The sequence below is a fragment of the Phyllostomus discolor genome, chromosome 12 (assembly GCF_004126475.2).
Source record: "Phyllostomus discolor isolate MPI-MPIP mPhyDis1 chromosome 12, mPhyDis1.pri.v3, whole genome shotgun sequence".
In the NCBI taxonomy this organism is placed as follows: Eukaryota; Metazoa; Chordata; class Mammalia; order Chiroptera; family Phyllostomidae; genus Phyllostomus; species Phyllostomus discolor.
In genome coordinates this window covers 22,047,793-22,303,715 of record NC_040914.2, presented here as the reverse complement: position 1 = coordinate 22,303,715, position 255,923 = coordinate 22,047,793, and the positions used below count along the sequence as shown (strand labels likewise).

Below are 255,923 nucleotides of genomic sequence, written 5' to 3'. Positions count from 1 at the left end.
GATTCACCACTTACAACACACCCAGGGTCGCCTTTTCACTTCTTGGGCACGAGCCTCAGCCTCCTTCCAGTGCCCACCCTTACCTGAGCATGCGCCTGATTCTCCCAGTTTCTCCTATCCCAGTGTTACAGAACACACAACAAGGGGGGCCCTGGGATGATATACTATTATTGAAAGAAAGGCCCCGGGTCCATTATGTCCGCCGCCCTAGGAAAGATGTCTCTCAATGCCAGAGATTTGTGAAAAGGAAAGAAAATGTTTATTTAATGCTATACAAACTTCAAGTAGTGACCTAATGTCTTTATCAAAAATCCTAAAGTCCCTAAAAACACCCACAAACACACAGTCCTTCCTTCCTTCCCCCTTGGCCCAGTCCAGAGTACCATATCTCAGGAAAGGAAATAGAAGTCCATGGCTCAGGCAGTCCTCCGGTTCTTCCCAGTTAGTACTCCATCTCGACTGGGAAACCTCCCAGGGTTCCCAGCACCCTCAGCTGACTCGTCGGGATCTCTGCTAAAACCAGGTGGTGGTTCCCCCTTCTAAAGCTGCGGGGGAGGGGGGGTTCCCCACTCTGGCAAAGGCACGTGATCCTCTCTCCCAGGGCCACAGGAGTCCCCACTCTGCCAAAGTCACGTGGTTCTCTCTCTCAGGGCTGCAGGAAGGGAGAGTCCCCACTCTGCCAAAACTGCATGGTTCTCTCCTCCAGGGCTGCCACGTGGTTCTCCCTCTCTCAGGGCTGCGGGAGTCTTCACTCTGCTAAAGCTGTGTGGCTCTCTCTCCAATGGCCGTGATCTTCTCTGCACCTCCACAGCCACATGGTTCTCTCCTCTCAGGGCTGCGCATGGTTCTCCCTTCTAAAGCAGCATGGTTGTCCTTCTCAGGGCCGAGCATGGATCTCCCCCTCTCAATGGCCGCCAAGTCTGGGTTTTAAATCCCCGTGGCCAATCTTCCTCTGCAGCCTCATTTCCGACTCCTCCCACACTCGGCTTCACATGCCCGAACTCATATCCTTCCAGCTCTACTGGGCTGCCATCATGAGTCTGGGCAGGCGTGGCCCCATGTCCTGGAGTCAATACTCTCTGAGCTCCCACGCAGGCGCTGTAACTCAGGGGACCCCCCCCCCCCCAGTTATATCTGGGTGGGGAAGTTACTTCCATTCCCCTGGCTTAGAGCTGATCACAGCTACTTAACATATCTATGCAACCAGTCAAAGGTTATAGATATGCCAAAGGACCATGCCAGAGTTTAGCTGCAAGGCTGTTGCTATGCTAAACAGCTCTCAATGGCCCTGCTCCATTTGTCCCTTCCCCCAACCCACACCCTGGGGTGGGGGGTGGAGACATCTTAAAATCTCCTGGACACCTTAAGTTCTGGACCCCATTTTAAAATGCCCATTTGGGGTCCCCCCTCTTGGCTGCACCCTGTAACACCAGCGTGTGGGTTCACTTGTCACAACGTGCGTGGCTCCCACGAGACTTGCCCCTTCCTCCAGCGCCTGGCGCTGCAGCACCCCACAGAAGGTGAAGCAGGAGCGGCTGTGGCCAGAGCCGGCCATGCTGTGGGCCATGGCGTCCCTTGTCCAGCCCCGAAGAGGTCGGCATAGGCCACAACGGTGAGTGGCAGCTCCCATCTCGCAGCCTGGCACCGCACCGTGGCCAGCGCCACCTCCCGGTAGCCGCCGATGCCCTTGTCCATGGCCACCAGTTGCAGCGAGATGCCCAGGTGGGGTGCCAGCTTCCGCAGCACGTGCACCAGCACCGTGGAGTCCTTGCCGCCGGAGGCACCCACGGCCACCACCGCGCCACGAGGCAGCAGGTGGCCCGTGACCACCGTGTGCAGCACCTCGGCCTCGAGGGCCATGCAGAAACAGGTGCCACACAGCTCTTGGCCCGAGCGCGGGCAACGCAGGGCGGCTCGGGCCTTGTGGCAGGAGGTGCACTGGGGGGCAGGCATTGCAGGGTCCCAGCTGGGTGAGAGGGGTCAGCTTTTCCTAGACTGGGAGAGAAGAGAAGCTGGTCACAGGTCGACTCAGAATTGTGGGGACATTGCCTCCAGAGAGGCTACGTGGATAGCGCCCAGAGTAAACCTACTGCCTGTAACACTTTCCCTTCAGCACTGTGCAGGCCAGGCACCTTCCCATCCCAGCTTCAGCTTCCATTCATTCCACAAACACCGACTCAGTGGATCCTGGGCAATGGGGACCCGGTAGCGAACAAACGGGAAAGGCTGCAGGCAAAAAGCTCTAGTGACGGAACCAACCCATGGGTGAGGAGGAAATAACCAAGACACATTAAAAAATACGAGGAGTAAGATGGGGAAATTATCGCCTGAGATGAAGCCAGAAGAATGAGAAGTCAGGCATTAGATCAGGAGGGGAAGAATGTGCCCGAGCAAGTTACGAGCAAGTGAAGGGAAGGGCCTGTCTGTACTCAGTTGGTTGGAAAATGTGTTGAAGCTGACCAGAAGAGAGGTGGGGGGCTGGACGGCTGTCTGGATGAGAAGCTTGGACTTTTTTTTTTTAATGAGGTAGGAATTACTGGATGGTTTTAAGCTGTGGAGTGACCGGATCTGATTTATATGTTAACAAGATCCCTCAGGCTGCGGGGTGTGAATAGACATGGAGAGTGGCCAGGGCAGGCCAGTGAGAAGGCTCCTGCCGTGACCCACTAGGTAATAAGGAGCCACCTGGAGCAGAGGGGAAGCAGTGTTGGGAACCACCCTGACTGGTATCAGGAGCTGAAACCCCCACCTAGGCTAAGGCTAAGGGAACACCCTTGGAACCATAAGCCAGCAAGGAGACAAAAGCTTATCTCCCTGGCAGGAATGCTGCTTCTGCTGCTTTATTCATAACTGAACCCCAAAAAGCTTGGTTGGTTAGCCAAAGACGGGTAAGATTCCCCAAGGGGGGAACGACCTAAGACAGGCACGATCACTTTGGGAGGCCCCCCAAAAGAAGGACTTGGGGGGCTGCAGCAAAAGGGGGTGATGGACCCTCGCTCCTCGGCTTTGACATAGCCTGAGTCCTCATCATCTGGGAGAAAATCTCCTTATCTCTTGGTTGCCTTAGTTCCCTTGCTCCACCTAAGCCTGAAACAATGACAGGGTGGTGCAGCTCTGTGCTGAAAAGGGCGGATTCCCGGGTGATCAGGCCTAAGAAAGAATATGTAAATTACTGTGAAACCTTCTTTGTTTAGAATGCTCTCAGTTGAATGAGAAGGGTCCAAGGAGGAAGTTAGTTTGTTCCTCAAAGTCTTACAGCTCTTTGACCCCGACTCAATAGACTGGCAGAGTTCCTTGTTTTCTATAGTTCCTTACTTCCCCCTGATGAGTAATGTACTTTACCTGAGTTATTATGCAAAATGAGCCCAATAAAAGCAGGTTTGGACGGTAAATCAGCGCACTCCCCACTAGAGGGGGTGGCCATTTCGTCCCTACTTCTCCACAGAAACTGGTCTGTCTCTGTGCATGTTTTTTCTCGAGTGTTTTTCGGCGAGCCATCCGCAGCATTCCGTGGTCACTGCTGGCCGGTGACCCACGCAACAAAGCAGTGCAAGTAGAGAGACGTGGTGAGATTCTGGATCTCTTCTAGAAATAGAGCAGATGGGATTCGCACAAGACGTGGTTGGGGGAGGGAAGAGGATGGGAGAAACGGAAAACTCAAGACAAGCCCAAGGTTTTGGCATGAACAGATGGAAGGACAGTGGGACCATTTGATGGGGAAGAGGCGAGAAATAGGTAAGAATGGGTAACTCGTGTGAGAGGGGTAGGTTTAGAGAATCTGGAATTTCATTTGGGCATGGTAGAGTTGAGGCCCTTTGCTCTGGAAGTCTTGCCTGAACCCAGGGCTGGGTCTGGCGCCTCCCCTGGGCTCCAACGGCCGCCTGGATCGCCCCCTTGGCCAATCCTGACCACTGTAGGTTGTAGCCCAGACAGAGGAGAGTGCGCTCGCACTGCACGCAGCTGCTGAGTGCAAAGCGGGTCAGCTGGGACACTGGCTGCTTAGGGCATTCCCACCCGGAGGGCCACGGTGGGGATCGCGGAGGGGAGTGCCACGTCTGCAGGGATCCGTACTGGATACGTGGGAGAGAACTGTGGAAACCATCAGCTCCTACACGGCAGTGCGACAAAGGACCAGGACCATCCCGCGCGGGAGGGGACATTCACCTTAGCTGAATCTGCGCTGGTGGAAGGTCCAGGCTCCCAGAAAACGCGGAGGTGGCTGAACAGACTACGACTCCCAGAAGGCTTCAGGTCCACCCGCCCGCAACTCCCATGTGCCTTTGCGGCAGAATGTCGCGCAACGCTTACTTTTTTCAGACAGAGGGCCTCCTGGTTTCGTCACGAGCTCTGCAGGTGCTTACAAAGGGCTCCAGGCCGGCTTGGTCTTTTCTCCTCTGCGCTTGCGCAGGAGTTGGAGCCGCGTTTGTTGTGTGTGCGCGTCGTCTCTGCCTGCATTGTCCTGTGCAGTGTATTTCAAAGCCGGAATGGTTGTTTTTCAGATTTGGTGCTTTCTTGGGAGAATGATAGAGTTTGTGGTGCGGGTCGGGAGGTTTCAGGGCTGCGGAGAAAGGAGTGGGGCGGGGAAGGGAGAGGCGGCGCGTGCTCTGGCCGGGTTCCGAGGGGACCCAGGGTGGGCCGTGGCTCGCGCAGCCCCCGCGTGGCAGTTGAGTGAGTGCGCGGATGGGATGGTTTGCGGTTCTCCACACTCGCCCCAGACTCGGGGTGTGGACCCAGTGGGCAGGCGTGGGTCCGTAACCAGTGCGCGTGCCTTCTGCCTTGTGGAGTTAAAGGCGGACGTCAGGGTGGAGGGCAAGTGAGACCCGTGAAACGGAGGGTTTTCCCGGGTACAGCCCCCAAAACTAAAAATCAGAGCACCTATCCAGGTCTGAGCCCTTAGCCTCCTTCCAGCCCCCAAAGTGCCCCTTTCCTGCGTATTTTCTGAGTTTCTCTTGCGTCTACCCCTGAGAAGCCCTTGATAGGATTGAGAGCGAAGGGCATCTGTCGTAGGGGTTGAATCCTGGTCATCAGACTCATTCATTTGTTCACCATTTCCTGGGGCCCGTCTTATGAGGCACAGGTGTATCAGGCCTGGTAAGGGAGGGAGGGATGACAAAGCTTGATGTAGAGGCACCTGAGTCAGGGGCTGCAGGATCCCAGAGGCTACAAGCACTCCAGCCAGGACCTGGGGGGCCAGAAGGCAGGCAACAGCACTTAATGGGCAGTCAGCTTGTGCCAGACACTGTGCGTTGGATATCCCACGCACGTCTCAGGTTCCTCATCTGGGAAGTGGAGACAACAGTACTAGTACCTGCTCTAGAGTGTTTGGGTACGTAAATGAGTTAACATGGAAAGTGTGTGTTAACCAACAGTGAACTTTCACTGTCTTCCTCTCATGTAATTCTCATAATCGGGGAAAGCTTCCTTTTCTGGGAAAGGCCTAAGGTTTCTTGTAAAGCAGGCAGTGAGGTGGGGGTTTTAAAACCTCAGGCAATCTACAGATAGTGTACATCAGTTCTCAGTTGGTGATTTTTGTCACCCCCCAGAGAAATTTTGGCAATGGCTGGGGGCATTTTTGGTTGTCACAACTAGGGAGCAAGGGAAGGGTGTGACTGGTATGTGGTAGGTAGGGCCAGGGATGCGGCTGAATACCGTGCACAGGAGGCCCTCCCAGAACAGTTATTTGGCCAAAAAGAGTACTCGTGCCAAGGTTGGCGAACCCTGGCCTAAGTGGTGTTCTGCTGTACCTTGGTGGTCTGTCCAAAAACTAGTGTACAGATTCGAGTGTTTCTGTGTTGACTTCAGTCTCCTACTTTCAATTTTTCCTTAATATGTAAGCACATGTCCACATGACTCACATACTTTTGAGTGAGAAGTTAGTGAAAAAGACGGTTCACATCACACTGGGGATCCATGAAGAAAAGAGGATGTGAAAGTCAGCCTTCCCTGAGTGACTAAGCCTCCTTCACTGTGTGACCTTGAGTAAGTGGCTTAACCTTTCTGTGCTTTCTGTCCAGTGGGGGGTGATGGTAGCAATTGTGGGAAGAACTAAATGAGTTAACATATGTAAAGCATTAGGACTGGTGCCCGGCAGTATGTAAGTGCTGTGAAGGGCGGGGTGGGGGTGGGTGGCAGTGGTTTGGTTCTCTATGTCAGTTATTTGGGGTAGTGGTAGTTGGCCATGCTGAGAGCTGGGCCAGTTTTCCCCACCAGTGGGCACAGTTTGGGCAGGGATTTCTTGTGGGTGCTTTGCAAACATTTGACATCTCATTTGTTGCAACACATTAGTTTAATATTTGAGGGGAAAAGGCTGTGTCGGTGTCAGGAAGGCAGATGACTGTCTGCAGCTTCTTGGTTACATGGTAATGGTCCAGTTCCTCAGTCTGGTGTTTGTGAACTGGCCCCCTGACGACTTTTCTAGGTTCATCTCATGACTGAACCTCTGGCAGGGCGCCCACTTGCCAGTGAAATAGCTTCTTCTGCCAGGTGTTTGCATATGCTGTCTCCTCTTCCTGAAGACTGTCTCCACCCTCCCCCATCACACTGATCTCAATTTCTCAACCAGGTATCCACTTGGATGGGCTTTCTCCAGGAAGCCTACAGGATCCCTCCTCCCCTGCACTGGATTAACACCTGTGGGCTCCCACAGCCTCTGGTCCCTCACTTTGTCATAGGCCCTGTCACCTTAGGCTGTGGCTGTCTCTGTCTGTTTCATTGTCTCTTTGGGTTGGGAACACCCTGAGTGAGGGGTTTGGTTGGTTTTGAATCTGGGACACCAACATCAGTGGGCACAAGGCCTGGCAAAGAGCAGGCAAGCTATTCAAGGCCCTTCCTGAGCTGTTCCTAGCTTACATCGCTTGCCTCCTGGTACCTGCACCCTACTAAATACAGAGCTCAGGCAGGAAGCTGGCTGTGTGGTGGGGTGTGGTGGTTGAGGATGGAGGCACCTGACTCAGGCCCTGGGACTTCCATCCTAGCTGTGTAACTGAACACATTACACTTCCTCACCTGTAAGACAGAAGGGAGAATAGTACAGCCCTCATAGGGTTAGAACAGGGGACCCTCACGAGACTATTTTGCTTGCCACCCCTGGGTTAGGAGGTACTGGCATCCAGTAAGTAGAGGCTGGGAATGTCATGAAATTAGCCCACAGGACAGCCCCCTCAGCAAAGAACCTAACTTGTCCAAAATGTCAGTGCCGAGGTTGAATGCTTAGGCCTCTGAGACTATAATTAGTGCTCTGTGGATGTTAGTTACCATTACTGCCAGTGCTTCAGCACACTAAGCTCTCTGGTGCCTCCATCTCTGCCCAGGATGCCCTTTCCCTACTCGACATGGGGGTTGAATACCTACTCATCCATCAGGACCTATCCAAAAAAACCACCTCTTTGGGGAAGCCTTCCCTGACCTCTCCCAAGAACTCAACCTGGCAGTGGAAAGAAGGCACACACATGGACCAGGGCACACAGTCAGGGGCTTTACACCCGAGTGACTAAGGGCAGGTGATTTCTTTCTGTGCCTCAGTATTCTTATCTATGAGATCAAGGAGTGGCTTTTAGGATGAAATGGGTCAGCCTTGGGCAAATGTTTGATTAATGGCAGGATTTCCTTTATATTAGTAAAACCTAAAAGCTTAGTGTTGGTTCACAATAGGGGAAATTCCTAACTATGTTTTTAGTAAGATTAGCTATGGAAAGAATAGGAACTAGCAAAATTATCACAGAGAGGCTTAAGAAGGAAACAATGTTTATGTGCTATTTATGTGATGCTCACATATTCCAACTAAAGATTCAGAAAGTGGGAGAGTAAAAGGGTGGGAAGAGATTGCTAGGAAAATAACCCCCAAGAAACCTAAGTTTAGCTACACTAACCACAAAACAAAATAGATTTTGAGTTAAAAGGCACTATCAGAAATAACCACGATGACAAAAATAAAACAAAACCCTCTAAACTTGGATGCACCAAACAACATAGTCTCAAAAGGAATGAAAGTTAATAGGATGACTAGAAATCAATGCATTCCAGTAGCATTGTGACATTTTGTTATATCTCAATTGAGTGGGAAAAAACTATAAAGCTATGGAAAATTTCAACAAGGCCACCAACAGGCTTGAACTAATGAATGGAAATGGAACCCCATGCCCAGAGTGATTTAAGAACATAGGTTTAGCCAGGAACACATGGAATCCTCAGATGTCCTGGGTGTAGCTGTTCAGGATGGTGCCCGCTGGCCACATGTGACTAAGGACCATTTGAACAGTGGCTAGCTAGTCTGAAGTGAGCTGTGCCGAGAATGCAAAATACCAGATTAAAAGATTTCGTGTGGGAAAAGGATGTGATATCTTAACCACTTTTATCTCAACTGCATGTCAAAATGGTAATTTTTAAAGATTTTATTTTTAGAGAGAGGGGAAGGGAATGAAAAAGAGGGAGAGAAACATCAATGTGTGGGCACCTTTCATACACCTCTCACCGGGGACCCAGAGAATTACCTGAAGGGAAAAACATGTTTTATTGTTGAAGAAACTTAGTTTTCTAACAGTTTATTTGGAAGAAGGGGCTTCTGGATGCTTTGGTTTCCAGACTTCCCCACTTGTCTGTGATGTTTTCTGGAGATAGTGGGCCATGGAGAATTTGTGACTTAGGTCAGCCAAAGGCACCCTCTGCCTCAGCCTCTCCGTCTAACCACTGATTTCCTCAGTCTGACTCAGAAAACAGCTGGGTGGGGGGCACATGTTAGGACTGTGACAGGGAGGAAGAGGAACCAAGCAGTCCAGACTCCCTGGGGGAGACCCTCCTGGATGTCCCAGAACACACTTGGCTCCTGAGGGATGTGCAAGCAAACTGTGGCAGCCAGACAGAGCCTTCTATCTACAAGTGAAAATACAACTTACTAGTTTTTGTTTTGTTTTGTTTACTATTTAAAAAGCAAATAGTCCCAGTGTCACTTGGAAAATGTGAGTGCACACTCTGCTAATTTGAATCATGTAATGTGCATGGGAGTTGCTGCTAGTTTAAGATAGCAGACATTTTTTTTGAAATCTTACTATAACTTTGGGAAACAAAAAATATACAATTGATTTTATTATACTTTTTTCATCTTTCAACAGTAGTGGAATATCCTGTTTTATTTATTTTTTTGAGGCGGTAACAACAGTATATCCTTGTGCTTCCATACCTAGTCACATGATTATGCTACCAGATTCTTTTTTTAAAAAAATCATTGTTCAGCCCTGGCTGATGTAGCTCAATGGAATGAGCACTGGCCTGTGAAACAGAGGGTTGCCGGTTTGATTCCTACTCAGGGCACATGCCTAGGTTGCAGGCCAGGTCCCCAGTTGGCGACGCATGAGAGGCAACCACACATTAACATTTCTCTCCCTCTCTCCCTTTCCCTCTGTCTAAAAATAAATAAATAAAATTTTAAAAACAACAACAAAAAACATTATTCATGTCCTGGCTGTATGGCTTGGTTGGAGCATTGCCCTGTGCACTCAAGGGTTATCGGTTGTGGGTTTGATTCCCAGTCAGGGCACATACCTAGGTTGTGAGTTCAATCCCTGGTTGGGGTGCATATGGGAGACAACCAGTCGTGTGTGTGTGTGTGTGTGTGTCTCTCTCTCTCGACACACACACCCCTTTCCTCTCTAAAAATCAGTGGAAACACATCTTCAGGTGAAAGTTAAAAAATAAAAATCATTGTTCATAATTAAATTTTCACCATCAAGAGCCTGAACTATAGTGGCACTGTGTCTTAAATCATAATCCTTGTGATTGCAACAGGAATTGCATAATAAGGAATAAGAACAAAATCTGTCAAGATCTGCAGAACTCTCAGGCTGTATATGCCTCTGCTGTTCCCTGTGGAGTCAGAGGGGTTGATTTTACTGGGCTCTCCGGGAGACAACCCACACTTTTGACAGCAGCCTTTCCTGTCCCAGCGCAAGGAGGAGGAAGTCTGAAAATGCAAGCCTGGGTGTCCTCACACTGGCTGATGTGTAACCAGCCCTCACTCTGTTGGTGGCTCTGCAGAAACCACCAGATGCATCTGACTCCTGCAGCTGGCCAGTGGGGCATGATTCAGGCAACGTCCACACCCACACGATTCACAGCTGGGAAATTGAAATTATTATGATCTCTGCTATTTTTAGCCCAGCTAACACATTCATAAATTGCTACTGGGCCAACTCTTGCCAGAGTATTTCAAAGACTGGTCCTCGTCCCCAAACAAGAGCACCAAATCAACCTGAAATGTTCTTGACAAGTGTCTTCTATGTGAAAACAGGTGCAGTTCCACCATATCTGTTGGGGATCTAGTGCCTTTTCATTTTGCCTCAAGGAGGGGGTGTCTGGATCTAGAAGTACCACTCACATGCCTGGGTATTGCTCTCTGAAGCAACTGTCTTGTAAGCTGCCCTTCTAGCGAAAAGCTGGGAGAAGCTCTACCAGTAGGTAGTTCTTCCATATTTCTGTCCCAGAAAAGAGACTTTGCAATTGAAATTGGACTCTTGTTTTCTTCAGTGCTCCATACTTTAAGGATTATCTATCCCCAATCACATTCTGTCCTCCCCACATTTGAGGTTGGATCCAGAGCCTGCTTCTGCAATGAGATAATTTTCTAGTTTCTCTAAAAATATACTCACTGATTTAGTGACAAGTACACCAGCCTGTAATGTAACTTTTTAGTGACTTTTAAAGGCATCAATCCTTATTCTTGACCTTTGGCTTCAAAATGATCACTGGGACCAATGTGGACCAGTGCAAATCCTGTTCATGGGACCCATTTGCTTCCAGTGTAAAGGTGACCCCTGATATGAGCCTGGAGAGCAGAGCTTCTGAACCCAACCCAGTCCCAGCCATCTTCCCCCAAGATTGCCAGTTTTCACTGTAAATGTGGCACCTTCTCTCTAAGGGCAAATTCAAAACAGGACTCAGCATGCATCAGCAGGAGCCCATGACTCCCAGGAAAAGATCCCAGGATTCATTCTTCAGCTACAACTACCAGAAAACCTTCAGGGTCCATGAATCAGTCCTTGTCTTTAATGGGTCTTTTGAAGAGCAGGAATCCAGAACTCTCGCTGGTCCTTTAGGATCAAGGCTGACACTGCCTCAGTCTTCAAGGCTAAGTTTCTTTGGAGAGACAGAGGCATTCTTCCCCTGCAGGTCACTCTCCACTTGTGGGGAACATCACATTGCCTTTTGAACACTTTCTCAGCCTCAGTACTGTTGACATCCTTTGGTTTGGTGAGGTGTGGGTGGAGCTGCTGTGTATACTGTAGTGTAAAGCATTCAACAGCATTCTTGGCCTCTACCCACCAGATGCCAGCAACAACCCCCCCCCCCCCAACACACACAGTTGTGACCATCAAAAACGTGTAGACATTGCCAGATGTCCTGGGGATAGGGGTGGCATGGGGTAAAATCTTCCCCCGTTGAGAACCACTGCCCTAGGGCAATCTTTTAAACACATGTGTCAGGACACATCACTCTTGGGGCGCCTCACTGTGAGCCAGAAGACTTCCTAATCTAGCCCTATGACCACTATGACCTCTTTCCTTACCCCTCTTTCCAGGATCCCTTCCCTTCCCATCTTAGGGCCTTTACACCTGTTGTGTTCCCTCTGCCAGAAACACTTCCCACAGTGGCCTCCAGGCCTTGTTGTGAATGTTACATCCCCAACTACTCTAGCAGAAATGCCTCCTCCTGCTGTCACTTTAGCCTTAACCCCACTTTCTCCTCTATTCTTTTCATGTATAGGATTTTATTACTATCTGAAGTAATCTGTTTTCCTGCCTGTCTTCTCCACTAGAAGGCAGGATTCATAGGGGCAGAGAGGTTTGTTATTTTGTTTATGGCTGTTTGCTTGGTTCACACCATAATGCCTGGTATAGAGTGGGTGCTTAGTAATGATAGATGAGTAAATAGGTGAGTGTTCAGCCTTTGTTATGGGTGACAATGGGGACCCAAAGATGAGTCATACTCAAGGTCTACCCTCTCAGGGCTCCCAGGCTGGTGAGGGAGAGAAACCTGGACACAGATCATTGCAGTTGTGACCAGAGCTGTGACGGCAGGGGTACCAGGGGCCAGGAGAGCCCAGAGTGTAGAAGAGAGTAAAGGACTTGGAGAGGATGAGAAGCACTTGTGATGGCTCCGGAAGGATAAGTAGAAGTTTGTCAGGTGAAGAACAGCATCTGTCTGCACTCATTCATTTATTCATTCATTCATTCACCCACTTCCTTGGGCTTCCTGTGCTGGGAAATGCTGGGGACCCAGAGATGAGTTAATCCTGCACCCTGCTCTCCTCAAGCCCCTAGTCTGCTGGGGGAGGTTGACATGGGCAGTCACAATCCAGGGTGATCAGAGTCAGGTGGAGGGAGATACTGAGGCTGTGGAAGTGCCCAAGGGTAACTTGCTTCTTGTGGCATAGAAGGGAAGGGCACCCTGAATGAGCCTGAATAGGGCCAGTCCCTTCCTTGCAAATACTGGAGATCTGAGAGAACCTGGCCCATTCCTGATGTAATGCTGTGTTCACCTCACACCCTGACATAAGCACGTTGCATGTCCTAGCACAGTGAGCCTGACAGAGTGATGAGCCCCATTTCATGGACAAGGAATCAAGCATCTCAGAGACTGAGTTGCTCGCCCAGGGGAGCGTCCAGTGTGACAAGAGTGTTGAACCAGGCTGACAAGATGAGGCTGGAAATGTGCACAAGGCAGGTTCTTCACACAGATGGGGTGTCTTGAGTGGCCTCAGGAAGTGTCTCACTCTGGTCTCCCCTCTGTGGAGTGTGCAAAGCCAGTCAGGGGAGGATGGGTGCAGGAGACTGGGACTGACACCCATGGTGCGAAAACGACTGAGGGGTTTGCAAAATGGGAGGAGTGACCTTCTGTTTCCTATTCTAGAATGGAACAGAAGAGGGAGCTCCTGTTAGTACCTCTGGGATTACAGCTGCTGTGTATGGGGGCATTCATCTCCCAAAACCACCACTACCATGGCTTCACCTCCTTCTTATGCTTCCTCACACAAGACAAGCCAGAGGTGGGAGAAGAGCTGTCCTTTGTGGTCCAGGTTTCCCCCCACCCCCAACCCAGAATCCCTCACCAAGACATGTACTCCAACATTAGCCAGGTCTGCCCAGTGGACACCAGTAAGGAGGATCTGCCTGACCGCCCCATCACCTCACCCTACGTCGGTAGGCTGGAGTGGATTCCTACACCTCCAATCCCACTTTGGCAGGAATTGCTGAGGAGGAGGCAGCACCTGGAAGCAGAAGGCACTGAGCCTGATAGCTGGGGGTGATGGAGAGAGAGCTGGTTCTCTATTGCTCCATCCCAATGAATCACCCCAAAACTTAGTGTCTTTCAACCTTCATTAACTCTCCAAGTTTATGTGGGCCAGAAGTATTGGGAAGGGCTCAACTGGGCAATTGTGATCCATGTTTTTTAATGCAGTGAAATGTGGCTAGAGGTTCAACAGCAGGGGGCAATGTGGCAGGAGCTAGCAGGGCACCTGACTCTTCATGTGATGTCAGGGTCTCTCTGTGATATCTCTGCAATTGTCTAGGTTGGGCTTCCTCACAGCCTGGTGGCCTAGAGCTCACACAGTGACTGATGGCTTCAAAACCCAGTATTTACATAAACAAGGCAGAAGTCTTATGGTCTTTTATGATATAGCCTCAAAAGCCACATAATGTCACTTCTGCCATACTCCACTCATTGACGGTCATAAAAGCATACCTAGTTTAAAGGGGTGGCGACTTTGACACATCTGTCAATAGGACTAATGTCAAAGTCACATTATAAGAAGTGCATATTGGATAAGAGACATTGTTGTGCTCATCTTTGGAAGAAATATGGTCCACCACAGGTAGAGAGGAGGCACAGCTGGGGGTGAGTGGGTGGATGGTGGTACCCTCAGTGACAGGGGAAACTGAGAAAGATGATGTTCTGAGATGTAGGGAGAGTGGGTAACCTGAGAACCATCCAAGAGGAGACATGTGGGAGGCTGGTTGGGGTTGGCACTCAGGGGGCAGATTTAGGACCATAGGGAACCATGGGAAGAAAAGCAGTAGGAGGTGTTGAGCTTGCTGGGGCGAGGGAAGAGGGATACATGGGAGCTGGGGGAGAGAGGAGAGAAGGATTGGAAGAGGAGATCTTGAGAGGTGGAGGGAAAACAAGGGAGGCATGGTATTTGTGAGCCAACAGAGGAAGCTCAGAGCACTTTGTGCTGGTGTATTAGTTTCCAGAGCTGCCATAACTAAGTACCACAAACTACGTGGCTTAAAACAACAGAAGGATACTCTCTCACAGTTCTGGAGGCCAAACATCCAAAATCAAGGTGTTGTCAGGCTTGGTTCCTCCCAGAAGTTCTGAGGAAGAAACCATCCTATGCCTCTCTCTTAGCTTCTGGGTATCATTGGCAGTCCTCAGCATTCCTTAGCTTGCAGGCACATCACTTTAACTTATGGCTCCACAGCAGCCCTCTCTCTGGGGCATCACATGGCCTTCTTATAGGGGCACTAGTCATTGGATTTAGGGCCCACCCTAATCCAGTATAACTGCATTTTAACCCATTATGTCTGTGAAGACCCCATTTCCAAATAAGGTCACATTCTGAAGTTCTGGGTAGACAGGAATTTGGGAGTGGGCAATGACTCAACCCAATACAACTGGGTTGTGGGGTTTTGGGGCAGGTTCCTGATTATCTTTGGCTGCTCCCTCTCTTAAGTGGTCCCTTAAAGGTGATGATTCCAGAGAACCTGACAGTGGAGCAAGTGGTGGGAAAGAACCCCCTGGAGGAGCTGGGAGGCCAATACCAGACACCTGACTGCTGGACACAGCACCACACAGCAGTAGTGGTGCCCTACTATGGGCAAGCCCAACACTGGAAGCACCTGTTCTTCCTCTTGCACCTCTTCCTGCAGCACCAGCAACCTGCACTATACCATCTATGTGGCAAACCAGGTGTGGTAGGAAGGGGGAAGGGCAAGGGCAAGAGGTCAGAGGGCTCTGAGCATGGCCTTGGATAGTCAGAGCTGAAGTTGTCACTCTGAGCTGAGAGTTCCTGGGCCAGAGAGTATCTGGGGAGCTGGATTTACGAGCCAGAATCTTGAATTGAGGGAAATCAGAGTGAAGGGCTGTAGGTTTGGTCTTCACTGGCTGAGTTTGGGATCAATTTGAATGACTGTCTGAGGGAAAGGCTCCGTTTCACTGAGTCTGGGCCTCTTTGAGACCAGCTGGCCAGATTGGCCAGTAAAGCTAGTGGGTAAATTAAAGGGCGGGATGGGGAGGTGAATCAGTTAGATGTTTGTTTGAATCCTGGCTTTGTCCATTCTATGGGTTTCAGGTGCACAATTTCACAACACATCACCTGTATACTATATTGTGTGTTCACCACCCCAAGTCTTCTTCCATCACCATTTATCTCCCTATATCCTCCTCTGGGTTGTGGAAAACATTAATCAATATGTATAGCATCCAACAGGTGGTGGCACAATGGCGCCAACTCGCTGGGCTACAGGAGATGCAGCCCCTCTACACCAACCTCACCATGGATATCATACCAGACCCAGGAACTCCAGTGCCAAGCTGAGGGATATCTGGGGCCTGGAACAGAATCCCTCTGATGGGCTGCAGGGAAGCCCTCCCACCTGTCCCAGGTGGTTTCTTATTAAAGGAGTTTAATTAGCTTGCTTCTTCTCTCTGCATCCCCAATTCTCACCCTTTCATTTCCATTCATTTATTCAGGGCCCCACTCAGATTCAGCAAGCACTGGTTTTCTCTGCACAGTTCCAAGTACTTACAACCCACCCACCCACTTCTCATGCAAACTCACAGGGTAGGTACTATTATAAACTTCCTTTTGCAAACCAGGGCAGATGAATTAAATGACTTGCCCAGTTGATGTAGAATCAGACACAGGAGCCTGGTTCCTGGGCATGTCCACTTAAAGGTTATGCTATTCTGCTTTTTGTGGTAAAAAACAAAAATAAGTGGGAAAATGAATAAAAATTTACATCATGTCCACATGATAGAAAACCATGCAGCATTGAACAGCTGTACTGTATGAAAAAGAACAAGATGCCCACATGTGTATGCTATTATTTGATATTTATAAAACAGGGGAGTTGCTATTCAACACAGTTATGAGCATAGTAATGAGTGTATGTGGATAACAAATGTTGGCAAGCTTCTTCTGTAAAGGGCCAGAAAGCAAATGTTTCTGGCTTGTAGGTAATAAGGTCTTTGTCACAATTACTGAACTCTGTCACTGGAGCACAAAAGCAGCCACAGACAATAAACAAATGAATATTGTGTTCCAATAAAACTTTACTTAAAAAAAAAGTGTCTGACCAGATTTAGCTGATGGCCAGTTTGCTGACTCCTAGTGTATATGATTAGTAGCTCATATAAAAATATGAAAGAGCCCATAACCAGTCCTTACGCTGGTTATCTACAAGAGGCTCATCATAGATGGTGGGGGTGGAAAGAGAAGGTAGAGCTGAGCTAATCATGAACAAAGAGAAACTACACTACAAAGACCAGTATACATTATACAGTCACATTTATTCATTTACCAAAAATGTATGTTCATATGTCTATACAAACATTGTGCAACTTCAGGATATAAATATCAATAGGAAATAAATTTAACAATTATATTATTTAAAAAACATATAATCCATACCTCCTATTATGCAGTGGATTCTGTAGCAGATGCTATAGAACTGAAGGTGTGTATTGACCTGACTAAAAATATACATACATATATAAATATATAGATACCACATATACATACATCCATAATATAGTCCAATCATCATCCAATTTGCTGGCACTTTAAAAAATATTAGTATTTCACATTAAACACGGTTATCACTAATATGACTGCCCACAAACTAGCCTATAAGTAATCTGGTAACAATCTTTTATCCCTTTCTAGAGAAATATTTTTCTCAATACATTAGCCATGATTTCTTCCCCAGACGAATTTTATAATCTTTCACAAAGTTAGTACAAATATGGACACTTTCACTCATTCTTAAAAGTTCTTTTCTAATTCCCTTACATAAAATAATATGTAACTTTGTGACATGCAGTGCATTTCCTAGTTTTCCTGAAGCATAAATGCTATAATGTACAACTAAATCTGACTCATGAAATTTTTTTCATTAAGAGATTCAGAGTTTGTTTCACTTATGTATATTCAAATTTGTACTAGGTACTGATTTCCAGGTGAAGTCTTTCACAGAATTAACTGCTTTTGTAAGATTTGTCTCTGGCATGCATTGTTTGGTGTTTATTAAAATTTGACCTATTGTTGAAGGCCTTCCCACATTTAATACACACATAGGGTCTCTCCCCTGTGTGAGTTCGCTGATGCACTTTGAGTTGTGGTTTCTTACTGAAAGATTTCCCACAGTCACAGCACTCATACGGTTTCTCTCCAATATGACTTCTCTGATGTGTCACCAACTCCGACTTCTGGATGAAGGCACTCCCACATCTGTAACAGGCAAAAGTTCTCTCTCTAGTGTGAGTCATCTGATGTTTATGGAAATTTGACCTCCCATTGAAAGCCTTCCCACATTCAGTGCACACATAGGGTTTCTCTCCAGTGTGAATTCGCTGATGTTCTTTGAATTGTGACTTGGAAGTGAAGGCTTTCCCACAGTCACTGCATTTGTAAGGCTTCTCTCCAGTGTGGATTCTCTGATGCATGCTGAGTATTGACTTCTGGTTGAAGGCTTTTCCACATTCACTGCATACATGGTGTCTTTCCCCAGTATGAATTTTCTGGTGTATATTGAGGTGTGACTTTTGGGTGAAAGTTTTTCCACAGTTACTACATTCATAAGGTTTCTCCCCAGTATGAATTCGATGATGTATATCAAGCTGTGACTTGGAAATGAAGGATTTCCCACAGTTGTGGCACTGATAAGGTTTCTCTCCTGTGTGACTCCTTTGGTGCACAGTTAGGTGTGCCTTCTGGATAAAGGCCTGCCCACATTTGATGCACACATAGGACTTCTCCCCTGAATGGATTCTCTGGTGCAAGCTGAGCGTTGACTTCTGAGTGAAGGCCTTCCCACATTCGCTACACACATACTGTCGTTCACCAGTATGAATTTTCTGATGGATAATGAGGGTCGAATTCTGAGAGAAGCCTTTCCCACATTCACTGCACTTATAGAGTTTTTCTCTCATATGAGTTCGCTGATGTCTGAAGAGAGATAGTGTCTGGAAAAAGGCCTTTCCACATTCATGGCATTTATGGGGCTTCTTTCTAGTGTGAGTTTTCTGGTGTGTAATCAACTCTGACCTCTGAATGAAGACCTTTCCACATTCCTTACATATGTAAGGTATGTTACCTGTGTGATCTGTCAGATAGTCACCAAATTTTGGTTGTGAGACAAAGGCTTTTCCACATTTGTTGCATTCCTGGAAGTTTTCTACATTATGGAATCTCTGTTGCTTGAGGAGATGAGACTTCTGGGTGAAGTCCCTCCCACATTCAGTACACTTATCTGGTTTCTTCAGAGTATGAATTTGAGGTTGTGTAAGTGACTGTTTGTGGCTGAGGACTTTGGGTTGTTGATTACCTCTGCAGATGTTCTCTCCTGTGTGAATATTCTTGTAGCTAGCATGCGAAGAGCTGTGGGTGAATAGCTGACTAGATCCCACAATCTCATCAAGGTGTTTTGTGGTATTGCTTTGATTTTGACTATTTAATTCTAGGTTAGGTGTTGAACTTTTTACAAGTGAACATTTATGACGTCTTTTTTGTGAAGGAACAAGACAGGGCCTCACATGAATGATTTTCCCAGGGTCCTTATATTGACAACCTTTCTCTGTATTTAGTTTTTTCATGTTGAGGAAAGCCCTCTGATGTGAAAGTTTATTTTGATTTGGCTGATCTCTCTCTGTAGAGGCAGCATCTTTCCACAGTTCTGCTAAAATGGAATACCAAGAACCATCTCTTGTGACCTTGCCTGCCATGTCATGAAATGATGCTGTTCCAGAAATGTCCTGTTGTGGGGTATTAAGAACAAACTTCATTTCTAGAAGGAGAAAAAGATGAAAAAGACATGATGAATAGTTAGAGTGAGCACAGGAAGAGAGCTGAGTCCTATATAACAATGGTGGTGGTGGTGGTGGTGGTGGTGGTGAAATGAAACAGTCTCACAGCCCTTATTATGTCAAGCGCTTACCTATATAGCACTTTGCATTTGCCAGGCAATGTTCTATGTGACACACACATAAACTCATTTAAGCTTCCCAACAACCTATGAGGTAACTATACTCATTATCCCAAGTTATAGATAAAGAAAAGGAGGCACCAGATGGGTGGGTAATTGGCTGAAACCACTTTACTCACCAATGGGGAAAATTAGACCTGAACAAAGGCAACCTGGCTCCACTTATGTAGGCAGGTTAGATGCCCAGAGCTGGTGGGATGACTACAGGATAAAAGATATAACAGACAAGGGTGTTTGTTATAGGGCAATCTCTGTGAATAGCCAAGGCCTGAAGCAGGAGGCTCACAATATACAGGTCTTTGTGAAACTGAATAAAGGCAACCTCACTTAAAATGGTGTCTCCAGGCCAAAAGGAGGCCTCTCACATATTACCACTGGAGGTTTATCACACATCCCAGCAGGGAGCATTGCACCTTGCATTCCCAATAAGCTTTAGGATCTTAATTGTCACTAATCTCCCAGCCCCCTTTTGTAAAAAAAAAAAATGCAAGTGCTGTGCCCTTAAAATTGCCTCCCAATGTCCCTATACCTCTAAAATGACATCATTTTTTCCTGACCTTCAAAAGCAGTCACTCTCTATGCCCCCTATTTTGATACTTATTGAGTAGTCTTCCATTAAATAGACATGATTAATGCCAAAAAAGCTAATGATTTTAACAACTCATGCTATTATCCACTCTATTCAATTACAATTTCTGATCCTTTGCATTTACTTCAGCAGGTATTTAAACTATCTTTCTAAAGTAGAGCAAAATATTCTTTTCTGCCCATCTTTAGAAATTCAATAATTTTTATACCCTTATGCTTAACACTGACATAATGAAAATTAAGTAGAGAGTACAAAATAGTAAAAGGATCATGTATAGAGAGGATCATCTAATAGACAATATATATTGCCTGTATATATTATATATGATGTCTACATTGAGAACATGAAAACAGTGAAGTATAGGATAAGTAATGAAATTATTCAGGTACATTTTTAAATTGGAAATATGTAGCCATGATGATAATGTCACTGAAATAACTATATTTTTCTGTAACTATTTTGTATTAAAATATTATTGATAAAAAAGTAGTAAAATATCAATATTTGTGGTAATAAAATATGTCAACAGCAACTTGACATATTTTATGTCAACACCTAAACATCGGGAATCCACAAAGCTCCTTAGGAACAGAATAACCCAAGCATGAGAAAATAGAGAGCTGCTTTATGATGATACCACTGGGATCAGGAAAAAGGACCAGCTAAACTATAAGTGCAAAAAGAAAAAAATATAGGATTTCTAAAAGAAATTAGAAGGCTGAGCTGGAAGAGCTAAGAAAGACAGAAGAATTTGACAAAGATATGTATATAAGGTGAGAAGAATTTGAGATTGGTGTGATGATTTCAATTTCTGATCTCCAAAATATAAAGTGAGTTATCCCATGGGAACTGTCCACCATGTAGCTAAACAGCTCAAGAGAGCACAGTTTAGGCACAGGGACTGCAGGGGTTAGTCAATACAGGGATCATCAGAAAACTATGAGGCCTAATGATCAGAATAGAATGGCCCTTTATGGCAATTCCTATTCGAAAGGATGACCAGAGGGAAGCATAGAGCCCCAAGCTGGAGACATCACAATCAGAGGAAAAAGAAGAAAGGAGATCCAGCACAGAAAAGAAAAATCAATGAATTCAGGGGGCAAATAAGAAGGAAAGTCTTGAAAGAATCCCATGGGCACAAAGGGATAAAATAATACAACAAAAGCAATATACACATGGAAAACCTAGTCAGGTAAGAGATATGATGAGATCCTCTGACTATTTAGTTATGAGAAAAATGAAATCAAGACATAAAAAAGCCCTTTTACCCATCACATGGGCCATAATTGGAATTCTTGGGCACAGCAAAGGGAAGTATAGATTCTGCAGTCCATCTGAAGAGCAGTATGGTTTATTAGTCAAATTGAGTGTACATATATCCTAATCAGGCAATCTCACTCCAGAGTGTTCACCTAAGAAATTCTTATACCAGCTCCCACAGCACATTTACAAGATAATTAGCTATAGGAACTGGGAGTTAGGAAGCAACCTAAGTGTCCACCACTGTGAAAATGGATGCATGTGGCAGGTTGGCTACTGGCTCACAAAGATATCCACGTCTGCCAGCTACTCACCTTGGTGCCTCTGATGTGGGAGTTCAGCCTCACCTATCCACAGCTCCTTGTCTTTCTCCATCCTGAAAATGACCTCTGGGTTGGGAATGTGATACCCTGTTAATAAGAAAGCATATTGGATTTGGATGTGGTCTTGGGCTTTAGAGGCCATTCAATGAAGCCTTGCATGCGCCCAGCAGAAAAGTCAATATCTTTCACTAAGAACAAAGTAACATTTAAGATGCCCAAAAAGAATGAACAATTTAGGACAAAACCAAAGACAAACCAATTACATCCTACAGATGCCCCACTGCACTCCACAAGGAAGGAAATCTCAAGGAGGCCCACCCAAGGTTTCCAGGGCATGTGTGCTCACCCACGGAGAAGAGGTGGCTATAGATCTCCAGCATCACGTCCAGGTATAGGCATCTCTGAGCAGGGTTGAGTTGCTGCCACTCTGCCTTACTGAAGTCCACGGTCACATCCTCAACTGACACTGATCCCTATAACAACATACCCCAGTTCTATGAAATTAGTCATCATTGGTGAATGGGAAAGATACATGTAGAGACAAGTTCTTAATGTTTTTATAAATAGTGTTAATGTTTCTTTTAATGTCTTCTATTATAAAATGTTATTGTCAGGTTGAGATGATTTTTTAAACACTAATAAAATATATGATCTCACAATACATTAATTCACAATGATAAAAAGCCATGCATTTATCATAACTTTTTAAAATAGAAAAGTATAAACCTATCACAGGACAATGAATCACTAATTATTATGACCACTCATTATTATTTGAAAACACGAAGTGTCATAAAATATATAGAAAACCTTAGAATTTCAGGAAATCTTTAGTATGCCCAAGTATCCTGTTTTCTCATTCCTAAATATTAGTATCTATGGGCCATTTTAAAAACACTGATCTCTGGCATTTTTATTCAGCCTTTAAAATGGGAAAAAACACATAGTCCCATGGCCCTTAAAGGCAGTTCTTGCTCTAGGATCCTATGACTCTGAAAACTATGAAGACAGAGGAGAAATGAGCCAACCCAACAGAATAGGAAGTAGGAGTCAGGTGGGAACCAACTGAGAATATGCAAAGGCCCAGGGGTAGAGGAAGAATCTTAGCCTGTGGTGAGCAGGAAGGATTTAATATATTCTCGTTTGTGGCTAGAGCTTCCCGCCCAGACCAGGGGCTAAGTTCTCTTCTTTCTTTGGCTCAGGGTTGACCCTCTTTTCTAACACAGCTTCCTTCACTGGCCAGTTCAATTTCCTCTGTAACACAGATGGCCTGTGAATATGAGCTCATGTCAGCTTCCTGTGGCCCTCTCTCAGCAGGAGGATCCAGACTGTCTCACTCACAGGGAGTCCAGATGTGGCTACTTCCTGTGTCTGCCCAGAAGTTCTAAACAACAGTCCCTGGGGCTGCCCCTGCTTACCTCACACAATTCATCCTGCTCCTCTGGACCCAGGACCTGGGGCCTTGGGGGCAAATTCACATCAGCAGCCATGTCCTCTCTGGGCTTCACCTCTTGGTCTCTCTTGTAGACAACTCCACTTTTCCCAGGAGCTTGAAGCTGCATGGGCATCTAGAGGCTCCAGTCTGAGCTGCTAGGGAGAGTCAGGCTAAGCCATGAAGAGGGATCCTACAGCCTCGAAGATGTTGCCTGACCCAGGGGCTCTGAAAAAACACCAAGAAGCCCTGGAAAGTCAATGACCACATAGTTGCTCATCTAACATTTGCTTCACACAAACATTTCTAAGGGCCCTTAAGTAAAGGTCACTGTGCTAGACATTGTGTGTGCAATAAGCCAAGTTCAGAAAACTACAACTTGTTATTAATCACTGAAAAATAAAGAAAAGACCGTAAGATTAGACTACACTTAAAGAAGGTTTAGTTGCAGCTCTGCCACCCTTTTAGTGGTGAGAATATGAAGCTATTACTTTAGTTGTGGTTTTCAAAATGAGTTGGAAGGTTTTTATCACAGCCATTGAAAACCTTACATGACATGAAACTTATTAAACCCTGCCTGGCATGTGGTAAACACTGAATAAAAATCAGCAAGTAGCACCTTGGGTACCTGATGCTGTTACATAATTTGCCTTAAGGGCATGCAGTCTGCAGAGGAAATTGGTCCCGTGTCTGCCTTATTCCAGACTGCACACAGCTGCCTCTATCCAGTGTGGTCCCCTACATGGGCAGCTTCCAAAAGTGTCATTTCTAGTTCCTGTTCCCTTCAGAGTGCTGAGACTTAGTTGGCCATGTCTGGCATGTCTAATCCAAGCTTCTGGACATTTCAGTGCTCATCTATAATGCCCCAGACAGCTCAGTCTTTTCTGACAAAAATTTAAATTCCCTTACTCAACCTCACCTTGACCTAAGAAAGCCGCAAACACACACCAGGCCCCCAATCCCTTACCATTTCTGGCCTGTCCATGTGAACTGCCCCTGACCCACCACACCCCAATGCAGTCTTGGACAGGCCTGACCTCCAGAAATCCCCAGTGAGTGTACCACAGGGATGCCAGATCTGGAAATGCCTCCCAGCCACTGACAAGACCAGGCTCCTGAAGCTATTACTACCCTGAATGCCAATAAATGTGCCCCATAGAGTGTGATTTCCACAGAACCCCAAATAATCCCCACCACGGGGTTCCCAACAATGCGCCCCAAGAGGAAACCATCGCTGATCTGCTCAGCCGCTAATCCCTGACCCATACCGTGTCCACAAGCACCCAAGCAGAGACCAACACTGAGGTGCCATCCATCCCTGAAGGACCCCAACATGCACTGCTCAGAACGCAATGCAGCCAACAGCACAGGCCTCCAATCCCTTGCAACTCTGCACAGGGTTCCCATATGCTACCATTAGCACCTTGCTTTACCGATTTCACAGGTCCCCAGTCACCGCTCCCCACCCAAGTGTTTCACGATGTGTCCCTCAAAGTCCTCCAGTCCCTGAAGCTTCTGCTCCCAGTCAATCACTGCCTCCTTCTGTGCCCCAGGCAGCGGGTCGCTTCCCCAAATGTCCCCAGCACCAACTATTGTACTAAGGTTCCTAAGACGCACCTCAAATGAGCAAGTTTCATGGGCCAATATAAAATCTGATATTAAAGTACACTTCGAATTTACGTCACAAAAAATACTTATAGACCTACGAAAAAGACACAAAGCGTGAAAATTAACGAGTCTATCTTCCAACTTCAGTTGGAAACCCCCCACTTACCTCATAGCCTCCATCACTAAGAACTCCATCACTCACCCGGCAGATTCCCCCATCACTTATTCCCCAGCCCCCTTCACCTAACTCCCACATCACTCACACCAAGTTGATTTCACTTCACTAACCTCACAGAATCCCCACGGCTACTGTCCCAAATCACCTGAGCATCCCGCCGGAGACAGAAGCAGTTGACCAAGTATACAGAATGGACGCTCAGAGCCGCTTCCTGGTTGGGTGAATTGTGCGCACGCTCACTAGAATCATTGAAGCCAAAAATTGCCAATAGTTATCATGGCGTCTTACGTTGTATTTCTATACCGCAGTTCATTTTCTTTCAGGGACTGACAGAAGACGACATGGCAGCACCCATGATGAGTGTGACTCTGGAGGCCGCCATTTTCAAAGAACTTCCAATCCGTACAGCCAGGTTTTGCATTTGAAATCTCAATAGTAAAATCTTGGGATTGTCTCACATTGGCAGGAGACCTATTCAATACCCGTGGATGTCTATTTCTAGGAGAAACTGACATTATATATTCTGGAAAATACCCTTTCTCTGTATTTTCACACTGATTTAAAGTCCCACTCTCAGAGTCCAGATATCCTGCCCCTTCTTCCCTCCCACAACTCTGCACAGAGAAACTAAGGCAGACATGTTGGGAACTCAAACGGTGTTGAGTTTGGCAGAACTTCCCTCCATTGCCAGATTCCACTCAGGGCAGCTCCAGGACCTACGCTCTGGGCTTGGCTCTTCAGGGTCCAACTCGGCCTAGAGAGGGGGTTGCTGTCCATCACACAGGCAAAGCACAGGGATTAGCCCTTCTTCAGTGCCCTGCAGGTGAGAGAACTAAACGGTAGAGACAACAAAAAAGGGAGGCAAAGATTCTGGAGTTGACTGCTTGGGTTTGAAGCCAGATGTTTGGGCAAGTTTGGGCATGTTAGTTCACCTCTCTGCACTGCAATTTCCTGTTTCAAAAAATTGTGAGGATTGGATAATTAAATAAATGATCACGTGCAAAATGTTTACAAGAGTGCTGTTACAGAATAAGAATGAGTTGTCACATGAGAAAAATAATACTTATTTCATCCATTCAACAAATATTTATTAGATGTCTATGATGTGCTCAAGAAAAAATTGCTTAAGCTCAGTGTTTGCAAAAGTGTTTGAGGATTTCAACATTTCCCCCCCAAAACCATTAGTAAATCCTTTGATGTTCAGTGTGTTCTCTTTTGAATCAACATGTCATCATTCCTGTTGCTTTTATTACAGCAATGGGTCTAACTCTTCCGGATCCTCCCAAATTCGTGGTTTTGGCATATTTTCCAAACATCATTTTTAAATATTGACCTCATGAAATCTTGCATCTCTTGAGAAATTTTCCACTTTGTTATTCCTTTGCATTGTATTGTAGGAGGTTTTCAACATTGGACAGAGACTGACTGAGGTAGATATTTGTGATATTGGGAACTATCATACGAAATATCATACAAAATATTTTAGCCTTCATCCCTGTTTCTGGCAGAGCTCCCCAAACCCTTGGAATTTCCTAAGTGATGAAAGCAATAGACAGGTCTTTTGTTATGATGAAGTAACTTTGGGAAAGCACCTAAGAATGGAGGCTGGTTGCCAGGGGAACCAACTAAGTGATTAGAGGGTGGGAACATTCTATCCCACACCACCCCTCTCCTCGTCAATGGCCAATGATTTAACCAACCATGTTGATGAAATGAAGTCTCCATATAAACTCAAAAGGGCAGGGTTTGGATAGCTTCCAGGTTGGTGAACATGTGGAGATTTAGGAAAGTGGTGCACTTGATGGGAAAAGATACGGAAGCCCTCTCCACACACCTTGCCCTGTGCATCTCTTCCATCTGGCTGTTTCTGAATTTTATCACATTGTCTGGCTTAGGAAGCTCATATACTCAGAAGGGAACTCATGGCTTCATGGAACTACAAGTCAGGTGGTTTTCAGTGAAGAAGCTCAGCAGGCCAAGCACTTATTGGGTGAGGGAGGGAGGCAGAATGAGGAGGGGAGATGTCATGGTCTCAACAGATGAAGTCTCAGGAGGTGAGGGGCTGGGTCATGTGTGAAAAGGCTGAATCTTCAGGACCTGCTGCAAAAGCCCATGTGGCTCTAAAACCCAAGAAAGAAGAGGTGTGAGAGGAAGGCAGAGGAGGGGTAGTGAGAGCAGCAGATGGCAAAGCTATCTTGGTCCTCTCTGGGAGACCAAAACCACACTACAAAGGTAGAACTTGTGGGGAATCCCAAGGAGGGTCTATGAGGCAGGCTCCTCCTTGAACCTGTGGGTGAAAAGAGGCCGTATACTAAACCTGGCAAGCTCAAGGGAGGCCTGCATGGTGGCCTTACAAGCTCAGAGGTCTAAAGTAACCACATGGGATGGTTTAAAATTAAAACTTCTTATCTAAAAGCGAGTTGTGGTGGGTAGTCATGTCCTACGCTGATATCTTTTTTGGCATAGGTTGATCTTTACCTTAAGTGAGCTTGTCTATTATCTTTTTGCACCTATGATAACATACCTTTGAAATGCAAGACCCCTTTTTCCAGACCCCTAAGAGCACAATCTCCCACTAGGGCAAGAGACCATGAACCCCTCATTGTTATCCTGTTGCCCAAATGCTAACCCTATGTAGTGCGAATGTTGTTAACTATCCTATACCCACCAATGTAAAGGAAGTATTTGTCTCTTTTTTTTAAGGTTATTTATTTTTAGAGAGAGGGGAAGGGAGGGAGCAAGAGAGGGAGAGAAACATCAATGTGAGGTTGCCTCTCATGTGCCCCCTACTGGGGACCTGGCAGGCAGCAACCCAGGCATGTGCCCTGACTGGGAATCGACCTGGTGACCCTTTGGTTCACAGGCCAGCACTCAATCCACTGAGCCACACCAGCCAGGTGTCTCTTTATTTCATTCTTAATCCAATCTCAGAGATTTCCCTGCTTCGCTTCCTCCTACCTCCCTAGCCTACCACCAACGGATTTCATGTAACCCACCTTATGCCTCCTCCTTTGATTGTAATGTATAAAGCAAACTACAAACCCGCCATTCTCTGGAGCATTTCCTCAATCCATTGAGCTATCACTTCCTGGAAATTGTTGTCAGTTTGGCTTAAATAAACAAAAAAATTCTTTCAGGTTTGGACGTTTCTTACACGACACTCCAAACTGTTCTATTAAGTGCTGGCCTTTGTTTTGAAGCATCAGGCACAGGAATAAGAGGAGTTTGGGAGTTATACAGCCAGTGCCTCACAAGGCTCCATACATGCCTCAAACCTGGGCTGAGGATGAGTATGGCATGGGAGTATTTGGTCCCAGGTGAATCCCCTTCATGGAGCAAGAATTACCCAAACTCCTGGCTCTCCTGAGGGAAGGTAGCAGAGGATTTCCCGGGGCAAAAGGTGGTGGGGTCTGTGTGGGGAGAAGTGAAAGGAACAGAGCCCACTTCTGAAGTATCCACGAGGTGAATTAGGCTTAACCTTTGCTCCCCCTGCAGTGGTTTGGGGGATTCCTACTGGAGAGAAGGATTGGAGGCAAAGGGTTAGAAATAGATGCCAGATGTCTGCCACAAAGTGCTGATCAGATGGTGTGAAGGGGTTCTGAATAGGGCCTCCAGTCTCAGAGATGTCACCCTTGCTCTACCACTGTCCTTGCAATGGAAAGTTGAGTGGGCCGGGGCACAGAAGGGTGGGGGTAAGCTTCAGCTCAATGTCAGAGCTACATGTGGGGCTCTCCACAGTGTCCCTAGAGAAGCATGCAGGGTGTGAGCTGCAGGTGCCAGGGTCGGTCACTGTGCAGGAGAGCTTGCATGTCCTGGTGCCCTGTACCTTCTCCAACTACCCCTCAGATGGTGGAATCACTTGGACCCACCCTCTATTCTTCTAGTCCCTGGAAGGAGCCAATATACATCAGGACCCTCAAATAAACAAACCAGGTCAAAAGCTGTAAGAGAAAACCCTGGGCAGCTTCCATATCCTCAGGGATTCCCAGACTAATAACTGTTCCCTGAACATGCCAGCAGGAAAGATGGCGGGGTGTACTTAGTCCTGTTGGAGAAAGTGGTGCTGGGTGATACTCAGGGAAGCCAAGAGAGGCTTCAGCTCAATACTGGAGTCTAGTTTTTGTCATGGCCCAAGAAGGGATTAGAGAGTGTGACAGAAGGACTTAGCAAAGCACAGTAACTTTATTAAAGTGATATTACTCACTCAAGAAATGAGAGGGTGCGACCTCAGAGAACAAGATGGGGTCTGGGTGGAAGGATTTTATTAAACATGGGCAAGGGGGGCAAATAGGGTGGTGCCCAACTTCTGACACTGGGACTGGTGATATGGCTCATCCTTTTCCCTCCATTCCACATAGCAACTTCTTTCTCTTTTCTTTTCTTTTCTTTTCTTTTCTTTTCTTTTCCTTTCTTTTCTCTTCTTGTCTTTTTTCTTCTCTTCTCTTTTCTTTTCTCTTTTCTTCCCTTCATTCATTCATTTCCTTTCCTTCCATTTCTTTTTCCTCCTTAATTTCTTTTCTTTTCTTTCTTTCTTTCTTCCTTCCTTCCTTCCTTCCTTCCTTCCTTCCTTCCTTCCTTCCTTCCTTCCTTCCTTCCTTCTTTCTTTCTTTCTTTCTTTCTTTCTTTCTTTCTTTCTTTCTTTCTTTCTTTCTCTTCTTCCTCATCCTGTACCTCTTCTTCCTCCTACTCCACTTCCTCCTTCTTTTTGGTCCCCTCAATTACAGGAAATTGCAGAAGAGGAAGCAGGAGGGCAGAAGGAGGGGGCCCACAGGTGGTCAGTGAAAGTCACATCTCTGAAGTTCCAGCCAAGACGGAAAAGGGGAGGGGTAGGGCTTGGAGGCGTTTGTTCCCTTTTCTAATTTTCCTGCCACAAGGGGGCCTGTTGTGAAGTTCAGTTTCAAGTCTCTTTCTGAATGGGACAGTTGGGCTGGGCCCCTACTCAGAGTGCAGGAGGGGGGATCAGAGTGAGAGTACAGGTGTCCAGGAGCCTGAGGCTCAGAAGGTGGTATCTTTGGGGCTTGTGCAGAGGCCACTTCCAGAGTCACACCCTGGAGTCCCCTCTCTGTGTCTTGGGTTTCTTTCTCCATCCTTCCCAGCCCTCATCTAGACACCTGACATTCACCTCTCAGCACCTCTGGAGTCTGGCCATCCTGGGGCCCTAATTTGCTCCATGTCAGCACCCTGTGATTGGAGGAAGTCCCTCACCTTTTTCTGAATATGGAACACATATATCTGCCTGGGTCCTGGGATAGTTCTCTCAATAGAGATCACCATCATCCTGTAGATGGGCATGAGCAGAGTTGGAAATACAGGCCAGGTGCAGAGGGTCACCAGGGTGGACAGCCCTGAGTTCCTAGCAATGGGCAACAAACACAGGCCCTTGCATGACCACTCCCTTAACTACTAACCCCACAGAAAACATCCAGAATTCAGCTGCATTTCAGCTTCAGGCCCAGAAAAGCAGCAATATCATGGCTGACTTCAGGACCGATGCATTCATTGAGATCCTTTCCCGAGGCCTCCAGAGAAGAGTCTTCGGGATGGAAAACCCAGCATGGTTCCCTCTATGAAGCACCCCTGTGCCTTTCCCCACCCTCTTCTTTTCTAGGGGTTCTCAGTCTCTCCCTGATCACACCTCCAGACTTTTCCCCTTTTCCCTTCTTCCTCCCCTAGGTGTGTTTTCTTTGCCTTTCTTTCTCCTAAGCTCCAAGGACCCCTGTAACTTGCACCTGTAACTTGTCTCCTGAGCCCATTTCTTCTATGGCTCACTTCTTCTACCTCTATGTCTCTCTAAATAAACTTTCTTTTAGAACTTGAGTCTTGGCTCAGAATTCTTCTGTTAGCCAGAACTCAAGAACAGAGAACCGAGAACAGAACTCAAGAACCGAGGCCTAACACCTGGTGCTGTTTTTGCAGCCAACCATCCCATAGCCCTGTCACTATGACACCCACGTCACCTGCCAGGTGCCTTACTGAGGTCTCATGTGACCACAGAAATAACCACTTAACTCAGTGTCTTCTGTGAGTCTGGGCCATGGCTTGTGGGTCACTGTGGGTACTGGCAAAGAGTCAGGGCCTGGGGTACTTAGAGATACGTCCTGGATTTTGGACAGCAGAGGGGGACCAAGAGGATGCTAAAACTGAAACTAACCTCAAAACTGAAGGAGGGCATGTTGTCTTCTGAATTCAGATGCTCCACAGAACCTGACCACGGGTTCTTGTGATGCCTGTGAAAACAATACAGGAAGGAGAAAACTCCTCCTCTGCAGGGCTCTGGTGGAAGGACAAGGTGTCTGTTGCACCTCAGAACAGACTCCATCTCTTGGGGTTTGCATGGTAGGAGGGCTGAGATCAGAAATGCAAAGTACAGGTACTAGAATGCTCCCTACCTCCTCGGTCTACTGTTATCAGTCCTGATTCTCATCACCATCACAAAGACCTTCTTCTTGTCAAATCTTATAAGGACTTTCCATCCTCACTTCTCTGAACCACTTGAAGGGATCTTTTGTTTTGGTAGCTGACTTAAACTTCTCGGCTCCCTCCCCAAGAGTCACATTCAAGCCTCAGATATTGCGTCTTTTATCCTAACTCTTCACCCAGCCTCTTTAGTTTTCAATACTTTCAATACAATTATTTCCCTCAGGCAGTTTATTTGTATAGTCTCATATATTCAAAGGGTTTAAAAGAGTATGTAGTAGAAAGTACCTCTGCCTGCCCCAGATTCCCAGTTTTCTTTGTGTGAGTCATCCATTCTAAACTGTATCTGATGTGTTCATCCAGAGACACTTATGCATATATAAGGATACTTATGTATCTATCTTTATGTGTAGATATAAATATAGATTTTATGTGAGCATTTTTGTGTATGTATGAGCATTCTTTTAGACACTTAGCATCCTACACACATTGATCTGTATCTCATTTTTAGTTTTTTAAGATTTTATTTATTTAGTTTTAGAGAGAGGGGAAGGGAGGGAGAAGGAGAGAGTGAAAGTGTGTGGTTGCTTCTCACGTGCCTCCTACGGGGGACCTGGCCCACAACCCAGGCATGTGCCTGAATGGGTATCCAACCGGTGACCCCTTGCTTTGCAGTCCAGCACTCAATCTATTGAGCTGTACCAGCCAGGGCTGTATCTCATTTTTAAATTAACAATTATTCTTGGGATCCTTCCATGTTAGTAAATAAAGAACTTTACCCTTTTTTTTTTTACAACTGAGAAGCATTCCACTGCATATGTGTATACAATGTCTTTAAACTAAGGCATACTGATCAGGAAAAAAAAAACTTTGGTTACTTATAAATGACACTACAGGGAATAATGTTGTACATCTGTTTTGCATCTGTATGAATTTGAATTACTCAATGAAAGGGCACATGCATTTCTAATTTTGACAGACATGGCCAATGGCTCTCCAAGAGGTTGAACCAGTTTGCACCCCCACTTCCCTGCAGTGTTAGCCTCTCTGCTTCACTCCAACCTCAACAGCAGAGGGCGTTAGCAATCGCTTTGATCATTGCATTCTTACTGATGAAAACTGTACCTCACTGTAGCTTTAAGTTGCATTCCTCTTGTTAAGGGACGGTGAGCATTTTAGAATAGGTTTCATAGTCACTAGTATTTTCCATTCTATTCTGTTCTGCCATTCTATGAAATGACGGTTCATATCATTTTTCATCGTGATTAGCTTATACAGTATTTTTTTAAGGATTTGAATAAGTTCTTGTGATGTTGGGAAATACAGTCATTGGCTGTAATATAATTATGAATTTCTTTGCCCAGTTTATTATTTTCTTCTAACTTAGTTCGGCTTGGGTTTGCCTCCAAATGTTATGTAGTTGAGTTTGTAAGTCTTGAATTCTAACTCTTTTTCTTAAACTCAGGTCTCCATCCTGCTTCAGTACCAAGGACAGCGCCAGCTCCCATTTGGGCAACTCATCAAGGACCAGACTGTGTCTTGTTCCTCCCCCCCAAAAAAGAGCGCCCCCCACCGGTGGTGAAAATCCAATAGGAGAATTGGGAGAGGCTTGGGGACGGAGGATAAACAGGATAGGCTCCTTCTCAGACACCTTGCTGATGTCGAGGGGTGAGTAGGGACTCCAGCCCCCAGGGTTGGAAGGTTCTTGGTTTTGCAGGAAATAATTCAAGATGCAAGCCAGCACAGATTTTTAAAGAGGAAGTCAGTTTTTTGATCAGAGAGAATAGGCAAAAAAAGCCGCCTAGAGACAGACAGTGGTGGACTCTCCTCACAAAAGCAAGAAGAGAGAAGTCAACCATCTCTGGAGGTGGAGCTTAAATCTGTTCATAGTTTCTATGAAAAATTGCTGGTATGGGAACTAGAGTGGGGGTGGGGCTGGGATTAACTCTGACATTTACAAGGTGTCTTTTGTGGTCTGTTTTCCCTTATGGTATGGGTAAGCGCTAAGGCATGGGTGAGTAGCTATTAATCCAGCTCTCCAGGAATTTTCTTGTTCTGGAGGCTCCTTGGAGGCAGCACGAGGCAGGCCCCTGACTTAACTTTCTTTGATTTCAATTTATATAGCTCTCATACTCCTCTCCTCTATTATTGCCACCCTGGGAGACAGGGTCCTATATTCAGCTAGAGACGGGCTGCTTCCATACCCTTGGTTTCTTGATGCTTAGGGCAGACCCCACCCCATCTCTTTAGAAATCCCTCCTTGTCTGAGGTAAATCCCCATCCCCTCCCCCTGTACTTCTCATAGACAGGAAGGGCGTCTCTCTCTGACATGCTGATTCCCTCTTCCTCTCTTCCTCTTCTTCTCTCTCACCTGTCCCCCTCTTTTCCTCTCCTCTTCTCTTGCCCCATCTCTGGCTGGTGCCTACATAGAGATCTGGAAGACAGAGTACAGAAGCACGTGGTGCCTTACTGTCTGTTACTGCCTATAGCTCTGTGCCAAATCCTGAAAGATTTTTAAAAATGCGCCTCATTGCCTGCAGGATGATGAAGAAAAGAACTATCAGGAGGTGGAAGGAGGCCTTGTCTTGGAGGTGATGGAAGACATGCAACATGGAGACATATGAGGGACCTTGCTTAGACTGGGAACGCTCACAGGTGTAACCTGAGAAATGGGTGGCTGCAGGAATGATGTAATTAGGAGAGGGAAGGCAGGTGGTTGGTCACCTGTGGTGGGGAGGCATTGTGGAGGCTGGAGAGGTTGTGGAGAAGATGAGCAGGGATATTTTGTACTCGTATGTACTGGGCTCACAGGAACTGTGAGGAGGGCAGGCATCCAGTCATCTGTGATCTCCCCCTGAACCCAAACCGCCCACCCAGGACTGGCACTGTAGTGAGGGTCCCAGGCTAAGTCCTAGACTCTGTCCATAGATTCCCTGGGGAGATGGATTCAAGAGTTCACCTAGTGCTTCCTGTGGCCATCCAGGGTGCTCCAGCCTTGGGGTGACTCTTAGACAGAGAAGATTTGGTCCCAGGAAAGTCTCGGAATCTCACTCTTCTGTACCTATGGCTCCAAGAAAGCATCTGGAAAAAGTAGACCCTCCAACTCCACACCTCTCTAGAGGGAAGTGGGCATTGGTCTTCAAGAGATGAGGGGCAGAGTTTCAGGGTTCAGAAGGGGGGGAGCCTCCACCTGTTGAGGTCCAGGGGGAGATGAGCTCAGCTTTCACTTCCCCTGCAGTAGCCTGAGAGAGAGGGGTAGCCCTGTTGAAAGGAAAACTTTGGGGCAGAGACCACACTTTCCATCCAAAAAGAGTCCCCCCGAGTTCTCTGACCAGCCTGCAGTTGCCCCCCACTCCAGGCTCATCTGATGGTGCCAAGGGAATCTAAACTATTCTTTGCAGCCCAAAGATGTGGATGCTGCCGTGGCCACAGCTGTGAGGGTAACAGGTGTATGGAAGAAGTTTCCGGTGAGGCTGCTCTCAGAGACTCTGTTGGTCAGGGTGGCCCCAGAGGATGGTGCAGATATGTGATCATGTGACCTTCAGTCAGTGAGAGCAGAACGGGACCAGCCTGTGCCTCAGTCCCATTCTCCAGTCCAACCCACGGCTTTTCTGGGCTAACATTAGCCCCCTCGAAATGCACCTTCAGATCCCAGATGGTGGCCAGCAGACATCATCATCATTCCCCTCTGGTCTGGTCACAGGCTCTATCAGAACAGGGAACAGAGAACCTGAGGCCAATTTCAACCTCTGTGGGGACCTACAGGCCCACAGCTGCTCTCTGAGATTCAGGGGAGTGGGTATACTTCATAACAGAGAGGGATTCTGTGACATTTGTCTCTCAGTATAGGGTGCTGTCTCCGGATGTGATACATAGGCAAGGGTCCCCAGGGAAGAACCCCAGGGGCCAACTCTGCTGTCTTCCTACAACTTTCTTCCCAGCCCAGCCCTGCATGCTTACTGTGCTGTTGGGGACAGCACCTCCATCCCCCATCCCTAGGCTCTGAGAGTTACTTGAAACACCTACCTGCCCCATTCACCACACCTCCCTTCAAAATTCACTTCCTCAAAGGGCCTCCCATCTCAAATCTTTCCCCCCATCACCATGCAGATGTGTTCTACCCCTGCTGAACCATCACAACCCACAACTGTCTCCTGTCTGGCTCCTGGGCTGCCCGTCTCTCCCTTCCAGCTCTTCCGTACACGGGCCTCAGAGGGACCGTGCTGACCCCTATACAACCCTGCCCCTTTCTTGTTTAACAACCTTCCATGGCTCCCCAGTGCCTTCTGATAAAGCTCTAGCCCCTCCGCGTGTCTGTCTTCTCTCACTGCTTGAACTAGTGGAAGATCAGGACTGACTCAATCTTTTTTGTTAGTTTGCAAATGAATGAATGAGTGAATGAATGAGTGAAATGAGTGAAGGTGTGTGGTGTTTCTGTTGCCTCTTCTGTTGCCTTCTCTGCTTCTGGTGCCTGTTTGGCTACTCTGTGATTCATCCCTAGCAGGCCATCTCCATGAGGACCCCAAGGCCATGACTGTCAGGGATCCGGCCAGGTGGGACCTGCTTCTCTGGTGCAGATGAGGATGCCTGACCCCAGGACTTGGGGGCTCTCCTTCTTCCTTGCTGCTTTAGCTGGGCAAGTCTCTCACCTCCTCGGAGCCCGAGGGTTCATTTGCCACCTGCAGAAATGGGGTTGGAAGAAGTTCCCTCTTCTGGGCTTGTGACTTTTTGTTCTCACCACAGGCTTCCGGTCTAAAGCTTTTTCTGCCCTCCCTTATCTGCATCTTTCCATTCTCTCTCAGACAGGACTGAAGAAGGTGGGCCGCCTCCACCTCCAGGCATGAGGAAGGGATGTTGCTGAGGCTGCTGTTGCTCATGCTTTGGGGAGGTGAGTGGGCTGAGGGGGAGAGGGAACCCCATGCGGGAGGAGGTCCCGAAGCTCCAGGCTGAGTTTCTCTCTCTCTCTCTCTCTCTCTCTCTCTCTCTCTCTCTCTCTCTCTCTCTCTCTCCAGGGCCCCTGGCTCAGGGTTCAAGCTCCTGGCTGAAACTACAGAAGCTGGTAACAGTGCAGGAAAGCCTGTGTGTTGTGGTGCCGTGCCAATTTTCCCATTCCTGGATGATCTCTAGCACTCGTTACATGTTTTGGTTTAAAAAAGAAGTGAATAAGAAGCATGATCTTCTAGTGGCCACAAATAAACCTGGACAGAAGGTGCTGGAGAGGACCCAGGGCCGGTTCTTCCTCCCCAAGGACTCCCTGTCCAACAACTGCTCCCTGAGCATCCAAAATGCCGACAGGAGGGACAGTGGGCTGTACTTCCTCCGAATAGACAATTACTTCGGGCATGCACACTCCTATACAGATGAGATGCTCTTTCTGAAAGTGACGGGTATGATAGTGGCCCAAGGAGAAGCCACAGGGTGTGGGGTACCAGAAAAAGAGAAATGAAGGCCCCTGGGGGCGGAGTGGGGACCGCCAAAATAAGACCCTGGGGTAGGCTGACCACGGGCTGAGGGGGCCTAACCTTCACTGTTCACTCCAGCCCTGACCCACACACCTGACATCCTCACCCTGGGGACCCTGGAGTCTGGCCGCCCTACGAACCTGACCTGCTCTGTGCCCTGGGCCTGTGAGCGGGGCACGCACACCCTCTTCTCCTGGACATCAGCTGCTCACACCTCCCTGGGCCTCAGGACACACCTGTCGTCCATGCTCACTCTCACCCCACGGCCTCAGGACCATGGGACAAACCTCACCTGTCAGGTGCAGTTCCCTGCAATGGGTGTGACTGTGGAGAGAATTGTCCAGCTCCATGTCATCTGTGAGTGCTGGGCCAGGGGTTTGAAATTGGGGTCCTGGTAGTCCAAGAGGAAGGGAGCCCTCTCACCTGTTTCCATGGCTCCTGGGGGGTGGGGAAGGGCCCAGTGCCTACCCATCTGTCACCATGGATGTTGAGGCTGCCACGTTCTTCTGTCCCAGATGCTCCACGGAACATGGCCATCCACATCATTCAAGGAAACAGCACAGGTAGGAAAGGACCTCTTCTCCCCAGGGCTAGGATGGACTCTGGGTCTAGGTCAGTCCCAGAGCTCTGAAGAGGAATAATATACAGGGAAAGCCAGCTATTGAGGTCAGATGGAAAGTGCCCCCCTTGCAATATCAACTCCTGAAAGTTCATCTTCTGCTCACCCACAGCTTCCTGTGGCCAAATGCAAGGGAAGCTCACACCCCTCTGGCTTCAGCTTTCTCTCTGGTGATTTACACCTTCCTGCTTCTGTCTTCTCTTCTTTGGCTTGTAACTGCGTTTGTTTGTCACCCATCTGCCGGATAGCCTGGGCGACCCGAGGGAAATCCTTGGAGCCCTTCCTGAAGGTGTAAGGCCAGGATGCTGCAGGGCCCTCCTCAGAGCCTAGTGGGGACATCGCAGGAGGAGAGAGGCTCCAGCTTTGCCCACCCCATTTCGCTCTCTCTCTCTTTCCCCACTTCTCCCCACAAAGCCCTCAAGATTCTGCAAACCACATCCCTTCCCATCCTGGAGGGCACGGCTCTGAGGCTGCTCTGTGTGGCTGACAGCAACCCCCCTGCAGCAATGAGCTGGTTCAGGGGACCCCCAGCCCTGAACGCCACCCCCATCTCCAGCACCGCGATCCTGGAGCTGCCTAGAGTGGGGGCTGGAGAAGAAGGACAGTTCACCTGCCAAGCTCAGCACCCGCTGGGCTCCCCAAATCTCTCTCTTAGCCTCTCCGTGGTCTGTGAGTGTGGAGGAGCCTGGGGGCAGGGCACCTGGGTCCTGGGTGGGCAGGGGCACTGCTGACCCTTCTTCTTGCTCCCCACAGACCCCCCACAGCTGCTGGGGCCCTCCTGCTCCTGGGAGGACGAGGATCTGAACTGCAGCTGCTCCTCGAGAGCTCAGCCGGTCCCCTCGCTGCGCTGGCGGCTGGGGGAGGGGCTGCTCGAGGAGAACCCCAGCAACGCCTCCTACACCATCACCTCCTACTCCACGGGGCCGTGGGCCAACAGCTCCCTGAACCTCCGCGTGGGGCTCAGCTGTGACCTCAGACTGAACTGTGAGGCAGAGAATGTCCACGGGACCCAGAGCGCCAGTGTCCTGCTGCTGTTGCTGCCGCCGCTGCCGCCAGGTCAGGGGCCTGCGGGGAGCCGAGGCTGAGGGAGAAAAGAAGGGAACCAAGCGGGTATGGAGCTGCAGAGAGCAGCTGTGGTCAGGAAGCGGGTGATTTACTAGGACGGGATGTCTCTGGCCTCTTGCCTGAAGGGAACCTACAGCCAGTTCTGCAAGCAGGTGGAAAGACAAGACCCTGGGTCCTGTGAGTGGGTGGGACGCAGAGCAGGTCCCTGGAGTCAAAAGCCCTGAACCAGTCCCAGCCCTGGGCACCTGGGGTCCTGGCACTGCCTCCGATGCAAATGGAGCATGAAGGTGAATTCATTTGCCACATTCAGGACCCACTCGGCTCCCTCCCTGTCTCACTGAGCCTCTCTGTGCCCTGTGAGTGGAGGGGTGGGGGACGCTTGGGGGGCAGACAGCTGGGTCCTGGTGTTGGCAGTGGCAAGAATGGCACCGGGTGTTACACCAGTGGAGTCAGACCGGACCTGGATTCAGCAATCTCAGTCCTTGAGTTCTGGCTAAGAAAGATTTCAGAGCTCAGACTCAAACTATAAAAGTTTATTTAGAAAGTCACAGATGTAGAAGAAGTGAGCCATAGAAGGAATGGGCCGAGGACACAAGTTACAGATGCAAAAGAAGGGGCTCTTGGAGCTTAGGAGAGAGAAGAATAAAGGTAATCGCTTGGTAGGGGGTGGGGAAGTGCAGGCCTGCTCCCCTCCCTCCCAGAAGGGAGAGCAGGTTGGGTCCTCCACCTTAAGGCAACGGTGTCAAACTCATGTTCCCGGGGCCACATCAGCCTGGAGGTTGCCTTCCAAAGGCCAAATGTAATTTAACTCCTTAACAGTTAAGGAGTAGTTACATATATACAGTCCTAAAGTTATTTCAGCCCTTGGAAGGCAACCTTGAGGCTGATGTGGTCCCTGGTGAAAACGAGTTTGACACCCCTGCCTTAAGGGTATTTATCTGGAGGCCTGGGATTGGGGGAGGATCCCAGTAGAATATTCCTCAACTTTCCAGGTGTGCCCTTTCAGGGTCCTGGTCTCTCCTGATGGGTTGGCACCAGGGCAGGGGGTCATTAATCAATGTTGCTGGTTCTGACCTCGGTCAGTCCTGGTATCACTTGTCTGTTTTTGCTGCTTTTCTGGGCCTGGAGCTGAAAGACAACAGAGGCCTAAATGTAGTTGATGTGGGTCAGAACCTCGTCATCCTGGGAGCTCCATGCTTAAGGGTTATTCTCTAGCCCCCTTGTTCCTTCCTCCTTTAAGGGGGTCTAACCCGTGTGACTAGCAACATGCCAGGGGAGGACAGATTCAGAGAAGGGTCCGAACTGCATGACCAGGGATGTGCAAGGAGAGGAAAGGTTTCCCCAGGGGCAAGCTCCTTGTTTTCCCAGTTTTGCCTGTTGCTAGGCACCGTGCTGGTGACCTTCTGTACCTGGCCGCCGTCCTTGCTGTGTTCATGGCTGTCTAACTGCCTACCACACTGGGAGGGCCCTAGTCCTCGCTCCCCACACCTCTGCCCCACAGCTGCTGGGACCCTCTTGCTACTGGGAGGAGGAGAGTGTGCTGCAGCTGCTCCTCTGGGGCTCAGCCAATCCCCTTGCAGCGCTGGCGGCTGGGGGTGGGGCTGCTGGAGAGTAACCCAGCAACGCCTCCTACAAGGTCACCTCCAGCTCTGCGGGGCCCTGGGCCAACAGCTCCCTGAGCCTCTGCTCAGGGCTCAGTGCCCGCCTCAGGCTCAGCCTCAAGGTTGGGAATGTCCACAGGGCCCAGAGCACCAGTGTCCTGCTGCTGCCAGGGGTCTTTTGCGGGGGAGGGCGGTGATGCCTGGAGGAATAGGAGGCTGTGTAACAAAATACCTCTAACCGATAGACTTAAACAGGGGGGCTTATTGTCTCACAGTTCTGGAGGCTGGAAGTCCAAGGTCCAGGCGTCAGCAGGGTTGATTCCTTCTGAGGCTCTGGGTGTGTTGCCGGTCTCCCCTAGCTTCTGGGGGTTGGCTGACGCAATCTTTTGCATTCCTTGGCTTGTACAAGCATCACCTCCATCTCTGTTCACGTGCCGTTCCCCCTGTGTGTGTCTGCGTGCAAATTCTGCATTTTGTGAGGATATCATGCGTATCAGATTAAGGGTCCACCCTAGCAATCTCATTGTAATTATTATCTCTGCAAAGACCCTATCTCCAAATAAGGTTACGTTGCGAGGTATGGGGCGATGGCGGGGGCGGGGGGGGGGCGGTACTGGAGGGTTAGGATTGCAACATATGAATGTTAGGGGCACACAGATCAAGCCATAACAGCTCCAGACAGATGGAGCTTGGAGAAGAGGCATTTTAAAGCTTGGGCCAAAGTGGGTGGGGGTGTAATATCCTGAGCCCTGAGGTCAGCGAAAGGGAGCCGGGGAGGGAAGGGCCCACAAGATGACAGACAGAATGCTGAGGCACGGAGGCCTGAGTGAGAAGTGCACTAATGAAACAGAGACAGAAGTGGCCAGTATGGAGGATGCTGGGGACTGGGGTTGGGGTTTACACAAAACTCAAATTCTCTGCAGGTAAACCGGAGCCCAGGGACTGTGGGTCCGTGGGAGTGGTCGGGGGAGCCGGCATCACGGCCCTGGCCCTGCTCTCCCTCTGCCTTTGTCTCATCTTCAGGTAAGAGTGAGGTCCAGGGCCAGAGGGAGGGGTCTAAATCTCAGAAAGCCTGAGCTGGAGGACCCTGGATTGGTGGGAAAGCAGGAGCCACAGAAGGGAGGTTGAGAGCTGGCATGAATCAGCCCATAATCAGCCGGGCCGAGTATGGCCAAGTAGGTTTTCCCAACTCTTCCTGGTCCAGTCCTTGGATTAGGGAAGCCCCTGGAGACGGCCTACCTCCACCCACCTCGCTGCATGCTCTCCAGAGGGAGTGGGGATGGTCTGCCTGCTCTATGCCCCAAATAACCAGGCTGAAATTCCCGGGGTTGTTTCCCTAGAGTGAAGACCTGCAGGGAGAGAGCAGTCCAGCAACTGCAGAGAACAGACAATGATGTGAACCCAGTCGTGAGCTCAGGCGCCAGGGTGAGTGACAGGACACAGCCCCCCATTCAGCATTATTCCTTCTGATGCTGCCCTGCATAGGGTTCTTTAGACATCTCAGTGTTAGATGTCCAACATCTTTAGGAATTCCACACGTGGTTAGTTTAAATCGCTGATTCAACTGCTCTAATGCTGCTGCTTCTGATAGAATCTGCACGTGGTCCAATTGATTCGTTGGGGGGTATTCAAGCCTCATATGTCAGATTATCTTCTACCCTGGAATGTTTTTTTTTTTTTTGTCCACATGCAACAAAGTGCAAATATCTCAGGTGTACAGTTTGGTGAATTTTTGTTTTCAATCTGGGTTTTTTCCTTTTTAAAAAAATGTTTATTTTTAGACAGAGGAAGGGAGGGAGAAAGAGAGGGAGAGAAACATCAATGTGTGGTTGCCTCTCACACGCCCCCTGCTGGGAACCTGGCCTGTGACCCAGGCATGTGCTCTGACTGGGAATCGAACTGGCAACCCTTTGGTTCAATCCACTGAGCCGCACCAGCCAGGGTGTTTTTTTTCTTTTTAAAATTAAGTTTATTGGGATAACATTGGTTAATAACATTATATACATTTCAGGTATACAACTTTATAATACAATATCTGTATGCTCCATTGTGTGCTCACCACCCAAAGTCTAGTCTCTCTCATCACCATGTGTTTGGCCCCCTTTACCCTCTTCCTCCTCCCCTGAAGTCCCAGTTGCCCTCTGGTAACCATCATTCTGTTGACTGTGTCTGGGAGTTCATTTTGTCTGCTGCTTTGTTTTATAACTGCACATGAGTGAAATCATACAGTTTTTGCCCCTTTTGCTCTAGCTTATTTCACTGAACATGATACTATCCATGTTGTCTCAAATGGCACTATTTCATTTTTTAAAAAATAGCTTCTGTTTAAGGGTTTCTAGTTCATACTTCTGGAGCCTGAGGGTGTTGTGGGCAGGGAGGAGATATGGGCGAGGGGGTCTGGTTGCTGCAAGACCTGGTCTCTGCTCTGTCTTCTAGGATACTCGACCCTTTCCCCTGCTTTACGTTTCAAAATATCTTCCATCCCAAATTTAGAACTTGAAACATACGTGTTTTCTATTTGTTTAGTAACTACCTCTCCTAGAAAATCGTAATCCACCTGAACAAAAGAAGATACTGTTGGTAAAAAGACTGGTAGTGACCTCGTGGCTCAGTGGCACATTTACAGAGATGTGTGTCTAATTTCTCTTAGTCTTAGTTTTACTTTTTTGTACGGTGAATATGATCATAGCTTCCTCTCCCAGCATTTCTTAAAAGAATAGAACGTGATCAATACAAACACTCTCTAAGGACTGGCCAATCTTAATTATTAAACATTTTAAAATAAATGGATGGGTGAATGAAAAAAGTTCCACCTGTCCCAACCCCTGCTCTGGCCCTTGGCTGCTTTCTCCCAAACACCTTTGAGCAGCTTTGAATCCTTTCTCTTTTTTCCACTCAGGGGCATCAGCATCCATTCTTGACAGACAGCCCTTCAGCTCACCCAGCCCCTGATGGTGTCAGGCCCACTGCAAAAGAAGAACAGGGGCTCCACTATGCCTTCCTCAGATTTCATGATCTGAAGCTTCAGGAACAGGAAGATGCCAACACTGTGTACTCGGAGATCAGGACACACAAGTGAGGAATTACTTCTCACAGTTCTGGAGGCTGGAAGTCTTCAATCAATGTGTCAGCAGGCTTGGTGTCTTCTGAGGCTTCTCCCTTGGCTTGCAGATGGTTGTCTTCTCTCTGTGTCTTCACGTAGTCTTCCCTCTGTGGTCCAAATCTCCTCTCCTGATAAGGACACCACAGATAGTGGATTAAGGCCTAACCTCATAACCTCAACTTGAACTGAAGTATCTCTTTAAAGACCTTATCTCTGCCCTGGCTTGTAGCTCATTTGGTTAGAGCAGCATCCCAATATGCCAAGGTTCAAGTTCAAGCTCCAGTCAAAGCATCAACAAGAAGCAACCAATGAATGCATAAGTAAGCGGAACAACAAATTGGTATTTCTCTCGCTCTCCTTCCCCACTTTCTCTCTCTAAAAAAAACAATGAAAGAGAAAGTGGCAAATATGTGAGCTAAAAGAAACAAACACTATTGTGAAAAATATGATATGTAAAGGGGTCAAACATAAAATATAATATTGAAATGCCACACTATTGTAACATAATTCAGGAAAGTGTAAATAGAATTTTGATCTGATAAAGTCTTTATGTTATTCAGGAGAAAACAAAATGTTATGATAGGCTTTAGATTTTGCTATTTTGCTGTTGCAAGCTCAAGGAAATTTTCTAAAAGAATTGACTCCAGGTTTATCATCTCCAAACTAGAAGTATAAGAGGTTCTGGAAATATTTTTCAATCAAACCAGAGAGCAAGAGATGGGAGATTAAGAGGGAAAAAAGAGAATAATAGAACATATAGAGTACAAACATAAGATTACATATTTAGACCCAAATATATCTTTAAAATCACATTAAGCACAAATGGACTTCATGCTCTCAATAAAATACAAATATAGTCAGAATAGGGGAAAATGTGTCTGTAGGTTGTTTACAAGAGATCTATGTAAAACCTAGATTAGTGTTTGATTGACTTTTTCTGAGGATTGCTGACCATCACAAGTGTATTGATATCAGAAAATATATACTTTAACCTGGCTGGCATAGCTCAGTGGATTGAGTGCGGGCTGGGAACCAAAGTGTCCCAGGTTCGATTCCCAGCCAGGGTACATTCCTGGGTTGCAGGCCATAACCCCCAGCAACCGCACATTGATGTCTCTCTCTCTCTCTCTCTCTCTCCCTCCCTCCCTAAAAATAAATAAATAAAATCTTTAAAAAATATATATACTTTATAATAAAGAGTATTAATGAAGATAAATGAGAGCACTTCATCATGACGAAAAATTCAATCTGCCAGGAATGGATAACATTTGAAATGTGCATGCATTGACAACATAAGGGAAAAACTGGAAAAGTTTTTAAAAAACTAAACAAATCCATGTTCTTAGAGGGAATTTTAATATATATATTACAATAATTTATAAAACACAGAGACAAGAAAATCACTCAGGAAATATAATTACACTACATGTAAACAGCATTATTAAGGGCTTGACCTACAGATATAGATAGAAAAGTTGTCTCAATGATGACAGAACATGCATTTTATTTGATCACGCACACACACGAAACATCCCAAAATACTTTTTCACATATTGAACCACAGAAAGTAAAATTTCAACATATGGAAGTGGATTGAAATCATGCAGAATATATTCTCTGGTTCCAAGTTGATTAAGCTAGAAATTGACAACAAAAGCACTATTATATTTATATTATGTTTGATTATATAATATATTACATGAGGGAGACCTGAAAAAAACAGTATTTATAAATAATTGATTATTTATTTTACATGTTTAAACTTCAGTCACCTTAAAAATACTCTCCATTTGATGCTATACGCCCATCGAGATGCTTTTTCCACTGCTCAAAAGAGTTTTTGACCTTGTCAATTTTGATAACCTTTTAGTGCTTCTGGCATTTTTTGGTCCACCTCTTCTGCATTGGCAAAACATTTCCCTTTCAGGACTTTTTTCATCTGGGGAAACAAAAAAATGTCGCTCAAGGCAAGATCAGGTGAATAGGGAGGGTGGAGCAGAAGGGTCATGCCGTTTTTGATCAAAAACTGTTTAACAATCAGCGTGGTATGGGCAGGTGCACTTGTAAATTCCCATTGTGAAACAGGCAAATGTCTTAAAAAATAGTCTTCAAAAGAAAAAATCACTGAAGCTGAACACAGCCTCTCACAATAATACTAGCTGGTACACACACACACACAGATGGGTTCTGGAACACCCACCTAGTGGGGGACTCTGGTACTACAAGGGGCCTGCTCTCCAAAAGATAATTCTGGGATTTTTTGGGGAGGGGTCAGCTCTTGTAGTCATAAATATATAATATATTATATGTTTATATATTATATAGTCATACATATAACTCTGTATTGCTATGCATGTAAATATTAGTAGAAATTCAGAAAATCCCTTATAAATAAGTCAAGCACAAAATATGCAAATTTAAAATTATTTAAAATTAAGTAATAATAAAAATACTAACTATAAAACATATGCTGTAAAACTAAAGTGGTTATTAGAAGAAATACATGTAATTTCATATGTCTATATCTGATGAAGAAGAGCTCAAATTTAATAAGCTAAGACTTTATTAAAAATAACTTAGGGCTCAGGCTGGTGTGGCTCAGTGGTTGGGTGCCAGCCTGTGAATCAAAGGGTCTCTGGTTCAATTTTGCAGTCTAGGGCACATACCTGGGTTGGGGGTCAGGTCCCCAATAGGGGGTGTGTGAGAGGCAACCACATGTTTTGTTTCTCTCTCTCTCTTTCTCCCTCCCTTCCCCTGTATCTAAAAATAAGTAAATAAAATCTGAAAAAAAAAATCTTAGGAAAATAACAGTAACATAAATGAAAAGAAAACTGAAGAAAGAAAATACCAATGTAAGACCACGTGTAACAGAAAAACTATTCAATAGAGATGAACATCATGAAGTTTTAGTTCTTTGATAGAACAGTAAAGCTGACAAAGTTCAGTTAATCCAGAAATAACTGTAGAAGACAGAGGAACCAGCATCTGAGAACATAAATAAGACATCTTTTTATGTAGCAGAAATTTAAACAGAAAACAATGAAAAACTTTAAAGCCCATAATTTTAAAATCTGTAGTAAATGGGAAAATTCTCAGATAAATGTTATTCAAACCTTCAGCCTTTGTTCAGCGAGGATTGTATTCACTGCCATCTCCAGCCCCATGAAATGAAAACCTGACACACTGACAAAATTCGGCCACTAGGGGGCGGCCCTTCAGCACAGTTTTTCAAGTCTCCCAAGATTGGGTCACAGTCCACTTCTTGCTGTGCCAGCATATTGTCAAAACTACTATAAGCCAAGGTACAATGCTTCTTCTTCATACAATGTGCATAAAGAGCAACCCATGAGGTCATTGTTCTGATTTCATTTCAATTTTTTAAAGATTGTATTTATTTATTTTTAGACAGGGGGAAGGGAGGGAGAAAGAGAGGGAGAGAAACAACGTGTGGCTGCTTCTTGAGCGCCCCCTACTGGGGACCTGGCCGACAACCCAGACATGTGCCCTGACTGGGAATTGAACTGGCCACCCTATGCCTCCCAGGCTGGCACTCAATCTACTGAGCTACACCAGCCAGGGCTTATTTCATTTTTTAAAAGGCAATACACCAGGAGTAGGTGTTGGAGGAGACTCATGTGTTCCATTCTCAGAGATCCTGGTCCTGTAGGGACCTCACCCAGATGGGGCAGGACCTGGGTTGCTCCCTGACCACTCCTCTCTGGGCGGATCTCCAGCGTCTGAGCTATGGGGTGTCCACTGACTCTGCATATGTGGGACAGACTCAAGCGTGGTAGTTCCTCTTCTGTGGAAAGGGAGTTCCTATGCTACTCCCCAGCTTCTGTGGGGCTCGCTCCCTGCAGGCTCTCTTTCACTGCCTTCCTTCTCTTTTCACCCACAGGAGCCCAGAAACCCTCCAGAGATGCTGCTGCTGCTGCTGCTGCTGCTGCTGCTGCTGGCCCTGCTGTGGGCCGGTGAGTGCCTGAGGGGAGAGTGTGTGGGCTGGGGTGGAGGCTGTTGGCTGACCCTCCTTTCTCCACAGGGTCCCTGGCTCAGCATCCAGGATTCCAGCTGCGAGTGCAGGGGTCCGTGACGGTGCAGGAGGGCCTGTGTGTCTACGTGCCCTGCAATATGTCCTACCCCCAGGAAGGCTGGAGTGAGTCTGACCCAGCTTATGGCTACTGGTTCCAGGAAGGGGCCAAGTCAGGTGAGGATGATCCTGTGGCCACAAACAACCCCAGTCGTAAAGTCACGTTGGAGACCAGGGACCGATTCCACCTCATTGGAGACATCCGGACTTACAGCTGCTCCCTGTACATCAGAGAGGCACAGAGAAGAGACACAGGGAGATACTTCTTTAGGGTGGAGAGAGGATCCTATGCCAAATACAGTTACAAAGAGAACCCACTCTCAGTGCATGTGACAGGTAAGGAACTGGGGCAAGGAGAGGACATACAAATGAGTCTTGAGGACACCCAGGACAGGGACAGGATGGGACACCCTGCTCCTCATCCTAGGAAAAGTTCAGAGGGATCCAGGGTACAGGACGTGGGGCTGGCCTGGCACAGAAGCTGCTGGTAGGGACAAACTCAGGCACTCCACCTGCAGGGTCTGGGTCTCTGTCTTTGTTCTCCAGCTCTGTCACAGACACCGGACATCCATTTCCAGGGGTTCCTAGAATTGGGGCACCCCAAGAACGTTACCTGCATGGTGCCATGGGCCTGTGAGAGAGGGACACATCCAGAATTCTACTGGATTGGGGGCAATGTCACCATCCTGGGTTCCAGGACCTTCAGCTCCTCAGTGGTCACCCTCACACCAGGGCCTGAGGACCACAGCACCAACCTCACCTGTCGAGTGACCTTCCCTGGGGCTGATGTGAGCACCGAGAGGACCATCCAGCTCACTGTGTGTGAGTGCTCAGCCAGGACGTCGGGTCCTGAAGGGATATGAATGTTGGGGGAGCAGGGGTGGGTGGAGGATACTTGGGGACTGTTCTCCTGGGCATGGCAGGGGTGAGGATGGAGAGAACACCTAGACCCACCACCTTGCTCATGACCAGCCCATCATACTGCAGGTGGACAATTACTTATTTCTCTTCCAGATGCTCCACAGAACCTGACTGTTCGTGTCTTCTGGGGAAACAGCACAGGTGGGGGAGGCCCTGGAGTCTCTGCCCCCTCCAGGCTGCCACAATTTGGGCCCCAAAATCATCTCCACATACCCTCCATGTGACCCTATTCCTCCCCTGCTCAGAACTGACCATGACTGCCTCCTCCCTCAGGGCAGAGGCTGAGAGCTTCACGTGTGTGTGTGTGTGTGTGTGTGTGTGTGTGTGTGAGCCTCCAATGGTCAGCCCTGCCTGCATTAGCATCCCTGCACAGCTTCTCACATCAAAGTCTGTACGTATCCGCATGTTCTGGAGAAAGAGCACAGGTGGGAGAGGCCCGGGTTGGAACTGAGGTCAGAGGGTGCAGGAGGCACATGATCTGACATTGGGCAGAATGAAGCCCCTTCACCCTTCTCCACTCTAGTCCCCCTCTGCCCTGTCCCCCACCTGTTTCCTGCCAGGTCTCTCTGGGTTTCTTGTGAATTTCAAGTTGACCTTTCACTGTCACCTCTGGTTGCTTCCTCACCCCTGACCTCTTCTCTCCAGCACTTTCCCATGACGTCCTCTCCCTGACTCCTTGCCTCTCCCTGGCTGTGCCTTCTCCCTGTCCTCCAAGGAGATGAGTCTGCAGCTGTGTGCCCGGTTACCAGCCCCTTTCTGCATGACCCCTCGGGAGAGTCACTGACCCCAGTGCTTCCGTCCTACCTCTTCCCTGAAGACCCTCACAAAGCTCTGTGCTGTCCAGATCACCCCGAGGGCCCTCCACACCCCCGGGGAGGGCCCTTCCTGCCTGAGGAACCTGACTCAGTGTTCGGAAAGTCACTTCAGACTTCCCTGTGTTTGCCCAACACTCCCCAGGACTCACCAAGTTCAGCAAACTTGACATCCTGCAAAAGTCTCAGATTTCAAACTTCCTCAACCCCCACAGCCACCCAGCCTCACCTTGGGCCTCTGTCCTCTCTCTCACCTGGACATGACAGAGACCTGGACCTGGACCAGCCTCCTCTGTGGCCTGCAGCCTCCAGGTTCTCCCCCTTCTGGTTGCCACAATTTGGGCCCCCAGATCATCTCTGCATACCCCATGTGTGACCCTATTCCTCTTCTGCTCAAAACTCACCTTGCTCCCTCCTTTCTCAGGGGAGAGGCTGAGAGCTTCACCTGTGTGTGTGTGTGTGTGTGTGTGTGTGTGTGTGTGTGCGCGTGTGAGCCTCCAATGGTCAGCCCTACATGCATCAGCACCTCTGCACAATATCTCATATCAAGGTCCACTCGCCAAGGTTGCTCCCCGAGGTGTACATGTGACCAGCTCTTCCTCAAATTCCCACCCCAGTTCTGGGAGCAACAGCTGGCCTCACCTGCCCACTGCTCACTTCATGCATCTTCACCCCCACTGGCCCTTGCTAGCTGTGCTTGTCTCAGAGATGCTGTTTCTCATTTCTGTGTCTGGGGGTGGACAGAGCAGAGAGCAGCTCTCAGCCCTGCCCTCTGTCTCCCTGTGTCTCCTTAGTCCCTGAGGTCCTGGGCAATGCCACCTCCCTGCAAGTCCAGGAGGGCCAGTCCCTGCGCTTGGTCTGTGAGACAGATGGCAACCCCCCAGGGAGGCTGAGCTGGTGGCGGGGGAGCCTGACTCTCAGCCCCTCCAAGCCCTTGGAGCCAGGGGTCCTGGAGCTGCCCCAGGTGGTCGTGGCAGATGCAGGGGAGTTCACCTGTCGAGCTCACCACCCACGGATCTCCTACCACGTCTCCCTGAACCTAGTTGTGCAGGGTGAGTATTAGCAGGACCCCTGCACTGTGAGGTGGACCATGAGGAGGACTAACATGTGGACTTACAGAAAAATACCTCTCCACCTTGTCCCCTCTTCTTCCCCCAGGTATCTCTCGTTCCTACCCCCAGATCTGTGGGGAGCAGCAGGGCTCCTGGCCCCTGATCCTCATCCTTCTCATGGGGGGACCTCATGGGGGCTGGCTTTCTCAGCACCTGCATCTACTCCACCAGGCAAGGACCCTTCTCAAGGTCTCCTGGATTTGGGGACATCACTGTGGCTTCACACATCTCCTCCTCTCCAGAGCAAAGTCTCCAAAGCACTAGTCTCTCATTTCAGGACTTATGTCTCCCACTAGTTCAGAGACTCCCATGGAGACCAGGCTGCAAGGAGAGACTGAGCCCCATCCTCAAGGTGGTGCTGAGGTCTGGGATCCAGAGCTTTGGCAGGTGTTTGAGGATCCCTCAAACCACTGTGTCCTGACACCCACCTGGCACAGCTTTGTGGAGCAAGGAGGTGCTGAGTAACTCGACCTTGTGTCTCATTCAGAGATAATTCTTTACCTTTGGTTCCCAGGACTTTTTCTGATATTTCTCCCTCAGTGGTTGGGAGGACAAATGAGGAAAAAAAGAGCATTTTATTAGTAATCTGAATCACACTCCACATAATATTTTACTTTTGTGTTTACCTCAGTGTTGTTATGACAAGCCCATTTTTCAATGCCATATTATATTTTTTTATAAATCTCATGGTATTATATCAAAGCAGTGAATTGTAAAGATATTTTATAATTAGAATAAGCTCTTTTATATTGTATATTTCCACATGTTAACCTGTTTAATTGCTCTTCATTTCTTTACATTATTCCATTTTTCTATACTACAATGTTATTTTACTTTTTCTAGTTTTATTGAAAAATAATTGATGTATATTAGTGTATAAGTTTAAGGTGCACAACATAATGATTTGACTTATGTATATTGTGAAATGATTATTACAGTAGGTTCAGTTAATATTCATCTTCTCATATAGAGGCAATCAAAAGTGAGGAAAGAAAAAAGGAAACATTTTTGTCTATGATGAGATCTCAGAATTCACTGTTCTAACAACTTTCCTATGACTTACTTGTACAGCAGTGTTAGCTATACCCATCACATTGCACATTATGTCCCTCACTCTTATTTATGTTATAAGTGGAATTTCTATATTGACCAAGTCCATTTCCCCATCCCCATCCTTCTCCTTTCCCATGAAGATCTTTCTGCACATTTCTTGAATGTAGGTATGCTGGTGATAAATTCTCTCAACTGTTGTTTGGAAAAGTTTTTGCTTACATTATCTTTGGAAAGGTGTTTTTCTTAGATGAGGAACTCTAGGAAAACATTTTTCCCTTTCAGTTCTTCACTTCATTTCATTTTCATAGTTTCTTATGAGAATTCCTGTAATTTCTTTTTTTTCATTCTCTGCTTGTAGTTTGCCATTTTCTCTGGCAGGTTTTTATGTTTTTGTTTTTAACTGGGTTTATATGATTTAAGTAATATGTGCCTTGATGTGGGATGTGATTGAGTGTGTGTGTGTTTGTGTGTGTGTGTGTATGTGTGCGTGAGAGAGAGAGAGAGAGGAAAGAAGAGAGATGGAATCCTAATCCTATTTGCATTTGTTGAATGGTTTGGATGTGGATTTATCATTGTAATCAAATTTGAAAAAAATGGAAGCTAATTATATCTGTAGTTTTATTCTTTCTTTGTGTTAGTCTCTTGCTCTTTAATTTTACATGTTATTGCCTGATATTAAATAATAGGGCCTTGAGCATCTGTGCAACTTTATTCAAGTTTTATTCTCTGCATTTGTCAGTCATAACAAGAGCTATGGCTACATGCCCCAGTTTTTTTTAAAATTATCCTACACATTGAACTTGCTATAAATCTCATCAGTGAAATTTGCATTTCAGAACATGTATTTTCTCCTCTAGAAGTTACAGTTCCTTAGCTTGTTATCTTAATTTTCTTCTCTTATTATGGTAATGATTTTTTTACATCCTTGAGTATATGAAACATATTGTAAGAAATCTCTTCTTCTATTTGTTTGGTAAATCCATCTCCTCAGTCATGTCTGAGAGTGATTTCATGAATGGTTTTTCTCTTATGAAGTGTTGCACATTCATATTTCTTCATATGCCTAGTAACTTTTCTCTGAGTGGTGGACATTGTCCCTTTTTATGGGACTGACTGTTTTGTTTTATTGTATTTCTTTAAAGAACATTGGTCCTTTTCTTGAAGGCAGTGACGTTACTTGCATTTTGGGCCAGTATTTTAAAGGCTCTAATTTGTAATCTGTCTCCTATGGTAGACTGAGTGTAGCCCTTATTCTAGGGCATTCACTCCAATGCCATGGGCCATTTCAATGTTTGCCTGAATGCACCATATATTCAAGTCGGTATCTCTGCTCTGTCTAAAGACACTGTGCCAAGAACAAAGCATTTTGTGATCTCTGGAAATTTCTACTGTTGTAAATAATGCTGCAATGAACATGGGGATGCAGATACTTTTTCCAGTTGGTAGTTTCATTTTTTTCAGATAAATACCAGAGAGTAGGATTGCTGGATCATATGTCAATACTTCTTGGTTTTATTTTTTGTTTGTTTGTTTTTTTGAGGACCCTCCATACAGTAATGCATAGCGGCTGCACTAATTTACACTCACAGCAACAGTGAACTAGGGTTCTCTTTTCTCCACATCCTCTGTATTTGAAAACATGTCAAACTGTTTCCCATTAAGGTTGCACCAATGCACAGGACCAGGGTGAGATGAGACACTTAGAACATTCACAATATCAGGTGAAAACCACATTCTCCATGAACTTTTATTGAGCATTTATCTCATTATAAATGGTGTAGAATGAGTTTTATAAATAAGGGTCATTGGTGTGTCTTTGATTCTGTGAGCTATCTGTCTCTACTCTTTGCTCAGTCTTCTACTCTATACCTTAAATTTTATTATTCATTCTTGGAAATGTTTTTCAATTTAGAGGAATTAGATGTTTCTATGTAATATGAGGTGCACTAAGTTTCTTCAGTGTGCCACCACCCTTTCCTTGGAGGTCAGTGGGATTTTACAGTGCTTAGGGGTCTATTTGAATGTGTATCATTTCACATCTATCATCTCTTAGGACTCAGGGCAGGGGTGGTGCTCGTGGCCATCACAGAAGCAGCTGTCAAGACCCTGGTCCTTCTCCTCTGCCTCATCATCCTCATGTGAGCTCAGCCCCAGGGGGACGGGGGACAAGGGGAAGATAGGGGATATGTGACTGAGTCCGGAACCAGTAATGAGGTATGAATGGCTCATGGAATGGAAAAACCAGGGGGCTGATGGGTTGATGGATGACGATTCCTCACGGGCAGCTGTCATAAGTGCAGTGCCCAGCAAACATCCAGGATGAGAGGTACCTGCTGTGTCAGCATGGTCCATGGGACCAGACCAGACATCTGCTGCCTCAGTGTCCCTTTTAGCTCCTTACAAGGAACAGGGTCTGCTGCCCATTACACCCTGGTCTCATCAGCCTAAAGACCACAGTCTATTTCCTCAGAGCGAGGATCTGCATGAGGAAGTCATCCCAGACTGCAGAAAATGTGGAGGATGAGAATATCATCCTAGGCTGGCCCCACAGGTGAGTGAGGCAGACTTCAACCTGCCAACATCCAATAGACACCTTCCCCTGTTTGCTCCCCCAGATGGCTCCACTCAGCTTTGCTAAAATTGAGTTGCCACCTTTCTCCCAAACTCATTTCTTTGCTGGGTTCCCTCTCACAGTGATGACACGTGGCCCCCTTCTCTAAGGCCAGAAGTGAAGTGTGGTTCTCCACTTTGCCCTCCCTCTCTTCTCCCTGATCCAATATGTCACTAAGTCTTGTTCCTTTTTTGTGCCTAATCAGAACTGACCTTGATTTCTGTCTCCTCCCTGTCTGACCCTGGTTATGCCTGTGGTCTGATGTCTCTCTGGGTTTCTGAATGCATCAGTCTCTCACTTCTATCTCTGCCCTCCACACAGATCTCCAGACTGTGGTTCCAAAGACTGTCCACTACCAGCAAAGTATGAACACTGATGGCTCCTCTCCATGACCAGAGACCCAGGTGAAAATGACACAGGCTGGATCTGAGGACTTGGCATGGTCCATCCCCAACTGAATGCTGCACAAGATTCTACCATGTCTGTGAATCTCACACCATGTCCACACCCAGCTGGACCAGGGCCTGGGTGACTCTGAGACTTTGCATGTGCAGTTTCTTGGGCTGAAATGTTCTTCCTTCCCCATTCCTACTTCTGCAAGTCCTGATTCTCCCTCACTGTGAGTCATGCCACTGTGTGTGTTATTGTACATTTCTGAGCAGAGTGACATTCACTCATTTATTCATAGACACATTTAGGAAGCGTCACTGAACACCTACTATGTACTAGCATTGTTGTAGATCCCAGAGATGCATCAGGGAAACACAGCTTCAAGAATATCCACCACCCAAAGACATGAAAAGACGCATCTGAAAGCAAATATAAACATGAGCTACAAGCGCATGAAAAAAAAATTGGCCACCACCATTAGTCATTAGGGAAGTGCCACTGAAATCAACAATTAACTATGATTTCACAGTCATTACACATATCTCTGTATTTTAAAATGGGAAATGACAAGTGTTGGCAATGATGTGGACAAATTGGAATTTTCATGCATAGCTTCTATGAGTGAAAAAATGGTGCAGGATCATGGAAAACCCTTTGGAATTTCTGTCAAAAGGTGAACCGAAAGGTACCATATGACTCAGACCATCCACTCCCAGGTAAATGTTGAAGGGGTTGGACTTACAAACTCCAACAGGTACTTGCCCTCCATAGGGCAAGCAGTATTATTCAAAGTAATGATGGAACCCACCCTAGAGCCCATCCTCAGAAGAATGAATGAATTAAGGAGGCATATACATACAGTAGAGTACTCTTCAGCATTAAAAAGGAGCAAATGATATTCTGACATCTCTTTCAACATGGATTAACCCTTGAAAACAACATAATAAATGAAAGAAACAAGACACAGAAGAACAAATGTTTCATGACTCTTCTCATATGAGCAAAGAATAGGAAAACTCACCAAAAGAAGAAGGGTGGTGGTTGGATCTAAGGGAGGGGAACAGGGAGTTATTTTTTCAACATTTTTTTATTGTTCAAGTACAGTTTTCTGCCTTTCCCCCCACCCCTCCCCAACATCCCACCCCTCCCTACCTCCCTCGCCTGTTTCCACCCCCCTTTGTTATTGTTCATGTATCTTTTAGGGTACTGGGAATTATTGTGTAACTGTGCAAAGTTTCTGTTCCGGATGATGACCAGTTCTGGAAATAGAGAGTGGTGATGGTTGCACAACATTATGAATGTAAATATTTCCATTGAATCATACCCTATACAATGTTAAAAATGGAAGGTTTTATTTTATGAATAACTTACCACAATAAAATTATGGGATTGAGAAGCCCTTAACTCTTTAAAATGTATTCATAATGTAGACAAAGGTGAAATTAAAATAAGAAATGAAATGAGAACATGTCACATATTGATAGATGATTGAGAGAGAATTGCATAAAGGACCCTGTGACATATGAGGTGGGTTTTCTGATTTTGAGTGTGTGCAGAGATAATGTCTGAACAAAGAGAGGGGGAAAGGAGGAAGCAGGCTGTGTGTTTAAGAGGAAAGTTCCCAAAAAGAGAATGAATGGAAGAACACTGAATGCAGCAACTCTGAGGAAGAAGCAAGCTTTGTGGGTTAGAGACAATGGGCTGAGGCGACAGCCCAGGGAGGCATGGGTGGGGGTACAGCTGGAAGGGTGCTGCAGACCCTATGGAAAATACTGGAGCCTTGAGGAGAGCCAACACAAGAGTAGGCCCTATTTTACCAGGACCCCAGTGGCTGCTCTGTCCACAGTCATCTGGACTGATCCCCAGGCAGCACAAAGGAGCAGCAGCACAGCAGGACTGGCAGGAGGTGATGGCCCTGGGACCAGGGTCACAGTGCAGGAAGGAGGATATAATTTGAAGGTCAAGTTCACTGAATTTTCTAATGTATGTGGATAGTGAGGAAAGAGAGGGGCAAGGATGGTGCCAAAGTATTCTCCTGGAGCACCTGGGTAGAGGGAGTGGTGTTGCATGCAGGACTCAGAGAACAGGGTTTTGAGGGTATCATGCATTCTGAGTAGTCATGTGATATTCCCTGAGGGATGTCAGGGAGAGAGGTGGAGATGAAGGTCTGGCGATCAGGAGAGGGGCCCAGACAGCAGATGTTAATGTGTGTAGCCACCAGGTGGTGAGGGCAAAGGTGATGAGAAAAGGTGGGAGGAATGTAAAAGAAAGGAGGACCCTCAGGAAACTGAAGGCAGAATTAACACACGATCCAGTGATTCCACTTACATATCCTACAAATTGAGAAGAGGGACTGTAAAAGATATCTGCATGCTCATGTTCAGAGTAGCACTATTCACAACAGCTGAAATGTGGCAAGCAAGAATGGATCCATCAACAGACAAGTGGATAAACATATGTGGTATATACAACCATAGGCTACTATTCAACCTTTTTTTAAAAGGGGTTTCTGTCATGTGATCACAATGGATGAATCTTGATGACATATGGTCAATGCAATAAACACAAACACATCACATAATAGAAAAGTACTGTAGACTTCCACATATATGAAGTTTCCAAAGTAGTCAAATTCCTAGAGACAGAAAGTAGAATGGTGGTTGCCAGTGGCTGGGAGATGGAGGGTGTCAGCCAAAAACAAATCTTGACCAGGTATTCTGTCACAGAAAAGAATTCACTTGGACAATAGAAAGGATTATGCTCCAGTGCCTGCAGTCTCAGTGAACAATGGACAGAGATGTGCGGAAGCAAGAGGCCCTTTTTGCAGAGGGGAAGTGAAAGTCAAGGGGAGGGGCTGGGAGGACCAGGAGCAACATTGTGAACAGAGGGACCTCCCTGGGCTCCCAGGACCCTGTAGTAGGTGACAGTTCCTCCCCCAGGCCCTGTGATGCCTGTTTGGGGGAAGGTCTCCATCATTTTGAGAAGTAAAATGAGCAGTTGGGGTAGCGTTTTCAGTTTTGTAACTTGAAAAAGAGTTCTTCTTTTTAAACTAGACTACAAAAAAAAAAAAGGAAAACTAACACTCATATTTATAGGAAATAACCAGCATGCCACGTGGAAACATGTTAAACTCAGCTGGGACTGCAGCTCTGAAGCCCGACAGTACTGCATTTGGGGACAAAGGACGCCACTGGGTGTGGAGCATGTCATGGGCATGACCAGGTACATGTATCCCTTCCTGTCTCCAGCTGGCCTCCACTTAGATGCTCACTGAGCATTTGGTGGGTTGCTGAAAGGATGGATGGATGATGGATGGATGCTGCCTTCAATGCAACAGGACCCCTTGTTTTTTCTGCCTTAGATGCTCACACAGACAGGAATCCTCCACCTTGCAGGACCGACCACCTGAGAGTCTGGATGAGGCCGTGAACTCCAGGTCCACACAACTCCCTGGTGTACACACCAGAACTTATAACAGTTCCTTGGATGGGAGGACTTTAGGAGACTCACATGTCTCGTCCTCAGAGGTCCTCAAGGTCCTGGTCCTGGTCCTGCTCCAGTGCTGCAGGAAAGCCCCTGAGATGGGGCGGAACCCGGGGTCTGCTCCCTGGCGTCTCCTCTCTGGGCAGGTCTCCATGGTCTCTGGCCTGTGGGTATGTGCCAGCTCTGTGAAGAGAGGGGACAAATCCCACATCTGAAGTTCCTCTTCTGTGCAGGGGGAGGCCCAGTGCTCCTCCTCAGCTTCTGTGGGGCTCGCTCTCCACAGTCCTTCTCCAACTGCCTTCCTTCTCCTTTCACACAAAGGAGCCCAGACACCCTCCAGAGATGCTGTGGCTGCTGCTGCCCCTGCTATGGGCCAGTGAGAGCCTGAGGGGAGAACGTGTGGGAGGAGGGTGAATCTGCAGCTGACCCTCCTTTCTCTGCAGGGTTCCTGGCCGAAGATGAGGACCACTGGCTGACAGTGCAGAGGTCCGTAACAGTGCAAGAGGCCCTGTGTGTCTTTGTGCCCTGCACTGTCACCTACCGCCAGCACTACTGGACTGACTCAACCCCAGCTCATGGCTACTGGTTTCAGGAAGGAGCCAATGAATTCCAGGATCCACCAGTGGCCACCAACAACCAAGATCGGAAAGTGCAAGGCGAAAAGCAGGGCCGATTCCACCTCCTTGGGGACCCCCTGAACTACAGCTGTTCCTTGGACATCACAGATGCACGGAGAAGGGACACAGGGACATTCTTCTTTAGGGTGGAGAGAGGGCATTATGAGGCATATAGTTACAAGGAGAACCAGCTCTATGTACATGTGACAGGTAAGAACTGAGGTCAAGAGGAAGACACATGGCTGGGTCCTGAGGGCTCCTGGGCTGGGAAAGAACCCAATTCTTCTCATCCTGGGATGGACTCAAGGAGACTCAGGGGGACAGGACCCTGGGACTTGCCAATGGTAGAGGTGCCGTGAGGGGGACACTCAATGACCCCACCTCCAGAGCCTGGGTGTCTCTATCTCTCTCTTCTCCAGCTCTGTCACAGACACCTGACATCTACTTCCAAGGGTTCCTGGAATCAGGGCACCCCAAGAACATTACCTGTGCTCTTCCATGGGCCTGTGAGAGAGGGACACGTCCAGAATTCTACTGGATTGGGGGCAATGTCGCCATCCTGGGTTCCAGGACCTTCAGCTCCTCAGTGGTCACCCTCACACCAGGGCCTGAGGACCACAGCACCAACCTCACCTGTCGAGTGACCTTCCCTGGGGCTGATGTGAGCACTGAGAGGACCATCCAGCTCACTGTGTGTGAGTGCTCAGCCAGGACGTCGGGTCCTGAAGGGATATGAATGTTGGGGGAGCAGGGGTGGGTGGAGGATACTTGGGGACTGTTCTCCTGGGCATGGCAGGGGTGAGGATGGAGAGAACACCTAGACCCACCACCTTGCTCATGACCAGCCCATCATACTGCAGGTGGACAATTACTTATTTCTCTTCCAGATGCTCCACAGAACCTGACTGTTCGTGTCTTCTGGGGAAACAGCACAGGTGGGGGAGGCCCTGGAGTCTCTGCCCCCTCCAGGCTGCCACAATTTGGGCCCCAAAATCATCTCCACATACCCTCCATGTGACCCTATTCCTCCCCTGCTCAGAACTGACCATGACTGCCTCCTCCCTCAGGGCAGAGGCTGAGAGCTTCATCTGTGTGTGTGTGTGTGTGTGTGTGTGAGCCTCCAATGGTCAGTCCTACATGCATCAGCACCTCTGCACAGCTTCTCACATCGAAGTCTACCTCCCAAGGGTGTTCTCCCAGGTGTACACGTGACCAGCTCTTCCTCAAATGCCCACCCCCAGTTCTGGGAGCAATAGCTGGCCTCACCTGCCCACTGCTCACCTCATGCATCTTCACCCCCACTGGCCCTTGCTAGCTGTGCTTGTCTCAGAGATGCTGTTTCTCATTTCTGTGTCTGGGGGTGGACAGAGGAGAGAGCAGCTCTCAGCCCTGCCCTCTGTCTCTCTGTGTCTCCTTAGTCCCTGAGGTCCTGGGCAATGCCACCTCCCTGCAAGTCCAGGAGGGCCAGTCCCTGCGCTTGGTCTGTGAGACAGATGGCAACCCCCCAGGGAGGCTGAGCTGGTGGCGGGGGAGCCTGACTCTCAGCCCCTCCAAGCCCTTGGAGCCAGGGGTCCTGGAGCTGCCCCAGGTGGTCGTGGCAGATGCAGGGGAGTTCACCTGTCGAGCTCACCACCCACGGATCTCCTACCACGTCTCCCTGAACCTAGTTGTGCAGGGTGAGTATCAGCAGGACCCCTGCACTGTGAGGTGGACCATGAGGAGGACTAACATGTGGACTTACAGAAAAATACCTCTCCACCTTGTCCCCTCTTCTTCCCCCAGGTATCTCTCGTTCCTACCCTCAGATCTGTGGGGAGCAGCAGGGCTCCTGGCCCCTGATCCTCATCCTTCTCATGGGGGGACCTCATGGGGGCTGGCTTTCTCAGCACCTGCATCTACTCCACCAGGCAAGGACCCTTCTCAAGGTCTCCTGGATTTGGGGACATCACTGTGGCTTCACACATCTCCTCCTCTCCAGAGCAAAGTCTCCAAAGCACTAGTCTCTCATTTCAGGACTTATGTCTCCCACTAGTTCAGAGACTCCCATGGAGACCAGGCTGCAAGGAGAGACTGAGCCCCATCCTCAAGGTGGTGCCGAGGCCTGGGCTCCAGAGCTTGGGCAGGTGGATGAGGATTCCATAAACCATTGTGTCCTGACACCCACCTGGCACAGCTTTGTGGAGCAAGGAGGTGCTGAGTAACTCGACCTTGTGTCTCATTCAGAGATAATTCTTTCTTTACCTTTGGTTCCCAGGACTTTTTCTGATATTTCTCCCTCAGTGGTTGGGAGGACAAGTGAGGTAAACACGAAGAGTTTTATTAGTAATCTGAATCATACTTCAGATAATATTTGGCTTTTGTGTGCTTAATGTGATTTTGGTAAGTCCATTATTTAACCCCATAGTATATTGTTATAAATCTCATATTATTTTTAAAGGGTGAATTATAAAGATACTTTATAATTAGAAAAATAAGCTCCTTTATACTGATCCACATGGACCTGATCAATTGCTTTTCTTTTTTATGTAATTCAAATTCTTCTATAGTATCTTTTTTCTTTTCTCTGTGTTATTGATAGATAATTCATTTTTTCTGTGTATAAGATTAAGCAATACAGAATGATGGTCTGATGTACGTACATTGTGAAATGATTAGATCACTACGGTAGGTTCAGCTAACATTCATCTTCTCATATAGATGCAATAAAAAGTAAAGAAAAAAATAAATATTTCTGTTTATGAGGAAAACTCTCGATATACACATTTTCAACTTTTTTACACTTGATCTTAGCCAAAAGGTTGAGAAATGATCACATTTTCAACTTTTTAATATATTGTACAGATATGTTAGCTATAGTCATCTCATTGTACATTATATCCTTAATGCTTATTTATGTTACAATTGAAAGGGTTATTTTGACCATCTTCCTCTCCCTCCCCATCATTTTTTTTACCTGAAAATCTTTTTGTATATTTTTTATAGTGTAGGTATGCTGGTGATTAATTCTCTCAACAGTTATTTGAAAAAGCCTCTGCTTACATTAGCTTTGGAGGATATTTCTTAGATGAGGAATTCTAAATTTTTTTTTGCATTTTTAGTTCTTTAACTTCTTTTGGCTTTCATAGTTTGTTATGAGAATTCTGTTGTAACTTTTATTTCTTTCCTTACTTGAAGTTTGTCTCTTTCTCTGGCAGGTTTTCATATCTCTTTAACTGGGCTAAATGATTAGATTAGTACCCACCTTGATGTGGAGTGTAAGTGTATGAGTGTGTGTGTGTGTGTGTGTGTGTGTGAGAGAGAGAGAAAGAGAGACTGAATGAGAGATTTAATCCTATTGGGAATTCATTGAGTGCTTTGGATTTGGGTTTATAGGTTTAATCAAATTTGAAAATATTGAAGCTAATTATATATGTATATTTTATTCTTCCTCTTTGTTCTTCTCTGGGTCTGCAATTTTACTCAAGTTACATTGCCTGATATTATCCCGTAAGTCAGTGAGCATCTGTGAACCTTTGTTTGGCTCCTATTCTCTGTATCTGTCCATTATAACAGGAGCTATGGTTACATGTACAAGATTATTGACTATTCACCAAGTTGAACCTGCTGTTAATCTCATTCAGTGATATTTGAGTTTCAGGTCATGTGTTTTCTCTTCTGGATGTTAAGGGTCTTTAGCTTGTTATCTTACTTTTCTTCTTTTTTATGGTAATGCTCTTTTTTTTTTAAAGATTTATTTACTTTTAGAGAGAGGAGAGTGAGGGGGAAAAAGGGGAGAAAAACATCAATGATGATTGCCTCTTTTGTGCCCCCTACTGGGGGCCTGGCCAGTAACCCAAGCATGTTCCCTGGCTGGGAATCAAACCGGCAATCCTTTGGTTCACAGGCCAGCACTCAATCGACTGAGCCACACGAACCAGGGCTCTTTTTTACATTTTCAAGTATATGAAACATATTATAAGAAATCTCTTTGTGTCTTTGTTTGGTAAATCCATCTCTTCAGTCATGTCTGAGAGTGATTTCATGAATGGTTTTTCTCTTATGAAGTGTTGCACATTCATATTTCTTCATATGCCTAGTAACTTTTCTCTGAGTGGCAGATGTGTCCATTTTATGTGACTGACTGTTTGGTTTGTTGTATTTCTTTAAAGAACATTGGTCCTTTTCTTGAAGGCAGTGATTTTACTTGCATTTTGGGCCAGTATTTTAAAGGCTCTAATTTGTAATCTGTCTCCTATGGTAGACTGAGTGTAGCCCTTATTCTAGGGCATTCACTCCAATGCCATGGGCCATTTCAATGTTTGCCTGAATGCACCATATATTCAAATCAGTATCTCTGCTCTGTCTAAAGACACTGTGCCAAGAACCAAGTATTGTGTGATCTCTGGAAATTTCTACTGTTGTAAATAATGCTGCAATGAACATGGGGATGCAGATACTTTTTCTAGTTAGTAGTTTCATTTTTTTCAGATAAATACCAGAGAGTAGGATTGCTGGATCATATGACAGTGCTTCCTATTTGTTTTGGGTTTTTTTTGAGGACCCCCCATACAGTTATGCATAGTGGATGCATTAATTTACACTCACAGCAACAGTGCACAAGGATTCTCTTTTCTTCACATTCTCCATTTTTGAAAACTTTTCAAATTGTTTTTCATCAAGTGTGGACCATTTCACCAAACTAGGACATAACACAGCATTCATAATATCAGGTGAAAACAGGATTCTCTGTGAAGTTTTTAAAAAGATTTTATTTATTTCTCTTAGAGAGAGTGGAAGGGAGGGAGAAAGAGAGAGAGAGAAACATCAATGTGTGGTTGCCTCTCACATGCCCCCTACTGGGGACCTGGCCTGCAACCCAGACATGTGGCCTGACTGGGAATCAAACCAGAGACCCTTTGGTTTACAGGCTAGTGCTCAATCCACTGAGCCACTCCAGCCAGGGCTCTTTGTGAAGTTTTATTTAGCTTTTCTTCTGTTATAAATGGTGTTGAATATAGCTTTATGATGGAGAGTCATTTGTATGTCTTTGATTCTGTGAGTTCTCTGTCCCTATTCTTTGCTCAGTCTTCTACTCTATACCTTAAATTTTATTATTCATTCTTGGAAATGTTTTTCAATTTAGAGGAATTAGATGTTTCTATGTAATATGAGGTACACTAAGTTTCTTCAGTGTGCCACCACCCTTTCCTTGGAGGTCAGTGGGATTTTACAGTGCTTAGGGGTCTATTTGAATGTGTATCATTTCACATCTATCATCTCTTAGGACTCAGGGCAGGGGTGGTGCTCGTGGCCATCACAGAAGCAGCTGTCAAGACCCTGGTCCTTCTCCTCTGCCTCATCATCCTCATGTGAGCTCAGCCCCAGGGGGACAGGGGGACAAGGGGAAGATAGAGGATATGTGACTGAGTCCGGAACCAGTAATGGGGTATGAATGGCTCATGGAATGGAAAAACCAGGGGGCTAATGGGTTGATGGGTGACGATTCCTCAGGGGCAGCTGTCATAAGTGCAGTGCCCAGCAAACATCCAGGATGAGAGGTACCTGCTGTGTCAGCATGGTCCATGGGACCAGACCAGACATCTGCTGCCTCAGTGTCCCTTTTAGCTCCTTACAAGGAACAGGGTCTGCTGCCCATTACACCCTGGCCTCATCAGCCTAAAGACCACAGTCTATTTCCTCAGAGCGAGGATCTGCATGAGGAAGTCGTCCCAGACTGCAGAAAATGTGGAGGATGAGAATATCATCCTAGGCTGGCCCCACAGGTGAGTGAGGCAGACTTCAACCTGCCAACATCCAATGGACACCTTCCCCTGTTTGCTCCCCCAGATGGCTCCACTCAGCTTTGCTAAAATTGAGCTGTCACCTTTCTCCCAAACTCATTTCTTTGCTGGGTTCCCCCTCACAGTGATGACACGGTGGCCCCCTTCTCTAAGGCCAGAAGTGAAGTGTGGTTCTCCACTTTGCCCTCCCTCTCTTCTCCCTGATCCAATATGTCACTAAGTCTTGTTCCTTTTTTGTGCCTAATCAGAACTGACCTTGATTTCTGTCTCCTCCCTGTCTGACCCTGGTTATGCCTGTGGTCTGATGTCTCTCTGGGTTTCTGAATGCATCAGTCTCTCACTTCTATCTCTGCCCTCCACACAGACCTCCAGACTGTGGTTCCAGAGACTGTCCACTACCAGCAAAGTATGAACACTGATGGCTCCTCTCCATGACCAGAGACCCAGGTGAAAATGACACAGGCTGGATCTGAGGACTTGGCATGGTCCATCCCCAACTGAATGCTGCACAAGATTCTACCATGTCTGTGAATCTCACACCATGTCCACACCCAGCTGGACCAGGGCCTGGGTGACTCTGAGACTTTGCATGTGCAGTTTCTTGGGCTGAAATGTTCTTCCTTCCCCATTCCTACTTCTGCAAGTCCTGATTCTCCCTCACTGTGAGTCATGCCACTGTGTGTGTTATTGTACATTTCTGAGCAGAGTGACATTCACTCATTTATTCATAGACACATTTAGGAAGCGTCACTGAACACCTACTATGTACTAGCATTGTTGTAGATCCCAGAGATGCATCAGGAAACACAGCTTCAAGAATATCCACCATCGAAACAACATGAAAAGAAGCTCCTGCAAGCAAGGTATAAAAATGAGTGACAAACACATGGAAAAAAAAAGGCCACCAACATTAGTTATCAGAGAAGTGCCACTGAAATCAACAATTAAATATGATTGCACAGGCATTAAGACCTATGTTCTATATTTCAAAGAATGGGAAGTTAGTTTTGGCCAAGATGGAGACTAACTGGAACCTTTGCTCATTGCTTGTATGAGCAAAATTGGTGCAAGTTCTTCTACTTCATAGTTCATGTCTGCGTTATTCAAAGTAGCTGTGGAACCCACTGTAGGGTCCATCCTCAGAAGAATGGATGAACCAAAGAGGTATATACATACAGTGTAACATCCTTCAGCCTTAAGGAGGACCAAATAAATTTTGACACCTGCTCCAACATGAATGAACCCTTGAAAACAACATAATAAATGAAAGAAGCCAGAGTCAGAAGGACAACTATATGATCTGCTCATATGAGCTGAAGTAGGCAAATTCATTGAGATTGGTAGTTGCTCAGATCGAGGGTGCAGGGAATGGGGGTTATTGTGTAACTGTACAAACCCTGGAAATAGACAGTGGTGATGGTTGCACAACATTTTGAATGTAACTAGTGTCACTGAATTATATCTTATAAAATTTTAAAACTCGAATGTTTTATTTTTTGGATATTTTTACCACAATAAAAAAAAAAGGGACTGAGAAGCTCTTAGCTCTTGAGAGTGCTGTCATTATGGAGACAAGAGTGAAAATAAGTAACAATAAATAAAATAAGAGCATGTCACATATTGATGGATGTTTGACAGAGAATTGTATAGAGAAATTACCATGTGACATAAGAGGTTGAGTTTTTTGTTTTTCAGTATGTACAGAGGTGATGTCTGAATAAAGAGTAGGGGCAAGGAGGAAGTAGGTTGTGTGTTTAAGAGAAAAGTTCCCAAGAAGAGGGGGAAAAAAAGGAAGAACACTAAGTGCAGTGGCCCTGAGGCAGAAGTAGGGTTGCTGTTGTGGAAACAAGGGGCCAGTGTGACAGCCCAGAGAGGCACGGGTGTGGGTGCAGTGGGAAAGGTGCTGCAGACCCTATAGGAGATTCTGGAGCCTTGAGGAGAGCCAACATGAAAGTAGGCCCTGTTTTACCATGATCCCAATGGCTGCTCTGTCCACAGCCATCTGGAGTGAGCCCCAGGCAGCACAAAGGAGCAGCAGCACAGCAGGACTGGCTGCTCCAGGCAGGAAGTGATGGCCCTGGGACCAGAGTCACAGTGCAGGAAGGAGGATATAATTTGAAGGTCAAGTTCACTGAATTTTCTAATGTATGTGGATAGTGAGGAAAGAGAGGGGCAAGGGTGGTGCTAAAGTATTCTCCTGGAGCACCTGGGTGGAGGGAGTGGTGTTGCATGCAGGACTCAGAGGACAGGCTTTTGAGGGTGACATGCATTCTGAGCAGTCACCTGATATTAAACGAAGGCCATCAGGGAGAGAGGTGGAGATGAAGGTCTGGAGATCAGGAGATGAGTGTAGACTGCAGATGATAATGTGTATATCCACTGGATGATGAGGGAAAATGGGGGATGGGGTAGCTACGAGTATGGAGGTTCCTCAAAAAATGGAAAATAGAATCAATGTACAATCCAGCAATTCCACTTATGGGTATATGTCCTACAAATTGAAAAGAAAGACCCTAAAAGAGATGTGCACACTCATGTCCAGAGCAGCATTATTCACAATGGACGAAATGTGGCAAGCATCCCTCAGCAGATGAGTGGGTAAACATAATGTAAAGTATACAACCATAGAACATTATTCAGCATTAAAAATTAAAGGGTTTCTGTCACCTGCTATCACCTGGATGCATCTTGAGGACATGTGGTCAGTGAAATAAACACATCATATCAGAGGAAAAGTAATATGCTTCCACTTATATGAGGTTTCTTATAGGGCCAAATTTCTAGAGACAGAATACAGAATCATAGTTGTCAGTGGTTGGCAGGTGGAGAGTTGACTATGAACAAATCTTGACCAGGTATTCAGTCACCAAAAAGAATTTGGGGAGGCCAAGATGGGAGCATAGGTAAATGGGGCTTGCTTCCCTGCACAACCACATCAAAATAACAACTAAACTGTAGGGCAACCATTGTTCAGAACTATCAGAAGTTGAGCCAAATGGAAGTCCTTCAACTACAGAATTAAATCACATCAACACTGGTAAGAGGGGCATAGACTCAGAACAGGCTGCCCCCCAAGGCATGTGTACTGGATAAAAATTGGGAAGGATATCTCAGGAGTGAGGGGTCCTAGCTCCATATTACACTTCCCAGCTCAGGGTTCCCATGCCAGGAGCATAAGTCCCCATAACTTCCAGCTGTAAAAATCAGTGGAGAGTGAGGCTTTGGAAGAAAGAAACTCCTGGAGTCCCTGGAGTCTTACAGGGCCCATGTACAGGCTTACTCAGACTCACTTCCCCTGAGCTTCAGCATGGGGGCTGCAGACTGAAATGCATCAGAGACATATGTGGAGGAACTGAATAGTCTGGCATCAGCTTTCTCCCAGAGAGAAGTAATGGCAGGGGCCATTTTTCCTTTTCTGAGCCTTTCCCTCTACAAAACCACAGAGCCAGCAGGCAGGTGTCATATCTGAGGTTCACCTACCCAGCTTTCACTGTTTGCCCCACCTTGGTGATTCCCTGAGGACCTGCTCCACTCAGTTTTTGGGCCCACTGAAGTTGTTTTGAGTGGCTTTTCCATATGAATGGTTTGTCTTGGCCTATGCTTCAGATTTTTCTAAATTCTCTAAAACAAGCAGCATCTGGCTTCAGTAAGTACCATACCTCTCCCTAAGTTGCCCCAGGACTGGCATTAGCAGTAACTGGCCTTGATTCACAGCTGACACTCTTCTGGGCACCTCCAAGCCCAGCACTAGTAGCAGCCATCTGCAAATTGCTTTGTAGCTTATGCTGAGTAACCCTGGACAGAACACAAGCAGTGGCTGACCTTGCATGTGCCAACAGTAATCAAGGTTCAACTACACAAAGAGTGTGTACACAGCTCACATAGTGTGCACACCTTGGGTTCCCAGCTTGGGTAGTAGGGGAGGTTGTGCCACTGGATCCTACAGGACACCTATGACATTAGGCCACTCTGTCAATCCTGGGAGACCTAGCTCTACCTACTACATAGAAACAAACATAGGGAGGCTACCAAAATTAGGAGACAAAGAAACATGGTCCAAATGAAAGAACTGCACAAAACTCCAGAAGAACTAAACAAAATGGAGATAAGCAATCTACTAGATGCAGTTCAAAACACTGTCTATAAGTATGTTCAGTGAACTTAGTGAGAACCTCAACAGCATAAAAAAGATCCAATGAGAAACAAAGGATACATTAATTGAAATACAGACACATTTACAGGGTATCAACAGTTGAGTGGATAAAGCCAAGAATCAAATCATCTATTGGGATACAGAAAGCAAAAAAAAAAATCAGAATGGGAAGAAGAAAAAAATAATCCAAAAATATGAGGATAGTTTAAAGAGTCTCTGAGAAAATCAAGCATACAAATATTTGCACCATGAAGGTGCCAGAAAGAGAAGAGAGAGAGTAAGAAATTGGAAACCTATTTGAAAAATAATGACAGAAGACTTCCTTAAGTTGATGAAGGAAATAGACATAGAAGTCCAGAAAGTACAGAGTCCCAAACAAGATGAACCCCAAAAATCCCACACCAAGACACATCATAATTAAAATGCCAAAGGTTAAAGACAAACAGGTAGCCTTAAAAGCATCAAGAGAAAAATAGTTACCTACAAGGGAGCTCCCATAAGACTGTCAGCTTATTTTTCAAAAGAAACTTTGAAGGTTAGAAGGAATTGGCAAGAAATATTCAAGATGATGAAAAGCAATGACCTACAACCAAGATTACTCTACCCAGCAATGCTATCTTTTAGAATCAAAGGACAGATAAAGAGCTTCCCACACAAGCAAAAGCTTAAAAAGCTCATCATCACCACATTAATATTATATGAAATGTTAAGAAGAACCAAAATATGAACAATAAAATGCCAATAAATACATATTTATTGACAATTGGATATAAAAAATAAAATAAACAAACAAGAACAGATACCAAATCATAAATACAGAGAACGTTTTGATGGTTGACAGATTGTAGGGGGTGGTGGCAGGGAGGATGGGAGGATGGGAGAAAAAAGTGAGGGGATTAAGATGTACAAATTGGTAGTTATAGAATATGAGGATGTAAAGTACAGCATACAGAATAGAGCAGCCAAAAAACATATATGCATGACCCACAGACATGGACAGTGATGTAGGAATTGCCTGAGGGAACCAGAGTGGATGGGTTGTGTGGAGGGAACAAACAGAAAAGTGGGACAACTGTAATAACATAAACAATAAAATATAACTTAAAATAATATATTTCAAAATAAAAAAGAATTATGCTGCAGTACCTGCAACCAGGATGAACAACAGACACAGACAGGTGCAGAAGAAGAAGCAGGAAGCACTTTTTGCACAGGGGAAGTGAAAGTCAAGGGGAGGGACTGGGAGGACCAGGAGCAACGTTGTGAACAGAGGGACCTCCCTGGGCTCCCAGGACCCTGCAGTAGGTGACACCCCCTCCCCCAGGCCCTGCGATGCCTGTCTGGGGGAAGGTCTCCATCATTGTGACAAGGACAATGGGGAGTAGTTGTTTAATGGGTGTAGCATTTTCAGTTTTGCAACTTGAAAAGAGTTCTTTTTAACTGGACTACAGACAGGAAAATGCACACTCATATTTATAGGAAATACACAGCATGCCATGTGAAAACATGTTAAACTCAGCCAGGACTGCAGCTCTGAAGCCCGACAGTACTGTGTTTGGGGACAAATGACGCCACTGGGTGTGGAGCATGTCACATGCATGACCAGGTACATGTATCCCTTCCTGTCTCCAGCCGGCCTCCACTTAGATGCTCACTGAGTGTTTGGTGGATGGATGGATGTATGGATGGATGATGGATGGATGGATGGTGGATGGATGCTGACTTCACTGCACCAGGACCCCTTGTTTCTTCTGCCTTAGATGCTCACACACACATGAATCCTCCACCTTGCAGGACCAACTACCTGAGAGTTTGGATGAGCCTGTGAACTCCAGGTCCATGCAGCTCCCTGGTGTACACACCAGAGCTCAGAAAAGCCCCTTGGATGGGAGGACTTTAGGAGATCAGGTGTCCCATCCTCAGATCCTCAAGGTCCTGGTCCTGCTCCAGTGCTGCAGGGGAACCCCCCAAGATGGGGCAGGACCTTGGATATTCTCCCTGGCTTCTCTTCTCTGGGAAGGTCTCCATGGTCTCTGGCCTGTGGGTATCTGCCAGCTCTGTGCAGAGAGGGGACAAGCTCCATATCTGAAGTTCCTCTTCTGTGAACAGGGGGAGGCCCAGTGCTCCTCAGCTTCTATGGGGCTCACTCCCCACAGTTCTGTTCCCACTTCCTTCCTTCTCCTTTTACCTACAGAAACCCAGAAAACCTCCAGAGATGCTGCTGCTGCTGCTGCTGGCCCTGCTGTGGGCTGGTGAGTGCCCCAGGGGAGAGTGTGTGGGCTGGCGTGGAGTCTGTGGCTGACCCTCCTTTCTCTGCAGAGTCTGTGGCTGAGAGTCCAGGATTCCCGCTGTCTGTGCAGAAGTCTGTGACGGTGCAGGAGGCCCTGTGTGTCTCTGTGCCCTGCACCTTCTCCTACCCCCAGGATGGCTGGATCGAGTCTACCCCAGCTTATGGCTACTGGTTCCGGGAAGGAGCCAACACAGACCGGGATCCTCCTGTGGCCACAAACAACCCCAATCATAGTGCACAACAGGAGACCCAAGGCTGATTCCACCTCATCGGGAATCCTCAGACCGGCGACTGCTCCCTGCTCATCAGAGACACACAGAGAGGGGACACTGGGACATACGTTTTCAGAGTAGAGTGAGGGCCCTATCTGAAACACGATTACACACATAACCAGATCTCTGTTTATGCGACAGATAAGAAACAGGGACAAGGTGAAGACACATGGCTGGGTCCTGAGGGCTCCTGGGCTGGGAAGGAACCTGATTCTTCTCATCCTGGGAATGACTCAGGGGGCCCCTAGGGCTGGCCTGGCACAGAGGCTGCAGTTAGGGGCACACTTGGGGATCCCACATCCAGGGCCTGGGTCTCTGTCTCTCTCTTCCCCAGATCTGGTGCCTGACATCCACACCCAGGGAACCCTGAAATCTGGCCAACCCAAAAACATTACCTGTGCATTGTCATGGACCTGTGACAGAGAGACACTACCCATTTTCTCCTGGATGGGGGCCAACTGCACTCCCCTGGGTACCAGCACTTCCAACTACTCTGTGCTCACCCTCACACCAGGGCCCAGGCACCATGGCACCAACCTCACCTGTCAGGTGGCCTTAGGGGGTGGTAAGATTGAGAACACCATCAAGCTCAACCTGACCTGTGAGTACCCAGTCAGGACACTGGGTCCCTGAGGGTGGAGGGAGTCGGGGGTGTAGAGTGTGGGTGGAGGATACTTGGGGACTGTTCTTGGAGCCATGGCTGGGGTGAGGATGGAGAAAACACCCAGACCCAACACCTTGCTCCTGAACAGTCCATCATACTGCACATGGCCAATTACTTTATTCTCCTCCAGATACTCCATGGACTCTGACCATCCGCATGTTCCGGGGAAACAGCACAGGTGGGAGAGGCCCGGGGTGGAACTGAGGTCAGAGGGCACAGGGGGCACATGATATGACATTGGGCAGAATGAAGCCCCTTCACCCTTCTCCACTCTAGTCCCCCTCTGCCCTGTCCCCCACCTGTTCCCTGCCAGGTCTCTCTAGGTTTCCTGTGAATTTCAAGTTGACCTTTCACTGTCACCTCTGGTTGCTCCCTCACCCTTGACCTCTTCTCTCCAGCACTTTCCCATGACATCCTCTCCCTGGCTGTGCCTTCTCTCTCTCCTCCAAGGAGATGAGTCTGCAGCTGTGTGCCCGGTTACCAGCCCCTTTCTGCATGACCCCTCGGGAGAGTCACTGACCCCAGTGCTTCTGTTCTACCCTTTCCCTGAAGACCCTCACAAAGCCCTGTGCTGTCCAAAACACCCCGAGGGCCCTCCACACCCCGGGGAGGGCTCTCCCTTTCTGAGGAACCTGACTCAATGTCTGGAAAGTCACTTCAGGCTTCCCTGTGTTTGCCCAACACTCCCCAGGACACACCGAGTTCAGCAAACTTGACATCCTGCAAAAGTCTCAGATTTCAAACTTCCTCAACCCCCACGGCCACCCAGCCTCACCTTGGGCCTCTGTCCTCTCTCTCACCAGGACATGACAGAGACCTGCACTTGGGCCAGCTTCCTCTGTGGCCTGCAGCCTCCAGGTTCTCCTCCTGGCTGCCACAATTTGGGCCCCCAGATCATTTCTACATACCCCATGTGTGACCCTATTCCTCTTCTGTTCAGAACTCACCTTGCTCCCTCCTTTCTCAGGGGAGAGGCTGAGAGCTTCACCTGTGTGTGTGTGTGTGTGTGTGTGTGTGTGTGAGCCTCCAATGGTCAGTCCTACGTGCGTCAGCACCTCTGCACAGCTTCTCACATCAAAGTCTACCTTCCGAGGGTGCTCTCCCAGGTGTACACATGACCAGCTCTTCTTCAAATGTCCACTCCCAGTTCTGGGAGCAACCGCTGGCCTCTCCTGCCCACTGCTCACCTCATGCATCTTCACCCCCACTGGCCCTTGCTAGCTGTGCTTGTCTCAGAGATGCTATTTCTCATTTCTGTGTCTGGGGGTGGACAGAGGAGAGAGCAGCTCTCAGCCCTGCCCTCTGTCTCCCTGTGTCTCCTTGGTCCCAGAGGTCCTGGGCAATGCCACCTCCCTGCAAGTCCAGGAGGGCCAGTCCCTGCTCATGGTCTGTGAAGCAGATGGCAATGCACCAGGGAAGCCAAGCTGGTCCCGGGGAAGCCTGACTCAGAGTTCCTCCAAGCCCTCAGACCCGGGGGTCCTGGAGCTGCCTCACATGGTCATGGCAGATGCAGGGGAATTCACCTGCCAAGCTCAGCACCCGCAAGTCTACCAGGTCTCCCTGAACCTAGTTGTGCAGGGTGAGTACTGGCAGGACCCCTGTGATCTGAGGGGACAGTGGCAGGACATTAATCAGGACTGAGGTGTGGACTTAAGGAAACTCACACCTCTGTCTCTCTTCCTCTTCCTCTTCCAGGTGTTTCTGGTACCTCCCACCAGGTCTGTGGGGAGCAGCAGGGATCCTGGCCCTTGGTCATCAGCCTGATCAGAGGGGCTCTCATGGGAGCTGGCTTCCTTCTCACCTATGGCCTCACCTGGCTCTACTACACCAAGTGAGTGAGTTTCTGAAGGTATTCTGGATAGGAAGATGCTGTGGTGGCTTCCCATATCTTGTTCTCCTCAGAGCAAACCCTGCATAGAACTGGCGTGTCATTTCAGAACTGGTTTCCTCCACAGGTTTAGAGGTTCCCTAGTGGAAGAAGCTGCAAGGGGAGCCTGAGCCCTGTCCTGGAGCTGGTGTGGGGGTCTGGGCTCCAGAGCCCTAGCAGGTGGGGAAGGATCGATCTCACCAGTGTGTCCCATCCAGAAATCACCCTTCACCTCTGGTTCCCTGGACTCTTTCTGGTAGCTCCATTTCAGTGGATGGAGGGCCAGTGGGAGCTGGATAAAGATGTCAGTATTAATTTGAATTTCTTAGTAAAATATGTACTTTATGTAATATTTTGCTTCTGTGTGCTTACCTCAATGTGGTTCTGATTAGCCCATCATTCAATCCCATAACATATTGTTCTAAATCCCAGAATGTATTCTTTTTAAGCAGATTTACAGTGATTTTCAATTAGAAAAAGCTCTTCTGTTATATTTATCCATATATTAACCTGTTCAAGTGCTCCTTATCTCTTTGTGGGCATTCAGACTTCTCTATAGTATTAGTTTCCTTTTTTCTAGTTTTATTGAAAAGAGAAATATCAGTGTATAGGTGTAAGGCACATAGCATGGTGGTTTTACTTACCTACATTGTGGAGGGATTAGCACAGTAGGTCCAGGTAACATCTACCTTCTCATACAGATGCAATAAAAACTAAGTGGGCACAAAGGAAAAACTATTCCTCTCTGTAATGAGAACTCAGCACTGACTTTCCTAAGAAGTTCCCTCTGTGCTGTGGGGCAGGGTGAGCTGTTGTTATCACATTGTATGTTGTACCCCTAGTTCTCACTTATGGCCCAACTGGAAGTCTCTGTCTTTTGACCATCTTCCTCCATTTTCACCTCCTTTTTGTTTACCTCAAATGTGAAGATCTTTTTTGTATAGTTCTTGTACTAATGCAGGCATGCTGGTGGTAAATTCTCCCAGCCAGTCTTTGCCTGAAAATGTTTCCATGAGCTTTGGGAAGATTTTTTCTTTCTTTCTTTCTTTTCTTCCTTCCTTCCTTCCTTCCTTCCTTCCTTCCTTCCTTCCTTCCTTCCTTCCTTCCTTCCTTTCTTTCCCCCTTCCTTCCTTCCTTCCTTCCTTCCTTCCTTCCTTCCTTCCTTCCTCCCTCCCTCCCTTCCTTCCTTCCTTCCTAATTGATGTTCAAGTACAGTTGCCTCCATTTTTTTAACTTTTAAAAAAATTCTTGTTCCAGTACAGTTGTGTCCATTTTCCCACCCACACTGCACCCCCATCCCTAATTTCCTTGAAAGAGGAGTGCTGGGAAAACATTTTGTTCTTTCAGTTCTTCACCTTCTTTTGCCTTTCATAGTATTTTTAGTGAGAATTCTGCTGTCATTTTTATCTTTTTTTCTTTGCAATATGTCTTGCTCTGGGTGGTTTTAATGTTTTCGGTATTTACTGGGTTTAAATGATGTGATTATCAATTGCCTATGTGGGTTCTCAGCATGTGTGCTTGTGATGAAGAGAGGGACAGACAGATGTTATCCTGGTGAGAGTTTGTTTAGTATCTTGAATCTGTCAATTTATAGCTGTGATTATATTTGTAAAAACAGAAGCTAGCCTTGGTTGGTGTGGCTCAGTGGATTGAGTGCTGGCCTGTTCACTAAAGGGTTGCTGGTTCAATTCCCAGTCAGGGCATGTGCCTGGGTTGTGGGCCAGGTCCCCAGTGGGGGCACGTGAGAGGCAACCACACATTGATATTTAAACAAACAAAAAATGGAAGCCGATACTTATTTAATAAGTATGTATGTGTTTATTCTTTCTCTCTCTTCTTCTCTGGCTCTCAAATATTACATATGTATAGTTCCTGTTTTTATCTCAAAGGACCTTGAGCATCTTCAGCCTTTGCTTCTCTATATTCTTCAGTGAGAACCAAAGCTACTTCTGTGTCTTCAAGTTTATTGATTATTCTACCATTCTGAGTCCGCTGTTATTCTCATCCAGTGACATTTGCATTTCAGGTCATGTATCTTCCCTAGAAGTTGCACTTTTTCAGTTTTTAATCTTATTATTTCTTCTTTTATTATGTGAGTGTCTTGCTCTATATCCTTGAATATATGGGACATATTGGCAACAAGTCTGTAATGTCTTTGTCTGCCAGGTCAGTCTCCTTTCTCATGTCTGAGCATGATTCACTGAATGCCTTTCTCCTGTGAAGTGCTGTAAGTTCATACTTCTTTTTCTGTGTCTTGTAATTTTTCACTGAGTGGTGGTAAAGTCAGCTTCATGTGGCTGACTGCTTGGTCTTGTTGCATTTCTTTGAAGAATATTGGTCCTTTCTTTGGAAGGCAGTCAAGTGACTTTCATGTTGAGCCAATAGTTTGAAGGGTCTTTCATTATTAGCCTGTTTGCTAAGATAGGTCTAGTGTAGTCTTCTTTTTGGATTTAATATTCTTTCAATTGTGTGCAATAGCCCTTTTGAAGAGTGACTAAATGCCCATATATATATATATATTCTAAAGATTTTATGCATTTATTTTTAGAGAGAAAGGAAGGGAAGGAGAGGGATTAGGAGAAACATTGATGTGTGGCTATCTCCCACACACCCCCAACTGGGGCTCTGGCCCACAACCCAGGCATGTGCCCTGGCTGAGAATCAAACTGGTGACCCTTTGGTTTGCAGGCTGGCACTCAATCCACTGACCACAGCAGCCAACACTAAATGCCTACATATTAAAGGCAGTATCTTCCCTCTGTCTGGAAGGATTATGCACAAGACCAAGCCCTTTGTGATCTCCAGGAATTTCTCATCTCACAGCTGTCTGGTAATTGTTCTGTCCTTAGAACTTGTACTTGTGGGCCCTCATGGGGTTTGCACATGCCGAGTGGTATTTTGCCAACAATTTAACCTTGGACCCTTTCTCTGCAATGCTGTTTCCTGTCTAAAACTTGGATGTGCACGCTTTAGCTGTGACAGTCTTTTTAAAGTCCAATGTATGACTCCTCAGCTCAGTAAAATTTTAGGGGCTTTTTTTTAGGTGTGTGCCCTTGCAAACAATGCACTAGCAGAAAACCTAGGTGATTAGAAGTCTCTGTATGCATTTGGTCTTCTCTCAAGGATCATGGATACTCCCTGTCTCCGTCTCTTGTATAAAAATATACATTCTTGTATTTTGCTCATTGTTGCCATTGTTTACGAAAGAATAATTCTGGACCCTGTTAGTCTCCCATGCTCAGAAGTAGAAGTCCCCAGCAAAAGCTTTTAAAAAATATTGATTGTGGGAAAAGTTATACAACATAGTGTTAATTCACTGTAAGTAAACAGTTCGATGATGTTTTTAGTAAATTTATAGAGTTCTGCCACCACGGTCACACATTTGATTAGCTAGAAGGAACTTTCAGCTGATTTACGATTAATACCTACTCCTTCCCATCTTTTAAAAAGTCATCGTCTGCTTTCATCCCTAAAGATCATTTTTTAACCAGCATTTCATATATGCACAATCCAATCAAATCTCTTTGATACTTTCAGGAAAAATTGTGTCTTAGAGGTTCAACCATGTTGGAGTTCATGCACAATAAATTTATTAATTTTTAAAATTAATAAACTTGATTGTATTGATTTAAAATAATGACATTTTGTTCTCAGTGATTACATATTATTCCCCTGTAGGAATACACATGACTGTTTTTTTGATCCATTTGGCAGCTGAGGGACATTCAGAGCATTTCCAGTTGAGGCTTTCAGGATAATACTGTTGGTTCCACTCTGAAATGTTAATAGGAGGTGATCCATGGGCTCAGTGTCCACTCAAACAAGCATAGGTGTTGAAAAGTTTTTCTATAAACCACCATTTCTGATCTCTGGCAATTGTTCTAAGTGCACACATCAGAACATAAAGTATGTGCTTAAGAAAATTGACATCCTTGCAGGTGTGGCAAGGTAGATAGAGTGCCAGCCTGCAAACTGAAAAGTCGCCGGTTTAATCCCCAGACAGGGCACATGCCTGTGTCGTGGGCCAGGTCCCCAGTAGGGGCACATGAGAGGCCACCACATTTGATGTTGCTCTCCCTTTTTTTCTCCCTCCCTTCCCCTTTGTCTAAAAATAAATAAATGAAATCTTTAGAAAAAGAGGAACATTGATACAACCTGGGTAGGAACAACGAGTTCTTTGCCATTGGAAGCAGCATCTGCACCCTGCCATCCACATTCCAGCTCAGCATTGTGGCAGCTCCAGGCCTGGTGGGTGGTGCCAAGAACACAGGGCTCCCCCCTCCCATCCCAAGTTGAGGGTGATGGTATCTTCCCAGGAGGGGCAGGCTGCCAGCGTTGCTCATCCTTGCCAGGTCTGCCAGGTAGCCCCCCTGAGGAGGGACAGTCCAGGTGAGAGCAGTAGAGACTCTCAGGGCTCTCTCTTTCATGATGCCTCCCAGGTCGTGGGGCCCAGGCTGTTACTCAAGCATGACGGGCTGATGGTGCTGGCAGTGAATGGAAGGGCAGGCTGGGTGGTGTCTTCTAGAGTGACAGACATGCTCCATATCTGGATCAGGGTTTCAGTGAGAGAAATAAATGCCAGTCTTACTAAGTGATGTCTTTGGTCCCCTGAGTGTCTGTCTTCATCTGTGTCCATTGCTACAACAAAGTGTTACTGGCTGAGAGGCTTTCAGACAACAGAAATGCATTATGCACAGCTCTTTTTAAAGTTAGATAAAATACATTTATTGATTTGAGAGAGAGAATAAGGGAAAGACCCAGAGAGAGAAATATCAATGTTGAGAGAGAAACATTGTTTAGTTGCCTCCAATAAATGCTCCTAGGGGGGATCAAAACAGCAACTTACATATGTGCCCTGAATGGGCATCGAATCTCCAACCTTTTGGTGGATGGGATGACACTCCAACCAGGTGAGCCACCTGGCCAGGGCTTACTCACAATCCTGAAGCTGAAAAGTACAAGATCAAGGCACCGGCAGATTAGGTGTCTGAGAAGGGAACATGTGCTGGGTCATAGGCAACCTGTCCTCAATGTGTCCTTACACTGAGGAGGGCAAGGCTGCTCCCTGAGGCCTTTCGATAAGGGCACTAGTTTCATCGTGAGGAGTCCACCTCCTGAGCCGATCACCTCTGAAAGGCCCCATCCCCAAATACCATGGCATTGGGGTTAGAGCTTCACATAGGGATGTGGATAGGGCACCACCCATAGCCCATAGAGGAAACTGGTGCTGTAGGTGGTTAATAAGTAGTCATTCACGGTACCCTAGATCAGGGCGTTGGGTCACAGTGTGGCTTAGACGATGTTTCTGTCTGTGTCTGCACTCAGACATGACTGGAGTGGTTTGGTTCCACCACAGACACAGGCGCCTGGCCTGGCGTGACATCCTGTGATGGTGTTTATGTTCAGCAGCAGAACACCAGGACCTGTCTATCTGTGCCAGCAGGGGCTGCCTCAGTCTTTCTTAAAGGGTGATTTGAAAACATAATGGAGTACAAGGACAAGAGGCTGGGGAAGTCAGCAGGGATCAGAGCCCAGACAGCCTCAGGCTGTGACATAAAGGATTGGTGTTTGCTTTTGCAAAAAGAATCCTTCACACTGGGAGTTGACACCCACTACTAAGTAACAATTATCACTCATCATAAAAGTACTGAGACTGCAAATGTTTTCCTTTGCTGGAAATTGGAGTGAACTGGGTTATCTGACCACAGATTTTGCCTCACAAAATGCTGTCTTGATTTGAAAGAAAAGGGTGAAGGCCCAGCTAAGAGGTCCTGACCATCACATGACCCCAATCTGAACAGAGGAAAGATGTGACCACAACACCCCCACATACCACAGACTGTGCCTCCCACAAAACCATGTGTTAAAACCTAATGATCTGGGACCTTTAGGAGGAGATTAGGTCACGAAGGTGAAGCCCTCATAAATGGTCTCGCATTAAAGGGACCTCACAGAATGCCCTGCCCCTGCCCCACCATGTGAGGACATGGTGAGGAGCCCATATCTGTCACCCAGGAAGTGGACCCTCACAGACGCCAAAAGTCTGCTGGCGCCTTCATCTTGGACTTCTACCCCTCAGGACTGAGGTAAATGAATGTTTCCTCTTTAAGCAGCCCAGTCTATGGTGTTCTGTGATAACAGCGAGCCGGGACACCCACACCACAGTGGCACGTTTTCTGACGTGCAAGTCACGTGGTGAGTGCTTCTGGGTGCGTGTCATTTCAGAATGAGGCTGTGAGAGTGAGACGATGCTGACGTGTTTTATATCGGAGGAAGTGGGTCTGCAGGGGGCCCAAGTGGGGTGGTGGTGGTGACTGTGTTTGCTCTATATGCTCCCCCAGCAGAGCTCAGTTGATAGAGGTGCAGTGAACCGGACACAGTCATCATCTGGGGAGGGAACGAGAAGGAATGTAGCCCTTTGGGAAGAGCAACATTTGCAAACGTGTCCAGGACCTGGGTGGGTTCCCTGTGCAGGGGGCTCTTCTCCAGAACAGTGATTTCCCCTATCTTGGTGCGTGGGGCTCCCCAGGGGTCAGTCTGTGCTTGTGGGTGGAGCGCCCCCTGTGGGCAGCGCAGGAAGTCATGGGCGGCACTGAAACAGGAAGAGGCACCTTCACACAGAGCTTGAGCATGGTGTCCCCAACTTGACTAAGGTGGCAGCTCTAGGTGACACGGAAGCTGGACTTTCATGCTTCAGAAGGGAACAGATGACTGTGCAAGTCTCATGCTGCCGAGGGGGCGGCATCCACTTCAACCAAGATGGGACTGTGGGTTTTAGCCTTTTGAGGTCTTTGGTGATCTTGGCAGGACTAGTTTGAGTGATGTCCAGATGGAACACAGCTGGAGGAGGCCTGGCAGGATGGCTGGTCAATAAAGAAGGTCTGATTCTTGAAGGACTTTTCCTGTGAGGAGAGGAAAAGAGAACCCACAGTGTTGCTGGGAAAGGGGGAGAGAAGCTGAGGGTCTCAGGACCACCTCTAGGAGCTTCTTAGTGCTGCCTCCAGAAGGAGAAAGGGTCAGTCCACAGTGGGGGTCACTGAAGGGTCCTCAGACCCTTCCCTCTTTCCATTTCCCCCTGATAATGTAGTTCTGCATCCAGAGCTGCCAAGCTGTCCTCACTTCACCCTGGAGTCCTCCTCAGCCCCACCCCTGAGGGGTCAGCTCTGAGGTTCCAAGGAAGAAATAGCCCAAGGGTGGTGTATAGGCTGAGGTGTGGTTCTGAGGCCTTGGGTCAGCCTGGAGGAGCCGAGGAACTGCAGATGGGCATCATTCAGACCTGGTGTGGCTGAGGGTCTTTTCTCCCTTCTCAAGCTAAAGGAGCAGCATTGGGTGGTGGTTTAGAGAAACCACCTGAGGATGGACAGGTTACCATTCTCCTGGTCCTCAGCTCCCTCAGGGCATTCCCCAGAAGGACCAGACATCCCTCCCTCCCTCCTGCTCCTCCCTGGGGACACCCCTCCTCTGTGAGCACCCCTGAGAGAAAGGACCTGGCTCTCCCCCTAAAAGTCAGTTGGGCGGTGAGGACTGGGGATCAGAGTGAAGAGGAAAGTGGATGTTTTGAACCAAATTTGTCCACATCCACCTGATGTGTTCAAGTCTTAATGTCCAGTACCTGGAAATGTGACTCTTTGGAGAATAGGCCATTCAGGAAGTAATCCAGTTAAAATTAAGTCAGAGGGTGGTCCCAGAGCCATAGGACTGGTGGCCTTCTGAGAAGAGACTATTAGGACACAGACACACACAAGGGACAGCCATGACAGGACACAGGGAGAAGACAGCCATCTACAAGCCAGAGAGAGAGGGGCCTCAGAAGAAAGCAGCAGCCATGGGGACACCTTGATCTGCAACATCTACTCCCCACAGAACTGTAAGGACATCAATTTCTGTTATTTAAGTGATCCAGTCTGTGATTATGATGCCAGGGCAGGGACAGTTAGGTTTCACCTGCTCCAGGACACCTGTCCTGGCATCACCAGGAAGAAGTAACCCGGACTTCCCCAAGAGCCTCGTGAACATTTCCCCAGCTTGCAGGGGAGTGCAGAGTGACATTTACAAGCACTTTGGTACTTCTCTGTTTCTGTGAATCTTCAGACACCAACTGGATCCCTTTGAAGTCAGACACTGGGTCGTATTTAACTGTATGTCCTCCTAATGCAGCTTAGCGCCTGCCACACATGCAGTCCAGGCCATGACGTTGTGTGGGAGAGCCCAGTGTCTGCACATGACCAAGCAGAGTCATCTTCAGAAGGAAGGCTGTGTTAGGGGCACAACATGTGAGGGCGTTTATCCCACTCACTTCGCATCTGCCTTGCACCTTATGTCACCTGCAACTCCAGCCACCAGATCCACCTCTGGGTGTGGGTGTTCTTATCACAACAGGTGTCACACACAGAGCTCATGCAAGTGTATGACAGAAGAAGAGAGGAGGTGGGAAGTGGACTCACATCTTGGATTTGGGTGCCCCCCCAGGGACCAGGCTCTGGGAACCCACCACAGAGGATGATGGCGTGGCCCTGACACCAGCCTACAGTTGCCAGACTTAGCAAATCAAAACACCAGGCACCCAAATATCTCAGAATTTCAAATATACTCACTGCATCGGCCCTGCTTGGTGTGGCTCAGTGGATTGAGCACTGGACTGTGAACTGAGGGGTCCTGGTTTGATTCCCTGTTGGGCACATGCCTGGGTTGTGGGCCAGGTCCCCAGTAGGGAATGCTTGAGAGGCAACCACACATTGAAGTTTCCCTCTGTCTCTCTCCCACCCCTCTCCTCTGTCTACAAATGGATAAATAAAATCTTAAAAAAAAAAACAAGTGTATCATTTTAGTAGAGGTATGTCCCACACAATATTTGGGATATACTTACACTAAAACAATGATTCCTTGTGTGTCTGAGAGTGAAATTTCCTAGGCATCCTGCACTTTATCTGGCAAGAAGACCCGTGCTCCCCACCGCACACCCAGAAACTCAAGCCCACTGCAACCCCCTCCATCTCCAGGGGCCCCTGTCAAAAGGGCTCACTGCAAACTTTCACTTCTGCTTCTGCAATAACCCAGAGCCCAGAAGGAGAGTGCCACTGTCCAGCCACAGCCAGGCCCCTGGGCTAGACACCTGCCTTCCACTCCCTCCTGCAGAGGAGACTCAGGAAGGACCAGCTCAGCGAGCCCAACGCCAGGCATGGCCCCCAGGAAAGGCAGAGTCCAAGTGGGTGAGGTGGGGTGTGGGGTGGGGGGTAAAGGGAGATTCCAGTGGTCTCAGATGAGGAGCTCATTTCATGCATCAGTCCCCCAGGCTCAGCTTCCGCCCGCCTGCCTGACTGCCTGCCCCTGCTTCCTCTTCTGCCCCTGCTCACTGCCAGTCACAGTGTCAGGGAATGAGCCTGTCCCTGGGCAGCTGCAAGTGTTGCCTGGGCAGAGATGCTCCTGACGCTGATCTTCGCTGTGCTGTGGGGTGGTGAGTGGGCCGATGGCCATAAGGGCCTTCTTTGGAGCCAGGAGTCTAGATTCTCTCTGGCAGTACAGGAGGTGGTGACGGTGCCGGAGGGCCTGTGTGTGTTGGTGCCCTGTAGTGTCACCTACCCCCGTGAAGGCTGGGATAAGGACACTCCAGCTTATGGTTACTGGTTCATCGAAGGAACAGAAACGCTCCATGGTCTTCCAGTGGCCACAAACAACTGGTCTCGAGAGGTGGAACCAAGGGCCAAGGGCCGATTCTACCTTGTGGGCAATCCCCAGGAGTATAGCTGCACCTTGCTGATCAAAAATCCACAGAGGGAAGACAGCAAATCGTACCACTTTCGGGTGGAGAGAGGCAAATCCGTGAGATATAATTTTATGGATAAAAAGTTGTATCTGAATGTGACAGGTAAGGATCTGGCTGAAATGGGGGGGACCTCCCTTTCCCTGCCAACCCCTGTCTCTCATGCTGGGAGGGCCTGTGGGGAGTGGACCATGGGTCACCCCCTGGGGAACCCCATCTGGGGCTACAAGCGTGCCCTCTCTCATCCCAGCCAGGACACAGAAGCCAGCTGTGTACGTCCCAGAGACCCTGGAGCCTGGGCAGCAGGTGACAGCCATCTGTGTGTTTGACTTGAACTTTCAACAATGCCAAGCCCCTACCTTCTCCTGGATGGGGGCTGCCCTTTCCACCCACCAAATCAGTCTGACCACTGCTCGTATCTCAGTGCTCACCTTCACACCAAGTTCCGAGGACCACGATGCCAGCCTCACCTGTCGAGTGCACTTCCCCAGAGAGGGTGTGAGCTTCGAAAACAGTGTCCAGCTTAATGTGGCCTGTGAGTTTGGTGGGGACATCAGCGTGGGCAGCTGGAGAGGTAGGGTTGTGTCTGGCTGTGGTGGCTGTGTGCAGGGTGTCCACGGAGAGAAAGGAGTAGGGTCCCGAGATGGGAAGGATATTGGATGCCATTGGCCCTCCCTCTGCAATCATCCTTTGTCACTCCTTTGTCTCTTGTCTTCCCTGAGCATAGTCATATTTTGTTCCCAGGGTGGGTTCTCTCTGGCTGTGGGAAACCAAACATTCCTCCCAATGCCAGCTCACAATCTTGTTGCAGATGCCCCCAAAGTCCCGGTGATCAGCATTTTCCAAGACAACAGATCAGGTACCAGGGCCTGCATGTGGGTGAGACGTGGCTTTCCAGTTCCCTCTGGGCGATGAGAAGATGTCAGGGGTGTGGGGGAAATGCCCGCCCCCTCTCTCTCTCTCCCCTGCCCCCATCTCCTGCTCTCTCTCCATTCCTCTCTGCAGCCCTGATGCTCCAGGGAGACAGCCAATCTCTGACAGTCCAGAAAGGCCAGTTCCTGCGGCTGCTCTGTGAGACAGATGGCAGTCCCCCTGCCACCCTGAGCTGGGCCCTGGAGGACAGAGTCCTCTCCTGGTCCCACCTCTCAGGCTCCGGGCGCCTGCAGCTGGCATTGCCCAGGGTGAAGCCTGAGGATGCAGGACGCTACACTTGCCGAGGAGAAAACAGGCTTGGCTTCCAAAGCCGATCGCTGAACCTCTCTGTGCAGTGTGAGTGTGACCAGCAGGGCTGGTATCTGGGAGGCGAGGGGGTGAGGGCCAGGGGCTGGGGGCAGGATCTCAGAACTCAAAGCAGCCTAGCACTCAGGCCTACAAGACAATGATTCTGATTCTGATTCTGATGAAGATAATTTTCCTCCCAACACCAAGCAATTCTCTGACTCCAAATGAGTGTCGTATAGTTCCACCCACTTCTGACCCTGTGTACCTGGAGACACAGATCCCACAGGTGAAGGGCTCAGACCCACAGGACATCCTCCCTTTAGGTACCAATAGCAAGTCCAGGGTGTCACCTGTGCTTGTGACTCTAGATCAGAAGTGATAGATGGCTGGTTCCCACAACATCCTCCTCAGGTTTGAGTAAGTGGCTAGGCAGAGCAACTCCCAGAACTCAGGGGAATATTTTACTTACCAGACCACCAGTTTGCTATGAAAGGACATGAGTCAGAACAGCCAGATGGAAGCAATGCCTAGGGCCAGGCCCAGGGGAAGGGCCTGGAACTGTCATGGCCACTCCAGGTGCCTCTCTCCCCAAATCTCCAGGTGTTCACCGACCCTGAAGGAGCTCTTCTATTTCCTAGGGTGGTTTGTGTTGTGGTGACTCACTCCGTGGTGATTCAGTCCTCCAACCCTGCCTGCCACTCCCTCTCGTCCCCAGGGACCCTTTGCCCTGAGTGTGGCCCTTGGCCTTTTGCAGCTGGTGCTGTGTGTCTCTTTCAGATGCCCCTGAGAACCTGACAGTGATGGTCTCTGGAGCAGATGGGACAGGTAGGAGAGGGGACAGAGCAATCATGTCTTCTCAGGACCAAATTGGGGGGGGCCTGTGGGTCCAGAATGTGCGCATGCGCCAGGGTCCTGCGTCCTGAGCTCTGCATTTCTCCTGCCTCTTCTGTCTCCTAGTCCTGCAAAACCTCGGGAATGGCGCGTCTCTCCCCATCCTGGAGGGCGAAAGCCTGCGTTTGCTCTGTGTTGCCCACAGCAACCCCGCAGCCAGGCTGAGCTGGGCCCAGCGCTGGGAATTTCTGAGCCCCTCCCAGCCCTCAGACCCTGCGGTCCTGGAGCTGCCTCGGATACAAATGGAGCATGAAGGCGAATTCATTTGCGAAGCTTCGAACCCGCTGGGCTCCCTCCAAGTCTCCCTGCATCTCTCTGTGCGCTGTGAGTGGAGGGATGAGGCACCTGGGGACAGGGCACCTGGGTCCTGGGCGGGCAGAGGCACCGCTGACCCTTCTCCTCGCTCCTCACAGACCCCCCACGGCTGCTCGGACACTCGTGCTCCTGGGAGGACGAGGGTCTGCGCTGCAGCTGCTCCTCCCGAGCCCAGCCGGCCCCCTCGCTGCGCTGGAGGCTGGGGGAGGCGTTGCTGGAGGGGAACCACGGCAACGACTCCTACACGGTCACCTCCAGCTCCGCGGGGCCCTGGGCCAACAGCTCCCTGAGCCTCCGCACGGGGCTCAGCGCCGGCCTGAGGCTTAGCTGTGAGGCTGAGAATGTCCACGGGGCCCAGAGAGCCAGCGTCCTGCTGCTGCCAGGTCAGGGGCCCGCTTGACGCCCCCTGGAGGCGGGGCCTGATTGGGGCAGGGGCGGGGACCTGTGGTTGGAGCTGGAGCTGGGGCCGGGGGCCACCTGCATTTCTGGCTGGGGGTTCAGGGGAGAGAATACAAAACCTGGGCCCGAGGTGCAGCAGGGTTTTAAAGAGATAGGCTGAAAGGGATTGCTGGTAAGAGGTCTGGAAGGGGAGCAGGAGGCCCAAATGCCTGGGGGCCGTGGGGCGGCGAGACCCGCGTTGATGAGAGAGGCTCAGACACCTTTCTTCCTGCAGAAGAGGAAGGACTCATCTCAAAAGGATTCTCTAGTGGAGTACTTTTGGGCACTGGCGTCACCGCCCTCTTCGTCCTCTGCCTCATCTTGGTTTTGTGAGTTAGGGGCAGGAATGATGGGTTCTGGGGACAGGGGACAGGAGAGGTGCCAGGGCGCCCACTGAGGCGGGTCCTTTCCTCAGCGTGAAGATTCTGAGGAAGAAACAGACCCAGGCAGGGACTCCGACCCAGGCAGAGACTCCAACCCAGGCAGAGACTCCCACCAAAGCAGAGACTCACAGGCTCAGGGTCACAAGGAGGAGCACCATCCTGGATTATGTCAACGTGGTCCCTAACCCGGGTCACCTGGTGAGTGGCCGGGGTGTGTCGCCCCTTTCTCGCCCCGTCCCCGCCTCACCCGTTCCCCGAGGGACATCAAGGTGGTGAAAGCATGGTTGATGGATCCAGATCCTGACTCTGGCACTTAGTATCTATGAGACCTTGACCAAAATCATTAGCTCCTTCTGAGCCTCCATTTCTTCTTCCCTTTTCTTTGCGAGTTGGTTTGAGGAGCAAAACACATGCCTTTGCTCCATATGTAGCAGCTCTGCCATTGTTACCACCACTAAGAACATTACTCATTAATGATGTAACCATTATCAATGTCACTGAGAGGCAGAAGGTGGGCACACCTCCACCTTATGTGGGTCTTCTCTGCTTCCCACACCCCCAAGCTACTTCTCTGTACATCATCTCCATTTAAAGCCCAGATAGATCCATCAACCCCATTGAATACAATCCAAAGGAAGGAACAAAGGATTGATACTTGCAACCAGTTAAATCAAGCTTAGGGACAAAAATGTTCTTAAAAAGCCAAAATCTAATGGTCCCACCCACATAATTCCATGTATATAGCTCTTTTCAAATGATAATGTTGTAGAGCTGGGGAGCAGATTAGTACCTGCCCCAAGGTTAGGACCAGGTCTCTGGAATTAGAGCTGTTCTGCATCTTGATGGTGATTACAGGCATCTGTCTACCTGTGCTAGTCTGCTAGGGTGGCCACAGCAGAGAGATACAGACTGCCCTGGCCAGCTGGCTTAGTTGGTTGGAACATCATCCCATACACCAAAAGCTGCGGGTTTGATCCCTGGTCAGGGCACACACCTAGGTGGTGGGTTTGATCCCCCGTCAGGACATGTATGGCAGGCAACTTATCTCTCTCTCTCTCTCATCAATCTAATAAAAACATATCCTTGGGTGAGGATTTTAAGAAAAACAGAGGATTTACTTCCTCATGTAACCCCAGTTCCTCCATCAGTGCCTGCCATGCGGTAAGCACTCAAGTATTTGTTGAATACACAAATGGGTGAATGAATGAATGAATGAATGATGGTTGTTTTTGCCTTAGGCTCGGAATCGAAGGGCCAAACCCAGCAGTCCTTCCAGGACCCCTCCTGCAGATGCTAACTCCCCAGGACCCAAATCATCCCGTCCAGCCCCAGAATCAGGGAAGCACAAAGAGGAGATCCATTATGCCGCCCTCAACTTCTCTGGCCTCAGGGCACAGGAGACCCAGGAGTCCAGGAACATCGGCTCGGAATATGCAGCAATCAGGTTCCACTGATGGCCCACTGGGCTGTGGGGTGGGGGTCTAGTCTGGAGGGAAAGGCAGGGTCATAGAAAGGGTGAGGAAAAGGGAGCAGAATCTCTTTCCCTGTCTTCTTTAACTTCTCCCAGGATGGGTCATCCCATCCCAGATCTGACATTTGCAACCGCTTGACAGCTATCCCCAGAGTGACCTTCTCTGGATACACTCTTCTGCAAACAAAGATAAACTTTTCATGTGACAAACCCAGGCACCACCCTCTCTGATTATTCACAGTGTCACTTTTCTACAAGGTGGGAGAACCCTTAAAAGTGGCTCAACATACCACTCAAGAGCCAAGAATGTTTTTACATTTTAAATGGCTGTGGGGCATTGGGGGAGAGTGGCCCTGGCTGGTGTGGCTCTGTGGATTGAGCACTGGCCTGCAAACCAAGGGGGTGCTGGTTCAATTCCCAGTCAGGGCACATGCCTGTGTTGCAGGTCAGGTCCTCAGTTGGGGGCATGTGAGAGGCAACCAGTTGATGTATCTCTTACACATCGATGTTTCTCTCCCTCTTTTTCTCCCTCCCTTCCCCATCTCTCTAAGAATAAATAAATAAAATATGTTTAAAAATAAAACAATAAACAAATAAATGGTTGGGGAATCAAAGGATTGGGTGGTGCATAAAAATATGAAATTCAAGTGTTTGTGTGTCCATTAATAAAATGTTATTGCAGCCTAGCCATACCCATCCTTTTATGTATCCTTCTATGGCTGACTTCATGCAGAGTTGAGTTGTCAGCCTGCAAAGCCCAAGATATTTAGCATCTGGTCCTTTACAGGAAAAGTTTGTGTATCTTAAAGTAAACTCACCCACTTATTTTTACAGAAGGGGAAATAGAAGTAGCAGTTTAGAAATGGGTCAAGAGTAGCCAGGGCCAGTGTGATCAGCTGTGGGACTGGGTGGGTCGTTTCCAGGTGAGGATGTTCTGGGCAGGGAGGTGACATGGAGGTTGGGGGTGAATGGGTTGTGGACCTGAAAACCAAGGGGAGAGCACCAACCAGCTGGTGAAGAGAAGGGAAGAGGAGTTGTTTCTCACTGCAAAGCATGTCCTTCCCCTTCATCCTTCCCTGGAGGTCATAGTTGTGATTGTTTTATAGACAGTCTCCTTGGGGGATGGTTTTCAGTCTGGCAGAAAACTGGAAAGCCCAGAAAAGATGCTGGCCTTTGTATTAAAAAAAAAGTGATGAAAAGCAGGAAGAGCTGGGGAAGAAGTAGAAATAAAACAGAAGAGGTTGTAAGTAAAGCTAACAAAAATATGCATTCAAGCAGGTCAAATTGGGTTTTCTCAGCTCGCACACTGTACCTAAGTGGCAGTGTCATAATAAGAGGAAAGGAGAGGAAAGAAATTCATACATTTTCTTGTTAAAAATTTTTTTATTATTGTTCAATTATAGCTGTCTCCATTTTTCCCCCATTCATTTTTCCTCTGCCTTACCCACCCTCACCTCCTACATTCGGTCCTCCCCGCTACCCCCTGTTGGCTTTGTCCATGGATCCTTTGTACGTGTTTCTTGACAACCCTTCCCCTTCTTTCCCCCATTATTCCCCTTCCCCCTCTCCTCTGGTTACTGTCAGTTTGTTCTGTATTACTTGTCTCTGGTTCTATTTTGCTCTCTTGTTTGTTTTGTTGATTAGGTTCCACTTATAGGTGAGATCACATGGTATTGCCTTTCACCGCCTGGCAAGGAAATTCATATTTTAAGTACCTCCTACGTATCACATTCAGTCAATTATTCATAGTTACATCATCTGATGATGACTGTGGTGTACCATAAAGAGTATCTCCATGGTAAAGATATCTGAGATTCAGAGAGGTGAGTTAATTTACCTGAAGCCACACAGGACAGTGTCTAGCTGACTCTGAAATCATAGCTTCCCCTACGCCTCCCTGTACTTTGCAACCCTTCCTGGAGAGGGCGCTTTTGAGTGAAAAGAACTCAAAATAGCAGGCCGGAACCCAAGCAGGACACTCGGCTTGTCTCTGGGGAGAAACTGAGACATAAAAGCCCCATCTCTGACCTAACTTGTAGTCAACAGGATCAAGATGAGAGGGGGTTGGAGGGATGGGCAAAAAGGTAGGAGAGATTAAGTACAAATTGCCAGTTATAAAAACGGTCACTGGGATGTAAAGTACAGCACAAGAAATATAGTCAGTGATATTGTAATCACTATGTATGGTGTCAGGTGGGTACTAGAATTATCAGGGAGATCACTTTGTAAGGTATATAAATGTCTAATCACTATGTTGTACATTTGAAATGAATATAATATTGTACATCAACTGTAAATGAAAATAAATTTTAAAAAGGAAGCTATTTATTTGGAACAATGGACATATTTGTAAAATTCAGTCAGTATTTTACATGGTCTTTTCTTTCATGTATTGCCCTTTATAAACTTTTCTCTATATAATGCTGTATAATCTTCCATGTAGCAGCCATATATATCTTTATTAGATTTCTCTTGAGGTATTTGATACTTTTTTGGTTGTATTAAAAATGGCGTATTTCTTTCTATGTCATTTTTTGGTTGGTTCTGGTATATGAAAAGACACTTGAATTTTGCACATTAACCTTGTATTTATCAACCTTGAAAAGTTTGCCTATTTTAAATAATTCATCTGTAAATTATTTTGAACGTTCTATATAAAACAAATTATATCACCTGATAATAAACATGTCATTGTTTTCTCCAAAGGAGAAAATAAATAAGTAAATAGATAAATATTTAAAATATGCTGAAGCCCCAGCTGGTGTAGCTCAGTGGATTGAGCGCCAGCTGCGAACTCAGTGGTTTGACCCCCAGTCAGGGCACATGCCTGGGTTGATGACCAGGTCCCCAGTAGGGGGCGTGTGAGTAGTAACCACACACTGGTGGTTCTGTCCCTCTCTTTCTCCTTCCCTTCCCCTTTCTCTAAAAATAAATAACATCTTTTAAAAAGGTTTTAGAAAAGAATTAAAAGATGCTGAAGAGCAAGGTGAGATTTAGAAGGGAAGACATGTCATTTCAAAATGGGACAACCTAGACTGAGAGGAGACGGCTGTGAGCAGACAGGCTAACGTTTCCCGAGCACAGGCAGGAAGGTGTGGCAGATGTTGAGAGTCACGGTATCCTGAGCGAGAGGATAAGAGAGGACGTTCAGAGATGATATCCACTGGAGCTAAACCCTCTCAAGTTCCACAGCTACTCATTTGTGAAAATGGTTATAACACTAACATATATTGAGCGTTTACCCAGGCACTGTTGTTTAAAGCTTATATCATTCCCACCTAATTCTCACAGGCAGTTAAGGACATGTTTAGCCAAAGACCATCTTGCCAAGCCCTAACGAGCTAGGAGCCCCGATATGGTAGTTACCAGGTAACTGATGATATGGTGAGAAGGCCCGCATTGCTTCCCAACGTCCCTATGCTTCTGAGTGATGACTAAAATCACAAACCAAATGAGCTGCAAGGACTGAAGTTGGCCCCCAGAAGCCAGCACATACCCAGTAATGGAATCACAGACTCGACTGCTGGGTGGGCTCGCCCCAGTGCACCCACCTCCTTTCCTCAATGGACCTTGGAGAGGGACAGGGTCTGGCCTAATGCCACACCGCAGAATAGCAGAAGTGAAATCCAAACTCAGACAGGTCCTAAAATAGATGAGTGCAACAGGTCCTGAATTCTTTGTCATAAACAGAGTGTTGGGGGGATGGTAGAGGAGCCTCTGTTTCCCTCCCTTGACCCCCAAACCCTTCCAGGAGAGCAAGCCTTCAGCCTTTGTCTGACCTGGGAGATGGCTAGATCACAAGGTCGCATTTCTAGGCAACAGGTAGGGGTCAGTAACTTTGAAATGTGTCTGCTAAAGGTCCTGACTTACGCAGTAATAACTTGGAACTTGGAGGGAAGGAAGGAAGTTGTTTCTCGGTACTCTCAGGAAAAGGCAATGTTGAGTAGATGAAACAAACAAACAAACAAACAAACAAACAAAACACCACCAGGCCTGGAGTCAGAAGACCCAGCTTGGACATTCGGTGTCACCAGATACTTTCTATGACCAGTGATTCAGAGACTATCAAGTCCAGGAAGTATAAATATAAAACGGTTCCATATTTCTGATCACTGATCCAGTTGTGTTTTGTTAAAAGTTTTTTTTAGACCCTAATGGTGTCTTGGACATTCTGTAACTTTCCAGTCAGTGCTGAGTATTAAAATCAGCCTGATCTTAAGTCTTCATTTCAGACTTGGTGTAAATCCCATCATCTCCTCTCTGCATCCAGCAGAGGTTTGGGCTGGGACCTGACTCCCAAGAGACGACAGGGAGACTGGTTGTCCCTGCCACACCTTTTCTTCATTCCCACATCAAGCTCTAGTTTCTCAAAGTACTGGGGCTCAGAGGAGGCACAGGTATGGGAACAAGTTACTCTTGATCTAAGTGGACACAGCTATGGCCTCTTGTTGGCTAAAATGACTTCTCTGGGTCACCCTGGCGGGCCCTCTGTGAGGCAGGAGTACAAAAACTGGCTGTCTCGTGGAACAAAAGTGTGAGGACTTCAGCCTGGTGAGACCTCCTTGACACCTCTGTTTCTTGCTATAAAAGTCGTACCCCCCTCCCATGCTGTAAGTGGGGACACAAGCCCTCCAGTGTGTTCCTCTTTTACTCTTACACTGCCACCACACTTCAGGTCACTTGTGACCTCAGATGTGTGGGTTTTCCACTCATCAAGTAACTTTTTGACACCATCTGGGTGTCCTACAAATGACCTCAAGGCTGATACTGTCTACCTTGAGATAGTGTCAGAGCCCACAAGTTAAGGGCTCAGTTCCCCTACTTCAGACACAAGTCACAAGTTCATTTGTCATATGTGCTTCTGACTGATCAACAATAGATTGGAGGTTCCAGTGACCCCAGTGACCCCTTCCTTGGGTTTGATAATGGCTCACAGAATGCAGGGAAGCTCTTACTTACATTTACTGGTTTATTATAAAGGAATATTATCCAGAAACAGTCAGATGGAAGAGATGCAGAGGGCAAGGTGTGGGGCAGGGGTGAAGAACCGCTCCCACCACCTTCACATGGTCACCAACCCAGATGCTCTCTAAACCCCAAAGTTTGGGATTTTTATGGAGAATTCATCGTGTAGGCACAATTGATCATTAACTCCATTTTCAGCCTCTCTTCTGTTCCTGGAGGGGAGAAAGGTCCAAACTTCTCATCATGGCTTGGTTTGGGGGGTGACCAACCCCCATCGAGGAGCCAACCCTTTTAGAGTCACCTTTTTAGAACAAAAGATATTCCTATCACTCACGAAATTATAAGAGCCTCAGGAGCTCTGTGCCACGAACCTGAGGCAGAGACATAAATATTCTACTATTTCAAACACACCTTCTCCGATTCCATCACTAGCAGATGTCACATGGCCTCCTGCCACCTTCTTTGGTGAGATACTTTCTAGATGGCTGAAACCCATCTACCTTCTTCAGTGCCCACTCAACTCACACATCCTCATCCTGCTGCTGGACAGTGGGACACGGGCTGCCCTACCTCTGCCTCCACTTCAGACACCAGCCACAAGCTCAGAGATCTCAGGCCACCAATGCTTCTGACCATCTGGCTACAAATTCAGGAGTTTCCACGACCTCCTTGGGTTCAATAATTTGCTGTAATGACTCACAGAACTCAGGAAAGCACCATCCATGATTACAGTTAGATTCATAGAGGAAGGTCAGAGAGGGTCCCAAACACAGAGCTTTGTGTCAAGATGCATCCATTGTCTCCCCAGCAGGAAGTTCCCGAGTTTTTCCTGTGTCTCTGTGTGTGTTTGTTATGTAAGCATGATTGATTGAGTCATTGGCCATCATCTCTAGTCCCCCTTCCCTCCCAGGTCAAGCTGGCATCACAAGGCTCAAAGCCCTACTTACATGGTTGTTTTTTCCAAAATGAACAGCTGCCATCTTGAAACTAACTATGGGCCACCATGCAGGGGTCTTGTTAGCATAAACTCAGATGTAGTTTGAGGGCCCTGTCGTAAATGCCAGATACTATCACTCAGAAAATTCCAAAGGTTTAGAGGGTCCCTCCCAAGAGCCAGGGGCAAAGGCTAGACACATTCTTTAGTATGCAACACAATCCACGTTTGAGCTGCTGTGAGGGTTGAATTAGATAAAAGCACTTGGAATAGAGTCTAATGCCTTGTATATCTTAAAAATACGCATTATTACTGGTACTGTATTCCATCATCATCATCACCATTGGTCCTGGAATGCAGTGTGTGGAAGAAAAAGAAGTCACAATGACAGGTTTAGTCCTGGCTGGTTTTCTTTTGTGCTGATATGACATAAGGAAGTTTTCTAAGCCATTTCTCATTGACTACTAAAATGCAAGGTAACTAATCTAGCCTCAGGTGACCCCTTTATTCTCCGATCTAAGGAGCTACGCCTTCTCAGTATTGCTAGATAAAGCTAAATTGTCCTCCCAAAAGATGCTGGGTTTTTTTTTTTTTTAAGGTTGTTAGGACAAAGGAACAGGACAGAAGAATTTGGGGAATGACAGGGATATTCTGTATCTTGTTTGTGGTGATGGTTATGTGGCTTTATACATTTACCAAAACTAGGAATTGTACACCAAAAATAATGAATATTTGAAGAAATTAGTCAAAGAACATATATGAAGGACCCATGGATGTGGACAACAGTGTGGGAATTAACTAAGAAAGTGAGAGTAGGCTGGGTGGAGTGGGGGAAAGGGGCAAAATTGGGACATCTATAATAGCAAAAATAATTTTAAAAGATAAATAACATGAATAGAAAACATACTGTTCACTTTTTGAGAATTTCTTTTTCACTACAAATGGACCTTGAGAGTTTGTTTGGAGGTTCTAGCAGGAGAGTGCAGCTACTTGTATGCCCTTGACCCAAGACCAGTCCTCTCCTCTAGCTGGAAAGGTCATCGTCTTCAACTGAGTGCACAGCTTCAGGAGGGATGCACATGGATCAGTGGGGGAAGAAGGGGATACCTGCCTAGCCAGCCAGATCAGCAGAATCAACCCTGGCAATCAATGGGGTGACAGATGTCGCAACCACGTTGCCCTCATATCCGACCTTTTGAGAATTTAAATGAAATGATGCAAGTGAAAGTGTCTATGGGAATCTCCCCTTTGGGTGCCCTTTGGTCTCCAGACTCCCACTTCCACTTTAGCAGATGCTTCTAGCAAATCCTCAGTTTCAAGTAGTCTAAAACCATCCATGATAGTCACATAAACCTAGGAGGCTCATTCCAGCACAGACCTCAGTTCACAAATCTGACCCCTAAACTCATTCTCATTCCAGTAACCTCCTGGCAAGCACCCTGGTCATTTCCTGGGTTCTGGAACAACCACTCAGCTCTAAGCTTCAGGACTGAGTCCTGAACAGTGACCGTTGGCTAAAGGCTAAGTAAGCTGGGTTGGGAGTCTAGCAGCTGGGAAGGAGTTAAAAGAGGATCAGGAATCCTGAAGTCAAGGGGATGAGTGAGGGCTTTCTGTGTGTGATGGATGTAGGAAGGAGATTCTTGGAGGAACCTCAAAGTTGATTCTGGGGGAGGTGTTTGTGAGGGCAAGAGCAGGCAGGCCCAGATGTTTGAAAGAAGGTAGAGAGCCCAGGCTGTTATACTGATGAGGGAGGAAGCACAGGGTATCCTGAGACTGATGGCCTGAATGCTGAAAATGACCCAACAGGGTGCCAGACAGTGAGTTATTGATGATGGGGGAACTGAGGCAAGGAGGGTCTTAGGATAGTGACTGGGAGAAGAGGGAATGCTGGCAGTTGGAATGGAGAAAATCCTAAAGAAAGGACTTGAAAATGAAATTTTGGTCTAGAGGATGTTAGTGTAGAGGAGTATGAAGAGGCCAGCAGGAAGAGGAAGAGGAAGAAGCCTCAGGGTGGGGAAACTCCCGAGGCTGAGGGTGGCCTTGAGGATCACCCTCTGTGCCCAGAAGGTAATTTCTGCTCTCTGAAGCCCAGGGGACAGTCAGTGAATTTGGGAGGTGCTGTGTGGTTTTCAAAATGTGAAGACACCCTGAAGGGGACTCTCTGAACAAAAGTGACTGTAAAAACAATGAAAAGGATGGTCCCAAATACATGTCAAAGGGGAAGGAGCAATTCCAAAGGAGGAAGAGGCTCTGAAAATAACCCCAGAGGAGTCATCTTGACAGTGGAGGGCAGGGGCTGTGGGAAAGAAGACCCTAAGTAGGCAAAGTGGGGTTCACAGGGCAGGAATGACCCCCTTTACTGGGAAGGACACCTTAGGGTGAAGGAGCTAGTAGTGAGGAGGGAGGCCTTCAGGAAACAGTGGATGCCGAAGGGGCAGAGAAGACCTCAGAAAGCGGCAGGGGGTGGGGAGCCCTTAATGATGACCTCCTGAATTTCAAAAGTGTCAATAAAACACAAAAAGGCAGGGGCGGGGGGAGGGGAGAATGGTAGTGAAGGGTGGACCCTAAGAACAGGAGTAAGGAGTATGGACCTGAAGGTACAGATTTCCCTGGAGACCACCTCCCCTGGCTACTGAACGATACCTGGGGCCTCCTGAAAGACTAGGGACCCTTGCCCTGGCTGGTATGGCTCAGTTGTCTGAGCAAACTGAAAAACTGCCGGTTGGATTCCCAGTCAGGGCACATGCTGGGGCTGCAGATCAGGTCCCCAGCAGGGGGCGAGCCTCCTCTCTAAAAATAAATAAGTAAAATCTTGAAAGAGTGGGGGGCCCTCAGGATGGCCCTCCCCCTAGAACTTGCAGGGTCCCAGGACTTTCCAAGGGAGTGAGGGCCTGGAAGAATGTGGAGAGAGGAAAGCTGAACTCCTGAGGGTGGGGATGTCTCATCACCATCCTGAAGGACCGAGACACTGGGGAAGGGAGGATGGGAGACATCAACAGGAAGTATGGGACTCCTGACGGGTGCGCCCGGGAACCCCTCCTTGGAGGTCTAGAAATGAGGGGTGAAGAACTTTCAAGTCCAAGTCTAAAAGTGACCTCTGAGCCTTTAAGGGGCTGGGAGGGGAGAGTGAAGTGAGAGCTGTCCACGGAGTGGGGGGGAGGGTGTAAGGGCCGATAGGGGTGACAGTGACCGAGTCCCCAAGACCTGGAGGCCCTGGTCGCCAACCCAAATTGCGCTGAGGAAGTAGGTAAGTCTCCAGGGAGACCGCAGGATCCCCGGGGTTTCCGGGTGGGGGCCGGAAGTGGGGTAAAGGCCCTCCTGAAAGAATCCGGGAATCCTGTGCGCTGGGGAGGCCCTGAAAGTCGAATCTTACATCTCCGACTGTCCGATGCCTGTGGGGGCTATTGAAAGGAGGGTTGGTCCCTCAGCCCAGGGCTCCCCCGTCTTCTCCAAGCTTAGACCGGATCTCAAGTCCTGGGCTCCGTCTCCCCGGATGCGGCCTACGCTAACACTTCGCCAGCCAGGACCACCACCACCGCTAGAGGGCAAAGCGCAACTGTCAGTTACTACAGCCTCGAAGAAAATGCGGAAAAAGGACAGCCAATCAGAGGGCGCAAGAGAGGCTGGCGTTCAGAACAGTTGCCAATCAAAGAGCTAAGACGGCCTGAAACTCAAGCTCACCCTCCAATCAGAGCTGAGAATGGTGTCTCGCGCTGCCCAACGGAACAAGGAGTGGGCAGGGCTAAAGAGTCCGGCTAATCGGAAGCTTCATGTATTGGTCGGTTTTCAAAACTTGGCTTTTAATTTTGAAAGCTAGGTAAAAGGCATTTCTTTAGAGGCGCAAGACTCCGCCTCGTCTCTCCTAGCTTGGGAGGGAACTCTAAAGCGCCAGGTACGTGGTCCGTGAGGAAATCATACCGAGATCGCGGGGAAACCTAACAAAACCAAACCAGGAGCGTTACCTTTATGCCGGAATTGAGCAATGAGCGCTCAAAGCGCCTAAGCAGCATGGCTAGGTCACGCGCTGTTAAATGTCAAGGATTCGAACCTTTAATTTATAAACCCTGGTTGTACATAAGCTCCAAACTTCTAATCTGGAGACCCAGGTCCTAATCATAGCCTCCAGCAAAGGAAAGCCTGCCTTCTTGATAAAACTTTTTTTTTTTTTTTAATCAAGAAGGGATCACCTCCTCTAAAAACACCTCCCTGACCTTATCCTCCACCCTTCGCCAGCAGGCAACACTCTTTTCCTTGCTTAGGATTCTTAGTGCTCCCTGTTCCTCCCTGTGTCCCTGCTCTGATCACCCTGGAATGTAACGGTTTTGCATCATTTTGGTGTCCCCAACATCATCCAGCCAAGGGTCTGGATTCGAGAGAACTCAGAAAGTGAAAGCTACCGTCTCCGATTTTTTTATCCTTAAAATGGGATGTTGTGAACCTGTTGTAAGAAGGTCCGTGTTCAAAGGGATAGTGCAGGCTGAAGACTGCCTCGTTGATTCCCCATTACCCACCCCAGAAGGTCTGCAGCAAATCCTGATAGTTCTTCCTCCAAAATACTGTCAGTTGACTCTGGAACAATGTGGGTGTTAGGGGTACTTACCTCTGTGCAGTCGGGTTTTCTCAGGTGTAACTTTTGACTTCCCCAAAACTTAACTACTTATATCTTACTGTTGACCAGCAGCCTTAAGGAAAACATAAACAGACAATTAGCACATTTTGTATGTGCTATGTATTACATAGTGTATTCTTACAGTAAAGGAAGCTAAAGAAAATGTTATTTAAAAATCACAAGGGAGAGATAATACATTTACAGTACTGTATGTATTATTAATGACATCTGCATATAAGTGGACCAGCACAGTTCAAACCCATGTAGTTCAGGGGCCACCTGTGCATCTCAAATTCGTTCCCATTTTTCCATCTCCACCCCCTCAATGTCACTGCCACCCCTTGCTGGACCATAGCAGCTTCCTCCCAGGGCTTCCACGCATCCACACTTGCTTTGCACTACAATCCATTCTCCAAAGTGCAGACATAATGCTCTTCTGAAACTGTAAATCAAACTATGTCACACCCCTGCTTTCAAATGTTCAAAGTCATCTTAGTATTCTAGAAGTTAAAAAAAATGTCCAAAGTCTTTACTGTGGTTTACAAGGTCCTTTGCACTATAGCTTCTACTTGTGTCTCCATTAAAAAAAAAAGCACAGACTCTGGAGCCAGGTGGCCCCAGGTTCAAATCTCTACCATTCCACTTACTAGCTCTGTGACCCTAGGCAACCTAACCTCTCCAGGGCACAGTTTGATCCTCTCTGAAATAAGAATTTAGTGAGTTATTCATTGAAATAGACCTCTATTTTATAAGATAGCTACTAGTATTCCTCAAACCTGTCAAGACTGTGGGAAAAAAAGGAAAGATAAACTGCCTCTGACCAGAGAATACAAAGGAGAGGTGATGATTAAAGGACATCCTGCACTGGATTCTGGAACAGGAGAAAAAAAAGGGGGGAGGCATCAGTCTAAAAATTAGTTAATATCATGTTGGTTTCTTACTTGTGACAAATGCACAATAATCTAAGAAGCTAACATTAGGGAAGCTAGGTGAGGAGTATATGGGAACTCTGTATTATCTTTTTAAAAAATTTAAATCAATATTTTTATTAAAATATGCTTGAATTTGGCAGTTTTTAAAGGTGTTAGAACTACAAACACTTTTTAAATGCAGTAAAATGTCTTCTTTTGGTTTTATTAAATTTATTGGAGTGACATTGGTTAATTGTATTAGCGTTATAAAACTTCTGTAGATATAAAAATATTCCAAAACTATTTATTTATTTTTATCCTCACCCAAGGACATATTCCCATTGATTTTAGAGACAGAGAATGGGAAGGGGAGAGAGAGGGAGAGAGACATAATGTGAGAGAGAAACATCAGTTTGTTGCCTCCTCTACATGCCCAAACTAGGAATTGAACCCCACAACCTAGGTATGTGCCCTGACCAGGAATCAAACCAGCAACCCTTGGGTGCACTGAATGATGATGCTCCAGCCAATTGAGCCATGAGGCCAGGACAAACATTTTTTAAAGCTTTTATTTATTTAATTTTAGAGAGAAGGGAAGGGGAAAAGAGAGGGAGAGATACATCAATATGTGGTTGCCTCTCATGTGTCCCCAACTGGGCACCTGGCCTGCAACCCAGGCACGTGCTCTGACCAGGAATCAAAACGGCAACCCCTTGGTTTGAAGGCAGGCACCCAATCCACTGAGCCACACCAGCCAGGGCCAAACAATTTGTTTTTTAATCAACCAATCCCTCCTCAAATCCCTCATTTCTGCCTAGTCCCTCCAACACTATGCTTATTGCACCCTCAATCCTTGTATTTGCTGTTCGCTCCACTGCAAATAAGTCCCAGGCCTTCTGTGCCTTCCCTACCCATCTTATCTAAAATAACTGCTTCCGGTGCCTCTGTGTCCCCTTGCCCCAACTTCACACCTTCACAGTACTTATAGGAAACCTGTGGTTTGTGTATTGTCTGTCTCTTTCAATACGTGTGGGGGTAGGGACTGCATCTATTTTATCCCGGGTTACATTCCCCAGCGCCCAGCCTAGCACAGAGCAGGCTCTGAGAGCTTACTTCTTAAATGAATGGGTAGAAGAAAGACTATTGTTTCTCAATAAAATGCTGCCATGACTACCAGCAGTAACGATGAGTAACTCATTTTTGCCGAGACTAATTGTAGTTCAGATTCTGTGTTGATACATTCTGCATGTGGTACCCTTTAAACTTCCCAAGAACCTGGAAGGTAGTATAACCCCATTTGTCAGATGGGGAAACCGAAACCTAGAGACTAGAAGGATTTAAGGACGCAAAGCAAATCAGAAGACAGAGCCTAGAACGGAATCCAGCTCCTAAAACTCCCCGCCCATCTACTAACTCCTCCACCGTGGGGAGGATCCAGACCTGCAGATTTCCGTCTAAATGTCCCTTCTAAATGTCCCTTGAATCCTAAAGAACACAAGAAGACCCCCAGAAAACAGGAATACAGATGGGAAGAGATGAAGGGTTGGGAATCTGGACTCCTGGATCTAGGGGGACGGAGGCTGCCTCCTGAGCTGACTGGGCTTGAGGAACTAACTATAAGGAACCCACTGCACACTCTTTCTCAAGGCTCCACACGCCCTGCAGGCCACGCCCCATTTCTGACAAATCCCCGCCCACTTTCTTCCCGGACCCCTCCCACCTCCTCCAGCCCTGGAAAAATTCAGGTGAAGGTTCTAGAACAGACTGGAGAGACCCTCGTGAAGATGGAGCAACAGAAGGAAGAAGGGACAGGGCCAGAAGGGTGAGAAGCTCAAGACTTCCCGCGGGGAGGACGGAGCCCCAGAGAGCGGAGGGTGGTCCGAGCAAATCACAGAGAGTTGAAAAGACCCAGAGAGAGTTATCAAAAAAAAAAAAAAAAAAAAAAAAAAAAGCCTCGGGTATCATCACATTGAAACAGCATCTTAAAGGAGCTTGGTGACAGAGTTGAACAAGATACTTAGAACCAGGGGGAGCACTACAAACAGATATTTGTAGAACAGAGAGAAATTTCTAGAAAGAACCAGGAGCATGGAAAATGCCAGAAACAGCCATAGGTCCTGAGAAATAATAAATGCCTGCACTTAAAAATTATTAATTTATTTTTAGAGAGAGGGGAAGGGAGGGAGAGGGAGAGGGAGAGAAACATCAGTATGTGGTTGCTTCTCATGTGTCCCCTACTGGGAACCTGGCCTGCAACCCAGGCATGGGCCCTACCCAGAAATTGAACGCTCGACCCTCTGGTTCGCAGGCTGGTACTCAATCCACTGAGCCATACCAGCCAGGACAGTGACTACACTTCTCCAACGGAGGCCCAGCCCTTTCATAGGCATCTTGGGAGCCACCCAAAGCCTTTTTTTTTTCTTGGTGTGAAAAATAAATGTTCCCAATGGGAAAGTGATTCAGCCTGAGGCCCACTGTGAGGGAGCTGGGCAGCCTGGAATTGAAGCTGAGTTCTGCCTGATGCTGAAGTTCCGGCAGAGCAGCCTGTCTCTCTATAAAGCAGTGTGGGGAGAAAGAGAGAGGGAAAGAGTGTGGGGGAAAGGGGTGAGGGCCTGGGAGGTGGACACAGAACTCAGGATGGAGAGACGATCCCAGGAGAGGCACAGAGGCAGTCAGGCCGCACTGGGAAAGGTATGCAGATGGTGAGGCCACTGACCTGTCCTCTTGGCATTTCAGGAACAACCTGTCCCTGCCGTCACCTGGGACTGAGCCTTTCCCAACCCTGCCATCTTCTCTCCTGGGCACCCCAGATCCAGCCCACCTGGGGCTCCCCGAGAACCTGGCCTCTGTCACCGTCCCCATTCGCCTGGATGCCCTCTCCTACCTCCTGCACAGCGCCCTGCTGGGGGCCTATTCCCTGCAGCAGTCCCTGCCCTCCTGCCCCTGCCACCCGCAGGCTTGCGGTGCCCAGCCAGGTGCTGCCAGGAGGCCATTCAGGGGACGTGGGGGCTGGGACACCCCTGAAAGACCAGGTTGGGGCTGGGGTCAGCAGCGTCGGGGACCTGGGAGGTCTGGGCAGCCAAAGAGGGTCTGGGCAGGGGATGCTGAGGCTGGCCCCAGGACCCCACCCGGGATGCCCTCGTCACCACCACCACCACCTACCCAGAATCAGAAGAAGGAAGCCCAAGGTCCGGAGACACCGCTGGCCACGCCACCTGCCACTGAGGACTGGGACACTGAATACTAGGGCCCCGAGGACCCAGCACCATGGAGTCTGAGAGGGCCACTCAGAGTCATCCAGAGGCTTTTCCTGGAGCCTAGGGTGACCTCAGCCTTGTCAGAACTACCCCATTCCTCTCCTGCCCCCAAATGATGGCCTCAGCAGTGGGGCCTGGGAGTACCCCGTGAAACCTAGACCTGGCTTAGGATCCCAAGTGGGAAAAAACCTGGAACCTCACACCCAGTGCCTCTCTGCATCCCCAACTATAGTGGCAGCTCTCGGCTCACTCTCAACCCGAGGGTTCCTCCAGCCCCATCCGGACCCCATTCTAGATCCCAAAGCCATTCACCTGCCCTTCAACCCCTTTGCATCCCCACCCTCAGTACCCTATTCCCAATCCCTCATCCTCAGCCTCCTCATCCTCATCCCCCACCTACTTCAGGTCAGCCCAACCCTCATCCTAACTTCACCCTAAACTCAGCCCCAAACCCAACCCATCTTCCTTCCTCTCCTGGCCCCAATTGTGACATGCCCTGTGACCCCACCCTCGAAGATTCCCCTGGGCCCAGTATACCCAGGCACCACCCTGTTTCCTGCCCCTGGGGGTGAGGGGTCCTGGTTGAACAATAAATGGATGACTTTCCCTCTGTCTTGTGTCTGTGTGTATGCTTACCCAGTGCAGGCCCACCCAGCAGGCGCTGTGAGCAAGGCCTGTGAAAGGTGGCAGGGTCGTTGGGAGGGTCATGGAGGGAGGCCAGTGGGGCCAGGGGCTGCAGGGAGGGAGTGCCCAGATCCCTGCTTCAGCGAATTCCATTTGGGGCCTCTGCCACCGTTGCACTTCTGTCTGCTGGAAGCTTCTGGGCTGTGGGGCCATTGTGTGGGGAGGCTTAAGGGATTTGGGGGGACCCGGGGAGCAGAGAGGCCAGCAACCTGGCTCGGCTCAGTCTGCACAGAGGGGCAGAGGCAGACGGAGGGCTCAGGACAGGCTCCACCACTCAGGTAGGGACCAGGCATGGGACCCTTGCCTGGCACCCTCCTCCCCTAAGACCTAGACATCCAGTCCTCTAGCTCCTTCCTCTCCCCAGGACCTGGTGGGATTCCAGCCCCTAATCCCCTCACACCTGCACTGAGAGGTCCAGGGCCCCGGCCTCCTCCTTCTCCAAGGATTTGGGTGTCCCAGTGCCCAGCCCACCTCCTGGCTTAGGACCTGGAAGTCCCCCAGGCTCTTTCTCCCCCAGGACCCACGGGTCTAGGTCCTCAGTTCATCCTCCCTCAGACCCTGGAGTCCGGACCCCCAACCCCTCCTCCCTCAGACCCTGGAGTCCAGACCCCCAACCCCTCCTCCCTCAGACCCTGGAGTCCAGACCCCAACCCCTCCTCCCTCAGACCCTGGAGTCCAGACCCCAACCCCTCCTCCTTCAGACCCTGGAGTCCAGACCCCCCAACCCCTCCTCCCTCAGACCCTGGAGTCCAGACCCCCAACCCCTCCTCTCTCAGACCCAGTGGTCCAGGCCTCCAGCCCCTCCTCCCTCAGACCTGGGAATTCGGCTCCTGACCCCATCTCTCCCTTTCCTCACAGGTCACCATGTACAGCTTCATGGGTGGTGGCCTCTTCTGCGCCTGGGTGGGGACTATCCTCCTGGTGGTGGCCACAGCGACGGACCACTGGATGCAGTACCGGCTGTCGGGGTCCTTTGCCCACCAGGGTTTATGGCGCTACTGCCTGGGCAACAAGTGCTACCTGCAGACGGAGAGCATCGGTGAGGGTCCAGGCAGGGTCTGGGGTCTGGGCTGCACCTGGGGGCAGAGCCTGTGGCTCAGAGAAGGAAAGGGACCAGCCCAAGGTCACTGAGCATGAAAAGGACAAAGCTGGGATTTCAGTTCTTCAATGTAATTACAGAATGGGCTGATGGGGGGTGTTCAGTAGGGAGGGGTGATACCTCTGCACAAAACAGAGGTCAGGTAGGGCAGGCAGGGCTGGGGTTGCCAGGACAGCGGTTTCTAAACAGTTACTATGTATCAAGAACTGTGTTACTATGCTAAGTGAAATACGTCAGAAAAACACAGATACCATATATGATTTCACTTATGTGTAGAATCTAAACAACAAAATAAAGGAACCAACAAAACAGAAACAGACTCATCAACCCAGAGAACAGACCGCTGGTCACCAGATGGGAGGGGAGGTTAGGGGACTGGGTGGGAAAGGTGAAGGGATTAAGAAGTGCAGGTTGGTCGTTACAGAAGGGCCACAGGGATGTAAAGGACAGCATAGGAAATAGAGTAAATAATAATGTAACAACTATATATGGTTCCAGGTGGCTATTTGAATTGTCAGAGGGATTATTTCATAAATTGTATAATTGTCTAAGAAGTATGTGGAACACCTGAAACTAATATAAAATGATATTGAATGTCAACTTTAATTGTAAAAAAAAACTATGTTAGGTACTGGGGAACACAGAAGCAAGATAGACCTTATATTTGCTAAGTACTGAATGAGGTATTTTTTTATACTTGCTATGTGCCAGGCTATATATTTTATATATATATATATATATATATATGTGTGTGTGTGTGTGTGTGTTACAATATATATTATAAATATGGGGGTGAGAATAGTAAGTACAGAGCTCTTGCAGTGTATATTATGTATGTATATTATATAGTATGTAAATAATATATATTATGTAAATACTATATCTCTATGTGGGATATAGTATATTACACAATGCAGATTTTATGAAAAGAGAGAATAACAATCCACAGTGCTTACTATCCACTCTTTCAACTGGTTATCTATTGAGTAGCCGCCATGTGCCAGGCACAAGGTGCTGGGGATGTGGCAAGACCTCTGCTCTCCCAGAGCTGAGAATTCACTGGGGAGAGACAGACATCAAAACAAGTTAAAAAGAAATAAATGGAGCATCTTCAGATACAGGCCAGTGGTAAGAAAGAAATGAAATAGAGCAATGGGAGATAGGATAAAGAATGATGAGCAGGGCGATATGGGGAATCCTCATCATTCATTCATTTATTCATTCATTCACCCAGCAGACATTTCTCCAGGCCGTGTGCACACCAAACCTATGCTGGGGATACCGCGAGATAGAATCAACCCAGTCCCTGTCCTCGGGAAGCAATCGGGCTGCAGGGCGAGGCAGACACAGTCCAGAGTCACAGCCCCGAACAGGGGGTGAGGGTGTTGCCTAGGAGTGAAGGGATGCTTCCTAGAGGCGGGGGTTTGGAGGATGGACAGGAGTTTGAAGGCGAGGGCGCAGGTGAAAGAGAAGCTGGGCGAGGGATACGGAGCGGGGTAAGGCAAGGCCGCTGCCAGAGGTGGCGGCCTTTGCCGCTGAGGGCAGGGGAGGCCTGGGAGTGACCGTGCGGTGCTCCCACAGCGTACTGGAATGCCACCCGGGCCTTCATGATCCTGTCCTGCCTGTGCGCGACCTCCGGCATCATCATGGGCATCCTGGCCTTCACTCAGCAGCCTGCCTTCAACCGCCTCTCCCGACCCTTCTCCGCCGGCATCCTGTTTTTCGCCTCCAGTGAGTGGACTCCCGCTACACTACCCGTCTTCCTGCGCCCTGCCTGTCTCCAGCCCCAACCCATCCCCGCCCGGAACCACACTCTCATCCCCGACTCCTCACTCTCAACCCCGTCCCCAGCTTAATCCCAGCCCCACACTTGACACCAGCTCCAAGGCTGTTTCCCATTCCACCTATTCCAACACAGCAGTTCAGCCTGGCACGACCACCCAGAGTTAGTGTCAGACGCCACAAGCGTAAGGGCACAGTTCCCAAAAAGACTGCACCGACTTCAGCTCCAAGTGGGGTTCCCAAACCACTTGCACTTTAAAATATATATATTTTATTTATTTATTTTCAGAGAGGGAAAGGGAGGGAGAAAGGGAGAGAAACATCAGTGTGTGGCTACCTCTCCCATGCCCCCAAATGGGGACCTGGCCTGCAACCCAGGCATGTGCCCTGACTGGGAATGGAACCAGCCACCCTTTGGTTTGCAGGCTGATGTTCAAACCACTGAGCCATACCATCCAGAGCACTATTTGCACTTTTTTTTTAATTTTTAAAAGATTTTATTTATTTATTTTTAGAGAGGGGAAGAGAGGAAGAGAGAGAGAGAATCAATGTGTGGTTGCCTCTCACATGGCCCCCACTGGGGACCTGGCCTGCAATCCAGGCATGTGCCCTGACTGGGAATTGAACCTGCAATGCTTTGGTTTGCAGCCCATGCTCAATCCACTGAGCTACACCAGCCAGGGCACCACTTGCACTTTGACCAACTTGCTCCAAACTGGAGAGTTCCCAGGACCCACTCAAGTTTGAAAATTTGTCACAACAACTCACCAAGCTCCAAAAAGCACTATACTTACAGTTATAGTTTTATTATAAAGGATCGGCTCAAGACCAGCCAAATGACGAACAGATTCAGAGGGAGAAGTCTGAGAGGGCTGTCACCCTCCAGCACACCTGCTGTTTATCAACCAGGATGTCCCAGGGCGCTTGGCATCCAGAGTGTTTCCTGGAGTTTCGCCTTTGAATCACTGGCCACACACGTGACCAAACTCAATCTCCTCCCCCCGTCCCCTCCTCAGAGGGGCTGGTATCAACCAGTCCAAAGTCTCGACTCTCTGTTTTCGTGTCTGATCTTTCTGCTGACTGGCTCCCTTTCCTGAGTCATCTCAGCTCAGTAATGGGTGTGATCCCAGTGGCTCAACCATAGCAAAGACACTCATAACTCAGGAAATTCCAATGGTTCAGAAGTTCATCTCCCAGGAACCAGAGACAAAGACCAGTCAGGTTCTTTTTGTTTTAATTTTTTAAAAGATGTTATTTATTTATTTTTAGAGAGGGGAAGGGAAGGAGAAAGAGAGGGAGAGAAACATCCATATGTGGTTGACTCTCATGCGTCCCTCTACCAGAGACCTGGCCCACAACCCAGGCATGTGCCCTGACTGGGAATAAAACTGGTGACTTTTTGGTTCGCAGGTCAGCACTCAGTCCACTGAGCCACACCAGCCAGGGCTCAGATTCTTTATGATGTAGCACAACCCTCCCCCATGTCCACACCAACCCCACTTCCTGTCCCTCTTTACTCCCACTTTCAACTCACCCCTGTCCTCACCCTTACCCCCATCCCCACCCACCCACCTCTTTCCTCAGTCTCACCCCCATGCCCATCTCCAAGCTCAGCCTCCTCGGGTTCCCACCCCCACCTTCTCTCCCCAGCCTTGTGCGTCCTGCTGGCCTTGGCCATTTACACTGGAGTCACCGTCAGCTTCCTGGGTCGCCGTTTTGGGGACTGGCGCTTTTCCTGGTCTTACATCCTGGGCTGGGTGGCCCTGCTCATGACCTTCTTTGCAGGTACCAGGGCTGGGGGGCGGGACGGACGGTGTCTGGGGATGAGCGGGTGTCCCACACAGGCCCCCAGCACCCAGCCGGAAGGCAGACCCAGGCTCTGTGGACACCCAGGGAGAAAGGGGGTGCTGAGGCTTGGGCAGGGCGTCCATCAGGACCTTTTTCCCACAGGAATTTTCTACATGTGTGCCTATCGGATGCATGAATGTCAGCGGCTGTCAACGTCCCGCTGAGCCCAGGTGTATTCACCAGCTTCATCAGGAAGGGAAAATGAGGACCCTGAAGAAGAGGGGGTGTCTAGAGGCCTAAAATCCTGGTTCCTGGGGGGCATGAGGGGAGCTCCATCCTGGACTTGGATGGGGTCGCCTGACTCCTGAGTCCTGCAGGGGAAGAAGGAAGAATGGGGCCTGGTGGGAGGGAGCTAAGAAGAACCAAGGCCCCGCCTACCAGGGTGGTTGTTTGAGAAATGGAGTATCTGTTAGAGCGATTTGGGGGAGTCTAATAATAAAATTGAAGTGAAACTACTCTAGTGTGACTCCCTGAGGCATATGGTGCGTGTGGTGGATGGGGTTGGGAGGGGGAGTATATGATAGCAGCCCAACCTGCTATTTCCACAGGTGAGGGGACAGAGGTCAATCACACAGCCCCACACAGGCAACAGTTCAGCTTCTAGGAACCTGATGTGCAGGACCAGTTGGACACCATTTCCCATGTATGTGTGTTTCTCCCTCACACTACCAAGCAGTTAACTCAATTCTGTCATCATCGACCTGGAGATAGCATCAGATCCCACAGGTTAAGGGCTCAGTCTTACAAGACTGCCTCTGTCCCCCCTTCTGGTGGCAACTGCTAGTCCAGGATGTCCCCTGAGTTTCTGGCCAACAGCTATAAATTGGAGGCTCCCACAACCCCCTCCTTGGGTTCCATTCACTTGCTAGAGTGGCTCACAGAACTCAGGAAAACATATTACTTACTAGATTGCCAGTTTTTTATAAAAGGATGTAACTCAGGAATGGCCATATGGAAGAGATGCATAGGGCCAGGTGTGGAAGGTGTGGGAAAGCACCTGGAGCTTCTCATTCTCTCCAAAGTCGCCATTCTCCCCAAATCGTCAAGGGTTCACCACCCCTGAAGCTCCCTGAGGATGTTTCATTACATAACTGTGATTGATTAAATCTTTGACCATCGGTGATTGAACTCAACCTCCAGCTCCTCTCTCCTCCCCAGAGGTCACGGGCTGGGACTGGAAGTTCCAACTCTCCAACACGATTGGCTCCACTGGCAAATATTCCCCAATCCTTACGTGGGCTACAGAAGTCAACCCTTTCCATAGCAAAAGACACCTTTATGGCTTTTGTGACTTGGGAAATTTCAGGGGCTTTAGGAGCTATTGTAATCAGGACTCAACCAAATATGCATTTTTTATTGTAAATGACAACACCACAGTAGGATAATAGGATAAATAGAAAGCTTGGTTAAAAACAAACACCCCCCCCCCCACCACAAAAAACAGCTTCCCTCCCCAACTGCCCTGCCCCATCTCCAGTTGGCTCTCCCAACCCCCTCTACCCTCCTAAGGAGCTTCTCCCACTGCAAACACCAAAACTCTGACTTTTCACCTCCTTCACCTGCTTCTTTGCACACCATTCAGGACCTTGACTTTCTCTCCATTCACTCATTACTTTACTCAACAAACTGATACCAACTGCCCTGGGAGTTACTGATGCCGGTCATAAAATAGTAAGACTATTTAACAGGCCGGTTCTAACAATGAGAATGTTTATCGCAGCCTATGCTAGTCATGGTTATATTAATAGAGTCTGACTCCCTGGAAATAATGTTTATTGGGGCCTTCTCAAATAATAGTAATACTATGTTTATAGAGGCTTCTTTCAATAATAATGGCAATTGAGGCCTTCTCTAATTACACTTTAATGAGGCCTCTTTAAATAGAAATATTTACTGAGGCTTATTCCAGGGATCATATTTATAGGGGCTTACTCTGGCAAGAATGATGTCATAACCACAAACTCACATCGCTAACTTCTTACTCAACATTTCCCCTCGCCAAGAAGAGGCATCTCACACCTCACATATCTGACTCTGAGTTTCTGGTCTCTTTCACCCCCCACAATGGCTCCACCCATGGTCTCCCCCATCTCAGCAAATGACAATTCCCGTTTTTACCCAGCCGCTCAAGTCACAAATGTGGGGATCATCCTTTGTTGTTTTCTCTCTCTTACATCCCCCATCTGATTCGTCAGCCAGTAGTGTTGGCTCTCCTTTAGAAATGTGTTTGCAGTTTGGCCCTGTCCTGCTTAACCAGTTTCTACCCTAATGCAAGCCACCCTCATTTATCACCTGGTGTATTGATGCACCCTCCTAACCAGCTCAGCCCTTACCCTCCACCCCCTACAGTCCTACAGTTCATTCTTTACGTAGCATCTCGAAGAGAATTTATTAAAATCACGTTGCTCCTGTTTGAAGCCCTCCAGTGGCTCTGATCTTGGGTGAAAAGCTAAAGTCTATCAAGGCCACACAAAAATGCCACGTATTCTGGCCCCCAGTAACTCTCTCACTTAATCCCCCTTCACTCACTGCAGTTCAGGGGTCCTCAAGACCACCCCAGATTCAATGAGCTGCTAGAAGGACTCATGGGGCTCAGGAAAACTGTTGCACTCGTAGTCAATGGTGCAGATTCACATCAGCACAGGCGGGAGCCTCCCAGGGCAGCGTCCAGGCAGGACCAGGCACCAGCTCCCAGTTGCCTCCCCCAGAGGCGTCCCAGCAGCAGCACTTACTTCTCCCAGAAATGGCATGTGACGACACTCAGCACTGCCAACAGGTGAAGCTCACCCAAACCCTGGTGTCCAGGCTTTTCATGGGACGTCTGTTTTGTGAGCAGGGAGCACCCACCAGGATGACGTTAGTTATTCAGTTTCCAGCTTCTCCAGAGGTCAAACCAAAATAATACACACCTCTCCACAAACCACATTCATAGCCTAAACTATCTGGTATGGCCCAAGGACTCCAGGTAAACAGAGACATTTATCAGGCAGGACATTCCAAGAGTTTAGAGGTTCCCTCCCAGGACTAGGCAAGATCCACCTTTCTTTGGTCAACGGGTAGAGGTGAGACTTAAGGAGATGAGAAACAGGGTTAAAGCCTTGAACCTGGAGGTGGGATGAAAAGGAAATGGGGCGGAGTTGAGACTGGATGTGTAGGGTTTGGGGAGAAGCATGAAGAAGGAGGTAGGTATGGGACTGGGGCTGGAGTTGAGATTGGAAATGATCTGGTGTCAGGATGGGAATGAGGTTAAGGATAAGTCTCAGGATGAGTTTGGGTTTGGGTTTGGGGTTGGGTTTGTCAATAAGAATGGGGTTAGGCCCTGGCTGGTGTGGCTCAATGGATTGAGGGCTGGCCTGCAAACCAAAGGGTTGCCGGTTGGATTCCCAGTCAGGGCATATGCCTGGGTTGCAGGCCAGGTCCCCAGCAGGGGGCACTCAAGAGGCAACAACACATTGATGGATCTCTCCTTTTCTTTCTCCCTCCCTTCCTCTCTCTCTAAAAATAAAAAAAATAATTCTTTTTTTTTTTTAAAGAATGAGGTTAGGTTGGGGGGTTGGGATGGTGATAAATTAGGGATTGGAGCTGGGATTAAAGGATGGGATGTGTTTGGGTTGGGGTGGGATTGGTTTTAGGGCTGGCTTGGTGAGTTGGGTTGGGGCAGGTGATTATGGATGGGGTAGAGATAGGGTTATGGATGGACTGAGCTGGGATTGAGTTTAGAGATGGGTTTGGAAATTAGAATGGGGTTAGGTTGGGAATTGGGATGGGCTGGAGGATGTGGTTGAGTTTGGGATGGGGTCAAGGTCACAGAGGTCTCAGTGCCCTCACTTTCCCCCTAACCACATGCCCATGGCCCAGACTTCCTGAAGCCTGTTCACCTGCTCCTCACCGGAGCCATGTCCACAGCCACTTTTGTGTTGGTGACCCTACTGCTCATGACCTGGCTCCATCTCTGAGAGCCTGTCCTTGAGGCCATGTCCTCAGGAATGTCCGGTTACCTCACTGGTGAAGGTTTGGGTGGAGGATGGGGGCCTCTCCCATAAAGGAAGAGAACTGGCCTGCTGGGTCACTGGTTCTTCCTTCTCCAGCGGTCTTGGGACTGCTGGCTCAGTTTGTCTTCACAACGGAGGTCCTCTTCAGGGCCATTCCAGGTTCACAGGGGTCAAGTTTGCCTGGGCCTTCTGCCTGGGCTGTGGCACTTTCACCTTATACCTGCTCACAGGTGAGGCGCTGATGCTGGTGTGGGAGGAAGAAGCCCCCCACCAGCTACTGTGGTCCTGGTGATAAAGCCAGCCATGCTCAGAGCAGAGCTGTCTGTGAGCTCATTTATAGAGGAGGATGTGGGTGTGTCTTTCCCTCCACAGACTTTTAGAATTGTGATTCTCCACAGTTTGCCTGCCTTGAGCATAAGCTCCAAGCAGGGCTCCAGGAGTCTGAGCCTGTCACCGGGCTCCACCCACCCCTTCCTCCCTCAGGACCTGGTGTCCACGCCTGCAGATCATTTCTCCTTCAGCCCCAGCCCAGGCACCATGGCCTCCGGCCCCCTCCTTTTGTGGGGACCCTAGAGCAAGGGCTCTGCTCTCCTGGACCGGAAGGTTGCAACACCCACAAGAAAACATAACACATGCCCAACTGTCCCTTCTGGCCACATCCCTCCTCACGCTTAATTTACACCCTGGCCTCATTTGTCACCTCCACGTCTGAGCTCTGAAGCCTCTCTCTCATCTCTTCCAGGAAGCCCCCTTGGGTGTTGAGGGCTCTGGGGAGGGGGGGAGGTATAGAACCTGAGCTAAAGAGGCGTGTTCTGAACCACCGACCAAACCACTGGTGATGATGACACCCTTCCCCTCACACAACCAGGACCTCAGGAAGCGGAGAAGCTATCAGTACAGCCGAGGAAGGGAGGGTGTGTAACAGAGTGGTTGCCGGGAACTGAAAAGGTGAAACACAGAACCAGCCTGCTCTCAAGGAGCACAGGCCCCTCCAGTTGCCTGTATTGCTTGCTGGCTGCTTCTTCTTCTTCTTCTTCTTCTTCTTTCTTTTTTTTCTAGCAGCTCAGAGAGGCCCCAGGAGTCAGGGGGCACAGCCTCTTCTCTCAGAGACCCAGTCTGGACCACCAGCTTCCTCATTCCTCAGGACCCAGAAACCCAGCGCTCACCCCCATGGAGCCCTGTCGGTCCCTGGCCCTGCTGGCTGGCTCCCTGGCCCTGACATCTGTCCTCGTTGCTGTGAGCACAGATTTCTGGTTTGTGGCCCATGGGCCCAACTACTCATCTCACTCCGGCCTCTGGCCAGAGGGGGATCAGCACTCCGTAGCAGGTAATAGGGAGTGGTTTCTCCTGTCTGGGGGGTCGGGAGAAGAGCTAGAGGGAACAGGCCCTCAGCGGTCCCCTGTCTGAGCAGGCTACATCCGTGTGACGCAGACCTTCAACATCCTGGCTGCCCTGTGCGGCCTGGCATCTGTGGGCTTTCTGGTCCTGTCCTGCATCCCCTCGCTGTCTGCCCCAGGCCAAGGCCCCCTGGTTTCTTCCATCACAGCCTTCATCGCAGGTGAGGACTCCGGGCTGCCCATGGGCATTGGGGACTGTGAGTTCCCACAGAGCGGCTGAGCAGTCTTTTTGTCTCTTGTCCCAGCCCTCTCCATGGTGGTGGCCATGGCGGTCTATACCAGTGAGCGGTGGAACCAACCTAGAGACTCCCAGGTCCAGTCCTTGTTCGGCTGGTCCTTCTACCTGGGCTGGATTTCAGTTCCCCTTTTTCTCACTACAGGTAACTGTTGCCCTGGGAGCTTGGGAGGGCCAACTGGGGGCTCTGAGGGAGCAGGGTGGGAGCAAGTACTAACCTCCCTCTGCCATTCCAGGTGGCCTGAGTCTGGTTGCCCACTGCCAGGCCCCTCGGCCCAACTACGAGTCCCTGTGAGCTGCAGGTGAAGACAGCGTGTATGAAGGCATCGTCAGGAACCACAGGATCCCCTGGCCCTCCCTCGGCCCTCCCCGCCAGCCCTTCCATAGCCCCTTGGTTTGTGTCTTCATTCATTCAAAAACAGATTGCTGGAATCTGATTATTCTGAGATTCATTTACCCATGACACAAACTGATGGCACACTAGCTCTATGGTGGGTGACAGTGGGCACCCAGAAGAGTCAGAAACCTCCATGTGTTCTCAGGGGACTCCCGCCCAGAGTGAGAAAGGCCAGGGTGGACTTGGTCAGTGCCCTATATTCTCTTGTCCCCTTCTCTGGACCTGGTTGTTCTCCTTCCTTCGACTTCTGTTTCCATTTCTCTTCTTTCTCTTTTCTTCCCTGTGCCTTTCATGTTTTAGCACTTTCCTTCTCACTCCCTCTGTGTCCCTCACCTGTGCTCTGCTTTGCCTGTGCTCTAGTTCTCCTTGCTCATTCCATTAATTCACTCTGTCCTGCTGGCTTTTCCCAAGTGCATCCTTTTTGCTGGGCCTCACAGGGCTACAAGTCCAGTGGTGGGTGGGGTGGGTTAATACAGGTTACTGTCAGGGCGTGGGACAAAGGGTGGTCATGTTGTGGGGGAAGGTGGACGTGAGCTTTCTGGGGAAGAGGGTGTTTTTAAAAAATTGTATTTCATTTTCAGAGAGAGGGGAAGGGAGGAAGAGAGAGAGAGAATCATTAGTGTGTGGTTGCCTCTCTCGGCCCCTGCACCCTGCACTGGGGACCTGGCCTGCAACCCAGGTCTGTGCCCTGACTGGGAATCCAACCAGTGACCCTTTGGTTCACAAGCTGGCACTCAATCCACTGAGCCACACCAGCCAGGGCTGTTTAGGGACTTCTTAAGGGCCAAGGGAAGGTAATCCAGGCAGAAGAACTCCAAGGTGGAGGCATGAAAAGGCTGGAAGTGTCCAGAGGGTAAACAGTGCTTCGTAGCCGGGATGTGCAATGTGGGAGTGGGAGGGAGAAAATGAGAATGGAGTGGTGGTTGGGAGCCAGGACCCCTAACGCCATAACTGACTCTCTCCTGAGGGGATTAGGGAGCCAGGATGCAAGCAGGGGAGGGACAGTGTCCTGGGGCCAGCAAGCCCTGTCTGGAGCACCCAAGAGGCTGAAAGGGAGACAGGCGGTTGGTGATGCAACAGGTGAAACAGAAGTCAGTACAAGGCCTGACTGGGAACAGGGCATGAGGTGGATAGGAGGGAAGGAGCCAGATTCAGGGAGCAGGAAAAACCAGGCTTGGGGTACAAGGGCTTTGTGGGGTGAGGGGCAGGAAAGGTGCAAGGATAGTGCCCAGGGGTGGGATGGTGGGGCTATCCTTGTTTGGTGGGAGATACTGAGCTCAGGTGGGAGGTAACTGTGTGCCAGGGGTCTGGGAGACAGCCAGGAGCAGGTAAGGACTCCGGTCTAAGGCTCGGGAGAGAGACCAGGGCCAGAGATGGAGTTTGAGATGCTTTCAGAGCCTCATGGTCCCTGGAACTGTGGGAATGAGGAAGCTCACCCAGTGGCAGGTATGGGATGCAGGGAGCAGGAGGGGCAGGAGCCTGTGTGGGCACTTGGGAAGCATGGTCAAAGCCAGGGACCAGGAGTGCTTATGGGGTCAAGGGCAGAGAGGTTTTTAGAAGGACATAGTCTACCATGTCATGGCCCTCAGGCTCTCCCCAGACCTGCCACTTGACTCTGAGCTGTCACTTTGCTGGGAGAGATGCCTCTGTGTGTGTGTGTGTGTGTGTGTGTGGTTATCTCTTTAAATGGCTGCTGGGAGAGGGGGTTCTGGAACTCCTGCTGCCTCACAGAGACTGACCCAGTCCCCCTTCCCCCACCCTTCTGAGATCTGCCTCTAAGAAGTCCTGGGAGCAGGCTGTAAGTCACTTAGGTGGATATGTGGGCGTGGAGAGTGGGGAACACACTGGACGGGCCAAAGGGGCATTCCACTGGGGGGATGGAGGTCTCTGGAAGGTAGGGAGGTTCCTAAGCAGTGACTCCTGGAGGGGAGGGAGGCCTCAAAGTCCCCAGGCATGGTTGTTGAGGGATGGAGCCACAGTCGGAGGAACTGAGGGGGTGCTTCCAGGTCCCCAGAAGTAGCAGCCCCAGGCAGGAGTGCTAAGATAGCCAGCTGTGATATGGAGGGACATATGGGAGAGGTTCTTGGAACTTGGAGAGGGGCCTGGGGGCAGGAGGGGTGGTGGCCAGTCATGTGTGTGTGGGCCCCCCTCCCCCGCAGCAGCCTCCCGGCATGGGGGTGAAGCGGAGCCTTCAGAGCGGTGGCACCCTACTGGGTTTCTTGGCCAACATCTTCATGCTTCTCTCCACTGCCACCAACTACTGGATCCGCTTCCCAGGGGGACACAGCGGCCTGTGGCAGGATTGTAACGGTGGCATCTGCTCTAACAACCCCTGCCAGAGTGAGGCCCAGCCCAACCAGATGTCAAACCCCCACTACACAGACCCAGAACTGACCACAGCTGTCCACCCTCCCCTGACACAACTGGGAACATCCTGCGGGGGAGGGGGGGGGGAGGGGGCGTTCAATCCCTTCCACGACGGTCTCAGATCCAGCTGCCCCTCCGTGATCGAAGCCACCACGAACACGACAAGCCCTCAGGACGACTTTCAAGTCCCTATCCAAACCCCTGACTCTGCGGCCAGCCGGTACCGGCTGGTGGGGGCGGTGGTCAGGCAGGGCGTCTGCGCGGGGCTGAGGCAGCCGGCTCTCCCCAGCCATGCTGGCGGTGACCCGGGCATGCATGGTGCTGGCGGCGGGCTCCAGCATCGTGGGCCTGGTGATGGGGCTGCGGATTGTGTGTCACGAGGGCGACTCTCGGGGCCGGACTACGAGCGCTATCTTCTTCCTCTGCGGTGAGACACCAGCAAGCCTCGGGACAAAGGGCAGGGGTCCGCAGGAAGTGAGCTGAGGGGAGGAGGTGGTGACCAAGAAGGGTGGGCGGAGCTGGAAGGGGAGGGGTCAAGGGCGGGCCCGCAGGCGATGGGCGTGGTCTTGTCTGGCGGGGGCCGCCCGGAAGGGGCGTGGTCTGGGCGGGGAGCGGGGTTCTGGGTGGGGCCTAGGTGCAGCCTCTCCCGGCCATGCTTACCTAGCGGGTGGGCGGGGCCAGGCTTGCTGCTGCTGATTGCTTTGACAGGCTACACCGTAAAGAATGCGTGGAAAAGCGACGTCTTCTTCTCCTGGTCCTATTTTTTGGGGTGGCTGGCTTTACCATTCTGTATTCTCGCCGGTAATGTGGACAGCGGGGAGAGGGTGGAGAAGCCTACCCAGGGGACCCTCTTCTCCCGCGGAGACTCCCCGGCCGTCCTTCCACAAACCCCATTTTGACCTCCAGGGGACCCCCTCACCATACTCCACTCCCGACTTTCACAGACCCGGCAGAGACTCCTTGGAGCCCCAAACCCCAGGCCCTGAGGCCCTCCCGGTCATCCGCCCCAGGACCCACCGCCCCCCACCCGTCCTCCTCTCCCCTCCCGTCAGGCTTCTGCTTCCTGATGGCGGACATGATCGTGCAGAGTACAGATGCCATCGGTGGGTTTCCCGTGTGCTTGTGACAGCAGCCTGCCTGGGGCAGAATAAAGGAACAGGTCGACCTCCGCGGCTCCGCCTGCCTTTCTGGGGGATGTGAGGACGCGGACACGGGAGACATGGACACATGTGGAAATATGACCCTGAAGAGCACGGAGATTCGGGCACGGGGGTAGACAGAGGCTCAGAGAGAACATAAGGACATGAAGCTCTAGGGGACGCGAAGGCCTGGGGGACACGGGCATGGAGTTACAAATATGGAGTGGACAAAGGACGTGGATGCGGAGGGGAACGGGGACAAGGCGGAGTGGAGTCAGGAGCGGACAGGGGCACATGGAAAGGCTGTAGGGATACGGACATGGAGCAAACGGGGAGACAGACACGGGAGGACTCAGAAGCGGGGGCATCATTGGCACGGGGTGGGCGTGGGGACACGGACACTACGACTTTGAGAGGCGAGGAAGAGGCGGGGGTAGATCTGAGAACGCTGGAAAATTTTAGGACGTCAGGCAGCAGTTCCACTCCCGAGAGCGCCTCCCTCCGGGGAACGACCTTTCCCCTAGTTCCCTGCCACGCCCGCTTCACTAAGCCACCGTCCCATGCCCGCCGGGTCCCACCTCTCTCTCCAGAATCTGTTTCCTACAGGCCCCCATCCGCCTTACCCACCTCCGCACTCCGGCCTCTCGATTGGCCCCTCGTCGGGGCGGAGGCGGGCACCGTAGAGACTGACTGGCTGGAGGCCCGGGCGCAGGCGCAAAAGAAAACGGGGCAGGGCGTCAGGACCCGGAGGCGGAGGGTGAGGCCTGACCGGGCAGGTGGCTGAGGCTGGAAGATGGCGGAGCTGCGCGCGCTCGTGGCAGTCAAGAGGGTCATCGACTTCGCCGTGAAGGTGACCGGGCTCCCCTCTCCCATATCCCTGTGCCCCGCGGCCGTGTGCTTCCGGGATCGCGAGCGCACCCAGTATGGGGGGTCTTCGCGTAACCTCTGATCTCCGCCGCTCTCCTCCCCGAACGTCAAAGTCGCACCTCCCGGCAAAGATCAAGGACTGAGGTTCTGACCTCCGAACGCCCCTCGGGGGTTATGACCCCGTTTCCTTTTCCCCGGTTCTGAACTCACTGTCTTAATAATTGCGTGCAGGGCGAGTTGCCGTCGCTATTTCTTAACGTGCTGGAGGAGTCATGTTCCCTATTTAACACACGGAGAAACTGAGGCACAGAAAGGTCACTGACCGGAAGGGGCAGAGAGGAGATTGCTGTCCAGGTCCGTCTGAGTCCGCACCCCAGAGAATGCTTTGCACACAAGCCATGCTTTCGCCCACTAGGCTGCATTGCAAACTCCATCGACTCTTACAGTACAGGAAACGTGCTATAATGGAGCTCAGACAGGGTGCTGGGGGAACCCAGGAGCTCCGTTCCACCCTCCAAAGCTACAGGGTGAGTGAAGAGGCTCGAGCTAGGAAGGGAGGGGAAAAGTGTTTGCTAGCGATGGAAGCCAGTCTGCTGAGTCTTTGGGGTGGCTCACATCCTCCATGAGACTGTTTGGGGACCTCTCTGAGAGCCTGGCTTGTCTCCAGGGAGAAGCTGGTGTGGACAGAGGTAAATCAGACAACACTCCCCAGTCCACTTTCTCTCCGTACTTGCCCTAAACCAGACAAGGGGGTGACTGCCCATCCTTATCTCTCCCTCTCCACCCCATCATACTGGGACCCTGCCTCTGTGTCTCCAGCATTGTCCCACACAGGACCCGGCATGCTGGAGGCCTCTGGGTGGGTGAAGTGAGGCCCCTGCCAGGCTGAAGTATGTGATGGAGAGAAGGGCCCACGAGGCAGGCCTTGCCATGAAAACTTCAGTAATCATAACAGCTCACGTTTGGTGGGTACTTAATTGTTCATCAGGCAGTGTTCTAAGTCCTTGGCTGAGATTCATCCATTCAGTCATTTCAATATTCTCTAGATTTACTAATCCTGTTGGACAGGTGAGGAAACTGAGGCCCACGAAGGCTCTGTTACTTGCCATGTCATCCAATAGGCAGCGACAGGCAGCACTGAAACCTGCTCCAGTCTGTGCCCCACCCCTGCCCCCATCCCACTCCACAGCCGCTCCACATCCAGCCTTTGCTGCCTCCAGGCTTTTTGAAACATGCTCCTCTTGGGGTTCTGGGACCCCATTCTCCTGGGCTCCTCCCACCTCTGACTGTTCCTTTGGGCTCCGTAGCCCCCTGGGCCTCTCTCAGCCCTGATCCAGCCCCAGCCTGGGTCCCTGGCCTGAGACATCTGGGGTCACATTTGTCTCCCCCACCAGGAAGGCTTATGGGGTTCACTCAGCTCTGGGTCCCAGCATCACCAGCCAGGGCCCCCGCATGTGGGTGCCTTCTCTGTGTGTGTTCCATGAGAGGAAAAGTGGAGCATGCTGATATCAGCTCGCAAGCTTTTCCAAAGTGTGGGTGCTTTGTGCCCCACCCACAGTGCCCCAGGGCCCCCTCCATTGCATCCTGTCTCCATGGATGTGTCTGTTGATGTGTCCCTTTCTGAAGAAATAAATGATTCAGACCCTGGCAATGACCTAATCACTGGGCTAGACCCACCCCTCACTTCCCACAGTCCATCGGCTCTCAGCCGGGCCCACCTGCCCTCTCTGTCTCCCTACCCTATTCCCTCTTCTCCATCCTCACAGCCTCAGCAGTTCAGGCCTCATCTCCCTGCTGGACCCTCACCCTGGTTTCCTTCCCGGCTCTCAGCGTTAGGACTCTCCTTGCACCTGGAGCTGCCCTGCCCCTCCAGTGGCCCGCATTCTCAGGACAAGGTCCCAACCCTCAGCTCTGTGTTCAAGGCCCTTTGAGGTTCAGGCCGGGTCCCCTGTTCTGCCTACCACATCCCCCTGTCCCTCCCTCGCCCTCTGTGCTTCCATAGTTCCAACCTGCTGTGCTTTCCCCAAAAGACCAGGCCGCTCCATGCCTTGGGCCTTTGTCCCTGCTGGACCTTCTGCCTGGCCCCCTTCCCACCTCACCCTGCAACCTCTACATCTCACCCCTCCCTTGTCCTGCTTAACTCCGACTGGTATGTAATCAGAGTTTAGTGATTCTCTGGCATACCCTCCTCCAGGAAGCCCCCCATTCTGCCTCCTCAGGTCAGGCTATGTGGATGTGTCCTTAGGTGCTCCTGCAGGACTGGGCTTTTCGTTTTCAGCCCTCCCACACTGAATTGGGGTCCTCTGTGTACCCAGTTATCACCCTCCCTCGCTTCTCCAGTTCCTTTTGGGGTGTGCCAGCTCTGACCCACCTCTATGTTCCCAACACCCCTTCCCTCCTTCCAGTCTTTGCTCAAATGTCATCACCTTCTCTGTGAGGCTTTCCCTGGTCACCTACTTAAAACCTCAGCCCTGCGGTCCCTGTCTGCTTCCTTGCTGAATTTTCCCCCACACTGGGATCCCTTTGGAACCCATGATGTCATTTCCTGGTGTCTGGCTTTAGTGACTGTCTCTGCTTCCAGAATCTGAGCTCTGGGATGGGGAGGGGCGTCTGAATGATGTGGTCACTGCCACCTGAGACAGCAGGTGCACCGCTAGCATGGTTCCAAGTGTGGACTCCCAGCCCAGCTGCCCAGGTCTACTCGCTGTGTGACCTTGGGAGAGTCACTTAGCCACTCTGAGCCTCATCGTCCTCCTCTTACAATGGAGATAATGATAGTACTCCCCTTATTGGGTTGTAGTGAAGACAAATAAGCTCTAAAAACAGTGCCTGGCACACAGTAAGTGTTGGCTGATACTCAGTGCATATTGTTATGATTGCTTGTAATAATAATGAGAGTTTATTTACTCATTTATTCAAAACAAATGTTCTGCTTAATGTATGTGTGTGTGTGTGTGTGTGTGTGTGTGTGTGTGTGTTTCTGTCTCTGGGTGTCTGTGTGTGTCTGTGTGTCTAGTGTATTAATAGGCGCTTGACAACCCAGGAATACCCACTTTTGGCTAATGATACATTTTCCATGAGGCCGATGAGGCTTTCAAGGCCCAAGGAGAGGCCATAGCAATTTTGTCTTTGTGACTAACTACTTATTTTCTTAAAAGGGACCTTCCAAAGAATGGAAATTTTGGGGCCCCCCAAAAACCTGTTTCTGGCCCTGAGCTGAACCCCGACCAGCCAGGCCTTCTCTCAGTTCTGGGAGCATATGGCTTTGCCTCTATCTCCTTGCCCCTCCTCCTCCCTCGGGTCACAGGTCATCTTCTTGGGCACGTCCATCTTCTTCATCTGCCCTCCCCCACTCGAGGTGTCCAGTGGAAGGGTCTCAGAGCATAGACCGCTGCCTGAGCCTTTTGTTGCTGTCACTGCTTGCTGGCCACTGTCTCCCACCTGGCATGGGCTGTCCTGCTGGCTCTGGGTCCTGGTCACTCTGTTCCCTGCCTGGAGCCCCAGAACACACCCAGTGACTTGCTTGATAGAACAGGGACAGAACAGAAGTCCTTGATCTGGGTCAAGGGCTCGGGAAGAGCCCTTGGGAAATCACTTGATAAAAACCCACTTGGATCTAGTGGGGGCAAGGAATAGGGGGACCGACTCCCCTGCCTCTGGGTGGGTTCGCCTGGCACCCTGGGGACGCTCGTGGTTCCCAAGACAGACTTGGGGTTCGACTCCAGTCCCGCCCCTTCCTGGCTGTGTGACCTTGGGCAAGGTGCTTGGTCTGTCTGTGCCTCATTTGCCCCGTATGTCAAACAAGGATGGTAATGGCAGTCACCAGCCTCCTGGGCTGTTGCTGATTAAATGAGATGGTGCATATACAGCACTTGCAGCCCTAATGTGGGTGTTCATAATGCATTTGGGGATATCATCAAATGCATCTCTCACTGGGGTGATGCAACAAAACTTTGCAAAACACTCTTTCAGGCCTGAGGAGCAGCGGTGGACGGAGTAGGGACAAGCATGTCAAATGTCCCTGGTGCCCAGGGACTGTCTGAATGAGAGGGTGAGAGGGCCACCCTCTGCCAGCCGGCGAATTCTAGTCCAGCTCTGTCCCTGGAGCCATGGGACCCTGGACCAGGCCCCTGTTGTCCCCATCTAGCCTGTGTGAAGGTTGGTGCTGCAGGCGTGACCCCTGACCCTGTCCCTTCCCCTCCTGGCTGGGCAGATCCGGGTGAAACCAGACAAGACGGGTGTGGTCACAGATGGAGTGAAGCACTCCATGAACCCCTTCTGCGAGATCGCCGTGGAGGAGGCCGTGCGGCTCAAAGAGAAGAAGCTGGTGAAGGAGGTCATTGCTGTCAGCTGCGGGCCCTCCCAGTGCCAGGTATCCTGGGGCCCAGAGGGGTGCTCAGCCTGGAGTTTTGGGTCTGAAGGAGGGGCTGAGGTCTTGGACTCCTCCTGGGTCTGAGGGGGAAGGGGTTGGGGTCCTGGACCCCTGGGTCTGAGGGAGGAGGGGCTGGGAACCAGGATCCTAGATCCCCTTTGGGCTAGAAGCCAAGCAAACCCCTGCTCTCCTTGACAGGAGACCATCCGCACTGCCCTGGCCATGGGCGCAGACCGAGGCATCCACGTGGAAGTGTCAGCTGCAGAGGCAGACCGCCTGGGTCCCCTGCAGGTGGCCCGGGTGCTGGCCAAGCTGGCAGAGAAGGAGAAGGTGAACCTGGTCCTGCTGGGCAAGCAGGTGGGTGTGCCTGCCCCTCCCACCCCTCCATCTGCCCCTCCCAGGCCATCCCTGCCTGGGAGTGTGGAGGGAGTGCAGTGAGAGGCCCGTGACTCAGGCTCAGGTTCACACATCCTAGGCTGAGCAGCTTGGGACTTTGCTGTGCCTGTGGAGAGTTTGAGCAGGAAGGGCATGGTCACCATGGGCTTCAGAAAGTCCCCTTGGGGCCCTGTCAGGTGATTGACACCCAGAGGCCATGATGACCGTCCATATGGGGGGAAAGGAGGCCTGGGCCCAGGCCGAGGGGACAGAGCAGAGACAGGTGCTGTAGGAGGGACAGAGCTTAACCCAACAGAGTGAGGGGGTGGGAGGAGGTGGGGACAGTGCCAGAGTCCAGGATTGCTTGGAGGCACGGGGGACGGGTGGGGGTGGGGACATCCACATGGGTTCTGACCGAGGCCTGGAGTTGAACAGAGATCTGAGGCATTTGGAGGGCACTCAGGAGCTGTGGGGGCTCTGGGAGCCCAGAAGCGATGGGATCAGCTGTGGGTGCAGAGAGACCCCCCTGAGGAATGGACTGGAAGGGGAGAGACTGGAAGCCAGAAGTTTGTTTAGGGAGGAGGCTGGGGCATGGGGCACCCCCAGCCAAGGCAGGTGCATGCTCTGGCTTGTCCATTCCTTCAGGAGGCCCTGGAGGCCTACCTGGTGGCGTCACCCAGGAGGAGGGCAGAGGAGGGCCAGCGGAAGAGCCTCAGACAGCCCAGAGATGGACAGGGAGGTCATGAGGCAGGGAGGGAGGCTGAGAAGGAAGGTCAGAGACTGAGGTGAGTCGGGTGCAGAGATGCATGGGAGACTCAGGGATGGAGTTGGGGCTCCAGCAGGGAGAGATTCTACATGGCTGGCTCAGCCCCCTGGGGGCAGGGGGACTGATGGGTCCACCTGGGTCACTGGGTGTCAGCCCACGTCAGGCAGCAGAAAGCAGAGATGACAGCAGGGGAGTCAGAGTACAAATGTGGAAACTGAAGCAGAGGCTCTTGCCAGAGAGGAGGCCAACATGGTGTAGGTGGGGCTGGGCAGGCACAGGTGTCACACTGGCTCCCCAGGTAACAGGTGCTGGTGGCAAGGCCTGTAGAAGCTTCCTGCGTTTGCTGGTGGGTCTCAGACTCTGACGTCCTGCTTATCCTGGTTGTCAAGGGCCAGTTCCTGGGGCCTGGGCCTCCTGCTGGGGAGATGCTGGGGGTACTGGTCAGGATGCTCTTTGTTGTAGGTGGCAGAGTCACAGCTCACACTGGTTTAAAGAAAAGTGAACTTATTAGTCCTGGCCAGGTGGCTGAATTGGTTGGATCGTCATCCCATACAAAAGGTTGTGGGTTCGATTACCAGTCAGGGTGCAAACGGGAGACAAGCAATTGATGTTTCTCTTTCCTCTTCTTCTATGTCTCAAATCAATAAACATATCCTCAGGTGAGAATCAAAAAAAAAGTGAACTTACTAGCTCAGGTGAGGAGAGCTTCAGGCACAACTTGATCCAAGGTCACATACGTGCTCTATACTCTGTTCCTCTGTCGTGGCTTCACTCTCTGCATCTCTAGGCTCACATCCCACCAACCCAGTGACCCCAGCAGAAAAAAAAGAGCCTCTGTCCTAGGGGCTCTAGCAAAACTCCCTGGGCTGACTCTCCATTGGTCTAGCTGGACTCATGTGTTCATCCCTGAGCCAATCACTGGAGTCAGGGGCAGAATGTTCTCATTAGCTGAGATCCCATTTATTCAGTTCCCCAGTGTGGCCCTCTGGGCCAGGATCACAGGAGACTTCTGTAAATATTCAGACAGGGCACAGATTTGATATTGGGGATGCCGGGTGCCCTCTGTGCCCCTGGACGAGGGACTGCCTGTCTCTGGGCCCACGTGAGGGGATGGGATCATGTGAGACCAGAAGTCAGTAAACTGTGGCCCACAGAGACCACAGTTTGTAAATAGTTTTATTGGGACATCACCACACCCATTCGTTTATACAGACACACACGTGTTGTCTGTGGCGGCTCATGCACTGCAGCAGCAGACCCTATGGGACATTTGCCCTCTGGCCCATTATAGAAAATGCTTGCCAACCACTGTTGCAGACAAAGGCCCCAGCAGTGCGTGAGAAGCCACATTGTCACCCAGTCCTCTTTCTTTTCTTTTCTTTTCTTTTCCCACTCAGGCCATTGATGATGACTGTAACCAGACAGGGCAGATGACAGCTGGATTCCTGGACTGGCCACAGGTGAGGCTGGGATGGGGAGCACCTGCTCAGGGCCACGCCTGGGGGCTCAGAACCCCTTTGCCCTTTCCCCTGCCCTTCTGGGGGGAGGCAGGCATGGAGCAGGACGGCAACTCCAGCAGGCAGGAAGAAGGAGCTCCCAGCCAGGACTCTGGGACTTGTCTGGGCCTTCACAATGCTCTATCCCCACCAGCCCTGCTGCTCCTCACCCACACCAAATTCATCCTCACCTCAGGGCCTTTGCACCTGCTGTTCCCTCGGCCTGGAGCAGGGTCCCCTCAGGTCACCTCGGGGCTTTTCAGCCCCTCCTTCAGGCGGTGGCCTCTCAGCTGTCACCTCCTCAGGGAGGCCTTCCTTGCCCACCCTCTGTGAGCTACTCATGTCCCCTCCAAGCTCCAGATTCCCCAGTCCCAGCCTGTGCCAGTCCCCCAGAAACACAAGCCACAGAGGTCACAGAAAATTTTTCATAGCCACGTTTCAGAAGCCCAGAGAAACCAGCAAACTTAATTTTAATGGTATTTTATTTAACCCAGTATATCTTAAATATCGTTTCAACATGTAATCAATATTAAAAAAATTGAGTTACTTTGCATTGTTTTTTAAAATCTTTTTCCATTTCTGTATATTTATTTTATTTTTAGTCACAGTTTATATTCAATATTATTCTGTATTAGTTTCAGGTGTGCAGCAGAGTGGTTAGGTAATCACATAATTTACAAAGTGTTTTCCCAGATATTTCAAGTACCCATCTGACACTGTACCTAGTTATTACCATATTACTGAGTATATTTTCTGTGCTGCACTTTACATCCCTGTGCATATTTTGTAACCACCAATCTGTGTTTCTCAATCCCTTCACCTTTTCCACCCAGCCTCCAGTCCCCCACCTTCTTTCATCTTTTTGTATGAAATCTTTGAAATCCAGTTTGTGTTTCATATCAACAGCACGTCTCAATTCAGAGGATATAACATTTCAATTAGAAATACTTAATTTAGATTCCTAAAATTCACAGTTGAAAAAGTAGATCCATATACCCAAGGTTTCCCAAACAGACTTCAATATTTTCTAACAACTACCTTGAGTATCTTTTTTTTTTTTAAACAGCTTGGTTGAGATACAACTGGCCTACAAAAACCTTTAATATTTATTAAAATATTTAAATATTTAATATTTAAAGTGTACAGTTTGGCAAACTCTTAACATGTACACATCCATGAAGTCATCACCAGGATCCTCATAATGTATCTCACCTCTTGGGTTTTAAATTTAAAATAACTAGATAAGAGGAAAAAAACCCACCCTCCCTCAATCATACTAGCCGTGTTCCACGCCCTCAGAATCCTCTCGAGACCAGTGGTGACTGTGCGTTCACTTGGGTATGGGCGGCCAGGATAGGTGCCCACTGAAGCCGGGTGGGGCCTCGCTGGTCGTGTTCACGGTATACCCCCAGAGCTGGGCTCACGGGCACTCGAAAGAGACCCGTGAGGATAATGGGACATTCCAACCAAGACCTGAAAGATTTCGTGAGGGGAGAGAACAGGTGGGACAGTGTGGGGGTCAGGAAATGCTGAATAAGGGCTGAGGGGCGGAGGGACCTTGGCTGGAGGATGGGCATGGACCCAAGAAGATGGGGCCCCAGGGGAGGTTTTCAGGATAGAGGTGAGCATACAAGGTGTTGTCAGCCCAGCAGAGGGGCCTTGAAGGCAACTCCTGGGGACAGAATGGTGCATAGGTGACAGTTTTGGATTTGCCAGCTACAGGTGGCAGGAGGAATGTCTTTGAGCCTCTCTCTGGCTCAGTTTTCCTTATCTGTAACATGGGAATAATAACACTTCCCTCTAAAGTTCCTATGAGGATCTGATGGCTGAATTCATTTAAATTACTTCCGATGGCACCCAGTTTTCAATGTGTGCTCATTATTGTTAACGAAGGGAGACCCACTGGCGGGTTCAGGGTGTTAGGACCTACACCTTGGCTTCCAGTGAAAGTAAAGACACCCTCCCCTGGATTTTTGAGGGCCTTTCTATGGCTTCCCCCCATTATTGAACTTGATGTTATAAGTCACCTTGCAGGATTCTCCCTCTTCTGTCCTCATTCATCCGCAGCTCTGTGCGTGTGCTCAGGGGAGTGGCCTGCGGAGGACTGCCCCAGGTTGGCCCTGAATTAACCTGCCTGCTCCCCTCACGCTGTCCCTCCCCAGGGCACCTTCGCCTCCCAGTTGACGCTGGAAGGGGACAAGTTGAAAGTGGAGCGGGAGATTGATGGGGGCCTGGAGACCGTGCGCCTGAAGCTGCCCGCTGTGGTGACTGCCGACCTGCGGCTCAATGAGCCCCGATATGCCACGTTGCCAAACATCATGGTGAGCGCCTGGCAGACAGGTCACTGGAGGCCTGGGAGTGGGTGACGGCTACAGGCCCTGTGCCTCCCTGGTGGTCAAATGGGACAGGCAGGATCTAAGGGACATCTCCTCCAAAGGAAGGGATTACTGGTCATCCTGGTTAACAGAGGGTTCAGGGTCATTTGTGCCAATAACAAGAGCTCCTGGGGGCTATTTTGGCTAACAGGGAGGGTTGTTTGTCTCAGCCAATAGAAAGGCTTCATCAGGCAATAAAAATGGTTTCCCCTGTGATAGCAGCCAACAGGAACAGTTCATTCTGTAATCCTAGCTAAATGAAGAGGATTTATTGGTCATCTCAGCCAGGAGAGAGAGTTCAGTGGGTCATCTCAGCCAATAGGGTGAACTTAATGGGTGATTTTGGCCAAAAGTCTAAAGAGTTTTACTGCCAGAGGATGAGTTGGCCAGTTCATTCTGGCCAGTGAAGGGCTTCCCAAGGCTGTGTACTAAAGGAGGACTCGTGCCATGGGAGGCCTTCCCAGGACCTCCCAGCCCACAGGAATCGTCTACACCAGGTGTGGCCCTGTAAGAGGTCACATGTGTTCTGGCCAGTGGGGAGGTCTAGAAGGGTTTAGCCAGTGGGAATCATCCAGCAAATGTGGCACCCATGGGGGCTGCAGGACTGTGAGCAGGGGATTTGGCGCCTTTGTGAAGTGTGGCCTCCTGTATGCAGAAAGCCAAGAAGAAGAAGATCGAGGTGCTCAAGGCCGGGGACCTGGGTGTGGACCTGACCTCTAAGATCTCTGTGATTAGTGTGGAGGACCCACCCCAGCGCACGGCTGGTGTCAAGGTGGAGACCACAGAAGACCTGGTGGCCAAGCTGAGGGAGATCGGGCGGATTTGAGCCACTTCCATGAAACTTGACAATAAAACTATGACTCTTGACGTCTGTCTCTGTTACTTCATTCCGCAAACACACATCTTTGATTCATTCAACAAACATTTACTTAAGTTTCCCACCTCCCAGGCCCTGTGCTGGGCAATGCTGGAGATCCAGGTGAGTCACATCCATTCCTTGCCCTTGAGAAGCTTCCATGTTGAAGGGGCAATGGACCGAGGCAAAGGCTGCCATGAGGTGGGGTGCTGTGTCCTGTGTGTGAGGCAGCATTGGGTACTGGGAGCCCACATGGTACATCTGAGCAGGCCTGTGGGGTCAAAGACACTTCCCAGTATGGTGGCATCTAAGTTGAGTCTCGAAAGACAAATATCAGTGAGATCAGGGGAGGCGGTGCATAGAAGTGCTTTCATCTGCAAAATGTTTGCTGGGGACTCCTGGGTGCCAGGCACCTGCTGAGACTTGGGATGCAGGAGGGAAGGAGGCCAGAAGCTCTGATTCTGGTTGGGGAGACAGGCAAGAGACGGTCAAAACCTAGTGTGGGATGAAGAGCCAGGGCCTGGAGTTAGACTTAATGATTTCAGACTCACTCTCAAATTTACCAACTGTGAGGCATTGAGTGAATAACTTCCCATCTCAGCTTCAGTTTCCTCATTTGGCTTATTGAAACAGTAAGAACTTAGTGTAGTGGTTATGGGCCAGGGATCTGGATCCCGAGGCCCTGGGTTCAGGACTGATCTCTGTCTCCAGGAGGACCTTTGACAACTTCCTACTCTCTAAGCCTGAGTTTCCTCCTCCATCAGGTGCAGTTAGTAACTACCTGTGATCTGGTTGTCTGTTGCTTGGTGGCTTGACCCAATAATCATTAATTTTGCTCATAAATCTGAGACTTGAGCTTGACAGAGACAACGTGCCTCACTCCCACAGCTCAAATAGGTCCAGAGGACCAATGTCCAAGATGGCTCCATCATGTGCTTGCAAGCTGGCGGGCGCTGTGGGCTTGAGCTGGCTGTTGACTAGGGGGCCAAAACTCCTCTCCATAAAGAGGAGCTGCTTGAGCTTCCTCACAGCATGGCGGGAGTGTTCCTTGATATCGGAAATGGACTATGCCAGTCTCTTGAGGCCTAGGTGGAGACACAGGGTCACTTCCACTGTACTCTCTTGGTCTAGAGGTCACAGAGCCTATACAGATGCCAGGGGAGGGGACAGAGACCATATTCCTTAATGGGAGGAAGTCTGAATTTGCAGCCATTTTTTAAGCTATAAAACCTACCCCGTGGGATTTAAAGGGTTAATGTGGTAACCTCAGAACCACTCCACATGCAGAAAATGCTCACTGTGTAGTATTACCAGTATTATTCTCATCTGCATAGCAAGGCTACCTGGGTTAGCTCAAAGACCTGGGACCTGCTAAGACCAGCTTGGGGTGGTAGGAAAAGCTTTCAGGAGTGAGCAGCCTGACCATCCTGGGCTGGACCACCCAGCTTCTTCTCCCTCTGGCTGTGCAACCTCTAACAGGTCCCCCTCTGAGCCATAGTCCCTGGGATGGTAAACACCCAGCTCATGGGGCGTTTGGAAGGGTTCAGCCCATTAATGTCTGGGGAACATTTTTTGCATGGTTCCTGGTGCGTGGTAAGTGGTAATTATTATTTTGGTTCATAATAAGAGACCTGAAGGACAAGTTGTGGTTTAGTCAGGTTGGAGGAGGGTGGGGAGCGCAGGAGAGCATTCCAGGCAGAGGAAACTGTCTGCAAATCTGGAAGGGGAGAGACGGGCCCAAGAATGGCAGGGTGTTCATAGAGTGAGTGCTGGAGGGAGGAGAAAATGGGTGGAGTGCATGGATCTAGGTTAGACAGGCTCTGGAAATTCCTTGGATGTCTCCTGAGGGGCCCTGAGGAGCTGTGGGAGGGCTGTGAGCAGCGGGTAGGAGGAAGGGGCAGCTCTGGGTGCAGACTCAGGGTTATGTGGGGATCCATGGACTGTAGGAGATGAGGCTGAAGATAAAAAGCTAAATGAGGGGGCAGGGGCAGAAGACGAGGTTTATGCTGGGGCCTGGCCACCAGCCAGTGGGAACAGAGGCAAAGAAGTGAAACAGAGATGCAGGATACAGGAGGGGTGGGATTCAGAGATTCATAGTGGTGAAGAGGTACGAGGAGAGTGGAAGACTCCCCAGCCTCTGCACAAATGGTGGAACTGTAGTCAAGGTGAAGAATCCAGGAGGAGGGTCCAATTAGAGGAAAGATGTTAAGTTTAGTGGGACGCAGGGGGTGGAGGCTCTAGGGGACTTGAAGATGCAGTTCTAGGTCTCAGAAGAGAGGACTGGGTGGGAGTAGCCACTTGAAACTTGGTCCTGAGGGCAACAGGAAATCATGGGAGGGCCTGGAGCAGAGGAGGATCAGGGCCAGATGTGCATTTATCTGAGGCTGCAGGCAGGAAAGAGTGGACCCTAAGCCAGGAGGCTAGGGAGGAGGAAGCCTGAGCTGAGGCCACGGCCATCGAAGGCGGGGCTCTCTGAAAGGTCCCCTCACCCTTTCTCAGGAAGTCTTCCTGGCTTTGCTCCTACACTTTCAGCTGGAACTTAGCTCTCATTCTATCCCCTCTGGGGGTCCGGGGACAGGGGTCAGGTTGGGTATCCCCTCAGATGACAGTAGCTAATGAGGACCAGGTGGGTGGTGTGGGTGGCTCGGCCACCAGATTCGGGCGAGGGATCCTGGTGCCTCCCACTGGGTCTGGCTCCCTTCCCCGCCCAGGAAGCTACCAGTCCTGTTGGGCTTGCCCCGAGTCTCACTCCAGTGTCCTTCTCCAGGGTGCAGCCAGCACCATGGACACCTCACGGGCTCTGCCGCTCTTCCTGCTCCTGGGTAAGTCTCCTGCTCAGCCCCTTGCCCACCAGTTCCCTTTCTCAGCAGCCCCTCAATGCCCACGCCCCCTTCTTCTTTGCAGCCTCGGGAGTAGATGTCATCACTCTCAGAGCCCCTTCTGGAGTCCAGCAAACCAATTTCATCTCTGACTCAGAAAGCTCTTCCCAGGGCCCAGATTCGAATGTTTCTTTCATCAAGCCCCCCAGATGGGAATTTCTGGATCGGTCTCCAGGTTCAACAGCCACTGCTGATGTCCCCCATTCCAAATGGATTCTCGAGGCCCTGAATTTGGACAACATAACTGGATCCCTCCAGTCAAATGTTTCTGCTGAGGACCGAAAGTCGGGCCTGGACACCACCATCTCTGGGATCTCTGGTTCCCGAGTACTTCCTGATATCTTGGGCTCTCAAGTTCCTGCTAAAAACTCAGAGCCTTCCTTTGCTGTTAAGAACCCAGCTTCAAACATTTCTGCCCAAGTCCCCGAAGCTAATATATCTGCGGAGGGCTCAGGTTTAAAGTTCTCCCCTGAGGGTCTGGATTTTAAATTCCCCGCACAGAGCCCCGAATTCAAAGTTCCTGCAGAGGTCCCCCTTGAGCCAAGCTTCCCCCAGCAGGTGGGGGGGCCTCTTGCTGTATTAGTGGGAACCACCATCCAACTCCCCTTGGCTCCAGTCCCCAGCCTTGCCCCCCCTGCCCCTCTGGTAGTCTGGCGCCGGGGTTCCAAGGTTCTGGCAGCGGGGGGCCTGGGGCCAGGGGCCCCTCTGATCAGCCTGGACCCTGCTAACCGAGATCGCCTACGATTTGACCAGACACGAGGGGGCCTGGAACTCGCCTCTGCCCAGCTGGAGGATGCTGGGGTCTACACGGCTGAGGTCATTCGTGCCGGGGTTTCCCGGCAGATTCGGGAGTTCACGGTGGGTGTATATGGTAAGTGAGCCCTGCGGTCTAGAAAGCAGGCTGCCAGGGCTGCTTTGCCAGACCTTCGGGCAGGTCACTGCTGTTCTGAGGTTGTTTTCTCCCCAGAAGAATGAAACAGAGGAGAGATGACTTCTGGGTGGGAGGAGAAAAGGGTCTGGATCCAAGGTCAGGGCACCTGAGGGAAGCTAGACCAGAGGATCAAGACTCCTGAGTTCTCCAGAAACTCAAGAGACTAAGGCGCATGGATCTGTGAGAAGAGGACTGGACCTAAGAGGAAGACCCGCCAGCGCCTGGAAGTGCTTAATATAGGAGGGGGAGGGCCTGGGGCTTGCTGGCCTGGACCTAAGGAAAACGGTGGCCCGGGGCCTGAGCAAGTTCCTCTTTTCCTAGAGCCTCTACCCCAACTGTCCGTGCAGCCCCAGGCCCCGGAGACCGAGGAAGGGGCGACTGAGCTCCGGCTGCGATGCATGGGATGGGGGCCCAGTCGCGGGGAGCTAAGCTGGAGCCGGGACGGACGCGTGCTGGAGGCAGGGGACCGGGAGGGAGCGGAGCTGTCCCGGATCCGCGCAGAGGGCGACCAACTACTCATCGTGCGCCCTATGCGTAGCGACCACGCCCGGTACACTTGCCAAGTTCGCAGCCCTTTCGGCCACACCGAAGCCGCAGCCGACGTCAGCGTCTTCTGTGAGTGGGGGGTATGCCTTGGGTCTGGGGCAGGGACTGGGAGCCCAGGGACTGGGAGCCCAGGCTCCTTATTCCCTGGGGAAGAGGGGCTGACGGTCTAGTCTCTGGCGACCCTGAAGGAGTCCCAGGTGACACCGACACTCGTGGTACTAACCCCTCCCTCTACCCAGACGGCCCGGATCCCCCGGTCATCACGATCTCGTCGGACCGAGACGCCGCTCCCGCCCATTACGTCACTGCGGGCAGCAACGTGACTCTGCGCTGCACCGCCGCCTCGCGGCCGCCCGCCGACTTCGCTTGGAGCTTGGCCGACCCGGACGAGGCCGCGGTGCCCGCCGGCCCGCGCCTCCTGCTGCCCGCCGTCGAGCCCGGCCACGCCGGCGCCTACGCTTGCCTCGCCTCGAACCCGCGCACCGGCCGCCGTCGCCGCTCTCTGCTCCACCTTACGGTTGCGGGTGAGCGCAGCCGCGGCGGGGTGAAGCCGGGACCCGGCTCCCGCGGGGGGCGGGCCCAGCAAGAAAGGGCGGAGTCAACGCGGACGGGCGGGGTTTCCCAGAAGGGGCGGAACCAGCGAGGGGCTGGGATACTGGAAAAGAGGGCGGGGCCACTGGGGAGGGGTGGGGCCGTTGCGGACAGGTGGGACCGTCGCGGAAGCAAAGATTCCCGGTAAAAGGGGTGGGGAAGCTCAGGAGAAGTGGAGGAAATAGCCAGAGGCTGGGATTCACGGGAGGGGGCGGGGGCTGGCAAGGAAGGGCGGAGATTCCCTGTAAAAGGGGCGGGGATACTGGGAGAAGGGGTGGGGCCACCACGGAGGGGTGCGGTCAGTGTCTACGGGGCGGGGCTCAGTGAAGACCCTGCGGAGTGAATTCGCGAGGAGTTGGGAATCAAAGGGGAGAAGGGAAAGAGGCTGACTCCCCGATCTCTCCTTGCACTCCACAGATCTGCCCCCCGGGTCCCCACAGTGCTCGGTCGAAGGGGGTCCCGGGGACCGCAGCCTTCGCTTCCGCTGCTGGTGGCCCGGTGGGGTTCCTGCTGCTTCCCTACAGTTCCAGGGTCTCCCCGAGGGTGTCCGCGTGGGACCGATGTCCTCCGCACTCCTGGCAGTTGTCCCCGCCCACCCTCGGCTTAGTGGCGTCCCAGTCACCTGCCTTGCTCGCCACTTGGTGGCCACCCGCACCTGCACTGTCACCCCGGGTAAGAGTTGGTAGGACTTCTTTCCCATTTCCTGAGGAGAAGAGTGTATTTCTTAGCTCCTTTAGGACTAAATGAGAAAAGAGGACTTCTTACCTCCAGAGAAAAGGATTTCCTTTGTCTGTAACGCTACACAAGGACCCAGGTTTTCCCTATACCTTCAACCAGGAACAGGGACAAAAAATTTCTTTCCTGGATCCAGGAGGAGGGCTGACACCTTCCCACGTGTTCAGAGCAATAAATGGTTGAGAGCAACATGAGTTTCCCAGCCTAGGACCTGGCCTATAATATGTACTTAATAAGTCCTGGTTAAGGAAGTCAGTTGATGGATGAATGAGGGAGAGAAGGTATGGATGCTGCTTCCTCACTCAGCTAAGGCGCTGAAGTTTCATGGCTGCCTGACTCACCAAAGGGCACAGGACTTGTTCTTTGACTTTAGGGCAAGGACTTGACTGTGTTTCTTGCACCTGCAGAGGCCCCTCGAGAGGTGCTGCTGCATCCGATGGTGGAGAAGACACGGTCAGGGGAGGCAGAGGTGGTGCTGGAGGCCTCTGGCTGTCTGCCACCTTCACAAGCATCCTGGGCCAGGGAAGGGCGACCCTTGGTCTCTGGAAGTGGGGGACGCCTGAGACTCAGCCAAGACGGGCAGAGGCTCCTCATTGGCAACTTCAGCCTGGATCGGGACCTAGGAAATTACTCCGTGTTGTGCAGTGGGGTGCTGGGTGCTGCGGGCGACCAGATCACCCTCATTGGTGAGTTCTGTCCTTTCCCAGAACCCAGAAGTCCAGGTCCCCCAGGCCCTCCTCCCTCAGACCCAGGAGTCCATATTCCAGGCCCTCCTCCCTCAGATCCAAGATGCCAGGACCCCAGCCCCTCCTCCCTCAGATCCAAGATGCCAGGACCCCAGCCCCTCCTCCTCATTGGCTCAGAATCTGAGTCTTTAGATCCTTTCCCCCTGGGATCTATGAGTCCAGGCCCGCAGCCCCCTTCCCTTTCCCCTCTAGGGCTCACAAATCTCATCCTCCCACCTTGATCCTTCCAGGGCCCTCCATTTCCTCATGGAGGCTGCAGAGAGCCCAGGATGCAGCGGTGCTGACTTGGGATGTGGAGCGTGGGGCTGTGGTCAGTGGTTTTGAGATTCAGGCACGGTTAGAGGGGCCTGATGTGAGCAGAGCCATCCTCTACCAGGGCTGGGTCTCCTTGCTCATCCTGGGGCCTCAGGAACGGTCAGCCGTGGTGCCCCTCCCTCCTCAGAACCCTGGGACCTGGGCCTTGCGTATCATGCCCATCCTGGGGGGGCAACCAGGAATGCCATCACAAAGCCGGATCTACAGAGTTGGTGAGTTGGAGCTGTCAGACCCTTCTCCTGGGCTGCCTCCATCAGTCTGTTTTATTGGATCCTCCTTCTCCTGGGATTAGTTTCTTGGGGCTGCTGTAACAAAGGACCATGGGTAGCTTGACACCACAGAAATGTATTCTCACACAGCTCTGGAGGCCAGAAGTCCAAAACAGAGATGTCAGCAGGGTCGTGCTCCCTCTGAGTCTCTGGGTAGAAGCTGATTTGCTTTCTCCAGCTTCTGGTGGTGCTTGTCCATCCTTGGTGTTGCTCAGCTTGCAGCCATATCAGCTCAATCTCTGCCTCCAGCTTCCCAAAGCCACCTCCTCCCTGTGTGTGTCTCTGTCTTTTTTTTGTAAGGACACTAGTCATACTGGAATAGGATGTACCCTAATGATCTCATCTTGACTGGTTGAATCGTGTCTTCCCCAGAAAAGATATACTGACCTCCTAGTCCTCAGTACCTGTGAATGTGGTCTTATCTGGAAAAAGAGCAGGTGTAGTCAAGTCAAAATGATCTGCAAAAACTTTATTTCCAAATGAAATCTCATTCATAGGTACCGATGGTTAAAGATGTCAATATATCTTCTTTTTTTCTTTCTTTTTTTTTTACGAAATAGTTTGTAAAAGATTATATTTATTTATTTTTAGAGAGGGGAAAGGAGAGAAACATCAGTGCATGGCTGCCTCTCAAGCACCCCCCAGTGGGGACCTGGCCTGCAACCCCCGTATGTGCCCTGACTGGGAATCGAACTGGTGACCCTTTGGTTCACAGGCCAGCACTCAATCCACTGAGTCACACCAGCCAGGGCCAATATACCTCTCATGGGAGAGACACAATTCAACTGGGAACACTTCCCAACTTCTAAGTGTTGGGTGTTTCAGAGCTCAGTGGAGAGACCACTTCTCGACCTGTGCTTTTCCCCAGTGTTACCCTGTACATGCTCCATTGACTCAAATATCATTATTACTCAGAGGACTCCCAGCTGTCTGATCCTGAGCCCAGGCCTTTCTTTTGAATTTCACATTTGAGAAGCCACCTCCCTATCTGACACCTTCACTTTGAATGCCCAGCTGACATCTCAGACTCCACATATCCAAAAAGATTTTCCTTCTGTTTTTCCCCAAAACTGCATCCCACCTGCCTTCTCACACCCCAGCTTCCAGTGGCACCACCCACATGCTCAAGTCACCTCCAACATCCCCAAATGCTAGCAGGTCACATCAACTTTCCTTCCAAAATGCTTTTGGAATCTACCCATTTCTTCCCGTCTCCATTCCAACCTCCTGGTCAGAGGCCACCATCCTCTTCTGCCTGGATTGCAACAGCCATTTATCTGTCTGGTCTCCTTATGTACTACTCTCTTGCCCTCCTACAATGCATTCTTTACCACCCAGAAGCCAGAGTCATCGAAATCACATCATGTTGCTGCTGTGACCTCCTTAAAAGCATTTCATAAAGTCCTTCAAGATTCCAAGGCTCTGGCACCTGCTAACTCTTCTGACATCATTATCTACCTCTTTCCCTCTCATGCCATATTCCCCACCCACACTGGCCTTCACTAAACACACACACAAAAAAACTCTATTGTACCTCTGAGCCTTTGCATTTTCTGTTCACTCTTCTTGAACACCTTTCCCCCATTTAGCGCACCTGGCTCCATACTCTCCAGGTCTCTGTTCAAATGTTACTTCCTCAGGGACCACCCCTCATGATCCTTTCTAAATATCATCTCCTCTCCCATTATTTCTATTGTAGCACATTTATTTTTTCTTTTAGTGAAATCTGTAATTATGTTATTTATTTGTACATTCCTTTCTCATTTTCCACCTAAAATTAACCCCCATGAGAGTAGGTATCTTGGTTTGCTCACCAATGAATGGATCCTTATCACCTGGTAGAATGCTGGGCACATGATAGTCACTCAGTAAACGTTAAATAAATTCAGAGTGCTGGGTCCCAGATTCTTGGGTTCTGAGTGGGTTGGAACAGGGGACTTAGAAAACTGGTCCAACTCTGGCTCTCACTCACCTTAGCCTCTTCTTTATCTTCTCCAGGCAGCACCCTGGGCCCTGGGGCCATCGCTGGCATCGTCTTGGGCTCTCTACTGGGCCTCGCACTCCTGGCAGCACTTATAGTCCTGTGCATCTGCTGCCTGCGTCGTTTTCGGGGTAAGCAAGGGGCCATCTGGAAGGGTCCCTAGGTAAAACCCCATTGGAAGCCAGGCTGAACACATCAACATGGTTACAGGTCACATGTTCCAGCCTTTCTCCCTTCATATCAGCCAATCAGCTTGAAGGCTCCACCTCTCGGCCCAGCTTCCCTTGCCATTGGCTGGGTAGGCATGTTGGAGCAGCCACTCACGTTTCTGTTTCTTTTCGTCCTGTCTCCCAGGAGAGACTCCCATGAAAAAGAAGCTTCCACCCCATTTTATCCCTGTGGTCCCCCCACCAGAGAAGAAGATGCAGAGTGTGGCTTCAGTGAAGACTCCACAGCCTCTGCCCCTCAAAGTCCCACTGGAGGAGCCCAGTCCAACCAGGGTCCACCAAGTGAGTGTGGGTGGCCCAGTGACCTCCAAGAGAGTGTGGACTTTTCATGTTATTTAGTCAGGGGGGTGAGATGGTCTGCATTTTCTTCCTCCAGCTTTACTTGGTTTACAAGCCTGGTAAAATTTTATCCTTTTTAAAAAATATACAAAAGTTGGACGGGGCTTCCCATCTAACACTTAGGTATTTTAGAAGAAGAGTAACATTCTAGCTTTTACCCCCAAAAGGAGTAAGATGGAATCTCCTTTATTTGTCTTTTCCATAAAAATGGAAAAAAACTTCCATTTTCTCTCCAATGAAGGATGGAATTTCTTTTTCCTGATAAAGGTGGGTTGTTGTATATCTTATCTCTCACTAAGGATGAAGGGACATTTTTTTTATTCCTTGCAAATAGAGGAAACCCAGCTAATTTCTGAGTAATGAGAACTAGTGCTGTAGAAACGGGTGAGTCATGTCCGATCCAGCATAACCCCTGAGGTTGTCCCTCACCTCTCCTCTCTCTTCCAGGTCACTGGCCCCAATCCAGTCATCTCTCCAGTTGGGGGCTGGAAGACTGTTCGAGCAGCCACACAGGTGTGACTTGGGCTGATGGCCTGTTTTGCACAGGACTTCTTGTTCTCACTCAGCAGCAGGCAGGGCCTTCCTGTCCTACTGGGACTGAAGGTCAGACTTGGAAAGTGGGACTTTCTGTTGCCCTCTCTTGCCTCCGAAGACTCTACCTGTATTTGTGCAACTAAGGAGGTGGGACTCCTGGGCTGAAGGAGACCCCTGCTGATCTAACAGTGTGGTTTGCAGCCCTGGCTGCTATGGCTCAGTGGATTGAGCACTGGCTTGTGAACCAAAGGGTCACTGGTTCGATTCCCAGGCAGGGCACATGCCTGGGTTTCGGGCCAGGTCTCCAATAGGGAGCATGCTAGAAGCAACCACACATTGACGTTTCTCTGCCTGTCTTTCTCCCTCCCTTCCCCTCTGTCTAAAAATATAAATAAACAAACAAACAAAAACCAGTGTGGTTTGCAAACCACCAACCAGACAAGATGCACAGACTATGCAACAAACAAGCAGGCTTGTTGGGCTGCTGCTCTGAGTTGGACCCAGGATCTGCCTTGTTTCTGGAAAAGTCTTCCTATGTCCAAATTGCCTCCTCCAGGCCATACCTACCCAGCTTCCAGAGTCTTCATCTTAAAATGGATCAGAGCACACACCCCTCTTCTTTGAAACCCTTCTATGCCTGCCCATTGCCCTCCAGATACCCAGACTCTTCATCACAGTCTTGTGGGTTGGTCTCCATTGGCCTGTCTGACCTCCCCTTCCAACATTTGTCCCCACCACTCCAGGAGCACAGGCTTTCCCACTGCCACTTTATTTTGCCTTCAGGTCTTTGCCCCTAGAGTTTGCTCTGTCTGGAGCATGGCTGTCTCCTGTGCTGTTTTCTCAAGTGGAAAGGTGACCATTACCATCTCAGATGATGTTTCTTTAGCCCTGGCTGGTGTAGCACAGTGGATTGAGCACCGGCCTGCAAACAGGAAGGTCACTGGTTCGATTCTCTGTCATGGCATATGCCTGGGTTGTGGGCCAGGTCCCCAGTTGGGGACATGGGTGTGCAAGAGGCAACTGATCAATGATGTTTCTCTCCCTCACTTTCTCCCTCCCTTCTCCCCTCTCTAAAAATAAATAAATAAAAAGAAGATGCTTCTTTAAACCCTGCCTTAGTCATGGGTTAGATCCTAGAGACCCTGAGCCCTCTGCTTCTCATCTGTAAGTAAATAATTGCTTGTTCAGCTACTGACTCCCTCTCAAAATTGAGAGCTTCCTGAAGGCAGAGACCATGTCATTATTCCCCAAAATTAACACAGAGCCTACCTAGCACACAGCAGGAAATTAATATAGGTTAACTGATCAAACATTTTGGTGCCAGTGAAGGGCTGGTTTTGCCCCCCCTGCTCTCTGCAGAATGATGTCCCTTTTTTTTTTTAAACGGATTCTCATGAGAAATGGAGGGGGTGCACCATGAAGATTTAATTGGCTGCAAATTAACAAAATAAATGGTGGAAAGAAACATGGAAGTGGGTGGTTTCAGGCTGGTGCAGCAACTTAGTGACCCCATCAAGGATCTGGCCTTATTGCATCCTTCTGCTCTGCCATCCTCAATGGGCTGGCATGTTGTCTCATGTAGCAAGATGGCTGCTGCATCTCCAGACATCACATCTTCACACAACTGTATCTGAAGATGGAAAGAGAACAGGGTTCTCTTCTCACACACCTCACGTTGAGCACCCTCATGAGTGGAAAAAAAACTTCCCAGAAGCCTACCAGAAAATTTCCCTTGCCTCATTGACCCCAAACTGGCTATATCACTTACTGCAAGGGAACCTGGGAAACCAAACATCTCAGGCCATATCATGGGAGGAGGGCCTGACAGAAAAGAAAGAAGAAACAAATAATTAAAGCAAAGACAAACAGCATCTGTCTCAGGGAAGGAAAGGATGAGAGGTCTTTTGGTTAAAGATTGGGATGCAGGAGGCCTTTGGGAGACATAGCTCTTGGACCATTTTGAAGAGTTGGGAGGTGGGAGTCCTGGTTACCTGAACCCTCTATATCTCTTTCCATCAGTTAGATTTTTCATTTCCTTTTTGATCACCAGAGACATAAAACCTAATACAAACTGGCTTAAACATCAGGGGACTTTGCTTGTTAACTGGAGGCGGGCATCAGGTAAGTTTTGATCCAGTAGCTTTAATGATGTCAGTTTCTCTAGATCTTCCACTCTTGTCTCCCACTGTTTCTTTCCATCATTCCCAGTCTCCAACGTGATGGGGAAAAGCAACCACAAAGGTCTAGACCTCGCTTCACTGAGTCACATTATTCAGTGGGAGGCCATTTCTTCTTGTGAATCCATGGCATTCACTCTCTCATTAGTTCTGGACCAGTCAGTGGGAAATGGTGTACGTCCAGTGGCTTGAGCCAATTAGGGGCAGCCTGATAAATGCCAGATCTATCAGAGAAAGGAGGCAGTGGGAATGACCCTGGGGAGACTCCACTAATAACCATAACTCTTGCCCTCTGTGCACCCAAGTCCTTAATGACATTGGCACCTGCAGGCGGAGACTTTGGAAAAAGGCGTTTATTGGTGTGGTGGTCTCAACACTCCCCATGAATTGGAACACACGGCCCCCAGGGTCTCCCAACCCCCTCCCTTGTCTCCCTCCCCTCCCCATCCCCCAGGACCCTGGGAATGGAAGACAATGTGGGATGGGGCCCACGCCCCTGTCTGAGGTACAGTCACTGCCCTTTGCCCTTGCTCTGCCCTCTTCCCCCTGCAAGCACTGGGTGGTGTGGTTTGGGGTGAGTGTTTTCAGAGGGTCTCCCGGGATTCGGAGCTGGTGACTTGGCATCTTGGTCTGGGCTCGGGATGTTTGTGTGAGGCCTCTCCCCCCCACTTTGTGTGATGTGGTGTGCCAGGGTGGGGTATTCCTACATCAGAGAGGCTACCACCTCTCAGTGCCCTGTCCTGACAACAGTTGCCCACCCTTTGGGGGAACGACAGTTGGTCAGCTGCAGCCAGGGGCCTATTGCTGGTCAGTCGCTGGTGTGTGTGTGCGTGTGTGTGTGTGTGCACGTGCGCGCGTGCTCGCGGTCAGGTCAGCCTTCGGGAGGTACAGTTGGTGGACAGGCCAGGGAGTAGTAGACCAGCAAACCCACAGGCATGGGCTGGCTGCAGGGACACTGAGGGCAGCTGTTTGGTGCTGCAGGTGGCCAAAGGGAGTGGGGCTTGGGTAGGGCAAAGCACTGAGACAGACAGGTGACCATAGACACCAGCCTGGCAGTTGGATGGAAGCACCAATTGGCCCAGGAGGGGGCCAGAAAGTCCAGGGGAGGGAAGGGAAGGAGCCAGGAAAAGTGGGAAGGTCTCAGGCTGCTGAGCCAGTGATGGGGCCTCTGGCTACAGACAGGCAATTGGTGGTGGACAGCAGGGAGACCCAGAGTCCAGGTGGTGATCCCCCCACAGACTCACAAAGGCTGAATGACAGCTTGACAGGTGACTGCAACACCCCTCCCCACTCCCAACCTGCTTAGGAAACACCTTTTCAGCAGGGAGGGCAGGAGGCAGTGTGCTGCGTGCATATATTGGTAAAGTAGGGGCCTGGGAAAACCTCCCCTCATAGTTTCTACCACGAAGCCCCCATACCTACCTCCAGCCCCAGGAGAGAGGCAGCAGGGTTGGGGCAGTGGATGTGGGGGTGTTGGGGAGGGAAGACCTCAAGCCCTCTTCCCTGCCCACCCACTCCCCCTCCCCGACACACATACACACACATGCAGGCTCACACGCATATACACCCACTACACACATGCGATCCAGTTGACAGCCTGAGCTAAGAGAGGGGTGGGGGTGGCGGGGGTGGGTCACAATTGGAAACGTGAACAGTGGCGAGAATGGCTGTAGAAAGATGCATAATTTTGCGTTATCCCTCACAGTGATGGGTTCTCTAAAGATCTTTCTTCCTCTTCTTCCTCCTCCTCCTCCGCTCTTCTTCCTCGGTGGCCGAGAGCTCTTCCGCCCCTTGGAGACCCATGCTGATTGCTCCCCCCTTTTCTCTTGCTGTCGGACTCAGGCCCCCCCACAGGGGGAGGCGAGCTGCACTGGGGTCTTCCTACATCCTCCACCACAGCCAGCCCAGGGCAGAGAGGAGGGTCAGGGGCCCTGGGGGCCTCGGGGCTGAGTTCTCCAGGGATCCTGGGCCTGGAGAAAGAGAGAGGGTCACGGGACGAGGCCTGGGAGGAGGAGACCTGTGTGTGTCTCTCCCAGGTGCCTGTCTCTGTCTGCACTGGTCCCTGAGGGTCTCCTATGGGGCTACTTTCTTAAGGGCTGTTCTGAGCCTTTCCCTCTGTGTGGCTGCTCTTCTGGTTTTTGAGTCTCAGCATTTTGTGAAGCATTTGACTCTCTTTCTTATTTCCCTGATTTTCTCAGATCTCTGCTGCTTTTTCATCAGCCTGGGGCTCTCATTGTCTTTCTGTCTTACAGTTTCCCTCCATCCAGCACTGCCACCAAGCATCTTCCAGTCAGCATGTCCAAAACTGCCTTCTCCACGTTTGTCTCCCAGACTGGCTGCTGGCCTGCCCCACCCTCACTATTTCTCCATGTCAGTACTTCAGTGCCACATCCTCATCCACCCGGCTGTTCAGCCAACTTTGGAATCACCTGGTCTCCACTTCCCTCTTCCCCTCCACCTCCAAAACATCTCCCTGGTAGACACTTTGTGCCGCCCCCAGCCTCCTCTCTGGTCTTCTCACCTCCATTTTGTGACACCCCCACCCCAGCTCATCCCTCCAATAGCAGTCAGAGAGATTCTCTTAAGAAGCATCAACCACATGTCACTCCCCCACTTAATAGCCTCCAGTGGCCTCGCCCTGCAGGAGAATAAAATCCAAAATCTTTATCATGGCCCAGGAGACTCTGGTTCTCCCTTCCTCTACAACCTCAAGTCTTGTAGCCACTCTGCTCAGGTCATGCGGGCCTCTGGTTGAACCTCTGCATTCGCTGTTCCCTCTGCCTGCGGAGCTCTTCCAGCAAACCTGGGCAGGGCTGGCTGCTTCTTGCCACTCAGGTGTCAGTTCCAAATGGTACGGACCCCGCCCCCCCTCTTTCTCTGATGAGCTTATCTATTTCCAATCCTATTATTTTTTGCTTGCTTATGTAGATACCTATCTGCTTTTCATTTTATTTCTGTGTCTACTTGTTTATTGCTTTTCTGCTAATACTAGACCATAAGTTTTGCAAACCCCTAGACCTGTCTCTTGTGCACTGCTGCGTCCCCAGCGCCCAATGCCCAGCCCTTAGTGGGCACTGAGTGAATCAACACCCATCGAAAGGATCGTTTTTTCGTTCAGTCTTGTTGTTTGAGTCCCAGCATCCCCTCTCCTAAGTTCTGGTTGAGTCTGAGGGCAGTCCTGGCATCTCCACCCACCAGGCCCCGCCCACTCCCATCGTCCCGCCCACGCCTCCCAGGCCGCGCCCGCCCCGCCCCGCCCCGCCCCGCCCCGCCCCGCCCCGCCCCGCCCCGCCCCTCCCGCCGACCGGCGCTTGCACGCACGCAGGAGCCGCATAGAGGCGCTGGACGCTCCGAGCCGGTTGGCTGCGCGACACGTGTAGTTGCCGTAATGCCGGGCGCTCACGTTGGCAAAGAGTAGCATCGAACGGGTGCGCTCCGTCTGCACCTTCAGGCCCTCGGCCGTGCCGCTGCTCAGCCTGCCGGGGATCCGGGTCAGGGACCGGGCCGCGACCCCTCCAGGCTCCAAGCCCAGGCCATTGACTTGCAGGCTCCCCAGTTCCTCAGAGACCCCCCCTCCCAATACACACACACCCAGACTCAGGGTCTAGCTCCCCAAGGATCCCGGGCCACCCCCGCTGACACCCCTCTCCAGGCACCCTGACCCTCAGGGACACTGGACTTTCCAGGGTATGCCCCCAGTCTCTAGGGGCTCCCAGGCCCTGCTGGACCCCCATGCCAATGGTCTCCTAAAGCTTCCCTGACACATGCTCAGCGTCGACCCCTGACCTCCCTGAATAGCCCAGGGAGATGGAGATCCACACTCATCATGGTGGGCCCAAGCTTCCAGTAAGTCCCCACAATCTCGCTCTGGGGCCCCACCCCCGCGGACCCCATCATCTAAAAGTTGGACCCCTTCCCTCCCACACCACCCCATTCTCGGGACCTAGGACTGTGCCACCTTCCGGCGCGCACAGCCCTCCCGCACCCTCTCACAGCCCGCACAACCCGCAGGTGCTGTCCTCACAGTCTGTCATCCTTGTACCACTGGAAGTCCGCCGGGGGCACTGCCATGGCTTCACAGCGCAGGAGGGCGGCCCGGCCCAGGGCCGTGCGGGCACTGGTCACGTCCGTGATGGTCGGCGGGTCTGGTGACAGCGAGAGTCAGTGAATTCTCCCAGCCAGGTAGGCCTAAGGGGTCCTGCCCCAGCCCCCTTCCTCCCCCCTTCCCAGGAGTCCAGACCTCCTGCCCTCTCTTCCTGCACCCCTTTTTTGCCCAGGGACCCAGGGCCCGCCCCCCTTCTGTGCCCACTGCCAGGGGGCTCACAGTTGACTGTGACCAGCACGCGGCGACTGTCTGGTGCTGAGTTGACCCCGTTGTGAGTCACGCATTCATATTCTCCAGCCTGGCCCCGCTGGATGTCGGAAATCTCCAGGATCTCGCCCTCAGAGGTGAAGCCGTCTGTGGAGGTTGGGAAGGGGAGGGGGCGGGGCCGGACACAAACACTTAACACGGGACAACACGGGCACAACACGGACACACATCAGCGGGGCAGGCACCGCAGGGCCTGGAGTGCCCGGGCCAGGGGAGATAGGAGGGGCTTTGGGGGAGGGGGGCTGGAATCTCCTGGGGGTGGGGCAGGGAGTGAGGATCTGGGCTTAGTAACTAGAACCCAGAAGGGAGGGTCCTAGAATTTGGGGGTACAGGGGATCAAGGGATCTGGGAGTCCATGACTCAGATCATGGGGCTCAGAGGACCCCATGGAGAGGACCCCTGGATCTTAAGGTTCAGAAAGATCCAGGAAATACAAACCCAATGGGGGAAGGCTCTGAGTTCTGGGATCTAGCTCTTGGGGTTCAGACAATATGGATCTGGTAGTTGGGATCAATAATCTGGATAGGTAGGGCCTATGACAGATTTGGGCTCAGAAGACCCTTTGGGACTTAGGGCATCTGGGAAGCCAGGGTCTCAGACCAGGATTGTGGGGTTCAGATGACCCACTGGGGGAGGATCAGGGATCTGAGACCTCGTGATTGGGTCCTGGAGTCTCAGGAATTCAGTGATTGGCACCACTGGCCTCCGAAGACGCAGTGAATGAGGATCTAGGGATCTGGGAAGTGGTGGTAAAGATCCAGATAAGGGGACAGCGGGAGGTGTTGAAATCTAGGAAGTCACATTTGGGCCCCTTCCCATTATGTTTGGGGGTAGTACCCCAGACACAGCAGTGGTTCTCAGCTGGACCATCTGAATCATCGAAGGGCTTGTTCAAAGGAGGTGATGGTGGTGGTGTGGTGGGGAGGGCAATTTCCCGTCATCCGGTCTGGGGCGGCCCCAGAAATGTGATGTCTGGCAAATTCCCAGGGGACGATCATGCTGCTATTTTGGAGACTGCACTTTTGAGAACTGCTGGGCTGGAGCCTCCAGCAAAGATGTAAGTGATATATGTGACCAGGAGGTGGGAATGTGGGCGGGGCCACTGGCTGTACCCTGGCTCAGGTCACGGATCTGAGTCCAGACAAATCCTGTGGCTGGTGGGGAAGACACTGGATACTGGGGGCAGGGACAGGGCGGAGGGGCACGGCTGGGGTCTAATGGGTGATCTAGAGGCCTGGCATGCCAAGTGGTGAAGGCTGTAAGGATCTGAGGTCAGCCAGGGAAATAATGGGATTGGGGTGGGAGGGGGAAATGGAGCTATTACTGGAGTAGGAGGATCAGGAACAGAGGGAAGGGGAGCGCTGGGAATCTAGGGAGGCGTATGGGCAAACGAGGGGCCCATACCGTGGAGAAGAAGGGGCTTGGGCCAGGGGTGAGGTTCTTACCTCGGAGCTGCCTCCAGGTGACCGTGGGCTCCGGCCGCCCCACAGCCAGGCAAAGCAGGTTCACGTTGCCCCCCTCATTCACTGTCACAGGTGAGGAGATGTTCACAATGCGGGCGGGGACTGCGGGGGAGGGGGGTGAGGTCAGAGAGAGGCTGGACATGGGCTCCCAGGACCCAGGGGTCTGGACCCCAGCCCCTCCTCCCTCAGACCCAGGGGTCCAGGCCTCCAGCCCCTCCTCCCTCAGACCCAGGGGTCCAGGCCTCCAGCCCCTCCTCCCTCAGACCCAGGGGTCCAGGCCCCCAGCCCCTGCCCCATCAGACCCAGGGGTCCAGGCCCCCAGCCCTTCCTCCCTCAGACCCAAATGTCCAGACCTCCAGCCCTTCTTCCCCTAAGACCCAGGAGTCCAGGCCCCCTGGCCCCTCCTCCCTCAGACCTGGGTGTCCAGTTGACATTCCCTGTCTTTCTGTAAGTTTTCTCTGTGTTTCTCCCTTGCCTCTAGGTCTGGCTTCCTGTCTAACTTCGGTCTTCCTCACTCTTTCTCAGTCTCTCTCTCTCTCTGCCTTCATCCTAACTTGGTTTTCCTGTCTTCTGTTCTGAATTTCTCTCTCCCCATCTCTATTTTTATTTACTTGTCATTATTATTTCAAAATTAACTTATTTAACAAGTACGCACATGGTGCTTGCTGTGTGGTAAACCCTGTTCTCAGTGTTGTACAAAAATTAACTAATTAAATTCTGACTGCCGCCCTCTGGGGGAGAGGTGGCTATGTTCATCCACTCTGACACGTGGGTGTTTTTTACCCCACGTGACCATGCCTATAATCTGGCTGCCAGAGTCTGATCGGCAGGTTCTTTTTCTTTTCCAGCAGAGCATACAATAAAAGGGTCCCTCCCAATGGAGGATGTCTTAGATCTGATGCACGTGGGGAGTCTCAGCCCACCTCCCCTGCTCAGGGCTCCTCAGCAGGTGGTGGTGCCGTGGAGGCTGGAACCCAGGCCGTTTGGCTCCCGAGTAGGGCTTGTCCTAGCCCCCCTGGGCTGTCCCTGTGTCTGGGTTCCCTCCAGCCCATTTTTGAGGCAGCCTCATCCCTCTCTCTTCCTCCTGCCCTCTCTGTGGGTCTCTCCAGCCCCCTCTCTCCTGACAGGAATTCTGATGCATCCTGCTGTGCAGGACTCCCTCTGCACACCTGACTCATTTTCTCCCTGGGCCCCTGCACGTGCTGTTCCTTCTCTGGCATCAGCTCTGCACCCGGCTGAAGGTCTCAGCTCAGACACTGTGTCTGGGAGCCTGCCTCTCCTTTGGAAAGTCACCTCCAAAGAGGTAGGGACAGCTCGATCAGTGTCTTCTCTATCCCCAGTGCCTGGAGCAATGCCAGGACATAGTAGGTGCTCAATAAATGGGGCTGAGCCAATGAATGTGGTCTTCCTGTGAGCGCACCTTCCCCTTCCTTTGTAGCTCTCCTGACTTTGAAGCTGTGATGCTGAAGAGTCACTGCCTGTGTGACTGTCCCTTCCTTTTCTTAGCTGAGATCAGCAAAGGCGGGGCAGTGTCTGCCTCCCATGTGGGTGTACCTGGAGACCTTGCCCCTCCCCCGCTTGCCCTCGCTCACCACCTCTGCCCTCAACCCTGCCCATCTGGCTTCGGGCTCACCATGGACGATGAGGTAGACCTGAGTGGTGTACGGCTGGTGAGGGGTCTGGAAGGAGCAGGTGTAGAGGCCCTCGTCGCCCAGCCCCACCTGGGTGATGAGGATGGAGAACTCCTCAGGTGTGTTGATGAGCAGCCGCACCCTTGGGTCACTGGTCCAACGGTCATTGCCCGCATACAGGATGTTGGAGCGGTTCAGCCAAGCCACTCGGGTCACGTGCTCATCGATGAAGCAGCTACAGGAAGGATGAGGAGAGGAGGGTCCTTCCTTCTCTCCTTCATCCCAGCCTGGCTTTCCAGGCTCTCCCATTGCAGGGGCTTAGGGAAGGGGTGGGGAATGTGCCACTACACCTCCAGGTCCCACTGCAGCCCTGAGGGGTGACTGTGCTCACTTTATAGGTGGGCAAACTGAGCCCTAGAGAGGGAAAGTTGTGAGCTCAAGTGCACATGGGATGATAGCTGATGGAGACTGTTGTGTGCCAGGGATCTGAAAAGAGGATGACAGGCAGTCTGGGACAGAGATGCATAAAGATGAGGTACACAGACCCAGAGAGAGGGGGACAGGGACCCAGAGAGAGGGGGACAGGGACCCAGAGAGAGGGGGACAAGGGACCCAGAGAGAGGGAGACAGGGACTCAGAGAGAGGGGGACAGGGACCCAGAGAGAGGAAGACAGAGACCAGAGAGAGAGGACAGAGACCACAGAGTGGGGGACAGGGACCCAGAGAGAGGGGACAGAGACCAGAGAGAGGGGACAGAGACCACAGAGAGGGGGACAGGGACCCAGAGAGAGGGGACAGAGGCCAGAGAGAGGGGACAGAGACCAGAGAGAGGGGACAGAGATCCAGAGTGGGCAGAGGTCTGGGGAAACGATAATCCTGGCTTGCATTCACAAGCAGCCACAGTGTGCTATGCTCTCTCAGCTCAGGGTATGTGTACGGACCCTTCAACCCCCACAAAAGCAACATGGTGGTTACTGATCCTTCGCCCACTTGACAAACAGGGACTCTGAGGCCCAGAGTCCATGCCCCTAGTGACCTCTCCTGACAGGGATGTGCTGGGCTTCACCCCAGGCCAGGGTTGTTCCCTAGGGATGGCGAGGGGACAGGACTGCAGTCCCAGGGAGATCTTCCGAGGCCCCGTACCTGAGGGTGGCATTGTCGCCTTCGCACACTGTGTAGTTGTCAGCGGGGGAGCTGAACTCCAGGCTCTGGGACAGCAGCCCTGCGGATGGGAGGGCTGGCTCAGCACGGTGCACACCGACACACGCCCTCGCAGACAGATGGTCTCCACACCTACCCACATGTATGTTCATTTATGTTCCCAGAAACACACATTGCAGCAGACACACACAACACGGATGTGTCCTTTCACAAGCCCACACTCACTGAGACAGACTGGGACACACATACCTACACACCTCCAGAGACACTGGGCCCATACCCCAATGACAGCACACAGACACACATGCATGAAAGATGTGTGCACACCAACATGCATGTTCACACACACCTGCAAGTGAACAGACACATGCCCATACACAGAGATACATGTGTGTGCATACATGTATACACAGATGCACAGTGAAGACAGGTTCAAGAGTGCATAGATACATATCCAAAGGCACACGCACAACAAACATATGCGGAGACACACATACACAGATGGACACGGGCACACACATTCAGACACAGATACACAGAGAAACCTGTACATATGTAGCCAACACATGCAGACACACACATGTGCACACACTAATTCAGGAATACACGGAAAGACACACACACGGAGCTGGCTGCATGTATTCAACACTCATGCATGTGCACCACCAGACACACATCTACCACAAACACACCCTCAGGTACAGTGCACAGCCACACACAGATCTTGGCAGACATACGTGTCTACACAGACGCACGCGTGGGCCTGTGCTCACCCGGGCACTCTCTTGCGGGCACAGGTCCATGCCTGCCCGCACACTCCAGCGCAGCTCCAAGGCCCCATTGCCCGGCAGGGCCCCCACCCCCACCCATTCATCTCTCTGTGGACTGTGGCCAGCGGGCTGGACCGGAGCCAGGGAGTGGGGGCTGAGCAAGTCGAGGCGGCCGGATGGAGATGCACCAGGCTGGGGAGAGGAGGAGGCCGAATGACCTTGGACGCCTAGGGAGGGAGGGCCCTGCCCTGCCCTGGTTGAGGAGCTAATTAATCTGATGAATTAATTGCCTGTGCTGCCCCAATGACTCCCGAGGGCCCTCTCCATCAGCAGCCCCTCAGGACCGGCCTGGGGCAGAGCCAGTGCAGTGGGTAGCCCCTCATCCTGGCCTTACCCGGTCACTTCTGGATGTAGGGAGGGGGCTGGTCCTCCCCAGGTGTGCAGAGTGGACAGGGCCATTCACAGCCATGGTAACAGCAGGGGACAGCCAGGAGATGGACACACATGCACAGCCACCAGGGTCCAGAAAGGACACACAGAGCCAGCTCCAGGCCAGGAAAGAGTCCCACACTCAGTCACATGCATGGCAATGGGCCCTGCTCACAGGAACAGGCCCACACACACTCAGGGTGACAACACAGCCCACAACACCCACCCAGCAGAAGGTCACTTAGAAAAGACAAGTCTCTCTGAGGAGCACTGCTGTTGTCATGGTCAGGCAGAAGGGACAGCCCCAGGCCAAGCAGCGTCACACACTGAGTCACCCCACCACGTACAGCACAACACAGTTGTACACTGACACTAACAGCCTCCTACATGCAGGTGCAAAGTCTGCACACAGTCACAGCCCTACCCAGGGGGCCATCTACAAACACACACACACACACACACACAAACACCTTTCCAGCCCAAGGGCCAGGCTTGTCCCCACCCCAACTATGGGATTTCGTGCCTGAAGCTACAGCCTGTGCAATGACACAGGGACACCATCACAGCCTCTGAAATACAAAGGGGCTGCTGTGAGCCAAGAATGGGGCGCACAGTCGCAGTGTCACCTACAATCATATCACACACAGGCATCCCACAGGAGCTGTCACACTCCTGGTGACACGGATCCTGGGCCAGGGATCCTCCACTTCAGCACCTATGGGGTGTGGGGCTGGAGCCTTCTTCGGGGAGGGGCCGTCCCGTGCTGTGCAGAATGTGCGGCAGCACCTCTGGCCTTGACCTTCTAGGGGTCAGCAGCTCCTCCCACCGCACCAGGGTGACAACCAAAAATGCCTCCAGTCATTGCTAAATGCCCCTTAGGGGGCCAAACAAACCCCCTCCCACCCGTGACAGCTGCGGCCTCAGCTGAAAGGAGGGGGACCCAGCCTGGGGTGAGGAGGGAGCTGTCCGAGGTGCTGGACAAGCATCCAGGAACCCAGCGCTCCTGGGCTCAGGCCTTGCCCCCAGCCAGGAGCTGCCATGGGAACTAGGCCCACAGACCAGGGCGGTGGGGTGAGGAGTGGACCCCACACCCACATCCAAGGCCCTAACCAAACGTCCCAGCAGGCAGAGATACAGAGAAACCCCTTGCCAGAGGGATCTTTCCAACACACAGAAGTGCCCCGCCCCTGTGCCCGGTGTCCGGGGCTCTGATATCACTCCCCTGCCTCATCTCCCTTGGCACATGTGGGCCCAGCACTGTCCATCCCTCTGACTCATAGTTTCCCATCAAACACTTCTTCTTCAGAGCCCTCATAGAGCGGGGCCTTTCCTGGGAGAGGTGGTGTCTATCAGCCCAGGGCACCTTAGATCAAGGTCAACTGCCTCCCGTACCTGCTCCTCCAAAGCAGGGCCTGGGGCAGACCATCATCTGTGTTCCCAGCATGCCCAGCTCTGGGCATGGCTGAGGGCATTCCCAAATTTCTCCAGGGCAGAGCCTGGGTCTGACTCAGGTCTGCATCCCCAGCATCTTCCAGCCCAGGGTTTGGCCCTGGAAGGCCTTGGGAAATATTTGTTGAATGAGTGAATATAAATGGATGCCTTTCACATGCTTCTCCAGCCTTTGAACTCCTACTCATTCTTCAAGACCCAAACTCAAATGCCCCCTCCTCCAGGAGGACTCTCCCTGACTGTTTGAGAGTGCACAGTTCCACTCTCTCTAATGGGTGCATGTTGACTCAGCTGTGACAGTGTCCCTACCTGCCCCAGAATTCCCCAAGGGCCCAAATCTTGGCTGTGTTCCCGGGAGCTGGGTTTAGTTCTGAGCAGGGAAGTGTTCATAGAGGGAACAGATGATGTCTATAGACTGGATGAGAAAGCCCTGCGGAGCCTGAGCTGGGAAATGAAATGTCTGCCCCATCATTTCCTGGCTGGGTGACTCCCCCGCCCCTGCACAATCTGGATCTCAGCTCCCCGATGTGTAAAAGAGAGAAAAATAAGAATTCTTCCCTCTGAGGGTTTTTGTGGGGGATTCCACGGGAACACGCTAGCAAAATGTTTAGCTCAGTGCTTAGCATGCAGAAAGGGCCCAATAAATGCTAGCTGTTCAGAATAGCACCTTCTTTTTATAGGAAGCATCTCTTGCTATCCCTGGTTCGAGGTCAGTCTCCCCAGGGGTGGGGGTGGGGTGGGGCTCAGGAAGGGCAGGATGTGTCTGGGTTGTAAGTTGCTCTGTGCCCAGCTCCCACCCCTGAGGTTGGCGGTCCTTCAGATGCCCTGTCAGCATAAGCAGGCGCCAAAAGGAATGGACTGAGTGGGCTGCCCAGGTTCAAATCTCCGCTCTGCCTCTGCGTTGCACAGACTTATTTCACCTCCCTGACACTCAGTTTCCCCACCTCTAAATGGGAATGATCATCATCGTGCCTCCTTCTTCAGGTTGCAGGAGGATGAAAGGAGGTCATTCAAGTAACAGTATAGGGCCTGGCGGTTAAGTGCCTGCCCAAAGTCTCATGGTGGGGTGATTATGGGGCAGATGCCAGCCTGTCCAGGGTCAGTGATGACTGGATGGGTCCCATGGGTCCCTCCTAGTCCCAACTAGCAGCCCTCACACCTGTCTGATAAATCTAGGGATGAGGGTTGAAGAGGGGTGAGTTCCCCTCTCTTAAGAGAGAGGGGGATTTCTAACAAGCTGGGTGACCTTGAGTGGGAAGTAGGAATCTCCCGGCACCCCTGGAAGGAACTTAGGCAAAATTGGGACCCTCCAATGGGGGGGTGCTCGGGTTCCACCATCCTGAAACCCACAGATGGGGACCCAGAAGCCCAGGAATGTGTGTGAGTAAGAGGCAGTAGTGTGGCCGGCTTGAGGGGATGGGGAGACACATTTGGAGGGGAAGAGCAGTAAATGGGGTGGGTCCTGGCCTGGCTGCCACGGGAGAGCCCCTGACCCCTCTTTCTAGAAATTACTGACTTTGGAAGGCCAGGGGTCTTTGCATCACTGATGCCCAGAGTCTGAACCACCTGTGCCAAGGGCACTGGAAATTTCCACTGGTTCCAACCCCAGGACCTTTGCCTCTGCTGTTCCCTCAGGGTCTTCTGAAGGTGGACCTCTCCACTTCCTTCCGCCTGAACCGTATGCACTCTCCACTGCTCCCTCGACCACCTGAGAGCCCACACAGCCAGCTTGTTCCTAATTTTCTTCCCATTACCCATCACTCTCTGAAATTACCTATTTACTTGCTGGCTTGTTTTTAGATTTTGTTTCAGTTTTTTGCTCTCTCTCTCTGTCCCACTGGGATCTAAGCTCTGCGAGGGCAGTGACGTCATCTGTCTGTGATGTGCAGCAGACCCACCGTGCCCGGAATAGACACTGTGCTCAGTAATATGTGCAGAGGGAATAGATGAGCAGAGACCACAGTCCAGACAAGACAGATGGACCCTGGGTCTGATGCCTAGGTCTGCCCTGCTCTCTCTGTCCAGCAAGGCCTCACCACCAGCCGGTGCACTCAGGAACTGTCCCATAGGCCAAAAAAAAAAAAAAAAAAAAAAAAAATCAAAGCTAGAACGATATCTATGGATGCCAGAGAAGTAGAAAAAAAGCCAAGTGCAGAGAAATGGATTTATTTTGTTTCTATCTTGGGAAAAGCATCACACACAAACCAACCCCTTCCTGATCTGGCACTCTGGGGGCCCCACTTTGTCTAAGTGAGAGGGGCTGTACTCGGAGAACAGGTTGGGGAGGGGGGGTCAGGTTCGCTGTGCTATACAGGACTGGTAACCCTCAGGAATTCCTCCTGCAATTCTGAAAACAGAAGAGAGGAGAAGATCCAATTTTGTGTACCTCCTCCCATCAGGTTTTTCTCAGCTCGGGGGCAGGCAGGTGCAACTGACTGCCTTTCTCACTTCTGCTTCTGTCCCAGCTCACCAGGCCCCTCTCCCCGGGTGCAGCACTCAGAAGTGGGGAGCTGAGGCCCACAGGTGGGGAAACACCCAGCCTAGGTCATGGGCCACCTCCCGGCTCTACTAAGCTGCCAGCCCAGGCTGTGCACACAGCAGGATGTCTTGGGTCCTGAAAAGCGGAAAGTGGGAAGTTACCTTGGGCATAAAGGGAGAGAAAGTGTAGGGGGAAGTGAAGGGAGAAGGCTAGGGCCAAGGAAAGGACAGGGAGAACAATGAGAGGTGTTGGTGAATTCCCACAAGTAAATGAGGACCAAGGCCGGCATGAGAGACCCAGGAAGGGACAGAGACACACACGTGGTGTGACAACGGGAAGTGTCTCCAGAGGCAGGGAGGGACAGATGTGAAATTGTGCTGAGACCAGCAGGGGTGGAGAGACGGAGACCCTGAGACAGACACCGGGAATGTCACCCAGAGCCCGGGAGCCTCCGGAAGTGGCTGAGACGCCTAGAGAGACACACAGACAAGTGACAGCGACAGGGAGACACAGGCGGGTGGTCAGAAAGTCAGACAGTGAGTCAGACAGCTCAGGGGAAGGAGCGCTCAGACCATGGGCACCAAGAAGAGACAAACTCCAGGACCCCCTGGGGCCCCAGCCTGCGACCTGCGGGCACTGGCTGACCCCTGACCTGCGTGCGGGGAGCCGCAGTGGTGGGGTGACTGTGGGCGGCTGCAGGTGCGCTCCTAGTTGGACTCAGTGTCGGTGTTTACGAGGCTGTGCGGGACCCGGTGTGTGTGGGCGGGAGGCGCAGAACAACAGCAGCCTCACTCAGACTGGCGGGGGCTCTCGCTTGTCCCCGAATGTGTCCCTGACTCTGTGACCCTTGTTTGGAGGCAGGGCCCGGGGGAATCCTCCAGAAGCACTTAATTAACACTCTTCCTGGTCTCCCGCGTCCTTGCTTGCCCCTCCCCCCCGGGGGTCATCTCGTGGACCGTCGGTGCTGCAGCCCCCCCGCTGGGAAAACACAAGGTCTAGCTACACATCCTCCATCCAGAGATTGCTCGGTGCGCCCCCTGAGGCCCCCACTTTCCATTCTCCCCTCCCTCCTCCGTAGATGACCCCGCAGCCCCCTCCCCCACTGGGAGGCTGTTCACCCTTTGACCCTGTGTTAGTCCTTTCCTTCCATCTCAATCTGCCCGGCGCTCAAGCTCCAGTCCAGCCCCAGGGAGCCCAGGCATTTAGCCAGAGCTCCCCACATCTGAATCCGTAGCTCAGCACCCCAACTTTCTGGATCCCCATTCCCCCACATAACTGCAACTCCCCAAATACCAACACTTTGTCCCAACCTATGTGACCCAGATGGGGAATTCCAGCCTCTTTCTAGCTGAGACACCAGACCCCCGCCCCCGCCCCCACCTTTTCCTGGCCCTGGGACTGAGGTCTCTGGACACCCCTGCCCCCTCCCTATACTGACCCGGGGAAGACGCCATCCCTCCGCTTTTGCCCACACAAACACCCACCCTGGCCCTCAGGCCAGGACCCCCTCAGGGACCATCTCCCCGCAGAGAGGCGACCCTCTAGGGGGCATCCCTTTCCCCCTACACCCCAATTCAGCTCAGAGATCCTGCCCGGAGCCCCTTCCTTCAGCATCGCGTCCCCCCTCCTTGTCCGAAGCCGCACACTCCCGCCCTCAGGCCGGGGCCCGGTGTCTGCGACCCTCTCCCTGGTTGACCGGGAGGAGCAGACCTCCGCCTCCAGGCCCAGGCTCCAGCCCAGGGCGCAGACCAGCCCCGGGGCTCGCACCCACTCGTCCGAGGACCCCGAGCCCGGCCGGGGATGCAGCCCCCGCTCCGGGGCCCAGACCTCGCGTCTGGGGGCCTCCCCTTCCCCGTCCACGGATGCAGCCCCCCTCCCGTCCCCTGTCCCCGCCAGGGACCCCGGCGTCCCGGCCGAGCCCCCGCCCCCGGCGCTGCGGTACCTCGGCTGATGACGGCCAGGCCGGCCAGGGCGGCGGCGGCGAGGAGCCGGAGCCGGGCCCCGGGCGCAGGGGGGGGCATCGCGGCGGCGGCAGCGGCGCGAAGGGGGAGGGGGAAGGGGGGGCCGTCCCGGGGCACGCAGGTCCTGGGGGGAGAGGGGGAGGGGGAGGGGGACCCCGCCAGCGGCTGCACCGGCCCGGGGGGGCGGCGGGGGCGGGGGGAAGGGGCTGGGGGGGCGCGACGAGGCGGCCGGAGCTGCTGCAGACCCAGGGAGGGGGGCGGCGCTGACGGGCAGGAAGGCCGGCCAATCAGGGAAGGCGGGGGGCTGGGGAGGCGGGGCCGAGGGGGTTGCTTGTAGGAGGGAGAGGCCTTTGTTACTGCGGCCCGGCCCTACCCCTGCCCGCCCCCGGCGTCCTGGGCCCGCCCCCCTCGATCCCAGCAACCCTGGGTCGGGGACACTTCTCCTGAAGCCCACCTCCTTCCTGCTTCAGTCCCAATGTCGTCCTCCCTCGGACCCAGGGTTCCAGGCTCCCGTTCCTCCCCCTCTCAGACCCAGGGGTCCAGGCCCCCCCACCCCGCGGCCTCCTTTTCCTGTGGGTCATAGTTCAGCTTATCTACTTCCATGAATAACACTGACTCTAGGGATGAAATTTTCTCCTTCCTTCCAACCCACTGCTCAGCCCCAGTATGACAAGGGAATGGGAAGGCACGGGGGTACCCAATCTGGGGGCTGGGAGTGGAGAGGAGCTGGTAGTTCAAGGCTTAGGAGCAACACCTCCCCCTCCCGCCCCCATTCTTTCACGGGTTTGGCTCTGTGACCTTGGACAAGTCACTTCTCTTCCCAAAACCTCAGCGTCCTCCCCTGCAAGGTGGAACCACCTCCAAAAGACCCCATCCAGCACCTGGACGACCGGCGGTTCCTTCTTTCCTCCTGGCCCCACCACTCATCCATTTACTAGGCACAGTCCTTCCTGGCCCGCCAGGTGAAGTGTCCCTGTCCCTGTCCCTCACACAGGCCTCAGAGGCAGGCGAACAGTCTCTGAGCCTGCTCCATGGCTGGGGAGGCTGGAGGCAGCAACCTTTAAAGCCGCCCCATGGGCGCTGTCTTACCTCAAAAGCATATCCATTCTCAATCCTCCCCCCCGCCCCCCCCCCCCCCATTCAGTCTGCTAGAGGAGCTGGCTTTGCCTCCTAAACAGATCTCAGCTCTGTCCTCTACCCCTCCCCCCACCTTGCTCTGAGCTGCCACCATCTGCCCCTGTAGGGCTGCTCTGACTACAGCAGCCAAAGCCCTGGTCTCCCCACCCCGACCACCTTCCATCAACAGCCCCTGAGCACCGCCCTGCCTCAGACACTCAGTTCCAGCTGCTCCATCTTTCTCTCTCTTCCTTGAACAGGCCAAACTTACTCCAGCCCCAGGGCTGCCCTCTCTTTTGCAGTGTTCTTCCCGCTGGATTGGCACCAGCTTCTTTCATAGTATTTAGGTCTCCCCTTTAACAAGCCTTTGTTGACTGGGCTCTGCAAAGGAACCCTCACTTCCAAGACAGTATCTTGGTCACACCTCTGTTTTGCTTTCTCCCTAGTCTCTATTATTCCCTATTTCATGTGTTCACTTACTTTCAATCATGCCCCTCCTTCACGTCCGACTTCCAGAATGTAAGCTTTGCTAGGGCCGGGTTTTTCTTTCTTTCTTTTTTTTTTTTTTTTTTGTGGAGGGGGCACCAAGTTACCTGGAACATCCTTCTCCACCAGGGAAACTTCCTTACCCTTCCACACCCAAGCAGACTGCCCAGGATCTGGGGATTCCATCTGCACTTGGCAAGAGGTTTGCATTCTGAATAAAGACACCTCTTTTTGGCAGGACATGGGTTTGGAGAGAGGGTGTCCCTTTCCTATTTGTGCTTCTAATCAGATTTGCAAATGAGCGGCTTCTCTGGGATCCACACTGCTTTTAACAACAGGGCTTTAATTATTAACATGTTTGAGTCCAGAGATTTCACACTGAAACCTGAATCTCTGGATTCTCCTTTAAAAAAAAAAGTCAGATCTGGCAATAGAGACCTGTTCCTGCTGGGAGGTGGGCAGCAGGGCAAAGGCGGGGGTGTGGGGGGGGGGTGGGAATGAGAGCAGAGTTCACTGCAGCTGGGCGCCCCCTTCAGGTGGGGTACCTGCTCTCCAGATGGATTCACCAGGCCTCTTGCATTCGTTTTGTTACCTGCCTGGCCCTGTGGAGTTCTGAGTTTACAGCCCCTGCACTAGAGTCTTATAGGGTCGGGAGAAGATGACCAGGGACCTAGGATTCAGAGATCCTGAGCAGGGCACAATCTTGCTGTGTGACCTGAGGCATTGTGAGCCTCAGTTTCCCTGTTTGCAAAGCTGAGTGTGGAGGATGGGGTCTCAGGAGCCCCAATGTCCCCAAAGACAGAAGTCCTTTTTTTTTTTTTTAATGTTTCAGCCCCTTCCTTCCTACGGGTCTCAGTCTCTCTCACTGTAGAATGCAGAGGCTGTATGTGATCCGTGGTTTTCCTGGAGGCTGTAGGAGAGTCACTGTCACTCTGGGTTCACAGTGTCCCCCATGGCCGGTGCAACAGCAATAGTCCATTTCCTGGTGCTCCTGGTGCTCAGTATTCACACCTGCTCCGGAGGGCAGGGAGCAGGGTGTGGCCTCAGGGGATGTCTGCCGGGTGAATGGTGAGTGCCTGGCAGTGGAGGGTCCGTGCTGACATGTCTGCAAACCACAAGCTGGTCACCATCCACCCTGGAGCCTCCTTTCTCACCTTAGACTGAGGGAGAACCAGGTCTTGACGTTTCTCTGCCCCGGGCAAGTCCATTCCCCTCTCCAGGCCTCCCACAAATGGTGGGATCCAGCCACCTCCCAGAAGCCTCTGTTATGGGCTGAGTTGCGTCCCTCCCCACCCCACTTCCTGCCCCAAATTCATATGGTGAGCCCTAACTCCAGGACCTCAGAATGTGACTGTATCCAGAGACAGGGCCTTTAGAGGGATAATTAAGGTAAAATGAGGTCATTAGGGTGGGCCCTCATCCGGTTGGATTGATTTCCTTACAACAGGAGGAGATTAGGACACAGACACACACTTTGAGGACCATGCCACCATCTGCAGGCTAAGGGGAGAAGCCTCAGGAGGAACCAGCCCCACCAACACCTTGATCTCAGACTTCTAGCTTCCAGAATCATGAAAAAACAAAAAAAAACAAAAAATAAAAACAAAAACACCAAAACGCCTTTCTGTTGTTTAGGTTACCCAGTCTGTGGTACCTTGTTACTACAGCCTGAGCAGAGTAATAACGCTCTCTTCCTAGTCTGTGCTATCTTGTCCTGGCTGAGCCGTGGCTGCCTGCACCAAGTGGCCTCCTCCGTGGGACAGCGGCTGGGCTGCTGAAAGGGGAGCTCAGCTTGAAGAACCGGACAGAGGCTAAGGCCCAGCCCTGGTTCTCTGTGCTGGGATCATGCATCGGAATGAGCTGGAGAGCTTGCCCCAAGCATACACCCTCTGGGTTCCAGCCCTGGGGCTCTGGGTTGGAGGGTCCAGGGGTGCCTGGGAGTCCTTTGTTTTGCAAGAGTGGCCCTGGTGGCCTGGGTGCTGCAGCAGCCTGACCGGTAGACAGCCTGAGCTCCCACAGTCCCAGGGTCTTACCTCCAGCCGAGACTGGTGAAGTTTCAGCTTCCGTCTCCTTGGGTGTTTCTGGCTCCTCCAGCAGCTCTGGTTTCTCAAAGATCAGGGCCTCTTCTTCCTTGGGGATCTGATGCTTTGCCCACTGCTTAAGCATCTTCACTCTAAGACAATGAACTTTGTGGTTAATGCTGTGATCAGTTCCCCACCCCTGCTTCCTGTTACCAGGCAGAGCCCTGGGACTGGAGGTCAGACACTGAGTTTCCCTGCATTTGCAGGTTCTGTGACCAGCCCTTCGTTCCCTTCATCAAATGGGGGTACAGGTACATACCTTTGACCTGGATGCTCTTCCCAGCCTCTTTCCTGGCCCCCTGCCCCAGAGCTGACTCTGTCCCTCCCTTGACCACAAATCTTCTTTCCCATGGCTCCCAGGACAATGTCTCAGCTCTCCAGCCTGGTGGCCCTTCATCACTGTGCCTTTCCTCTGCTTTTCTCCCAGCCTTCTTGTCTCCCGGTATGAATAGAAAATATTTTCCTTGGGAAAAATCTTTTTTGGTACCTTTCTTCTTTCTTTTCCCGTTTCTGGGATATTTGTGCATACGAGTCCACGAAGAGCTTCCTGCATCTTCCCAGCTGTGCAGCATTGTGTTGTGTGGGCATTTTGTGGATTACAGAGCCTTCCTCCATTGCCCCGGCAACTGCGGACCTGCCCAGGGGTCCCCCTGCTTTGCTCAGTTTGGCTCTTCCAGAGCTGTTTTAACATGAACCTGGGATCTTATTTGTATGCGGCTATGGTGAAGCCAACAGATCAGGAGACAACCGCTATGGAAAAGACAGTTTGTTACCCCCAAGTTCCCTGAAGAGGGGGCAGCCATGCCATGCAGGGCCACATGGGGAAGCACCAGGGTTGGTCAGGAGGCATGAGAAGTGAGGAGGAACTATGGGGAGGAGCTTTTCTTGTGGTTTCCATGGGAACACACAAGACAGGATACACAGACTCAGGCTAGCCAGCTCATCAAAGTACCTGGCCCACCTGCACATGGCCATTGGTCCAGGGTGGGCCTGAGACTCAACCAGGGACCATCAGAGTTACCTCTAGGGTGGATATATACACCAGAGAGAAAGACAAGTTTTCTTTTGGCTAGTTGCCAAGATAGGAGGCTGTGAACTTGGGGCTGCTGTGGGCCACCTTGCCCAATAGGTGGAGGGAACATCCAGAGACCAACCAAGTCAGCGCTACAGCAGCAAAGTCGAGACGGAGCAATACTCTGGTGGACACAGTTTGTGTGCCTGGATCCAGTCATGCCTAACGTATGGATACTCCCTGTGATGGGCCGAATTGTGCCCCTCCCCTCCAATTCCTGTGTTGAAGTTCCAACCCCCAGTACCTCTGAATGTAACAATTTGGAGGTGGGGCCTTCAAAGAAGAAATTAAGGTTAAATGGTGTCTTATGGATGAGCCCTGCTCCGTGCGACAGTTGACCCTTGAACAATGTGGGTTTGAACTATGTGGGTCAATTGCAAAGCTGCTTATAAGTGGACCTGCACAGGTCAAACATGTGTTTTTCAAGGGTCAAGTGTACTTGGAGACATAGGGCCTTCTGAGGGGTGATTACATGAAGTGGAGGCTGTTAACTGGGGCCCCAATCCAATATGACTGGTGTCCTGTAACCAGAGGGAGTGGCACCAAGGGCATGTATGCACAGAGGGGTAACCATGTAAAGAGGCAGCAAGAGGGTGGCCATTTACAAGCCATAAGGGGACTCTGCAGAAGCCAACCCTGCTGATATCTTGGACTTCCAGCCTCCACAGCTGCGAGAAATGTCTTTGTTGTTTAAGTCCTACACATAACATGTGGTCACTATGTTCCTGTGGCAGATTAAAAATCGCTGTGGATTTGTGGCACTCCCCCCCAGGAGAGATAGAGTCTACACTCCACTTGGACCTTGGCTAGTCAATTACTTGCTCTGACTGCAGAATATGGTGGAAGTGATGTTCAGTCAATTGCAGGTCTAGCCTTAGGAGCGACTGGCAACTTCTGCCTTGGAGGAGATGAGAGGCCCTGATCCTATACAGAAAGGGAGAGGGGTCCAGCCGGGCCCAGCCTTGTGGTTGCCCCCCACCCCCATCAGAATGCCAACATTGTGAGCGAAAGCATGATGAACCCTCCAGCCCAGCTCAGCTCGGCCCAGCTGCTAGCTGAATACTACCAAGTGACTTCACGATACTGCCAGGTGGATGCCACAGGAAGCAGCAGGCTCACCCAGCTGGACCCTACCTGAACTCCCAATCCATGAAACTATGAGAAACACTAAAACAATCGTTGCTTAAAGTCACTAAGTTTGGGAATAGTGACATAGCAACAGGCAACCAGGACTGTTCTCTTTTTCCTTGAACTTGCAGAGTTCTGCTCTTGATGCTCACAACTGGAAGCGTCCTGACTAATGCGACTTGTCTCCCTTAACTGCCAAGGGTCCATTATCTCCCCAAACTCTTCCACCTCTGAAATTTAAAATCCCAGCATCTCATGATCTGCCTACTTTTTCTATTCCACACCATTTTCTTGTGCTCTCTTTCCAGTCTCCTGTACCTGTTCTTTGATCTCACAGCTTTAAGCTTCAATCCCACAGCATCACATTCTCCAGCATCTATCTTGGTTTCTCTTCCTCTCTTCCTTACCCCACTGCATAGAGAGAGCTACCCACTCAAAGTGTTCACTCCTTCCAGTGTCCATGCCTCCTTCCTTGCCCACATCAACAGCCTTCCATGACGCTCTGCCTGCAAAGACCCAAGCCTAGATCAATGCCACCATCTGCTCTTTATCATCCAACAACCACAGCTTGGAAGAAACTTCCCAGAGCAATGACAGTTGGTGCCACTAACAATTAATAACCTCCCATCACAACTGGACCTTCGCCACTGCTCGCCATTTGTTTTCCTTGTCCCATTTCTTCTCCTCAGTGGCTATTGCAACACCGCCCCCCCCGCCCCGCCTCAACCAGCACCACCCTTCTTGGATTCTCTATCCCTCACCCCTGCTGCTCTCACCCACATCACTTTCAGCAGGTGGCCTTGGCAAAGTCCTTCACTGTAAAAAGGAGCCACTAGGTAGGAGGGCCTCACCCCAGCCACCCAGATCATAAATGTCAGCCTAAGATGAACACGAGGGATGGAGAACATCTGTTATGGGGTCTGGAGGAGGAGGATAACTGGTTGCTTTAGACAGCGCCACTTGATGGCACAGTACTGGAGAGGCGAGCGCAGCAGACTGAAGAACGTAAGGGCGACAAGAATCAGGAAGTGGGTGTAAGCTATTCTCTCAAAATAAAATGTTGGATGGTGCATAGAGGGAGTTTGTAGGGATCAGGTGGACAGATTCAGGCATATTTATCTCCTTCAGAGAAAGAGGCAGTAAAGAAAGAATGAATGAAAATTTAGGAGAGAGAAGGAATGATTGAGGGGGTGTGGAGGAGACGGATTCCCAAGTAAAGGAGGTGGGACTAACTTCAGACAGGAAGAGGAATGCCTCTTTCTCTGAAAAAGACAAGGAGTGAATCACTGGCACCAGTGGTAATAACTTTGCAGAGGTTGGGAGTTGCTTTTTTCCTGTTAAGTGGGGAAACCTTATTCCTGAGAGTAGGGGGAGAAGGGGAGATAAGAGAGCTGTGAAAAAAAAGAGACACATTTACAATACTCACAGAGTATTATGCTGGAGAGGGCTGACTAGGGGAAAGCTGAAGCATTTCTGGGAAGTACTGATGCTCCACCCCAGCCACAGAGGGAAACACTGAAGGGGAAGGGTTCCCCTAGTATCTTCCTTGTACATGCTTTTAATTGTCTATATCCCTGGAAAATTCAAGACTATAGGATAAGATGAAAAAGGATGGAAAGAAAGTTTGACAAGAATCTAATGAGAACCCCATAGTGAAAGGGAAGGGCAGAGGCAATATATAAAGAAACAAAGGTTGAGAATTTTCCAGAATTGATAAAAAGACACCAACAAGCACAGGTTAAAGAGGCCAAACGAATATAAATAACAGCAAACAAAAAATAGCCACACTTAGTCATATACAGTGAAAATAGTGTGAATACCACAAAGCTCAGATGGCTACAGGAGCCTTCAGAGGCCACTCAGCCCAGGTGCCAGGAAAAGCTTTCTGGAACCCATGATGGAGGAGCTGTGAGCTGAGTCCTGAATGATGAGTAAACATCAGTCAGGTGAGAGAAGGGAACAGGAATGGGAGATTAAGTGTAGAGAGGCTCACCAAGCAAAAATCACAGCTCAGCTAGAGAAGATTTAAGTGCCATGATTAATGAACTTGATTTAAAGCAACTATTTATATATATACACACACACATCACCAAGTTCAACAAATGTAGAATACACATTATTTTCAAGCCCATGTGAAATGTTTATAAAAACCAAATAAAAATTGTGCCACAAAGAAAATTAAAAATAAAATCAAGCATAGTCTATATTCTCTGCACTTACTGGGTTTAAGGTAGAAATAAAGAAATGAAGGTTATTAGAAAAATTTGATGTGCCTAAAAATACCTTTGGGTCAGAAAGTCATAACAGAAATTAAAATATTTTAACTAAGTGATAATAAAATTTTTGGTATGAAAATTTGTGAGATGCAGCTAAAGTTATGCTCAGAGGGAAATTTATAGCCTTACATGCTAATATTGAAAAAGAAGAATGACTGCAACTTAGTGATATGAGTCCATACCAAGAGAGCAGACACAGTAGAATAAACTGGAAGGCTTATAAGGAAGGACATAAAGAACAAAACTAAATATAGTACACTTCGGGAAAGGCATGCTGATGGATTTTAACTTGGTACTCACACAAGAAGAACAAGGAAGAAGAAGAGTAGTGCTGGAACAATGACTCCATACACGATGCCTTGGATTAGCCCTTTCATGAACACTTTGGGAAGTGAACTCTCATCTGGAATCAGAGAGAAGTGAGAACATTTTTTTTGCCTACTGTTGTGAAGTCTGAGATACTATTTTTCCTTTTGTTCCTGTGCCCATCCTCATCCCAGTCCCTAGGCTGTTGACATTCTAGCCCAGCTACCAGAGTCCTTATGCTTACCTGGTATCAGGAAGACAGTTGAACTCTGGTTTCCATATTTGTTCTGTGCCACACAATGGAGGTTCATGACTGTTTCTGGCTTCCCAAGCAGGAAGATGGTGCTGTTGGCCCAGGGGGCAGTTATGTTGGTAGTCACCTGAAGGATGTTACTCATGTTTTTCACACTCACAAGAACACCTTCCATGAGCCAATGCACGACGGGTGTGGGGATACCATAGAAGGAACAGCTGCACTTCAGAATCTTCTCCAAGGAGCAGATGTGATAGAACAGCATGGTAGGAACTGTGGGGAGGGGGGCCAGGAGTCAACAAAGCATCCTGGTTTCCCTTCTCCACTTCCCCCAGGACCCAGCCTTCTCCTCATTTATGATGCAAAACAGGAGCTTCAATAAGACTTTCCGGAAGCTCAGAAGGGCTGGAATTTATCCTCTCTCCTCATTTGTCTCAGACTTGGGCTCAGCTCTTACCTGTGACCTTTCAGCCCCAGAAGCCAGGGGAAGATGTGGCTGCTCCTCTGACTTCTCCCTTTCCCTTCCTACAAGGATTCAAGTACTCAAGTATTTCTCTTAGGTTCATCATTTCTTTCAGACTCTGGATCTTCCCTTGCCCACTAGCACTCACTGATTGGTGGAAACTTGGCGATTCTGGTCAAGTTAGGTAGGGAGAAGTTCAAATGGCATTGCAGCGTGGTGTCATGGTCCTCAGGCTTTGGGGTGATGTGTAGCACCGAAGAAGAGGAGGAGTTGTTTCTGGAGCCATCTGTGTTGAAGGATTTAGTGTGTTCTTTCCAGGAGAGGAAGAGGGCTTTGGTTTCTATGCAGGAGCCTCTGATGGTACAGGTCAAGGCCACAGGCTTCCCAGCCACAGGAATATCTGGAATGTAGAGCTCTGGTTTCTGTGTCCAGTCTGAAGGAGAGAGTTGTATTGTACCCAAACCTCGGGGATGAATGACCCTCATGGATACTTCACAGATGCCTAGGGTTTTCAGGTTACAAAGTGCTTTCTCATCTATTAGCTCACTTGGTACCCCTCCCCCATTCCTCCAATCTATTGGGACAGGGCATTGTTATCATTGGGTGGCTTTTCATAAGCTTATTTCTCTTCTCTGCAAGGAAGAGACATACACCATTGTCTCAGTGAGACACTGGAAAGACTTGCTTGAAGTGGCAGAACTTGAGCCTGAATCCTGGGCTTTCAAGACTGAGAATAAGTAAATTTCCTAAGGATCTAGATTGCCTGTGATCCCTTGTCTGTCCCCTGGCCTAGACTTCCTAGGGCCAGCTCCTACTCTGCCTCCTTCCCTCCCCATCTAATTCTCCCAAGAGGCTCTGCCCTTTCTGGCTGATCTGTGATCATTTATGCCTCCATCTCTTATTGGTTGGATGCTCCCAGGTAAGTGACTTCCTCTCTCTTTGCAATTTCTTCAGAAAAATTAAGTTGCAACTGTAATTGTATCTTTGTATTATTGTAAATTACTAGGATTTTGTAAAACCCAGTGCCCTGTGAGGTAAAAACCACACAATTACCAAACCCCTACTGTAGTTCCTTCTTTCCAAACCACCCATTGCATGAGATTGAATGTCACCTGGCAGGAAGAGTGTGATATTCTCCCTCAGTAAGGTACTCTTTTGTTCTTCTTGATCTGCTGAGGATAAGTATGTCATGTTGTCCCTTCTGAGTACATTGTGGGCCAGCAGGGTACAGTCTTGTTCTTCAAGATTCCAAATAACGTGGAATCTTTCACTGGTGTTATCATCTATGGCAGCACTAAGTTCACTTGTAGATACAGCGGAGCTAATATTTTTATTGATCCAGTAGCCTGTGATCATGGAATTGTTTAGCGATTCTTTGAGAAATTCTAATCTGCAAGGGACTGGAGTGCACAGGCCCTCCTCCACTGGCATCTTCGTGACTTCCATTAGAACACAAGAAAGTAACCCTGTGGGGAGAGATTCAAGTTGAAAAATGAACTCTCCCAGTCTCTCCCAGTATCCCAACCATGCATTAAAGGGTTCACCTTAACCTAGAAGGGTTTGGCCATTGCCCAGATCCTGGGAGGGGACTTTGAAACCCTTGGAATGTCCTGCCTGATGAGTATGTCTTGGTTTACCTGAGGCCTTGGGGCACAACCAGACAGTATATGCTAACAATGTGATTGATTGTGGGGATCTTGGGGCACATGGGATCATCATGACTTCTGGAGGGGCTGGAGACTAAGGGGCTGGGGCATGGGAGTGGTCAGCCATGCCCATAGGACCAGAACCCAACGACCAACCCTGGACACTGGGGCTTGGTGAGTTTCCCTGCCTGGCAATACTGTGCATGTTGCCACAGTTTGTTGTGGGAGAGGTACACAGCACCTGCTCAGCTCTACTGGGAGAGACGACTGGATGCTCATGCCTGGTCTCTCCTAGACCCTGCCTTAGGTGCCTCTTCCCTCTGCTGATTTTAGTCTCTATTCTCTTGCTATAATGAACTGTCACTGTGAATATGCGAGTCCTTCTGTGAGTCATGGAACCTGAGAGTGGTCTGGGGGACTCCCAAACTGCACCAACATAATGTAGTCTGCTGGGTTTTTTTTTTTTTTTTGCTGTTCTTGTTATTCATAGGGACTATATCTTATGACCTTGGCCTAATTGTATCATTTCTGAAACTCAGCTTCTCAATAAGAAAAATGGGTACAATAATACCAATGCTGCAATGATGTGGGAATTAAAGATATTAACTACAGAGGCACATGACACCCTGTAATAATAATTGCAGGTTGTAACTTAGCTGTTCACTCTTAGTGAACAATTACTCCTTCCCCTTCTTTTTCCCTTTCCTAGCTGACAACTCTCTCATGTACAAAATAGATGTACTTGTAAACTTCATGGCTCCTGAGGCCACTTCTAGTAATGACACCCTAAAATGATGGTAGTAAGACCACCAGTAAGTCTTCATAGATTTCAAAGCACTTTCATGGAAATCAGCATAAGCAATTCTCAAAATGGTTTCATTATATTACTACCCTAGACATAGGGGTAAATTGAGGTTCAGAGAGATGAAGAGCCTTGTCCCATGTCATAGACAGAGGGGTAACAGCATCAGGCCTGGCCTCCAGCCTTTCACATATGATGTCAGTAGTCCAAGATGTCACATCCATGGATCTGGACACACCTGGTTCTGGGCCACCATGCTGTGTCTGTTTTCTAAGATGTGGTTTAAGAATACCCACCATACAGGATAATGTGGAGACAACAGATGTGGACCAACTTGTCATCTAGGTTCTAGAGTGTCAGGGGCATGGTGTTACGATGGTACTAGGAGTCAGCAGGAGTTGGGCTCCACTAGCGAAACTGCTGGAGACTTTGGGCAAGCTCCTGAGTCTCCCAAAGCCTGTTTCCCCATCTGGGAAATGGGGATAAGAATCCCTCAGGGGGTTGTTGGGGAGCTGAAATGGGACATGTGGGGGGTCACAATGCCAATCACGGAATGCGCATGTGGAATTCTTTCTTACTTAATTCATCAAGTACTTAATTCTTTAGGTCCTCACCCCTTTACCTCACCTCAGCCTTGTTCATCTTCCAACACCACTGACCCCCACCCCCACTCCAGTGCACTCCTAGCTTCCTAAGACACCTCCCACCCTGCCTTCATTCCACTTACCCAACCATAACAGTGGTAGTGCCATGAGGACCAGCAGGATCTCAGGGACAAGAAAGGACCAGGACCTACGCTGTGGCTAAATATGACCTCAGATCATTATGTCCTGGAAAGGAGGATTTGGAATGAATGAGGAGAGGTGCAGTAGTAAGAGACATGGGGCAGGGGTAGAAATAAATTCACTGCTTACTAGGGGCTATTGTCTCTTCCATCAGCCTTAAGGTCTGTTCATGTGTGAATTAGGAGCTTCATTTAAACAGCCACCAGGAGCTTCAAGAACAAAAGAGAGTCCCCATGATTCTCTGTAATTCTGACCAAAGGTGGAGAATGGAGAAGATGGGATATATTGAAGGTATCTGCATTTTTAAAAGGCATTTCTATGGCTGGCAGAATAAACTCCAAACTCCCTTGCCTTGCATTCGAGGCTTTCCACGATTTTGCCCCATACTTGCCTTATCTCCACTGCCCCCTGCCCTATACCTCTGCCATTCTTTGCATGCAGAAGAAATAAAGGCACCGTTTCCACATATACTCTGTACATACCCATTTCTGTATGTTTATTTAGGCCAACCCCCTTTTTTATGGCATCCTTATGCAACTCTCTCCTCCACTCACACTCATATCGTACCACTTTATCCAAGTCCAGGTCAATTGTAACTTCCTCCTAGTAGCTTTCAAGGACACCCACAACCAGAAGGCCGCATTTCTCAGACTCTCTTCAGGACCCCATCTGTCCATCTCTTTTCCAGCAACGTGTCAGGCAGACTTGGGGTTGCCTACATGAGCTGAGTCAACCCTCCTGTGTGTCTTATTATTTCAAATTTGTTCAGGTGATCAAGTCCCTGGTTCTTTAAAAATAAATACCCTCGATTTCCCTGCCTTTATATCTATCTATCTATCTATCTATCTACCATCTATTTATATTTTTAGAGAGAGGGGAGGGGAGGAAGAAAGAGAGGGAGAGAAACATCAATGTGCAAGAGAACGATCGACTGGTTGCCTCTTGCATGCCCCCAACTGGGGACCTGGTCTGCAACCCTGGAATGTGCCCTGATCAGAAATCAAACTGGCAACCTTTTGGTATGCGAGGTGACACCCAACCCACTGAGCCACACCAAGACAGGGCTTCCCTGCCTTTTCAAATTTAAGGTTGGCCATGTGACATAGTTCTGGCCACTGAGTCAAGTATAAAAAAAATGTCAATAACTTACTACCAGCAACTAAAACCCTATTTAACCTTTACACCATTTTTTTCTTTGCCATCACAATTGAGATCTGGATATCTCTTTTAGTTCTATTTTTTATGAGCTATTAAAATTCTAAACCCTAGTTTAAAAAAAAAACAAGTTTTTATAATAAAGGAAACAACTCAGAAAGAATTGAAGGAAATGTTCCCTACCCCTGCAGCTATAAATCAAAATACATTGTTCCATGTTTTAAAAGGGTTCAAGGAATCTGATTTGATACTGTGCAAAACTGAGAATGTTTATAAGAATATAATTTATGTCCTCCTCTGCAATATACAGTGTTTTAATGAATATTCATGACTGTCACTGACTTGTTCCATTCTGTTAATACAAATCCTCCCTTGAAAGAACAATTTAAACAAAGTGGTCTTATGAGACTCCAAAGACATTACAAATTATTCCATGTCTTATGAAAATGATATTCAAATAAAAAATGATATTCTGACCAGTTGTCTTACTTGATAATTTCTTGCTCTGGTAACAAAACATTGTAATTGAGGGCGTTGTTTTCTTAAATGTATACCCATCTGTGGGATTGCACTCTTCTCTTTTCCCACATGTACAGAGCAAAAATTAAAACCTTGCACTTTGCTAGACTTATTATTAAGCACAAATGTTGAGACTTCTCAATATAAAATGTCAAACATGAGGCTCTCTGCTGGGGGTACTGGGGAATTCTGCTTATCTGATACTGGCACCAATACTTTCTCCTCGTCACTTGCTGCTTCTTCCCTGGACTATGGATGTAATGCTGGAGGGGAGCAGCCATCTGGCAACCATGAGGTAACCCGAGGCATTGTCCACTCTCTGGTTTCTCTTCACTTCCCTCATCCATAACACGAGACGGCTTTATTGTTCAGATTGTAATGGTCCTTCAGGCTTTACAATCTCTTCCCCTTCTCATGCCCTTCTCCAAGCCCTGGCACATCCATGGGCTGTCTCCATAGGCGACCTTTCCTTTTCCAAATTTTCCTCTTCATCTCGGGTTCGGGTTCCAAGGGCTTAAACCTGAGCCTTCCTCAACACATCTCCACCTGACTAGTTCCTTGAAAACGGAGCGTCCTCTTGGACTTTTGCTGAGTGAGGAGGGACTGATGGGCTGACTTACTACGACTTACAGAACACTGACTGGAGAACGAACTTTCCAGAGGAATAAACTGTTGGAGCTTTAAAACGTCTCACCTTGAGCTGTACACTCTGTCTCATCCCTTACTGACACATGGATTAACCGTGTAAAAAACCACTGACTCACCCGGAAGTGACTTAGGTCGAGGAAGGCTAAATGGTTAGCTGCCTTGTAGCCAGCTCACTGGGTGGCCTGGGAGTCATCAGGCTTCACCAACGACCCACCACCAGCCAGTGCTCATGCGCGGATTCCAGTTCCCTGAGAAGCACTAACCCTCCCCACTCCCCTGCCACCCTCTCCACATGCTCACCAATGAGCATGCGTGAGTCTGCCAGAGCCAATCAGAGCTGAGGATGTGCGCAGGGGCTGCTGGGATGGGAAGGGGCCTCGTGGGCTTCCAGTGCTTGAGCTAGTCTGGAACAATGGTGACTACTGGAAACCCAGGACTCTGATGGGGCACCCCTCGCCTCAGCTCTGAGGAGAATCATCTTTCTGGAGCTGGTGGTTCTAGGTTACTCCTAGAGGTTAAGACTCAAGCCAAGTAGTCGTTTAGGGACGCTCTTCCTCAACCCAGTACTTGTGGGAAGCATGATGGGAAGATGGGAGGCCATTGATCAAGGAACAAAATGCCAAGTCCACGACCCTCAGGGCCAATCGGAAGGCAAGTTCTGTCTCCCGGGCAGCTTACCCGTCAGTCTGAGCTCCAACGGCACAGACCACTCCCCTGCCCCCAGGGTCTTGAACTCATCTCAGAGCATAGAATCTGCTGTTCCCTCCGACTAGTTCCTAATAGTTCTTCAGATCTCAGCAGAAATGTCAGTTTCTCAATGAGGCTTTCTCTGATTTTCTAATCCAAACTAGGTTCCTCCTCTGGTCCTTCATACAGGCTTAGTGGTCTCTCTTTTTTCTTCTTGGCACTTATTTTATCATTTTGTGTTTCTTTCTTCACTATCTGTGTACCTGTGCAGACCACAAGATCCACAGAAGCAACGTCAATGTCTGGCTTTTTTGCCTCATCTGATACAAGATGAGTTCTCATGTGGAATGTATAAACTGCATGCAAGAGAGGCACCCATACATGTGAGGGCTTATATAAATATCTGCCTTAAGTACTCTGCCTTGAGTGCAAGATAACCATCTCACCAGTACTGAATGGAAAACCAATGGACTTATTCACAAATAATGCCCCAGGGAAGAGATGACCCTTTTTTTCAACAGCTGAAAATTAGCAGCCTCTGCCACCAGAAGAAAGGTTACCATTCATTCTGAGAGGAATACACAGCCACGGCCCATTTCAAGGTCAGAATCCTTTTCTCATTCCTTGTATGCCTACCTTTCAGCCTGGCCAAGAAATATTGTAATAACTAGGTTCTTTGCCTCCAGCCTTATCTCTTCTAAATACATCTTCAATAACTACCCCTAAAATGGTCTTTCACTGTGTATCTAGTCACCCCACTTCTTTGCTTCAAACCTTCCAGCAGCTTACAGTTCATTCAATTATTCAACAAACATTTTTGAGAGTTTATTATATTTTAGGCACCATGCTAGGTGTGCTGGTGATATAGCTAGGAAAAAAAGACAGGATTGATGTTCTTGTGGAATTCGCATTCTAAGGGAGTCAAAATAAGGTCCTACCACATAAAGCTCCAATGCTCAGCTTGACATTCAGGGGCCACCTTTGTGTCTTTTCTCCACCTGTATCTCTGGACGCCATTTTCCACATACTCTCCACCCAGATACACCTCAAGTGAGAGTACTTAAGTTTAAAGTTCAAGGGTGGGGGAAAATGATCTTCTTCCAAGACATACAACCATTAAGCATTAAGTTAGGATTCAATACAGCTAGGATGGCTCCAAAGTCTGATGCTCCTGTGTGTATATCTCCAGGTCCTGGGCACACAATAAGGGCTCAAAAGCTCCTCCTTGGTGGACCTATTTCATGGTCTCACATGTATTTTTCTTCCCTTTGACACCATTCCAGGACAGGGCACATTTCTTCTGGCTAACCCAAAGAACAGTTTATAGCTTGCTTTCAAAGTTTCTAAGATCAGGTCCAAGAGTAACCCTATTCAGTGGAGAACCAGTGTGAAGGACAGGGTGGGGGAAGCATGAGAGGTCTTTGTAAGCTGAGGTGGCTCAGGGGCTCTAGGTTTGCTACAGATTCTGGGTTTCTGTGGCCTTAACAGTTTTATGGGATAATGGGCTCTCCAGGTGCGAATATAGTTTTCACAGGCTTTGTCAGCTCCAACTCAGCTTGCTTTTTCCTGGAAGTTTAGGATAATGGGTCCTGCAAAGCAAAGAGAGAAAGATGTTGGAACAGGTTCAGAGGTGAGTTATCCAAATAAGGGCAGAATTCTGTCCCTTCCTTTGAGCATTTGGGACAACATGGAGCAGGTATTGGCTTCACCTTTCCTTGCAATGCCCTAGTTGGATCCTGCAGTGCGTCTCCTCCTGCTGGTCCTTCCTGTGCATTCCTAGCACCAGAGCCACCTGACTGCCCCCCAGACTCCCTTAGGAAGTTCTGCCTGGTTCTACAGGTAGGTTCAGTCCCTCCTTCCTCGGGGCAACCAGACCCCCAGCTCAGCCTCGTTGCTGTGAGGGTGCCTTCCCCACCAGCCTGGTTGCTCTCTGAGGGCAGGGCTTGTGTCTGACCCATTTCTGAGATCCTAGCATGACCAACATGGGTATTAGGAAATACTGCAGGAAATACTGGTGGAACATAATACGTGGTTTATCCAAAAAGGAACACTGGCTCCCAGTGCAAGGTATATGAACAGCAGCAGGGCACTTCTGGCCTAGAGGATGTTCAATAGTAAGTAACAGCGAGGCTCAGAAACCTCAAGTACTTTCTTCCAAACTCCACTGAGGATACACAGTGTAGTGTAAATGCAGTAAACTGCTTAATCTGGCCCCCTGGCACTTCGGACTGACTCTCCAGCCTGTGGCATCTACAGACTGTGGTAACCGCAGATTGCCAAACTCTCAGAGATACAACCCTTTGATTTCCACTCTAATGCTACAACTGCTGCTGAATTTCTCCCAACCCTGTTCTCAGTAGGGACTCAGTGTGTGTGTATGTGTGTATACATTGCTGATTCTAATTATTCTTTAGGTTGTTTTTCTTAATTTTCATCCTTCTTTCCCTCTCTGGGTCTTAGGTTCATCATCTATAAGATGATGTTCAAACATATTCTAGCGTTCTATAGAATTGAGGATAATCATGTGGTTCTCCTGATATGTCTTATTACCATTATTATGCTAGACTAGATTGCAGATGCAGTGGGTACCCACCAATCTTTGTCTCTCAGAAGATGGCATGACTGTGTATTCTTCCGGTTCCTCAGGCTTCAGATCCACATTGGGTTCTTGGCATTCTCCATTGTTAGTGTTCTTTTCTGCCTTGATCGCTGCAATTTTTTTTGCCAGCTTCCTTCTGACATGTTTCACTCTACAGAAATGACCCTCTGGATTAGTTCTGGCTCTCCACAACCCCCAGCCCCCCCAAGAGGGCTGTGGTCTTAATCATAAGTTCCAGTTTAGAACCTCAGTGATAGTACCATCTTGTCATGTTATCTAGGGTGAGCCATACCATTGTCTGGGAGTTGGTTTCATACTCCATACAATGGGATCACCTTGCTCATCAGGCCCTGGGGCTCAGGTGAGGTCAGCTGTGAAAGGGCTTTGCAAACTGTAAAGGATTGTTTTGGTCTCTAAGTCCAGATGACTAGACATGAAAATAGCTCCCCAGTTGGCCCTGACACCCTGCTCCTCTTCTTCCTCACTTGGGGTATCTAGTCACTCCCAAGTCCCATGTCTATGACTGCCTACATCACTTGCCCTGGCTCAGGCCTGGCTCAGGCTCCAGGCCTCCTGGTTCTCCCTCTCTGGTCTGTGTTTCACCCAAAGCTCACACCTTCCTTCCCAGCTTAACATGCTTCCAAGGCTCCCAACTCAGAATAAAGCCCTAGACATATGGAGACCAGACCGGCACCCCCAGCCCCCATCAAACTATCTGGCCTGACCTCTGGTAACTCTGCGCTTCTCACTCTGAGCTTCTGGCCAATAGGTTCAGCCAAGTTTTGAGAGTCTTTATGAACCAACATAGAGGGCCTTTTTCATCTTTGCTGTTAGCTATTATCAGTCACTCTCAGTGCAACTGACATTGCACAAAGACACTGGAAATGCCTCAAACGTGTCTCTAGGAACTGTAGATACTACTTTCTACAAGTAAGTGCTCAGTCCCAGGTCCATGGCAGATGGTAATCTAGGGACTCTGATGGTACTCTGGGGATCCCCAGAGTACCACTTTCCCCTTTGCATTCTCTCTTTCATGAAATTGGCTGAAAATCTCTGTCTCTTGGGCTTGTTTGTGGTTCAGAAGAGCCCTGATGGCCCTGAATTGTGGGGACCATGTTTGGTGCCACTTTCCCTTCCCTTGAGGGCAGGGGCCCAGTCTCTGCTTGCTCTGTGCCACACCTCAGCCAAGGCCTGCCGAGTAGCAGGCTCTGGGAGAGGCCCACAGATGAATTTTAACTCCAGTACTCACATGAATGGGATGAGGCAGAGGAAGAGCAGTGCAGTCGCAATGGATCCATAGGCAAGGCCCTGGAAGAACCCGTTGATGAATGTCTGCGTAACCAAGGAACTCTTTACTGCAAGTAGAGAACATATGAGAAAGGCTGCTCTCCTGCAACCTTGAAATTGGAGCCAAAGCTCTGCCTCCTCCCCTGGCGCCAATGCTCATCCCCATCCCCCTCTTCCTCATCCTCACTTGACATCAGTATGATGCTCATCCCATGCACTCCATGTGTATTCTTCCCCTCACAGAGAAGGCTTGTGCCCATTTCTGGCACCTCAGCCAGGCTGATGGTGGAGTTGGTCCAAGGGCCGATGTGGGTGGAAGTCACCTGGGAGCCATCGTGTATGCCATCTATACCCACGATATCACCTTTCATCCACCATCGTACGTAGGGTACAGGGACCCCATGGAAGAAGCAGCTGCACTTCAGAACCTCCTCCAAAGAGCAAGAGAAAGAGACCAGCCTGGCAGGTACTGTGGGGAGAGAGGGCCAGGAGTTGGCAGGGCATCCTGATGCCTTTCTCCATCTCCACTTTCTCCAGGACCCAGCCCTTTCCTTACTCATGATTCACAAGGAGCTTCAGAAAGACTTTCAAGGCCCCAGAGGGATAATGCCTCACAGACCTCTCTCCTCATCTGGCCTGAACCTAAATGCTTGACCTTCTAGACTGGAGTTTTCTGGGGATGTACACTGCATATAATCCCTTATCTACACCCTGCCCCCAGGCTAGACTTCCCAGTCTTAGCTCCTATGTTCTCCCTTCTCTTCCTCCCATCTCCATTCTCCCCTTGGGCTCTCCCTCTTCCTAGCTCCATCTGTGGCCAATTTCTTCCTTCATCACTTCCTATCTGGATGCCTTCGGGCAAATCACTTCTCCTTTCTTTGCCCTTTCCTACTCTGGAAAATAGGAATAGTCACTGAATGTGTATCATACTGTCATTGCTGTAGGGAGGAATGCCCTAAGGGTTGCAGGGTCCCTAGCTCAGTGTACAGTACAGCATTACTCATTCAATAAATTGAACACCTTTCTACATTTTCCTCTCCCCAACCCCAAGAGACCTTTGCTTGAGCATTCACCTGAAGCAAAGATTGCTATAACATTATCTGGGTAATAGCATTTGAAGCTGCCCAATTCTACACAGAATAGACAGGACATACTGTCAATCTGGTGAATATCATGGATTAGGAAGGAGTCGGTCCTTAGTGCTTTCAGGTACTTTTTCATTAGAGCCAGTTGGGGTTTCTGGAAGAATGGGGTAATTTTCCCCTAAACAGTAACCTTGGATCTTGACTTGGCCTTTTCACCTGGGTCACTTGAGGTGATAAAGAATTTGCAGGGGATGGTGATGAGTGATGCATAGCCTCTCCTTCACTGCTGGTCTCTAGACTATTTATTTTCTCCAAGTGGGGAGGCACGCTCATGGAATGCCACTGACAAGATGCTGAAAGTGACTACCTGGGAGCTCCCAGCGTGTGCCAGTGATATCTCAAACAGCTCCTCATGCTCTCGTATCCTCAGACCACCCTCACCTCCAGCCCCACTCCCTGGCCCAACCTACTGTTTGCCCCAGACACCCCAGCCTGGCCAGCTTCTGGCCCACAAATACCTGACCCATGTTGGTTATTTTGTAACTAGCACACTTGTGTTCTCTTTCTTTGTGCCCCCAGAGCCCTCGGCTTCCATAGACACCTCAGTGCCACTTCCCCACTACTCACCCACACTGCTCAATGGTAGTGCCATCACCAGCAGCAATGATAGCTCTCAGGGACAGGAGAAGCCTGGCACTTTTACTGCAGCCAGCTTCGACCTCAAAACCGTGTGGCCCAGAAGGGATGAGAGGATGAGTAACTGAAAGAAGACATGGGAGGAGGGGGAGAAGAAAGCATTCTTAGTAACCCAAGGGCTTCTGTCTCTTTGGTCATCCTGAAGGCCAGCTCACCCTGAGGAGCAGGAATTACATGAGAGAAGTTGCTCAAGAGTGACTAGGGACAGGACATCATCCACTGATCCTCTGTGAAACCCTAATGCCAGGTCTCCTTTCTTCTCTCTCCCCTAGTCTTTCACTCCCAGTCCCAGCCTTCTTGAAGGGACTCTCTTATCAGGTCCTTTGGGTTCCCTCACAAAGCTAATGGGGATCCATGGGAGGGTTGTGGGCCACAGAAGGACAGGATCAAATCTGTGTGTTCCAAACAGCCCACTGGGACCCATGTGAGAGACAGCCTGTAGGGGGAGTGACTACAGGCCAGGTAGTCTGGGGAAGAGACTGGTGTGGTGGTCAGAATGAGTGACACTCCAGATGGTGCATGGACTGTGAGGGATGGAAAGGTGGAACAAATTTAACAGACCTTTGGGAATAAAAAAGGACAGGAATCACTACTGCTTATAGGAATAGTTCCAAACTTCTTGCTTTGCAAATAAAGTTCTCCACGACTAAGCTGCACCCTTGCCTTATATTCCCCTGTGCCTTCTCCAACATTACCCATGCTGAAGAGAAGATGTTGCCTTTTCTAAATTTCACTGATTATTAAAATTTTAGAAATGTTGCAAGCTGGCTATAAACACATTCATCATTAACAATTAAATTATATAAACCCATGGTTAAGTAAATTATATTAAAAACAAAGGTAATAATTACTCAAAATCAATTACCTCTAATTTTTCTAATACATTTTACTGCTATCTGTGTTCTTGAGGTTGTTTACATTTATTGTATCTGTAGGACAGAAACACTACATAATGGTGTGCTCCTGTATCTCTTCCTAACTCCACATCATGGTTGGTAGCTTGAAATTGACTATGGTGAGAGTATTTACACAGTAGAAATTGGCAATTCTACAGTTCAGGGCTTCCCCTGCCCTTTGAGATCTGCTATTAAATATTTAACAGCACCATTGTTAATATTTCGCACTCAAAGAAAGCCATTCACCTTGGAACTGCCATCCATAAATGAAGTAGCTCTTTGTCAGTTGAGAGCTATTTGTTGGCACCACCCAAGTGGCAATGGGATCTAGCAGATCCTCAGGTGGTTCCAGAGTCGGTCTTGGGGAAAAAGAGGCCACCTGCTCCTGAATACAATGAATATCTCCTTACAGTCCCTTGGCAGCATGTTCCTCTATAAACCACGTCCATTTTATTATGGAATTCTTCTGGGCATGGCCTTCCTTATTAGCGTATTTATTCAACATTACCCAAGACATCCTGAGTATTATTTCCAGTTTCAGGATTATTTTATGTCCTTCAGTAAAAACAGTGGTTTCAATTAAAGACCAATAGCCACCTAGTTGTCTCTTTAATGGAAATTTTCTGGCCAAAAATCCCAGTGGTTGCTACTGACAGGTGCTCCCTGGTTTTTGCCACAAGCTGTGGTTTGCTTAAGGACTCCAAGACTTCTTTCTGCTGATTTTGTAAATAGAGGTTAGCAATATTCACAGATATAGCCTATGTGTCTTTCAAAATCCAGATAAGCCAACCAAATGCTGGGCTTCGAACATGTTTCTTTTCCCACCAGAAGACATCCTATGCTTTTCAAATTACAACCTGTGTGGGCTTGGGAAATCTAATTGGTTCTCATTTAGCATGTCTAATCCATACCAGTGAAGGGAGGCCTTACATGCCTCCTGTTTTATAATACTAGCTCAGGGAAATGTTCCCTGGTCAGACACAGTATCTATTTACATTCAGTTAAGCGAGGAGACACAATGACTTCACACAAAATCTGTTCAAACATTCTAATTTCCACCCCCAACTCCCACCCTAATCCATGAATGCCTGAATTCACGTGTCCACCTAATCTAACTATAGCTTCCATTGGCACTCACCTTCAAGTTTTAGAACCTTGGGGCTCTCGCATTAAGTAGTCCCAGGAACCTCTCCTGACCATGTTACCACTAATGTGCAAATAGCTTCGAGTCCTTAGCTGGGGGTGGGCCTTTTATCAATCTTTATCTCATTTAGATTATAAAACCATCACTTTAGGCTATTTGATGTCAGGTTTCACATTGTTATATCACTTCCAGCTTTTTAAATTCCCCCAAACTAGGGTAAGTAGAGCAAACTGGATTAGGGGCCTTCAATGCTGGGGCTCCCACTGGTCCACCCAAACCCCAAGAGCACTGCATTGAGACCTTTGTTTGGATGCCATCAATGTCCACTTCATTCATCCCATTTCTTAATAACTTTTAAAGGTTTTCTTCTTGTTGGGATGAGTCCCTCTGACTCGTCCCTTCACCTCTCTTTATTCTCTTGTCAATCACTAGAATTTCCTTTGTTGTCCGTTGTTTTGACATAACCTTTTCCTTCAGTAGCATGCCTGAGGCCAGCAGCTACAGCTCAGATGGGACAGAACTTACGCTTGGGCCAGTATCAAGACCCACCCTAGTTTTTTCTTTATTTTCATTTTAGCTTTAATTATACATAAAATTGACCAAGGGATTATATATTTAGCTCCTTATTGCTATTCTGCATTTCCTCATGCATCTAGTATGCCAACTTCTTGGGAGTTGAACCCATAATTTTTTTTTAAAATTTGTAACTTTCCCCTCCTGTAACTGACTGTATAACAGTCATATTTCCATAGTGTGGGTGCCCTTGGGGCCATCCAGGAATCAAAGGTTTGATATCCCTGACCTCATATTCTTCCTCTTCCCAAACCATGTTTCAGTGAGTCAGCCTTGTTCTCCAGAGCCTCATTTCTGATGTCAGCCACAAAGTTGGGGAACAGTCCAACAAAACGCCCTCACTTCCAACACCAGCTTCAGATTCTGGGGTCTCTAAAACCACCCTCATCTCTGACACCAACTTCAGGTTTTAGAGACCCCAAGACTCCCCTGAGGTTTGATAACTCACTAGAAGTCCTCACAGAATTCACTGAAAGTTGTTATACTCATAGTTGCTATTTATTACAACTAAAGGATATAGATTAAAATCTGCACACAAGGCAGCATCCAGGAGAGTCCCGACCTGAGAGCCTCCAGGTGTCCTCTCCCTGTGGTGTCATGAACAGCATAACCTAAATATCTGGTAATGATAAGTGACGATATACACAGAGTAGGACATCCAGAGAAGCTCACCCAAACTTGGTGTCCAAGTTTTTTCTGGACCTTCATCATGTGGACATGGCTGATGGCCCCATGGCTGATCTTAGTCTCCAGCTCTCTTTGAAGTTGAGCTGATTCCACATGATCCAAAGACCCCACTCTAAATCACACTGTTAAACTATCTGGTGTGGCCAGCCCCTGTCCTTAGTCACATTTTTAGACTATTCAGTGTGATGCAAGGCCCACAGGCAAACAGACACTCCTATTGTTACAGGGTACAGCCAAGAGGGGCCCCCAAATAGGGATTTGGAATGGGGCCCAGAACTCAGGGTGTCCAGGAAATATTAGGATATCTGCCTCCCCCCACATGTGTGAGTTGGGGGAAGGGACACAGGGAGCAGGGCCATTGAGAGCTGTTTTGCATAGCAACAGCTTTGCAGCTAACCACTGGTGTGGTCATTTAACATATCTATAACCTTTAACTGTTTGCATAGATATGTTAAATAGCTGTGGCCATGCTCTGAGTCAGGGAAATGGAAGTAACTTCCCCACCAAGACGTAACTGGGGGGCAGGTCCCCCGAGTTACAGCACATGCGTGGGAGCTTGGAGAAGACTGGCTCCATGATATGGGGCCATGCCTGCCCAGGCTCACGATGGCAGCCCAATAAATCTGGAAGGATATGAGACTGCTGGCAAGTGTAGCCAATTGTGGGAGGAGTCGGAAATGGGGCTGCAGAGGAAGATTGGCACAGGGATTTAAACCGTGGTGCACAGCCATTGCAGGGAGAACCACACAGCTTTGCCAGAGTGGAGACTCCCGCAGCCATTGTGCAGAGAGGACCACTCGGCTGTGGCAATAGAAAGGAGAGCCATGTGACTGTGGACATGTAAGAAAACCACGCAGCTTTGCCAGAGTGGGGACCCCTGCAGCTTTAGAAGGAGAGAACCACTACTTGGCTTTAGCGGAGATCCTGGCAACACAGCTGATGGTGCTGGGAACCGGGGGAGGCCTACCAGCTGAGACGGATTACTGGGAAGAACTGGGCGCTGCCTTAGCCATAGACTTCTATTTCTTTTCCTGAGATACGGTACCCCAGACTGGGCAAAGGGGGAAGGAAGGACTGTGTGTGTTTGTGGGCATTTTAAGTGACTTTGGGATTTGATGAAGATATTAGCTCACTACTTTAAGTCTGTACAGCATTAAATAAACATTTCCTTTCCTTTTCACAAATCTCTGGTATTGAGAGATGTCTTTCCTATAAGGCGGTGGACATAACGAACCTGGGGGGGTCCTTTCAGTAATAGTATCACCCTTTGGTACACCCTTCAGAAAAATCACCCTTTGGCCCCCCTTGTGTTCTGTAACACTATTAGATGTCACCTTCTAAGAATTTAGAAATTACCCCCAGAAGCCAAGGGCAAAGGCCTGACCTCTCTTCAAGCTAAACTCCTTACTACACAGAATGATAAATGCCAAAATCAAGGTAGCAGTTAAGCTCTGGGTTTGTGTGGGAGATGTATTTGGGGTGGCAGGTCCATGGTACATGTTCTCATTATACCATTTAATACTTTTCTGTATGTCTGAAATGCTTCAAAATATTAAATAAAAATATGATCAGTGGTCATTTATGTAAAAGCTTCATATATGTATATGCTCATATATAATTTTATATGTTCATAAATAATACACTCATAAATATACGCATACATAAATGAGTAACACAAAGATACAGAAAAATCCATGATAAACTGGCACCATTACTTACCTATAGATAGAGGAGGACCTATAGGTAAGTGAAACTGACATACTAGTTTGAACTCATATATTACATTGTTTAAAAAAATCCTTTTTATAACTATAGATTAGTAAAAGAAAACAAAGAAAAATTACATAATTAGGCCATAATAAAAATTTTTAATTGTAAATTAAACTAATGTTTATTTATTTTTTATTATATGCCTGTCAATTTCACACATCTAATTTATTCCTCTCAAAAATCAAAGAGACTGAATATACAAACAGACAATGGCCAGACCACATATGACCTTCAAGCCTCAACTATGGGACATATATGGCGGGCCTTCACTTTGCAGCAGCTAGGCCAAGAAGCCAAACCAAAAAGCAATTTTCACAGAACAGCCCTAACTTGGTCAATGAGTACCAAGTTCCCTATTTTTTTGCCCATTTCCAGCTCAGAACCAACCAAAGTCAAATGTGTTCTCCTATCTAATCACATAAGGTGCCCTCACCTGTAAGTTGCTGAATTCCAGCTTCGCTATGATCACAATTCCCAGTCAGACACTATCTGAAACTCCTCTTCTTTTTCACTTTAAGGATCCCCCACTACCCTGCCTGCCTTTCAGTCTTTGCGAAATGCAAGTGATGGTGTTGACCCTCTTGCAATAGCAAGCTCTTAATGAATAGCCTGTTTGTTCTCATTTGGGCTGTCTTTGTCTGTTTCCTGAAAACCTGCAAATCAAGTCTTGTAATTTCTTTTTTATAGAGGAGGAAGCCAAAGCTTAGAGATATAAGTGATTTTCCCAGGGTCATTGAGCAAGCGTGGGTGGAGATGGATTTAAAACTCAAGTTCTTCTTTCTCCATTCCAGTTTTCTAGAGAGTAGAAATTTTATAAGCTAGCCACATTCTCTGGCCAATAGGAAATACAGTAAAGGTAGAAATCAATATTAAAAATTTAAATACCCTTATTTCAGAAAAAAATCAATCACCTAAAATTTATGAAACATGTATCTAAATTGAATAAAATCATGTCCTGGAAGAAATCAGAAACCAAAACCCTGGAGTCCTCTTTTTGACTAGTCTTTTTTTTTCTAATATCCCATAGCCAACTAATCTGTCAGAAAATCCTGTTTGACACTACTCTCAAAATACATTCAAAATCTCCTCATTTCTAATCACTTCCACTGCTGCCCTGGCCGGAGTCACTGTCCTCTCCCACCCAGAGTGCTGCAAGGACCTTCTCACTGGCCTTGCTGATTTACCTTAGTTCCCTACAACCTATTCCCCACAAAGAAGCCACAGGGATTCTACCAACCCTGCAGAATACCCTGGCCCTTCTCTGCTCAAGACTATCTGTGGCTCTTATCTCACTCAGAGTCAAAGCCAAAGAGCAGGGTGCTCCCTCTAAGAACACCCTCAATAAGCACATTTCTTCGTGATTCATTCCTTCCAACAACAACAACAACAACAACAACAACAACATTTTTTAGTATCTCCTTTATGTCAGGTACTGTTTCAGGGATATGGCAGTAACAAGAAGGACACATCCCTGTCCTCATTCTATTATGGAAGGCAGACAATAATCAAGCTGACAATAAGGATAATTTGATAGCTGTGGAGTACTATGAAGAAAAAATAATACAAGATAATAGCATAGTTATAAGATATTATGGGATGGGTGGGTCAGAAAAGGCCTCTTTGAGGAAGTGACATTTCAGCAGAAACCTAAAGGTGGGGAGCCATGCCAAACTAGAGAAGGAAAACAGTAGGTAGAGGAAACAGCAACTGTTAAGTTAGAGCAGTTTAGCATGTTTAAGAGAAAAAATGTTCTGGAATTGGATAATAGCAATGGTTGTACATCTTTGTGGATATACTAAAAACTCAGTCATGCACTTTAAAAGAGTGAGTGCTATGGCATGTCAATTACATCTTAATTTTTAAAAATTATAAAAATGTAGCTAAAACAACTCTCAGTTCAAAACTTTTCTTCAGTGATATTCATTACTATATTGGGTGCTAGAAAGTCAGTGTGACTGAGTAACCATGATTTTCTCACAGGGATCCAAGTTTGGTGGGGGAGACAGACATAGTAACTGACATAAGATGAAATCCACTCCACTGATTGAGTGAAAAACTTGAGTCATCTTTGGTTTGTCTCTTTCCCTCATCTCTCTGTATCTAATTTGCCAACAAATTTTCACAGTCTAATTCCAAAAGATATCCTCAACACAACAACTCTCAAGCCTCCATGCTATCACTCTGGGCCAAGCCATCATCACCTTTATCTGGCTGCCTGAAGCAGTTTTCCAGATGGTCTCTGTGCTTCCACTCTTGCCCCCAGTCATAGTGAATGTAAAACCCCCCAAAGAAACCTGGTATCCATGAACCTTCACTCTTCAATTTCCCCTTTCTCTCATTCCCACCCCTAGTCTTAGACAACCATTAATCTATTTTTATGTATCTATGTATTTGCCTATTCTGGATGCTTTATGCAAATAAAATGATACAATATGTGCTCTTCTGTGTCTAACGTCTTTCACTTAGCATCATGTTTTTAAGGTTCATTCATATTGTATCAGTACTTTTATTTTCATGGTTGAATAATATTCTATGTGTGGATGGATATACCATATTTTGTTTATCCATTCATCAATTGACAGACATTTGGGTTGTTTCTTTGGCCATTATGAATCAATTGTAATACATGCTGCTACAACTGGTAACTACTTTGCAGTTAATATGTAATGAAAATATCATTATCATTTACAACTCCAAAAAATTAGAAATTTCATGTCACTAAAAACCTCTCAAGAACTCTGAGACAGATCTCATTATCATGACTTCACAGAAGAAAGCACACACCCAGAAGTATGTAACTGACCCAAACATTTATTAGGTTGACAGATTTCAGACTCAACCTTTGTCTCCAAATGCAGTGTCCTTTGCATGACACATTTTTTTCCTTAAAACCTGCTGTGTAAGGATGGTCAAATCCACTATCCTCCCTCAGTCCATATGCTCATGAATAAAATAGGGGAATAAATTGGTTACAGCCCTCATGGGATTGTAAGATATGTAGGAAAAGAGCTGTAAACTGCACAGCAATGTGAGTTAAAGATATTTTCAGCTATGACCTGACAGGACATATGGTATATTTAAGACAGGGTTCTAGATTCTTTCTGAAAGTGGACCAAAAGTCAGAAGACCTAATCTTTGTCTCCCACATCTGGGAGATTCTGGGTAAGTCACTTCCCTCACTGTTGGTCTGCTTTAGAGACTGCAAACTGTACCCAAGCTGGATATTGACCTTTACATTGGTCTTGTTTTGCCTACTAAGTGCTTAAATTTTAAAGTAACTTTTTTTTGTGAGGGGAAACATATAAAAACTAGGATGTGTCAAAAAAGTTCAAACTTTCAGCTTCTCTCTTTCTCACTTTTTAATCCTCACCCAAGGATATGTTTACAGTTTTTTAAAGGGAGAGGAAGGGAGAAAAATAGAGAAACAGTGATGTGAGAAACATAGATTGGTTGCCTCCTGCATGTGCCCAGATTGGGGAGTGTACCTGCAATGTAGGTATGTGCCCCAACCAAGAACCAAATCTACAACCTTTTGGTGTACGATAGGATGCTTCAATCAACTGAGTCATCTGGCCAGGGCCAGCTTCTTTTTTTCTTAAAGAAAAATTTCATGTTCCTGGGTGTGAAGCCTGGTTAGCTGTGTGATGATAAGCAAAAGTTTCACCTCTCTCTAGGCCTCAGTTTCCTCATACTTAAAATATGGATTATAACAGTAGACATCTCATAAGGTTGTTGTTAGAATTAAAATGGAACAGAGCCCCTTATAGTATATCCTCAATAAATGTCAGTCACTACGTATTTTGCTTTGTATAATGCGCACTCTTTAGTCTAATTTTTTGAGGGGAAAATAAGGATGCACATTTGCATGGGTAGTACCTGAAATACCTTGTATCTGTTCTTGTGTATTTTAATTATTGGTTACATAAAATTTCTTGTACTGTGGTATGTTAAAAAATAAATGCTAAAACTTCATTATAATGCAAAAACCCCTAAGTATCTAAATATAAATAAATAAATAATCAAATTAAAAAATTTAAATGTTTTCCTCCCCTGAAAGTTTGGGACAAAAACATGGGTATGCATTATACATGACGAAATATGAAATTTATTAAATTACCTGCTTGGTTCCCACTAGCATTAGATTTTGGACCTCTCTTGACTGTCTCTACCCCTTCCCAGTGTTCTGGTTTTAGAAACAGCCTTTTGCTTTCCCATTCTGTATTTCTGCATGTTTCACAGGACCCCTCTGAGTGGACTCTGCCCCAACCTTAACCTCCACGTGCCAAAACAGATTTCCTGTCTCCTTCTCAAATAAAGAAGATGCTACCTAGACTGCCAGGTAAGGAAGCACCTGTCTTTACCACCCCACACTTGCTCCCTTTCTGTATTGTTCCTTTCCCCTTCCCCAATAAAACCACACGTTGGATGTGGAAACGAGCCCTCTCCTCTCTGGGTCCTGGCCCCAGCTTTGCAAGGAAACCACTGAATAACCCTGGCCAAATATTCCCGCTCTGTGGTTTCCTTTTACCTCCTCATCTGTACCACGAGTGGGTTTCCTTGTTGGAGATGTAATGTTCGGCCTCGCTCTTGGATTCCGATTTCTTGTTGCTCTCACCTGTCAGGCTTCAGAGATACCTGGGATGACTCTCCAGGCACCCTGTTTTCCTCCCTCTTACCGTTCACTACTCTCAATTTTACCTTCATCTCTTGTTCTGGGCCTCTGGGATAGTTTTTTTTTTTTCTTCTTCTTCTTTGTTCTTTGTCCTCAGCACACTTCCGTCTGTCTATTTCCATGGAAGAGTACAAGTGGTACAAAGGGCTTTCTGGACTTGCTGAGGGAAAGCTGACTTTGGGATGCTTGCCCTACTTGGGCTGACTGGGAGACTGATCTTCCAGGGAAGCTGAGGTATAACGGCAAAACTGATGAATTGATTACACGAGGGATAACGGTGTGTGTGACTGGCAACCGAGTGCCTTACAGACGGATGCATTTATTAGTGGCCTGATTTCAGGGGGGTCTAGTTAACTGATGAACTGGGCAGGCTATGGAGAAGATGGATTATCTAGTTTACGAGGGGACTGTTGACTCGTAAGGGCACCGACCTGAGCGATCACTAACCGACAGATTGCTTGGCTGCTCTTCAGCTTGACCAGGTGACTGACTTGGTGGCGGGCTGATGAACATACACGCTCCTGGTGAACTGACTAACTGACTGACTGGTCAGTGGGAGGGCTCTCAGGGAGCCTCACTGAGAGATGCAGAATTGCCCTTGGTCCAAAAACGAGGCTGAGGGGGCCTCTCAGGTGAGAGGACTCCCCGGGCGCCAACCGGACTTCGGGACAGCCCCTCTGCCTCAGGTCACGCTGACTGGCAGACACGTCCTGCTTTCATGGCAGCCCAGTTTGGTCAGTCCCCAACGCATGTCCCACACTCAACGATTGTCAGGAAAGACAACAGGCTGGGTCTGGCCTCGCGAAGCCAGTTGTCTTCTGTTCTGAGGCACGCGGAAGTCAGTGTAATGGCGCTTGGAAGTCTCTCTGGGTCCTCCCTACACGCCTTGCGTGTGGTGTATCTATGTGCAGCCAATCAGCAGCTTCACGAGCTATTACTCTGCAACCAATCAGCAGCTGCATGTTTTATTACTCTGCAGCCAATCGATGAGGCAGATGAAAATACGTGTTCAGGGGTACATGCTTGTTAGGGCTGATGACAGCGACCAGAGCCAATCAGCAGCTGATAGTGCAGGTCCCTCCCCCTTTGTGGACCATGGGGGCAGGGTGTGTGCTCTGGAGGGCTTAAGCTAATCATTAGTCATGGGCAGTACATGAAAGTTTGGATATTCATTTTCTTCTTAAGAGGCCCTTCTTGATCTTGCTGATGGAAACCACATTACCCTCCCACTGTGATGGCTCCATTGGTCTTCACTAACCCTGCTTTATTTTTCTTACTCCATACTCATGAAACAGGTTTTTACCTATTACACACTTTTCAAAACACTTATTACCACTAAATTATGTTTTGCTTATGGTCTGACTACCCCACTGGAATGTAAGCTCACTGTGGACAGAGGTTTTTTTTTTTTTTTTTTTACTGCTGTTTCCTTCATGCCTGGAACACAGGGTGATTTGTATACATCCATAAGTATTTATTTAATCAAGAACAGGCCTGAGGAGGCAAAGGACTCAGAGTTTCATGTTAGGTGTATGTTTAGCTTTGTTAGATACTGCCAAAGAATTGTCCAGAGTGGACAAACCGGTTTACACTTCCATCTAAATGGTGAACTTTTATAATATTGCATGCTACACTCCTGAGCAGGAATGTAGGAGAGCTCAACATGGTTCATATCCTTGCTAACACATAATAAGCCAATTGTTAATTTTAGTTATTTTAGTGTTTGCATAGTAGTATCTTACTGTGGTTTTAATTTGCATTTCTCTGAAAGGGTAATGTTATTTTCCTGCTCTTATTAATCATTTGGAAATACTTATTTTTGGTCAAGTGCCCATGTAGATCCTTTTCCCATTAAAATAAAATTTTAAAAAACTGTTTTGAATAAGTTATTTATATATCCTAGATGTTATTTGTCATGTTTTTTAAAACAAATATCTTCCCCAAGTCTCCCCCTGACTCTCACTCTCTTATTGGTGTTTATGATTAAGAGAAATTCTTGATTTCAGTGAAATTCAACTTAAAAAAATTTATGGTAGCAGTATTTGTGTTTTCTTTAAGAATCCTTTTAGCTTCCCTTAGGGTGGTAAAACATCCCCCCTTTGTCTTTTAGAAATTTTATTGTTCTACCATTCATGTCTAAGTCTATGACATATCCCAAGTGAATATTTGGGTGTAATATGAAGTGTGGGTAAAGTTTAATTCTTTGTGAATAGATATATAATTCCTTCAGCACCATTTATTAAAAAGACAATGATTCCTCCTTCGAATTGCAGGAGCACCTTATTCATCAATCAAGTCTCTATGTGTGTGGATATATATTTAGTTACTGTTTGTATTCCAATAACCTATTATTTATTCTTGCACCAATACCAGTCTTGAAGTCAAACATTTTAAGTCTTCCAACTTTGTACTTCTTTAAAAGCATCTTGTTTCTTTTAGCTCTTTTGAATTTTATTTAAAAAATTGAATCAACTTGTTGATTCTCTTTCTCTCCCCTCTCAGAATTCTGACTGGGATTTTATTGAGTCAGTAGATGAATTAGAATTGACTGTGAACATGGTACAATATTCTTTTTAAAAATTGTGATAAGATATACATTACATAAAACATATCATTTTAAGATTTCTAAGTGTACGATTTAGTGTCACTAAGAACATTCACATTGTTGTGCAAACATCACTGCTCCCCACCTCCAGGAAAAATTGTCCATCATTCCAAACTGAAATGCTGTACCCATTAAACAATAACTCCCCATTCCCTTCTCCCCTCAGTCCCTGGTAATCACTAGTCTACTTTCTTTATGAATTTGACTTTTCTAGGTACCTTATATAATTAGAACCATGCCATATTTTTTCTTTTGTGCCTAGCTCATTTTACTTATCATGTTTTCACAGTTCAACCGTGTTGTAGCATATAAGAGGATTTCTTTCCTTTTTAAGGCTGAATAATATTCTATTGTTTGCATATACCACATTTTGGTTATTCATTCATCTGTCAATGGACACTTTGGTTGTTTCCATCTCTTAGCTATTGTGAATAATGCTGCTATAAACATTGGCTTACAAATATCTGTTTGAGTCCTTGCTTCCAATTATTTTGGCTACTTACCCAGGAGTGGAACTATTGGGTCTTATGGTAATTCTATGTTTAATTTTTTTGAAGAAATTCCATGCTGTTTTCCACAGTAGCTGCAGCATTTCACACTTTCACCAGCAATATGCAAGGGTCCCAATTTTACATCAGACTTTTATTTTCTTTTTAAAAAAATAATAGCCACCCTAATGGGTATGAAATGTTATTTCACATGGTTTTGATTTGTATTTTATTGACAGGTGATGTTGAGCCTCTTTTCATGTGTTTACTGCCTATTTGTTTATCCTCATTGTAGAAATGTCTATTCAAGTTATTTTCCATTTTAAAAATTGGGTAACTTGTATTTGTTATTAAGTTGTAGGAGTTCTTTATATATTGTGGATGTTACTCCTTTATCATATGTTTTGAAAATATTTTCTCCCATTCTGTGGGTTGTCTTCTTACTATGTCAATAGTGTCATTAGGTGCACAAAAGCTTTTAATTTTGATGAAGTCAAATTTAGCTATTTTTTTCTTTTGTTGCCTGTGTTTTGGTGTCATATCCAAGGGATATTGGTCTGTCATTTGTTTATCTTGTAGTTTCTTGATCTGTTTTTGGTGTTAGGGTAATGTTGGTCTCCTAGAATGAGTAATGAAATGTTTCCTCCTCTTTAAGTTTTGGGAAGAGTTTGAGGAGGCTTGGTGTTAATTATCTGAATGTTTGGTAGAATTCACCCATGAAACCATCTGGCCCTGGGCTTTTTTGGGGGGGAGTTTTTTGATAACTGATCAATCTTCTTTCTAGTTATAGGTCTATTTAGGTTTTCTATTTCTTCATGATTCAGTCTTGGTAGATTGTGTGTTTCTAGGAATTTGTCCATTCATCCAGGTTATGCAGTTTGGATGTGCAGTACAGTTGTTCATAGTACTGTCTTATAATCTTTTTTTATTTTTGTAGAATCAGAGTGATATCTGATTTATCTTCACTTTCATTTTGATTTTTTAATGGGATTTTTCTCTTTCTTAGTTGATCTAGCTAAACATTTATCAATTTTGTTTCTCTTTCCAAAGAACCAACTTTTGGTGGTGCTAAGTTTCTCTATTGTTTTTCTATTATCTGTCATTTACTTCCATTCTAATCTTTATTCTTGCCTTCCTTCTACTTGTACTGGGTTTAATTATTTTCTTTTCTTGGTTTATTTTTTTAAAATAAATGTTTTACTGTTGTTCTATTACAATCTTTTCTTAGTTACTTAATATGTAAAGTTAAATGTAAAGTGAGGTGGTTCCATTGTTTCTCTTTTTAAAACTTAAATCCTTTTTTATTTTTCAATTACACTTGACACACAATAGTATATTAGTGTCAGGTGTAAACCCAGTGATTAGACGTTATATGATTTATGAAGTGATCATCCTGATAAACCTAGTACCCACCTGACACCATACATAATTATTATGATACTATTGACTATATTTCATATGCTATACTTTACATCCCATGACTATTCTGTAACAGCCAATTTGTACTTTTTAATCCCTTCAATTTTTTCACCCCGTCTTCAACCCCCTCCCATTTGGCAACCTTCAAAATGTTCTCTATCTGAGTCTATTTTTGTTCTGCTTATTTATTTATTTATTTATTTAAGATTCATTTGTTGATAGATTTGTATTTACTGCCACTTTATTGTTCATATATGTTAACTTTCTTTCTTTTGCTGTTTAAAGAATACCCTTTAACATTTCACTAACACTGGTTTAGTGGTGATGAATTCCTTATAGCTTTTCTTTGTCTGGGAAGCTCTTGATTCTAAATAATAGCTTTGCTGGGTAGAATAATCTTGATTACAGGTCACTGCTTTTCATCACTTTGACTATTTATTGCCAATCCCTCCTAGCCTACAAAGTTTCTGTTGAGAAATCAGCTGAAAGTCTAATGGGAGTTCCCTTGTAGGTAACTAGTTGCTTTTCTCTTGCTGCTTTAAAGATTCTCTTTGTCTTTAAGATTTGGTATTTTTATTATGCTGTGTCTTGTTATGGGCTTCTTTGGATTTATCTTGTTTGGGACTCTTTGTTCCCAGGCTTGTATGCCTACTTCCTTCAACAGGTTAGGGAAGTTTCCTGTCTTATTTTTTCACATAGGTTTTCAATTCCTTACTCTCTCACTTCTCCTTCAGGTACTCCCATGATGAAAATATTGGTATGCTTGAAGTTATTCTAGAGGCTCCTTACATTATCTTTAGTTTTTTAAATTCTCTCCTTTTTTTTTTTTTGCTGTTCTGATTGGGTGTTTTTTGCTTCTTTACATTCCAAATCACTGATTTGATACTCAGTTTCATCTACTCTACTCTTGATTCCCTGTTGATTATTCTCCATTTCTGTTAGTGTATACTTCATTTCTGACTGGTTTTTTTTTTTTTTTGTGGTTCCCATGTCTTTTTTTAATGGTTTACATGCCCTTTTTTTATGCTGTTGAAGTTCTCTCTAAGTTCAACTATTCTTTCCCTAAGTTCATTGACCATTCTTATAAGCAGTGTTTTGAACTCCACACCTAGCAGGTTGCTTGTCTCCATTTTGTTTATTTTTTATCTGGAGTTTTGTTCTGTTGTTTTAGTTGTGATGTGTTTCTCTGTTTCCTCATTTTGGCAGCCTTTCAGTGTTTGTTTCTGTGTATTAGGTAGAGCTGCTGTGTCTCCTGGGGTTGGTAGAATGGCTTAAAGTAGTAGGCGTTCTGTAGGTCCTAATGCCAAACCGTCTCTGACCACCCAAGCTGGGCACCTCAGTTGCAGCCCCCTTCACCCTATGTAGGCTGTGTATGGCCTCCTGTTGTAGTTGAGCCTTGATTGCTGTTGGGACATCAATGGGAGGGACTTACACCCAGGCTGATCAGTTGCAAGGACTAGCTGAGACCACTGACTGCTATGGAGGATCAGCTGTGCAGGGGCCCACCCAACAGAGCAGGACTTACTTCACTGCCTGCTGAGTCTGTCCCTTGAGTGTGTCACTATGGATATAGTTGGGTGCTGTTTCAATGTGGTCTAAAGTTGTCTGCCAGGTGCTCTGCCCTGAGGCCTCCTGGGAGGGGCAGGCCAAGGTCAGCTGCCACCTGTGTTCTGCACAGGGCCACTCACTTGAGCTACAAAGTGATCTGAAGCTTCCTGCTATTTGTGTCTGGCTTGGAGGTGCCCAGGAGAAGCCAGGCTGTGAACCATGGCTGGCTGCTGATAGTTCTGGGTCTGGGGTCACTTAGCAAGGGGTATGGGGCATGCTGGGGCCAGGTGCTGCTTGTCTGAGAGATTTTAGAAAAGTCTAAAGCATGAGCCAAGACAGGCTATTTGTATGAAAAAGGCACCAGAAAGAACTTGGATGGGCCTGCAAGTTGGGTGGAGTGGAATCTCAGGGAATCACCAGGGTGGGGCAAACAGTGATAGCCAGGTTGATGGAGACTGAGATATGACATCTACATGTTGTCTCCATGGGGGAGGGCTCATCAAAGGAAAAATGGCATCTGCCAGCTCTTCTGTCCAGAAGAAAGCTGCCCCCCATCTTTTGCCAGTGCCAGATACTTCAGTTCCCATAGGTCCCTGGTGCCTTTTGAGCTGCTTCCCCAGGGCTGGAGGTCAGAGGAAGTAAGTCCGAGTACGTTTCTGAGCAGGACCCTTTAAGAGGGACTGCCTGGGATTTTAGCAGCCCTCCGTCTCACTCAGCATCAATTCCTGTTGGTTTTTACAGCCAGAAGTTATGGGAACTTCTTTTCCCAGCATTGGAACCCTGAGCTTGGGGGGTCTAGTTGGAGCTGGGACCCCTCACTGCTCAGGAGAAATATCCACAGCTGAGACTTCCTGCCTAATTTTTATCTTCCACACACGGGTGTGGGACCAGCCCTTTCTGCATCTCTGCCTCTCCTACCGGTTTTGATGTGGCTGCTTCTTTAAATTCCTGGTTGTAGGACTTCAGTTCAGCCAGATTTCAGGAGGTTCTGAATGATGGTTGTTGTGTCATTTGACATGGTCATGGGAGGATGTAAGTACCACATTTACCTCTACTCCATCTTGACTGGAAGTCAAATCTTTTTTGAAGGTAAGTATTTACAGCTATAAATTTCCTTCTTAGCACATTCACTGCACTCCATAGATTTCAGTGTGCTGTGTTTTGGTTTTCACTTGTCTCAAGGTATTTCCTTTTTTTAATATTTTTTAAAATTGTACCTCAAGTACAGTTGTCTCCATTTCCCCCCACCACTCCCCTACCCCAGCCCAACCATCCTCAGGTATTTTCTAATGTTTCTTGTGGTTTATCCTTTGATCCACTGGTTGTTTAAGTGCACGTGGTTTGCTTATCATATATTTGTGAGTTTTCAAATTTCCCCATTATAGTTTTCGAGTTTCATTTCACTGTGACACGAAGAGATGATATCCAGCTTTCAAAATTGATTAGGACTTATTTTGTGACAAAAGGAGGTTCTTCCGTTAGAGTAATAGTTTCCACTCCCCCCTCCCCCGGCAATAATCTCACTCCCCTTATTGTAATAATCTTTGTTTAAAAATTCTCACCTGAGGATGTGTTTTTATAGATTTGAGAGAGGGAGAGAGAAACGTCAATCAGTTGTGTCCTATATGCATCCCAACCAGGGATCAAAACTGTAACCTAGGCATGTGCCCTAACCAGGAATTGAACCAGCAACCCTTTGGTGTAGGAAATCATGCTGCAATCAACTAAGCCACTTCCCAGAGCTTGTGATAATCCTTTGAATAAAGTCTCTCCTTATCTAGATCCAGATTTGTTTTTTATGTGACAGACTGAAGGCTGAAGGCCAGCCTCCTCTGCTCAGCTGTGCAGCCCTTGGAGAGCAGACACCAGACACACATCCAGGGATGTGACCCCACCTTGCCTCCTTTACCCCAGGCTCCAGCTATCACACATGGACTGCTCCTGCCCAGACAGTGGCCAGGACCTCTCCTAGCCCCTTGCTTGTGCCTGATGTCACCACTGCCTGGAACACTTTCCCTCCCATTGTTGCTTAGCCAACTCCTGCTTTCCCCTCAAGGTGCATCTCCAGAGGGGTTTCTCCTGAGAAGCCTTTTCTTACTCCCTTTCCACCCCTGAGGGCAAAGGCCAGAACTCTGTTCCTTGGACCCCCAGGCCATGGGAACCTCATCACACTGTGTTTTAATAGTTTACATGTTTCTGTGCCTTCCCCAAACCCCAGACCATGGACTTGAGCCTCCCAGAGGCAGGTACTGTATCTTCTTCCTCTTACTGTTACCGGTGTATAATGGACATGCAGTAAAAGTTTAGAGAACAAAGAAATGGTAGAAATGTAAGGGTTTCCCAATGTTTCCTTCATGAATGTGATGCAAAAGAGCTGAAATGTACTTTTCTTATGAAATGAGCCAAGAACAAAGGTTTCTCTGGTGACCTCGAAAAGAAGAACTGTAGAAAGTTTGTCAATCTGCCACAGTGACTCTGTGAAGGCTGAGCTGGGAGGCTCTCACTCCATGGTTCTTTCTCATCCAGGAGTTTGACCACCCACAGACATTTGGAAATGTCTGGAGATACTGTGGTTGTCAAAATAGGGCAGGGGAAGCTCCTGGCATCTCATGGGCAGAGACAAGGGATGTTGCTTAACATCCTACAATGCACAGGAAAGCCCACCCCCACACAACCAAAAACTCCCCTCAGCCACAAGTGCCCCAATATCCACAGCACTGAGGTTGATAAACCATGGCCCTAATCCAACCTGTGGGAAAGGGCAGGGTTGGAGGGGGTGGAAAGGCAGCGAGCACAGCATGTGTGAGGAGGTGATATTTGAGCCCATTCTCACAGGATAAGCGTGTGCTGCAATGATGGAGAATGGGGACACTATGACAGGGAGGTGGAACCAGGTGAATTCAGTGTGGGGAGGCCAGCAGGGGCAGGAGGTGTTCAGGTGGTGGCAGGGGTGTGGCTGAGGTGTGTGATGAGTGAGGTGATGATGGTGAGGTTGTGAACATTCCTGAACAACTCCCACCAGAGTGGATACCTTGAAAGCAGCAGGTGGGGAAGGATGTCTAGCCAGAGAGGAGGGGCAGAGTTGGAGCTGAGTGTGAGAAGCTCCCTGTGCTGCTGGTGTTGGCGACAAGCTGGATGGGATGAAATGGAGCCCAGATCAGGGACTTGGTGACTTGTGGGAATGGGCCATGTGGAAGAGGTAAATGAGACAAAACCTTGGCCGTAAGTCCTTGAAACAGTCCTTCTACTTATTTGCCACCTTCTGCATCAGCAACCTTTCTGCTCACCACATGATCATCCACTTGGTTAGGGAACAAATGGAAAGTTTGCGATCGCTTGTTTATGATTTGACACTAAGAGGTCATTTAGGGACTCAAATGATGACCTGGGCAGCACATGGCACTTTGACCAGCCACCCAGAGCTGACTGTTCCTGAAGCCCACCATGCACCAGGTGCTGGCCATGCATAATTCATGGAATTCCCAGAACAGCCACATGGGCTGAGGCATGTTCTTACCTCATTTCACAGATGAGCCAGTGGAAGGAGCCAGAGGCTAAGTGGTGACACGGGGGTTTGAATCCTGGTGGGATGAGTTGAAGAGTGTAAATTATGTTTTTTTTTTTTTAATAAAGGGGAAATACGTAACATGAAACTAATCATTTCCAAAGTGAACAATTTAGTGGCATTTAGCACATTCACAATTTTATGTAACCGCCACCTCTCTCTTGTCCCAAAAGAGTTTCCATCACCTGAACGGAAACCCCATACCCCTGAATCAGTCACTCCCCATTGCGTCTTCCCTGAAGCTCCTGGCTGCCCTTAATCTGCATTCTGCCTCTATAGGTTAATCTCCTTGGGATGTTTTGTGTTAACAGAATCATACAATATGTGATGTTTTGTGCCTGGTGTCTTTCAAGTAGCATGTTTCTGAGGTTCATCTATGTTGAAGCATGTATTCATGTGTCACACCTTTTAAAAAAATAATATTTTATTTATTTATTTTTTTAGAGAGGGGAAGGGAGGGAGAAAGAGCCGGAGAGAAACATCAGTGTGTGATTGCCTCTTGCACTCTCCCTACTGGGGACCTGACCTGCAACCCAGGCATGTGCCCTGACTGGGAATCGAACTGGCAACCCTTTGGTTCACAGGCCAGTGCTCAATCTACTGAGCTACACCAGCCAGGGCCCAAAGATGACTTTTGTCTGCTTCTGAACATCATGTCAATGGTATCACATAGCACATACTCTTTGTGTCTCTGTTCTCTTCCTCAACACAATGTTGGTAGGATTTACATGCATGGTGTGGAGCTGTTGTCTGCTTCCTCCACTATGTGAATAATCTGTAACATGTGGACCTGTAGATGGGAATTCAGGGAGGTTGCATTGCTCAGCCCTCACAGGGAGTGCTGCTGGGGACTCCAGGTGCACATTTCAGGTGTATTTGCACACATCTGTGTTAGCTCTGCCCACCCCAGCCCGGAGTGGAACTGCTGGCTCGTATGCTCAGTGTTTCCAAGAGGTTATCCCAGTTCTCCTCCCCACCAGCATGTCTCCAAGTCCCAGTGGCTCCACATCCCAACCAACACTTGATTGTCTTTCAAAATGTTTTGATTGCTCTAAGGAACACACAGCATAAAACTTACTCTTTAGCTATTTTTAAGCCTGCAGTTTAGTGGCCTTCAGTACATTCACTTTGTGCAACCATCACCACCATCCACCTCCAGAACTTCTTCCTCATCCTGAACTGAAATTCTGTACCCGTTAAACACAAACAGCTCTGGGCCTTCAGTCTGAAGCCCTTGGTGACCACTATATGGTACTTTTGTTTATTATGGTTAAAAACATAAAATGCTTCACTTTTTTAAGTGTACAGGACAGTGGTGTTGAGTCTACCCACGTGGTTGTCCATGATTCATGGACAACCCATGAATGTTCAACCAGATCTTCATGTTGCAAAACAAACTCGGTAGCAGCTTCCCATGTCCCATCCCCAGGGGCCCTGTGCCCTCTGTTTCTCAGTGTTTAATGGCTGCAGATACAGTGGGTAACTGGGACCACAGTGTCTGTCTTTCTGTGACTGACTCTTTCTTTACTCAGTGCAATGTTCTCAACACCTGGTATTTTTTCTATTCTTTTTATTTTTGCCAGAGTGGTGCTGCGTGGTGGCAGAGCACTGCAGTTTCTCTTTTCAGTTCCCTGATCGCTGCTGAAGCCTGCAGCCTTCCCAGGGGCTTGTTGGCCCCTGGAATACCCCATTTTTTCTCTTGGGTTATCTGCCTTTTTCTCACTAATTTTTGGAAGATCTTTACACAGTCTTTATTGACTCTGGACGAACCCTTTGTTACATACATGTATTGGGAAATATCTTCTCCTGCCAAGGAGTTACATTTAGAAATAGAAATATTTTAAAATAATACAAGTTCCCCTCCACCCAATGAAGATAGTACAAGTTCTTAAAATCATCAACCAGGCAGAAGATAGAGGTAGAGACAAAAGTGACATCTCCCTCTGACCTGAGGTGAACTTAGTACATAACAATGTCCTTAATGCCAATGACGCATGTTTTGTCACTTAACAGTAAAGGTAATCACATTATCCCCCACGTTACAGAGCAGGAAACTGAGGCACACAGAGGTAAGTGACTTGCCTGCTGGAACACCCTCAGGAAGTAGCTGAGCCTGGATTCAAACCCAGGAATCTCTGCCACTTCAGCCACTCCCAGGAACTTCATGTTTCCATTCATGACCTTTGGCTCAGAGGGCTGTTAGCTGTTTAAGAATCGGATCCTGACACACCTTTCCTTTTGGAGATACCTTTTCTGGGCTCCAGCCAGCTCCTGCAGGCGGGGGTGCTCCATCATTTCCGGATCTTGACCTCAGAATACAGGGTCTCCTGGGCCTGAGGGTTGTGTGGTTTCATGTTGTGGAAACTGAGAGCAGCGTAGTGGAGCTCATGCTCTGAGGGGGAGGCAGCCTGTGCTGGGGGCAGGTGGTGGGAGGAGGATGCATTCAGGTGACCCTGAGTGGGAGGAAAGAGGGGTGTCCGAGCTGGGTTTGGGATCTGGAGAGGGGCACTTGTGGCTTGGGGGGTCTTATTCATTTGTCCATTTCACACCCATTTCCTGAGGATTCACTCACTCACTCATTCACTCATGTACCATTTGTACCATTGACAAAGTTTAATCATAAAAGCTTGTTCTTATTACTAGTCTCACATAATCCTTATGACCTCTCTCCATAGATATGACTGTTTTCCCATTTTACAGATAGGAAAGCTGGTATCATGTTTCTTCCTAATTTTGAATACCACTCCTAGGAAGTTGTGAGTTATAAACATTGTTTGTATTGTTTTTCTGTTGGACTCACTGATGTAAATGGTGGGAGCATGACAGATGTGTGGGGAATGTTCAGGGAGGGGAGGTGGGGTCAGAGACCCCAGGAAGTGGTTGGGGGGTCAGCAGGACAGGAAGAAAAGGAGGAGGGTGTTGCTACAAGGGAAATGGGACAGGACTTGGCCAATGATGGGCTCTGGGGGATGCGGGAGAGGACAGTTCTCAGATATGAGGGGCTGTGCCAGGAAACCTGGGGGAGGGCCAAGTTTGGGGACAGAGGAGGAACACCTGTGTTCACCACAGAGACACTGGGTGGAACGTGGCCCCCCGGCACGCACCTGGTAGATGCCTTCCTGGCTCTCTGCCTTCTCTGCCTGTTTCTTCCTGCAGATCCTCAGTCTGAGGAGAGAGACAGGGCTTTTCAGCCCAGCTGGCTCGCACCTGGGGGCCTGGCAGGGCTTACTGAGGCAGGTGTGGAGGCTGCTGCCTGGCTGCAGGGACCAGGACAGGAACACACATCCCTCCTCCCAGACAGCTGCAGCCAGATGTTGGGAACACAGTGCACCTGGCTAAGGTGCCAGGAGGCTGACTTCCTGTCTGTGCCTCACCTTGTGGCACCTCTTCCAGCATTTATCACCTTGTGACAACTCTGGGATCTCAGGTTCAGAGATTCTTTGTATTCTTGCCCCTACACATCACCACCTCTACTTCCTGAGGCCTTTGCCCAGCCTGGGGCCACCACCCACTCACATGATGAGGCCGAGGCAGACAGCCAGCAGGGCTGTGGCACCAGCTCCCCCGACAACCCCCTGAATCACTTCTGTCCTTTGTCCTGGTCTCCCTGCAGAGATGAGACACCTGGGGTGAGCTCCTCTTTCCCTAGGCAGGTATCTGAGCACCCCACCTTCTCAAATCCATGCTGTGGAGTGTGCCCACTCCCATCCAGGACTCCTTTGTCCCCCACCCTTCATGTGGCTGTAGCCTCCAAGTCCCCCAGGCCCTCCCCAGACCTTGTCTCAGGGGCCGGGACTGCAGTGCCCCTTTGCCCAGAGTCAGGCCACTTTCCCTCCCACTCAGTGTTTTTTAGGGTCCAGAGCTGAGCTTCCCCCCTCACACCTGACCTGGCAGCAGCAGGACAGTCACTGTTTCTTTCCCGTGGGTGTTCTGGGCCTCACATGCCAGCCTGAGGTTGGACGTAAGCTCCCCATAGATGCTCAGGGAGCTGTTGGCCCAGGTCTCTGCTGAGTGGAAGGTGACTGTGTGGGAGGTATTGCTGTGGTTCCCCTCCAGCAGCCCCTCCCCCAGCCACCAGTGCAGGGAGGGGGCTGGCTGGGCTCGAGAGGAGCAGCTGCAGTGGAGACCCTCATCCTCCCAGGAGCAGGAGGGTCCCTGCAGCTGTGGGGGGTCTGTGGGGAGAAACAGGGAAGGAATCAGGGGAGTCTCTCTCCTCCCCAACACCCCAGGGCCCTGCCCCCAGGTATGCTCCTACTCACTCTTCACACTGAGGGTAACAGAGGCTTCCAGAAAGGCTGACTTGTGCTGCTGAGCTCGGCAGAGGTATTTCCCATGGTCCTCCAGTTGCACCTGGGGCAGCTTCAGGACCCCTGGTTGCATGGACTCCAGGGTCAGGCTTCCCCGGGCCCACCACATACTGGCGGGTGGGTTGCTGTCAGCTTTACACACCAGATGCAGGCAGTTGCCCTCCTGGACTTGGAGAGATGAGCCGTTGGACAGAACTTTATATCCTGGCAAGACAGAGCGAGAGTCCAGCCCCCCTGTAGTTAGGTCTCCCTCTGTCTCCCTCTCTCCCCGTCTGTATGTCCCTGCCTCTCTGTGGCTCTGCCTCTCTCTTCATCTCCCTGCTTCTCCCTGTCAATCACCCTCTTCATCTATATGTGTCTCTCTCTTTTCTGTATTTCCCTCTGTCTCTGTCTCTCATCATCTTTGTGTGGTGCTCTCTGTCCCACTTCCTTAAATTATATGTATCAGTTTCTCCTCTTCCATAATCCCATGGGCTCTACCATCTGGGCTCAGCCCCATGGGGACAGGGCTAGGGGCAGGCACTACATCCTCTGCAAAAGGTTGCTGAGGGTTTGGCTGGACTACCCTCATCCCCACGCCTCCTGCCATGGCCACCAGTGCCAGCATAGACCCTAGATTTCTCTGGATGAACTTTGTCATTTACATCTGTCAACAGAGGTACACTATGACCTGCCCAGTTCAGCTGTGTCTCACAGCTCACAGTCTCATGGACAAGACACCCCAAAAGCAGGTTCTCACAGAGCAGTAAGGTATAGTTTATGATGGGGGGTTAACTGTGTTGAGGGAGCCCTGAGGACAGGACTTGAATGAGACTGGCAGGTCAGGGAGGGCTTCCTAGAGGAGGAGAGGCTTAAGCAGGGCACGAGAAGGGGTGGCAGCTGGCCAGGTGATGGTGCTGGCATGGAGGACATGGTGGGAGGATGGCATAGAGCACAGCTTCCGCCAGGGTGTGGCATGGCCCCGCCTGCTCCCAGAGAAGCAAGTGGTCCTGTGCAGCCCGACTGAGTGGCCATGCTGGGGGTGTTTACATGAGGCTACTAGAAGAAATTCAGGGAGATTTAAAACACAGTATTACAAATTGCCCATTAAAAAATAGTCATGGTTTGTAAAGTACAGCAGAGAGAACATAGTGCATACTATTTTAATAACTATGGATGGTGCCACAGTGGAGTTAACTTATCCCTTTGTAAGTTCTATGAACGTCTGACCACAGTGCTGTACATCTGAGAACCTCATGCAGCATCCCGTGAGGGGGTCGGGATGAGGGAGGCCAGTTTCTAAGCCGAGGAGGAGTGAGTTGGGGGCCTCTCACCTCTGCTGTCCTCTCACATGGCCCGAGTCTGTCTCCCATCTGAGTTCTGAAATCCCAGCTCTGCTCTGAAGGATGCAGGGAGACCCACTCCCACCACCCCCAGACAGGAGAAGATGCACCCTACCTGTGCCTTCTTTCCGGGACATGATGGTTAAGTTCTGAAGCGCATCTGGACCGACAGACAAAATTGTTTCCTGTTCAGTGGCACAAAGGTGGGCAACATCCCTTTCCACCCACAAATTTCATACACAAGAAGGGGGTGAAATTGGGTGTCCTCCTTCCTTCTTCCCCAGCCCTGCTAACACGGTTCAAACTTACACCCCCAACTCCCTCCACTCCCAAGTACTGGTGTCCTGACAAGGTGGGTACTCACAGGTCACATTGAGCTGGACAGTCTTCTCCTTGATCTGACCACCTGGCAAGGCCACCCGACAGGTGAGGTTGGTGCCGTGGTGCTGGGGCCCTGGTGTGAGGGTGAGCACTGAGGAGTTGGGAGTCTCAGGACCCAGGGGTGTGAGGTTGGTTCCCATCCAGGAGAAGATGGGTGGTGTCTCTCTGTCACAGGCCCATGACACTGTACAGGTAATGTTTTTGGGGTGTCCAGATTCCAGAGTCCCCTGGATGTGGATGTCAGGTACCAGATCTGAAGAAGAGAAAGACAAAGACTGTGGCCCTAGAGTGGGATCCCTGAGTGTGCACTTAACTGCAGCCTCTGTGCCAGGCCAGCCACAGGATCCAGTCCCCATCAGTCGCCCTGAGTCCACCCCAGGATGAGGAGAATCAGGTTCCTTCCCAGCCCAGGAGCCCTCAGGACTCAGCCATGTGTCCTCACCTTGACCCCATTTCTTTTCTGTCACATGAACAGACAGAATGTTGTTTATGTAACTTTCTTTCACATAGGACCCTCTCTCCACCCTAAAGAAGTATCTCCCTGTGTCTTTTTTCTGTGCATCTCTGATGTGCAGGGAGCAGTTGTAGGTCCGGGGGTCCCCAACGAGGTGGAATCGGGCCCTGTTCTTATCCCTCACTTTGCGATTAGGGTTGTTTGTGGCCACAGGAGCATCCGAGTTTGGTTCAGCCCCTTCCTGGAACCAGTAGCCATGAGCTGGGGCAGACTCAGTCCAGCCTATCTTGGGGTACATCACAGTGCAGGGCACGGAGATGCACTGGCCCTCCTGCACCATCACAGACCCCTGCACTTGCAGCCGGAATCCTTGATCCTCAGCCAGGGACCCTGCAGGGAAAGACTAATCAGCCACAGCTTCCACGCCAGCCCACACACTCTCCCTTGGGGCACTCACCTGCCCACAGCAGGGCCAGCAGCAGCAGCATCTCTGGGGTGAGTGTCAGGGTCTCAGTGTCACAAGACTGAGAGGAAACCTCAACAGGAAGCCAGGGGGAAGGGAGAAAGATGATGATCAAGGAGGAGGAAGTGGGCAGCCCGTGTGGCAGAGCTGGCCTGGCCCTTGGAGAGTAAGCACTTCCACTTTCCAGATGAAGTCCCTGTGAGGTGCCCATACACCAAGGAAGACCCACACCACCACTCTCAACTCCCTGCCCTGGCCTGTCCCTCTGGCACTACTGTCCATTCTGGAAAGGAGGCACAGCTTCTGTATAATATGCAGGATCAGTGTCCTGGGGGTGGGACTCGGGTGGGGCTCACAGGGGAATAGGAAGGCAGGAAATGTGACATAGTCCTCCAGGTGAGACAGGTGGTGATGGATGAAGGAATGAACACACAGCCCACCAGAGCATCTACTCCCTCAAGGGTGTGGAGTCAAAGTGGAGACTGTGGCAGCCTTTGTCCCTGTCATTGAGAGTGAACCTCATACCCGGGGAGGCAGAGGGGCCCCAGGCCATGCCAGTTCTCAGTGGTCTAGGGCATGTTGGTGGGAGCACAGGCTAGGGTGTGTAGGAAACCCAGTTACTCTTGGCAGTGGACAGTGAGCTCCCAGGTGAGAATGGCCAGAGTGCACAGAACCAGGCCACCCAGGGGGCCACCAGCCTGTGACCCCACAGGTGGTCCTCAGCTTGCTGGCCTGCTTGGAGCCCCCCTGCCCAGGCATCCCTGGTGTTGATTCAGAGCAAGATGCCAGCACAGTGTGCCTTTGGATTCAGGTAGGCCTGGCTCTTCTGCCCTCCAAGCCTCACTTTCCTCATCTGCCACAGGGAGGAATCACAGGCCTCAACCCTCATTGTCTGTGGAAGAACCGTAGGTAAGAACAGGTGCTGACCCTAGGCTCCTGAGTGGAGGCCTCCAGGGTGGGGTCAGGGGTGTGGGCTGTGCAGCCAGATGGCCGCGGGCTCCAGCCTGGCTCCTCCATGCTCACTGTGCTGCCTCAGGAATGACCTCACTGCCCTGTGCACAGTCGGATGCCCAGGATCATGAGGTGCTGTGGGCTGAATTGTGTCACTCCCCAACACTCATCTGCTCATGTCCTGACCCCCACTACTGCTGAATGTGACTGGTTTTAGAAATCAGGTCTTTTAGGGGGATTAAGGTAGAATGAGGTCACTAGGCTGGGCCCTCACCCAATAGGACTAGTGTCCTTATAAAGAGAGTTTAGGGCACAGACACGCACAGAGGAGAGACCACAGGGGAAGAACCGTGTGCAAGCCAAGCAGAGAGACCTCAGAGGGGACCAGTCCTACCAACACCTTGATGTTGAACTTCTTGTCTCTAGACTGAGAATATCGATTTCTGCAACTTAAGCCCCCCAGTGGTGGCACTGTTTTATGACAGCCCGAGCCAGGGAACCCGGGGTTGCCAAGAAGATCCAGGTGTTCCTACAAGTGAAGTGTGGGGAGCAGCCTGGCCTGGACCACAGTGGACACGGTCCACACGGGGCGGGTCTGTAGGACGGGACTGCTCTGTGGGTGGGAGGAGGAGAAGGGAGGGAAGGACTTGGTAACAGGAGGAAACCGCGCGAGGTAACACCTCTGCTCCTCCACGACCAGCTCTGCACTCTGTAGGGCTGCAGCTTCAGCCCCACCACCCTGCTTCTCCTCTCCCAAGGGCAGGACCAGCACCATGGGCTTTGCTCAGGCTGCTCCCTCTACTGGAGAGGCCTGTCACTGTGCCTGAACCATGGCTACCCGCCTCTCATCTCTGGAGCAGGCTGTTCTTGAGGGTGTGGGCTGAGGTGAGGCAGGCCCTGCTGGACCTGGAGTGGGGAGCAGGGACAGAGTCACAGCCTGGCTGGTCAGGGCTGACACGAGGAGAGGGTGGGATGGTGGAACCCGAGGAGGGTGGAAGGATGGGTGTGGGGGATGAGATAGGTGAGCTGGGGGGAGGAAGGGGAGCAGGGTTGTGTGGGAGGCAAGTCACCCCATTTGACAAGCAGGACCAGAGCCAGAGACGCTGATGGTACAGTGAGGAGGCTGCACTGTATCCCACTTGCCTCAGCCAGACCTTCAACCCCTCTGCTCCAGGGTCCAAGGGAATCTGCCCAATCCCCTCCCCTCCCTTCCACTTCCTCCTCCTCCACCTGCCCCTTTCCATTGCCCCCTTCCCTCTTTCTGTTCTCCTCCTGCTTCTTCACCATCCCATTCCTTTCAGGCGAGTCCACTTCCCTTCCCACCTGTCCTGGCTTCAGGTCTCAGTCTTTCCAAAGGTGGAGAGGTGTTCTCACCTTCCCAGCCCATCACTCAGTGCTTGGTCTGAGTGTGGATAGAACTGTAGTTCCCTCTCAGGCCAGTATGTGTGGGGGGGGTGATGGGTCTGAAGGTACTGCTGGACCACAAGCTCAGGGACTAGGAGTGTGGTGAAATCAGATGGCAGGGGTTGTTTCTGAGAATGACAGGGAAGGTCAGTGGAATGGCAGAGAGGACCCTGGGGTCATGAGCGTCCCAGACCTTCCCTCCTGCTGGGATGTTGGGTCTGTTGGGCCTGACCATCAGGCCTGAATCTTCCCCTGCAATGCTGGCTGTGTGAAGACCCAGAGGGCTGAGACCCATTGTGCATCTGTGTGTGTGTGTTCTTTGGAAGTGTTTGTGTCTCTGTGGCATGTGTTTCTGTCTGTAAGTGTTTATGTGTCTGAGTCTCTGTGTGTGTCTGTGTTTGTGGTCTGTGTGTGTCAGGTATGTCTGTGTGTCTGTCTGAAGTGTGTAGGTGTTTCTCAGTGTGTGCATGTCTGTGTTGTGTGTCTGTGGACAAGTGTGTCTGCATTTACAGTCTCTGTGCCTGGTGTTTGTGTCTGTGTGTGTATGTGAAGTGTGTACCTGTGCATGTGTGTTTGTGTGTATGCACCTGTGTGTGTGGTCTCTCTGTATGTATCTAAGGTGTATGTGTGTATGTCTGGTGGTGTGGTCTTTTTTCTGTGTGTCTCTCTGGGGAGTATGTCCGTGTGTGTTTTGAGGTGTATCTGTGTCTATGGGTGTGGGGGATCTCTGTGTGTATATGTGTGTCTGTGATTGTGTGTGTCTGTGATCTCTGTGTGCACACATCTGAGGTGTGCATGTGTTTGTGAAGCTGATGTACACACTCTCAAGCCTCAGCTTCTCAATAATCGCATGAAGAATACAATACATCCCATGTTTCCTATAAACCTTTCCTGCTGTGTTTATCCCCAGACTCCTTATCACCAACCCATATAACATAGGATCTACTTAGTCATTCTTTGTCTGTCTTTCCTGCCATTGGAATGTAAGCCTCATGAAGGGTCTTGTACCTCTTCTTACTGCTGAATCCACCACACTGCTTAGAAACATGCTTGGCTTATATTAGGTTATCAGTAAGTATTTGCTTTAATTATTGTATGAAAATTGAGGCAAAAATGAAATGACTGGCTGTCTGTGGTGGGAAACTGTGCATTCTCTGCCACACACACTTCCAGGGTTATCTGATTCTGGCCTTCTATTGTGTTTGAACTGTTTTACGCTGCCATAGTTTACAGGTAACTGGAAACCGTGGAAGTAGTTCAAGTCCACAGACACACACAGGCATTCTGTCTGCTGGAGGGTCACTTGAATTCCCCTCAACACAGTGTCACATCCATTCACAACTTCCCTTCAACTCTCATGCACTCCATATGGATCTGTGCTTCTGTCGTTTCTGCCTGGTTCCCTCACTCATGAGTCAGATGACACAGGGAGCTGCTGTGTAATGGGCATGACATTTCCGTTACACAAGATGAGAAAGTTCTAGGGAGCTCTGTACAACACAGTGCCAGAAGTTGGTAATACTGGGCTCTCAAAAATTGGTTATGAGGGTAGATACAATGTTAGGTGTTTTTAAACACAATAAAATTCTTTAACACATGTTTATTTTGTATCTATATGAGAAACATGACATTCATTTTACAAAGTTTTTACCCTTGCTCGAGGACATTTTTCTCATTGATGAGAGAGAGAGAAAAAGAGAAAGAAAGAGACAAATAAAGAGAGATGGATGTGCTAAGGAAACATCAATTGACTGCCTTCTTGTACATGTCCCAACCAGGGATCAAACCCATAATCTGTGTACAGGCCCTGACTAGGAATTGAACCTGTGGCTTTTTGGTCTGCAAGACAATGCTCTAACCAACTGAGCCACAACAGCTAAGGATAAACTTTTTAGAAAGACTAGATGAACAAATTTGTGTGTGTCCCTACACATGTGTTGGCATTTGGTTTGCGGCATGTTCTAAGCATTAGTAACAAACAAGACACTGAGTGACACCCCTGGGATCATCTTAAAGGGCTGTCTATTTCCATTGGGGCAACTGGAGGAAAATTAAACTGAGGAGGCAGGAAAAGGACACCATTGTGTTTTAGAGTTTACTCTGGCTTTTCTGTGGAAGACATATTGGAGGTGGGCAGAGAGTGCTGAAACAAGTTCCCTTGGCTGTGTATGTAAGTCCCCACAATGGAAAGTGAGTCCTTGGAGGCAGGCATGTGCATCTCTCACCAGCCCTGTGCACTAGCTTCCCACACAATGATGAGCTGCACAGTAGGTGATAAGGGTGTGCTGAGTGACAGGCTTCCCAGGTCTACATAAAGACAGAGGCACAAACAGCAGAGTCTTGCATAAAGTTTTGCTTTGATTTTGGTAAAGAGAATTACATGCATTCTGTTTTCCTTCTCCTTCTATCTACTCACTCACAGCCAGAGGGAATAGTCTGGGAGACCAAAAGTGAGAGGTCAACAAAAGATTGTTTTTCCTTGTAAGTCAAGACCCACTCAGCCAAGTGCTCCTCTGATGTGCAGAGGTGCTTAGGGGTGGGGAGAAGGGTTTGGGTGTCCCTGTGCCAGGCCCTTTCTTTCTGGATTCTGAGTCCAGGACCTTCCCTGTGTCCTGTGCAGCAAAGGATCTTAAGTTTTTCTCATCCCTCCTTTTCTGGAAGCCCCAGGCCTGCCATTAAAAACAGGAGTGAGGTCAGCATCCAATTGAATGCTGGCCTGGGTCTGAGTGGCCTGAGAGCTGTTTTCTGGTGTTTGGGGCACTCAGATGAGGGTTCACCTGGGAGGAATCTGACCCCTGGTGTAGTGGATGCTGGAGAGGGCTCAGAGGACAGGAAGCCAGCTCCTATGTGGGCACTGCTGAGCTGAGTGAGGAAAACATGGAGAGGCACAAATAGAGGGAAATGTTGGAGGGAACGAAGTTCCTGTTTTCAGCCCTTTCAGGACCCACACTTCCTGTGACTCTAACTCTGGGGCTCAGGCCAGCTTGGGGGAGGAACTACAGGAAGTGTCTGCGCAGAAGTGGGGCTGGGAGCCTTGTGGTGATTGAGACCACCTGGGCAGAGACCAGAAGGCTGCAGCCAGAAATGGGGGGAAAAAAAAGCCCAGGAAAAGGGAAAGCCTGTCCTAGATTGTAAGTTTAATCAGCTCGGATGGGGACAGATAGAAAGCATGCTTGAAGTTATTCAGCTGGCTTGGGGGCAGATAAAAAACTATAAGGAAACCAGATTTCTTCTAAGGTCTTAGAAAAGCTGTAAAATGTCATAAGGGCCCTACTTTGAGTGATGAATGTTCTCCAGTGATGCTCGGAGTCTGGCTTCCCATCTAATGAGGTAGCACAGCATCCAGTACACAGTTGACTTCCAGTACGGGGTAAGAGCCCATGTCTGAAGAAAGAGGCACCCCAGACATACCAACACCCGTGACCTTCACCCAGCCCCTCCCACTCTGCTCTGGGACTGATAAATGGCTGGCCTCCAGAGGGCGCACAATCCACCAGGAGACACTGAACCCCAGGGAGACGCAGGGCAGCTGCCACTGTCCATGGTGCTGAAATAGGGTCCGGAGTGGAACTCAGGTACCAGCCTCCCAATGTGCAGAACGGCCTGACTCCACAGGCTTATGTCCCAGTTTGGGGCCAGGAGGGGAAAGGTGTGGAGGTGAATGGATCTGTGGGGGACCCGACAATCAGGAGTCATCAGGTTGGGCTCCTCTCTCGGCTCCATCTCCCCTCCCTTCTGTTCACTCTCAGGCTTTGTCCATCCTGAGGATGATGGACAAACATCCTGTCTGTCTGCCCCACCTGGCTGAGCCGCAGGCAGCAGGATGTGCTTGCTAAGGCTTTCTGTTTCCCGCCCTCTGGATGGCTCCTTCAAGTAGTTTGCTTCATGCCAGCCGCACCAAAACAAAAAATCCAGCAGAACAGGGAACTTTCTAACACTCAACTCCAGCTCTGCGCCTCCCCTGGCTAGACATCCTTCCCCACCTGCCACTTTTAAGGTATACACTCAGTCAGGAAGTGTTCAGGAACATTCACAGCCTCACCATCATCACGCCACTCTCTCAGCCACCAACCCACACACACCACAGCCACACCCCTGCCACCACCTGAACACCTCCTGCCCCTTCTGGCTCCCCACACTGAATTCACCTGGTTCCACCTCCCTGTCATAGTGTCCCCATTCTCCATCATTGCAGCACATGCTTATCCTGTGAGAATGGGCTCAAATATCACCTCCTCACACAAGCTGTGCTCGCTGTCTTTCCTCCCCCTCCACCCCTGCCCTTACCCACAGTTAGGATTGGGGCCATGGTTTATCAACCTCAGTGCTGTGGATATTGGGGCATTTGTAGCTGAGTGGAGTTTTTGGTTGTGTGGGGGTGGGCTTTCCTGTGCATTGTGGGATGTTAAGCAACATCCCTGGTCTCTGCCCAGGAGATGCCAGGAGCTTCCCCTGCCCTATTTTGACAAGCACAGTATCTCCAGACATTTCCCAATGTCTGTGGGTGGTAACACCCCCAATGACAAAGAACCACAGGGTGAGAGTCTCCTGCCTCTCCCTTCACAGAGTCACTATGACAGATTGACAAACTTTCTCCAGTTCTTCTTTTCAAGATCATCAGAGAAACCTTTGTTCTCAACTGATTTCATAAGAAAAGTACATTTCAGCTCCTTTGTATCACATTCATGAAGGAAACACTGGGAAATCCCTACATTTCTCTCCATTTCTTTGTTCTCTAAACTTTTACTGCATGTCCATTGTACACAGGAACCAGTAAGAGGAAGAAGATACAGTTCCTGCCTCAGGTTGGCTCAAGTCCATGGTCTGGGGTTTGGGGAAGGCACAGAAACATGTAAGTATTAAAACACAGTGTGATGAGGTTCCTATGACCTGGGGGTCCAAGGACCAGAGCTCTTGCCTTTGCCCTCAGGGGTGGAAAGGGAGTGAGAAAAGACTTCTCAGGAGAAACCCCTCTGGAGATGCACCTTGAGGGGAAAGCAGGAGTTGGCTAAGCAACAATGGGAGGGAAAGTGTCCCAGGCAGAGGTGGCATCAGGCACAAAGCAAGGGGCTGGGAGAGGTCCTGGCCACTGTCTGGGCAGGAGCAGTCCATGTGTGATAGCTGGAGCCTGGAGTAAAGGAGGCAAGGTGGGGTCACATCCCTGGATGTGTGTCTGGTGTCTGCTCTCCAAGGGCTGCACAGCTGAGCAGAGGAGGCTGGCCTTCAGCCTTCAGTCTGTCACATAAAAAACAAATCTGGATCTAGATAAGGAGAGACTTTATTCAAAGGATTATCACAAGCTCTAGGAAGTGTCTTACTTGATTGCAGCATGATTTCCTACACCAAAGGGTTGCTGGTTCCATTCCTGATCAGGGCACATGCCTAGGTTACAGTTTTGATCCCTAGTTAGGATGCATATGGGAGACAACTGATTGATGTTTCTCTCTCCCTCTCTCAAATCAATAAAAATATATCTTCAGGTGAGGATTTTTAAACAAAGATTATTGCAATAAGTGAAGTGAGATTATTGCAAAGGGGGGAAGGAAACTATAGCAGTAAGAGAAGAAAGTCTGTGCACACAACAGGTGTGGAACTGCCTACAGTAAGGATAAGGATGGCAGGAAGGTGGGGACCCCATGGAGCCTTGATGCCATAGGCTGAATCAGTTTCCCCAATCCATATGTTGAAGTACATGATAGTTACTTCAGAATAATTGAGATTAAAGTTGTTCATGATAGTGTACCCTGAAGACTGATGGCTTTATAAGAAACAAAGAGAAAGCAATCTTTCCTTCCTCTTCCCACATGCAAAAATACAAGAAAAGCCACATGAGGATGGGGAGAAGTCGGCCACCAGCAAGCCAGGAGGTGGGGTCACAACAGCAACCAAACCTGCTAATACACAAACTTGGACTTCCTTGCTTTAAATATACTTCTGTTGTGTGAAATGCCCAGTCTTTGGTACATGGTTAAAAAATCCTGAGTTGGGTTCCCAGTCAGCCTGCAGAGTCATGCAGGCAAGCCTGTCCTATCCCCCCACAGGAACCAGGAGACGCCTCACTGCAGATCCTCCACCCGTGTCAGGTACTTGTTCACGCAGCTGCTGAGGACAGCCCTCGGGGGGCTGCATGGTGGGAGGTCCTCCTCCCCCTCAGCGACTGTATGGGACTCACACGCTGCTGTCAATTTAATTAGCTCAATATTAACTGTACTGAGCTCAGCCCTCACCGTGGTCCCCCGTTAGGAACCCTCCCTCCCTGAGGGTGTGGGGCTGCCGTGGGTAGGGGCTGGAGACAGAGGGGAGCTCACCCTCTGAGTGTGGACCCTGCTGGCACCCAGGTGTCCCTGCATCTCGGTGCCAAGTGAGCACTGGTGGCTAGTGTGTGGGATGCCCCTGCTCGGGGGATGTGAGAGAGGATGGGGAAGGGGTAGGAGCTAGTCCAGGCCAGTGATGATGTCAGCTCAGCTGCGTCCAGCCCCAGCAGCTCCACCCAGAAGCAATTCAAGTTCGGCCTCAGGATTCCAGGAACCCAGATCATCTGGGCCCTGCTATTGCCAGGACAGAGGAGTGTGGGGGTCCATGCTGGGGACTCTGGGCCAAGAGGGGACGAGGCCTTGAAGCAGAGCCTTGGGTCTGTTCAGCATGTGGCTGGTCAAATCCAGCAGGCTCGTGTTTGGTTTCCCTTGTATAGTTTTTAATGTATTTATCCTTATTTTTTCTTTATTGTTTTACTTTTTCATTGAACATATTGAGTTGACATTGGTTATTAATACCATATAAGCACAGGTGGATAATTCTGTAATACATCTTCTGTACATGGTATTTGATAACACCCCATTGTACTGACGTGTCACTTCCACCCACTCATTAGTAGACAGATGTTTGGGTGTTTCCATTTTTGACAGTGAGATCACTGTTGTGAATACTGGTTATGCTTTTTTTGTTGGAACATACGTATTTTGGGCATAAGCCTGGGAGTGGAATTGCTGGGTCACAGGGTAGTGTCTGTGTGTCACTGTTAGAAGAAATTGCAGACTGATCTCCATGGTGGTCGCTTCATTGCAGGTTCCCAAAGGAAAGTATAAGCCTTCCCATTTCTCCCCACAATTACCTGCATTGTTATTCTCCTTGAAAAATATTACAGGTCATGAGTGGGGGTGAAGGGCTATTTCAGCACACCTTTGATTTGTACTTGTGTGTAATAACAATGAAGTCATTTATTTTCTTCTGGAGTTACTGTCCATTTGTATTCATCTCTGAAGACAGTTTCTTCAAGTCCTTTACCCATTTTATAAAAAATTTGTTTACAGCAATCCAACCCTTTGTACATTTTTAATTGGGTTGACTGACTTTTTATTGTTGAGTTATAAGAATGTCTTTTTTTAAGATTTGTTTTCTAAATTGATTTCACAGAGACAGGAAGGAACAGAAAGAGAACCATCAATTTGTTGTTACGCTTATTGATGAATTCATTGGTTGCTTCTTCTATGTGCCCTTAACAGGGATTGAACCCATAATGTTGGCACATCAGGATGATGCTCTAACCAACTGAGCCACCAGCCAGGACTCTAAGAGTTCTTTCTATGTGTTGAATAACAAGGCTTATCAGATCTATGATTATGAAACATTTCTCCCATTCAATGGGTTGGCTTCTCACTTTCTCCATAGAGCTCATTAATGAACAGGATGTTTTATTTTGATGAATTCCAACTGAGGCCTTTTATTTTCTGTCCCACTGCAGGGGGTCAGGGCAGGTTCAAGGGTAAAGGCACAGTCAGTCCCCAGTCTATGGATGCAGGAAGTCCTGGAGGACGAACTCCAGGTTCCCAGTGGAGCCAAAGGACACAGGATTGCCATTGAGTAGGTGACACCCTCCTCATTCCTCCTTCCTGCAGGAAAATCAGGGCACTGGTGGCCACTGTGGAAGCAGCTGCTAGGACTTTGCTTCTACTACTCTGCCTCACCATCCTTCTGTGAGCTCTGCCCCAAGGTAAGGGAGGGGAGAGGTCGGACGAGGAGCCCACAGCTGAGTGCCAGGGCCAGGGACCAGGGCCAGGGATGCCCTCCCCTTCCTATCATGATTCAATAAGTCACTAAGTCTCGCCCACCCTTCCTCCTTAGCACAGCTCAGCTCAATGCCCATCTCCTCCCCATCATGACCCTGGTCATTCCTATGGCCTCATGTCTTCCTGGGTCTCTAAACTCAAAAAGGTCCTGCCTCCACCTCTGTTCTCACTTAGGCCTCCGTATTGTGTTTGCAGAGACCTCTCCTCCAGGTTCTGCACGGGATGAACAGCAATGTTTCCTCTTCGTGGCCAGGAACTGGGGGCAAACTCTACAAACTGGATTTAGGGGTGGAGTGGCCTGTGCCCTGCTGGACTCTCCACTGGATCCCACCCTCTTCCAGAATCTCACACCATCTTCCCACCCAGCTGGGCCAGGGCCTCTTTGACTCTGAGACTTTGCACATGCAGTTCCTCCTGCTGAAATGCCCTTCCTTTCAGATTCTTATATCTCCAAGTATATGTGTAATTCTTAGTTGGTTTTGAAGAAAATCATACTTACTTTTTTATTTGTAGTCTCTTTAGTAGTGTGACTGAACCCCTACTGTGGGCAATCTTGTAGACCCTGGGGATGCATCTGTGAACCCAGCACCAAAATCCATTTAATTCAGAAGCTGTCATTCTGTAGACAAGCGGATAGAATTCAAATCACTGAAGACACTACAGCACTGAGCCACAGAAGGGAGGGCCTGTGTTTCAGGGACCAGAGAGGGGTTTTGAGGGGGATGCTCACTCTGAGAAGCCACCTCATGACCACCAGGGGACATCAGCGAGAGAGCTGGGGTGAATGATGGAGATGAGGAAGTGTCAGGACTGGAGATGGGGCACGTGTGTCAGTGTGAGAGGGTGGCAGTGGTGAGGGAGGACAGGCTCTGGTGGCCCACAGAGAGGAGAAGACACAAGAAAACACATTCTCATTGGGTCTCAGTGGTTGGTGCAAAACGTGTGAAGATGTGATTGGAGCAGGATCAGCAGAGAACTGGGGGAGGGGAAATGAAAACTCAGGGTCCAGAAAACCCTCCAAGAAGTTTGTCTGCAAAAAGGAACAGAGGAGAGGGTCCGGTGAAGGAGGTCTTTTCTCAGTTCCTTCTGCTTTTTCCCAGAGGTGCCCAAAGAATTCCTGCCTGTGTTGCTTTCCTGAGGCCATTGAAACAAATTACCACACACTTGGGGCATTTTTTGGTAAAGTTTTATTTTCTTGGTCTTTGGGGCCAGAAGTTCATGGAGGAAGTAAAATACCTTTTCATTCTGCCCTTCTAAGTTCTCGACTGAGACCCCTGCAACAGAGAAAGACAAGTTGCCACACCTGGGAGTCAGATGTACTGAACTCTGTGATGAGAAATGAGTTCTGAGGTGGGGAAATCCAGTGCTGAGTGGGACTCACACTCTCAGAGCCTAGAGGGGAGAGTCCACCTTTGTGATTCCCAGGGGCTGGGGCTCTTGGCCACCCTTGGTTGATGTCTGGGTCACTGCAGCCTGTCCCCTGGCCACACTGTCTCATCCTGCTCTGTGTGCAGAAAGTCACCTGCTGTATCTCTTGGAGGACATGTGTGACTACATTCAGGGATCAACCCTGACAAAGGAGGATCCTCTCCAGGTCAATATCCTCATCTCCATCCCATCTACAAAGACCCTTTTCCTAATCAGGTATTGTTTGCAGGTACCATGTTGACCTTGGGTGACCAATACTCACCCTCTGTACTGCCCACGTGACATGGTACCCCCCATGATAGTCCACATGTGCCCACCAAACCTAGTTTGCCTTGTTCTCCCACATCCTGATGCAATAGAGGGTCACCCCATGAGGGACACATGTCTGGGGAACAGGAGCTTGCTTTTCTGAAAGAACCACTATTAAGAGAGTTAAAGGAAAAGTTACAGACTTAGAGAAAAATATCTGCAATATAGACTTCATGAATGACTTGAACCCATAGTATATCCAAGATATTTTTATGAAGCTATAATAAAAAATTAATCCCATGTAGAAATATGGTCATTAACAACAAGAAACAGAACCTTACTTACAATTTGGTAAATTATTTGAATAACACATTCCCATAAAGATGTACAAATAGTCAATAAATACATGAAAATGTGTTCAACATTACCAATATAAGATAAATATAAATCAAATCACACAAGGAGGTTTCACCATGATTCTGTGAGTGTTACCAAAAACTTAAATCACAAAAGAAGAACTGTGGGAGTGAGTGAGAAGAAAACTTACCTCTTCTGCTTTGCTGTCCACTGCAAAGCTGTGCATCTGCTTTAGAAAGCAGTCTTGCAGTTCCTCAGCATGTTTGAGTTTTACGCTGCACACTCGTATTTTTAGAAAATACCCAGTATGTGAGCAGAAACGTGGTCAACTCCCCAGTGAACAAAGTCTTCCTGTGTTGGGAGGGGGGTGTCTGTGGTGAGGGCTGTCTCAGAAACACGGACCAGGTCCAAGGGCCCCCTGTTGACTTGTCTTCAGCCAACTGACACTTATATGCTCACCAAGTGCTTCTGAATGAGTGAATGAGTGACTGAGTGAGCAGTGCCTTCTCCTCACAGGGACCCCAATCTCCCTTCTCCCCAACTCTCACAGGAACATGACAAGTCCTACACCTTGTGGGACCCAGCATGGCTGCCAGATGAGTCTCTGACTCCTGCTCATACAGAGGGTTGACCAGCCCCTCTAATGGGGGCCCTTTGGAGACTCATGTGTCTGTCCTCAGAGGTCCTTGTCCTGCTCTGGTGCTGCAGGGGAGCCCCAGGGTCGGCATGACTCACAGTCTGCTCCTGTCTGCTGTTCCCTGGGCGCCAGCATGTCTGGGCTGTGGGGTGTCCCTGGCTCGGTGCAGATGGACACAGTTTGGCTCTGAGGTTCCTCTTTTGCAAACAGCCAGCAGAGGCCAATATCTCATGCTCCTCCCAGCTTCTGTGGTCTCCCCACAGCCCCCCTCCCACTGCTTTCATTCTTTTTCACCCACAGGAACCAGACCTCCTCCTAGTCAGCGGTGCTGATGCTGCTGCTGGCCCTGCTGTGGGCAGGTGAGAGCCTGAGGGAAACGCTGTGGGTGGGTGAGGGCTGCTGCTGACCCTGCTTTCCCCACAGTGACCTTGGTTCAGATATCAGGTGACCCTACAGGGGTCTGTAATGGTGCAGGAGGGCCTGAGCCTCTCTGTGCCTTGCTCCTTTTGCTATCCAGGGAACAACTGGAAGTATGCCACTCCTGCTTATGGCTACTTGTTCTAGGTCCTATGTGGAACACAGTTATAAAAAGAACCAGCCTGCCTAGGTATGATGGGTAAGGATCCTGCTTCAAGAGAGGCCACAGGGATGTTCAAGGTGGCCCTGGGACAGCACTTGGATGTCTTCATCCTGGGAGCGTGTTGGGGGTACAGCACATTGGGGCTCAGAGGGAGGTATTGTACCAAAGGCTGAGGTTCCCCTCAGGGCCCCAGCTGGGACACCCCTTCCTGATCCCCAGGTGAGGGTAAGAATAAGTAAGTAAAATGGTTCATAGACTGAATACACACGAGCATCTCATGCCCAGATAAAGAAGCAGACCCTTCCCTGAACCCCTAGAAGGGCCCCTCTGCCACCTTCCCATCACTTCCCCCTCAGGGTGACCAAGCTACAGATTCCTGGTACCAAAAATGAGGTTTGGTTACAAAATATATTTTATGTATTTGTTTTTAGACAGAGGGGAAGGGAGAGAGGAAGAGAGGAAGAGAAACATCGATGTGTTGTTGCCTCTCTCGTGGCCCCCACTGGAGACCTGGCCTGCAACCCAGGCATGTGCCCTGACTGGGAATCCAACTGGCAACCCTTTGATTTGCACCCTACACACATTCCACTGAGCTACACCAGCCAGGGCCCAAAGATGAGTTTTCTCTGCTTCTGAACCTCATGTCAATGGTATCACACAGCACATACTCTGTGTCTGAATTCTCTTCCTCAACACAATGTGGGCAATAGGATTCACATGTCTGGTGAAGAGCTGTTGTCTGCTTCCTCCACTGTGTGAATAATCTGTACTACGTGGACCTGTTGATGGGCATTCAGGGAGGTTGCATTGCTCAGCCCTCACAGGGAGTGCTGCTGGGGACTCCAGGTGCACATTTCAGGGCATTTGCACACTTCTGTGTTAGCTCTGCCCCCCCCCCCTCCCCGGAGTAGAACTGCTGGCTCGTATGCTCTGTGTCTCCCAAGAGGTCGTCCCAGTTCTCCTCCCCACCAGCGTGTCTCCGAGTCCCAGTGGCTCCAATTCCCAACCAACACTTGATTGTCTTTCAAAATGTTTTTATTGCTGTAAGGCACACACAGCATAAAACTTACTCTTTACTATTTTAAAGTGTGCAGTTTAGTGGCCTTCAGTACATTCACTTTGTGCAACCATCACCACCATCCAAGTCCAGAACTTCTTCCTCATCCTGAACAGAAATTCTGTACCCGTTAAACACAAACAGCCCAACCAGGCCCCCAGGCTCAAGCCCTTGGTGACCACTATATGTTACGTTTCTCTATTGTGGTTACAAACACAAAATCCTTCACTATTTTCAAGTGCACAGCACAGTGGTGTTGAGTCTACCCACGTGGTTGTCCATGATTCTCTAGAACGTCTTCATGTTGTAAAACTGAAACTCTGTAGCTACTTCCCATGTCCCCTCCCCAAGGGAACTTTGTCCTCTGCTTCTCAGAGTTTAATGGCCGCAGGTACAGGGTGTAAGTGGGGTCACAGTGTCTGCCTTTCTGTGATTGGCTCTTTTTTCACTCAGTGCAATGTTCTCAACACCTGGTACTTTTTATATTCTTTGTATTATTTTCACCAGTGTGGTGGCTGTGTGGTGGCAGAGCACTGCAGTTTCTCTTTGCAGTTCCCTGATCGCTGCTGAAGCCTGCAGCCTTCCCAGGGGCTTGTTGGCCCGTGGAATACCCTGTTTTTTCTCCCGGGTTGTCTGCCTTTTCCTCACTGATTTTTGGAAGATCTCTACACAGTCTTTATTTACTCTGGACGAACCCTTTGTTACATACATGTATTGGGAAATATCTTCTCTTGCCAAGGAATTACATTTAGAAATACAAATATTTTAATATAATACAAGTTCCTCTCCACCCAATGAAGATAACACAAGTTCTTAAAAATCGTCAACCAAGCAGAAGATAGAGGTAGAGACAAAAGTGACATCTCCCTCCGACCTGAGGTGAACTTAGTACACAACAATGTCCTTAACGCTAATGTTATATGTTTTCTCACTTAATAATGTGGGTCATCAAATTATCCCCCACGTTACAGAGCAGGAAACTGAGGCACCCGAAGGTAAAGTTACTTGCCTGCTGGAACACCCTCAGTAAGTAGCTGAGCCTGGATTCGAACCCAGGAATCTCTGCCACTTCAGCCACTCCCAGGCATTTCATGTTTCCATTCATGACCTTTTGCTCAGAGCACTGTTACCTGTTTAGGAATAAGACCCTGACACACCTTTCTTTTTGGAGATGCCTTTTCTGGGCTCCAGCCAGCTTCTGCAGGTGGGGGTGCTCCATCATTTCCAGATCTTGACCTCAGAATACAGGGTCTTCTGGGCCTGAGGGTTGTGTGGTTTCATCTTGTGGAAACTGAGAGCAGTGTAGTGGAGCTCATGCTCTGAGGGGGAGGTGGCCTGTGCTGGGGGCAGGTGGTGGGAGGAGGAAGCATTCAGGTGACCCTGAGTGGGAGGAGAGAGGGGCGTCTGACATGCCCTTTGGGGTCTGTGGATGGGCACTTGGGGCTTGGGGGGTCTTACTCATTTGTCCATTTCACACCCATTTCCTGAGGTTTCTCTCACTCACTCATTCATCCACTCACTTATCCATTTGTACCATTGACAAAGTTTAATCATAAAAGCCTTTTCTTATTACTAATCTCACGTAATTCTTATGACCTCTCTCCATGAATATAACTGTTATCCCATTTTACAGATAGGAAAGCTGATCTCATGATCCTTCCTACTTTTTGGATACTACTCCCAGGAAGTTGTAAGTTATAAATGTTGTTTGTATTGTGTTTCTGTTGGACTCACTGATGTAAATGGTGGGAGCAGGACAACTGTGTGGGGAATGTTCAGGGAGGAGAGGTGGAGTCAGGGACCCCGGGAGGGGTTGGGGGCTCAGCAGGACAGGAAGCAAAGGAGAAGGGCGTTGCTACAAGGGAAATGGGACAGGACTTGGCCAATGACAGACTCTGGGGGATGTGGGAGAGGACAGTTCTCAGATATGAGGGGCTGTGCCAGGAAACCTGGGGGAGGGCCAAGTGTGGGGGCGGAGGAGGAACACCTGTGTTCACCACAGGGACACTGGGTGGAACGTGGCCCCCAACACTCACCTCTGAGACATCTTTCTGGCTCTCTGCCTTCTCTGCCCATTTCTTCCTGCAGATCCTCAGTCTGAGGAGAGAGACAGGGCCTTTCAGCCCAGCTGGCTCGCACCTGGGGGCCTGGCAGGGCTTACTGAGGCAGGTGTGGAGGCTGCTGCCTGACTGCAGGGACCAGGACAGGAACACACGTCCCTCCTCCCAGACAGCTGCAGCCAGATGTTGGGAACACAGTGCACCTGGCTAAGGTGCCAGGAGGCTGACTTCCTGTCTGTGCCTCACCTTGTGGCACCTCTTCCAGCATTTATCACCTTGTGACAACTCTGGGCTCTCAGGTTCAGAGATTCTTTGTATTCTTGCCCCTACACATCACCACCTCTACTTCCTGAGGCCTTTGCCCAGCCTGGGGCCACCACCCACTCACATGATGAGGCCGAGGCAGACAGCCAGCAGGGCTGAGGCAGCAGCTCCCCAGACAGCCCCATGAATCACTCCTGTCCTATATCCTGGTCTCCCTGCAGAGATGAGACACCAGGGGTGAGCTCCTCTTTCCCTAGGCAGGTATCTAAGCAACCCGCCTCTCAAATCCATGCTGTGGAGTGTGCCCACTGCCATCCAGGACTCCTTTGTCCCCCACCCTTCATGTGACTGCAGCCTCCAGGTCCCCCAGCCCCTCCCCAGACAATGTCTCAGGGGCCCAGACTGCAGTGCCCCTTTGCCCAGAGTCAGGACACTTTCCCTCCCACTCAGTGTCTTCTAGGGTGCAGGGCTGTGTGCCCCCTTCCTGGGCTTCTCCTTCACACCCTGACCTGGCAGCAGCAGGACAGTCACTGTGTCTTTTCCGTGGGTGTTCTAGGCCTCACATACCAGCCTGAGGTTGGATGTAAGCTCCCCATGGATGCTCAGGGAGCTGTTGGCCCAGGGCTCTGCTGAGTGGAAGGCAACCGTATAGGAGGCATTGCTGTGGTTCCCCTCCAACAGGCCCTCCCTCAGCCGCCAGCACAGGGAAGGGGCCGGCTGCACTCGGGAGGAGCAGCTGCAGTGGAGACCCTCATCCTCCCAGGAGCTGGAGGGTCCCTGCAGCTCTCGGGGGTCTGTGGAGAGAGACAGGGGAGAGATCACAGGACCTTCTGTGCTCCCCAACACCCCAGGGCCCTGCCCCCAGGTATGCTCCTACTCACTCCTCACACTGAGGGTCACAGAGGCTTCCAGAGAGACTGACTCGTGCTGCTGAGCTCGGCACATGTATTTCCCATGGTCCTCCAAATCCACCTGGGGCAACTTCAGGACCCCTGGGTCCATGGACTCCAGGGTGAGGCTGCCCAAGTCCCATCTTATGCTGGTGGGTGGGTTGCTGTCAGCTTTACACACCAGATGTAGGCAGCTGCCCTCCTGGACTTGGAGAGATGAGCCGTTGGACAGAACTTTATATCCTGGCAAGACAGAGAGAGAGTCCAGCCCCCCTGTGGTTAGGTCTCCCTCTGTCTCCCTCTCTCCCCGTCTGTAGGTCCCTGCCTCTCTGTGGCTCCGCCTCTCTCTTCATCTCCCTGGCTCTCTCCCTCAATCTCCCTCTTCATCCACATGCCTCTCTCTCTTCTCACTTCTATATTTTTCTCTGTTTCTGTCTCTGTCATAATCTCTGTGTGCATAAGCTATCTCCCCCTTCCATGCCTTATGTACATCAGTTTCTTCCCTTCCATAATCCCATGGGCTCTACCATCTGGGCTCAGCCCCATGGGGACAGGGCTAGGGGCAGGCACTACATCCTCTGCAAGAGGTTGCTGAGTGTTTGGCTGGACTGCCCTGGTGCCAGGCCTCCTGCTTTGGCCACCAGTGCCAACCCAGCCCCCAGATTTCTCTGGATGAACCTTGTCATTTACATCTGTCAACAGAGGTACACTAAGACCTGTCCAGTTCAGCTGTGTCTCACAGCTCACAGTCTCATGGACAAGACACCCCAAAAGCAGATTCTCACAGAGCAGTAAGATGTACTTTATGATGGGGGTTAACTGTGCTGAGGGAGCCCTGGGGTCAGGACCTTAATGAGACTGGCAGGTCAGAGAGGGCTTCCTGGAGGAAGAGAGGCTTAAGCAGAGCAGAAGAAGGGGTGGCAGCTGGCCAGGTGATGGTGCTGGCATGGAGGACATGGTGGGAGGATGGCACAGAGCACAGCTTCCACCAGGGTGTGGCCTGGCCCTGCCTGCTCCCAAAGAAGCAATTAGTCCTGTGAGGCCTGACTGAGTGGCCATGTTGGGGGTGTTTACATGAGGCTACTAGAAGAAATGAGGGAGATTTAAAAAATAATATTACGAATTGCCTGTTATAAAAATAGTCATGGGATGTAAAGTACAACAGAGAGAATATAGTGAATAATATTGTAATAACCATGGATGGTGCCATGTGGAGCTAAACTTATTCCTGTGTAAGTTCTATGAATGTCTGACCACAGTGCTGTACATCTGAAAACCTCATGCAGTGTCCTGTGAGGGGTTGGGGGTTGCGAGGCCAGTTTGTAAGCTGAGAAGGAGTGAGGGTCTCTCTCCTCTGCTGTCCTCTCACCTGGCCCGACTCTGTCTCCTGTCTGAGTTCTGAAATCCCAGCTCTGCTCTGAAGGATGCAGGGAGACCAACTTCCACCGAACCCCAGACAGGAGAAGATGCACCCTACCTGTGCCTTCTTTCCAGGACATGATGGTTAGGTTCTGGAGCCCACCTGGACAGACAGACATAATTGTTCCCTTTTCAGTGGCAGAAACGTGACCATTGGCCCTTCCCAACCACAGATTTCATACACAGGAAGGGGGTGAAATTGGGTGTCCTCCTTCCTTCTTCCCCAGCCCTGCTAACACGGTTCAAACTTACACCCCCACCTCCCTCCACTCCCAGGTACCAGTGTCCTGACAAGGTGGGTGTACTCACAGGTCACATTGAGCTGGACAGTCTTCTCCTTGATCTGACCACCTGGCAAGGCCACCCAACAGGTGAGGTTGGTGCCGTGGTACTGGTGCCCTGGTGTGAGGGTGAGCACTGAGGAGTTGGGAGTTTAGGACCCAGGGGTGTGAGGTTGGTTCCCATCCAGGAGAAGATGGGTGGTGTCTCTCTGTCACAGGCCCATGACACTGTACAGGTAATGTTGTTGGGGTGTCCAGATTCCAGGGTGCCCTGGATGTGGATGTCAGGTACCAGATCTGAAGAAGAGAAAGACAAAGACTGTGGCCCTAGAGTGGGATCCCTGAGTGTGCACTTAACTGCAGCCTCTGTGCCAGGCCAGCCACAGGATCCAGTCCCCATCAGTCGCCCTGAGTCCACCCCAGGATGAAGAGAATCAGGTTCCTTCCCAGCCCAGGAGCCCTCAGGACTCAGCCATGTGTCCTCACTTTGACCCCATTTCTTTTCTGTCACATGTACAGACAGCATGTTGTTTATGTAATTCTCTTTCACATAGGACCCTCTCTCCACCCTAAAGAAGTATCTCCCTGTGTCTCTTTTCTGTGCATCTCTGTTGTGCAGGGAGCAGTTGGAGGTCCGGGGGTCCCCGTCGAGGTGGAATCGACCCCTGATGTCATCCCTCACTTTGCCATTAGGGTTGTTTGTGGCCACAGGAGGATCTGTGTTTGGGTTGGCCCCTTCCAAAACCAATAGCCATGAGCTGGGGCAGACTCAGTCCAGCTTATCTTGGGGTAGATCACAGTGCAGGGCACAATGACACACTGGCCCTCCTGCACCATCACAGACCCCTGCACTTGCAGCTGGAATTTTGCATCCTGAGCCGGGTACCACGCAGGGAAAGGAGACTCAGCCACAGTTTTCACCCCAGCCCACACACTCTCCCCTGGGGCACTCACCTGCCCACAGCAGGGCCAGCAGCAGCAGCAGCAGCAGTAGCATCTTGGGGTAAGTGTCAGGGTCTCAGTGTCACAGGACAGACGAAGCCCCAAGAGGAAGCTGGGGGAAGGGAGAAAGATGATGATCAGGGAGGAGGAATTGGGCAGCCTGTGTGGTGGAGCTGGCCTGGCCCTTGGAGGATAAGCACCTCCACTTTCCAGATGGTGTCCCCATGAGGTGCCCATGCACCAAGGAAGACCCACACCACCACTCTCAACTCCCTGTCCTGGCCTGTCCCTTTGGCACTACTGTCCACTCAGGAAAGGAGGCACAGTTGCTGTACAATACACAGGATCAGACACCTGGGAGTGGGACTCAGGAGGAACTCAGAGGTGAACGGGAAGGCAGGAAATGTGACATAGTCCTCCAGGTGAGACAAGTGGTGACAGACAAATGAATGAACACACAGCCCACCAGAGCATCTACTCCCTCTGGGGTGTGGAGTCAAAGTGGAGACTGTGGAAGCCTTTGTCCCTGTCTGTGAGACTGACCCTCACACCCAGGGAGGCAGAGGGGCCCCAGGCCATGCCAGTTCTCAGTGGTCTAGGGCGTGTTGGTGGGAGCACAGGCCAGGGTGGGTAGGAAACCCAGTTCCACTGGGCAGTCGACAGTGAGCTCCCAGGTGAGAATGGCCAGAGAGGACAGGATTAGGCCATCCAGGGGGTCACCAGCCTATGACCCTACAACTGGTCCTCAGCTTCCTGGCCTGCTTGTAGACCCCTGCCCAGGCATCCCTGGTGTTGATTCAGAGCAAGATGCCAGCACAATGTGCCTTTGGAGTCAGGTGGGCCTGGCTCTTCTGCCCTCCAAGCCTCACCTTCCTCATCTGTCACAGGAGGCATCACAGTCCTCAATCCTCATCTTCTGTGGGAGAACCCTAGGTACGGGCACGTGCTGCAACTGCCCAATCCTCAGTGGTCATTCTGAGTCTGGCACTCCATGGACATGCCTTGACGGCCAGCTCAACCCTGGGCTTCCTCAGGGGAGGCCTCCAGGGTGGGGTCAGAAGTGTGGGCTCTGCAACCAGATGGCCCTGGGCTGCAGCCTGGCTCCTCCATGCTCACTGTGCTGCCTGGGGAAAGGCCTCATTGCCCTGTGCACAGTCGGACGCCCAGGATCACGTGGTGCTGTGGGCTGAATTGTGTCACCCTCAGAATACATCTGTTCATGTCGTGGCCCTCACTACTGCTGAATATGGCTGGTTTTGGAGATGGGTCTTTTAGGGGAATTAAGATAGAATGAGGTCACTAGGGTAGACCCTCATCCAATAGGACTGGTGTCCTCATAAGGAGAGTTTAGGGCACAGACACACACAGAGGAGAGACCACAGGGGAAGAACCACCTGCAAGCCCAGCAGAGAGACCTCATAGGGGAACAGTCCAACCAACACCTTGATGTTGAACTTCCTGTCTCCAGAACTGCAAGACTATTTTCTGGATTTCTGGGGTTTATACCCCCTAGGGGTGACACTGTGTTTTGACAGCTGGATCCAGGGAACATAGGAGGTTGTCAAGATGATGGAGGAGTTCCTACAAGTGAAGTGTGAGGAGCGGCCTGGCCTGGTGCACAGTGGACACCATGCACACAGGGCAGGTCTTGTAGGATGGAGGCACTCTGTGGGTGGGAGGAGGAGAGGGAAGGGAAGGACTTGGTAAGGGGAAGAAACCCTGTAAGGAAACCCCTTGTTCCTCCTCCACCTGCTCTGCACCCTGCAGGGCTGCAGCTTGAGCCCAGCCACTCTTGCTCCTCCTCTCCCCAGGGCAGGACCAGCACCTTGGGCTCTGCTCAGGTTGCTTTTTCTGCTGGAGAGGCCCATAATTGCATCTGCACCCTGGGTACCTGCCTCTAATCTCTGGAGCATGGTGATCTTGAGGGTCTGGGCTGAGGTGAGACAGACCCTGCTGGACCTGGAGTGGGGGGCAGGGACAGAGTGACAGGCTGGATGTTCAGGGTTGACACAAGAGGACGGTGGGCTGGGGAACCTGAGGAAGGAGGAAGCATGGGTGTGGGGGGTTGGACAGGTGAGCTGGTGGGTGAAAAGGAAGCAGGGCTGTGTGGGAGGCAAGTCACCCCATTTGACAAGCAGGACCAGAGCCAGAGACGCTGATGGTACAGTGAGGAGGTTGCACTGTATCCCATTTGCCTCAGCCAGACCTTCAACCCCTCTGCTCCAGGGTCCAAGGGAATCTGCCCAATCCCCTCCCCTCCCTTCCACTTCCTCCTCCTCCACCTGCCCCTTTCCGTTGCCCCCTTCCCTCTTTCTGTTCTCCTCCTGCTCCTCCACCCCTACTTATTTCTGGTGAGTCCACTTTCCTTCCCACCTGTCCTGGCTTCAGGTCTCAGTCTTTCCAAAGGTGGAGAGGTGTTCTCACCTTCCCAGCCCATCACTCAGTGCTTGGTCTGAGTGTGGATAGAACTGTAGTTCCCTCTCAGGCCAGTATGTGTGGGGGGGTGATGGGTCTGAAGGTACTGCTGGACCACAAGCTCAGGGACTAGGAGTGTGGTGAAATCAGATGGCAGGGGTTGTTTCTGAGAATGACAGGGAAGGTCAGTGGAATGGCAGAGAGAACCCTGGGGTCATGAGCGTCCCAGACCTTCCCTCCTGCTGGGATGTTGGGTCTGGTGGGCCTGACCATCAGGCCTGAATCTTCCCCTGCAATGCTGGCTGTGTGAAGACCCAGAGGGCTGAGACCCATTGTGCATCTGTGTGTGTGTGTTCTTTGGAAGTGTTTGTGTCTCTGTGGCATGTGTTTCTGTCTGTAAGTGTTTATGTGTCTGAGTTTCTGTGTGTGTCTGTGTTTGTGGTCTGTGTGTGTCAGGTATGTCTGTGTGTCTGTCTGAAGTGTGTAGGTGTTTCTCAATGTGTGCATGTCTGTGTTGTGTGTCTGTGGACAAGTGTGTCTGCGTTTACAGTCTCTGTGCCTGGTGTTTGTGCCTGTGTGTGTATGTGAAGTGTGTACCTGTGCATGTGTGTTTGTGTGCATGCACCTGTGTGTGTGGTCTCTCTGTATGTATCTAAGGTGTGTGTGTGTATGTCTGGTGGTGCGGTCTTTTTTCTGTGTGTCTCTCTGGGGAGTATGTCTGTGTGTGTTTTGAGGTGTATCTGTGTCTATGGGTGTGGGGGGATCTCTGTGTGTATATGTGTGTGTCTGTGATTGTGTGTGTCTGTGATCTCTGTGTGCACACATCTGAGGTGTACATGTGTTTGTGAAGCTGATGTACACACTCTCAAGCCTCAGCTTCTCAATAATCGCATGAAGAATACAATACATCCCATGTTTCCTATAAACCTTTCCTGCTGTGTTTATCCCCAGACTCCTTATCACCAACCCATATAATACAGGATCTACTTAGTCATTCTTTGTCTGTCTTTTCTGCCATTAGAATGTAAGCCTCATGAAGGGTCTTGTACCTCTTCTTACTGCTGAATCCACCACACTGCTTAGAAACATGCTTGACTTATATTAGGTTATCAGTAAGTATTTGCTTTAATTATTGTATGAAAATTGAGGCAAAAATGAAATGACTGGCTGTCTGTGGTGGGAAACTGTGCATTCTCTGCCACACACACTTCCAGGGTTATCTGATTCTGGCCTTCTATTGTGTTTGAACTGTTTTACGCTGCCATAGTTTACAGGTAACTGGAAACCGTGGAAGTAGTTCAAGTCCACAGACACACACAGGCATTCTGTCTGCTGGAGGGTCACTTGAATTCCCCTCAACACAGTGTCACATCCATTCACAACTTCCCTTCAACTCTCATGCACTCCATATGGATCTGTGCTTCTGTCGTTTCTGCCTGGTTCCCTCACTCATGAGTCAGATGACACAGGGAGCTGCTGTGTAATGGGCATGACATTTCCGTTACACAAGATGAGAAAGTTCTAGGGAGCTCTGTACAACACAGTGCCAGAAGTTGGTAATACTGGGCTCTCAAAAATTGGTTATGAGGGTAGATACAATGTTAGGTGTTTTTAAACACAATAAAATTCTTTAACACATGTTTATTTTGTATCTATATGAGAAACATGACATTCATTTTACAAAGTTTTTACCCTTGCTCGAGGACATTTTTCTCATTGATGAGAGAGAGAGAAAAAGAGAAAGAAAGAGACAAATAAAGAGAGATGGATGTGCTAAGGAAACATCAATTGACTGCCTTCTTGTACATGTCCCAACCAGGGATCAAACCCATAATCTGTGTACAGGCCCTGACTAGGAATTGAACCTGTGGCTTTTTGGTCTGCAAGACAATGCTCTAACCAACTGAGCCACAACAGCTAAGGATAAACTTTTTAGAAAGACTAGATGAACAAATTTGTGTGTGTCCCTACACATGTGTTGGCATTTGGTTTGCGGCATGTTCTAAGCATTAGTAACAAACAAGACACTGAGTGACACCCCTGGGATCATCTTAAAGGGCTGTCTATTTCCATTGGGGCAACTGGAGGAAAATTAAACTGAGGAGGCAGGAAAAGGACACCATTGTGTTTTAGAGTTTACTCTGGCTTCTCTGTGGAAGACATATTGGAGGTGGGCAGAGAGTGCTGAAACAAGTTCCCTTGGCTGTGTATGTAAGTCCCCACAATGGAAAGTGAGTCCTTGGAGGCAGGCATGTGCATCTCTCACCAGCCCTGTGCACTAGCTTCCCACACAATGATGAGCTGCACAGTAGGTGATAAGGGTGTGCTGAGTGACAGGCTTCCCAGGTCTACATAAAGACAGAGGCACAAACAGCAGAGTATTGCATGAAGTTTTGCTTTGATTTTGGTAAAGAGAATTACATGCATTCTGTTTTCCTTCTCCTTCTACCTACTCACTCACAGCCAGAGGGAATAGTCTGGAAGACCAGAAGTGAGAGGTGGACAAGAGATTGTTTTTCCTTGTAAGTCAGGGCCCACTCAGCCAAGTGCTTCTCTGATGTGCAGAGGTGCTTAGGGGTGGGGAGAAGGGTTTGGGTGTCCCTGTGTCATGCCCTTTGTTTCTGGATTCTGAGTCCAGGACCTTCCCTGTGTCCTGTTCAGCAAAGAATCTTAAGTTTTTCTCATCCCCCCTATTCTGGAAGCCCCAGGCCTGCCATTAAAAACAGGAGTGAGGTCGGCATCCAATCGAATGCTGGCCTGGGCCTGAGTGGCCTGAGAGCTGTATTCTGGTGTCTGGGGCACTCAGATGAGGGTTCACCTGCGAGAAATATGACCCCTGGTGTAGTGGATGCTGGAGAGGGCACAGGGGACAGGAAGCCAGCCCCTATGTGGGCACTGCTGAGCTGAGTGAGGAAAACATGGAGAGGCACAAATAGAGGGAAATGTCAGAGGGAAGTGAAGTTCCTGTTTTCAGCCCTTTCAGGACCCACACTTCCTGTCACTCTTTAACTCTGGGGCTCAGACCAGCTTGGGGGAGAAACTGCAGGAAGTATCTGGGCAGAAGTGGGGCTGGGAGCCTTGTGGTGGTTGAGACCACCTGGCCAGAGATAAGAAAGCTGCAGGCAGAAATGTGTGAAATGCAGAAAAAGGGAAAGCCTGTCCTGGACTGTAAGAGTTACAATCAGCTCGGGTGGGGAAAGATGGAAAGCATGCTTGAAGTTATTCAGCGGCTGGGGGACACATAAAAAGCTAAAAGGAAACCTGATTTCTCCTAAGGTCTTGGAACAGCTGTAAAGTGTCATAAGGACCCCACTTTGAGTGGTGAATGCTCTCCTCTAGTGATGCTCACAGTCTGCCTTCATTATTCCCACCTAATGAGGTAGCACAGCATCCAGTACATAGTCAACATCCACACAGAGTAACAGGTCACGTCTGAGGAAGGCGGCACTCTGGAGCTCCCAACACCCATGACCAGCATTACTGACATAGGAGTCACCATACCCTCACCCAGCCCCTCCCACTCTGCCCTGGGCCTGGTAGATGGCTGGCCTCCAGGTGCCCCTCAAGCCACCAGGAAACACTGAACCCCAGTGAGACTCAGGGCAGATGCCGCTGTCCTTGGTGCTGAAATGGATCTGAAGGTGAGTTCAGGTACCAGGCTCCTAACTCTGCAGAAGGGCCTGGCCCCAGAGGCTTCTGTTCCAGTCTGGGGCCAGGAGGGAAAAGGTGTGGAAGTAGATGGATCTGTGGGGGACCCGACAATCAGGATTCATCAGGTTGGGCTCCTGTCTCTGCTCCATATCCCGTGTTTCCTGTTCACTCTCAGGTGCTGTCCACCCTGAGGATGATGTCTGTGTGCCCCACCTGGCTGAGCCGCAGGCAGCAGGATGTGCTTGCTAAGGCTCTCTGTTTCCTGCCCTCTGTATGGCTCCTTCAAGTAGTTTGATCCATGCCAGCCACACCAAAACAAATGCCCAGCAGAACAGGGAGCTTTCTAACACTCAATTCCAGCTCTGCTCCTCCCCAGGCCAGACATGCTTCCCCACCTGCCACTTTTAAGGTATCCACTCAGTAAGTAGGTGTTCAGGAAGATTCACAATCTCACCATCATCATGCCACTCTCTCACCACCAACCCACATACACTTCCTCCACACCCCTGCTACCACCTGAACACCTTTGCTCCTTCTGGCTTCCCAACACTGAATTCACCTGGTTCCACTTCCCTGTCATAGTGTCCACCTTCTCCATCATTGCAGCCCATGCTTATCCTGTGAGAATGGGCTCAAATATCACCTTCTCACACAAGCTGTGGTCACTGCCTTTTCACCCTCTCCACCCCTGCCCTTTCCCACAGTTAGGATTGGGGCCATGGTTTATCAACCTCAGTGCTGTTGATATTGGGGCATTTGTAGCTGAGTGGGGTTTTTGTTGTGTGGGGGTGGGCTGTCCTGTGCATTGTGGGATGTTAGCGGCATCTCTTGTCTCTGCCCTCAAGATACCAGGAGCTTCCCCTGCCCTGCTTTGACAACCACAGTATCTCCAGACATTTCCCAATGTCTGTGGGTGGTAACACCCCTTGATGAGAAAGCACCATGGGGTGACAGTCTCTTCCCTCTGCCTTCACTGAGTCACTTTGGAAGATTGACAAACTTTCTCCAGTTCTCTTTTCAAAGTCATCAGAGAAAGATTTGCTCCCAGCTCATTTCACAGAAAAAGTACATTTCAGCCCCTTTGCACCACATTCATGAGGGAAACACTGGGAAATCCCTACATTTCTCCCCATTTCTTTGTTCTCTAAACTTTTACTGCATGTCCATTATACACCGGTAACAGTAAGAGAAAGAAGATACACTTCCTGCCTCAGGTGGGCTCAAGTCCATGATTTGGGGTTTGGAGAAGACAAAGAAACATGTAATGTATTAAAATACAGTGTGATGAGGTTCCTATGACCTGAGGGTTCAATATCCAGAGCTTTGGCCTTTTACCTCAGGGAGAGAAAGGGAGTGAGAAAAGGCTTCTCAGGAGAAATCCCTCTGGAGATGCACCTTGAGTGGAAAGCAGGAGTTGCAAGGTGCAAGCAGGGACAGGAGAGAAAGTGTCCCAAGCAGAGGTGGCATCAGGCACAAACAAGGGGCTGGGAGAGGTTCTAGCCACTGTCTGGGCAGGAGCAGTCCATGTGTGATAGCTGGAACCTGGGGTAAAGGAGGCAGGGTGGGGTCACACCCCTGGATTTCTGTCTGGGGTCTGCTCTCCAAGGGCTCTACAGACAAGCAGAGAAGGCTAGCCTTCAGCCTTCAGTCTGTCATGTAAAAAACAAATCTGGATCTAGATAAGGAAAGACTTTATTCAAAGGATTATCACAAGCTCTGTGAAATGGCTTAGTTGGTTGAAGCATCATCTCCCACACCAAAGGGTTGTTGGTTCAATTCCTGGTCAGGGCACATGCCTAGGTTACAGTTTTGATCCCTAGTTAGGATGCATATGGGAGACAACTGATCAATGTTTATCTCTCCCTCTCTCAAATCAATAAAGGCATACCTTCAGGTAAGCATTTTAAAACAAGGATTATTGCAATAAAGGGAGTGAGATTATTGCAAAGGGGGGAAGGAAACTACAGCTGTAAGAGAAGAAAGGCTGTGAACACAACAGGTATACAACTACCTACAGTAAAGACAAGGATGGGTGGAAGGTGGGGACCCCATGGACCCTGAATTCCATAGACTGAATCAGATTTCCTCAATCCATATGTTGAAGTAGATGATAGTTACTTCAGAATAATTGAGATTAAAGTTGTTCATGATAGTGTACCCTGAAGATTGATGGGTTTATAAGAAAGGAAAGAGAAAGCAATCTCTCCTTCCTCTTCCCACATGCAAAGAAAAAGCCACATGAGGATGGGGAGAAGTGGGCCACCAGCAAGCCAGGAGGTGGGCTCACACCAGCAACCAAATCTGCTGACACACAAACTTGGACTTCCCAGCCTTAAATACATATCTGTTGTGTGAGATGCCCAGTCCTTGGTACCTGGTTATGAAATGCTGAACTGACAGAGTTCCCAGTCAGCGGGCAGAGTTATGCAGGCAAGCCTGTACACACCGCCCACGGGAACCAGGAGACCCCTTATTGCAGACCCTCCACCCATGTCAGGTACTTGTTCAGGCAGCTGCTGAGGGCAGCCCTCAGGGGTCTGCATGGTGGGAGGCCCTCCTCTACAGCAGTGACTCTGTGGGACTCACACACTGCTGTCAATAATTGGCTCTATATTTAATGTTCCTATCTCAGCCTTCACCGTGGCCTCCTGGTAGGTATCCTCCCTCCCTGAGGGTGTCCTGGGTAGGGGCTGCAGACAGGGGAGCTCACCTTCTGAGTGCACCACCTGCTGATGCCCAGGTATCCCTGAGCCTCAGTGCCAAGTGAGCATAGGAGGCTGGTGTGTGGGCTGCCCCTGCTCGGGAGATGTGAGAGAGGAAGGGGAAGGGATAGGAGCTAGTCCAGGTGAGCGATGGCCTCAGCTCAGCTGGGTCCAGGCCCAGCAGCTCCACCTTATTCCCGGGTTCAGCCTCAGGATTCTAGGAATCCAGATCATCGGGGCCCTGATGTTGCCAGGACAAGGGAGTGTGGGGGCTCATCCTGGGGACACTGGGCCTATAGGGGACGAAACCTTGAAGCAGAGCCTGGGGCCTGTTCAGCATGTGGCTGGCCAAGTCCTCAAGGTTCATGTTTAGTTTACCTCTCATAGTTTTTAATGTATTTATTCTTACATTTTCTTCATTGTTTTACTTTTTCATTGAACATATTGAGTTGACATTGTTTAATAAAATTACATAGGCTCAGGTGGACAATTCCATAACACAACTTCTGTACACAGTATTTGATAATACTCCATTGTACTGATGTGTCACATTCACCCATTCATCAGTAGACAGATGTTTGGGTGTTTCTATTTTTGATGGTGAGAAAATTGCTGTGATTACTGGTTATGCTGTTTTTGTTAGGAACACATGTATTTTGGGTGTATGCCTGGGAGTGGACCTGCTGGGTGACAGGGTGGTGTCTGTGTGTCACTGTTAGAAGAAACTGCAGACTGATCTCCACGGTGGCAGCTTCACTTCAGGCTCCCAAAAACAAAGTATAAACCTTCCCATTTCTCTCCACAGTTACCTGCATTGTTCTCCTTGAAAAATATTACAGGTCATGAGTGGGGGAGAAGGGCTATTTCAGCACACCTTTGATTTGTACTTGTGTGTAATAACAATGAAGTCATTTATTTTCTTCTGGAGTTACTGTCCATTTGTATTCATCTCTGAAGACAGTTTCTTCAAGTCCTTTACCCATTTTATAAAAAATTTGTTTACAGCAATCCAACCCTTTGCACATTTTTAATTGGGTTGACTGACTTTTTATTGTTGAGTTGTAAGAATGTTTTTTGTTTAGGATTTGTTTTCTAAACTGGTTTCACAGAGACAGGAAGGGACAGAAAGAGAACCATCAATTTGTTGTTACACTTACTGATGAATTCATTGGTTGCCCTTCTATGTGCCCTTAACAGGAATCGAACCCATAATGCTGGCACATTGGGATGATGCTCTAACCATCTGAGCCACCAGCAAGGACTCTAAGAGTTCTCCATATGTGCTGCAAAATAAGCCTTGTCAGATTTATGATTAGGAAATATTTCTCCCATTCAATGGGGTGGCTTCTTATTTTTTCCATAGTTAATTAATGAACACATTGTGTTCTTTTGATGAATTCCAACTGAGAACTTTTATTTTCTGTCCCACTGCAGGAGGTCAGGGCAGGTTCAAGGGTAAAGGCACAGGCAGTCCCCAGTCTATGGATGCAGGAAGGCCTAGAGGACAAACTCCAGGTTTCCAGTGGAGCCAAAGGACACAGGATTGCCATTGAGCAGGTGACTCCTTCCTCTTCCCTCCTTTCTGCAGGCACTTCTCAGTGCCTAGGGCACTGGTGGTGCTCATGGCCATGGTGGAAGCAGCTGCTAAGACCCTGTTTCTCCTCCTCTGCCTCACCATCCTCCTGTGAGCCTTGCCCCAAGGGGAAGGGAGAGGAGGGGAGGGTGAGGAGCCAACAGCTGAGTGCAGGACCAGGGCCAGGGATGCCCTCCCTTCCTATCGTGATTCAATAAGTCACTAAGCCTTGTCCACTCTTCCTCCTTAGCACAGCTCAGCTCAATGCCCATCTCCTCCCCATCATGACCCTGGTCATTCCTATGGCCTCATCTCTTCCTGGGTCTCTAAACCCAAAAAAATTCACGCCACCACCTCTGTTCTCACTTAGGCCTCCTTATTGTGTTTGCAGAGACCTCTCCTCCAGGTTCTGCACGGGATGAACAGCAATGTTTCCTCTTCATGGCCAGGAACTGGGGGCAAACTCTACAAACTGGATTTAGGGGTGGAGTGGCCTGTGCCCTGCTGGACTCTCCACTGGATCCCACCCTCTTCCAGAATCTCACACCATCTTCCCACCCAGCTGGGCCAGGGCCTCTTTGACTCTGAGACTTTGCACATGCAGTTCCTCCTGCTGAAATGCCCTTCCTTTCAGATTCTTATATCTCCAAGTGTATGTGTAATTCTTAGTTGGTTTTGAAGAAAATCATACTTACTTTTTTATTTGTAGTCTCTTTAGTAGTGTGACTGAACCCCTACTGTGGGCAATCTTGTAGACCCTGGGGATGCATCTGTGAACCCAGCACCAAAATCCATTTAATTCAGAAGCTGTCATTCTGTAGACAAGCGGATAGAATTCAAATCACTGGAGACACTACAGCACTGAGCCACAGAAGGGAGGGCCTGTGTTTCAGGGACCAGAGAGGGGTTCTGAGGGGGATGTTCACTCTGAGAAGTGACCTCATGACCACCAGGGGACATCAGTGAGAGAGCTGGCATGAATGACGGACATGAGGAAGTGGTTAGGACTAGAGATGGGGGCACATGTGACATTGTGAGAGGGTGGCAGTGGTGGGGGAGTACAGGCTCTGGTGGCCCACAGAGAAGAGAAGACACAAGAAAACACGTCCTCACTGGGTCTCTGAGGTTGGTGGGAAAGGTATGAAGATGTGATTGGAGCAGGATCAGCAGAGAACTGGAGGAGGGGATATGGGAATTCAGGGTCCAGAAAGCCCTGTGAGAAGTTTGTCTGCAAAGAGGAACAGAGGAGTGGGTCCAGTTAAGGTCTTTTCTCAGTTCCTTCTGCTTTTTCCCAGAGGTGCTCAAAGAATTCCTGCCTGTGTTGCTTTCCTGAGGCCATTGAAACAAATGACCACACACTCAGGGCCTTTTTTCATAGAGTTTTATTCTCTTGGTCCTTCGTGCCAGCAGTTCATGCAGGGAGTAAAATATCTTCTCATTCTGCCTTTCCAAGTTCTCGACTGAGACCCCTGGAACAGAGAAGGACTAGTTGCCACACCTTGGGGTCAGATGTTCTGAACCCTGTGATGAGAAAAGAGTTCTGAGGTGTGGAAATCCAGTCATCAGTGGGACTCTGATCCTCAGAGACTGGACAGGAGAGATATCTTTGTGAATCCCAGGAACTGGGGCTCTTGGCCACCCTTGGTTGGTGTCTGGGTCACTGCAGCCTATCCCCTGGCCACACAGCCTCATCCTGCTCTGTGTGCAGAAAGTCAACTGCTGTGTCTCCCATGGAGGACATGTGTGACTACATTCAGGGACCAACCCTGACAAAGGAGGATCCTCTCCAGGTCAATATCCTCACCTCCATTCCATCTGCAAAGACCCTTTTCCTGATCAGGTAATGTTTGCAGGTACCACGTTGACTTTGGGTGGCCAATATTCACCCTCTGCACTGCCCACGTGACCTGCTACCCCTCATGAATGTCCCCATGTGCCCTCCAGGCATAGTTTGCCTTGTTCTCCCACATCCTGATGCAATAGAGGGTTGCCCCGTGAAAGACACATGTCTTGGGAACAGGGACTTGCTTTTCTGAAAGAGCCACTATTAAGAGAATTAAAGGAAGAGTTACAGACTTGTGGGAAAATAACTACAATACAGAATTCATGAATGACTTGAACCCACAATATATCCAAGATATTTTTATAAAGCTATAATCAAAAAATAAATCCCATGGAGAAATATGGTCATTAACAAGAGGAAACAGAAAGAACCTTACTTACAATTGGGTCAATTATTTGAATAGACATTCCCATAAAGATGTACAAGTAGTCAATAAATACATAAAAATATGTTCAACATTACCAATATGAGATAAATGTAAATCAAATCACACAAGGAGGTTTCACCATGATTCTGTAAGTTGAGTATCACCAAAAAATTAAATCACAAGAGAAGAACTGTGGGAGTGAGTGAGAAGGAAACCGACCTCTTCTGCTTTGCTGTCCACTGCAAAGCTGTGCATCTGCTTTGGAAAGCAGCCTTGCAGTTCCTCAGCATGTTTGAGTTTTACGCCGCACACTCGTATTTTTAGAAAATACCCAGTATGTGAACAGAAACGTGGTCAACGCCCCAGTGAACAAAGTCTTCCTGTGTTGGGAGGGGGGTGTCTGTGGTGAGGGCTGTCTCAGAAACACGGACCAGGTCCAAGGGCCCCCTGTTGACTTGTCTTCAGCCAACTGACACTTATATGCTCACCAAGTGCTTCTGAATGAGTGAGAGAGTGAGTGAGTGACTGAGTGAGCACTGCCTTCTCCTCATAGGGACCCCAACCTCCCTTCTCCCAACTCTCACAGGAACATGACAAGCCCTACACCCTGTGGGACCCAGCATGGCTGCCAAATGAATCTTTGACTCCTGCTCATGCAGGAGATGCCCAATCCCTCTAATGGGGGCCCTTTGGAGACTCACATGTCTGTCTTCAGAGGTCCTTGTCCCGCTCTGGTGCTGCAGGGGAGCCCCAGGGTCAGCAGGACTCACAGTCTGCTCCTGTCTGCTGTTCCCTGGGCGCCAGCATGTCTGGGCTGTGGGGTGTCCCTGGCTCGGTGCAGATGGACACAGTTTGGCTCTGAGGTTCCTCTTTTGCAAACAGCCAGCAGAGGCCAATATCTCATGCTCCTCCCAGCTTCTGTGGTCTCCCCACAGCCCCCCTCCCACTGCTTTCATTCTTTTTCACCCACAGGAACCAGACCTCCTCCTAGTCAGCAATGCTGATGCTGCTGCTGGCCCTGCTGTGGGCAGGAGAGAGCCTGAGGGGAAGGCTGTGTGTGGGTGAGGGCAGCTGCTGACCCTGATTTCCCCACAGTGACCTTGGTTCAGATATCAGGTGACCCTACAGGGGTCTGTAATGGTGCAGGAGGGCCTGAGACTCTCTGTGCCTTGCTCCTTTTGCTATCCAGGGAACAACTGGAAGTATGCCACTCCTGCTTATGGCTAGTTGTTCTGGGAAAGGGCTAAGGAATTACAAGATCCTCCTGCAGCCACAAACAACCGAGATCATCAAGTGCAGGAGGTGACCCAGGGCCAATTCCAGCTCCTTGGGGATCCTGGGAACTGCAGCTGCTCCCTGCACATCAGAGACCCACAGAGAAGAGACCCAGGGAGATACTTCTTCAGGCTGGAGAGAGAGTCTTAAGTGGAACACAGTTACAAAGGAACCAGTCTGCCTGGGTGTGATGGGTACGGATTCTGCTGCAAGAGAGGCCACAGGGACGTTCACAGTGGTCCTGGAACAGCACTTGGATGTCCTCATCCTGGGAGGGTGTTGTGTATACAGCACGTTGGGGCTCAGAGGGAGGACTTGTATCAAAGGCTGAGGTTCCCCTCAGGGCCCCAGTTGGGACACCCCTTCCTGATCCCAGGTGAGGGTAAAAATAAGTAAGTAAAATGGTTCATAGACTGAATACACATGAGCAACTTGTGCCCAGATCAAGAAGGAGACCCTTCCCTGAACCCCTAGAAGGGCCCCCCTGCCACCTTCCTGTGCTTCCCCCTCAGGGTGACCAAGCTCCAGATTCCTGGTGTCAAAAATGAGGTTTTTTAAGAAAATATATTTTATGTATTTCTTTTTAGACAGAGGGGAAGGGAGAGAGGAAGAGAGGAAGAGAAACATTGATGTATTGTTGCCTCTCCCGTGGCCCCCACTGGGGACCTGGCCTGCAACCCAGGCATGTGCCCTGACTGGGAATCCAACTGGTGACCCTTTGATTTGCACCCTACACACAATCCACTGAGCTACTCCAGCCAGGACCCAAAGATGAGTTTTGTCTGCTTCTGAACCTCATGTCAATGGTATCACACAGCACATATACTCTGTGTCTGGGTTCTCTTCCTCAACACAGTGTGGTAGTAGGATTCACATGCCTGGTGCAGAGTTGTCTGCTTCTTCCACTGTGTCAATAATCTGCACTACGTGGACCTGTTGATGGGCATTCAGGGAGGTTGTATTGCTCAGCCCTCACAGGGAGTGCTGCTGGGGACCTCCAGGTGCACGTTTCAGGTGTATTTGCACACTTCTGTGTTAGCTCTGCCCCCCCACCCCCGGAGTGGAACTGCTGGCTCGTATGCTCTGTGTCTCCCAAGAGGTCGTCCCAGTTCTCCTCCCCACCAGCGTGTCTCCGAGTCCCAGTGGCTCCAATTCCCAACCAACACTTGATTGTCTTTCAAAATGTTTTTATTGCTGTAAGGCACACACAGCATAAAACTTAGTCTTTACTATTTTTAAGCCTGCAGTTTAGTGGCCTTCAGTACATTTACTTTGTGCAACCATCACTACCATCCACCTCCAGAACTTCTTCCTCATCCTGAACAGAAATTCTGTACCCATTAAACACAAACAGCCCATGTAGTCCCCCAGACTCAAGCCCTTGGTGACCACTATATGGTACTTTTCTTTATTGCGGTTACAAACACAAAATCCTTCACTATTTTCAAGTGCACAGCACAGTGGTGTTGAGTCTACCCACGTGGTTGTCCCTGATTCTCTAGAATGACTTCATGTTGCAAAACTGAAATTCTGTAGCTCCTTCCAATGTACCCTCCCCAGGGGCCCTGTGCCCTCTGCTTCTCAGAGTTTAAGGGCTGCAGATACAGGGTGTAAGTGGGGTCACATTGTCTGTCTTTCTGTGACTGGCTCTTTTTTCACTCAGTGCATGTTCTCAACACCTGGTACTTTTTATATTCTTTGTATTATTTTCACCAGAGTGGTGGCTGTGTGGTGGCAGAGCACTGCAGTTTCTCTTTGCAGTTCCCTGATTGCTGCTGAAGCCTGCAGCCTTCCCAGGGGCTTGTTGGCCCCTGGAATACCCTGTTTTCTCTCTCAGGTTGTGTGTCTTTTCCTCACTGATTTTTGGAAGATCTCTACACAGTCTTTATTTACTCTGGACGAACCCTTTGTTACATACATGTATTAGGAAATATCTTCTCCTGCCAAGGAGTTACATTTACAAATTCAAATATTTTAAAATAATACAAGTTCCTCTCCACCCAATGAAGATAATACAAGTTCTTAAAATCATCAACGAACCAGAAGATAGAGACAGAGACAAAAGTGACATCTCCCTCCGACCTGAGGTGAACTTAGTACACAACAATGTCCTTAATACCAATGGTGCATGTTTTCTCACTTAACAATGTAGGTCATCAAATTATCCCCCATGTTACAGAGCAGGAAACTGAGGCACACAGAGGTAAAGTGACTTCCTGCTGGAACACCCTCAGGAAGTAGCTGAGCCTGGATTCGAACCAGGAATCTCTGCCACTTCAGCCACTCCAAGGAACTTCATGTTTCCATTCATGACCTTTGGCTCAGAGGGCTGTTACCTGTTTAAGAATCGGGCCTTGACACACCTTTTTTTTTGGAGATGCTTTTTCTGGGCTCCAGGCAGCTTCTGCAGATGGGGGTGCTCCATCATTTCCGGATCTTGACCTCAGAGTACAGGGTCTCCTGGGCCTGAGGGTTGTGTGGTTTCATGTTGTGGAAACTGAGAGCAGTGTAGTGGAGCTCATGCTCTGAGGGGGAGGCGGCTGGCGCTGGGGGCAGGTAGTGGGAGGAGGGTGCCTTCAGGTGACCCTGAGTCAGAGGAGAGAGATGCATACAAGGTGGGTTTGGGGTCTGGAGAGGGGCACTTGGGGATTGGAGGACTTATTCATTTGTCCTTTTCACACCCATTTCCTGAGGATTCACTCACACACTCATTCATCCACTCACTCATTCATTCATTTACCCATTTGTACCATTAATAAATTTTAAGCATAAAAGCTTGTTCTTATTACTAATCTCACATAATCCTTATGACCTGTCTCCATGGATATGAATGTTATCCCATTTTACAGACAGAAAAGCTGATCTCATCTTCCTTCCTACTTTTTGGATACCACTCCTAGGAAGTTGTAAGTTATAAACGTTGTTTGTATCGTGTTTCTGTTGAACTCGCTGATGTTAATGATGGGAGCATGATGGCTGTGTGGGGAATGTTCGGGGAGGGGAAAAGGAGTCAGGGACCCCAGGAAGTGGTAGGGGGCTCAACAGGACAGGAAGCAAAGGAGAAGGGCGTTGCTAGGAGGGAAATGGGACAGGACTTGGCCAATGACAGGCTCTGGGGGATGTGGGAGAGGACAGTTCTCAGGTCTGAGGGTCTGTGTCAGGGAACCTGGGGGAGGGCTGAGTTTGGGGGCAGAGGAGGAACACCTGTGTTCACCACAGGGACACTGGGTGGAACATGGCCCCCAGCACTCACCTGAGAGACATCTTTCTGGCTCTCTGCCTTCTCTGCCCATTTCTTCCTGCAGATCCTCAGTCTGAGGAGAGACACAGGGCCTTTCAGCCCAGTGGGCTTGCACCTGGGGGGCTGGCAGGGCTTACAGATGCAGGTGTGGAGGCTGCTCCCTGGCTGCAGGGACCAGGACAGGAACACACGTCCCTCCTCCCAGACAGCTGCAGCCAGGTGATGGGAAGACAGTGCACCTGGCCAAGGTGCCAGGAGGCTGACTTCCTGACTCTGCCTCAACTAGTGGCACCTCTTCCTGGATTTATCACCTAATCACAACTCTGGGCTTTTAGGTTTGGAGATTCTTTGCATCCCCCGCCTGCACACACCACCACCTCCACCTCCTGAGGCCTTTTCCCACTCTGAGGTCACCATCCACTCACATGATGAGGCCGAGGCAGACAGCCAGCAGGGTTGAGGCACCAGCTCCACCGACAACCCCCTGAATCACTCCTGTCCTATATCCTGGTCTCCCTGCAGAGATGAGACACCTGGGGTGAGCTCCTCTTTCCCTAGGCAGGAGTCTGAGTATCCCACCTTCTCGAATCCATGCTGAACAGTTTGACCACTCCCATGAAGGACTCCTTTGTCTCCCACCCCTTCATGTGACTGCAGTCTCCACGTCCTCCAACCCCTTTCCAGCCAACGTCTGAGGGGCATGGGATCCAGTGCCCCTTTGCCCAGAGTCAGGCCACTTTCCCTCCCACTCAGTGTCTTCTAGGGTCCAGAGCTGAGTGCCCCCTCCCTGGGCTTCCCCCCTCACACCTGACCTGGCAGCAGCAGGACAGTCACTGTCTCTTTCCCATGGGCATTCTGGGCCTCACATCTGAGCCTGAGGTTGGATATAAGTTCCCCATGGATGCTCAGGGAGCTGTTGACCCAGGGCTCTGCTGAGTGGAAGGCGACCATGTGGGAGGCATTGCTGTGGTTCCCAGTCAGCAGCCCCTCCGCTAGCCGCCAGCGCAGGGAGGGGGCCGGCTGTGCTCGGGAGGAGCACCTGCAGTGGAGACCCTCGTCCTCCCAGGAGCAGGAGGGTCCCTGCAGCTGTGGGGGGTCTGTGGAGAGAAATAGGAGAGGGATCACAGGAGCCTGTCTCCTTCCCAAGACCCCAGGGCCCTCCTGGCACACGTGTGCTCCTATTCACTTTCACATGAAAGTCAGGGGGCTCCCCACTCTTTCCACCCTCAGGGACCCAGTGTCCTGACTGGGTACTCACAGGTCACATTGAGCTGGATTGTCTTCTCCTTGATCTGACCACCTGGCAAGGCCACCCAACAGGTGAGGTTGGTGCCGTGGTGCTGGGGCCCTGGTGTGAGGGTGAGCACTGAGGAGTTGGGAGTCCTGGGATCCAGGGGTGCAAGGTTGGGTCCCGTCCAGGAGAAGATGGGTGGTGTCTCTCTGTCACAGGCCCATGACACTGTACAGGTAATGTTATTGGGGTGTCCAGATTCCAGGGTGCCCTGGATGTGGATGTCAGGCACCAGATCTGGAGAAGAGAGATATAGACACTGAGGCCCTGGAGGTGGGATCCCTGAGTGTACCCTAAACTGCAGCCTCTGTTCCAGGTTAACCCCTGGCTCCGGTTCCCATCAGTCCCCCTGAGCCTTCCCAGTATGAGGAGAATCAGGTCCCTTCCCAGCCCAGGAGACCTCAGGACCCAGCCATGTGTCCTCACCTTGACCCAATTTCTTTTCTGTCACATACACAGAGAGCATGTTGTTTTTGTAATTCTCTTTCACACAGGACCCTCGCTCCACCCTAAAGAAGTATCTCCCTGTGTCCCCTTTCTGTGCATCTCTGATGTGCAGGGAGCAGTTGTAGGTCCGGGGGTCCCCAACGAGGTGGAATCGGCCCCTGGTCTGGTCCCTCACTTTGCGATTGGGGTTGTTTGTGGCCACAGGATCATCCTTGCCTGACTTGGCCCCTTCCAGGAACCAGTAGCCATGAGCTACGTCAGATTCAGTCCAGCCTATCTTGGGATAGATCACAGTGCAGGGCACGAAGATGCACTGGCCCCTCTGCACTGTCACGGACCCCTGCACCTGCAGCTGGAATTCTTGATGCTGAGCCAGGGACCCTGCAGGGAAAGGAGAGTCAGCACAGCCTCCACCCCAGCCCACACACTCTCCCCTGGGGCACTCACCTGCCCACAGCAGGGCCAGCAGCAGCAGCAGCAGCATCTCTGGGGTAAGTGTCAGGGTCTCTGTGTCACAGGACTGAGCGGAAGCCCCAACAGGAAGCCAGGGGGAAGGGAAAATGGTGATGATGAGGGAGGAGGAAGTGGGCAGCCTGTGTGGTGGAGCTGGCCTGGCTCTTGGAGAATAATACACTGTTCATTGGCTGGCCAATGAACTGGCTCTTCCACTGTTCACATAGGGTCCCCATGAGGGCCCCATGTGCTGAGGAGGACCTGGCCCAATATGTCTGGCTCCCTGTCCTCGCCCCTCCCTCTGGCACTACTGTCCAAACAAGAAAGCAGGCACAGCTTCTCTACAGTACTCAGGATCAGTCTCCTGGGAGTGGGACTCAGGACGGTCAGAGGGGAATGGAAGGCATGAAATGTGACATAGTCCTCCAGGTGAGACAGGTGGTGATGGATGAAGGAATGAACACACAGCCCACCAGAGCATCTACTACCTCAGGGGCATGGAGTCAAAGTGGGGACAGTGGAAGCCTTTGTCCCTGTCACTGAGAGTGACCCTCACACTCGGGGAGGCAGAGGGGCCCCAGGCCATGCCATTTCTCAGTGGTCCAGGGCGTGTTGGTGGGAGCATAGCCCAGGGTATGTAGGAAACCCACTTGCTCTGGGCAGTCAATAGTGATCTTTCAGGTGAAAATGACCAGGGAGGACAGGATCAGGCCACCCAGGTGGTGAGCAGCTTGTGACCCCACAGGTTGTCCCCAGCTTGCTGGCCGGCTTAGAGCCCCCCGTCCAGGGATCCCTGGTGTTGATTCAGAGCAAGATGGCAGCACAGTGTGCCTTTGGACTCAGGGGGGCCTGGCTCTTCTGCCCTCCAAGCCTCACTTTCCTCATCTGTCAGAGGAGGCATCACAGTCCTCAACCCTCATCTTCTGTGGGAGAACCCCAGGTATGGGCAGGTGCTGGACCTGAATCCTCAGTGGTCCCTCTGAGTCTGGCCCTTGGTGGACATCCCGTGATGGCCAGCTCTGCCCTGGGCTTCCTCAGTTGAGACCTTCAGGGTGGGGTTAGTGGTACAGGCTGTGCAGCCAGACCACCTGGGCTCCAGCCTGGCTCTTCCATGCTCACTGTGCTGTCTCGGGAAAGGCTTCACTGCCCTATGCATAGTTGGACACCCAGGATCACAAGGTGCTGTAGGCTGAATTGTGTCATCCCCAAAATACATCTGTTCATGTTGTGACCCCCACTACTGCTGAATGTGAGTTGTTTTGGAGATGGGTGTTTTAGGGGAATTAAGATAGAATGAAGTCACTAGGGTAGACCCTCATCCAATAGGACTGGTGTCCTTATAAGGAGAGTTTAGGGCACAGATAGGTGCAGAGAGGAGACCACAGGGGAAGAACCATCTGCAAGCCAAGCAGAGAGCCCTCAGAAAGTTCCAGTCCTACCACCTCCTGGACGTTGAACTTTCTGTCTCCAGAACTGTGAGAATTTGAATTTCCGTGGTTTTCACCCCCTAGTGGCGGCATTGTGTTATGACAGCCGGAGCCAGGGAACACAGGAGGTTGTCAGGAAGGTGTTCCTACAAGTAAAGTGTGGGGAGCGGCCTGGCCTGGCCCACAGTGGACACCGTCCACACGGGGCAGGTCTGTAGGATGGGGAGGCTCTGCGGGTGGGAGGAGGAGATGAAAGGGAATGACTCGGTAACAGGAAGAAACCCTGTGAGGTAACTCCTCTGCTCCTCCACCACCTGCTCTGCACTCTGCAGGGCTGCAGCTTCAGCCCAGCCACCCTGCTCCTCCTTCCCCAGGGCAGGACCATCCCCCTGGGCTTGTTCAGGCTGCTCCCTCTGCTGGAGAACCCCATCACTGCGCCTGCACCCTGGGTTCCTGCCTCTCATCTCTGGAGCAGGGTGTTCTTGAGGTGGTGGGTTGAAGTGAGGCAGACCCTGGTGGACCTGGATGGGAGGCAGGGACAGAGTCGCAGCCTGGCTGATTAGGGCTGACACAAGGTGGGGTGCAGTGGAGGAACCTGAGGAGGAAGAGAGGGTGGGCCTGGGAGATGGCACAGGTGAACTGGGGGGTGAAAGGGGAGCAGGGTTGTATGGGAGGGAAGTCACTCCTTTTGACAGAGCAGGACCAGAGCCAGAGCTGCTGGTGGGGAAGAGAGGGTGTACAGCTGCATCCCACTTGCTTCAGTCAGTCCTTTAGCCTCTCTTCTCCAGCATCCAAGGAATCTTCCTCCTCCCTTCCCCCATTCTCTCCTCCACATCTCCCCTGACCCTCCTCCTCCCCTCCTCTTTCTCTTACTCCACCTCCCCTTTCCTGCTTCTCCCTCCCTATTTTGGTTCTTCTCCTGCTTCTTCACCCCCCCACCCACTCCTTTCAGGTGAGTCCACTTTCCTTTCTACCTGTCCTGGCTTCAGGTCTCAGTCTTTCAAAAGGAGGACAGGTGTTCAGAACATCCCCTCCCTTCTCCCATCTCTCTGCTTGGTCTAAGTGTGGACACAAATGTAGTTTCCTCACAGGCCAGTGGGGCGGGGTGATGAAGCCACAGAGACTGGTGGACCACAAGCTCAGGGACTAGCAGTGTGGTGACATCAGATGGCTAGAGGGTGACTTCTGAGATTGACAGGGAAAGTGAATGGAATGGCAGAGAGGAACCTGGGGTCATGAGCATCCCAGACCTTCCCTCCTGCTGGGATGTTGGGTCTGGTTGGCTTGACCATCAGGCCTGAATCTTTCCCTGCAAAGCTGGCTGTGTGAGCACCCAGGGTGTGTGACCTGGTGTGTGTGTGTTCTTTAGAAGTGTTGCATGTTTGTGGCATGTCTGTCTGTGTTTTGGGGTGCATGTGTGTCCCTTACATCTGTGTGTACATGTGTGCATATGTGTGTCTCTGATCTCTGTGTGTATGTGTATATATGTGTGTCTGTGGTCTCTCTGTGTGTATGTGTGTATATGTGTTTCTGTGGTCTCTGTGTGTATTGTGTGCACATATCTGAGGGGTGGGTGTGACTGTGAGGCACCTGTAGTGAGTGTGCATGTGTGCACACTGAAAGCTCAGCTTCTCAAAAATGACATCCACAAACAACACCATTAAGAATGTAATCCATCCCATATTTTCTATATAACTTTCCTGCTTTGCTTTTCTGCAAACTCCTTATGACCAGTCTATATAACATATAAATCTATTTACTCTACTTCCTGGGACTCTTTGACTCTGGGGCTCAGGCCAGCCTGTGTGAGTAACTGCAGGATGTGTCTGGGCAGAAGTGGGATTGGGAGTCTGGGGTGGTTGAGATCACCTTGGCAGAGACCAGAAGGCTGAAGACAGAAGTGTGAGAAACCCCAGAAAAAGGGAAAGCCTGTCCTGGACTGTAAGAGTTACAATCAGCTCGGGTGGGGAAAGATAGAAAGCATGCATGAAGGTATTCAGCTGGCTGGGGACAGATAAAAAACTAGAAGGAAACCTGATTTCTTCTAAGGTCTTGGGACAGCTGTCAAGTATCATAAAACCCCATTTTGAGTGGTGAATGTTGTCTTCCAGTGATGCTCCGAGTCTGGCTTCATTATTCCCATCTAATGAGTTAGCACAGCATCCAGTACATAGTTGACATCCATACAAGGAAAGAGGTCACATCTGAGGAGAGGGGCAACCAGGAGGTCCCAACACCCATGACAAGCATCACTGACCTAAGAGGTCACCAGCCCCTCACCCAGCCCCTCCCACTCTGCCCTGGGCCTGATAGACGGTTGGCCTCCAGGGGGCGCTCAATCCACAAGGAGATACTGAAGCCCAGGGAGACACAGGCAGGGCCACTGCCACTGTCCACGGTGCTGAAGCCGCGTCCCGAGGTGAACTCAGGTACCTGCCTCCCAACTCTGCAGAAGGGTGTGACCCTAGACACTTATGTCCCCGTTTGGGGCCAGGAGGGGAAAACTGTGCAGCGGAGGGGAGCAAACAATCAGGTGTCGTTGGGCTGGGCTCCTGTCCCTGCTCCATCTTCCCCCTCTCCTGTTCACTCTCAGCCTTGTCCATCCTGAGGATGATGTATGTGTATCCCACCTGGCTGAGCCACAGGCAGGAGGATGTGTTTGTTCAGGTCTCTGTTTCCTGCCCTCTGGATGATTTCTAAGTAGCTCTCTTCATACCAGCTGCAACAAAACAAACTAAACCAACACAAGAAATCTAAAGTGAGGGGCTAGCCCTCCCAGCTGACAAAGGAGGAAAGTGACGGTTAGGGTCATGGATACTAGACACTATGCTGGAGCCTTTCTCCAGTCCTGCCCACCCACCCTGTGCTTCTGGGCAGGAGGCGATACTCTTGGTCCTGATGGGAAAAGTAGGCACTTCCTGGCTCCCACTGACTCCTCTTGCTGGGCTCGCTGCTACTGTCAGAGGGACCTGGAGAGGGATGGGCCTACCTGGCTGCCTCCTGATTCTCAGTCAGCGTTTGGGAAACAGTGGGTTGAGCGTGAGTCCTCTGTAGGGTGCGGACACTGAAGGGCCCTGCCTCTGCATTGTCCCTCACGTCTTGGGCTCCTAAATGAGTTTACCTTCTTCTTATCTCCAGAATTTTCTGGTGGCCTCTTGCATGAGTCACAAGGTGTATGGCTGTGAGTGGAGGGGAGTAGTAAGGAACAAGGGTCGACACCATCCTCTCTGGATTTGGAGGTCTACCTATTAATTGTTAACGTTTCAACAGTGTGTTGATGTGCATCACCCTGCCTGACACTCTCATGAACACAAGTCTGACTCAGCTGTTCCTTCTGGGTGCCAGGCAGTGGGGTTTAGGGATCGGGCATTGTTTTACACTATAGTTGTCCTTAGGGGTCACTTTATGAACTTATGTTTCATCTTCTTCCCTATCATGGTTTTGGTGCTGCAGGAAAATTATGAGCTGTTTTTGTTTAAACTGATTTTAAGTTTAAATATGAGTTATCCTGCTCAGGCCAGCATAGCTTAGGTGGCTGGAGCATCATCCTGTAGACTGAAAGATTGCAGGTGTGATTTACAGTCAAGGCACATACTCAGGTGGCAAATCCATGCTTGGGATGGGAAGGGCAACAAATCCCTATCCCTATCTCTATCTCTATCTCTATCTCTGTCTCTGTCTCTGTCTCTGTCTCTGTCTCTATCTATCTCTATCTCTACCTCTACCTCTATCTCTCTTCCCAAAGCAATAAAAAAAAAGTCATCGAGTGAGCATAGAAAATAATGAGCAAATGTGAAGGTTTTTAGGAGGAACGTTATGGAATCTGGCTTTCCTCTACCATCTCAATGAAGACATGTAGTATTGAAGGAGAAGAAGGTGTTAGCCAGAGGATGACATGGTGATGGGCATTCCTGGAGGAGGAACGTGGATGCTCAAAGACACGGAGGAACACATCAGAACAAAGGTCCTCAGAGACTGGCTTGAGTGATTGACAGCTTAGGATATGGTGACAGGGAAGTGAGGCAGGTGAGATTAAGAATCACTTCAAACAGAGGGGAGAACACTATAATGAGGGGGCTGCTTGCATTTCCCAATACAATGTTGTGAAACAGTGACATTAACTTATTTCCAGATTGTTTATGATTATGTTTGTCCTCCAAGCAGAACTGCATCATTGCAACAGAGACCATACAGCTTGCTAAGCCTAAAAATTTGCTTTCAAATTTTTCAAATTTTGTTCCTCTCACAACATTTTCCTCCTGACTCCTGACCTAGAACAAGTTGAAGCCTTGTAAAGTGCTCCTCTGGGCTGAGGAAGTAGAACAGTATATTGACTTTGGTCATCTCTGAGTTTTAGGAAATTCTATAAATGTCAATACATGGTTCTTCCCACAGCAGGACTAGTGGCAGGCAGGCAGGTTGGAAAGGGAAGATTCAGGAGTGGAGAGAGATGATGGAAGGAAACCCACAGGAGGGATTTGAGTAAAGAGCAAGGCTGACATGTTGCAGATGTGGTGTCTGGGACAGGACAGACACCCGGCCTCTGAGTGAAATGTCACTCAGTCTCACAGTGCACCAGGACCTCTGCTGGGTGTTCTGCATATGGACTTTTATTCAATCCTCAAGCAACCCTGTGAAGTGGAGCTTCTTACACCTAATCACAAAGCAGGGAATGGAGACACAGATGGGTAAGATGGCTCATGGGCTGTCATATACATAATAAATGGAAGAACATGAACTCGATCCTGGTCCCTCTGACTGCAATGCCTAAGACAGTTTCAACACAGCAGGAAATGCATGTACAGTGGTTTATGCACTCCTTGCCCATGGGGATGTTAAGTCTCCAAGAATGAGCCTTCCCATATGGACACGCTGGCTTCCTACTAGGTCCTTATCTCTGTGTGTGTTGTGTGGGTTCTCTTCTGAGGAGGATTCATTTCTGTAAGCTGATGGATGTGTAATACACCTCTGGTTCTGTTTCCAAGGTCGGGCCGTCCCCTGTAGAGTGTGTAGGGTCAGTGGGGCTGACTGACATGGGCTTCGTGTGGCGACCCTGTGGGGAGAGCAAAGAAGAAGGTCAGAGCAGAGAGTTTGTGGGGTGGGGAGGGTCCCCTGAAGTGAATTTGATTATGACAGGACTTTTGTTCATTTTTCCAATCTTTTATTGTATACCTGTTTTTAACCTTTACCTGGGGATATGTTTATTGATATGTGTGTGTGTGTGTGTGTGCATGTGTGTGTGTGAGAGAGAGAGAGAGAGAGAGAAACATTGATGTGAGAGAGAACATCAATGGGCTGCCTCCCGTACAAACTCTGATTGAGGATCGAACCCACATCCTAGGTATGTGCCCTGACCAGGGATCGAACTCTCAAAACTTTCATGTATGGCATGATATTTCAATGAGTAGAGCCACTCTACAAGGGCTATGAAATATTTCTCAAGTTCTCATGTCTCAGTTATCCAACAAACATGGTTCTTATAGATTGCTACCAGTTCTACTCAAGAAGCACACACACTGTGTGGAAAATAGAATTATTTTACAAAGAAAGAAACTAAGTCTCAAAGAAGTTGGGTGCCTCTCAACGCCACAAGTCTATGGTTTGGGAACACAACCCCTGGGCTCTCAGGGGTCTCCCATGTGCCAGGCATTGGATACAGTAGAGGGGATTATGAAAATCAATTTCTCTTTCTGTGTGTCTCTCCTTTGCTGTTACACCGAGCAATTCTCTGATACCAGCTGAGTGGCCTACAACAGGGCTGAACTCTGACACTGTCTACTTGAAGTTTGTCCAATTCCACACATCAGGGGCTCCATCCCACAAGATCGACCCCCCTCACTGCCACATCAGATGCCAATCACAAGGCCAGGTTGTCACTCTCTTCTTGGTTGTCAAGTGAACTACAACATTTCTCAAGAGGCTTTGCACTTCCTCTTCTCCAGTCTCTCTTGAACTCACCCCAACCAGGACATCTGCCTCCTCCTGGGCACCAGACTCATGTTTGTCCACAGCAGCTCTGACACCACTCAGCTCAGTCTGAATGGCCATTTCCCAGACTCTGTCTCACCCTACTTACTAGCATCTGAGAAAACTCGGGCAATCTGTCCCCCTCAAAGTTTCACTGCCTTCTGGCCACCAGGACCTAATCCCACACTGTTCCAGGCACTCATTTTTCTTCAATGGTCTCCTTTCTGTGTCCACCATGTCTCCCTGACTCTAAACACTGGGGTGGGGAGGATCTCAGAGCTCTGTCTGCAGACCCCTTCTCGTCTCAGTGGTGTCATCCACTATCAGACCTTGAGTGCAGGATCCCCACATCTCCGTACTTCCCACCTGCCCCTCCTGAGCTCTGGACTCTGACCATCTGTTTGTCACCCTCAGGCAAACATTTCAGAAGCACCTTAAACTGATGGTAACTGAAGCAAGGTTTCCCCTCTGAAACTATACTCCTGCTGAGAGATGGCCATTTTGGGAAATGGTAATTCAGTTGTTAAAGTTACCCAGGGCAACCACATGAGAGCCTTTCTTGGTGTCTGTGGACATTTATGGACATCTAGGACTACCTGTGGGCCACTATGGCATCACTGGACATCTATGATGTCCATAGAGTCACCTCTGACACCAGTGGCACCTGTGAGGTAGAAGCCATGGGCTCTCTTTGCTCCCATCCCAAGTACACCCCATATTCCATTGGCAAATCAGCTCCAAGTGCAAATCTGGTTGACTCTACTTTCAAAATGCATCCAGAACCCAACTGTTTCATACTAAATTCATTGCTGTTCCCCTCAAACTCTGTCATATGGACTGACCTGTGCTGCCATATTCACCTGTTGTAGCTCTAACTCCCAATGGGCCTGTACTCATCATTCAGGACTTTGGAGAAGGATGCAATGTTAAATGGGGTCATTATGGCAGGACCCAAAATGACTTAAGTCTTCATAAGAAGAAGAGGCACCAGAAATGCATGGACACACAGAAAAGGCCATGAAAGGACATAGTGAGAAGGTGGCCATCAGCAAGCAAAGGAGAGCATTTTCAGGAGGGGTATTTTACATCAATAACATAATAATTTGTAAAAATATGGATATTACCCAAGCCCCCAGAACAGTAGACAGGCGGGAGGTATTTGCTGAAGGAAAAGATCAATGCTTGGGTGAATCATGTACTCACAGACCTCATCACAGTGCCCTCATTGGTCAGAGTTCAATGCACAAGTGAGAGCCAGAGCTTGGAGGGTGAGCAGGAACCGGGCAGGTGACGCAGGCTTGTGACAGGGCAGGGAGAGACAGTGGGAGATGCTGAGATTCAACTGAGCAGGCGAGTGTGGGGGGCAGGAAGCACTGAAGGTGACCCTGGTTTTCTAGCCTCAAATGCCAGACCAAGTGGCCTAGGCCTCGGCAGCTCAGTGCATTTTGGACTTGGGTGTGATGGGGCAGTGCTGTCTTACGGAAGCAACGCTAACATGTATGCAGGGAGGAGAAGTGGAGAGGTGACTGGCGGGGTGGGCAGAGTGAGGTATCAGCAGGATAAAGACTAAGGGGGGATCTCAGCTTGAAGGGAATGGCTGTGCTAAGCTGTGTTCAGAACAAGCACGAACAAGCTTTGCAGAGCCTTGGTGCAGGGAGAGCTGGTGGAGGGCTGGGAGGGACAGAGACAGGTCTCTGATTGGGTGTCAGGGACAAGAAGGCCAGCAGTGAGGTGCAGATCCAGCAGAAGTGTGTTTGTGGGAGTATTAACCACATCCTTCTTTGTATGACACTAGGGGCCTTGCTCCCCTAGGGAAACTGTCCCTGCCAGAACTGGGCAATGGCTAGAGATAGGGAAGGAGTTGCGTGCAGACGTGACATGCACATGGCAATCAAGCCAGTCCAAAGGGTACAACCCCCATCATCCCCTTTACAGAGCTCTTACACCCCAACCCCTTCTCCTCCTGCCCTAAACCCACCAGGACCAGGAACCAGGCAACAAGAGGCAGCCCCTGCACCTAGGCCCACTGACATTATTCAAACCAGCCAGGCCCAAGCCTGCTTCCCCTGCCTCCCCTCCCCTCCCCCAGGGGACCCTCCATCAAGGATATGCCCACGTGTCCCTCTCTCCCCTTCTGTCTGTGTCTGACCAGCCCTGGGGCTGCCCTGTCTGGCCCTGTAGTGTGGCTTTCCCTCTGCCTCTTGGGAAGTGGGAGCAATAAATGGTGGTACTTGTTTCCCAGGTGTGTTGGCCTGATATACTGAATAATAATAAAATCTACATTTTCAAAAAAAAAAAGTACAATGTTGGAGACCTCTTTTTTGTCCATGCCAGCTGGAGCTGCACTGTGGGCCACCCAGGGGCCTCAGCCAAGAACTTAGAAAAGCAGAATGAGAAGGTATTTTACTTCCTGCATGAACTTCTGGCTCCAAGGACCAAGAGAATAAAACTTTACAAAAAAAGACAACGAGGGTATTATAAATTGCTTCAATAGCCTCAGGAAAACAACACAGACAGGAACATGGGGCACCTCTGGGAAAAAAGCAGAGAAAGAACTGAGAAAGGACCTCCTTCACCATATTTACTCTTCTGTTCCTCTTTGCAGACAAACTTCCCAGAGGGTTTTCTGGACCCTGGGATCCCAAATCCCTGACTCCAGTTTTCTGTTCATCCTGCTCCAATCACATCTTCACACCTTTCCCACCAACCACTGAGACCCAGTGAGGACGTGTTTTCTTGTGTCTTCTCCTCTCTGTGGGCCACCAGAGCCTGTCCTCCCTCACCACTGCCACCCTCTCACACTGACACATGTGCCCCATCTCCAGTCCTGACACTTCCTCATCTCCATCCTTCCTGCCAGCACTCTCCCTGATGTCCCCTGGTGGTCATGAGGTGGCTTCTCAGAGTGAACATGCCCCTCAAAACCCCTCTCTGGTCCCTGAAACACAGGCCCTCCCTTCTCTGGCTCAGTGTTGTATTATCTTCAGTGACTTAAATTCTATCCTCTTATTTCCAGAATGACAGATGATGGATAACATGGATTTTGACGTTGGGTCCACAGTTGCATCTCAAGGACCTACAAAAAAGCTGGAACACAGTAGGTGTTGAGTCATACTACTAAAGAGGCTATAAGTAACCAAATAACTTTTATTTTGTTCGAAACCACATAATAATTACACACACACTTGGAGATGTAGGAATCAGAAGGGAAGGGCATTTCTGCCAAAGGAATTACATGTTCAAAGTCTCAGAGTCACAGTGGCACTGGTCCAGCTGATGCAGAGATGGTGTGAGAGTCTGGAAGAGGATGGAACCTAGTGGATAGCCCAGCAGGGCACAGGCCACACCAGCCCTCAAATCCAGCTTGTGGAGTTTGTCCCTCATCCCCAGGAATGGAGAAGAAACATTGCTGTTCAAAATGTGTGGGATGTGGAGGATAGGTGTCTGCAAACAGAGTTGGAAGGCCTGAGCTGAGGATAGAGTTGGAGGCAGGACTTTGTTGGGTTGAGAGACCCAGGAAGAGATGAGGCCCCAAGAATGACCAGGGTAGGATGGGAAGGAGATGGACATTCAGCTGAGCTGTGATAAGAAGGAGGGGTGGACAACACTTAGTGATTTATTGTATCACAAAGAAGGAAGGGAGGGTACTGTGTCATCTGGGTGACTACGACCCTGTAAAGAAGTGGGTTTGGGGAGGAAGGTGGCAATTCAGCTGTAACCATTCTGAGCAGAAGAATCCCAGGGACCATCCTAGAGATGGTGTCACTGGAATGTTGGGTAGTGAGAATCCTGGGTCACTCACCTGAGGCATTAACTGGATGCTGTGTTTGCGTCTCTCATGCCTCTTGTGGGTGTCGTCACCTTCCTCCTGTGGTACCTGAATCTGAGAGAAGAGACCTGGGTTTTCCAGTCTGCTTGGATCAGGGTGGAGTAGGCAGCAGACCCAATATCCTGTCTTTCTCAAGGGATAGAGAGGGAAGTAACTTCAGGGATGGCAGATCTGGCCCTGCCAATTACCTTGAGCACTGAAGGTTCTTCCTATCCTGGACCCTCACAATGGCTTTCCATGTGGAGTCCTCACCTGCCACCACTTCAGCTTTTGCCAGCACCTCCCCTTATTCATCAGTGTCCTGGGTCCAGACCCTGCACTCAGCCATGGGCCCCTTGTCCTCCTCTCCCCTCCCTTCCTACTAAGGCCCAGCTCACATGAGGCTGATGAGGCAGAGAAGGAGGAGAAGGGTCTTGACAGCTGCTTCCACAATGGACACCAGCACCACCACTGCCCTGGGTCCTGATTTCCCTGCAGGAAAGAGAGACAAGGAGGGAGTCACCTGCTCAATGGCAATCCTGTGTCCTTTGTCTCCACTGGGAACCTGGAAGTCGTCTTCCAGGCCTTCCTGCATCCATAGACTGGGGACCGCCTGTGCCTTAACTGCTGACCCTGCCCTGACCCCCTGCAGTGGGACAGATAATATAAGGCCTAGTTTGGGATTCCTCAAAATAAACCACTGTGTTCATTAATTAACTCTATGGAGCAAGTGAAAAGCCAACCCATTCAATGCGAGAAATATTTGATAATCCTAGATCTGATAAGTAAGGCTTATTATCCAGCACATATGAAGAACTCTTACAGTCCTGGCTGGTGACTCATTTGATTAGAGTTTCATCCCAAAGTGCCAAGTTTGTGTGTTCGATCCCTGGTCAGGGCACATACAAGAAGCAACCAATGAATCCATAAATAAGTGTAACAACATTTGATGTTTTTCTCTCTCACTATGTCTCCCTTCCCCTGTTTCTAAAATCAATTTACAATATATCTTAAACAAAAAACATTTCTACAATTCAACAACAAAAAGTCAAGCAACCCCATTAAAAATGCGCAAAGGACTTGAAAAAACTGTCTTCAAGATGAATACAAATGGACAGTAACTCCACAAGACAATAAACGGCTTCATTGTTATTACACACAAATACAAATCAAAGGTGTGCTGAAAAAGCCCTTTACCCCCACTAGTGACCTGTATATTTTTCAAGGAGAACAACAATGCAGATCACTGTGGGGAGAAATGGGAAGGTTTATACTTTGTTTT

The 255,923-nt window shown here is 49.4% G+C and overlaps 16 protein-coding genes across 36 annotated transcripts in view; 10 read left to right on the top strand and 6 right to left on the bottom strand.

Moving 5' to 3' along the window:
• CTU1 (cytosolic thiouridylase subunit 1) overlaps positions 1-2,701 on the bottom strand; it is a 6,305-nt gene extending 3,604 nt beyond the window's left edge. The window contains 2 exon segments of the mRNA XM_028529167.2: positions 1,447-1,587; positions 1,590-2,701. Coding sequence (XP_028384968.1) covers positions 1,447-1,587; positions 1,590-1,953 — 505 coding nt within the window. The 5' untranslated portion in view covers positions 1,954-2,701.
• A 13,676-nt stretch (positions 2,702-16,377) lies between these two features.
• ZNF175 (zinc finger protein 175) lies at positions 16,378-24,833 on the bottom strand. Of its 9 annotated transcripts, none has more exons than XM_036013217.1 (5): positions 24,757-24,833; positions 22,847-23,109; positions 21,775-21,901; positions 21,420-21,515; positions 16,378-19,058 (listed from the first exon to the last, which is right to left on the bottom strand). In XM_036013217.1, the coding sequence occupies exons 2-5, from the start codon at positions 22,994-22,996 to the stop codon at positions 17,251-17,253; spliced, it is 2,181 nt and encodes a 726-aa protein (XP_035869110.1). In that variant the 5' UTR covers positions 22,997-23,109; positions 24,757-24,833; the 3' UTR covers positions 16,378-17,250. The 9 variants fall into 9 exon arrangements, with proteins under 9 accessions (XP_035869110.1, XP_035869112.1, XP_028385560.1 ...); XM_036013219.1 differs by having other exon boundaries at positions 22,847-23,015; positions 24,757-24,829; XM_028529759.2 differs by having other exon boundaries at positions 22,847-23,088; positions 24,757-24,826.
• A 10,599-nt stretch (positions 24,834-35,432) lies between these two features.
• On the top strand, positions 35,433-43,896 carry LOC114510620 (sialic acid-binding Ig-like lectin 6). The gene is made up of 10 exons (XM_036012887.1): positions 35,433-35,951; positions 36,076-36,450; positions 36,604-36,882; positions 37,041-37,088; positions 37,559-37,813; positions 37,898-38,200; positions 38,392-38,496; positions 40,734-40,833; positions 41,151-41,235; positions 42,710-43,896. Exons 1-10 carry the CDS (start codon positions 35,915-35,917, stop codon positions 42,887-42,889), a joined length of 1,767 nt encoding a protein of 588 aa, XP_035868780.1. The 5' UTR covers positions 35,433-35,914; the 3' UTR covers positions 42,890-43,896.
• Positions 43,897-46,499: 2,603 nt separating this feature from the next.
• LOC114510618 (sialic acid-binding Ig-like lectin 13) lies at positions 46,500-64,187 on the top strand. Of its 3 annotated transcripts, none has more exons than XM_036013251.1 (9): positions 46,500-46,884; positions 46,953-47,336; positions 47,547-47,822; positions 48,015-48,062; positions 49,528-49,785; positions 50,123-50,299; positions 52,952-53,036; positions 53,356-53,449; positions 64,144-64,187. In XM_036013251.1, the coding sequence occupies exons 1-8, from the start codon at positions 46,833-46,835 to the stop codon at positions 53,420-53,422; spliced, it is 1,347 nt and encodes a 448-aa protein (XP_035869144.1). In that variant the 5' UTR covers positions 46,500-46,832; the 3' UTR covers positions 53,423-53,449; positions 64,144-64,187. The 3 variants fall into 3 exon arrangements, with proteins under 3 accessions (XP_035869144.1, XP_035869145.1, XP_035869143.1); XM_036013252.1 differs by lacking the exon at positions 64,144-64,187 and adding an exon at positions 53,831-54,653; XM_036013250.1 differs by lacking the exon at positions 64,144-64,187 and adding an exon at positions 53,831-54,651 and having other exon boundaries at positions 46,504-46,884; positions 53,369-53,449.
• LOC114510617 (sialic acid-binding Ig-like lectin 13) lies at positions 57,637-64,668 on the top strand. 4 transcript variants are annotated; one of them, XM_036013255.1, is made up of 9 exons: positions 57,637-57,758; positions 57,805-58,209; positions 58,419-58,694; positions 58,887-58,934; positions 59,418-59,675; positions 60,013-60,189; positions 63,263-63,347; positions 63,681-63,761; positions 64,144-64,668. In XM_036013255.1, the coding sequence occupies exons 1-9, from the start codon at positions 57,725-57,727 to the stop codon at positions 64,196-64,198; spliced, it is 1,419 nt and encodes a 472-aa protein (XP_035869148.1). In that variant the 5' UTR covers positions 57,637-57,724; the 3' UTR covers positions 64,199-64,668. The 4 variants fall into 4 exon arrangements, with proteins under 4 accessions (XP_035869148.1, XP_035869149.1, XP_035869146.1 ...); XM_036013256.1 differs by having other exon boundaries at positions 57,639-57,758; positions 57,826-58,209; XM_036013253.1 differs by having other exon boundaries at positions 57,650-57,758; positions 63,668-63,761.
• A 17,443-nt stretch (positions 64,669-82,111) lies between these two features.
• Positions 82,112-88,717, top strand: SIGLEC10 (sialic acid binding Ig like lectin 10). Of its 3 annotated transcripts, none has more exons than XM_036013226.1 (11): positions 82,112-82,230; positions 82,310-82,890; positions 83,036-83,320; positions 83,597-83,644; positions 83,791-84,054; positions 84,784-84,831; positions 84,964-85,221; positions 85,311-85,595; positions 85,886-85,979; positions 86,066-86,231; positions 87,272-88,717. In XM_036013226.1, the coding sequence occupies exons 2-11, from the start codon at positions 82,443-82,445 to the stop codon at positions 87,485-87,487; spliced, it is 2,112 nt and encodes a 703-aa protein (XP_035869119.1). In that variant the 5' UTR covers positions 82,112-82,230; positions 82,310-82,442; the 3' UTR covers positions 87,488-88,717. The 3 variants fall into 3 exon arrangements, with proteins under 3 accessions (XP_035869119.1, XP_035869118.1, XP_035869120.1); XM_036013227.1 differs by having other exon boundaries at positions 82,115-82,479; positions 82,761-82,890; XM_036013225.1 differs by having other exon boundaries at positions 82,112-82,890.
• Positions 88,718-95,988: 7,271 nt separating this feature from the next.
• C12H19orf84 (chromosome 12 C19orf84 homolog) lies at positions 95,989-102,777 on the top strand. The gene is made up of 2 exons (XM_036012872.1): positions 95,989-96,000; positions 101,553-102,777. Exons 1-2 carry the CDS (start codon positions 95,989-95,991, stop codon positions 102,168-102,170), a joined length of 630 nt encoding a protein of 209 aa, XP_035868765.1. The 3' UTR covers positions 102,171-102,777.
• Positions 102,778-103,050: 273 nt separating this feature from the next.
• LIM2 (lens intrinsic membrane protein 2) lies at positions 103,051-108,049 on the top strand. Its single transcript, XM_028530511.2, has 5 exons — positions 103,051-103,142; positions 103,723-103,903; positions 105,545-105,694; positions 107,396-107,530; positions 107,696-108,049. Exons 2-5 carry the CDS (start codon positions 103,729-103,731, stop codon positions 107,755-107,757), a joined length of 522 nt encoding a protein of 173 aa, XP_028386312.1. The 5' UTR covers positions 103,051-103,142; positions 103,723-103,728; the 3' UTR covers positions 107,758-108,049.
• A 4,334-nt stretch (positions 108,050-112,383) lies between these two features.
• On the top strand, positions 112,384-113,654 carry NKG7 (natural killer cell granule protein 7). The gene is made up of 5 exons (XM_028530507.2): positions 112,384-112,533; positions 112,645-112,912; positions 112,997-113,143; positions 113,228-113,362; positions 113,454-113,654. The coding sequence occupies exons 2-5, from the start codon at positions 112,756-112,758 to the stop codon at positions 113,510-113,512; spliced, it is 498 nt and encodes a 165-aa protein (XP_028386308.1). The 5' UTR covers positions 112,384-112,533; positions 112,645-112,755; the 3' UTR covers positions 113,513-113,654.
• A 2,125-nt stretch (positions 113,655-115,779) lies between these two features.
• On the top strand, positions 115,780-117,150 carry CLDND2 (claudin domain containing 2). 4 transcript variants are annotated; one of them, XM_028530279.2, is made up of 4 exons: positions 115,786-115,954; positions 116,271-116,408; positions 116,663-116,782; positions 117,034-117,150. In XM_028530279.2, the coding sequence occupies exons 1-4, from the start codon at positions 115,786-115,788 to the stop codon at positions 117,105-117,107; spliced, it is 501 nt and encodes a 166-aa protein (XP_028386080.1). In that variant the 3' UTR covers positions 117,108-117,150. The 4 variants fall into 4 exon arrangements, 1 of the variants encoding a protein (XP_028386080.1); XR_003685715.2 differs by having other exon boundaries at positions 115,780-116,782; XR_004900282.1 differs by lacking the exons at positions 115,786-115,954; positions 116,271-116,408 and having other exon boundaries at positions 116,690-116,782; positions 116,926-117,143.
• Positions 117,151-117,815: 665 nt separating this feature from the next.
• ETFB (electron transfer flavoprotein subunit beta) lies at positions 117,816-128,235 on the top strand. Of its 2 annotated transcripts, XM_028530300.2 has the most exons (7): positions 117,859-117,970; positions 118,219-118,514; positions 122,201-122,359; positions 122,558-122,716; positions 124,898-124,960; positions 127,159-127,317; positions 128,027-128,235. In XM_028530300.2, the coding sequence occupies exons 2-7, from the start codon at positions 118,368-118,370 to the stop codon at positions 128,195-128,197; spliced, it is 858 nt and encodes a 285-aa protein (XP_028386101.1). In that variant the 5' UTR covers positions 117,859-117,970; positions 118,219-118,367; the 3' UTR covers positions 128,198-128,235. The 2 variants fall into 2 exon arrangements, with proteins under 2 accessions (XP_028386102.1, XP_028386101.1); XM_028530301.2 differs by lacking the exon at positions 118,219-118,514 and having other exon boundaries at positions 117,816-117,970.
• A 2,755-nt stretch (positions 128,236-130,990) lies between these two features.
• On the top strand, positions 130,991-138,566 carry VSIG10L (V-set and immunoglobulin domain containing 10 like). The gene is made up of 10 exons (XM_028530273.2): positions 130,991-131,049; positions 131,132-131,977; positions 132,359-132,652; positions 132,823-133,107; positions 133,592-133,846; positions 134,317-134,595; positions 134,886-135,182; positions 137,238-137,351; positions 137,575-137,729; positions 138,234-138,566. Exons 1-10 carry the CDS (start codon positions 131,010-131,012, stop codon positions 138,303-138,305), a joined length of 2,637 nt encoding a protein of 878 aa, XP_028386074.1. The 5' UTR covers positions 130,991-131,009; the 3' UTR covers positions 138,306-138,566.
• Positions 138,567-140,834: 2,268 nt separating this feature from the next.
• Positions 140,835-159,981, bottom strand: IGLON5 (IgLON family member 5). Of its 2 annotated transcripts, none has more exons than XM_028529474.2 (8): positions 159,848-159,981; positions 149,107-149,185; positions 147,966-148,198; positions 146,315-146,434; positions 144,822-144,956; positions 144,522-144,642; positions 143,819-143,973; positions 140,835-142,467 (listed from the first exon to the last, which is right to left on the bottom strand). In XM_028529474.2, exons 1-8 carry the CDS (start codon positions 159,978-159,980, stop codon positions 142,379-142,381), a joined length of 1,065 nt encoding a protein of 354 aa, XP_028385275.2. In that variant the 5' UTR covers position 159,981; the 3' UTR covers positions 140,835-142,378. The 2 variants fall into 2 exon arrangements, with proteins under 2 accessions (XP_028385275.2, XP_028385276.1); XM_028529475.2 differs by lacking the exon at positions 159,848-159,981 and adding an exon at positions 156,194-156,278.
• Positions 159,982-161,841: 1,860 nt separating this feature from the next.
• Positions 161,842-176,081, bottom strand: SIGLECL1 (SIGLEC family like 1). The gene is made up of 6 exons (XM_036012871.1): positions 176,078-176,081; positions 175,709-175,990; positions 175,484-175,589; positions 174,225-174,385; positions 164,922-165,203; positions 161,842-161,891 (listed from the first exon to the last, which is right to left on the bottom strand). The coding sequence occupies exons 1-6, from the start codon at positions 176,079-176,081 to the stop codon at positions 161,842-161,844; spliced, it is 885 nt and encodes a 294-aa protein (XP_035868764.1).
• A 22,645-nt stretch (positions 176,082-198,726) lies between these two features.
• LOC114510614 (sialic acid-binding Ig-like lectin 12) lies at positions 198,727-224,268 on the bottom strand. Its single transcript, XM_036012869.1, has 7 exons — positions 224,194-224,268; positions 203,020-203,523; positions 202,663-202,932; positions 200,557-200,841; positions 200,186-200,276; positions 199,774-199,834; positions 198,727-199,122 (listed from the first exon to the last, which is right to left on the bottom strand). The coding sequence occupies exons 1-7, from the start codon at positions 224,234-224,236 to the stop codon at positions 198,961-198,963; spliced, it is 1,416 nt and encodes a 471-aa protein (XP_035868762.1). The 5' UTR covers positions 224,237-224,268; the 3' UTR covers positions 198,727-198,960.
• Positions 224,269-242,474: 18,206 nt separating this feature from the next.
• LOC114510612 (sialic acid-binding Ig-like lectin 9) lies at positions 242,475-243,510 on the bottom strand. The gene is made up of 3 exons (XM_028529159.2): positions 243,434-243,510; positions 242,972-243,367; positions 242,475-242,776 (listed from the first exon to the last, which is right to left on the bottom strand). The coding sequence occupies exons 1-3, from the start codon at positions 243,468-243,470 to the stop codon at positions 242,475-242,477; spliced, it is 735 nt and encodes a 244-aa protein (XP_028384960.2). The 5' UTR covers positions 243,471-243,510.
• Between the last annotated feature and the right edge of the window lie 12,413 nt (positions 243,511-255,923).

Coding starts and splice junctions, on each gene's coding strand:
- ZNF175 (XM_036013217.1), bottom strand. CDS start 22,996: ATGCCCATGCAGCTTCAAGCTCCTGGGAAAAGTGGAGTTGTCTACAAG. Junction 21,516..21,774: donor TAGCCACCTCTTCTCCGTGG/GTGAGCACACAT, acceptor TCTTATTAACAG/GGTATCACATTCCCAACCCA. Junction 19,059..21,419: donor CCCACATCAGAGGCACCAAG/GTGAGTAGCTGG, acceptor TTCTCCTTCTAG/AAATGAAGTTTGTTCTTAAT.
- LOC114510620 (XM_036012887.1), top strand. CDS start 35,915: ATGTTGCTGAGGCTGCTGTTGCTCATGCTTTGGGGAG. Junction 38,497..40,733: donor GATGCAAATGGAGCATGAAG/GTGAATTCATTT, acceptor AATTCTCTGCAG/GTAAACCGGAGCCCAGGGAC. Junction 41,236..42,709: donor TCGTGAGCTCAGGCGCCAGG/GTGAGTGACAGG, acceptor TTTTCCACTCAG/GGGCATCAGCATCCATTCTT.
- LOC114510618 (XM_036013250.1), top strand. CDS start 46,833: ATGCTGCTGCTGCTGCTGCTGCTGCTGCTGCTGCTGGCCCTGCTGTGG. Junction 48,063..49,527: donor CTTCTGGGGAAACAGCACAG/GTGGGGGAGGCC, acceptor GTGTCTCCTTAG/TCCCTGAGGTCCTGGGCAAT. Junction 50,300..52,951: donor CAGCTTTGTGGAGCAAGGAG/GTGCTGAGTAAC, acceptor ATCATCTCTTAG/GACTCAGGGCAGGGGTGGTG.
- LOC114510617 (XM_036013255.1), top strand. CDS start 57,725: ATGCTGTGGCTGCTGCTGCCCCTGCTATGGGCCA. Junction 58,935..59,417: donor CTTCTGGGGAAACAGCACAG/GTGGGGGAGGCC, acceptor GTGTCTCCTTAG/TCCCTGAGGTCCTGGGCAAT. Junction 63,762..64,143: donor ATCCTAGGCTGGCCCCACAG/GTGAGTGAGGCA, acceptor CCCTCCACACAG/ACCTCCAGACTGTGGTTCCA.
- SIGLEC10 (XM_036013226.1), top strand. CDS start 82,443: ATGCTCCTGACGCTGATCTTCGCTGTGCTGTGGGGTGGTGAGTGGGCC. Junction 84,832..84,963: donor CTCTGGAGCAGATGGGACAG/GTAGGAGAGGGG, acceptor TCTGTCTCCTAG/TCCTGCAAAACCTCGGGAAT. Junction 85,222..85,310: donor CCTGCATCTCTCTGTGCGCT/GTGAGTGGAGGG, acceptor CGCTCCTCACAG/ACCCCCCACGGCTGCTCGGA.
- LIM2 (XM_028530511.2), top strand. CDS start 103,729: ATGTACAGCTTCATGGGTGGTGGCCTCTTCTGCGCCTGGGTGGGGACT. Junction 103,904..105,544: donor CCTGCAGACGGAGAGCATCG/GTGAGGGTCCAG, acceptor GTGCTCCCACAG/CGTACTGGAATGCCACCCGG. Junction 105,695..107,395: donor CATCCTGTTTTTCGCCTCCA/GTGAGTGGACTC, acceptor TTCTCTCCCCAG/CCTTGTGCGTCCTGCTGGCC.
- NKG7 (XM_028530507.2), top strand. CDS start 112,756: ATGGAGCCCTGTCGGTCCCTGGCCCTGCTGGCTGGCTCCCTGGCCCTG. Junction 112,913..112,996: donor GGATCAGCACTCCGTAGCAG/GTAATAGGGAGT, acceptor CTGTCTGAGCAG/GCTACATCCGTGTGACGCAG. Junction 113,363..113,453: donor TCCCCTTTTTCTCACTACAG/GTAACTGTTGCC, acceptor CTGCCATTCCAG/GTGGCCTGAGTCTGGTTGCC.
- CLDND2 (XM_028530279.2), top strand. CDS start 115,786: ATGGGGGTGAAGCGGAGCCTTCAGAGCGGTGGCACCCTACTGGGTTTC. Junction 116,409..116,662: donor CGCTATCTTCTTCCTCTGCG/GTGAGACACCAG, acceptor GGGCGGGGCCAG/GCTTGCTGCTGCTGATTGCT. Junction 116,783..117,033: donor ACCATTCTGTATTCTCGCCG/GTAATGTGGACA, acceptor CCCTCCCGTCAG/GCTTCTGCTTCCTGATGGCG.
- ETFB (XM_028530300.2), top strand. CDS start 118,368: ATGCTTTGCACACAAGCCATGCTTTCGCCCACTAGGCTGCATTGCAAA. Junction 122,717..124,897: donor TGGTCCTGCTGGGCAAGCAG/GTGGGTGTGCCT, acceptor TTTCCCACTCAG/GCCATTGATGATGACTGTAA. Junction 127,318..128,026: donor CCACGTTGCCAAACATCATG/GTGAGCGCCTGG, acceptor TCCTGTATGCAG/AAAGCCAAGAAGAAGAAGAT.
- VSIG10L (XM_028530273.2), top strand. CDS start 131,010: ATGGACACCTCACGGGCTCTGCCGCTCTTCCTGCTCCTGG. Junction 131,978..132,358: donor GTTCACGGTGGGTGTATATG/GTAAGTGAGCCC, acceptor CTCTTTTCCTAG/AGCCTCTACCCCAACTGTCC. Junction 137,730..138,233: donor GTCCAACCAGGGTCCACCAA/GTGAGTGTGGGT, acceptor TCTCTCTTCCAG/GTCACTGGCCCCAATCCAGT.
- IGLON5 (XM_028529474.2), bottom strand. CDS start 159,980: ATGCTTAAGCAGTGGGCAAAGCATCAGATCCCCAAGGAAGAAGAGGCC. Junction 149,186..159,847: donor TTCACCAGTCTCGGCTGGAG/GTAAGACCCTGG, acceptor TCCCATCCGCAG/GGCTGCTGTCCCAGAGCCTG. Junction 146,435..147,965: donor GGTCTACCTCATCGTCCATG/GTGAGCCCGAAG, acceptor CCTCCCCCGCAG/TCCCCGCCCGCATTGTGAAC.
- SIGLECL1 (XM_036012871.1), bottom strand. Junction 174,386..175,483: donor CTCTGCCTCATCCCATTCAT/GTGAGTACTGGA, acceptor TCATTTCTGTAG/AGTGAAACATGTCAGAAGGA. Junction 165,204..174,224: donor TGAGAGACAAAGATTGGTGG/GTACCCACTGCA, acceptor CCCTCCCCACAG/TTCCTACCATGCTGTTCTAT.
- LOC114510614 (XM_036012869.1), bottom strand. CDS start 224,236: ATGCTACTGCTGCTGCTGCTGCTGCTGGCCCTGCTGTGGGCAG. Junction 203,524..224,193: donor GCTGGCCCTGCTGTGGGCAG/GTGAGTGCCCCA, acceptor CTTTCCCTGCAG/GGTCCCTGGCTGAGGATCAA. Junction 200,277..200,556: donor GACTGTCCTGCTGCTGCCAG/GTCAGGTGTGAG, acceptor TCATCTCTGCAG/GGAGACCAGGACAAAGGACA.
- LOC114510612 (XM_028529159.2), bottom strand. CDS start 243,470: ATGCTGCTGCTGCTGCTGCTGGCCCTGCTGTGGGCAG. Junction 243,368..243,433: donor GCTGGCCCTGCTGTGGGCAG/GTGAGTGCCCCA, acceptor CTTTCCCTGCAG/GGTCCCTGGCTCAGCATCAA. Junction 242,777..242,971: donor TGTGACAGAAAAGAAATTGG/GTCAAGGTGAGG, acceptor TCTCTTCTCCAG/ATCTGGTGCCTGACATCCAC.